The sequence below is a fragment of the Mobula hypostoma genome, chromosome 23, assembly GCF_963921235.1.
Source record: "Mobula hypostoma chromosome 23, sMobHyp1.1, whole genome shotgun sequence".
Lineage (NCBI taxonomy): Eukaryota > Metazoa > Chordata > Chondrichthyes > Myliobatiformes > Myliobatidae > Mobula > Mobula hypostoma.
In genome coordinates, this window is record NC_086119.1 from 56,612,749 (window position 1) to 56,869,556 (window position 256,808).

General features: G+C 47.2%; 2 protein-coding genes across 2 annotated transcripts in view; one reads left to right on the top strand and one right to left on the bottom strand.

The window, feature by feature from the left end:
- Nucleotides 1–24,046: 24,046 nt before the first annotated feature.
- Nucleotides 24,047–211,667, top strand: upb1 (ureidopropionase, beta). The gene is made up of 10 exons (XM_063031687.1): nt 24,047–24,263; nt 52,453–52,624; nt 67,547–67,634; nt 75,762–75,856; nt 116,708–116,869; nt 136,751–136,920; nt 147,725–147,806; nt 205,491–205,533; nt 206,065–206,219; nt 211,227–211,667. Exons 1-10 carry the CDS (start codon nt 24,157–24,159, stop codon nt 211,311–211,313), a joined length of 1,161 nt encoding a protein of 386 aa, XP_062887757.1. The 5' UTR covers nt 24,047–24,156; the 3' UTR covers nt 211,314–211,667.
- A 34,186-nt stretch (nt 211,668–245,853) lies between these two features.
- Nucleotides 245,854–256,808, bottom strand: part of gucd1 (guanylyl cyclase domain containing 1) — a 33,180-nt gene continuing 22,225 nt past the window's right edge. Inside the window, exons 4-6 of the mRNA XM_063031688.1 lie at nt 248,718–248,809; nt 247,837–248,078; nt 245,854–247,047 (exon numbers count right to left, since the gene is read on the bottom strand). Coding sequence (XP_062887758.1) covers nt 246,956–247,047; nt 247,837–248,078; nt 248,718–248,809 — 426 coding nt within the window. The 3' untranslated portion in view covers nt 245,854–246,955. The remainder of the gene's footprint in view (nt 247,048–247,836; nt 248,079–248,717; nt 248,810–256,808) is intronic.

Consider the following 256,808-nt stretch of genomic DNA (forward strand, 5'->3'; position numbering starts at 1 on the left):
CTCACAATCTGAGCTGCATCCATCACTAAGGACCCTCACAATCTGAGCTGCGTCCATCACTAAGGACCCTCACAATCTGAGCTGCATCCATCACTAAGGACCCTCACAATCTGAGCTGCATCCATCACTAAGGACCCTCACAATCTGAGCTGCGTCCATCACTAAGGACCCTCACAATCTGAGCTGCATCCATCACTAAGGACCCTCACAATCTGAGCTGCGTCCATCACTAAGGACCCTCACAATCTGAGCTGCGTCCATCACTAAGGACCCTCACAATCTGAGCTGCATCCATCACTAAGGACCCTCACAATCTGAGCTGCTCATCACTAAGGACCCTCACATCTGACTGCGTCCATCACTAAGGACCCTCACAATCTGAGCTGCGTCCATCACTAAGGACCCTCACAATCTGAGCTGCGTCCATCACTAAGGACCCTCAAATCTGACAATCTGAGCTGCTCCATCCTATCTCAATCTGCCCTCACAATCTGAGCTCCCATCACTAAGGACCCTCACAATCTGAGCTGCATCCATCACTAAGGACCCTCACAATCTGAGCTGCGTCCATCACTAAGGACCCTCACAATCTGAGCTGCGTCCATCACTAAGGACCCTCACAATCTGAGCTGCGTCCATCACTAAGGACCCTCACAATCTGAGCTGCGTCCATCACTAAGGACCCTCACAATCTGAGCTGCGTCCATCACTAACCCTCACAATCTGAGCTGCATCCATCACTAAGGACCCTCACAATCTGAGCTGCATCCATCACTAAGGACCCTCACAATCTGAGCTGCGTCCATCACTAAGGACCCTCACAATCTGAGCTGCGTCCATCACTAAGGACCCTCACAATCTGAGCTGCGTCCATCACTAAGGACCCTCACAATCTGAGCTGCGTCCATCACTAAGGACCCTCACAATCTGAGCTGCGTCCATCACTAAGGACCCTCACAATCTGAGCTGCGTCCATCACTAAGGACCCTCACAATCTGAGCTGCGTCCATCACTAAGGACCCTCACAATCTGAGCTGCGTCCATCACTAAGGACCCTCACAATCTGAGCTGCGTCCATCACTAAGGACCCTCACAATCTGAGCTGCATCCATCACTAAGGACCCTCACAATCTGAACTGCGTCCATCACTAAGGACCCTCACAATCTGAGCTGCGTCCATCACTAAGGACTCTGACAATCTGAGCTGCATCCATCACTAAGGACCCTCACAATCTGAGCTGCGTCCATCACTAAGGACCCTCACAATCTGAGCTGCATCCATCACTAAGGACCCTCACAATCTGAGCTGCATCCATCACTAAGGACCCTCACAATCTGAGCTGCATCCATCACTAAGGACCCTCACAATCTGAGCTGCGTCCATCACTAAGGACCCTCACAATCTGAGCTGCATCCATCACTAAGGACTCTCACAATCTGTGCTACATCCATCACTAAGGACCCTCAGAATCTGATCTGCATCCATCACTAAGGACCCTCAGAATCTGAGCTGCGTCCATCGCTAAGGACCCTCACAATCTGAGCTGCGTCCATCACTAAGGACCCTCACAATCTGAGCTGCGTCCATCACTAAGGACCCTCACAATCTGAGCTGCGTCCATCACTAAGGACCCTCACAATCTGAGCTGCGTCCATCACTAAGGACCCTCACAATCTGAGCTGCGTCCATCACTAAGGACCCTCACAATCTGAGCTGCGTCCATCACTAAGGACCCTCACAATCTGAGCTGCGTCCATCACTAAGGACCCTCACAATTGAGCTGCGTCCATCACTAAGGACCCTCACAATCTGAGCTGCGTCCATCACTAAGGACCCTCACAATCTGAGCTGCGTCCATCACTAAGGACCCTCACAATCTGAGCTGCGTCCATCACTAAGGACCCTCACAATCTGAGCTGCGTCCATCACTAAGGACTCACAATCTGAGCTGCGTCCATCACTAAGGACCCTCACAATCTGAGCTGCGTCCATCACTAAGACCCTCACAATCTTGAGCTGCGTCCATCACTAAGGACCCTCACAATCTGAGCTGCGTCCATCACTAAGGACCCTCACAATCTGAGCTGCATCCATCACTAAGGACCCTCACAATCTGAGCTACGTCCATCACTAAGGACTCTGACAATCTGAGCTGCGTCCATCACTAAGGACTCTGACAATCTGAGCTGCATCCATCACTAAGGACCCTCACAATCTGAGCTGCGTCCATCACTAAGGACCCTCACAATCTGAGCTGCGTCCATCACTAAGGACTCTGACAATCTGAGCTGCATCCATCACTAAGGACCCTCACAATCTGAGCTGCATCCATCACTAAGGACCCTCACAATCTGAGCTGCATCCATCACTAAGGACCCTCACAATCTGAGCTGCGTCCATCACTAAGGACCCTCACAATCTGAGCTGCATCCATCACTAAGGACTCTCACAATCTGTGCTACATCCATCACTAAGGACCCTCAGAATCTGATCTGCATCCATCACTAAGGACCCTCACAATCTGAGCTGCGTCCATCGCTAAGGACCCTCACAATCTGAGCTGCGTCCATCACTAAGGACCCTCACAATCTGAGCTGCGTCCATCACTAAGGACCCTCAGAATCTGAGCTGCATCCATCACTAAGGACCCTCACAATCTGAGCTGCATCCATCACTAAGGACCCTCACAATCTGAACTGCGTCCATCACTAAGGACCCTCACAATCTGAGCTGCGTCCATCACTAAGGACTCTGACAATCTGAGCTGCATCCATCACTAAGGACCCTCACAATCTGAACTGCGTCCATCACTAAGGACCCTCACAATCTGAGCTGCGTCCATCACTAAGGACTCTGACAATCTGAGCTGCATCCATCTCTAAGGACCCTCACAATCTGAGCTGCATCCATCACTAAGGACCCTCACAATCTGAGCTGCATCCATCACTAAGGATCCTCACAATCTGAGCTGCATCCATCACTAAGGACCCTCACAATCTGAGCTGCGTCCATCACTAAGGACCCTCACAATCTGAGCTGCGTCCATCACTAAGGACCCTCACAATCTGAGCTGCGTCCATCACTAAGGACCCTCACAATCTGAGCTGCGTCCATCACTAAGGACTCTGACAATCTGAGCTGCGTCAATCACTAAGGACCCTCACAATCTGAGCTGCGTCCATCACTAAGGACCCTCACAATCTGAGCTGCGTCCATCACTAAGGACCCTCACAATCTGAGCTGCGTCCATCACTAAGGACCCTCACAATCTGAGCTGCGTCCATCACTATGGACCCTCAGAATCTGAGCTGCGTCCATCACTAAGGACCCTCACAATCTGAGCTGCCTCCATCACTAAGGACCCTCACAATCTGAGCTGCATCCATCACTAAGGACCCTCACAATCTGAGCTACGTCCATCACTAAGGACTCTGACAATCTGAGCTGCGTCCATCACTAAGGACTCTGACAATCTGAGCTGCATCCATCACTAAGGACCCTCACAATCTGAGCTGCGTCCATCACTAAGGACCCTCACAATCTGAGCTGCGTCCATCACTAAGGACTCTGACAATCTGAGCTGCATCCATCACTAAGGACCCTCACAATCTGAGCTGCATCCATCACTAAGGACCCTCACAATCTGAGCTGCGTCCATCACTAAGGACCCTCACAATCTGAGCTGCATCCATCACTAAGGACCCTCACAATCTGAGCTGCATCCATCACTAAGGACCCTCACAATCTGAGCTGCATCCATCACTAAGGACCCTCACAATCTGAGCTGCGTCCATCACTAAGGACCCTCACAATCTGAGCTGCGTCCATCACTAAGGACCCTCACAATCTGAGCTGCGTCCATCACTAAGGACCCTCACAATCTGAGCTGCGTCCATCACTAAGGACCCTCACAATCTGAGCTGCCTCCATCACTAAGGACCCTCACAATCTGAGCTGCATCCATCACTAAGGACCCTCACAATCTGAGCTGCGTCCATCACTAAGGACCCTCACAATCTGAGCTGCATCCATCACTAAGGACTCTCACAATCTGTGCTACATCCATCACTAAGGACCCTCAGAATCTGATCTGCATCCATCACTAAGGACCCTCACAATCTGAGCTGCGTCCATCGCTAAGGACCCTCACAATCTGAGCTGCGTCCATCACTAAGGACCCTCACAATCTGAGCTGCGTCCATCACTAAGGACCCTCACAATCTGAGCTGCCTCCATCACTAAGGACCCTCACAATCTGAGCTGCATCCATCACTAAGGACCCTCACAATCTGAGCTACGTCCATCACTAAGGACTCTGACAATCTGAGCTGCGTCCATCACTAAGGACCCTCACAATCTGAGCTGCATCCATCACTAAGGACCCTCACAATCTGAGCTGCGTCCATCACTAAGGACCCTCACAATCTGAGCTGCGTCCATCACTAAGGACCCTCACAATCTGAGCTGCATCCATCACTAAGGACCCTCACAATCTGAGCTGCATCCATCACTAAGGACCCTCACAATCTGAGCTGCGTCCATCACTAAGGACCCTCACAATCTGAGCTGCATCCATCACTAAGGACCCTCACAATCTGAGCTGCGTCCATCACTAAGGACCCTCACAATCTGAGCTGCGTCCATCACTAAGGACCCTCACAATCTGAGCTGCGTCCATCACTAAGGACCCTCACAATCTGAGCTGCGTCCATCACTAAGGACCCTCACAATCTGAGCTGCGTCCATCACTAAGGACCCTCACAATCTGAGCTGCATCCATCACTAAGGACCCTCACAATCTGAGCTGCTTCCATCACTAAGGACCCTCACAATCTGAGCTGCATCCATCACTAAGGACCCTCACAATCTGAGCTGCGTCCATCACTAAGGACCCTCACAATCTGAGCTGCGTCCATCACTAAGGACTCTGACAATCTGAGCTGCATCCATCACTAAGGACCCTCACAATCTGAGCTGCGTCCATCACTAAGGACCCTCACAATCTGAGCTGCGTCCATCACTAAGGACCCTCACAATCTGAGCTGCATCCATCACTAAGGACCCTCACAATCTGAGCTGCGTCCATCACTAAGGACCCTCACAATCTGAGCTGCATCCATCACTAAGGACCCTCACAATCTGAGCTGCGTCCATCACTATGAACCCTCACAATCTGAGCTGCGTCCATCACTAAGGACCCTCACAATCTGAGCTGCGTCCATCACTAAGGACCCTCACAATCTGAGCTGCGTCCATCACTAAGGACCCTCACAATCTGAGCTGCGTCCATCACTAAGGACCCTCACAATCTGAGCTGCATCCATCACTAAGGACCCTCACAATCTGAGCTGCATCCATCACTAAGGACCCTCACAATCTGAGCTGCGTCCATCACTAAGGACCCTCACAATCTGAGCTGCGTCCATCACTAAGGACCCTCACAATCTGAGCTGCGTCCATCACTATGGACCCTCACAATCTGAGCTGCGTCCATCACTAAGGACCCTCACAATCTGAGCTGCGTCCATCACTAAGGACCCTCAGAATCTGATCTGCATCCATCACTAAGGACCCTCACAATCTGAGCTGCGTCCATCGCTAAGGACCCTCACAATCTGAGCTGCGTCCATCACTAAGGACCCTCACAATCTGAGCTGCATCCATCACTAAGGACCCTCACAATCTGAGCTGCATCCATCACTAAGGACCCTCACAATCTGAGCTGCATCCATCACTAAGGACCCTCACAATCTGAGCTGCGTCCATCACTAAGGACCCTCACAATCTGAGCTGCATCCATCACTAAGGACTCTCACAATCTGAGCTGCGTCCATCACTAACGACCCTCACAATCTGAGCTGCGTCCATCACTAACGACCCTCACAATCTGAGCTGCGTCCATCACTAAGGACCCTCACAATCTGAGCTGCGTCCATCACTAAGGACCCTCACAATCTGAGCTGCCTCCATCACTAAGGACCCTCACAATCTGAGCTGCATCCATCACTAAGGACCCTCACAATCTGAGCTGCGTCCATCACTAAGGACCCTCACAATCTGAGCTGCGTCCATCACTATGGACCCTCACAATCTGAGCTGCATCCATCACTAAGGACCCTCACAATCTGAGCTGCGTCCATCACTAAGGACCCTCACAATCTGAGCTGCGTCCATCACTAAGGACCCTCACAATCTGAGCTGCGTCCATCACTAAGGACCCTCACAATCTGAGCTGCGTCCATCACTAAGGACCCTCACAATCTGAGCTGCGTCCATCACTAAGGACCCTCACAATCTGAGATCCTAAGGACCCTCACAATCTGAGCTGCTCCATCACTAAGGACCCTCACAATCTGAGCTGCATCCATCACTAAGGACCCTCACAATCTGAGCTGCTCCATCACTAAGGACCCTCACAATCTGAGCTGCATCCATCACTAAGGACCCTCACAATCTGAGCTGCGTCCATCACTAAGGACCTCACAATCTGAGCTGCGTCCATCACTAAGGACCCTCACAATCTGAGCTGCGTCCATCACTAAGGACCTACAATCTGGCTGCATCCATCACTAAGGACCCTCACAATCTGAGCTGCGTCCATCACTATAGGACCCTCACAATCTGAGCTGCTCCATCACTAAGGACCCTCACAATCTGACTGCGTCCATCACTAAGGACCCTCACAATCTGAGCTGCGTCCATCACTAAGGACCCTCACAATCTGAGCTGCGTCCATCACTAAGGACCCTCACAATCTGAGCTGCGTCCATCACTAAGGACCCTCACAATCTGAGCTGCGTCCATCACTAAGGACCCTCACAATCTGAGCTGCATCCATCACTAAGGACCCTCACAATCTGAGCTGCATCCATCACTAAGGACCCTCACAATCTGAGCTGCATCCATCACTAAGGATCCTCACAATCTGAGCTGCATCCATCACTAAGGACCCTCACAATCTGAGCTGCGTCCATCACTAAGGACTCTCACAATCTGAGCTGCGTCCATCACTAAGGACCCTCACAATCTGAGCTGCGTCCATCACTAAGGACCCTCACAATCTGAGCTGCGTCCATCACTAAGGACCCTCACAATCTGAGCTGCATCCATCACTAAGGACTCTCACAATCTGTGCTACATCCATCACTAAGGACCCTCAGAATCTGATCTGCATCCATCACTAAGGAACCTCTCAATCTGAGCTGCGTCCATCGCTAAGGACCCTCACAATCTGAGCTGCGTCCATCACTAATGACCCTCACAATCTGAGCTGCGTCCATCACTAAGGACCCTCACAATCTGAGCTGCGTCCATCACTAAGGACCCTCACAATCTGAGCTGCATCCATCACTAAGGACCCTCACAATCTGATCTGCGTCCATCACTAAGGACCCTCACAATCTGAGCTGCGTCCATCACTAACGACCCTCACAATCTGAGCTGCGTCCATCACTAAGGACCCTCACAATCTGAGCTGCGTCCATCACTAAGGACCCTCACAATCTGAGCTGCGTCCATCACTAAGGACCCTCACAATCTGAGCTGCGTCCATCACTAAGGACCCTCACAATCTGAGCTGCGTCCATCACTAAGGACCCTCACAATCTGAGCTGCGTCCATCACTAACGACCCTCACAATCTGAACTGCGTCCATCACTAAGGACGCTCACAATCTGAGCTGCGTCCATCACTAAGGACCCTCACAATCTGAGCTGCATCCATCACTAAGGACCCTCACAATCTGAGCTGCGTCCATCACTAAGGACCCTCACAATCTGAGCTGCGTCCATCACTAAGGACCCTCACAATCTGAGCTGCGTCCATCACTAAGGACCCTCACAATCTGAGCTGCGTCCATCACTAAGGACCCTCACAATCTGAGCTGCGTCCATCACTAAGGACCCTCACAATCTGAGCTGCGTCCATCACTAAGGACCCTCACAATCTGAGCTGCGTCCATCACTAAGGACCCTCACAATCTGAGCTGCGTCCATCACTAAGGACCCTCACAATCTGAGCTGCGTCCATCACTAAGGACCCTCACTGCTCCATCTGAAGCTCACAATCTGCTGCTCCATCACTAAGGACCCTCACAATCTGAGCTGCGTCCATCACTAAGGACCCTCACAATCTGAGCTGCATCCATCACTAGACCTAAATCTCTGCTCATCATAGGACCCTCACAATCTGAGCTGCTCCATCACTAAGACTCTACAATCTGAGCTGCGTCCATCACTAAGGACCCTCACAATCTGAGCTGCGTCCATCACTAAGGACCCTCACAATCTGAGCTGCGTCCATCACTAAGGACCCTCACAATCTGAGCTGCGTCCATCACTAAGGACCCTCACAATCTGAGCTGAGCTGCCTACAATCTGAGCTGCCATCACTAATCTGACTTCTCACAATCTGAGCTGCGTCCATCACTAAGGACCCTCACAATCTGAGCTGCGTCCATCACTAAGGACCCTCACAATCTGAGCTGCGTCCATCACTAAGGACCCTCACAATCTGAGCTGCGTCCATCACTAAACCCTCACAATCTGAGCTGCGTCCATCACTAAGGACCCTCACAATCTGAGCTGCGTCCATCACTAAGGACCCTCACAATCTGAGCTGCGTCCATCACTAAGGACCCTCACAATCTGAGCTGCGTCCATCACTAAGGACCCTCACAATCTGAGCTGCATCCATCACTAAGGACCCTCACAATCTGAGCTGCGTCCATCACTAAGGACCCTCACAATCTGAGCTGCGTCCATCACTAAGGACCCTCACAATCTGAGCTGCGTCCATCACTAAGGACCCTCACAATCTGAGCTGCTCCATCGGACCCTCACAATCTGAGCTGCGTCCATCACTAAGGACCCTCACAATCTGAGCTGCCTCCATCACTAAGGACCCTCACAATCATGAACCCTCACAATCTGAGCTGCGTCCATCACTAAGGACCCTCACAATCTGAGCTGCGTCCATCACTAAGGACCCTCACAATCTGAGCTGCATCCATCACTAAGGACTCTGACAATCTGAGCTGCGTCCATCACTAAGGACCCTCACAATCTGAGCTGCGTCCATCACTAAGGACTCTGACAATCTGAGCTGCATCCATCACTAAGGACCCTCACAATCTGAGCTGCATCCATCACTAAGGACCCTCACAATCTGAGCTGCGTCCATCACTAAGGACCCTCACAATCTGAGCTGCATCCATCACTAAGGACCCTCACAATCTGAGCTGCATCCATCACTAAGGACCCTCACAATCTGAGCTGCATCCATCACTAAGGACTCTCACAATCTGAGCTGCATCCATCACTAAGGACCCTCACAATCTGAGCTGCGTCCATCACTAAGGACCCTCACAATCTGAGCTGCATCCATCACTAAGGACCCTCACAATCTGAGCTGCATCCATCACTAAGGACCCTCACAATCTGAGCTGCATCCATCACTAAGGACCCTCACAATCTGAGCTGCATCCATCACTAAGGACCCTCACAATCTGAGCTGCGTCCATCACTAAGGACCCTCACAATCTGAGCTGCATCCATCACTAAGGACCCTCACAATCTGGACCTGCCCTCTTCTTCTTAATACTATCAGAGTGGAGGTACATGAGTCTGAAGACCCACAATTCAGTGCTTCAGGAACAGCTGCTTCCTCTCCGTCATTAGATGTCTGAATGATCCACGGGCACTACCTTTATTCCTTTATTGTTGCACTATTTATTTATTTTGTAATACATAGTGGTCTGATGGCACAAAACAACAACATTCATCATCTGAGACAAAGATTCTGATGTTGAAGGAAGAGCAGCCCTGTGACTGCTAGCCATTCTTCTCCCAGGCCTGGGAGCTCCCACTTCTGCTGGCAATGCTGGGAAGGATACTGTGGACATCACTCGATGTACAGCACTTTCACAGGGCAGATGTACACTCCACTTGAATTTTTCAGCTGTAATAAGTCAGCCTGGACCTAGTGAAACAGTCTGAGCCCGTGATGCAGTTTCTAGGCGCTTGTTTCTCTTGGCCGTGCTGACCATAAGAGACTGGATAGGACTGAGGAGTCTCTCTCTGCACAAGAAATGAGAGTCTGGGTTAGGTGTGTCTGCCCTGGCCCTTTGATGGAGCTGTCCCATCCGTTCCATTCCCCAAAACCAGGTAAATTTGAGTGCACAACATTTCCAATCTCCTTTCAGAAGTTACTGCTGCATTTGCTCCTCTCCTTGAGGGAGTGAACTCCAGGTATGAACAACTCACTGGGATAGGAATATATCTTCATGTGACTGCTGATTATTCTGGCCAGCACACATCTCTGTGTCTGGTGACTGACCTTTTTGCAGCTTACCAACTCTCTCAACACCATTTATGATTTTAAGCTCCTCTGTTAAACTCTGCCCTGAGGAGAATAACTCTTACTTCTCTCATGTCTCCATAACGGAAGACCTGTAACTCCTTTTGCCCTCTATAAACCTTTCAGTGTCTTCTTCTGGAAGTTGGTGCCTTGCTGAAACGCTGACAGTACTGAATAGGGTGCTCTAGCTGAGGTCAAACTTACTTTATAAGCCTTCAACCACTTAGTCAATGATGGGAAATAGAGAAGGCAGCACAGCTTCACAGTGTTCTTGACCCGAAATGTCGACTATCCATTTCACTCCATAAATGCTGCCTGACCTGCTGAGTTCCTCCGTCACGTTGTGTGTGTTTTGCACCAAATTACACTGGAACCTTCCTCCTCTACCTTTCAAAATGTTCAATATTTGCTCAAACCATTGCCTGCTGCTTATTTTTGCCAAAATTACCTCCTGATTAACAAATTTAATGCATGCCTTTGGCCCCTGTCCATAAGAGATGCGTATGGTTTACCCCGTCCTCACATCCCTGTTTACAGACCTGCAGCCCTGTCAGTCTGCAGTCCTTAACCCTCCTCCCTCTGATCTCCACTGGCTCAAGGCTCCTTGGCCTCTCTCTCCATGGGCTTCCCACGTCAGCAGAGTTGACACACCCAGAAAGGAAATTCTAGAACAACAGGAATTCTGCAGATGCTGGAAATTCAAGCAACACACATCAAAGTTGCTGGTGAACGCAGCAGGCCAGGCAGCATCTCTAGGAAGAGGTGCAGTCGACGTTTCAGGCCGAGACCCTTCGTCAGGACTAACTGAAGGAAGAGTTAGTAAGAGATTTGAAAGTGGGAGGGGGAGGGGGAGATCCAAATGATAGGAGAAGACAGGAGGGGGAGGGATGGAGCCAAGAGCTGGACAGGTGATTGGCAAAGGGGATACGAGAGGATCATGGGACAGGAAGTCCGGGAAGAAAGACAAGGCGGGGGGGACCCAGAGGATGGGCAAGGGGTATATTCAGAGGGACAGAGGGAGAAAAAGGAGAGTGAGAGAAAGAATGTGTGTATATAAATAAATAACGGATGGGGTACGAGGGGGAGGTGGGGCATTAGCGGAAGTTAGAGAAGTCGATGTTCATGCCATCAGGTTGGAGGCTACCCAGACGGAATATAAGCTGTTGTTCCTCCAACCTGAGTGTGGCTTCATCTTTACAGTAGAGGAGGACGTGGATAGACATATCAGAATGGGAATGGGATGTGGAATTAAAATGTGTGGCCACTGGGAGATCCTGCTTCTCCCAGTGGAAATTCTAGACATTGTTGGAGGCTATTGGAGAGCAGGTTGGGTAAAGTGCAAAATCAAACTGACTCTGCCCGTTTCCCACTGGGCACCATGACTGCTTTAAGAGCACCAGGAAACCTTTCCCACGTGTTTTTGATCCTGACTCTTGGCTGAGCACAATAGCCCTTCTCACTGAGCAGCCCAATGAAAACAAGATATATATTTTTAAAGGTTACATTTATGAAATTAGGCCAAAATAGATAACACATGTGGATTAGATGAGCAAAACAGGAAAAAAGCTGTGTTTAAAAATATAAAGGCTCTTGGGAAGATGGCTGAGATACCAGTTGGTACATCTGTTTAATTATTCTGACAATTGCAGAAATAGAATTATTTGAATTTAATATAATTTTTACTGTCTCAGCGGGTCCTGACGAACTCTGCACCCTGCAGAGTTGTTGTCACATTGAGGAGAAAAGCTGCCCTGAAAATTAACTGCAGCGAACAACTAACCTCTCCTAAAATTCCACCTGGTGCTCTGAATACCTTCAAAATCATGAGGAAGCCAATGGGCTCTCAGAAAGCTGGGGGACCATGAACATTAGGGTTCCCCTTCTCTCAGAAAGCTGGGGGACCATGAACGTTAGGGTTCCCCTTCTCTCAGAAAGCTGGGGGACCATGAACATTAGGGTTCCCCTTCTCTCAGAAAGCTGGGGGACCATGAACGTTAGGGTTCCCCTTCTCTCAGAAAGCTGGGGGACCATGAACATTAGGGTTCCCCTTCTCTCAGAAAGCTGGAGGACCATGAACGTTAGGGTTCCCCTTCTCTCAGAAAGCTGGGGGACCATGAACGTTAGGGTTCACCTTCTCCCAGAAAGCTGGGGGACCATGAACATTGGGATTCACTTTCTTGGCAAAAGCCTTGCAAGTAGACAATGTTCTTACAGTGGGGTCCAAAGCGCACAACTATTCTTGGATCTAAGATACTGACACTGCATGTGAAATTACAAACTTTATTACATTATCATCTGTTTGATTATCTGTGAAATTGGCAACAGTAGCATCAAAACGGCATATGATGGCATCATCATTTCCAAGACACGAGGAGGATGGGAGTGGGGCATTAAATCATAAACAGGAGAAACTCTGCAGAGGCTGGAAATCCAAAGCAACAAACACAAAGTGCTGGAGGAACTCAGCAGGTCAGACAGCATCTATTCAAATGAATAAAAATTTCCACAGATGCGAGTGGGATTTCAGCAATGTCAAACCTCTCTCCTTTCTCTAACAATCTCTCAGGAAGCAGCTGTGTCTGTCCTGTACATCAAACAGACACCACTGTCGGGGGGGGGGGTCACATCAAATGTACGCCACTGTCAGGAGGGTCACATCAAACAGACACCACTGTCGGGGGGGGGTCACATCAAACACACACCGCTGTCAGCGGGGGGGCCACATCACACAGACACCACTGTCGGGGGGGGGGTCAAATCAGACAGACACCACTGTCAGGGGGTGTCACATCAAACACACACCACTGTCAGCGGGGGGCCACATCACACAGACACCACTGTCGGGGGAGGGTCACATCAAACGGATGCCACTGTCGGGGGGGGTCACATCATACAGACGCCACTGTCAGCGGGGGGGGGGGTCAAATCAGACAGACACCACTGTCAGGGGGTGTCACATCAAACCGACGCCACTGTCAGGGGGGGGTCACATCAGACAGACACCACTGTCCAGGGGGGTCACATCAGACAGACACCACTGTCAGGGGGGGGGTCACATCAGACGGATACCACTGTCAGCGGGGGGGGGCGGTCACATCAGACAGACGCCACTGTCAGGGGGGGTCACATCAGACAGACAGCACTGTCGGGGGGGTCACTTCAGACAGACACCACTGTCAGGGGAGGTCACATCAGATGGACGCCACTGTCAGGGGGGTCACATCAGACGGACACGACTGTCAGTGGGGGGGGGTCACATCAGACAAACACTTCTGTCAGGGGAGGGGGTTACATCAGACAGACACCACTGTCAGGGGGGGTCACATCAGACAGACACCACAGTCGGGGGGGTCACATCAAACAGACATTTATTCTATCTATACTCCTGATAATGTTGTATTCCTTTATCAAATCTCTTCTCGTTCTCCTGCACTCCAGGGAATAAAGTCCGAACCTGTTTAACCTTCCCTGTAACTCAGGTCTCAAGTCCTGACAACTTTGATTTTTGAAGGACACTGTGCCCAAAAGCCCTCTTTATGACCCATCTACTTGTGACATCACTTTCAAAGGATTATGGATCTGTGTTCTACATTTGCCCTCAATCTTTCTGACCCAGTTTACTACGTTATGATCCAGGTCCTTGAAAAACAACAACGGAGCCAGCACAGATCCCTGCGGCATACCATTGGTCATTGGCCTCCAGTCAGAGAGGGAATCATTTACTACCTGTTACCATGTTCGGATATGGCCCAAGTGTGGAATGAGGGACACTGAAGAGGTCCATAGTTCACAAACTTTAATGCAAACAGTGTTAAAGAGAAAAGAAAACAATAAACACTAGGCCAAACAGAGCCGTTAACTAAAACTCTCAAATGAAAAATGAAGCCTACACTGTGGCTGAAAATAACAGCTAAGAATAAAACGAATTCCGCTCGTCTTCAGAGTCAGTTGACTTGACAGTCCAATTTCTCAGGAAATGCGTAATGCACACAGGCAGCAAAGCATTGCTGTGTCCAAGTCTCAACATATACTATGAAGGAATGAATGGAGTTAAATACTATCAAAATGCATATTCATGAGCGCAGTTGCCGTATCTGCCACGCTGCCGAATCTGTGGTTGTGACAGGGCCCCCCTCTGTAGGTGCCACAGACATGAGTCCGCTGGAAGTCCCGAATGAGGGACTTGTCCAAGATGTCCTTCAGTGATGCTGGTAGACAAGTGCCATGGTGTGTACACTGCCAATATCGGAGCCAAAGACTTCCATGTAGAGACAGAAACAAGGGTTTTTACAGAGGTACCTCGACCAAGTGAAACCATGAGACGGATCACTCTCAAAGTGAGGACTCTCCAATTGGAGCTAATTGGGCATCTGCTTCAACAATAAAACTAACACAGAATCCCTGAGTCTGTCAAAATAAACTTAACCAACTTAAACAGAAAGCACCAGGAAAACGCATTAGAAAGAGTGAATCACTCGAGAACAGCACAAGGAACTCTTAAACCATTAATACCTTTTGTTAAGTACCAATTAAACAATTCAGGTGCTTTAAAAACTTCAGTGCCCAGTGCTCTCTGATGCCCTGCACAGGCTTGAGGAAGTCACTACAGGACCCATCTCCCTTTAGCTGGCCCCTGATGGCCCAGGAAGGCCTGAAAACTCAAGGTCCGGGGACAACTCGAGAGACCTGGGGAACTCGAGAAGCAGGGAGATTGGGGGATCCAGAGAGACTGAGAGTCCTGGGAACCCCAACAGACTGAGAGACCAGGGAAACTTGAGTGAGATCAAGGAACCTTGGGGGGGCTGAGAGGGAGGCTTGGGAGTCCTCGAGATGGGGAGGACATTGAAAAACCCTAAACCCTCTCTCACTGCTCCCCCTCTGTGATCTCTGCCTCTCTCCAACTCTTCGACCACATCCTGACTCAGACCCGCTACCACAGCCACGTCTCCTTCCTGGGAACGTGTCTCCGCCGCCATCTTGTACCGCAGGGATTCCAGCTCCAGTTCCAGGCCTCCCAGTTCAGGCCCAGCGAGGATCCCAGGTACCTCCGTTTTATTGACGGCTGCTCCCTCTGGATTCTCCGCGCCACGCTCGCTGCTATGCAGAGATACCTACGGGCCTGACCCTCTGTCTGCCACCACTCCGGGCCTCGCTCTCCACTGTCTGCCATAGACCTCGCCTACACTTCATTCTCCACCGGATTCACGCCTCCAACCGTCGTTTCTTCTCCTTCCTTGTGTCTAAGAAGGACCACAAGCTCTCCTGCCCTGAACCAATGATGACGACAGCCTCCAGCCCAGCCCCCGACCCCTCGGACCTCGACCTCTCAGGCCTTCTGCAGGCCGAAGACCCATTTGCCTCTGACTCTGACCCCGACTGGAACCCAGGCCTCCAGGACATGGACACCAGCCCCCGGCGGGCCATGGACTCACTCGCCTCCGACTCGGACCTCAGTTCTGGGGCCCTGCAGGCCACAGGCTCCGCCACCCCCAGCTCCAGGTCCAGCTCGGACCATGGTCCCGACCCTCTCCAGACTGGGACCGCTCTTACTGCTGCTGGGTCCTACCACCCGTCTTATTCTCCCACTACCCTCTTTCCTCCCTGCGACTCCCAACCCTCCCTCTACTCCTCATCACCCCTCCATTCCTCTGATCCCTCATCTTCCCCTAACCCTGCTTTCCCTGAACATCCCAGCCCCCCTCGCCCTCCTGAGACCTCCCTCGCTTCACCCTCCTCTGACCCCAGCCCCAACCCTTACCGTGTCTTCACCATCCCCTCTGAGGCAGAACGCTTTGTCCTCAGCAAGGGCCTCACTTTTGTCCCCCTCCGTCCACACCTCAGTGAGTTCCGTGGTCGCCATGACACTGAACTCTTCTTCCATTGCCCACGTCTCCGAGCCTACTTCTTTGGCAAGGATTCCCCTCCCCCTACTGAGGACCCCTTCTCCCATCTTCAACCCTCCTCCTCCTCCTGGACACCCCGTCCGGGCCTTCTACCCGCACTCCATCTTTTCATCTCCAACTGTCGCCAAGACATCAATCGTCTCAGCTTCACCACTCCTCTCTCCTGTTCCAACCTCACTCCCTCTGAACGCACTGCCCTCCACTCTCTCTGCACTAATCCCAACCTCACCATCAAACCTGCTGACAAAGGTGGTGCCGTAGTAGTCTGGCGGATGGACCTCTACCACACTGAGGCCAAACGACAGCTCTCTGACACCTCCTTTTACTTACCCCTGGAACAGGACCCCACCAAGAACAACATCAAACCATTGTCTCCCGTACCATCACCGCCCTTATCAACTCCGGAGACCTTCCATCCTCGGCCACTAAACTCATTATTCCCACACCCCGCACCGCTCGGTTTTACCTCCTCCCGAAGATCCACAAGCCTGACTGTCCCGGTCGACCCATAGTTTCTGCCTGCTCCTGTCCCACCGAACTTTTATCTGCCTACCTGGACTCCATTTTGTCACCCATAGTTCAGTCCCGCCCCACCTACATCGGGATACATCCCATGCCCTCCACCTCTTCAATAACTTCCAGTTCCCCTGTCCCGAGTGCTTCCAGTTTTACTATGGATGTCCAATCCTTATACACCTCCATTCCCCATCAAGAAGGCCTCAAAGCCCTCTGCTACTTTCTGGATAATAGACCTCACCAGTTCCCCACCACCACTACCCTCCTCTGGTTGGCGGAACTGGTACTCACACTTAATAACTTCTCTTTTGGCTCTTCCCACTTTCTTCAGACCAAGGGTATAGCTATGGGCACTCGTATGGGCCCCAGCTATGCCTGCCTCTTCGTTGGTTATGTGGAACAGTCTGTGCTCCAAACCTATTCTGGTACTGCCCCCCAACTTTTCCTTCGGTACATTGACGACTACATTGGTGCTGCTTCCTGCACCCACGCTGAGCTCGTCATTTTCATCAACTTTACTTCAAACTTCCACCCAGCCCTCAAATTCACTTGGTCCATCTCGGACACTTCTTTCCCCTTTCTCGATCTCTTGGTCTCCATCTCTGGAGACAGACTGTCCACTGACATCTTCTATAAGCCCACTGATTCTCATAACTACCTCGACTATACCTCTTCCCACCCTACCACATGCAAAAATGCCATTCCCTATTTCCAGTTCCTCCGTCTCCGCCGCATCTGCTCCCAGGATGAGGCTTTCTGTTCCAAGACATCTCAAGTGTCCTCTTTCTTTAAGGATCATGGTTTCCCTTCTGCCGTCATCAATGATGCCCTCACCCACATCTCCTCCCGCACTTGGGCCCTCACCCCATCCTCCTGCCACCACAGCAGGGACAGAGTTCCCCTTGCCCTCACCTACCACCCCATCAGCCTCCGGATCCAGCACATTATCCTCCGCAACTTCCGCCACCTTCAACAGGACCCCACCACTAAGCACATCTTTCCCTCTCCACCCCTCTCTGCTTTCCGCAGGGATCGTTCCCTCTGCGACTCCCTGATCCACACGTCCCTCCCCACGGATCTCCCACCCGGCACTTATCCCTGTAAGCGTAAGTGCTACACCTGTCCCTACACCTCCTCTCTGCTGCCATTCAGGGCCCCAAACAGTCCTTCCAGGTGAGGCAACATAGAACCATAGAAACTACAGCACAGAAACAGGCCCTTTGGCCCTTCTTGGTTGTGCCGAACCATTTTCTGCCTAGTCCCACTGACCTGCACACGGACCATATCCCTCCATACACCTCCCATCCATGTATCTGTCCAATTTATTCTTAAATGTTAAAAAAGAACCCGCATTTACCACCTCATCTGCCAGCTCATTCCACACTCCCACCACTCTCTGTGTGAAGAAGCCCCCACTAATGTTCCCTTTAAACTTTTTCCCCCCTCACCCTTAACCCATGTCCTCTGGTTTTTTTCTCCCCTTGCCTCAGTGGAAAAAGCCTGCTTGCATTCATTCTATCTATACCCATCATAATTTTAGATACCTCTATCAAATCTCCCCTCATTCTTCTACACTTCACTTGTGAGTCTGTTGGGGTCATCTATTGCTCCCGGTGCGGCCTCTACATCGGTGAAACCCAACGCAGATTGGGGAACAGGATCTCCCGGTTGCCACCCACTTCAACTCTGCTTCACATTCCCATTCGGATATGTCCGTACATGGCCTCCTCTACTGCCATGATGAGGCTAAACTCAGGTTGGAGGAGCAACACCTCATATACTGTCTGGGTAGTCTCCAGCCCCTTGGTATGAACGTAGAATTCTCCAACTTCCAGTAATTCCCTCCCCTTCTCTTCCCCCATCCCAGTTTCTCCCTGCCCCCTCCCCCAGCTGCCTATCACCTCCCTCATGGTTCCGCCTCCTTCTACTACCCATTGTGCTTTCCCCTATTCCTTCTTCACCTTTCCTGCCTATCACCTCCCTGCTTCCCCTCTCCCACCCCTTTATCTTTCCCCTTAGTGGTTTTTCACCTGGAACCTACCAGCCTTCTCCTTCCCACCCTCCCCCCACCTTCTTTATAGGGCCTCTTCCCCTTCCCTCTACAGTCCTGATGAAGGGTCCCGGCCCGAAACGTTGACTGATCATTTCCACGGATGCTGCCCGACCTGCTGAGTTCCTCCAGCGTGTTGTGAGTGTTGCTTTGACCCCAGCATCTGCAGAGTATTTTGTGTTTCCTAAACACATTGAATAAGCCTTGGAAACCATCAGAAAAATAAAAAACCTTAGGAACATAGAGAAAAGTCCTTGAGAAACCTTGAAAACATGAAACTTGAAACCTAGAGAAGGAACCTTTTCAAATCTTGCTCACAGTTTTATCTTCCACATTTTTTCCAGAGGCATTTAGGATATAGTCTCAATTTTACAGATAAAGACAGCATAAACAGGTTTCTTTCATCACTAAGCTAGCTGGTTTTCTGTAGATCTGTTTAATTTGCTACATGAAAGTTCAATTTTCCCAGCCTGCACTATGACTTTCATCAAGAGGTTAAAAATACTCTTGATAGGGTTACTTTACTTGTGTATTTGCACACTCCAGCCAGGGATCAGCTTTTGGAGTAGGGCTCTACCAGAATTTACACTATTGACTTGAATGATGATTTGTTGAATCAATTGATAAGCTTGCTTGAAGCGCTCATTTGTTGTGCAGACCTGAGTCACGGGATCACAAAGCTGGGAGCCTGGGTACTTGCGACTTGAAAAGCGTGGAATGGATACCGGAGAAACTCAATGTAGACTAGAGAATCTCAGTATGTAGACTGAGGATTCTCGGAATGTAGAGTCAGGACATGCACTGAGAATAGAAGGCACCCTCTCCTCAAGCCACCAATGTCAAAACATCACTGTTCAAACTTTGCTGGGTCCATTACTTGGCAAGATCCTTCTGTCACACTGGAGACAGAAACAAGAGTTCACACATAGGAATTTCAACGGAACATTGCTGCCTGGACGAATCACTCTGACCGATGAATCACGTGGCCAAGGTCAGCTGCTCTCTCTCTCTCTCCACTGGATCCATCTTTGTGTGGTCGAGACTTGCTGTCACTAGATTTGGATATGGCCCAAGTGTGGAGTGAGAGACACTGAAGCAGGTCGATAGTTCACAGACTTCCATGTGAACAGTATTAAAGGGAAAAGAGAACAATAAATGCGAGGCCAAACAGGGCCATTAACTAAAAATGGAAAACGAAGCCTACACTGTGGTTGAAAAGAACAACTAAGAATAAAATGAATACCACTAGTCTTCAGAGTCAGTCGACTCGACAGGCCAATTTCTCAGGCAAGGCAGAATTCAAGCAGGCAGCGAAGCGTTGGTGTGTCCAAGTCTCAACAAGTACTACGATGGAATGAATGGAGTTAAGTACTATCAAAATGAAATAATAATTAGCAGATACGTGCATATTCATGAGCGCATTTGCCGTATCTGCTGCGCTACTGAATCCATGGTTGTGACACTTCCACATTCTAGCTTCTCCCATGAAGTCAATGAGGAGGGAGGAGAAGATGGCGGCGTGACGCAGCGAGCGCGGCCATTCCGAATTGATATCGATATGTGTTAACTAGGGGGCTGTGCACAATCCAGATTTGATGGAGACAGTCGTGAGAAGCACGGAGGAACACCTGGAGTAACTTCTGAAATGCCTGCTTCGCTGCCGCTGCTACTGTGCCATCGAGTATCTCCGGAGATGAAGGCCCCAAATCCTCAGCTTTGTGTATCGCCTGTTGCTGGGGTTGGGGTTGAAACGCTCGGCAGAGATGGCGCTCAGTGCTCAGTGTCGAAGAGGTGGTCGGAGGCTCGGAGTTTTTGGATGGACTCGGAGTCGGACTGTGGTCGGATGCTTCCAGGATGTTGCACCAGCAAGTTGGCGGCGCTGGAGGTTCACCGTCTGCGTGAGATGATGGGGCTTTCGAGAGACTTTGAGACTTTTACCGTGCCATGGTCTGTTCTTATCAAATTATGGTATCGCTTTGCACTGTTGTAACTATATGTTATAATTATGTGGTTTTTGTTAGTTTTTAAGTCGGTTTGTCATGTGTTTTCGTGATATCATTCTGGAAAAACATTTTATTATTTCTTAATGCATGCATTACTAAATGACAATAAAAGGGGACTGCGTGTCCTCATAATCATAATCATAATCCAATTTACTGTCTTATCTTGAATGCCAAGCGACTGAACCTTCCTGACCAACCTCCCATGCAAGACTTTGTCAAAGGACTTGCTAAAGTCCATGTTGACAACATCCACTACCTTCATTAAATTTCCTGGTAATTTCCCTGGAAAACCCAACAAGATTGGTCCAATCTACCACAACCTAGCACAAGGCCATGTTGACTATCCCTAATCAGTTCCTGTCTATCCAAATACTTATATATCTGGTCCCTTAGAAAACCTTCCAATAACTTACACACTACTGATGTTAGGCTCACAGGCCTATAATTCCCTGGCTTATTCCTACGGCTTTTCTTAAACAGTGGACAACATCAGCTATGCTCAAATCCTTCGGCACCTCACCTGTGGCTAAGGACGTCTTATACATCTCTGCTAGGGCCTCTCTGCGCTAGCATCCCACAAGTTCGAGGGAACACTTGTCAGGTCCTGGGGATTTAAGCACCCTAATTTGCCTCAAGACAAGAAGCACCTCCTCATCTCTAAGCTGTAAATGGCCCATGACCTATCTGCTTTCTGGCCTCAGTTGTGTTGACGCTATGCTGTTTCCTAAGTCAATATACTTTTATGATCTCCCCCATTTCTTTCAACTCCTGGCATAGATGACCACTCTGATTTTCAAGTTGTCCCTTGCAATCATTTGCTTTTGGTGTATCTGTAGAAGCCCTTGGGATTCTCCTTCACCTCATCTGCTAGAGCAACCTCATTCCTTCTTTTAGCCTTGCTGATTTCTTTCTTAAGTATTCTCTCGCATTTGTTTTATTCATCAAGTACCTCACACAACTGATCGACAGACCACACACCATCCTTATACATCTGGAGAAGAGGGATGCTTCTGTGAGAATGCTGTTCTTGGACTACAGTTCAGCATTCAACATCATAGTTCCATCCAGGCTTGACAAGAAGCTCAGAGACCTCGGCCTTGACCCTGCCTTGTGTAGCTGGATCCTGGACTTCCTGTCAGATCGCCGGCAGGTGGTAAGAGTGGGCTCCCTCACCTCCACCCCTCTGACTCTCAACACAGGAGCCCCTCAGGGCTGTGTCCTAAGCCCCCTCCTTTACTCTCTGTATATCAGATCTTGTCAAAATATGGCTGCTATGGTGCCTTCTTTGTAATTGTATCAATATGTTGGGCCTAGGGTAGATCTACAGAGATGTTGACACTTGGGAATTTGAACTTTTGAAGGCTTCCCACTTACCAAGCACACCTTTGCTCCTCAATTACCTATGATTCTTTGCCCTCCCACTTAACTAAACCAACTCTAAATACATAGTGCAAAAGGTGAATAATGAGGTCCATGGACTGTTCAGAAATCTGATGACAATGGGGAAGAAGCTGTTCTTAAAACATTGATTGAGGGTCTTCAGGCTCCTGTAGCTCCTCTCTAAATGCAGTAATGAGAAAAGGGCATACTCCAAATGGTAACCGTCTTTAATGATGGATGCTGCATTTTTGAGGCACTGCCTTTTGAAGATGTCCTGCGGTGCGGAGGGCTCTGCCTGTGAGGGAACAGCCCTCTGCAGCCTCTTGCAGCTTTTGCTTTGGAGGCTCTACACCAGGCTGTGATGCAACCAGTCAGAACGCTCGTCACCACTTTGGTGACATACCAAATCTTGCCAAACTCTTAATAAAGTAGAACCATTTATGTGCCTTCTTCATGATTGCATCAATGTGTTGGACCCAGAGACTCGAAGTTGCTCACCCCTAGAGACATAGGAAAGTACAGCACAGAAACAGGTCTTTTGGACCATCTACTCCAGTTTAACCATTTAAATTTCCTACTCCCATCTTGCTGCACCAGGATCATAACCCTCTGTACTCCTACCATCCATGTACCTATCCAAACTTCTCTTAAATGTTGAAATTGAGGTTGCATGCACCACTTACACTTGCAGCTCTTTCCACACTCTCATGACCCTCGGAGTGAAGAAATTTCCACTCATGTTCCCCTTAAACTTTTCTCCTTCACTCTTAATCCATGACCTCCAGTTATAGTCCCACCCAACCTCAGTGGAAAATGCCCTGTTTGCATTTACCCTATTTATACCCCTCATAATTTTGTATACCTCTATCACTATTGTGGTCACTATTCCTACTTCTGCTCATATATCTTACGGTCTTATCCTGTCTCTTCTGGTGTTGAATTCTGAGGTTGTGATGTATCCAGATGGAATATGAGTTATTGTTCCTCATGAGCAATATAGGGTCTTATTGGACTAGCACACAAGGCCACAGAAAGAGCGTGGGATGGGGAATTAAAGTGGTGGGCGAACAGAATCCCATGGTCACTGCATATTGCAGATCTGTGAGCTAAGTCAGTCTGTGTTGTGCTAAGAGTCATAAAGAGAAACAACACAGAAACAGGCAACACACACACAAATGCTGGAGGAATTCAGCAGTCCAGGTAGCATCTATGGAAAAGAGTAAACAGTCAATGTTTCGGGACGGTGGGGTGTCTCAGTCTGAAATGTCAATGGTTCACTCTTTCCCATAGATTCTGCCTGGCCTGCTGAGTTCTTCCAACATTTGTGTATGTTGCTTGGATTTCCAGCATCTGCAGATTTTCTACAGCACAGAAAACGGCTACTGAGTCCTTCCTGACCATCAACCTTTCATGCACACTAATTCTGCACTAATCCCACTTTTTAATTCTCCACCCATCCTCAATTCCACCCAGATTTGGGGAAATTTACTGTGGCCAGTTAACCCAACACCTCACACGTTGGAGAAAACCAGAGAATTCAAAGACAACCTATGGAGTCACACGGACGAGGTGTCACATCCAGAGAGGTGGTAATGGAGGTCAGGGCTGAGCTCTGAGTTGTGCGGCAATGTTTTATCAATTTCATACTGTGGATGAAGAGATCACATGGTGAATACTGGATGCAGGAGCTATGATTGTGAGAATCCTGGAAAGACAGTGCAGGTCCCTGGATGATGGGAAGAATTGATCGGAAACGATGTTAAATCCAGCAGATCAAGGCCTCTGCCTACTGGGGACTCCGGTGGCCTCGCCCCCCTCTACCCACCTCCATTCCTGCACCAATCAGGAGCAGGAGGCAGGGCTGCCGGTGCCGGTTCCAGTGGAGCCCGGACCGGAGAGGAGTGGGCGCCGCCAGGGAGTGAGTGAGTGAGGGGCAGCTGTTGTGAAATGTCAGCGGAGAAGCCGAGTCAAGCGGCCGCCGGCCCAGATCTGGGCCCCGACTGCGGCCTCAGCGCCGAGCAGCTTTGCAGGCTCCTCTATGGCAAGGAGATCAGGTGAGCCGAGCGGCGCCGCCGGCTGCTGCTGGGAAATGTAGTACCTTTCGGAACGGAACGGAGGAAAGGCAAGGTCGAACGACGCCAGCGGACTGTGCCGTCTGGGGGTGGGCCGGCTAGCCTTGAGGCCATTCCCCGGTGTAGGGTGAAGGGGTTACCTGACGTCGCCCCCATCCACTCCCGGGGGTCACCTCACGGACCTATCCCCCTCAAACCCGCGTGGCTCTTACCTTCTTGCCGAGCTCCTGAGGGTCACCCCCTCCCCTCTTGATGGCCGCCCACCCTCCACGTGTTCCACCCACCCCTTCTCTGCGGAATTTAGTGACCGGGGTGATCTGTGGACAGCGAGTGTCACAGGGGGATGTGCCAGATTGGAGTGCCTGGACAGGCTTAATGTTGACTCCAAAGGACCATAACGTGACGAAAACAGGAGGAGTGGGGTGGCTTCCCGAGCAGATGCATGGTTTTATTGAAAGATTGTCGGATGCCAGAGAGGTTGAATGAAAGTTAAAGCAATGGCCAACTAGTAGGTCGGTCTGGATCACCACGACAGACTGAACTCCAGTGCTGCAAGCTGGCCATCCACTATATTTACATCAGAAGAGTACTGCCACAGTTTGGCTCACAATTATATGCTAAACTAATTAAGGTAACGATGACATACCCTTGCCACTCCTGTCTGCACGTGGTCCTATATTCCTCAACGCAAACACGAGGAAATCTGCAGATGCTGGAAATGCAAGCAACACACATAAAAGTTGCTGGTGAACGCAGCAGGCCAGGCAGCATCTCTAGGAAGAGGTACGGTTGACGTTTCGGGTTGACCGTACCTCTTCCTAGAGATGCTGCCTGGCCTGCTGCGTTCACCAGCAACTTTTATGTGTGTCCTATATCCCTTATGTTTCTGCATATTCATGTGCCTATTTAAGAGCTTCTTAAGCAGCTTTATCATACCTACCTCCATCACCACCCCAAGCAGTGCACTCCAGGCACCCATCTCTCTGTCTGGTGTGTGTATATGTGAAGTAAAAACAACAACCTTACTGTAATCATCTCCTTTGAACCTTATTCCCTCTCCTTAGATGTGTGTCCTGTAGTAATAGACATTTTGACCCGGAGAAATAGTATTGGATGTATCATTACTTCATGAAATTCTCTTGGAGAGGAAACATTTCTAGCTTGTCCAGTGTTTCCTTATAGCACATGACCTCTAGTCCAGGCAATCTGGTAAACTTCTCCAAGGTCTTGACATCCTTCCTTTAGTGGAGCAACTAGAATTGAATGCAGTACCCTAGTTGTGGCCTAACCAGAGTTTTATAAAGCTACAACATAATTTTCTGACTACTGAATTCAATGCCCTGAAAAGTGATAAGGGATTTCTTAGAGAAGCACACAGGAGATTCTTTGAACGTGAAAGATACACCAGGGTATATGCTGTCCTCGAGGTGCCAGTGTCGGAAACACCGAAGAGAAACTGTGGCAGTACTTTTCTGAAGCAAATATAGAGTGGATAGCTTGCTTGCAGAACACCCAAAACAGGGTCCAAAAATTCTAAAGAGGGAGAGTGAACAGCTGGAGTTAGTGGTATATATAGAGAAAATATAGAGAATTAGGTAGAAAAGCTGAAAAGCAGGGCCTCAAAGGCAGTAATCTCTGGATTGCCGTCCTTGCCACATGCCAGTGAGGGTAAGAATAGGATGATTTGGTACATGAATGCATGGCGAGGAATTGATGCAGGGGGCAGGGTTTCAAATTTCTAGATCAATGGGATCTCTTCTGGGCAAGATATGACATGTACAAAAAGGACAGGTTACACCTGAACTCAAGGGGGACCAATATCCTTGTGTGCAGATTTGCTGGAGCTCTTGGGGAGAGTTTTAACTAATTTGGCAGAGGATGGGAACTGGAGTAATGGGGCTGAGGAGGGGTCAGTTGTTATACAAGTAGATGCAGTGTGTAGTGAGTCTGTGAGGAAGGACAGGTAGACGATAGAGCAAAATTGCTGTCAGTGGGATGAGTTGAAGTGTAACAGGGCAAAATCAAAAAGGATGATGAAAACATGATTGAAGGTGTTTCATATGAATGTTCATCATGTACAGAGTAATTTAAATGATCTTATAGCACAATTAGAGATTGGCAGGTATGACATTGTGGGCATCACTGAGTCATGGCCAGAAAAGAAAGATCTTAGTTAGGATCTTCACATCCAACTGTACACATTGTATCAAAAGGGGAGTAGGGTGGTTCTGTTGGTAAAAAATAAATCATCCTTAGAAAGAGGTGATGTAAGATCAGAAGATGTAGAATCCTTGTGGGTGAAAAGACCCTGATGGGAGTTACATACGAGCCTGTGAACAGTAGCCCAGGATGTGGGGGAAAAGGCAAATAAAAAGAGCAATGTTATGATAATCCTGGGGGATTTCAATATGGCAAAAATCAGATTGGGAAAATCGGGTCGGTGCTGGATCCCAAGGAAGGAATTTGTAGAATGCTTACGAGATGGCTTTTTAGAGCAGCTGGTGGGTGAGCCCATGAGTGATAAGGAAGTTCTGGATTGGGTGTTGTGTAATGAACCAGATTTTATTAGGGAGTGTAAGGAACCCTTAGGAGGCAGTGATCATAATAAGGCAGAATTCGCCCTGCAATTTGAGAGGGAGAAGTTGACCGGAACTGTACCTAATACACCAAATTTAGCCTCCCCTAATTCAGCATAACATCTGAACTTCTGTACTCAGTACTCTGATTTATGAAGATCAATATGTCAAAAGCTCTCTTTTCGACTGTACCTGTGATGCCACTTTCAAGGAATTATGGGTCTGTATTCCCACTTCCCTTTGTCTAACTGCACCCCTCAGTGCCCTACCGTTCACTGTGTAAGACCTACCCTGCTTTGTCCTCCCAAAGTGCAATACTTGTCTATATTAAATACCATTTACCATTTTTTCAGGTGGTTCAGATCTTTGACAGCCTTTCTCGATGTCTGATACTCTGTCCCGTGTCTGCAAATTTACTGATCCAATTTACCATATCAGAATCAGAATCAGGTTTATTATCACTGGCATGTGACGTGAAATTTGTTAACTTAGCAGCAGCAGTTCAATGCAATACATAAGCTAGCAGAGAGAAAAAAATAATAAAATAAAAATAATAATAATAAATAAACAAGTCATCACTGTCGTGTCTATCCCTCGAGGTCGAGGATGATGGTCTTCGTTCTGTTGATCTACTTATGGGCTCTCAAGTGGTTTATGAGTCCAATCTTGGCTTTGAAAGTTTTTCCGCATTCAGGACAGGTAGTTCCAGATGGCAGATCGGGCTTTGGTTGTTGCTGCCTCTCTTTCCATTTTCTTCTCTTTTCTTCTAATTCTGCACATCTGTTGGCTTCGAAAGTTGCTGTTCCTTCTCGGATGATGGCTTGCCGGAGTTTCCTGTCCTTGGCATTGGTTTCCCAATTGTTGATGTCGATGTTACATTTCCTCATGTTGGCTTTTAGGTCGTCTTTGAATCTCTTCTGTTGTCCGCCTCTTTTACGTTTGCCTTCTTTAAGCTGGGAGTAGAAGATTTGTTTCAGCAGATGTTCATCTTTCATCCGAACAACATGACCGCTCCATCTTAGTTGGTTCTTGATGACGTAGGCTTCAATGCTTGTTGTTTTTGCTTCATTGAGCACACTGATGAAATAAACAAGTAAATCAATTATCTATATTGAATAGATTTTAAAAAGTGCAAAAACAGAAATACTGTATATTATCATCCAAGTCATTGATGTGTTGTACAAGAGTCTTAAGCCTAATTTATACTTCTGCGTCAAATCTATGCTGTAGGTACCGGGTCCCCACGCCGTAGGGTGACGTGCACCCCCCCAAAAAAGTAACTCGCGCGTCGCGGCGACGCAGACCACAACAACTGTGATTGGTCTGCTTGGTAGCATCGCATTTCCGGTTGCTTCTTCTCTGCCATGTCTGTAGGCATACTGTGCGTACACCGATGAGAAATTAATGGTTGGAGACGATGAACCAAATCGTCAAATCTACCTACCGACATCGGAAAATAATTGAAATGCATTTCCTCGTCCATGTCTCTCATGAAGAAACTCAACACAGTGGCATAGAAACCCCACCGCCAACTAACGTATTGGCGGTGAATTGCAGATCGACACAGACACACTCACACATGCTCGCTAGGGCGTAGGCTACGGCGTAGAGCCTACACAGAAGTATAAATCAGCCTTTAGGCACTCTAGATTTTTATTGTCTTCCGTATTACTGTGTCAGTAGAAAAGAGCAAATTTTAGATTTTCAAACATTAATTTTCCAAACAATTAAATGTTATAGAGACATTTTTGTTTGTCATTAAAGTAAATTAATTAATAGACCACTTTTCAAATAAAAGCATTTTTACTTTGTAGGTATATAGCCCAGTGCCTGATTAAGCAAAGATAACAGGTTGCTAATAATGATCATAAGAAATAGGAGCAGGAGTCGGCCATCTGGCCCATCAAGCCTGCTCCGCTGTTCAATAATATCATGGCTGACCTGGCCATGAACCCACTCCACCTACCTGCCTTTTCCCCATAACCCTTAATTCCCCTACTCTGCAAAAATCTATCCAACCTTTTCTTAAATATATTTACTGAGGTTGTTTCCACTGCTTCATTGGGCAGAGAGTTCCACAGATTCACCACCCTCTGGGAAAAGCAGTTCCTCCTCATCTCCATCCTAAATCTACTCCCCCGAATCTTGAGGCTATGTTCCCTAGTTCTAGTCTCACCTACCAGTGGAAACAACTCTCTTGCCTCGATCTTATTTATCCCTTTCATAATTTTATATGTTTCTATAAGATCTCCTCTCATTCTTCTGAATTCCAGGGAGTACAGTCCCAGGTAACTCAATCTCACCTCATAGTCTATCCTCCTCATCTCTGGAATCAACCTGGTGAACCACCTCTGCACTGCTTCCAAAGCCAGTATATCCTTCCTCAAGTAAGGATACCAGAACTGCATGCCGTACTCCAGGTGCGGTCTCACCAGTACCCTGTACAGTTGCAACATAACCTCCCTGGTCTTAAATTCAATCCCTCTAGCAATGAAGGCCAACATCCCATTTGCCTCCTTGATAGCCTGCTGCACCTGCAAACCAACCTTTTGTGATTCATGCACAAGTACTCCCAGTCCCTCTGCACAGCAGCCTGCTGCAATTATTTACCATTTAAGTAATGAATCTGCTTTTCTATTTTTCCTTCTAAAGTGGATGACCTCGCATTTACCAACATTTTATTCCATCTGCCAGACCCTTGCCCACTCACTTAACCTATTTATATCTCTCTGCAGACTCTCCAATCTTTTGCACAATTTGCTTTTCCACTCAATTTAGTGTCATCAACAAACTTAGATACACTACACTCGGTCCACTCTTCCGTATTGTTAATATATATTGTGAACATTTGCGGGCCCAGCACTAACCCCTGTGGCTCACTACTGATTGCCAACCAGAGTAACACCAATGTACCCCAACTCTCTGCTTTCTATTAGTTAACCAATCCTCTATCCATGCTAATACATCACCCTATGCATCATTAGCTTATGGATAAGTCTTTTATGTGGCACCTTATCGAACGCCTTCTGGAAATCCAACTAAATAACGTCCATCTGTTCCCCTCTATCCACTGTGCTCATTATATCCTCAAAGAACTCTAGTAAATTTGTCAAACAGGACCTGCCTTTGATGAATCCATGCTGCATCTGCCTGATGGATCCATTTCTTTCCAGATGCCTCGCAATTTCTTCTTTCATGATAGCTTCAAACATTTTCCCAAATACAGATGTTAAACTAATTGGCCTATAGTTACCTGCCTTTTGCCTACATCCTTTTTTGTACAGTGGCGTGACATTCACCATCTTCCAATCTGCCAGGACCTGCCCAGAGTCCAGAGAACTTTGGTAAATTATCATCAAAGCCACTACTGTAACTTCTGCCGTTTCTTTCAGTACCCTGGGATGCATTCCATCAAGACTAGGAGACTTATCTATCTTCAGTCCCACAGGTTTGCTCAGCACTACCTCTTCAGTGATAGCTATTGTATCGAGGTCCTCACCTCCCATCACATCCATAACATCTCTCTGGCACGTTAGATGTGTCCTCCACTGTGAAGACTGAAGCAAAATAGTCATTCAAAACTTCTGACATTTCCTCATTACCCAATATCAATTCCCCTTTACGTCCTCCAAGGGATCTACGTTCACTTTAGCCACGCTTTTCCACTTTATGTAATCTTAAAATCTTTTACTATCTGTTTTTATATTTTGTGCTGGTTTATTTTCATAATCTAGCTTCCCTTCCTTTATTGCTTTGTTGCTTTTGAAAGTTTTCCCAATTGTCCAGTTTCCCATTATTCTTGGTGACTTTGTATGCACGAGCTTTTAGTTTGATACATTCTTTTATTTCCTTAGTTATCCAAGGCTGGCTTTCCCCACCTTTACTGTCCTTGCTTTTAATTGGAATATGTTGGAGCACCGCGAAAAATCTCTTTGAAAGTCTTCCACTGTTCCTCAACCATCCCACCATATAGCCTGTGTTCCCAATCTACACTAGCCAAATCCTCCCTCATCCCATTGTAGTCTCCATTGTTTAGGCATAATACACTGGTTTTAGATTGAACTACTGCTCCCTCCATTTGTATCAGAAACTCAGTCATACTGTGATCACTCTTTCCAAGAGGATCCCTAACTACTAGATCACTAATTTTACGTGTCTCATTACACGGGACCAAATCTAAGGTAGCACATTCCCATGTAGGTTCAGTAACATGCTGTTCAAGAAAGCCATCATGGATGCATTCTATGAAGTCCTCCTGAAGACAGCCTCGACCAACTTGATTCTGCGAATCTATGTGCAAGTTAAAGTTCTCCGTGATAACTGCCTTTCCATTCTTACATGCCTCTGATATTTCTCTGTATATTGCCTGTACACTGTAGTGTTAATATTCGATGGCCGATAGACAACTCCCATCATTGATTTTTTTCCCTTTACTATTCCTAATCTCTACCCAGATGGATTCAACATTCTGCTCCTTAGATCTTATATCGTCTCTCACTATTGCCCTGATCGCAACTTTATTTAAGAGCGCTACCCCACCTCCCTTACCTTCCTGCCTGTCTTTCTGTATTACCTGATATCTGGATATTTAATTCCCAATCCTCTCCACCCTGCAACCATATTTTTTTCTAATGGCCACTAAATGATACCCCTTTTTGCTGATTTGTGCCACAAGTTTGAATACTATGGGCATTCAAATAAAGTGCCTTTACACTCATTGTGCTCTTAAAATCTTGTAATCTTTGTACACTTGACTTTTCTTCACTCCACTCTTACTTTTCTCTTCTTTTATCTTTTGCTTTTTCTTTATCTTTATCCACACTTTTTTTTTACTTTACTTCTCCAATCTGTTGAAGCCACCCCCCTACTATTTAGTTTGAAGCCCTATCCACAGCCCTAGTTATGCGATTCGCTGGGATCCAGGTTCCATCACGGTCCAGGTGAAGCCCGTCCCATTGGATCAGCTGCCCCCTTCCCCAATACTGGTGCCAATTTCCCATGAAATCAAACCCACTTCACCCACAGCAATCCTTGAGCCATGCGTTTAACTCTAATCTCCACCCTATGCCAATTTGCACGTGGCTCAAGTAGTAATCCAGAGATTACCTTTTTGGTTCTGCTTTTCAGTTTAGTCCCTAGCAGCTCAAATTCCCTCAGCAGAACCTCTTACCTGTTTTACCTATGTTGTTGGTACCCACATGGACCACAGCAACTGGATTTTTCCCCTCCCACTGCAAATTCCTTGGAGGGTCAGATAAGATGACCCGAGTCCAGACACCAGGCAGGCACCACAGCCTTTGGGATGTTCTATCCCCACGACAGAGTACTCTGTCTATTCCCCTGACTATACTATCCCTAATTACCACTACATTTCTCTTCTCTCCCCCCTCTCGAATGGCTCCCTGAACTACAGCGCCCGAGTCAGCTTTCTCATTCTTCCTGCAGCCCCCATAATGAGTTGAATATACTAATCTGATTGACTGAAACAGAAAGGGATGGAGAAAGAATCAGACTGGGTGAGGGACAACCCAACCAAAAGTGAGTGAAGCTGACCAGAGTAACATCAAACTGACATACCTTTTAAATCAGAAAAAGTCTCGCACTGCAGTCAACTCTGAACACGTAGAAACCACTGAAACCCAAGTATCCCTGTCTACAGTCTGGAGAAGTCTTGGCAGAAGTGGTCTTCATGGAAGAGTTGAGCCAAAAAGCCATTCCTCCTAAGTGGAAACAAACTACACACAAACACAAGGACTGGGGTGCTGAACTATGACAGTAAGTGCTCTGATGTCAACATTCGAAATTTTTGGCTCAAACAGGAGTCAGTTTGTCTATAAACGAGTATCAGAATCTCACTGGCATATGTCATGAAGTTTATTGTTTTTGGCAGCAGTACTTTGCAATTCATAATGAAAGCTGTAAATTACAATTAGAAGTATATATATAAAAAAAAATTATAAATTGAATAAGTAAAGCAAAAAGAGAGGACAAAAACATGCGTAGTGTTCATGGGTTCATTGACCATTCAGAAATATGATGGCGGAGGGGAAGAAGCTGTTCTGGGAACGTTGAGTGTGTGCCTTCAGGCTCCTGTACCACCACCTCGTTGGTAGTAACGAAAAGAGAACACATCCTGGGTGATGGGTGTCAAAAGTTTTCCTGAACACATTTGACAAACTCTATTCCATCCAGTCTTTTAACAGTATGGAGTCCCAGTCAATAAGTGCGAAGTTAACATCACCTACTATCACAACCTTATTTTTATTGCAACTATCTGTTTTCTCTCTGAATTTGCTCCTCTAAATCCCACTGTCTGTTGGGAGTTCTATAATATTAATATAGTCATTCCTTACTTAATCCTCAGTTCCAGCCATGTAGCCTCAATATATGAACCCTCTAATTTGTCCTGTCTGAGCACTACTATGACATTTTCCTTGGTGAGTAATGCCACCTTTTCCTCTTTAAGACCTGCATGTCTTAAACAGTGGAATCCCTGAATACTGAGCTGTCAGTCCCACCCCTCCTGTAACCCAGTCTCACTGATGGCTACAATATCATAATTGCATTGGCTGTTTCATGCTCTAAGCGCATGTACTTGACCTCCAATGCTCATTGTACTGAATATATACAACACAGAACATGTTCAACCTTTCAGTTTCTATCTTTATAGATAGATTTAACATTTACTTTTCCCACAATTCCTCCCCCAGCTGCACCCGGCACTGGCAGTTTAAAAACCCCAGAGCAGCATTAACAAACCTTCCTGTAAGGATATTGGTCCCCTCTAGTTCAGGTGCAAGCTGCCCCTTTTGTATAGGTCCCACCTTCCTTGGAAGCGAGCCCAACGATCCAAAAATCTGAAGTCGTCCCTCCTGCACATCTTCTAATTTTTGGCCTCACTAGCACGTGGCATGGGTAGCAATCCTGAGATCACAACACAGGAGGTCCTGTCTTTAAGTTAGCCCCTGACTCCCTGGATTCAGTTTGCAAAACCTCGTTACCGTTCCTAGCTAAATCATTGATACCAATGTGGACGACGGCTGCTCATCATTCCCCTTATCAAACAATTAAAATCCCTGTTGACAACATCCTCAGTTCTAGAAAGATAGATACGTTATTGATTTCAAAGGAAAATACAGTGTCACAGTAGAATTACAGATATACAAATATACAAATATTAGCAGAGAAGTAAGAAAGAATAAAACCCAAGTTAACTCAAACAGTCTAACAGGAAAGGAGGAACACACATCAAAGTTGCTGGTGAACACAGCAGGCCAGGCAGCATCTCTAGGAAGAGGTACAGTTTATGTTTCAGGCCGAGACCCTTCGTCAGGACTAACTGAAAGAAGAACTAGTAAGATTTAGTCCTGATGAAGGGTCTCGGCCTGAAACGTCGACTGTACCTCTTCCTAGAGATGCTGCCTGGCCTGCTGCGTTCACCAGCAACTTTGATGTGTGTTGCTTGAATTTCCAGCATCTGCAGAATTCCTGTTGTTAACAGGAGAGGAGTCATCATTTCCCTGGCTATAGGTTGACTCATTATAGAGCCTAATGGCTGAGGGTAATCTACCTTCCATCACCTCCTTAAGTAATATAAGCTGAATCGAGTTAGTAACGCATGATCTGCCCAAACACAAAACTTTGGTGACAAGTGTGAGGTGTTGACCTTTGGGAGGACAAATCAGGGTCGGACTTGCACAGTGAACTGTAGGCGACTGAGGAGTGTGGTAGAACAAAGGGACCTAGGAATACAGATCCATTCCTGAAATCAGGGTCGGACTTGCACAGTGAACTTTGGGCGACTGAGGAGTGTGGTAGAACAAAGGGACCTAGGAATACAGATCCATTCCTGAAATCAGGGTCGGACTTGCACAGTGAACTGTGGGTGACTGAGGAGTGTGGTAGAACAAAGGGGTCTGGGAATACAGATCCATTCCTGAAAGTGGCATCATAGGTGGATCAGGCTGTACTTAACTCAAAGCACTGAGCACTGGAGTTAGGATGTTATGTTGAAGTTGTATAAGATAATGGTGAAGCCAAATTTAGAATATCGTATGTAGTCCTACCTACAAATATCAGTAAGATTGATATCTGTGATCAATAAGATAGCAATACAATTGTAAGAGTATGAAGAAAATGTACAAGGATGTTGCTGGAACTTGAAAACCTGAATTGTAGGGAAAGGCTGAACAGGTTCGGACTTTATTCCCTGGAGTGTACGAGAATGAGAGGAGATCTGATAAAGATATACAACATTCTGAGGGCTATAAATAGGGTTAATGTAATCCTAATGCAGGACTTTTTCATTGTGGTTGGGTAAGACTAGAACTTGAGTTTATAGCTTATGGGTGAAAAGTGAACTATTTAAGGGCAATCTGTGGGAGATTTAGAGGGTGGTGAGGGTATGGAACAAGCCGCCAGCGTAAGTGATGGATATGAGTTCAATTTCAACATTTAAGAGAAGTTTGGATAAATACATGGATGGCAGGGGTATGGAGAGCTATGGAGCAGGTCAGATGGACTAGGGAAAGTAAATTATGAAGGGTCTGTTTCTGTGTTGTAGCACTCAATGACTCTTAAATCCTAATCCTAAGAATCTTGTTCATTCCACAGTGTAGAGAAACACAAAATGCTAGAGGATCTCCGCAGGTCAGGCCGCATTTATGGAGGGAAATAAGTACTCAACGTTTTGGCAGACTGGAAAGGAAGGGCGTATAAGTCAGAATTAAAACCTGGGGGAAGGGAAAGAAGTGCAAGCTGGCAGGTGAAACAAAGTGCGAGGGGGAAGGCAAGAAGCCAGGAGGTGATAGGTGGAAGAGATTTCGAGTATCTGTAGTATGTCTTGTTTCTCTACATTGAGATACAAGAGATTCATCTGCAGACTCGTGTCCCACTGTAGAGAAAACCACATTGTGAATACTGAATGCAGGTCAGCAGATTGGAAGAAATACAAGTGAATTGTTGACTCTCTCTGAATAATGAGAGGAGACTTATTTGAGTGTAACATCTCCTATAATTGCATGGGGAAGTGCCATGAGATGGGGAGTTGATAGTGGAGATGCAGAAGTGAACCAGCACAGACTTTGGCACACCATGTGGACACTGGTTATGAAGTACCTGTCTATACTAATCCAATTTACTAATGTTTGGTGTGTCATCGTCTATACCTTGGTGATTCAAATGTTTGATACTTGTGTGCTGTGAGCGTCTCTGCCTTCACCTGCCTGTGCATGGAATTATTCCTTTAAACCCCCTACCCCTTATTCAAACCACATGCCTCTTGTTTGAGACCCCTCTGGTACAGGGATAAGTTCCATACTCTAAATTTGGCTGTGAGGGTGCCTCTGGAAGGCAGAGGGTGGTTGTAAATTGAGTGTATTCTGCCTGGAGATCAGTGACCAGTGGTGTTCTCCAAGGATCTGTTTATTTATTGTGATTCAGTGTGGAAAGGCCCTTCTGGCCCTTTGAACTGTGCTGCCAAACAGCCTACTAATTTTAACCCTGGCATAATGGGCCATTTTACAATGACCAAACCTCTCACTGCTATGGGCAGAAGTTCCCACTTGCTTCAAAAAGGCAACAGTTATACTAGTGCCTAAGAAGAATAATGTGAGCTGCCTTAATGACTATCGCCCGGTAGCACTCACATCGACAGTGATAAAATGCTTTGAGAGGTTAGTCATGACTAGTCTGAACTCCTGCCTCAGCAAGGACCTGGACCCATTGCATTTTGCCTATCACCACAATAGGTCAATGGCAGACACAATCTCAATGGCTCTTCACATGGCCTTAGACCAAACACAAACACCTATGTCAGAATGCTGTTCACCGCCTAGAGCTCAGCATTTAATACCATCATTCCCACCATCTTGATTGAGAAGTTGCAGAACCTGGGCCTCTGTACCTCCCTCTGCAATTGGATCCTCAACTTCCTAACCGGAAGACCACAATCTGTGTGGATGGGTGATAATATATCCTCCTCGCTGACGATCAACACTGGCGCACCTCGGGTGTGTGCTTAGCCCACTGCTCTACTCTCTATATACACATGACTGTATGGCTAGGCATAGCTCAAATACCGTCTGTAAATTTGCTGACGATACAACCATTGTTGGTAGAATCTCAGGTGGTGACAAGAGGGCATACTGGAGCAAGATATGCCAACTAGTGGAGTGGTGTCGCAGCAACAACCTGACACTCAACGTCAGTAAGACAAAAGAGCTGATTGTGGACTTCAGGAAGGGTAAGATGAAGGAACACATACCAATCCTCATAGAGGGATCAGAATTGGACAGAGTGAGCAGCTTCAAGTTCCTGGGTGTCAAGATCTCTGAGGACCTAACCTGGTTCCAACATATTGATGTAGTTATAAAGAAGGCAAGACAGCGCTCTACTTTATTAGGAGTTTGACGAGATTTGGTATGTCAACAAATGCTCTCAAAAGCTTCTATAGTTGTACCATGGAGAGCATTCTGACAGGCTGCATCACTGTCTGGTATGGAGGGGCTGCTGCACAGGACCGAAAGAAGCTGCAGAAGGTTGTAAATCTAGTCAGCTCCATCTTGGGTACTAGCCTACAAAGTACCCAGGACATCTTTAGGGAGCGGTGTCTCAGAAAGGCAGCGTCCATTATTAAGGACTTCCATCACCCAGGGCATGCCCTTTTCTCACTGTTACCATCAGGTAGGAGGTACAGAAGCCTGAAGGCATACACTCAGCGATTCAGGAACAGCTTCTTCCCCTCTGCCATCCAATTCCTAAATGGACATTGAACCTGTGAACACTACCTCACTTTTTTAATATATATTCTGCATTTTGCATGATTTTTAATCTATTCAATATACATATCCTGTAACTGATTTACTACTTATTATTATTTTCTTCTTCTATATTATGGATTGCATTGAATTGCTGCTGCTAAGTTAACAAATTTCACGACACATGCCGGTGATAATGAACCTGATTCTGATTCCGATTCTGACCTACGAACTGTGGGAGTAAACTGGAGCTCCTGGAGAGAACCCATGCATTCCATGGGGAGGATGTATTGAATCCTTATAGATGAAATCGGAATTGAACTCTGAATCCCGACATTCCAAGTAGCATCGTGTTAACTGTTGTGCTACTGTGATGCCCCAATTGTAGGACTCCTGCTCTTTGTGATTTTTGTAAATGACTTGGTGAGGAAGTGGAAGGCTGAGTTAGTAAGTCTACAGATGAATCAAAAGTTGGTGGAGTTGTGGATAGTGTGGAGGGTTGTCATAGGTTGGAACAGGATATTAACAGATGAAAAGTTGGGCTGAGTAGTGGCAGTTGGAGTTCAGCCTGGAGAAGTGTGAAGTGATGCACTTTAGAAGGTGAAACAAAGGCAGAATACAGAGTTAATGGCAGGATTGGTAGAAGTGTGGAGGAACAGAGGGATCTTGGGGTTCATATCTAGAGTTGCAGTACAAGTTGTTAGGATTGTTAAGAAGCCATAAGGTGTGTTGGCCTTCATTAGTTAAGGGACCTAGGTCAAGAGATGTGAGGTAATGTTGGAGCTCTATAAAACCCCAGGTAGACCATACTTGGAATGTTCTGTTCAATTCTGGTCACAAGGAAAAATCATCCTGTGGGAGGCTGCAGAGGAGACTTGCCAGGATGCTGCCTGGATTCGAGAGTAAATCATATGAAGATAGGTTGAGCTTTTCTCTTTGGAGAGAAGGAAGATGAGAGGTGACTTGATAGAGGTGTACGAGATAGAAACATAGAAACCTAGAAAACCTACACCACAATAGAGGCCCTTTGGCCCACAAAGCTGTGCTGAACATGTCCTTGCCTTAGAAATTACCTAGGGTTACCCATAGCCCTCCATTTTTCTGAGCTCCATGTACCTGTCCAGGAGTCTCGTGAAAGACCCTATCGTATCCACCTCCACCACTATCGCTGGCAGCCCATTCCACACACTCACCACTCTCTGAGTAACAAACTTACCCCTGACATCTCCTCTGTACCTACTTCCAAACACCTTGAAACTGTGTTCTCTCGTGCTGGCCATTTCAGCCCTGGGAAAAAGTCTCTGACTATCCACACGATCAATGCCTCTCATCGTCTTGTACACCTCCATCAGGTGTATAAGATGATGAGGTATATACTGAGTGACCTGTACATCTTGTTGATGCAAATATTTAATCAGCCCATCATGTGGCAGCAGCTCAGTGCATTACAGACCTGGTCAAGGGGTTCAGTTGTTTCTCAGATCAGATGTCAGAATGGGGAAGAAATGTGATCTAAGTGACTTCGACTGTGGAATGATTGATGGTGCCAGATGGGGCGCTTTGAATATCTCAGGAACTGCTGATGTTCTGGGATTTTCAGACAGAACATTCTCTGGAGTTTACAAAGAATGGTGCGAGAAACAAAAATCATCCAATAAGCGGCAGCTCTGTGGGCAAGAACGCTTTGTTTCTGAGAGAGGACAGACGAGAATGACCAGACTGATTCAAGCTGACAGGAAGGCAACATTAATTCAAGTAATCATATGTTACAACAGTGGTGTGCAGAAAAGAATTTCTGAATGCACACCAGGTCAGACCTTAAAGTGGATGGGCAACAGCAGCAGAAGACTATGAACATACATCCAATTGCTTTTTATTAGGGAGCTCCTGTCGATGAAGTGGAGACTGAGAGACTTTTTCCCAGGGCGGAAGTGGGGGCATAATTTTCATGTGATTGGAGGAAAGTATAGGGGAATGCTAAAGGTGTTGTTTTACACAGAGTGGATTGGATGCAATGCCTGGGGTGGTGGTAGAGGCAGATACATAAGGGACATTTAAGAAACTCTTAGGTAGGTACATGGGTGATAGAAACATGAAGGGAAATGTTAGATTGACTTAGAGTTGCTCAGGCCTTTCAACCTTCAAAAGGTTTCATCCTTCTAAATTCCAGTGAGTACAGACCCAGAGCTATCAAACATATCTTGTATGATAACCCTCAACGACAAACTGCTCTAAAAAGCTGTCTCGTAGGCCTTTAAACAAACACTCTCTTGAGATCCATTTCCAACCTGATTTTCCCAATCAACGTTTATGTTGAAAACTTTCATGGCTATCATAACGTTGCCCTTTTGACACGCCTTTTCATTTCCTGTTGTAATCTGTGGTTCACATCCCAGCTACTGTTGGGTGGACTGTATATAACTGTCATCAGGGTCCATTTACCTTTGCAGTTTCTTAACTTAACCCACAAGGATTCAACATCTTCTGATCCTTTCTAATGATCTGATGTCATTCTTTACCAGCAGAGCCACCCCACCCCATCTGCCAACCTTCCTATCCCACTGAAACAAGTGTAACCTTGGACATTCAGCTCCCAACTACAACCATCCTTCAGCCATGATTCAGTGATGGCTGCAGCATCATACCTGACAATCTGTAAAAGTACAACAGGATCCTCCATGTATTGAGATATAACACTTTGAGTACTGTATTTGCTACCGTTTTTGATTCTGCGTCCCGACTGCACTAATACTTACCCTGCTGACTGCAATTATTTCCTATCTTCTGCCTGCCCTTCCTGACAATCTGACAGTCCTGAGTCCCTCACTCCAGTTCCCAATCTATCTGGTCCAGGTCATTTATCTACCTTCAGACCTTTCGGTTTCCCAAGAACATTCTCCCTAGCAATGGCAACTTCACTCACCTCTGCCCACTGACACTCTTGATCTTCCACCATACTGCTAGTGTCTTCCATTGTGAAGACTGATGCAAAGTACTTACTCAATTTATTCGCCATTTCCTTTTTCCCCCATTACTACTTATCCAGCTGCATTTTCCAGCGGTCTGATGTCTTTTACTCTTTATATATCTGAAGAAACGTTTGGTACCCTCTTTAATATTATTGGCTAGCTTAACTTCGTATGCCATCTTCTCTGTCTTTATTATTTTTTTTAGTTGCCTTCTGTCAGTTTTTAAAAGCTTCCCAATCCTCTAACTTCCCACTAATTTTTGCTCTATTATATGCCATCTCTTTGCCCTTTATGTTTGCTTTGACTTCCCTCGTCAGCCACATTGCATCATCCTGCCTTTAGAATACTTCATCGTCTTTGGGATTTATCTATCCTGCACCTTCCAAATTGCTCCCAGAAACTCCATCTATTGCTGCTGTGCCATCAACCCTGCTAGTGTTCCCTTCCAATCAACTTTGGCCTGCTACACTCTCATGCCTGTGTAATGCCCTTTCCTCTACAGTAAAACTGATACATCTGACTTTAGCTTCTCCCTCTCAAATTGCAGGGTAAATTTAATCATATGATCACAGGCCCCTACGGGTTCCTTTGCCGTAAGTACTCTTATCAATTCCAGTTCATTGTACAGCACCCAGTCCAAGATAGCTGTTCCCCTAGTGTGCTCAACCACAAGTTGCTCTAAAAAGCCATCTTGTAGGTGAAACCCCTTTTTCTGAGTGTCTCTGGAAATGTGGCTCATTAGCCTCTCACTAATGGCCACTGGACTCTGCGGCGAGAAACCCACCTTTCTTGGGCTTTGTACATCTAGGTGTTTATGACTTTTATCCTGCCAAATCCAAGAGGTTGGGATGTCTCGCCCACCCAAACTATGGTTTGTGTGAATGCAGTGTGATTTACTGCCCCCTGCAATCACCCATTGGAGAGAAGTAACAGATTGTACACTGCATACAATTATAAAGCAGTATATTTTAGAATGTTAACTTAAGCAAACAGTTAGATTAGATGAGATTATGAGGACATGCAGTCCTCTTTTATTAAAGGAAAGAAAGAAAAAAAGGAGAAGGAGTCGCCGTTAGGCACCGTAGTCGCTGTATCTCAGCTCAACAACAAACCCCCGTATCTCAGCTCAAACCCATACAGGCAGAAAGCAGAACAGATTTCTCTTACAGAACTGTTAAAATTCAATACCTACAACATAGCAGTAAAAATCTTAACCAGAGCATTATGTAGGCATTCTACAAATTACCCCTCTTTGGATCCAGCACCAACTTGATTTTCCCAATCTACCTGCGTATTGAAATCCCTCACGACCATCATAATTTTTCCCTTTTGACAAGTTTTCTATGTCACTTTGTAATTTGTAGCCCACATCCTGGCTACTGTCCGAGGCCTGTATATAACTCCCTTGCAGTTTCTTAGCCGAACTCACAAGGATTCTATACCTTCTGATCCTATGTCACTTCTTTCAAAGGATTCAATTTCATTTTTTACCGACAGAGCCACACCACTCCCTCTGTAACCTTGGTTGTTAAGCTCACAGCTATAATCTTCCCTTAGCCACGACTCAGTGATGCCTACAATGTCATACTAGCCAATCTCTAACCGTGCTACAAGTTCATCTACCTTATTCCATATATTGCGTGCATTCAAGTATAACATCTTCAGTCCTGTATTCATCACCCTTTTTGATTTTGTCTCCTTTTTACATTGCAATTCATCCCGCTGATTGCAATTTTGCCGTATCATCAGCCTGTTCCTGCTGGCAGTCTCAGTACACACTGCCAACCAACTGTCCCATCCTCAACCCTATCACTCCAGTTCCCATCCCCTTGCCAAGTTGTTTAAACCCTTCCGAACACTGCCAGCAAACCTGCCCGTGGGGATACTGATCCCCTTCGGCTTTGAGATTGAACTGCGGCAGTCATTGAATGGAGGATGAGAAGAAGAGGCGTCTTCACACGGGTCTGTGATTGAAGATTTTAAAAGGAGCACTTCACGGCAGTTTTCGGAGTTTGATTGGGATTCATCAGTAAGGGTGAATTAAAATAAGACAGGGGCAAGTGGAGCAGCCATTGTTGGAGTGGTGAGGTAAGTATCTGGTGAGTTTCTGCTTTTCCCTTCTGTTAGGGCATAGTTAGAGCAGTTAGAATGATTTCAGGTTTCAGTGTTACTTTCTTTGTGTAAGGTGTGGGAAGTCTGGGAGACCTGCAGCCTCACAGATAGATGGATGCTGCCTTTTTGAGATATCTCCTTTTGACAATGTCCTCGATGGTGGCAAAGCTGGTGCCCATGATGAAACGGGCTGAGTTTACAATGCTCTGCAGCTTTCTCTGAACGTGTGCAGTGACCCCTCCATACCAGGTGATGTTGCAACCAGTCTGAATACTCTCTACTGTAGATCTGTAGAAACATTTTTTAGAGTCTTTGGTGAGATACCAATTTTCCTCAAACTTCCAATGAAGTACAGCTGCCGGTTTGCCTTCTTTGTAACTGCATCAATATGTTGGGCTTCGGATAGATCTTCAGAGATGCTCATAGCAAGGAACATGAAACTGCTGTCTGTTTTCACTGTTGATCCCTTAATGAGGACCTTTGTGTGCTCCCTCAACTTCCTCTTCCTGAATGCTTTCAAACAAAGTACATGTGGCTTCAAGAAAGGAAACTTGTTTGAATATTTTTGAGAGTTTAAGACTGTAAGATATAGGAGCAGAATTAGGCCATTTGGCCCATCAAGTCTGCTCCGCTTTTTCATCATGGCTAATCCAGTTTTCCTCACAGTCCCAATTTGCCTTCTCCCCGTGTCCCTTCATGCCCTGACCAATCAAGAATCTATCAACCTCTGCCTTAAGTATACGTAAAGATTTGGCCTCCACAGCTGCCTGTGGGAAATAATTCTACAGATTCATCACTCTCTGGCTAAAGAAAATCCTCCTCATCTTTGTTATGGAGGATTGGGGAGTGGCTAATGTAACCCCTCTTTTTAAAAAAGGGAGGGAGAGAGAAACCAGGGAATTATAGACCGGTTAGCCTAACGTTGGTGGTGGGGAAACTGCTGGAGTCAGTTATCAAAGATATGATAACAGCACATTTGGAAAGCGGTGAAATCATCGGACAAAGTCAGCATGGATTTGTGAAAGGAAAATCATGTCTGACGAATCTCATAGAATTTTTTGAGGATGTAGCTACTAGAGTGGATGTGGTATATTTGGATTTTCAAAAGGCTTTTGACAAGGTCCCACACAGGAGATTAGTGTGCAAACTTAAAGCACACAGTATTGGGGGTAAGGTATTCATATGGATAGAGAATTGGTTAGCAGACAGGAAGCAAAGAGTGGGAATAAACGGGACCTTTTCAGAATGGCAGGCAGTGACTAGTGGGGTACCGCAAGGCTCAGTGCTGGGACCCCAGTTGTTTACAATATATATTAATGACTTGGATGAGGGAATTCAATGCAGCATCTCCAAGTTTGCGGATGACACGAAGCTGGGCGGCAGTGTTAGCTGTGAGGAGGATGCTAAGAGGATGCAGGGTGACTTGGATAGGTTGGGTGAATGGGCAAATTCATGGCAGATGCAATTTAATGTGGATAAATGTGAAGTTATCCACTTTGGTGGCAAAAATAGGAAAACAGATTATTATCTGAATGGTGGCCGATTAGGAGAAGGGGAGGTGCAATGAGACCTGGGTGTCATTATACACCAATCATTGAAAGTGGGCATGCAGGTACAGCAGGCGGTGAAAAAGGCAAATGGTATGCTGGCATTTATAGCGAGAGGATTCGAGTATAGGAGCAGGGAGGTACTACTGCAGTTGTACAAGGCCTTGGTGAGACCACACCTGGAGTATTGTGTGCAGTTTTGGTCCCCTAATCTGAGGAAAGACATCCTTGCCATAGAGGGAGTACAAAGAAGGTTCACCAGATTGATTCCTGGGATGGCAGGACTTTCATATGAAGAAAGACTGGATGAACTAGGCTTGTACTCGTTGGAATTTAGAAGATTGAGGGGGGATCTGATTGAAAAGTATAAAATCCTAAAGGGATTGGACAGGCTAGATGCAGGAAGATTGTTCCCGATGTTGGGGAAGTCCAGAACGAGGGGTCACAGTTTGAGGATGAGGGGAAAGCCTTTTAGGACTGAGATTAGGAAAAACTTCTTCACACAGAGAGTGGTGAATCTGTGGAATTCTCTGCCACAGGAAACAGTTGAGGCCAGTTCATTGGCTATATTTAAGAGGGAGTTAGATATGGCCCTTGTGGCTACGGGGATCAGTGGGTATGGAGGGAAGGCTGGTGCAGGGTTCTGAGTTGGATGATCAGCCATGATCATAATAAATGGCGGTGCAGGCTCGAAGGGCCGAATGGCCTACTCCTGCACCTATTTTCTATGTTTCTATGATGCCATCTGTTCTGAGGCTGTGAACTCTGGACTTGGACTATCCCACCTTAGGAAATATCCTCCCCACATCCAGTCTATCAAGGCCTTTCACCATTTGTTAGGTTTCAAAGAGGTCACCCCTTCTTCTTCTGAATTCAAATGCTGGCTGTTGTAAATCTAGTCAAGAAGAAAAGAAGAGCTTACGAAAGGTTCAATAAACTTGGTAATGACAGAGATCTAGAAGATTATAAGGCTAGCGGGAAGGAGTTTAAGAATGAAATTAGGAGAGCCGGAAGTGGCCATGAGAAGGCCTTGGTGGACAGGATTAAGGAAGACCCCAAGGCATTCTACAAGTATGTGAAGAGCAAGAGAATAAGACGTGAGAGAATAGGACCAATCAAGTGTGACTGTGGAAAAGTGTATATGGAACCTGAGGAGATAGCAGAGGTACTTAATGAATACTTTGCTTCAGTATTCACATTGGAAAAGGATCTTGGCAATTGTAAAGATGATTTGCAGCAGACTGGAAAGCTTGAGCATGTAGATATTAAGAAAGAGAATGTGCAGGAGATTTTGGAAAGCATCAAGTTGGATAAGTCACTGGGACCAAACGGGATGTACCCCAGGCTACTGTGGGAAGCGAGAGAGGAGATTACTGAGCCTCTGGTGATGATCTTTGCATCATCAATGAGGACGGGAGAGGTTCCGGAGGATTGGAGGGTTGTAGTTGTTGTTCCCTTAATCAAGAAAGGGAGTAGAGATAGCCCAGGAAATTATAGGCCAGTGAGTCTTAATTCACTGGTTGGTAAGTTGATGGAGAAGATCCTGAGAGGCAAGATTTGTGAACATTTGGAGAGGCATAATATGATTAGGAGTAGTCAGCAGGGCTTTGTCAAAGGCAGGTCATGCCTTACAAGCCTGAGTGAATTTTATGATGATGTGACTAAACACATTGATGAAGGTAGAGCTGTAGATGTGGTGATGTAGCATTGGATTTCAGCAAGGCATTTGATAAGGTACCCCATGCAAGGCTTATTGAGAAAGTAAGGAGGCATGGGATCCAAGGGGACATTGCTTTGTGGATCCAGGACTGGCATGACCACAGAAGGCAAAGGGATCTGTTCTGGGACCCCTACTCTTTGTGATTTTTATAAATGACCTGGATGAGGAGGTGGAGGGATGGGTTAGTACATTTGCTGATGATGCAAAGGTTGGGTGTGGTGGATAGTGTGGAGGGCTGTCAGAAGTTACAGTAGAACATTGATAGGATGCAAAACTGGGCTGAGAAGTGGCAGATGGAGTTCAACTCAGATAAGTGTGAGGTAGTTCATTTTGGTAGGTCAAATATGATGGAAGAATATAGCATTAATGATAAGACTCTTGGCAGTGTGAAGGATCAGAGGGATCTTGGGGTCCGAGTCCATAGGACACTCAAAGCTGCTGTGCAGGTTGACTCTATGGTTAAGAAGGCCTACGGTGCATTGGCCTTCATCAATTGTGGGATTGAGTTTAAGAGCTGAGAGGTATTGTTGCAGCTATATAGGACCCTGGTCAGACCCCACTTGGAGTACTATGCTCAATTCTGGTCACCTCACTACAGGAAGGACGTGGAAACCATAGAAAGGGTGCAGGGGAGATTTACAAGGATGTTACCTGGATTGGGGAGCATGCCTTATGGGAATAGGTAGAGTGAATTCACCCTTTTCTTCTTGGAGCGACGGAGGATGAGAGGTGACCTGATAGAGGTGTATAAGATGATGAGAGGCATTGATCGTGTGGATAGTCAGAGGCTTTTTCCCAGGGCTGAAGTGGCTAGCACGAGAGGGCATAGTTTTAAGGTACTTGGAAGTAGGTACAGTGGAGAAGTTTTTTACGCCGAGAGTGGTGAGTACGTGGAATGGGCTGCCGGTGACGGTGGTGGAGGCGGAAACAATAGGGTCTTTTAAGAGACTCCTGGATATGTACATGGAGCTTCGAAATATAGAGGGCTATGGGTAAGCCGAGGTAGTTCGAAGGTAAGGACATGTTCGGCACAGCTTTGTGTGCTGAAGGGCGTGTATTGTGCTGGAGTTTTTTTATGAAATGTTTCTATGAATACAGCCCAGAACCATCAAACGCTCTTCATATGACAAGCCACTCAATCCTGGAATCAGTTTTGTGAGTCTCCTTTGAACTATCTCTAGTTTCAGTGCATCCTTTCTAAGATAAGGAGCACAAAACTGCTCACAATACTCCAAGTGAGTCCTCACCAGTGCTTTATAAAGTCTCAACATTACATCCTTATTTTATATTCTTGTCCTCTTGAAACGAATGCTAACATTGCATTTGCCTTCCTCACCACAGATTCAACCTGCAAATCAATCTTCAGGGAACCCTGCACGAGGATTCCCAAATCCCTTTGCATCTCAGTTTTTTGTATTTTTTTCCTCCATTTAGAAAATAGTCAATCCTTTCATTTTTTCTACCAAAGTACATGACCATGTACTTCCCAACACTGTAGTCCATCTGCCACTTCTTTGTCTATTTTCCTGATCTGTCAAAGTCCTTCTGTAGCCTCTCTTTTTCCTCAGAAGTACATGCCCCTCTATCTATCGTCATATTGTCTGCAAACTTTGCAACAAAGACATCAATTGCCTCATCCAAATCATTGACATATAATGTAAAAAAAATCTGTCCTAACACAGACCTCCTGTGAACACCACTATTCACCGGCAGCCATCCAGAAAAGCCTCCCTGTATTCTTACTCTTTGCCTCCTGCCAATTACCCACTGCTTTATCCCTGCTTGAATCTTTCTTGTAATACCATGGGCTCGTAGCTTGTTAATCAGCCTCATGTGTGGCACCTTGACAAAGGCCTTCTGAAAATCCAATACACATCAGCTGATACTCCTGTTGTTATTTTTTCAAAGAATTCCAATAGATTTGCCAAGCAAGATTTTCCCTTGAGGAAACTAAGGCCTATTTTATCATGTGCCTCCAAGTACCATGAGACCTCATCCTTAATAATCAACTCCAACATCTTCCCAACTACTGAAGTCACATTAACTGGTCTATAGTTTCCTTTCTTCTGCCTCTTTGCCTTTTTGAAGAGAGGAATGACATTTGCAATTTTCCAGTCTTGCGGAACCAGTCAAGGCTCCAGTGATTCTTCAAGATCATTACTAATTTCCCCACAATGTCTTCAGCCATCTCTTTCAGAACTCTGGGGTGTACACCATCTGGTTCAGGTGACTTATCTATCTTAAGACTTTTCAGTTTCCCAAGAATCTTCTCTCTAGTTACAGTAACTTTGCACACCTAGAACTTCCACCATACTGCTAGTGTTTTCCACAGTGAAGATTGATGCAAAATACTTATTCAGTTCATCCACTATGTCCCCCATTACTATCTCTCCAGCATCATTTTCCAGCAGTCCAATATCCACACTCGCCTCTCTTTTACACTTTATGTATCTAAAGAAACTTTCGGTATCCTCTTTAATATTATTGGCTAGTTTACTTTCGTATTCCATCATTACCTTTTTAATAACTTTTATGGTTGCCTTCTGTTGGTTTTGAAAAGCTTCCCAAACCTCTAACTTCCCATATGCCCTCTCTTTGGTTTTATGTTGGCTTTGACTTCTCTTGTCAGCCACCTTTCCCTTAGAATACTTGTTCCTCTTTGGGATGTACATATCCTGTGCCTTTCAAATTGCTCCCAGAAACTCCAGCTATTGCTCTCTGTGTCATCCCTGCTAGTGTTCTTTTCCAATCAATTCTGACCAACTCCTCTCTTATGCCTCTGTAATTCCCTTTATTCCACTGTAATACTGATACATCTGACTTTAGCTTCTCCTTCTCAAATTTCAGGGTGAATTTGATCATATTATGATCACTCGCTCCGAAGGTTTCTTTTACCTTAAGCTCTCTAATCAATTTTGGTTCATTGCACAACACCCAATCCAGAATAACAGATCCTCTGGTGAGCTCAACTCTGAGCTTCTTCAAAAAGACATCTCAAAGGCACTCTAGAATTCTCTCTCCTGTAAGCCAGCACCAACCTGATTTTCCCAGTGTACCTGCGTATTAAAGTCCCCCATGACTATTGTAACATTGCCATTTTGATATCTATTTTCTATCTTCCATTGTAGTTTGCAGGTCATATCCTTACTACTGTTTGAGAGTGTGTATACAAATCCCATCAGGGTCTTTTTACCCTTGCAGTTCCTTAACATTCCCTAATTGGGGAATAAAGGGTGCCTTTTCTGGTTGCCTGCCAGCGACTAGTGGTCCTCCTCAGGGGTCAGTATGAGGACCGCTCCTTTTCACGTTGTTTGTCAATGATTTAGATAGTGGAATTGATGGCTTTGTGGCAAAGTTTGTAGATGATACAAAGGTAGGTGGAGGGATAGGTCGTGCTGAGGCAATGCAATTGCAGTTGGACTTAGAAGAATGGGCAAAAAAGTGGCAGAAGGAATCCAATGTTAGGAAATGTATGATGATGCATTTTGGTAAAAGGAACAATGGTGCAGATTATTATCTAAATGAGGTCAAAGTACAAACACCAGAAGAGCAGAGGAACTTAGGAGTCCTTGTGCAAGACTCCCGAAAGGTTAATTTACAGGTTGAGTCTGTGGTAAAGAAGGCAAGTACAATGTTGACATTTATTTCAAGGGGAATAGAATATAAAAGCAAGGAGATAAGATACTGGTCAGTTCGCTTTTGGAGTAGTGTCAACAGTTTTGGGCTCCATATCTCAGAAGGAAAGTGTTGCCATTGGAGAGAGTCCAGAGGAGGTTCGTGAGTATGATTCCAGGAATGAAGGGGTTAACATATGAGGAGCATTTGGCAGCTATGGGCCTGTACTCACTGGAATTTAGAAGAATGCAGTGGAGGGGGGATCTCATTGAAACCTATGGATGTCGAAAGGGCTAGATAGGGTGGATGAGGAGAGGATGTTTCCAATGGTGGGGGTATCCAGAACTAGAGGGCACAGCCTCAAAATTGATGCGAGAGGGATTTTTTTAGCCAAAGAGTAGTATATCTGTGGAATGCTGTGCCACAGACTGCGGTGGAGGCTGAGTTCGTGGGTGTATTTAAAGTGGATGTTGATGGTTTCCTGATCGGTCAGGGCATCAAAGGATATGGTGAGAAGGCAGGTGTGTGGGGTTGAGTGGGATCTGGGATCAGCCATGCTGGAATGGCACAGCAGACTCGATGGGCCTAATGGCCTAGTCCTGCTCCTACGTCTTATGGTCTTAGTTCTATCCACAGTGGTTGAACACCTTCCCACCCTATGTCACCTCTTTCTAATGATTTGACTACAGAGCAACGTTGTCCCCTCTGCCTTCCTTCCTATTCTTTCAATACAGTGTGTATCCTTGGACATTAAGCTTCCAGCTATAATCCATCAGCCATGATTCAGTGATGCCTACACCATCATATCTGCCAGTCTGCAACTGTGCTCCAAGTACATCTACCTTGTATACTGTGCGCATTCAGATACAACACCTTCTGTCCTGTATCTTTTCAATTTTGTCCCCCTTTTACATTGCAACTTATTGTATTGCCCTATCAGCAGAGTGCCTCTGCTTGTAAACCAGCTCTCTCATCTCCAGCACTATTAACCACCTTTCCTACAAATCTTCTTGCATTGAAATATAGGCAGCTCAGGTCACTCGTTGCACCATGCTCAATCTTTTCATCCCTGACTTTGAGGTCTTAGCAACATCTGCCTCCACAACCTCTCCACGAACTGTTCTGCCATTCTGGTTCCCATCCCCCTGAAAATCTAATTTAAACCCCACTGTGCAGCATTAACAAACCTCCCGCTAGGGTATTAGTCCGCCTCCAGTTCAGGTGCATTCCACCCCTTCTGTACAGGTCCCACCTTCCTTGGAAGAGAGCCCAGTGATCCAGAAATCTTATGCCCTCCCTCCTACACCAACCCCTTTGCCACATCTCCTGCCTCTCTATAATCTTCCTAGTTCTGGTGTCACTAGCATGTGGCAAGGGTAGCAATCCTGAGATCACAACCCTAGAGGTCCTGCCCTTTAAATTAGCACCTAACTCCCTGACTCCCTAAGTGGAACTTTGTCACTCGTCCTGCCCATGTCATTGGTACCCACGTGGATCACGACCTTTGGCTGTTCACCCTCCCACTGAAGAATTCTGAGGACTCGATCCAAGATATCCTGGACTCTGGCACCCGGGAGGCAACATACCATTCAGGAGTCCACAGATGCACTTGCCTGTTCTCCTAACTAATGAATCCCCCATCATCACAGTGTGCCTCCTCTCCCCCATCTTCCCTTCTGAGTCACAGAGCCAGGCTCAGTACCAGAGACACAATCACTGTGACTTTCTTCTGTTAGGTCATCCCCCTGACAGTATCCAAAGTGATATACCTCTTGTTGAAGGGGATGGCCACAGGGGTGCTCTGCCATGGCTCCTTCATTCCTTTCCCCTTCCGGGCTGTCATCCACTTTCCTGTGTATTGCACCTTGGGTGTAACTATCTCTCTATCAACCCCTCAGCCTCCTGAATGTTCCAGATTTTATCCTGTTTCAGCTGCAACTCCTTAATGCAGTTTGTTAGAAGCTGCAGCCGGATGCACTTCTCACAATTGTAGTCGTCAGGGACACCAGAAGATCTCCCTACCTTCCCAAATCTCGCAAGAGGAGCATTCAACTACCCTGCCTGGCATCTCTACTGTCCTAGTTGTGCAGATAAAAAGACCAGTTTTTCTTTCCTTCGCTTTCTCTGAGTGAAGCCTCTCTTTACTGAAGCCTTGAAGAGCTAAAGCCTTATGATCACCACTCTGACGATGGCCACTGTGCTTGTCCCACCTTCCTTTAGTTTGCTCTTACTAATGAATCCTAAACACTGATTGGTGGCAGGTCAAAGCTCTTTCTCACTGCCGCCACCCACTGCTGCCTTTTATCTTCAATCAGTGGACCTAACTGAAGTCCCCTGCTCTTCAAACTTCCAATGTCCAGATTGGCCTTTGGTCAAACTCTTAAGGAAGTAACAAGCATAGGTGATAGAGAGGACAAACTGTGAATGTAGTATGTTTAGATTTCCAAAAGGATGCCACAAAATATAAACTAAAACTTAAGGGGAGTGTGAGGTATCATGGATAGAAGATGGATTATCATATAGAGGACAGAAAGTTGGAATGAATGATTCTTTGTTTCAGGCTGTAAAGATGTAACTAGTACAGTGCCCAAAGGATTAGTTCTTGGCTCTGAATTATCTACAGTTGATATTAATGACTTGGAAGAGAGGGTTAGGTTGCTGATGTCACAGAGGTAGATGGGAAGGCATGCTGCCCTGACGATATTCATACAGGGAATGACAAGGTGCTGGGGGGAGAGGTATCTGAAATGTGATTAAACCATTTGATCAAGGTAATGCAGGAAATGAAGCTGAAGCAAAATATTCTTATACATCTTCATTAAATAAATCTCGAGCTTTTGGCATTTGATAAACGTTTGCTTTGGGTTTCTTTCAGGAAGCTGGATTTGCTGGAGCGAGCTGTGGCAGCATCCCGGGAGAGGGATTTTGAACTGCAGGGTTTTCGGTTTGAGGCGGCCGCAGAGCAACTCCGACAGCCACGCACTGTGAGAGTGGGACTTGTTCAGAACAAGATCGTCCTTCCCACTGACTCGCCAGTGTCTGAGCAGGTGTGCCTGTTAACATTTAAACTGAGCCAATTGGTGTCCCATTTGTGATAAAGGGTGTGGTATTTCCAACTCTGTTGATATCAAGTTAGGCAGCACATCAGTCTTCTCCCATCATAACACGTTTCACCTGATTAGCCCAACCTATGCTTCTTTAACAACACTCACAACACGCCGGAGGAACTCAGCAGGTCAGGCAGCATCCGTGGAAAAGATCGGTCGAAGTTTCGGGCCGGAACCCTTCGTCAGGACTGTAGAGGGAAGGGGCAGAGACCCTATAAAGAAGGTGGGGGGAGGGTGGGAAGGAGAAGGCTGGTAGGTTCCAGGGGAAAGATAAAGGGGTGGGGGAGGGAAAGCAGGGAGGTGATAGGCAGGAAAGGTGAAGAAGGAATAGGGGAAAACACAATGGGTAGTAGAAGGAGGCAGAACCATGAAGGAGGTGATAGGCAGCTGGGGGAGGGGGCAGAGTGACATAGGGATAGGGGAAGGGTGGGGGAGGGATTACCGGAAGTTGGAGAATTCAATGTTCATGCCAAGGGGCTGGAGACTACCTCGACGGTATATGAGGTGTTGCTCCTCCAACCTGAGTTTAGCCTCATCATGGCGGTAGAGGAGGCCATGTATGGACATATCTGAATGGAAATGTGAAGCAGAGTTGAAGTGGGTGGCAACCGGGAGATCCTGTCTGTTGTGGCGGATGGAGTAGAGGTGCTCGACGAAGCGATCCCCCAATCTGCGTCGGGTCTCACCAATGTAGAGGAGGCCACACCGAATGCAATAGATGACCCCAACAGACTCACAGGTGAAGTGTTGCCTCACCTGGAAGGTCTGTTTGGGGCCCTGAATGGTGGTGAGAGAGGAGGTGTAGGGACAGGTGTAGCACTTACGCTTGCAGGGATAAGTGCCGGGTGGGAGATCCGTGGGGAGGGACATGTGGACCAGGGAGTCGCGGAGGGAACGATCCCTGCGGAAAGCAGAGAGGGGTAAAGAGGGAAAGATGTGCTTAGTGGTGGGGTCCTGTTGAAGGTGGTGGAAGTTGCGGAGGATAATGTGCTGGATCCGGAGGCTGGTGAGGTGGCAGGTGAGGACAAGGGGAACTCTGTCCCTGTTGTGGTGATGGGAGCATTTCTTTCCTTGTGTCATAGTCGGTCTTGTTTAGGGGCCTTGAATGTCTTTGAGATCCATCTGTGGAGAGGAGCTTGATGATGGTTTTAACTTCTCCGTTCTGCAATCAGCCTTGTAAACCTCTTCCCTGGTGCCGCTTTCCCAGTGTGGAGACCAGACCTTGTGCAGTATTTCCAAAGTAGTCAAACTAAAGTTTATCACAAATTTGATGAAATATACGTCCTTTTCACTTCTGTTTCTCAATGAATACCACTACCCACTTTCTGTGTTTTATATGCCTGTTAGTCTGTGTCCTAATGATTTGTAAATCTATTATGTACACTGACAAAACACTGTGAGATAATCTTAGGTGATTTACTCCCTTTGTTCAACAAATGGGGAAGTTATAATTATTTTCATTTTATCTGATGGTTGAGTTTATGGAGCTGCAGGCACAGCTGTTGGTAATCAGCAGAGGAGCTCCGAGGAGAAGATAAATTGTTGGGTAGAAATGCAAGTGGTTGATTAGTACCAGAGAATATGTTATAGCATTATCAGTGGAAATGAGGAATAGGAAAGGTATGACCACCCAACAGTCTGCAAGATTTAGAGGAGCAAATCTATTGAGAGCTCAGACTATTACAAGAAACAAAGTTGTGATAACAGACGATTTTAACTTTCCACATATTGACTGGGACTCCCATACTGTAAAAGGGCTTGATGGGATAGAGTTTGTCAAATATGTTCAGGAAAGTTTCCTTAATCAGTACATAAAGTCCCGACGAGAGAGTGCAATATTTGGTCTCCTAGTAGGTCATAATGTCATTAGTTTCAAGGTAATTATGGGAAGTTATAGGTCTGGTCCACAGGTTAGGAACTAAATTGGAGAAAGGCCAATTTTGATGGTATCAGAAAGGATCTGGCAAGTATGGATAGGGACAGGCTGTTTTCTGGCAAAGGTATACTTGGTAAGTGGGAGGCCTTCTAAGGTGAAACTTGGAGAGTACAAAACATGTATGTTCCAGTCAGAATAAAAGGCAAGGATAACAGGTTTAGTTTTTGAGAGATATCGAGGTCCTGGTTAAGATGATGAAGAAGGTGCATAACAGCATTAGGCAGGTAGGAATAAATGAGGTGCTTGAGGAATATAAGAAATGCAAGGGAACACTTAAGAACGAAATCAGGAGGGATGTGGTGAGGAGCTATAAGTACCTGGGGTGCACTTGGGTGACAGACGAGTGGAGCACCAACACAGAGGCTGTGTTGTGTACAAGAAGGGATAGAGTTGTCTCTACTTCCTGAGGAGACCGAGGTCTTTTAGAGTATGCAGGCCTCCCCTTCACATGTCCTACCAGTCTGTTGTCGCCAGCACAATCGTCTATGCTGTGGTGTTCTGGGGCAATGGCATCAACTTGGGTGATGCCAACAGGCTCAATAAACTGATTAGAACGGCTGGCTCTGTTATAGGAGTCAAACTGGGCACATTGGAGGTTGTGGTAGAACAAAGGATCCTTCTAAAAATTCCTTACAGTGTTTCTCACACTCTGCATGCCTCCTTAGCTGAACTGACTAAGACAACTGCACTGCTCCAAAGAGCTCTACATGAGGTCATTCTTACCCTCGGCTATTAGACTCTATAATGAGTCAACTTATAGCTGGGGAAGTGATGACCCCCTCCTGTTAGACTGTTTTTAACTTATTTTTCATTCTTTCTTACTTATCTTCCTGTGTTTGTATATCTGTGTACTTGTAATGCTGCCATGACACTGTAATTTCCTTTGGGATCAGTAAAGCATCTATCTATCTATCTATCTATCTAAAAGCAGGTGTGAGGTTGCTCTAGTAGACAAGGTGAAGGAGAATCCCAAGGGCTTCTACAGATACAGTAAAAACAAAAGGGACAAAGTTGGACTTCTGGAAGATTGAGAACGGTCATCTGCGTGTGGAGCCGAAAGAGATGGGGGAGATCTTAATTGGCGTTTTTGCATCTGTATTTGCTCGGGAGATGGACGGAGTGTGTAGAAGTGAGGCAAAGCATCAGCAAGGTCATGGGCCCTATCCAGATTGCAGAGCAGGAGATGCTTGCTGTCTTGAGGCAAATTAGGGTGGACAAATCTCCAGGGACTGACAAGGTGTTCCCCCGGACCCTATGGGGGGCAATTGTACAAATTGCAGAGGCCCTAGCAGAGCTATTTAAATCATTCTTAGTGACAGGTGAGGTACCAGAGGACTGGAGGATAGCTAATGTTGTTCCGCTGTTTAAAATAAACCAGGATTTTTTGTTCTAAAAATAAACGAGGATTTTTTTGGCTAGTGAGCCTGACATCAGTAGTAGCAAATTTATTGGAAAGTATATGGATGTGTCGCAGGTTTACTTATTTAACGATATAGGACGGAGTCGGCCCTTCTGACTCTTCAAGATACACCACCCCATTAACCCCCAATTAACCTAATCTAATCATGGGATAAGAGTATTTGGTGAGACAGTGACTGATTAGGGATAGTCAGCATGGCTTTGATGTGGTAAGTCATGTCTAACCAATCTTAAAGAGTTTTTCAAGGAAGTTACCAGGAAAGTGGATGAAGGCAAGGCAGTGGATGTTGTCTACATGGACTTTAGCAAGGCATTTGACACGGTCCCACATGAGGGGTTGGTCAAGAAGTTTCAGTTGCTTAGAATTTAAATTGGAGTAGACATTGGCTTTATGGGAGAAGCCAGAGAGTGGTAGTAGATGGTTGCCTATCTGACTGGAGGCCTGTGACTAGTGGTGTGCCAAAGGGATCGTTGCTGGGTCCATTGTTGTTTGTCATCTATATCAATGATCTGGATGATAACATGGTTGGATGGATCAGCAAATTTGCAGATGACACCAAGATTGGGGGTGTAGTGGACAGTGAGGGAGGCTATCATGGCTTGCAGAGGGAACTGGATCAGCTGGACAAATAGGCTGAAAGATGGCTGTTGGAATTTGATGCAGACAAGTGTGAGGTGTTGCACTTTGAGGACAGGCCAGGGTAGGACTTGCATGTTGAGTGGTAGGGCACTCCATTGTGGTGGTAGTACAGTGGGACCAAGGTTGCTGGTTTATTTATTTTGCAGTACAAGATGGAGTACCTTTGAACCACACTGCCCCAGCAACCACGATTAATCCTAACCCAATCACAGGACAGTTTACAGTGACCAACTAAACCACCCAGTTCACTTTGGATTGTGGGAGAAAACCAGAGGACCCAGGGAAACCCACACGTTTCATGGGGAGGATGTACAGAGACTCCATGCAGAACAGCACTGGAATTGAACTCCAAGCTCCAGAATGCTCTGAGCTGTAGTAACGTTGCACTAACTGCTACACTACCATGGCTTAAGGTCGATGGGTTGTAAAGAGGGCTTTTACCATGTTGGCCTTCATAAATCAAAGTACAGAAGGTGGGATGTTGTGTTGAAGTTGTGAAAGATGTTAATGAGATCATAATATTGTTCTGTAATCCTTGAAGGATATTGCCGGGACTGGAGGACCTGAGATATAAGGAAAGATTGAATAAGTAAATAACATTGTTCCCTAGAACTTAGAAGATTGAGGGGAGATTTGATAGAGGTATACAAAATCATGAGAGGTATAGATAGAGTTAATGCAAGTAAGCTTTTTCCATTTAGGTTGGCTAAGACTACAACTAGAGATAATGGGTTAAGTGTGAAAGGTGAAATGTTTAAGGGGAAACAAGGGAGAATTCTTCACTCAGACAGTGGAACAAGTAGCCAACGCAAGTGGTAGATGCGATTTTGATTTCAATGTTTAAGAGCAGTTTGGATAGATACATGGATAGGTTGGGTATGGAAGGCGATGGTCCCAGTGCAGGTCAATGGAACAAGGAAATTAAATAGTTCAGCATGGGCTGGATGGGCCGAATGGCATGTTTCTGTGACTCTGATTGACTAAATCACTGAGCATTTGTTTAAAATGTAATAAAAAAGGTTATAAACACAAGATACTGGATATGATGGATAGAATTTTTATGCTTGGCTTCTGTGAGAGTCAATTTATTAGATTAATGAGTTTGATTCTGTGTGTGTGTGTGTGTGCGCGTGCGCGCGCGCTTGTGTGGGGGGGGGGGAGAGAGAGAAGTCAGTCTTGAAGCGATGAACTTGTTATGTTTTGTAACTCCAAAACATAAAACTAATTGGAAGAACCAGAAAGGAGATGAGAGATAACTTGCGTATGTTTGATAATTTTTTTAAGCCAGGCACGCATGTATCACCTGGTTGCGTGATGACATATGCCTTTTGCATGCTTTTACATATAACATGCAATGCATTATGTAAACAACAAAGAATGCCTAAACAAAATAGAAACATAGAAAACCTAGAGCACAGTACAGGCCCTTCAGTCCACAATACTGTGCGGAACATGTACTTACTTAGGAATTACCTAGGGTTACCCATAGCCCTCTATTTTTCTAAGCTCCATGTACCTATCCAGGAGTTTCTTAAAAGACCCTATCGTATCCGCCTCCACCACCATCACCGGCAGCCCATTCTACTCTCTGCATTTACAAAAAAAACTTATCCCTGACACCTCCTCTGTACCTGCTTCCACACACCTTAAATCTGCCCTTTCGTGTTAGCCATTTCAGCCCTGGGGAAAAAGCCTCTGACTATCCACATGATCAATGCCTCTCATTATCTTATACACCTCTATCAGGTCACCTATCATCTTTCGTTGCTCCAAGGAGAAAAGGCTGAGTTCACTCTACCTATTCTCATAGGGCATGCTCCCCAATCCAGGCAACATCCATATCCTTGTAAATCTCCTCTGCACCCTTTCTATGGTTACCACATCCTTCCTGTAGTGAGGTGACCAGAACTGGGCACTGTCCTCCAAGTGGGGTTTGACCGGGGTCCTATAAAGCTGTAACGTTACCTCTTGAACTCAATCCCACGGTTGATGAAGACCAATGCACCGTATGCTTTGTTAACCACAGAGTCAACCTGCACAGCTGCTTTGAGTGTCCTATGGACTCAGACCCCAAGATCCCTCTGATCCTCCACAATGCCAAGAATCTTACCATTAATACTATATTCTGCCATCTGTTTGACCTACCAAAATGAACCACCTCACACTTATCTGGGTTGAACTCCATCTGCCACTTCTCAGCCCAGTTTTGCATCCTATCGATGTCCCACTGTAACCTCTGACAGCCCTCCACACTATCCACAACACCCCCAACCTTTGTGTCATCAGCAAATTTAATAACCACTTCCTCATCCAGGTCATTTATAAAAATCACAAAGAGAAGGGGTCCCAGAACAGATCCCTGAGGCACACCACTGGTCACCGACCTCCATGCAGAATATGACCCATCTACAACCACTCTTTACCTTCCCTGGGCAAGCCAGTTCTGGATCCACAAAGCAATGTCCCCTTGGATCCCATGCCTCCTTACTTTCTCAATAAGCCTGGCATGGGGTACCTTATCAAATGCCTTGCTGAAATTCATATACACTACCTCTATGGCTCTACCTTCATCAATGTGTTTAGTCACATCCTCAAAAGGTTCAATCAGGCTCGTAAGGCATGACCTGCCCTTGACAAAGCCATGCTGACTATTCCTAATCATATTATTTACAAATATTTCCAAATATTTACAATATTACTGAAATATTAAATACACAACAGAACTGTTCTCGGAAGTTGCAGTCTAGAGAATGTCACTGGTGAGGCTGATTTATTGATTGATTGATTGAGATATAGTGCAGAATAGGCCCTATGGCCTTACAAGCCACGCTGCTGAGCAATCCCCTGATTTAATCCTAGCGTAATCACAGGATAATTTACAGTGACCAATTAACCTATCAACCAGAATGTCTTTGGATTGTGGGAGGAAAATGGAGCACCCGGAGGAAACCCACACGGTCATGGGGAACGTGCGGACTCCAGACGGCGGTGGGTGATGAAATGTAGGTGGCGTGATGGTCTGAAGAGTGAATGCTTGCTGACTGCACAATGTTCAGTTCCATTTACTGTCCCAGCAAATGAAGCAGCCAGAACCCAGACAACAGATGAGTAATCACTAATGAGTAGAAAGTCACATTTGTGTCACAGACGTTAATCAGAATTAGGTTTATTATTGCTGACATACAGCTATGGCATGAAATTTGTTTGGTGGCAGCAATACAGTGCAATACATAAAATATACTATAAATGATCATAAATATATATAAAATAAAATTAAGGAGGTAGTGCAAAAATAGTGAGGTAGTATTCATAGGTTCACCGTCTGTTCAGAAATCTGATGGTGGAGGGGAAGAGGCTGTTTCTAAAATGTTGAGTGTGTGTCTTTAGGCTCCTGTACCACCTCCCTGATGGTAGCAATGAGAAGAGGGCATGTCCTGGATGGTGGATATCATTAATGATTGATGGCACCTTTTTGAGACATTGCCTTTTGAAGATGTCCTCAGTGAAAGAGAGGTTAGTGCTCACGGAGTGCCAAGCAGCTACCATGTTCAAGAGAGTATAAACATGGTATTCAAGAGTCACCACAGTAGCGTAGTGATTAGTGCAACACTATTATGGCGAGGGGCATTGGAGTTCAGAGTTCAATTCCAGTGCCGTCTGTAAGGAGTCTGTACGTACTCCCTGTGATCAAGTGGTTTCTTTCTAGACGTACTGGTTAGTATGTTAATTGGTCATTGTAAATTGACCTGTGATGAGGCTCGGGTTAAAGCAGTGGCTTGCTGGGTGGTGTGGCTCGTTGGACTGGAAGAACCTGTTCCACTAAATAAATAAAAATAAACACCAGCCAGTCTCCATGTTCTGTATTATTATCTTCACCAAGTCCCCCATCATCATTGCTGACCAGGACCTAACTGGTGGCCACATAAATACTCTGGTTACGAGAGCAGGTTTGCTGTCCTGTGGTGAATGATTCATCTCCTGATATCTCCAGGGCCTTTCTGCCATCTACGTGGTACAAAATAGGACTGTGCTGGAGTAATCCTGGTTAAGTACAGCAGTAACAAATCTGAAGAATTCCAAACCACCCAGGGTAAAACAGAGCAGTGTCACAGTGAGCAGAGTTGTTGTCTTGTAGCACTAAAGGTCCCGATCATTCCTGACCTTGGCGGAATTTGCCCATTGTCTATGTGACCAAGTGAGCTTCCCCCCAGGTGCTCTTGTTTTAGTCATAGTTATAGTCATAGTCATACTTTATTGATCCCGGGGGAAATTGGTTTTCGTTACAGTTGCACCATAAATAATAAATAGTAGTAAAACCATAAATAGTAAAATAGTAATATGTAAATTATGCCAGGAAATAAGTCCAGGACCAGCCTATTGGCTCAGGGTGTCTGACCCTCCAAGGGTTGTAAAGTTTGATGGCCACAGGCAGGAATGACTTCCTATGACGCTCTGTGCTGCATCTCGGAGGAATGAGTCTCTGGCTGAATGTACTCCTGTGCCCACCCAGTACATTATGTAGTGGATGGGAGACATTGTCCAAGATGGCATGCAACTTGGACAGCATCCTCTTTTCAGACACCACCGTGAGAGAGTCCAGTTCCATCCCCACAACATCACTGGCCTTACGAATGAGTTTGTTGATTCTGTTGGTGTCTGCTACCCTCAGCCTGCTGCCCCAGCACACCACAGCAAACATGATAGCACTGGCCACCACAGACTCGTAGAACATCCTCAGCATCGTCCGGCAGATGTTAAAGGACCTCAGTCTCCTCAGGAAATAGAGACGGCTCTGACCCTTCTTGTAGACAGCCTCAGTGTTCTTTGACCAGTCCAGTTTATTGTCAATTTGTATCCCCAGGTATTTGTAATCCTCCACCATGTCCACACTGACCCCCTGGATGGAAACAGGGGTCACCGGGCTTTTCTCCCACATCACAAAGGTGTGCAGGTGGCTAAGTGAATTGGTGACTGTAAATTGCCTCAGGTTTGTGGGTAATTGGTAAAATCTTGGGGGGAGTTGATGAGAATGTTGGCTGAGGAATCTGCCTCCATGTTGTGTGACTGACTCAAAGCAGCTTGTTGGCAATCCAACCATTTTAACCATTCATTCCCCACACAACCAGCACACAGTGGCTGCAATATGTCACAGGCTTCTGCACCTCCTGCCTGACAGAAGAAGTGAGAAGAGGTTATGGCCTGGATGGTGGGGAGGGGTGAGTGGTGCTTCTTTGATAATGGATGGTGCTTGCTTGTGGCAGCTCCGCACTTAAATGTGCTCAGTGGTGCGGGGAGCTTTGCCTGTGATGGATCCACTACTCCCTGTAGCCCTTTCTGTTCTGGCCATTGGTTTTTCTGCACTCTTATTATTTTACCTTGCTGATATTTCTAGGAGTTAGTATAGCCCTCAGTGTGTACACGTCAAGGTGAGTGTGGGACAATCAGTCCAATGAGAAGATTCAAAATAGTTTGATGCTGTTTTCAGTACACAAGTGAAAAGGAGAATGAAATAATTGTTCCTGTGGACCTGATACGTACAGCACAAAAAACACAAAAGGTAAATAACCCAATAATAATAAAAAACATTGTAAATTTAAATACATATGATAGTTTATATACAAGGTTTGATTGTTTGTCCATTGAGTGACGCCAGACTTTACGTAAGGTGAGTGACAGGAAATAATAAAGTGGTGGTTGAGTTTGTGGGTGAAGGTGTATTCAGGCTTGCTGCTTGGGCACAATAGTTTTTGAATGTGGTGGTTCTGACATGGACGCTACATAGCTTCCTCCCTGATGGGAGTGTGACAAGCAGTCCCTGAGCCGGGTGGGTGGGATCCTTCATCCAGCAGCCTTCTGTGCATATCTCCTTGATAGTGGGTTGACTGATGCCTGTGATACTTTGGACAAGTTTGTCTGCCCATCATAGAGCCTTTCTGTCTGCTGCAGTGGAGTTTCTGTACCAAGCAGTGATGCAGCTTGTCAGGGTACTCTGTACTGTACAATGACCTGAGCAAAGCTTCTAATTGTTCAGCTTCTATGTAACACTCGCATGTTCATCCTTCAACTAATTTCTGCCTTCTCCTGTATTTCTAAAGGTCTGAGCTGCCTCTGACACCATGGAACCAACAGTGAGAAAGAACATAGAACATAGAATAGTACAGCACAGTACAGGCCCTTCGGCCCACGATGTTGTGCCGACCCTCAAACCCTGCCTCCCATATAACCCCCCACCTTAGATTCCTCCATATACCTGTCTAGTAGTCTCTTAAACTTCACTAGTGTATCTGCCTCCACCACTGACTCAGGCAGTGTATTCCACGCACCAACCACTCTCTGAGTAAAAAAACCTTCCTCTAATATCCCCCTTGAACTTCCGACCCCTTACCTTAAAGCCATGTCCTCTTGTATTGAGCAGTTGTGCCCTGGGGAAGAGGCATTGGCTATCCACTCTATCTATTCCTCTTATTATCTTGTACACCTCTATCATGTCTCCTCTCATCCTCCTTCTCTCCAAAGAGTAAAGCCCTAGCTCCCTTAATCTCTGATCATAATGCAACCTCTCTAAACCAGGCAGCATCCTGGTAAATCTCCTTTGTACCCTTTCCAATGCTTCCACATCCTTCCTGTAGTGAGGTGACCAGAACTGGACACAGTACTCCAAGTGTGGCCTAACCAGAGTTTTATAGAGCTGCATCATGACATCGCGACTCTTAAACTCTATCCCTCGACTTATGAAAGCTAACACCCCATAAGCTTTCTTAACTACCCTATCCACCTGTGAGGCAACTTTCAGGGATCTGTGGACATGTACCCTGAGATCCCTCTGCTCCTCCACACTACCAAGTATCCTGCCATTTACTTTGTACTCTGCCTTGGAGTTTGTCCTTCCAAAGTGTACCACCTCACACTTCTCTGGGTTGAACTCCATCTGCCACTTCTCAGCCCACTTCTGCATCCTATCAATGTCTCTCTGCAATCTTTGACAATCCTCTACACTATCTACAACACCACCAACCTTTGTGTCGTCTGCAAACTTGCCAACCCACCCTTCTACCCCCACATCCAGGTCGTTAATAAAAATCACGAGAAATAGAGGTCCCAGAACAGATCCTTGTGGGACACCACTTGTCACAATCCTCCAATCTGAATGTACTCCCACCACCACCATCCTCTGCCTTCTGCAGGCAAGCCAATTCTGAATCCACCTGGCCAAACTTCCCTGGATCCCATGCCTTCTGACTTTCTGAATAAGCCTACCGTGTGGAACCTTGTCAAATGCCTTACTAAAATCCATATAGATCACATCCACTGCACTACCATCTGGTCACCTCCTCAAAGAACTCTATCAGGCTTGTTAGACACGATCTGCCCTTCACAAAGCCATGCTGACTGTCCCTGATCAGACCATGATTCTCTACATGCCTATAGATCCTATCTCTAAGAATCTTTTCCAACAGCTTTCCCACCACAGACGTAAGACTCACTGGTCTATAATTACCCAGACTATCCCTACTACCTTTTTTGAACAAGGGGACAACATTCGCCTCCCTCCGATCCTCCGGTACCATTCCCGTGGACAACGAGGACATAAAGATCCTAGCCAGAGGCTCAGCAATCTCTTCTCTCGCCTCGTGGAGCAGCCTGGGGAATATTCCGTCAGGCCCCGGGGACTTATCTGTCCTAATGTATTTTAACAACTCCAAGACCTCTCTCCCTTAATATCAACATGCTCCAGAACATCAACCTCACTCATATTGTCCTCACCATCATCAAGTTCCCTCTCATTGGTGAATACTGAAGAGAAGTATTCATTGAGGACCTCGCTCACTTCCACAGCCTCCAGGCACATCTTCCCACCTTTATCTCTAATCGGTCCTACCTTCACTCCTGTCATCCTTTTTTTCTTTACATAATTGAAGAATGCCTTGGGGTTTTCCTTTACCCTACTTACCAAGGCCTTCTCATGCCCCCTTCTTGCTCTTCTCAGCCCCTTCTTAAGCTCCTTTCTTGCTTCCCTATATTCCTCAATAGACCCATCTGATCCTTGCTTCCTAAACCTCACGTATGCTGCCTTCTTCTACCTGACTAGATTTTCCACCTCACTTGTCACCCATGGTTCCTTCACCCTACCATTCTTTATCTTCCTCACCGGGACAAATTTATCCCTAACATCCCGCAAGAGATCTCTAAACATCGACCACATGTCCATAGTACATTTCCCTGCAAAAACATCATCCCAATTCACACCCGCAAGTTCTAGCCTTATAGCCTCATAATTTGCCTTTCCCCAATTAAAAATTTTCCTGTGCTCTCTGATTCTATCCTTTTCCATGATAATGCTAAAGGCCAGGGAGCGGTGGTCACTGTCCCCCAGATGCTCACCCACTGAGAGATCTGTGACCTGACCCAGTTCATTACCTAGTACTAGATCTAGAAGAAAGTGATTTTGAACAGCCACTAACAGTCCACCTATTCATTTATACTGCTGAGTACTGAGTGCCCAAGGAATTGGGGCTGAACGGACCAAACTGAAATACTGAGTCACTATGACACAGGGAAGGCTTTCAGTCTTGGAGATAATGAAGCAGAACATATTCATGTCATTGTGAATTTCTTTCTCTTATGCCTCAAAATCTGTCTCCAGTTAATGTTACTGAACCATAAAGAATCTGAAGGCACATTGCTGTGACTTGAGGAGCTGAGAAAGCTTGAACTTTGTTCCGTGGTGTAGCAGAGAGAGGAGAGGTTTGATAGAGGTGTACATAATAATGAGGAGTATAGATTGGGTAGTAGATGGTTGGCGCTCTGCCTGGAGGCATGTGGCTGGTGGTGTGCTGCTGGGGTGGTACTGGGTCCATTGTTGTTCATCATCATCTGGATCGTAATGTGGTAAACTGGATCAGCACGTTTGAAGATAACATCAAGATTGGGGGTGTAGTGGACAACGAGGAAGGCTATCATAACCTGCAGTGGGAGCTTGACCAGCTGGAAAAATTGGCAGAAAAGTGGTAGATGGAATTTAATACAGACAAGTTTTGCACTTTGTTGACAAGTGCTGAGGAGTTGCGCATTGTGAGGACAAACCAGGGTAGAACTTGCATGGTGAGCAGTCGGGCACCAAGGAGTGTGGTGGAGCAGACTCGATGGGCCAACTTCTGCTCCTTTGTCTTATGGTCTTATGGAACAGAGGGATCCGGGAATACAGGTCCATCATTCCTTGAATGTGGTGTCACAGGTAGATTGGGTTGTAAAGAAAGGGTTTGGCACATTGGTCTTAATAAATCAAAGTGTTGAGTTGGGATTTGGACTATTGTGTGTGCAGTTTTGGTCGCCTACCTGCAAGAAAGATGTCAATAAAGTTGAAGGAATCCAGAGAAAATTTACAAGGATGTTGCTGAGACTTGTGAACCTGAATTGTAGGGAATGTGTAAGGAGGTTAGGACTTTATCCCCTAAAGCACAGGACAATGAGGGGAGATTTGATAGGAGTGTACAAAGTTATGAGGGGTATAGAAAGGGTAAATACAAGCAGGCTTCTTCAGTGAGACCTCACCTGACTGAGACTAGAACTAAAGGTCATGGGTAAAGGGTGAAAGGTGAACTGCGTAAGGGGAACATGAGGGTGAATTTACTCACTCAGAGTAGTGAAAGTATGCAACAAGCTGCTGGTGCAGGTGGTGGATGTAGGGTCGATTTTAACATTTAAGAGAAATTTGGATCGTGTATGATGGGAGGGATATGGAGTTTGGGTGCAGGTCGATGGGAATAAGCAGAATAATATTTCAGCACGGACTAGATGGATCCAAAGTCTCCACTGTGGATTTCTATGGCTGTGACAAAAAGAGACGAGGTAAAGTTTTAAAGATGAGGCTGTTGAGGTTTAAGGATGGAATCCAGGCTTGTGGCTGAGGCATCTGAAGGCCTGCCCAGCAGTGGTGGGATGATTCACATTGGAGCTTTCCAAAAGCTGCATTTGGATACCTGACTACATGCTAGCTTTTGTTTATAACCAGCTCATTATCTCTGTCCTCCTCGCTGACTTCCATCTGCATCTTGTGCTGTCCTCGATTTTGATTGCAAGCAAGAGAAAATCTGTAGCTGCTGGAAATCCTCAGGTTGGAGGAACAACACCTTATATTGCGTCTGGGTAGCCTCCAACCTGATGGCATGAACATCGATTTCTCGAACTTCTGGTAATGCCCCCTCCCCCAACATTCCCCATCCCCTTTTTCCTCTCTGACCTTATCTCCTTGTTTGCCCATTGCCTTCCCTTGATGCTCCTCCCCCCTTTTCTTTCTTCCATGTTCTTCTGTCTTTTCCAGTTGGATTCCACCTTCTCCAGCCCTGTATCTCTTTCACCAATCAACTTCCCAGCTCTACTTCACCCCCCCCCCCCCCGGCTTCACCCATCACCTTGTGTTTCTCTCCCGACCCCCCCACCTTTTAACTCTACTCCTCATCTTATTTTCCCTAGTCCTGCCGAAGCGTTTCAGCCCAATACGTTGAATGTACCCTTTTCTATAGATGCTGCCTGGCCTGCTAAGTTCCTCCAGCATTTTGTGTGTTTTGCTCAACCTTTGATGTTGGAGCTTTAGTCTATTAAGAAAGGAACAGAGAGATTACCTTGTGTGGAGGAATTATGCTTCTATTTGTCGACAAACATTTGTCAATTGTGCATGTGCAGGTTTGAAGTGGTACCATAGCGAATGTAGACAGTAATGAGATGGAGACAGGCCCTCTGCTGTAAAAGTGAGAGACATAACAGTTCAGAAAAGTTACTGAGGCCACCACTCCAGATTTGCTCAAAGTGGAAATGTGTTTCATGCAAACCAGCTTCTGTGCTTACATTGTAACATTCTTTTCCCTAGGTTGCAGCTCTCCATAAGCGAATTGGAGACCTTGTGGAAGTGGCTGCCATGTGTGGAGTTAACATAATCTGCTTCCAGGAAGCTTGGAGTAAGTGACCACATCATTGGAAATGCCGTGTAACGTTACTGGCAAAGCCCGTACCTGGTTAGCCAGCACAACAACTCCTTCCCCACTTGCTTAACATTCAGCCTTATGCCCAAACGTGGACAGGAGGTGAATGTGGAAACCAGGAACCCTAGTAAAACCGATGTCCACGGGCATCAAAGGAAAAACTCTTCTCTGACTAGAATGAAACGTAGCAAAGTCATGACAATGTTATTATTGTCCACAGGACTTCACTACAGGAGTTCCACCAACTAGTGTCCTGAGCCCAAACCCTTAGAAACATAGAAAACCTACAGCACAATACAGGCCCTTTGGCCCACAATACTGTGCCGAACATGTACTTACTTAGAAATTGCTAGGGTTACCCATAGCCCTCAATATTTTTCTAAGCTCCATGTTCCTATCCAGGAGTCTATTAAAAGACCCTATCGTATCCACCTCCACCACCGTCGCCGGCAGCCTATTCCACACACTCACCACTCTCTGCATAAAAAAATTTACCTCTGACATCCCCTCTGTACCTACTTCCAAGCACCTTAAAACTGTGCCCTCTCGTGCTAGCCATTTCAGCCCTGGGAAAATGCCTCTGACTATCCACATGATCAATGCCTCTCATCATCTTGTACACCTCTATCAGGTCACCTCTCATCCTCCGCTGCTCCAAGGAGAAAAGGCTGAGTTCACTCCACCTATTCTCATCCAGGCAACATGCTTGTAAATCCCCTCTACACCCTTTCTCTAGTTTCCACATTCTTCCTGTAGTGAGGTGACAAGAACTGAGCACAGTATTGACCAAGGTCCTATATAGCTGTAACATTACCTCTTGGCTGTTAAACTCAATCTCACAGTTGATGAAAGCCAACTGTGTGATGACCACACAGTCAACCTGCGCTGCAGCTTTGAGTGTCCCAAGATCTCGCTGATCCTCCACACTGCCAAAAGTCTTACCATTAATACCATATTCTGCCATCATATTTGACCTACCAAAATGAACCACCTCACACTTATCTGGGTTTAACTCCATCTGCCACTTCTCAGCCCAGTTTTGCATCCTATCAATGTCCCACTGTAACCTCCGAGCAGCCCTCTACACTATCCACAACACCCTTAACCTTTGTGTCATCAGCAAATTTAATAACCCATCCCTCCACTTCCTCATCCAGGTCGTTTATAAAAATCACAAAGTGTAGGGGTTCCAGAACAGATCCCTGAGGCACATCACTGGTCACTGACCTTCATGCAGAATATGACCCATCTACAACCACTCTTTGTCTTCTGTGAGCAAGCCAACTGTGGATCCACAAAGCAAGGTCCCCTTGGATCCCATGCCTCCTTACTTTCTCAATAAACCTTGCATGGGGTACCTTATCAAATGCCTTGCTGAAATCCATATACTGCTGTATTGTCTACAGCCTTCCTCAGTTACTTCCATCATGAGCTTTCCCTCCATTCAGAAGGCCATTAGTGGAGATTTTTAATGTTCTCGTCCATTTGTGTTGTCTCATAACAAATCAGGCCAAGCAGTAGGATACAGACAATATTTAGGCTCAGGCAATTCACATTTGCACCAGAAAATTAACTTTTGTTTTTCTCTCTCCACAGATTCTTTCTGACCTGCTGAGTGTTTCCTACAGTTGTTTCAGATCTCCAGCATCTGCAGTGCTTTGGTTTTTAATTTTTGAAATTTTTGATTTCTAAATGACAATAAAAGAGGACTGAGTGTTCTCATAATCTAATCTAATCTAATCACTGTGGATACTCAGCAAATCAGGCAGTATCTGTAGAAGAAGAAACATTTGACATTTCACAGTCATGAATTTTGTTAGTCTTTCTACAAATGTTGCCCGACTTTATGAACGTTTCCATCATTTTCTGTTTTCATTTCTGCTGTTATATTTGTGCTATTTCACTGGGAGACGGTGTTGATTCAGTAATTGACTAAAGCTGTTGATATCACCCACCCAATATAGGACCAGTATGTCTTCTCTTGCACTTCCAGGTGATGGGGCGAGGGGATCTGCAGCTCCTTTTCTTGGGAAAGCATTTCATTCACCTTGTGGATTTTTGAGCCGCTCCTATCATCTCTAGCCTGGCATCAGTTCTGCAGCCTTTTTGCAATACTCAGAAACCGTCGGCTATTGTACATTTAACTGAGCTTGTTATTCTGTTTGTCTCCCACAAACCCAGCACTTGAAATGTTTGGTTGATTGTTCCAATTATCTTTGCAACCCATTCACAGTCCTGCCTTTTGCAATAGCAGGTGGTTTAAAGGCATGGGCAGCTGGATGATAAATATCTTCTTCTTGTCCATGTGTATCTTACTTATCACATCACTCTAAGATAAGTGTTTATTTTTTGATGCCTGTAACTTTGAAAGCTATTATTGCTTGTGGTGTTTCCAGAATTCGTACGTTCTCCCTTGTGACTGTATGGATTTTGTCTGAGTGCTCCGATTTCCTTTCACAGTCCAAGGATATACTGGCTAGTTGGTTACCTGGTCATTGTAAATTGTCCTATGATTCAGCTAGGGTTAAATAAGTGGGTTGCTGGGATTGCTTTGAGTTGGTGGACTGGGATGTGTTCAAGGACTCATCAGAGGATCTGAACGAATACACCACGGTTGTCATGGACTTTAGTAATCCTCACAAAGTCATTCAGTCTTTCCCGATCAGAAGCCCTGGATGAACCAGATCACTGGCATTCAAGTCTGGCAATGAAATAAGGTACAGGAGGTCCAGGTATGACCTCCGGAAAGCCATTCCATGTGCAATGTAGCAATTCTGTGCCGAACTTGAATCACTGAAGGGTACTGGATAGCTGTGCCAGGGCCTGCATACATACTGTCACCTCCTACAAAGTGAAATAAGTGACAACAAGGCTTTGCTCCCAGATGAGTTTTGACCATCAAAACATGGAGGAACCCTCATGAATTCCCACAGCCCCCAACGACCCTGTAATTTCAGTCTCTGAGGTTGACGTGAGAGCATCGTACGGAAGGGTGAACCCACAGAAACAATAGACAATAGGTGCAGGAGTAGGCCATTTGGCCCTTCGAGCCAGCACTACCATTCACTGTGATCATGGCTGATCATCCACAATCAGTACCCTTTTCCTGCCTTCTCGCCTTATCCCTTCACTCCACTATCTTTAAGAGCTTCTATCTAACTCTTTCTTGAAAGAATCCAGAGAATTGGCCTCCACTGCCTTCTGATGCAGAGCATTCCACAGAACCACAACCCTCTGTGTGAAAATGTTTTTCCTCAACTCCGTTCTAAATTGTCTACCCCTTATTCTTAAACTGTGGGCTCTGGTTCTGGACTTCCCCAACATCGGGAACATGTTTCCTGCCTCTAGTGTGTCCAATCCCTTAATAATCTTATATGTTTCAATCAGATCCACTTTCATCCTTCTAGATTCCAGTGTATACAAGCCCAGTCACTCCAATCTTTCAACATATGACAGTCCCGCCATCCCGGGAATTAACCTCGTGAACCTACGCTGCACTCCCTCAATAGCTAGAATGTCCTTCCTCAAATTTGGAGATGAAAACTGTACAGAATATTCCAGGTGTGGTCTCACCAGGGCCCTGTACAACTGCAGAAGGACCTCTTTGCTCCTATACTCAACTCCCCTTGTTATGAAGGCCAACATGCCATTAGCTTTCTTCACTGCCTGCTGTACCTGCATGCTTACTTTCAGTGACTGATGAACAAGGACACCTAGATCTCGTTGTACTTCCCCTTTTCCTAACTTGACACCATTCAGATAGTAATCTGCCTTCCTGTTCTTGCTATCAAAGTGGATAACCTCACATTTATCCACATTAAAGTGCATCTGCCCACTCACCCAACCTGTCCAAACCATCCGGCCCAGATGGGGTAAGTGGCTCAGTATTAAGACCTGTGCTGGAGTGTTCACCAATATCTTTAACCTGTCATTTCGGCAGTCTGAGGTACCCTCCTGCTTCAAGCAGGCTTCAATTATACCGGTGCCTAAGAAGATTATGGTAACCTGTCTCAATTACTATTGCCAGTAGCACTTGCGTCCACTGTGATGAAATATTTTGAGAGGTTGGTGATGAAATATTTCAAATCTTGCCTGGGAAACTACTTGGATCCACTGCAATTTGCCTACGGTCACAACAGGTCAACAGCAGGTGCCATTTAATTGGCTGCTCGCTCATCGCTGGAACATCTGGCCAATGAAGAGGTATATAGCACGTGTTTGGGCTGAAACATTGACTGTACTTTTTTCCATAGATGCTGCCTGGCCTGCTGAGTTTCTCCAGCATTTTGTGTGTGTTGCTCAGATGTCCAGCATCTGCAGATTTTCTCTTGTTTGTGTACTGAAAATGCATATGTCAGGATGCTCTTCATTGTCTCAAGCTTGGCATTCAGTCCAATACCCCTCAAAACTAATCAATGAGCTTCAAGACATTGGCCTCAGTACTTCCTTGTGTGATTGGATCCTCGATTTCCTCACTTGCAGACCCCAGTCAGTTCAGATTGGCAACAGCATCTTCTCCACAATCTCCATCAGCACAGGTGCACATCAAGGCTGTGTGCTTAGCCCAGTGTTTTACTTGCTTTATACTGATAACTGTGAGGCTAAGCACAACTCCAATGCTATATTGAAGTTTGCTGATAACTTCACTGTAAAGGAGGGAGATTGAAAATCTGGCTGAGTGGTGCCACAGCAACAACTTGTTACTTAATGTCAGTGAGACCAAGGAGCTGATTATTGACTTCAAGAGGAGGAAAACAGATACCATAAGCCAGTGGTCCCCAACCACCGGGCCACGAGCATGTGCCACCGGGCCAGAAGAAAATGATATGATTTGGCGATATGAACCACTATGAGTCAGCTGCACCTTTCCTCATTCCCTGTCACGCCCACTGCTGAACTTGAATGCACGTGAGGTCCACAAGAATATTGTCAATAATAAACGGGTCCGCGGTGCGCAGAAGGTTGGGGACCCCTACCACAAGCCAGTCATCATCAGGGATCAGTTACAGAGAGGACCAGCAACTTTAGATTCCTGGGTGTTATTTCAGAGGATCTACCCTGGGTCCAGCACGTAAGTGCGACTATGGAGAAATTCCGACAGCACCTTTACTTTCTTCGAAGCTTGCGAAGATTCAGCATGACATCTTAAACTTTGAAAAACTTCTGTAGGTGCGCGGTAGAGAGTATATTGACAGGTTACACCACAGTCTGGTATGGAAACAGTAAAGCCCTTGAATGGAAAAGCCTACAAAATGTCGTGAATACAGCCCAGCCCATCACAAGTAAAGCCCTTCCCGACATTGAGCACATCTAAGTGGAGCATTGTTGAAGGAAAGCAGCATCCATCATCAAGGGCCCCCACCACCCAGGTCATGTTCTCTTCTCAGTGCTATGATCAAGAAGGTGGTGAAGGAGCCTCAGCTCCAGATTCAGAAACAGTTATTACCCCTCAACCATCAGGCTCTTCAACGAGAGGGGATATCTTCACTCAACTTCACGCACCCCAGTACTGAACTGTTCCCACAGCCTATGGGCTCTCTTTCATCTCATGTTCTCGATATTTATTGTTCATTTGTTTTTTTTTGTATTTGCAGTTTGTTGGCATTGTTTGTTTGTGTGTCCTGCTGGGTATGGGCTATTATGTTTCTTGTAATTACTATGAATGCCGCAAAAAAAAAACAGATCTCCCCATTTGTATATGATGACACGTATGCACTTTGATACTAAGTTTACTTTGAACTTTGAGCTTACTTTATTGTCCATTCCCTATTGCCCCTGAACCCATCTGGAGTTGCAAAAGAAAGGCAGGAGAATGGGGTTGAGAGGGAAGAAGGAATCATCTGTGATCGAATGGCAGAACAAACTCAACAGGCTGAATGACCTCATCCCGATAACTTGTGCGCATTTCAGATGGGATGGTCAACGCATTCCATTCATCAGTCACTCGTGGCTTTGTTTAGCAGCTCTCTAGTTACGGATTGTAACTGAGACTGGCTTGTTTGTAAGATTCTGCTTTTAATCTAAAATCACCAGCTGTTGTTGGAGTGAAACTTGTGTCTCTGTATCGTTGTTCAGGAACTCTGATTATACTGGTTTGATGGCATTTTCAGTATCCCACTGTCCCACAGGTAGATTGGGGGCATTTTTTTGCTTGTGACAAACAGATTCAAAGATGAAATAACCAGATCAGGTGGCACAACACTTCAAAGAAGTTGTTTCTTTTAAATGTATTTATTTTTACATTCCATTTCCCACAAGGGTGCTGGCCTGTGCTAAGGCTGAGAACTGGAGCACATCAAATCGATTCTTAAATTTAAACTTCCTTTGGGTGCTGACAAAGTACTGTATGGTTGCATGTGCTGCCTTTTTTTAATGAATCATTAATCTGTCCTACAATTACTGAACAAGATATTGCAATGTTTCCTGCAGCAGGGCAAGTTGCCAGAAATGCCAAGGTGCAAGTTTTCCATTACCTTGCTGAGTGTACTCAGTGTACACTGCTTTGAAATGTGCTGGGTAAGTAGCTATTGGGTGGCTGTGTGCTCATGTGTACACTTGGGAGGTCATGGTTGGCTGAGCTCATTCTATTCCTTTCCCCTTCCATTTTGGTTGGTGCTAGTTAGTTGCTGCCACTTGGAGTGTGACTTGGAAACACACAATACTCTGCAGATGCTGGGGTCAAAGCAACCCTGCTCTACTGCCTTGGTGATGCTAAACTCAGGTTGGAGGAGCAACACCTCATATACTGTCTAGATAGTCTCCAGCCCCTTGGTATGAACATAGAATTCTCCAACTTCTGGTAATTCCCTCCCCCTCCCTTCCCCTATCCCTATGTCACTCTGTCCCCTCCTCCAGCTGCCTATCACCTCCCTCATGGTTCCGCCTCCTTCTCTACCCATTGTGTTTTCCCCTATTCCTTCTTCACCCTTCCTGCCTATCGCCTCCCTGCTTCCCCTCCCCCACCCCTTTATCTTTCCCCTGGAACCTACCAGCCTTCTCCTTCCCACCCTCCCCCCACCTTCTTTATAGGGCCTCTGCCCCCTCCCTCTTCAGTTCTGACGAAGGGTTCCGGCCCGAAACGTTAACTGATCGTTTCCACGGATGCTGCCTGACCTGCTGAGTTCCTGCAGCGAGTTCTGAGTGTGACTTGGGGCAGGTGTGACCAAAGATCCAAAGTGACACCTGGAGAAATGGGCAGAGGCCCTCTCGGTTTGTGTTGGGCTTCTCAATTGATGTCAGTGAGGTTGGCCACCCTGATACTCTCATTTGGTTGTACTTGAAGATCAGAATGCTCCTATTTTTGTACTGGCACTGAAGCCAACTCCTTCAAAGGCAAGGTTCACAAATGCTTGCTGAGGTGAGGAACTTATAACATAGAGTAGCATTTGGTCCCATCGAGTCTGCTCTGCCATTCCATCATGTCTGATTTACTGTATTACCCTTCTGAACCCCATTCTCCTGTCTTCCTCCTGTAATCTTTGACGCCCTTATTAATCAAAACCTATCAACCTCTGCTTTAAAGATACCCAATGACTTGGCCTCCACGGGCCAATTAACTCTTTAGATTCTCCACCCTCTGATGAAGAAATGTCTTCCTTATCTCTTGTAAAGGGGCATCCTTGTATTCTGAGTCCTTCCGGTCCTAGACTCTCCCAGTATTGGAAAGGTCTTCTCCATGTCTTCTCTATCCAGGCCTTTCAGTCTGATAACGGTAGGATAGAAGCCGTCCTTAAGTCTGGTGACACGTTTTCTCAAGCTTCTGTATCTTCTGCCTAGTGGGAGGGGAGAAAATAAAAACCCACCCTCGTGGGGGGTGTTGGCTGCTTTGCTGAGACAGTGAGAGGTGTAGAGAGTCGATGGAGGGGGGGCTGGTTTCTGTGATATGAGTGGAATTGTGAGCCAGCTTCCGGTACTGCTCCAGAGCGGCCCTTGCACTCTTCCCAGGAATGTGTGTGACGGAGGTCATCTTTGCATTCACTGGCTTTCCTTCTGAGTCTCGACTCACTGAAATCCCCAGGAACACACCACCTCTTCTTTCTGAGCATAGCTGGGAATGGTGTTCTGTTTCAGTGCTAGAGCTCAATGCAGTGTTTTCTTTTGTAGCTATGCCTTTTGCGTTTTGCACCAGAGAGAAGATGCCATGGACAGAGTTCGCTGAATCTGCAGAGGAAGGGCCAACAGCTAGGTTTTGTCAGGAGGTGAGTCATCATCTGAACCAGATTACCAGTGGGTCAGCGAGTGAATTTATCAGCTTTTTATGGTAAATACTGTGTCTACAAGCAGATTAAAGGTTATGTATCCTGTTACGAGTGACTTGGCTGCTAACCCCACTAAGCCTTTTCACCATCTATAATCGCTGGGAGTGTGAGGGAAGCCATTCCACTTACTTGGGTGAGTGTTGTTACAATATCACACAGCCTTGCACAATTCAGAGCCGAGCAGCTCTGGGATAAGCAACCCTTAAATTTCCCTGAATGTTCATTCTCTCCACCACTAGTGTAAGGTAGCTGCAGGGCGACCCACTTACACTGCAATTTCTCACTCCGTTTACACCGCTTCCACCATGGGTTATGAGGGCAGCAGATTCAGGGGCACATCATCACCTGGAGGTTCCCCTCTGTTGTAGCACAGTGCAAAGGCATAAAATTACTATCAATTAGTGCAGAAAAAGTGGATATTGAGGTTCATCATTCATAGTTCAGAAAACTGATGAAGTGGGAGAACCTGTTCTTGAATCATTGAGTGTGGGTCTTGCAGCTCCTGTAATTCCTCCCTAATGGTAGTAACGAGAAGATTGCATGTCATGGATGGGGAGAGTCCTTCATGATGGGCACTGCCTCCTGAAGATTCCTCGATGATTGGGCTGATTGAACTTACAAATCTCTGCAGCCTCTTGTCATCATGTGCATTAAAATCTCTGTAACGCAGCTAGTTGGAGTGCTGTCCACTGTGGGTGACATAGCTTGCACGTTCAGCTCTGGGCTCTGCAAGCAGTATCTCCACTCTGAGTGTCTTGCAAGGAAGTCCCAGGAACGACAGAGCAAAGGGTTCATGGTTCAATCTCCACATAGCCTTTGGTGGGTTGGGTAGGAGACTAACTCTCTTTCCGGTTAAGGCGTGAAATTTGTTGTTTTCCAGCAGCAGTACAGTTCAATACATAAAATACACTATAAATCGCGCAGTATAGTATGTCAGAATGCTCTCAATTGTGCCCCTACAGAAAGTTCTTAGGATTTGGGGACTCATTCTTCAACTATCTGCAATTGCCTTTTTCACCACACAGCCGGTATGTGAATGCTCTCCAAGGTACATCTTGCGGCAGAAATTTGTGAGAATCTTTGGTCACTTACCAGATCTCCTGAAAATATGTTGGGCCCAGGGTAGATCTACAGAGATGTTGACACTCAGGAACTTGAAACCACAGCCCCCCCCACCCCGGGTTTGTGTCCTAAGCCCCCACCTTTACCCTCTGAAACCCATGACTGTGTCACCACCCACAGCTCCAATCTGATAATTAAATTTGCAGATGAGACTACATTGATTGACCTTATCTCAAATGATAACAAGGCAGCCTACAGAGAAGAAGACATCTCTCTGACACAGTGGTGGCAGGAAAACAACCTTTCCCTCAATGTCACAAAAACAAAGGAGCTGGTTGTGGACTACAGGAGGAATGGAGACGGGCTAACCCCTATTGACATCAGTGGATCTGGGGTTGAGAGGGTGAACAGCTTTACAAGCCTCTGCAGCCTCAGCATACATATCACCGAGGATCTCGTGGTTTGTACACACCGGCTGTGTTGTGAAAAAGGCACAACAGCGCCTCTTTCATTGCAGGTAGTTGAAGAATGAGTCCCCAGATCCTAAGAACTTTCTGTAGGGGCACAATTGAGAGCATTCTGACTGCCTGTATAGCTGCCTGGTACGGGAACTCCTCTTCCCCTAATCACAGGGCTCTGCAGAGAGTGGTGCGGACAGCCCAGCGCATCTGTAGATGTGAACTTCCCACTATTCAGGACATTTACAGTGACAGGTGTGTAAAAAGGGCCCAGAGGATGATTGGGGACCTGAGTCACCCCAACCACAAACTGTTCCAGCTGCTACCATCCGGGAAACAGTACCACAGTATAAAAGCCAGGACCAACAGGCTCCGGGACAGCTTCTTCCACCAGGCCATCAGACTGATTAATTCATGCTGACACAATCAGTTCCGTGGTCTTATTGACATTGGGTCTGTGGCGTTTGCATGTTCTCCCAGTGACTCTGGTTTCCCTTGTTTGATCTGGTTTCCTTCCACGTCCCAAGGATATGTTGGTTGTCACATTGCATTTTATACTCATAAGTTCACTTGTGTAGGTGTGTGACAGGGAAATTATGACGAATTGTTATAGTTGAGAAAGTACAGTCATTAAGTCTTTCTTTCCTGTCGTATCACGTCCCTGGAGTTTCCTGTTTCTGCATGCTGATATTTAAAGCTGAATGTGGACCACCTTCTGTCGTACACTGCAACTGCTTCCTGGTGGCCAAGTTAATTCTTCAGTGAGCATCACACTTAACTCGCCTTTGCACCCAGAACATCTTGTGAGCTTTGCTCTGTGAATATCAGCCCAAAAAGATTCATGAGCTACAGCATGTTGAGAATGTCTTTTTTTTAATCCAATCAAATGTGAGTCCTTTTAAAAATATATCTAAACTGTAAGGAGCATGTAATGCCTTGTTAAGATTTTACTGCTAAGCATTTACTGATAATGCTGTGGAATATTTGATTCAATAGTTTTCTGTAGAAGCAGTGTGCTCCACTGGTTGTGTTTGGGTTTCAGTTAAAGATAAGGGGTTGTGACACTCAGCTTAGGAATGTTGGGTCAGCCAGTCAGGTTGGTGGAAATGGGAGAAGGTTCTAGAGAAAGCTCGGTGGAGAGGTTTTGTGATGGACATTGAAGGGGTTGAGGCCCTTTTCAGCGGGAGATGGAGAGAGAAGATCGAGAGAACCGGTAGTAGGATTTGGTCCAACTGGATTGTGCCAAGGTGGAGTCCAAGGTGGAAAGTTCCGTCGGTGATCGGGGAATAGAAGTTGGCGCTGTGAGTTCATGGACACCTCCAGCTTTCGGAAGATCTGAGCTCCACCTTTGTGTACATTTGACTGTTTCAATTATAATTGTCTCTTTTATTTTTTCCTTTTTCCTTTTCTGCTTTAATAACTTTGAATAAGTGACATTCATAAATATACCTCTTGTAATTGTATGCAGTGTATGATCTGTTATTTCTTGTCGAGGGGTAATTGCAAGTGGGCAGCATTTACACAGTGTCCTGCTTTCCCATCTGGTGGGACCCAAGTCATATCGACCCTAGACGTACGGAGTTCGAGAAAGGTGGTTTTCTCACCGCTGAGCCCATTGGCTTATTAGTGAGGGGCTAACTAGCCATGTTTCTAGAGACGCCTGGTAATACGTGATCTGATTTGCTAATTTGTGTATTTGCTGTAAAAAGTTATGAAGTGGGTTGTGAAGTGGTTGTGAGTTTAAGCCTGTGTTTAAACGTGCCCGGGAAAGGATTAGATACTTGATTATAGGCGCTGCAGAAATTGAATTTTGGGCGATTCAAAGGGATTACCCACAATAAACGCTTGTGTTTTGAGTGTGTTGGATATCCGCAGTCCAGTTGTTGATCAGGGCTTAAAGTACCGTTAAGGTATTAGGGTAAGTTACTGTGTTTTGATCAGTTGGCTGGTAAAGATGTTGTGTTAGTCCAGACTAGCAAGTACATGACAGAAGTAGATCTGCCTGGTACGACTGGGGCACCTGGAGAAGCGGGGCCATGGGCTGTCCATACTTCTCGAGTGTAGCCGAGGGTGAAGAATTTGAAGACAAATTTCCCACAGCTGAGGGTGGGCGGAGACTTTGAAGACAAGTTGTTCTCGTTTCTGCAGAAGGAGAGGAAGGATGATATGGAAGGTCTAGTGGGTCCTTCAGTGGGTGATGGAAATTCTGAGTTGGTATCGGCAATTACGTCCCTGGTGGATTATTGGCAAAGTGCCCCGGCAGAGAGTCCAAGTTATCAGAGGCTGAGAATGTTCTGGGGAGTGAAGCCCACCCCCGAGGGGGAGGGGGAATGTGAGACTTGGGCAGAGTGAACACCTCAGTTACTGGGTGAGTTGCTGTGCTCAGATAGTATGAAAAGACAGCGACGGGTAGAGAGTCTAAGGCTGCTGAGGTGGTGGGGTCCTTAAAGGCAGAGAACTCATTGCTTACATCCGTGGGCTACATGGAAGCACTGGAACGTGTTTTTGGCACGACAGGAAGCTCAGTGGAGCGTATGACGTGGTTCAGGCACCTGTTTCAGGTGGAAGGGGAAAAACTTTCTGCCTACATTTTTCCGCTGGAGACATGGCTGCTTTGCTTGCGCTGTAAAGGGGCCATTCAGCTGGCTGATGTGAATCAATTAAGGATGGATCAAGTGGCGAAGGGCGCACAGTCACATGACATGATTGCTTTAAGCCTCCGATTGTCTCGTAAGTCGCATCCTCCTCCCTCGTTCATCAAGCTGATCAGGGAAGCCAGAGAGGAGGAAAACACGATGGAGGAGCGAAAGGCCTCCGTCAGTAAGGCACAGTCCTCGGCAGTAGCCCCTGTTGCTGGAGCGGCCCCTGATGTCACACAGGCGGGGGTTTTGCAGGATGCAGTGAAAGATTTGAAAGCTGGGGTATCTCAGTTGAGATTGGCTGGTGCTGGCACCAAGCACGACAAAGCCAATAGGGAGCCGGACCCATTGATGGGACGCACTAAGCAGAGGGCTGCTACTGAGCGGGGTCCCTTGACCAGGGAGCGACTGGTATTTTCTGTTACAACTGTGGTAGGGATGGACATTTCAAGTAGAAATATGAAGGATGGGAAAACCTTTGGAAACCAACACTTACCTAAACAGAAGGGGAAGTCGGGGCCCCTCGGAGAGACCCAGTGAGGGAATGGCCTGGCGACTCGGGAGAAACACACTTCAATCAGTGTGACAAGGGGCACGCCCAAGTGCAAAACCCTATTCCTGAAGGCTTAGCAGGGCCAAGCTCTGGTGTATCCGTACAGATTGAGGTATTTATAAAGATGAATTGGACACGCTGATGAGGGAGAGGGAGAAGTGGAAAGTCCACTTCTGCCGACGCTGGCCCCCGAGGCCTGAGTCGACCTAGTAGTAGTAGTAGTAGCTTACTCGACACAGGTTCTCAGGTTACTCTGCAGTACAGATAGATAGATAGAGAGATTGATAGATATACTTTATTGATCCCGAGGGAAACTGGGTTTCGTTACAGCCGCACCAACCAAGAATAGAGCATAAATATAGCAATACAAAAACCACAAACAGTCAAACAACAAAATGCAAACTATGCCAGATGGAAATAAGTCCAGGACCAGCCTATTGGCTCAGGGTGTCTGACCCTCCACGGGAGGAGCTGCAAAGTTCGATGACCACAGGCAGGAACGACCTCCCGTGACGCCCGGTGTTGTATCTCGGTGGAATATGGCCGGGGTCCAACAGCAAAAAGTTCAATATCCGGTTTACAAACATGTTCCTCAATCATAATATGACCCGGATTGCACCATCCGTTGTTAACCAGAACAGTAAGCACCCAACTCCTTTACGCTTACTGCTCTCAGTGCACTTCCGGTCAGCCCGAACAGTCTGGAAGCCCTCCATGGAAAAGATTTGATCAAGTATGTCCTTGTGCAGCCCTGTTCCAGTAAAACACATAACACTGCACTCCCGAAATGTTCTTTGACGCCTGGCTAGCGCCGTGAACTCGTCCATTTTATTACCCACCGAACTCCTCTTCTCCATAAGTCTCTGTTGTCTTGACCCGGTCCTCTTTCCTCGACTTTGTGATCCCCCTCTGCATCCTCTGTGTGTTTCCCTCCAGATTTCAGCAGGGGTGTCCGCCGCTCTGCTCGTTGAACCGGCCGGCATAAGATCCTTCTACAACCGGTATTTGACACATTTACCATTAACTCCACTGTGTGCCTTAGTGCCCTGTCGTTGAAGCTGGAGTTTTCGGAGGCCGATGTTGGAGTAGCTGAGACCCTTGATATGTTTGTGTTGGTCTGGTTGGATGCGGTTGAGAAGAGTGAAGCCTCCATTCTTGTGGGAACAAATGCTCCTACTGTGGGAAGGCTAGTGAGAGCCTGTAAGGAGAGAATTGGAGAAAGCTTCCTGAAAACCTGGTCTATTCACCTTGTGTTCAGAGCCGTGTGAAACTGCAAGCCCACCCTAGGCCAAATGATCAAGTCAAGTCACTTTTTATTGTCATTTCGACCGTAACTGCTGGTACAGTACACAGTAAGAACAAGACAACGTTTTTCAGGACCATGGTGCTACATGAAACAATACAAAAACTACACTGATCTATGTAAAACAATTCAAAACTCCACTAGACTACAGACCTACCCAGGACTGCATAAAGTGCACAAAACAGTGCAGGCATTACAATAAATAATAAACAAGACAATAGGCACAGTAGAGGGCAGTAGGTTGGTGTCAGTCCAGGCTCTGGGTATTGAGGAGTCTGATGGCTTGGGGGAAGAAACTGTTACATAGTCTGGTCGTGAGAGCCCGAATACTTTGGTGCCTTTTGCCAGATGGCAGGAGGGAGAAGAGTTTGTATGAGGGGTGTGTGGGGTCCTTCATAATGCTGTTTGCTTTATGGATGCAGCGTGTAGTGTAAGCATCTGTAACGGCGGGAAGAGAGACCCCGATGATCTTCTCAGCTGACCTCACTATCCGCTGCAGGGTCTTGCGATCCGAGATGGTGCAAATGATGAGTGCAAATGAGGAACTATGTGGTACACCCAGTCCAAATCTGTCCTGTTACAGCCTGGGGAAGTAGCTAGTGTTTCAGCAAACCCCAAATTTCCGGGAATGCCTGATGCCTATGCCCTCCTGGTGGATGCACTGGAAAATGATTTTTCTCGGCGGTTGATCAGGACAGGACTGTGCAAGTGTGTGTGCATCAGTCCGTGAAGCAGCGGGAGTATTTAAAAGAGAGCAGTCTGACGAAGCGGGCGACGGAGTAGAGGGAGACAGAGTAGAAAGCCTTTGTCTCAAGAGGCTTCGGCGAGCAGAGGCTGAGGACGAGCTTCACTCCAAGGTAAGGCCGGGTAAGTTCCTTCAAAAGGAGAACGGTCGGCAGCGGTATTTTATTTGAAGCAAGAAAGGCGGCGAGGCTGTAGCGTATTGGGTAGGTCATGACAGCTGTGATCAGCCCCGTGGTTTGTTCCTCCTGCAGCATGTGGGAAATCAGGGATACTTCCAGTGTGTGTGCAGGAAATGTGTCCAGCTGCAGCTTCTGACAGAGCGCATTGAGCGGCTGGAGCTGCAATTGGATTCATACTGGAGTATCCGTGATGCTGGGAAAGTCGTGAATAGCACATTCAGTGAGTTGGCCACACCGCAGGTAAAGGCTACACAGGCAGAAAGGGAATGGGTGGCCACTAGACAGTGTAGCAGTAGGCAGGTAGTGCAGGAGTCCCCTGAGGTCATCTCCCTGCTAAACAGATATACCATTTTGAGTACTGTTGGGGGAGATGTCTCATCAGAGGAAGGCAGCAGCAGCCGAGTTCATGGCACCATGGGTGGCTCTGCGGCACAGGAGGGAAGGAAAAGGAGTGGGAGAGTTATAGTGATAGGGGATTCGATTGTAAGGGGAATAGATAGGCGTTTCTGCGGCCGCAAACGAGACTCCAGGAGGGTATGTTGCCTCCCTGGTGCAAGGGTCAAGGATGTCTCTGAGCGGCTGCAGAACATTCTGGAGTGGGAGGGTGAACAGCCAGTGGTCGTGGTGCACATAGGTACCAAAGATATAGGTGAAAAATGGGATGAGGTCCTACAAGGTGAATTTAGGGAGTTAGGAGATAAACTAAAAAGTAGGACCACAAAGGTAATAATCTCTGGATTACTACCAGTGCCACGTGCTAGTCAGAGTAGAAATAGGAAGATATATCAGATGAATACGTGGCTTGAAAAATGATGCAAGAGGGAGGGACTCAAATTTCTGGGGCATTGGAACCAGTTCTGGAGGAAGTGGGACCGGTACAAACAGGACGGTCTGCACCTGGGCTGGACTGGAACCAATGTCCTAGGGGGAGCGTTTGCTACTGTTGTTCAGGAGGATTTAAACTAATGTGGCCGGGGGATGGGAACAAGTGCGGAGAGACAGAGGGGTGTAAAATGAGGGCAGAAGCAAAAAGTAGTAAGGTGAAAAGTAAAAGTGGCAGGCCGGCAAATCCAGGGCAAAAATCAAAAAGGGCCACTTTTCAACATAATTGTATAAGGGCTAAGAGTGTTGTAAAAGCAAGCCTGAAGGCTTTGTGTGTCAATGCAAGGAGCATTCGTAACAAGGTGGATGAATTGAAAGTGCAGATAGTTATTAATGAATATGATATAGTTGGGATCACAGAGACATGGCTCCAGGGTGACCAAGGATGGGAGCTCAACATTCAGGGATATTCAATATTCAGGAGGGATAGACATGAAAGAAAAGGAGGTGGGGTAGCATTGCTGGTTAGAGAGAAGATTAACGCAATAGAAAGGAAGGACATTAGCCTGGAGGATGTGGAATCAATATGGGTAGAGCTGCATAACACTAACAGGGAGAAAACGCTGGTGGGAGTTGTGTACAGGCCACCTAACAGTAGTAGTGAGGTTGGGGATGGCATTAAACAGGAAATTAGAAATGCATGCAATAAAGGAACAGCAGTTATAATGGGTGACTTCAATCTACATATAAATTGGGAGAACCAAATTGGTAAGGGTGCTGAGGAGTATTTCTTGGAATGTATGCGGGATGGTTTTATGAACCAACATGTCGAGGAACCAACTAGAGAGCAGGCCATTCTAGACTGGATATTGAGCAATGAGGAAGGGTTAGTTAGCAATCTTGTCGTGAGAGGCCCCTTGGGTAAGAGTGACCATAATATGGTGGAATTCTTCATTAAGATGGAGAGTGACATAGTTAGTTCAGAAACAAAGGTTCTGAACTTAAAGAAGCGTAACTTTGAAGGTATGAGATGTGAATTAGCTACGATAGACTGGCAAATGATACTTAAAGGGTTGACGGTGGATATGCAATGGCAAGCATTTAAAGGTTGCATGGATGAACTACAACAATTGTTCATCCCAGTTTGGCAAAAGAATAAATCAAGGAAGGTAGTGCACCCGTGGCTGACAAGGGAAATTGGGGATAGTATCAATTCCAAAGAAGAAACATACAAATTAGCCAGAAAAAGCGCCACACCTGAGGTCTGGGAGAAATTCAGAGTCCAGCAGAGGAGGACAAAGGGCTAAACTAGGAAAGGGAAAAAAGATTATGAGAAAAAACTGGCAGGGAACATAAAAACTGACTGTAAAAGCTTTTATAGATATGTGAAAAGAAAAAGATTGGTTAAGACAAATGTAGGTCCCTTACAGTCAGAAACAGGTGAATTGATCATGGGGATCAAGACATGGCAGACCAATTGAATAATTACTTTGGTTCTGTATTTTTAGCATCTTTAAGGGGTACAGGGTTTTTTTTTATAGGATATGACGGATAAACAGGAATAGGGTACTAGGATGGTCAAAGATGGGAGGGTAAAGTGTAGGTTTGTGTGTGTGTGTGTGTGTGTATGTGTGTTTGTGTGATTGGGTGAAGGGATTTAGAATGTATGTCTAGTGCACATTCTGGAGCAGAGGGTGGCGGTAATGCACCATTAAACTGGATGCCAACCGCCGTAAAACAAGATACAGACAGACAGACAGGCATGAGGATACAAACAGAGACACAAACAGGCAGAGTGAGGTTACTGGGTCAAGTGACCATCCACGTAGAGGCCACTTTTTTGTCGAGTCACGTACTGTATCACGTTTGAAACAGATAGGGTAGGTCATGGACATAATTTGAAGGAGATTAGAGGAGAGTATGGGGGTCGTTAGGGGCAGGATTTTTCACACAGTGGTGGGAGCATGGAATGCTGTACGAGGGGTGGTGGTAGATGCACTTACATTAGGGGTATTTAAGATGTGTACATGGATGGAAGAAAATAGAGAGCTGTATAGGAGGGAAGTGGTGGATTGATTAGTTGAAAGGTCAGCACAATATGCTGAGCCCAAGGGCCTGTTCTATGTGAGGCTAGCAGTATTGTGCACAGAAGAGCTGTCAGTAGTTTGAATGAACAAATAAGACTGTGGCAAATGGGTTTCAGCCTGCAAATATGAGGTCATGACCTGAGCCAAACACGATAAAGCTGGAGATCTCAGCTTTCTGAATGGCAAAAAGCTGGAAACATTGATAGTTCTGAGATCTGAGAGTCTATGTTATGAAATCAGTAAAATGCCCTGGGCAAGTGCAGAAAACAAGAGAAGAATGTTAATGGAATAACAGTGCCAGAGAAACTCAGCATCAATGGAGGGAAATGGACAGGTGACATCTTAGGTCGAGGACCTTCATCTGGACTGAAAAGAAAGAGGGAGATTGCCAGTATAAAGAGGCGGATGAAGGAAGGAAGCAAGAGTTAGATTATGAGGACACTCAGTCCTCGTTTATTGTCATTTAGAAATGCATGCATTAAAAAGTAATACAGCGTTCCTCCAGAATGATATCACAAGAAAAACACAGGACAAACCAAGACTAAAACTGACAAAACCACATAATTATAACATATAGTTACAACAGTGCAAAGCAATACCATAATTCGATAAAGAGCAGACCATGGGCACAGTAAAAAAAAGTCTCAAAGTCCCGATAGACTCATCATCTCACGCAGGCGGTAGAAGGGAGAAGCTCTCCCGGCCATGAACCTCCAAGCGCTGCCAACTTGCTGATGCAGCACCATTGGAAGCACCCGACCACAGCGGACTCTGAGTCCGTCCAAAAACTTCGAGCCTCTGACCAGCCCTCCAACACCGAGCACCATCCTCTGCCGAGCGCTTCGACCCTGCCCCGGCCGCTGAGCAACAAGCAAAGCCGAGGACTCGGGGCCTTCTCCTCCGGAGATTCTGGATCACACAGTAGCAGCAGCAGCGAAGCAGACATTTCAGAAGTTTCACCAGATGTTCCTCCGTGCTCTCACATCTGTCTCCATCAAATCAGGATTGTGCACGGCCCCCTACTTGACAAATAACAGACATCACCACCGGAGTGGCCGCTGTGAGCTGCGTCACGCCACCATCTTCTCACCAGGAAGTTGGGGTATGGACAGCAATGGTCCAGGTGCAGGTTGATAGGACAAGGCAAAATAACATTTCAGCATGACCAGTTTGGCTGAAGAACCTGTTTCTGTGCTCTGTGTCTCAATAAGAGCTGGTAGTTGGATACTCAAATTCAAGTTTAATTGTCATCAATACAACATTCCTCTGAGGCCAAGGTACAAAACATAATACCAACAGGCACATATAGCACATGTAGTTATGATGGCAGAAAATAATTGTATTAACTTTATTTCTTACATCCTTCTCATACATGAGCAGTAAAATTCTTTACCTTACGTCTGTCTAAATGTGCAATATGAAATCATAGTAATTTAAAATAATTTATAATAAATTATAATAAATAGAACAGTCAATGTAATATACACTCAAATCAGCATGTTAAGCAATCTGATAGCCTGGTGGAAGAAGCTGTTCCAGAGCCTGTTGGTCCTGGCCTTTATGCTGTGGTACTGTTTCCCGGATGGTAGCAGCTGGAACAGTTTGTGGTTGGGGTGACTCAGGTCCCAATGATCCTTCGAGCCTTTTTTCACACCTGTCCTTGTAAATGTCCTGAATCATGGAAACAAGAAGGGTGGTTATGGAAAGTATGACAATTAAAGAAGAGGAAGTACTGGTGCTTTTAAGGAATGTGAAAGTGGATAAGTTTCCAAGTCTAGACAAGATATCCCCTAGGACCTTGAGGGAAGTTAGTGTGGAAATAGCAGGGGCACTGACAGGAATATTTCAAATGTCATTAGAAACGGGGATGGCGCTGGAGGATTGGCGTATTGCTCATGTGGTTCCATTGTTTAAAAAGGGTTCTAAGAGTAAACCTAGCAATTATCGGCCTGTGAGTTTGACGTCAGTGATGGTTAAATTGATGGAAGGTATTGTTAGAGATGGTATATATAATTATCTGGATAGACAGGGTCTGATTAGGAACAGTCAACATGAATTTGTGTGTGGAAGGTCATGTTTGACAAATCTTATTGACTTTTTTGATGACGTTACTAAGAAAGTTGACGAGGGTAAAGCGGTGGATGTTGTCTATATGGACTTCAGTCAGGCCTTTGACAAGGTTCCACACGGAAGGTTAGTTAGGAAGGTTCAATCGTTAGGCATTAATATGGAAGTAGTAAAATAGATTCAGCAGTGGCTGGATGGGAGACGCCAGAGAGTAGTGGTGGATAACTGTGTGTCAGATTGGAGGAGGGTGTGTAGCGGTGTGCCTCAGGGATCTGTACTGGGTCCAATGTTGTTTGTCATTTATATTAATGATCTGGATGATAGGGTGGTATATTGGATAAGTAAGTATGCAGATGATACTAAGATAGATGGTGTTGTGGATAATGAAGTAGGTTTTCAAAGCTTGCAGAGAGATTTAGGCCAGTTGGAAGAGTGGGCTGAAAGATGGCAGTTGGAGTTTAATGCTGAAAACTTTGAGGTGCTACATTTTGGTAGGACTAATCAAAATAGGACATACATGGTAAATGGTAGGGCATTGAAGAATGCTGTGGAACAGAGGGATCTAGGAATAATGGTGCATAGTTCCCTGAAGGTGGAATCTCATGTGGATAGGGTGGTGAAGAAACCTTTGGTATGCTGGCCTTTATAAATCAGAGCATTGAGTATAGGAGTTGGGATGTAATGTTGAAATTGTATAAGGCATTGGTAAGGCCAAATTTGGAATATTGTGTACAATTCTGGTCACCGAATTATAGGAAAGATGTCAATAAAATTCAGAGAGTACAGAGGAGGTTTACTAAAATGTTGCCTGGGTTTCATCTCCTAAGTTACAGAGAAAGGTTGAACAAGTTAGGTCTTTATTCTTTGGAGTGTAGAAGGTTGAGAGGGGGGACTTGATAGAGGTGTTTAAAATTATGAGGGGGATTGATAGAGTTGACATGGATAGGCTTTTTCCATTGAGAATGGGGAGATTCAAACAAGAGGACATGAGTTGAGAGTTAAAGGGCAAAAGTTTAGGGGTAACACGAGGGGGAACTTCTTTAGTCAGAGAGTGGTAGCTGTGTGGAACGAGCTTCCAGCAGAAGTGGTTGAGGCAGGTTCGATGTTGTCGTTTAAAGTTAAATTGGATAGATATATGGACAGGAAAGGAATGGAGGGTTATGGGCTGAGTGATCTGGGAGTTATGTTTCTGTGCAGGGTGTGGTGAGCCCTCGCCAAAATACATACATTGATTTCAGTTCTGAGATTGATCACTTTTTAAGCAGAACTATGATGGATTGAGAGGGCGGGCAGTTACAAGTGGTCTGGCTGCAATGAACTGAACAGCTGGGTATCGTTCCTGTTTGAGAAGTACCCCGGTCTCTCTGTGGAGAGGGGTAGGAACAATGAGGGAAGGTGGGTAAGGACAGTGTTGTAGGAATGGTGTGGGTGGGTAAGAATGTGGGACAGTGAGAAAGGAAGGTGCAGGGGGAGGGTGTGGGGTAGGGTCGGGTATGTGAGAGGAACTTTGAACCAAACTGAGTTATCAGACAGAAGTGGTTGTGGGTGATGGGATGTTTAAAGACTGATTTGATGTGAATGCTTACATGTGTTGGGATCAGGCCTTAGAGCTCAAGATTAGAAACCTCTTTCCTCTAACTCAGGCACCCCTCCAGTCTGTTGCAAAACAAAGAGATGGAGATAGTGACTGAAGTTCACTGCCAGCGGGAGGTGAGGGCTCGGTGTGTATATTATTGTAGTTCAAGACCTGTTACACAGGAGGTGTGGGCTCAGAATATATTATTGTAGTTCATGTCCTGTTACACGGGGGGGGTGAGGGGACGATATATAGACTGTAGTTCATGTCCTGTTACACGGGGGGGTGAGGGGTCGGTATATAGACTGTAGTTCATGTCCTGTTACACGGTGGGGTGAGGGGACGGTATAGACTGTAGTTCATGTCCTGTTACACGGTGGGGTGAGGGGTTGGTATATAGACTGTAGTTCATGTCCTGTTACACGGGGGGTGAGGGGACGGTATATAGACTGTAGTTCATGTCCTGTTACACGGGGGGTGAGGGGTCGGTATAGACTGTAGTTCATGTCCTGTTACATGAGGGGGGTGAGGGGACGGTATATAGACTGTAGTTCATGTCCTGTTACACGGGGGGTGAGGGGTCGGTATATAGACTGTAGTTCATGTCCTGTTACACGGTGGGGTGAGGGGACGGTATATAGACTGTAGTTCATGTCCTGTTACACGGTGGGGTGAGGGGACGGTATATAGACTGTAGTTCATGTCCTGTTACACGGTGGGGTGAGGGGTTGGTATATAGACTGTAGTTCATGTCCTGTTACATGAGGGGGGTGAGGGGACGGTATATAGACTGTAGTTCATGTCCTGTTACACGGTGGGGTGAGGGGACGGTATATAGACTGTAGTTCATGTCCTGTTACACGGTGGGGTGAGGGGACGGTATAGACTGTAGTTCATGTCCTGTTACACGGGGGGGGGGTGAGGGGATGGTATATAGACTGTAGTTCATGTCCTGTTACACGGGAGGTGAGGGGACAGTATAGACTGTAGTTCATGTCCTGTTACACGGGGGGTGAGGGGTCGGTATAGACTGTAGTTCATGTCCTGTTACATGAGGGGGGTGAGGGGACAGTATAGACTGTAGTTCATGTCCTGTTACACGGTGAGGTGAGGGGACGGTATATAGACTGTAGTTCATGTCCTGTTACACGGGGGGGGGGTGAGGGGACGGTATATAGACTGTAGTTCATGTCCTGTTACACGGTGGGGTGAGGGGACAGTATATAGACTGTAGTTCATGTCCTATTACACGGTGGGGTGAGGGGACGGTATATAGACTGTAGTTCATGTCCTGTTACACGGGGGGGGGGTGAGGGGATGGTATATAGACTGTAGTTCATGTCCTGTTACACGGGGGGGGTGAGGGGACGGTATAGACTGTAGTTCATGTCCTGTTACACGGTGGGGGGGTGAGGGGACGGTATATAGACTGTAGTTCATGTCCTGTTACACGGGGGGGGGGGTGAGGGGATGGTATATAGACTGTAGTTCATGTCCTGTTACACGGGAGGTGAGGGGACAGTATAGACTGTAGTTCATGTCCTGTTACACGGGAGGTGAGGGGTCGGTATATAGACTGTAGTTCATGTCCTGTTACACGGTGGGGTGAGGGGACGGTATAGACTGTAGTTCATGTCCTGTTACACGGGGGGTGAGGGCTCGGTATATAGACTGTAGTTCATGTCCTGTTACACGGGGGATGAGGGCTCGGTATATAGACTGTAGTTCATGTCCTGTTACACGGGGGGGTGAGGGGACGGTATATAGACTGTAGTTCATGTCCTGTTACACGGGGGATGAGGGCTCGGTATATAGACTGTAGTTCATGTCCTGTTACACGGGAGGTGAGGGGACGGTATATAGACTGTAGTTCATGTCCTGTTACACGGGGGGGGGGTGAGGGGACGGTATATAGACTGTAGTTCATGTCCTGTTACACGGTGGGGTGAGGGGTTGGTATATAGACTGTAGTTCATGTCCTGTTACACGGGGGGGTGAGGGGACGGTATATAGACTGTAGTTCATGTCCTGTTACACGGGGGGGTGAGGGGACGGTATATACTGTAGTTTGTGTCCTTTTACACAGGATTGATAGGTGATGCTATCCCTGAATTTCCTGATGGTGACTCCTATCCATTGCATGAGCTGTTGGTTTTGCTGGAATTTGTCAGAATCAGAATCAGAACAGGTTTATTATCACTTATATATGACATGAAATATGTTAACTTTTCAGCACTAGTTCGTGATATAGAAGGAAAAATAAATAAATAAATAAATAAATCAGTCTATTAAAACATATGTATATTGAATAGGTTTTTAATTGTACATAAAATAGAAATAATATGTTTTAAAAAGTGAGGTAGTGTCCAAGGGTTTCAATGTCCATTGTCCATGTCCATTTAGGGAATCAGATGGCAGAGGGGCAGAAGCTGTTCCTGAATCACTGAGTGTGTGCCTTCAGGCTTCTGTACCTCCTACCTAAGAAAAGGGCATGCCCTGGGTGCTCAGTGTCCTTAATAATGGTGCTGCCTTTCTGAGACACCGTTCCTTGAAGATGTCCTGGGTACTTTGTACCCAAGATAGAGCCGACTAAATTTACAACCCTCTGCAGCTTTTTCAGTCTTGTGCAGTAGCGCCCCCCCCCACCCCCCATACCAGACAGTGATGCAGCCTGTCAGAATGCTCTTCACGGTACAACTATAGAAGTTTTTGAGTGAATTTGTTGATGTGCCAAATCTCTTCAAACTCCAATGAAGTATAGCCGCTGTCTTGCTTTCTTTATAACATATCGATGCAATGTTGGGACCAGGTTAAATCCTCAGAGATCTTGACATCCAGGAACTTGAAACTGCTCACTCTCTCCGCTTCTGATCCCTCTATGAGGATTGGTATGTGTTCATTCATCTTACCCTTCCTGAAGTCCACAATCAGCTCTTTTGTCTTACTTATGTTGAGTGCCAGGTTGTTGCTGTGGCACCACTCCATTAGTTGGCATATTTCACTCCTGTACGCTCTCTCGTTACCACCTGAGATTCTACCAACAATGGTATATCAGCAAATTTGTAGATGGTATTTGAGCTATGCCTAGCCACACAGTCATGTGTATATAGAGAGTAGAGCAGTGGGCTAAGCACACACCCCTGAGGTGCGCCAGTGTTAATCGTCAGTGAGGAGGATATGTTATCACCAATCCACACAGATTCCGGTTGGAAGTTGAGGATCCAATTGCAGAGGGAGGTACAGAGGCCCAGGTTCTGCAACTTCTCAATCAGGATTGTGGAAATGATGGTATTAAATGCTGAGCTATAGTCGATGAACAGCATTCTGACATAGGTGTTTGTGTTTGGTCTAAAGCCGTGTGAAGAGCCATTGAGATTGCATCTGCCATTGACCTATTGTGACGATAGGCAAATTGCAGTGGGTCCAGGTCCTTGCTGAGGCAGGAGTTCAGTCTAGTCATGACCAACCTCTCAAAGCATTTCATCACTGTAGATGTGAGTGCTCCTTGCCGATAGTCATTAAGGCAGCTTACATTATTCTTCTTAGGTACTAGTATAATTGAAACAAGTGGGAACCTTACCGGGTACTTCATCAGGAGCTACCACCTTGCCGGGGTTCACTCTCGTTAAAGACAGCCAAACATCGGCCTCTGAGACACACAGATCACAGGGTCATCAGGTGCAGCAGAGTCCTTCACAGCTGTAGCTACATTCTCCCTTTCAAAGCAGGCAAAGGCGTTGAGTTCATCTGGTAGTGAAGCATTGCTGCCATTCATGCTATTGGGTTTCCCCTTGTAGGAAGCAATGTCTTGAAAACCCTGTCAGAATTGTCATACATTTGATGTCGCCTCCATCCTCATTCAAAGTAGTCTTTTCACCCTTGAAGTAGCCCTCTGCAAATCATACCTGACAGGCCTGGGTCATCAGACTTGAATGCCACAGATCTGGCCTTCAGCAGACGACGTACCTCCTGGTTCATCCACGGCTTTTGGTTTGGGAATGTACAGTAAGTCTTTATAGACACACACTCATCCACACAGGTTTTAATGAAGTCGATAACGACTGCAGCAGACTCATCCGGGTTCGAAGATGAATCCCTGAATACAGTCCAGTCCACCGATTCAGAGCAGTCCTGTAGGCTTCCCTTGTCCAAACCTTCTTGGTCCTCTCTGCTGGTGCTGCAGATTTCCCGAAATGAGGGTGTGGAATAGCACAGTAAGCATTCTTGATAGTGGTGTAGCAATGGTCCAGTGTGTTGTTTCCTCTGGTATTTCAAGTGATTTGTTAATGGTAATTGCTTAGTGAGTTTTTTCAGACTGACCTGGTTAAAATCTCCCAAAATGATGGTGAAAGTGTTTGGGTGTGCTGTTTTGTGCATATTGATCCCATTGCTCAGATCATCTAAAGCCGGATTGACTTTGGCCTGAGCTGGAATGTAAACTGCTATGAAAATGACCCCAGAGAACTCCCGTGGTAGGTAAAAAGGAGGGCACTTAACTGCTAGAGATTCCAGATCTGGTGAACAGAATTGGGACAACACTGATATATTTGTGCACAAAGTAGAGTTGATCATGAGGCATACTCCTCCACCTCTGTTTTTGAGAGACTCTATAGATCTATCCTGACGGTGTACAGTAAACTCGTCGATCTGAATTGCTGTATCCAGTACGGAAGGGGTTAACCAGGATTCCGTGAAACAAAGGACACATGCAGACCTAATGTCCCTCTGATTCAGCACCCTGGCTCTGAGATCATCGATTTTATTTGCCAGAGACTGCACGTTTGCCAGCAAGATAGTCAGTACTGGAAGTTTAAAACCCCGTTTCCTTAAACGCCCTTGTAACCCCTATCTACAGCCACGCTTCCTCCGTAGATGCTTCTGTCTGCAGTCAGCTTTGTTTCCATCGCTTTGAGCAGTGATTGTTTGCTTAAACACATTAAGACATCTTTGTTGACTGTACTGACCTTGGAAGCAGTTGTGCTTTTGAGCTGTATGAGGCTGAAATGAGAATATTTAATCGTGTCCATTGAGAGTTCTGTTGCTACCCGAGTCGCCCCTAGGCTAGGTGCCCCAGAACTTGTAACTCAGTCTGCACTGACTGACTACTGTGGCACCATTCTGCACTCTCGATCAGCTGATTTTCCTCTGCACGTTGATGTTCACATGGGTAGGAGCAGAGAGACTAAAGCTGACTATTTGTATACTTGTTTCTTGTGTCGAACTCAACTAGTGTTGGAAATCTGAAAAGTGAAATGGTAATTGTTGGGAATGCTCGTCAAATCAGGCAGTGCCTGTGGGAACCGGATAAACAAACCATTTCTCTGTCTCCACGGATGCTGCCTGGCCCAGCATTTTGCTGGGAATATGTGATGTGGGACTTGCAGTGAGTCTCTCACTGCCGTGCCCGTTTGATCTCCAGTAACACCAAGGTAGCTGCTCTGCTGTGACCAGGCGCGTGCCGCGCTGTGTCCCATCACTCCTGAAGATTCTTTGCATCTGTGTACGAGGTATCCCTGTACTAGAGTGGCCTTCCCACAATCTTGAGGAGAGAGAGTACTGTGGCTGGCTGGGGAGCTTCTGATGGATAAATGGGAAGGGCTGGGCGATAGGACAGAGCAACAGGGGGATTGAGGGGCTGAAACTGGGCATATGAGGGGCCTGGGGTCAGGGAGAGTGAAAGGCCAGTCCGGTGAGCCAGTGGTTGTAGAAGCTACAGTCTCGCTACGTGTGGCTGTTGGGTTTGAGGAAAGATTTCCTTTGTACACAAAGCCACTGGATCTGTGGATGCAGTTCAAAGCATCAATCCTCTTCACGGCTGCCTTTATCATCCTGTGCACAAGGGTGTGATTTATTGTGAGAGGGGAAGAGAATGAATCTGATTCAGCTGTGAGGATCAGTCATCGGACTGTGCTTCACACTGCAATCTGTGGATTGGTCGTCTACTGTCCTTGTGTCTTTGGCCACTCTGCACCTGTTTAGTTCTGGAATATTTTAAGTTTCTATTTGATATTATCAGCCTGATTTATTTTTTGGTCAAATTATTTAATTTCTTCCTTTTAAACTGGTAAAACCACCCCCATGATGAAGCCCTGTCTCTATGTTTCCGGCATGGGTTCGGAGAGAGGGCAGCCACAGTCCTGTGTAGAATACTTCCAGCCCCTCCCCAGTCTCGATGTCTCCCAGGTCCCTACCCCACCCCTCCCCTACCATTACCCCTCACCTCCCCTCCTCCACCATTACCCCTCATCTCCCCTCCCCTCCCCCACCATTACCCCTCACTTCCCCTCCCCTCCCCCACCATTACCCATCACCTCCCCTCCCCTCCCCTCCCCCACCATTACCCCTCCCCTCCCCCACCATTACCCATCACCTCCCCTCCCCCACCATTACCCCTCACCTCCCCTCCCCTCCCCCACCATTACCCATCACCTCCACTCCCCTCCCCTCCCCCACCATTACCCCTCCCCTCCCCCCCCACCATTACCCATCACCTCCCCTCCCCTCCCCCACCATTACCCCTCACCTCCCCTCCCCTCCCCCACCATTACCCATCACCTCCACTCCCCTCCCCTCCCCCACCATTACCCCTCACTTCCCCTCCCCTCCCCACCATTACCCATCACCTCCCCTCCCCTCCCCTCCCCCACCATTACCCCTCACCTCCCCTCCCCTCCCCCACCATTACCTCCCCATCATTCACCCTCCCCCACCATTCCCCTTCCCACCCCTCCCCTTCCCCTCCGCTCCCCTCTCTGCCCCTCTCCTCTGCTCCCTACCACTCCCTTCCCTCCCCATTACTCCCCCCACTCCACCTCCTTCCCTCTATACCCCTTTTTGTCCCATCCCCCTCCTCCCCTACCCCATCCCCCTCCTCCCATCTCCCCTCGTTTCCCCTCTACTCCTCTCCCCTTCCCTCTAATTCATATCATCTCCCCTCCTTTCCACTCCACTCCATCCCACCCCCTCCCCTCCCCATTTCTCCTGCACCCCTCTCCTCCTCTCCAGTCGCTCCCATCCCGTCGCCCTCCCCTCCCCTACATGGTCCTCTGCTCCCCTCCCCTCCCTTCCCTCCCCCACTCCCCCTCCTTCCCTCTACTCCCCTCCCACCTTCCCTCTACTCCCCTCCCACCTTCCCTCTACTCCAATGTCCTCCCCCAATTTCGTCTCCCTTCCCTTCTCCTCCCCTCCCCTTGTTACTCCTCCCTTCCCCACCCCCTCCCCTCCCCTTCCCTCTAATCCACATCATCTCCCCTCCACTCCACCCCTCTCCACTCTACCCCCACCCCTCAATTCCCCTCCCTTCCCCTCCCCTCCACTCCCCACTTCCCTCTACTCCCCTTCACTCACTTCCCCTCTGCCCTCCCCTTCCCTCCCTCCCCAGCCTCTCATTCCCTCCCCTTCCCACTCCTCTCCTTTCCTCCCCTCCTTACCACTCTTCCTTCCCTCCCCACCCTTCCCTCCTTTTCCCCACCCCTCCCCTCCCCTCATTTTCCCTCCCTAACCCTCCCCTCATTTTCCCTCCCTACCCTCCCTCATTTCCCCTCCCTTCCCTTCTGCTCTACTCCCCTCTCCTCTTCTCCCCTCTACTCCCCCCACTCCCCGCCCCCTTCCCTCTACTCCACTCTCCTCCCCTTCCCTTACCTCTCCCACTCCTCCCCTCCCCTCTACTCCCCCTTTTGAACTGCTGGAGTCCTCGCAGTTTCAGTGTCACCAGGGAGCGAATGAGCCCGAAAGATGGAGTGGTGATTATGATAACATGTCAAGACAACGCATGACAGGGACAGGAATCTACAGATGGTGCTGTCCTTGCCCTGTTTGGTGGTAGAGATCGTGGGCTTGTCAGTGAGTGACTTCAGTATATTTAGACAGTGCTTATGGTATTCACTGCACTGCTAAGAGGGAATTAATGTTTAGGATTGTGGATGTTGTGGTGGACCCTAATGTATTCAGTCTCATTCCTGACTAGTGTCTTGTGGATGGCGGAAAGGCCTTGGAGTTGTACAGAAAACCTACAGCATAATACAGGCCCTTCGGCCCACAAAGCTGTGCTGAACATGTACTTACTTTAGAAATTACCTAGGGTTTCCCATAGCCCTCTAGTTTTCTAAGCTCCATGTACCTATTCAGGAGTCTCTTTAAAGACCCTATCGTATCCTCCTCCAGCACTGTCGCTGGCAGCCCATCCCACACACTCCGCACTCTGCGTAATGACATGCTAGAGCATGGGGTTACAGGTAGTGGTGGTGAGCATTACTGCTGCTGCTGGTTCATTTAGCTGTGGGGTTGGCAGGTCTGTTCAAAGTCTACCATTGAGCACGCACCACAGTGAGTGGATTGTTTGGCCTGAAGATAAGAATTTTATCTTCACAAGCATGTATGCTGGTCACTTCTGCCAGAGCTGTGAAGGCAGATGCTTCTGCCAGTGGTGGATTGGTGAGATTGAGGTTGTCGGTTTACCCCTGGCGTTGAGTCACTCACTACCTGCTGCTCTGGTTCCCTCCACATTTCAAAGATGTACCGGTTGGTGGGTTAATTGGCGATTGGAAACTGTCCCATGATTAGGCCGGGGTTAAATTCGGGGGTTGCTGGGTGGAGTGACTCAAGGGGCTGGAAGGGCCTATTCGCACTTTATCTCATTGATCAATCGATCGATAGATAGATAGATAAATGGGGGACATTGGTATTCTAATAAAATTCACGTTTAGTGTATTAAAATGACCAAATTAATTGTCTTGCCAGTGTTCAACTATCGCTCTTCTTGTTTTATCGTGGCCAATTGAATAATTAGAGGATATGCAGTCATTTTGATGTCGTTGATGGAAATAATTGAGACGAATAATTTACTTTTCTGAAAGAAGTTTTAATTAGTCATGCATCAATTTGAAGGTATTAGACCATTTCCTCATACAAGGCCATCCGACTATTCAGCAAATTCACTTGAATGTTTCTAATGGAGGTTATAAAGTGGGGCCTTAAGCAACAGTCTCCTCGGAATATCTGGTTTATTGGCGCTGGCCATGATTATAGCAATTAATAACAACATGCCATCTTGTGCCAGAACTTTCCACACAACAAGTGGTTGGCTCCCGCTGTGTGAGATGATAGATAGACAATGAGTCAGCCACCTCAAGGTCAACTCATTATCACCTCTAACCTGTGACAGAGGGAACATATTGCAAAGCTGACACTTAATGTATCAGTTTTGAGATACTGTAGTCTAGGAAAGATGCACTGCAGTCCAAACAACACGCTGATACAGAGTGTGGTGTCACTATCAGCAGTTCATGCTGGTCTTCCTGCTTGACGTGAGAAGCTGGACACTGAGGGCTGTAACGAGGTGTAAGGCTGTTGGCCACTGGTTTCATTCCACAGCAGAAACCATGAGTGGAGTGTGAATACTCCCTGATACACTTGTAAATGTTCAGTTAGAACTTTCCATCTGCCTCTCAGCAGGAAGAGTGTTTCAGATTTCAAGTTAACCAGTCGCAATTCATACTCAAGCACATATGAAAATTGACAATCTCACAGCTCTCCCATGGGCCCTGTCTTACTGTTCCTTCATCGTTGTTGGTCTACATCCTGGAACACCCTATAAATGTTCTTGCTGTAACCTCGGGGGTTTCCTCTGGAAGGATCCGGCTTCCTCACACGTCATAATTGGGTTGGTAAGTTACGAATGTGAGTGCTAGAATCTGAGGGGAGTTGGATGGAGTAGGGGGAAAAATCTGCATTAATTACTCATAAAATGTGGTCCGACCTTCATCGGAGTCACAATAATAGACAAACACAATCTGCTTAAACTATAACAAACAAACAATTGTACTACTTCCTGTCAATACTGAGTGCGTCATTTAGACAATCACAGTCAGGTTCAAAAATGTATGTAAACCTCTGGGGTAATGCCTTCTACAAAAGCTATTTGGAGTCAATGAGATGAGATTGTAGGTGTGAGTTGTAGGGGTGCCCTGCCCTAAGAAGACACATAAAGTCAGGTTACTGACAGAGTCTGTTCTTCTCAAGAAATGTGTTTATGTGCGCCATGACTTGATCAAAACAACTTTCAGAGGACCTTAGAAGAAGAATTGTAGCGATGCATGAAGCTGGAAAAGACTATAGAAGCATTTCTAAAGGCCTGACTGTTTCACAATAAGACAAATTGTCTACAAGTACAGAAAACTCAGTACTGTTGCCACTCTGCCTAGGGGTGGGTATCCTGCAAAGCTCACACCAACAGCACATCATGCAGTGCTGAAGGAGGTGAAAAAGAACCCAAGGGTAACGGCAAAAGACCTGCAGAAATCTCTAGAACTTGCTAAAGCCTCTGTTCAAGTATCCACTATAAGAAGAACATTGTAAAAGAATGGTATTCATGGAAGGTCACTGCTCTTCAAAAACCACTGCTGCACATCTCAAGTTTGCAAAAGACCACCTGAATGTTCCACAACACTTCTGGGCTAATGTTCTGTGGACAGATTAGATTAGATTGTGAGGACACACAGTCCTCTTTTATTGTCATTTAGTAATGCATGCATTAAGAAATGATACAATATTCCTCTGGTGTGATATCACAGAAACACAGGACAGACCAAGATTGAAAAACTAACAAGAACCACATAATTATAACATATAGTTACACCAGTGCAACAATACCATAACTTGATGAAGAACAGGCCATGGCACAGTAAAAAAGTTCAAAGTCTCTCGAAAGTCCCACATCTCACGCAGACGGGAGAAGGAAGAAAACTCTCCCTGCCATGCCCGACCACAATCCAACTCTGAGTCGTCCGAAAACTTCGAGCTCTGATCAGCCCTCTGACACCGAGTACCGAGCACCATCTCTGCCGAATACTTTGACCCCAGCCTCAGTCGCCAGCAGCAGGCAAAGCCGGGGATTTTGGGCATTCCCTCCGGAGATTCTCGATTGCACAGTAACAGCGGCAGCTGACCGGGCATTTCAGAAATTTCTCCAGATGTTCCTCTGCGCTTCTCACGTCTGTCTCCATCAAATCAGAATTGTGCGCGGCATCCTACTTACAAATACGATATTTCACCGGAGAGCTGCACGCGCTGCGTCGCGCTGCCATCTTCTCCTCCCGCCTGTTAGATGAGACAGAAGTTGAGCTTTTTGACAGAAATGCACACCACTGTTTGGAGTGTGACGAAAAACCAAGTTATCAGAAGATTGATGCTAATGAGAGAGATAAGTGAGAGAATGGAGAAACATTCACAATGTTAATGAGAGAGGAGAGAGAGATAACGGAAAGAGACACCAGTCCAAGTATTGACAGTCCAATTGCTTTGAACCTGAACTGTTTGAAGTTTGGTGGACAGGCGATACCCCAGCAGGGGGATAAAAAGAACAGGTTCGCTAAGGCAAGAGACACCACGAGATCACGAGATAACGAGACCCTGGAAAAGCGGTGTGCCCCCACAAGTTGGCAGGAGTTTGGAGGTCTGGTTGTGGGAACCGACCATAGACGCACAGGGTGAAAAGGGTACGATCGGTGGGAATCTGGTGTGTGTGTGTCTGCCCTTGCCTGGATGCCGGGTTCACCGCGGAAGAATGGTCGTATCCGGAATGGAGGGGTCACAGTCGGTGACCACAGAAAACATTAAAAGGGTTCACCCGAAAGCTAACTGCGAAGAACAGAGGTCTGTCTGAATCAGATTTGCATATTATCTCTCTCTCTCTCTCTCTCTCTCTCCAACTGCACAACAGCGATTACTGTGAACTGTACTCAGCTGAACTGAACTCTGCGTCACTTGAGACTGATCATTTTACCCCTAGACTGCGATAGAGCTTGTTTGATTCCTATTACCCTAGTTCTGTGTACATGTGTGTTTTATCATTGCTAACCTGTTGCATTTATATCCTTATGATTAGAGTACTGTGTTACTTATTTCTTTAATAAAACTTTCTTAGTTCCAGTAATCCAGACTCCAACTAAGTGGTCCATTTCTGCTGGTTTGGCAACCCAGTTACGGGGTACGTAACAGGAGGAAAAAGGGCATGGCACACCAACACCAAAACCTTCCAACTGTGAAGAATGGTGGAGGGAACATCATGGTTTGGAGCTGCTTTGCTTCCTCAGGGTCTGTACAGCTTGCAAATGAATTTAAAATCGTATCAAGACATTTTACAGCAGAATGTCAGAGGATTGCTGTATCACCTAAAGCTTAATAGAAGTTGGATAATGCAACAAGACAGTAATTCAGAACATGAGTAAATCAACAACAGAATGGTTTAAAAAGAAGAAAATTCGTGCTTGGAATGGCCAAGTCAGAGTCCAGACCTTGACCCATTGAGATGCTGTGGCATGACTTGAAGAGGATGAGTGAAGTTAGACCATTGGACGTAGAGCAGAATTAGGCCATTTGACCTTTTGAGTCTGCTTCGCCATTTCATTATGGCTGATCCATTTCTACCTTCTTCCTGTAACTTTTCACATCCTGACTAACCAAGGACCTATCATCCTCCACTTTAAATGCACCCAATCTCCACAACTGTCTGTGGCAACAAATTCCACAGCTACACCATGCTGTAGCTGAAGAAAGACCTCCTCATCTCTGTTCTAAATGAATGTCCCTCTAATCTGAAGCTGTGCCCCCGGTTCTAGATTACCCCACCACAGTAAGCACCTTCTCCATATCAACTCTACCTAAGGCTATCAACTTTCAAAGGTGTCTATGAGAAAGCCTCCCCCCATCATTCTTCTACATTCCAGTGAATAAAGGCCCAGAGCTATCAAGTGCTCCTCATACGATAAACCTTTCATTCTTGTGAACTTCCTCTGAATCCTCTCCAATGTCAGCATGTCCTTCTGTAAATAAGGGGCCAGAACTGCTCACAATACACCAATGCTTTATAAAGCCTAAGCATTACATCCTTGCCTTTATATTTCAGTCCTCTCAAAATTAATGCTAATATTGTATTTGCCTTCATCACCACAAACTCAACCTGCAAATGTACCTTTAGGAAATCTTGCACAAGGGTTCCTAGGTCCCTTTGCACCGGGATTTTAAAATTTTCTTCCAGTTTAGAAAATAGTCTATACTTTTATTCCTTCTACCAAAGTGTATGAGCATACACTTCCCATCACTGTATTCCATTTGCGATACTGCCAATCTGTCCAAATCCTTCTGTAGCCCCCCGCTTCCTCAACACTACATGCCCCTTCATCCATCTTCATATCGTCTGCAAACGTGGCCAGAAATCTATCAATTCCATCGTCCAAAGTATTGACATACAACATAAAAAGAAGCAAAACACCACTAGTCACCAGCAGCCAATCAGAAAAGGTTCGCTTTATTCCCACTATTTGCCTTCTGCCAGTCAGTCAGTGCTCCATCCATGCTAGTATCTTTCCTGTACTACCATGGGCTCTTGTCTTGTTAATCAGCCTCATGTGCAGCACTTTGTCAAAGGCCTCCTGAAAATCCAAGTAAACAACATCCATCGATCCTCCTTTGTCTATCCTGCTTGTTATTTCCTCAAAGAATTCCAACAGATTTGTCAGGCGAGATTTTCCCTAGAGGAAACTATGCTGACTATGACCTATTTTATCAAACTCCAATCAACAATCAACTCCAGCATCTTCTCAGGCGAACTGGCCTATAACTTTGTTTCTTCTGCCTCTCTTCCTTTTGAAGTGTGGAGTGACATTTTCAATTTTCTAATGCTCCGGAACCATGCCAGGATGTATTGATTCTTGGTCATTACTAATGTCTTCACAATCTCTTCAGCTGCCTCTTGCAAGCCCTAGTATGTAGTCCATCTGGTCCAGGTGATTTATCTACCTTCAGACCTTTCACCTTCTCCCTTGTAATAGCAATTGAACTGACTATTGTCCTCTGACACGAATTTCTGGCATATTGCTAATGTCTTCCACGGTGAAGACTGATGCAAAATACTTGGTCAGTTCTTTTGCCATTTCCTTGTCCCCCATTACTACCTCTCCAGCATTATTTTCCAGTGGTCTGATGTCTACTCTCAACTCTCTTTTACACTTTAGGTATGTGGAAAAACTTCTGGTATCCCTTAATATTATTGGCTAGCTTACCTTCACATTTCAACTTTTACTCCATTATGGTTTATTCAGTCGCCTTCTGTTGGTTTTTAAAAGTTCAACAATCCTCTAACTTCCCACTGATTTTGCTCTGTGAGAGACCATAACACCATAAGACATAGGAGCAGAATTAGGCCATTCAGCCCATCAAGTCCACACTGCCATTCCATCATAATATGATTGAATTCGTACTGCAATTTGAGATAGAGAAGCATAACTCATATGTGTCAGTATCACAGTGGAATAAGGGGAATTACAGAGGCTTGAGAGAGGAGCTTGCCCAGGTGGATTGGAGGATGTTACTGGGGGGGGGGGGGGCGGGATGATGGCAGAGCAGAGATGGCTGAAGTTTCTGGGAATAGTTCACAAGGCGCAGGATAGTTATGTCCCACAGGGGAAGAAGTTCTCAAATGGCAGGGGTAGGCAACCGTGGCTGGCAAAGGACTGCATAAAAGCCAAGGAAAGGGCATATTAGGTAGCAAAAGTGAGTGGGAAGTTGGATGATTGGGAAGCTTTAAAAATCCAACAAAAGGCTACTAAAAATGCTATAAGAAGGGAAAGGTAAAATATGAAGGCAAACTAGCAAATAATATAAAGCAGGATTCTAAGTTTTTTTAGTTATATAAAGAGTAAAAGAGTTGATAATCGGACGATTGAAAAATAATGCTGATGAAGTAATGGGGGACAAAGAAATGGCAGATGAACTTACTGAGTACTTTGCATCAGTCTTCACTGTGGAAGACACTAGCCATTGCTATTACAAAAGAAAAAGTGCTAGGCAAACTCAAAAGGTCTTAAGGTGGATAAGTCACCTGGACCAGTTGGACTGCATCCCATAGACCTGACAGAGTTTGCTGAAGAGATAATGAATGCATTGGTCATGATCTTTCAAAATTCACTTGATTCTGGCCTGATCCCGCAGGACTGGAAGATTGCAAATGTCACTCCACTCTTTAAGAAAGGAGGAAGGCAAAAGAAAGGAAATTATAGGCCAGTTAGCCTAACCTCAGTGGTTGGAAAAGTGTTAGAGTCCATTATTAAGGACAAAGTTTTGGGGTACTTGGAGACTAATGATAAAATAAATCAAAATCAGCATGGTTTCTGTAAAGGGAAATCTTGCCTGACAAATCTGTTAGAGTTCTTCGAGGAAGTAACAAGCAAGGTGGACAAAGGAGAGGCAGTGGATGTCAGTTACTTGGAATTCCAGAAGGTGTTTGATAAGGTGCCACACATGAGGCTGCTTAACAAGATAAAATCCTGTGGCGTTACAGGAAAGATACTGGCATGGATCGAGGAATGGCTGACAGGCAGGAGGCAGTGAGTGAAATAAAGAGGCCTTTTCTGTTTGGCTGGCGGTGACTAGTGATGTTCCTCAGAGGTCAGTATTGGGACCGCTGCTGTACACGTTGTTCGTCAATGATTTGGATAATGGAATTGATGACTTTGTGGCAAAGTTTACGGATGATAAAGATAGGTGGAGGGGTAGGTATTGCTAAGGAAGCTATGTGATTGCAGCAGATCTTAGACAAATTGGAAGGATGGGCAAAAAAGTGGCAGATGGAATACAGTGTTGGGAAATGTATGATAATGCATTTTGGTCAGAGAAACAAAAGTGCGGACTATTATCTAAATGGGGAGAAGGTTCAAACATCAGAGGTGCAGAGGGACTGAGGAGTCCTCGTACAAGACTCCCAGAAGGTTAATTTACAGGCTGAGTCTGTGGTAAAGAAGGCAAATGTAATGTTGACACTTATTTCAAGGGGGAATAGAACATAAAAGCAAGGAGATAATGCTGAGTCTTTATAAGACTCTAGTCAGGCTGCACTTAAAGTATTGTCAACAGTTTTGGGCCCTATATCTCAGAAAGGATGTGTTGCCATTGGAGAGAGTCCAGAGGAGGTTCATGAGTATGATTCTGGGAATGAAGGGGTTAGTAGATGAGGAGCATTTGGGCAGCTTCGGGCCTGTCCTCACTGGAATTTAGAAGAATGCGGTGGGGAGGGGGGGATCTCATTGAAACCTACTGAATGTTGAAAGGACTATATAGGGTGGATGTGGAGAAGATGTTTCCTACAGTGGGGGTATCCAGAACTAGAAGGCACAGCCTCAAAATTGAGGGGTGATCCTTTAGAACGGAAGTAAGGAGGAATTTTTTTAGCCAGAGAGTAGTTAATCTCTGGAATGCTCTGCCACAGACTGTGGTGGAGGCCAAGTCAGGGTGTATATTTTAGGCGGAAGTTGACAGTTTCCTGATCAGTCAGGGCATCAAAGGATATGGTGAGAAGGGAAGTGTATGGGGTTGAGAGTGGGATCCGGGATCAGCCATAATGGAATAGCACAGCAGACTCTGGGCTGAATGGCCTCATTCTGCTCCAATGTCTTATGGTCTTATCGTCTTACAAGTGAGCAAGTGCAGGATCCAGTTGCTCAAGGGAGTATTGAAGCCCAGGTCTTGGAGTTTACTGAATAGTTTTGAGGGGATGATGGTGTTAAATGCCAAGCTGTAATCGATAAAGAGCATCTTTGCAGTCGAGATGTTCCAGGGTTGTGTGAAGATGTTCCAGGGTTGTGTGAAGATGTTCCAGGGTTGAGTGAAGGGCCAACTTGGCTCCTCCTCCTTGTTTCAAACAAAAGTTGCAGCCATGGGTCCCAGCTTTGCCTGCCTTTTTGTTGGCTATGTTCTATGTTGGGCATCTGTCCGCCACTGTCCTACAGAACATCGATGACTGCATTGGTGCTACTTCCTACACCCACGACGAACTCGTTGACTTCATCAACTTTGCCTCCAACTTCCACTTTGCTCTCAATTTTATCTGATCCATTTCCGACACCTCCCTTCCCTTCCCAATCTCCCTGTCTCAATCTGTGGAGACAGCTTATCTACTGATGTCTATTATAAACCCATGGACTCCCACAGATACCTGGACGATACCTCTTCCCACCCTGTTACTTGTAAAAGCGCCATCCTCTTCTCTCAATTTCTACATCTCCATGTATCTGCTCTCATGATGAGGCTTTTCATTCTAGAACGAAGGAGATGTCCTCCTTTTTCAAAGAAAGGGGCTTCCCTTCTTCTACCATCAACACTGCTCTCAACCACATTTCTTCCAGTTCATGCACATCTGCTCTTACCCCATCCTCCTGCCACCCTACCAGGGACAGGGTTCCTCTTATCCTCACCTACCACCCCACTAGCCTCCTCCTCCAGCACATAATTCTCAGGAAGTTCAGCCATTTCCAATGGGATCCTGCCACTTCTGATGGGATCGCACCACCAAGCATGTTTTTCTCTTCTCCTCCCCCCACAACTTTCTGCTTTCCGCAAGGATCACTCCCTACACAACTCCCTTGTCCATTCGTCCCTCCTGCCGTTTATCCTTGCAAGTGGAACAAGTACTTCACCTGCCCCTACACCTCCTCCCTCACGACCATTCAGGGTCCCAAACAGTCCTTCCAAGGGAGGCGACACTTCACCTGTGAGTCTGTTGGGGATATCTACTGTATCTGGTAGTCCTGTTGTGGCCTCCTGCATATTGGTGAGACCCAATGTAGATCCGCTGAGTGAGATCTCCCAGTGGCCACCCATGTTACTTCCACTTCCCATTCCTATTCCGATATGTGGTCATGAGGCCACACTCAGGTTGGAAGGGCAGCACCTTATATTCCGTCTGGGTAGCCTGCCACCTGATGGCATGAACATTGATTTCTCGAACTTCTGGTAATGTCCCCCCCACCTTCACCATTCCCTCTCTTACCTAATCTCCTTGCTTGCCCATCGCCTCCCTCTGGTGCTCCTCCCCCCATTTCTTTCTTCCATGGCCTTCTGTTCTCTGCTATTGGACTCCCCCTTCTCCAGCCCTGTATCTGCTTCATCAGTCAATTTCCCAGCTCTTTACTTCATCCCTCCCCCTCCTGGTTTCACCTGTCACCTTATGTTTCTCTCTCCCCTCCTCAGCTTTTTTTCCTCCAGTCCTGCCGAACGGTCTCAGCCTGAAACATCAGCTGTAGTTTTTTCCCATAGATGCTGAGTCCCTCCAGAGCTCAGTGTGTGCTGATAGCATCTGCCGTAGACCTTCTGCTTCGGTAGGTGAATTAGACCGGATCCAAGTCACCACTCAGACAGGAGCTGATACGCTTCAACACCAGCCTCTCAGAACAATTCATCAGTGTGGATGTAAGTGCCATTTCGACAGGTTACCATGCTCTTCTTGGGTACCAGTACGATTGAAGTCTGCGTGGAGCAGGTGGGTACAACACACTGCCGGATGGAAGGTTGAAGATATCTGCGAATATACCAGCAAGTTGGTCAGCATAGGTCAGGTGCTCTGTCCGGACTGGTTGCTTTTCTTGGATTCACTCTCTTGAACACAGCCTGCAGGTCATTTTCAGATGTTGTGACCAAAGGAACTGGGAGACGTGGAGGTGCACAATGGTTCCTCCCTGTTCTGGTGGTCAAAGTGAGCATTGAAGGCACTGTGGTCGTCTGAAAGCAAAGCTCTGCTGGCCTCTATGTCGCAAGATTTAACTCTGTAGGAGGTTATGGCATTCAAACCCTGCCACAGCTGTCGAACATCCCTCATTGATTCCAGTCAAGTCCAGAATCTCCACTTCGCCCGATAGATGGCCTTCCAGAGATCATACCTGTACCTCTTGTTGCATTCTTGATCTCCAGACTTGAATGCCTCTGACCTGGCTCTCAGAAGATTCTGGATTTCATTGTCCATTCAGGGTTTCTGATTGGGGAAAACCATGAATGATTTTGTGGGACACACTCGTCCACAGCTGTTTTAATAAAGTCTGTAGCAACCCTGGTGTAGTCATGCAGGTCCTCAGATGAGTTCTTGAACACAACTCAGTTCACTGACTCAAGGCAATCCTGTGTAATGACCTGGTTCATATTTTTACTGCCATGCTGTGTGTATTTCATTTAACAGTCCTGTAAGAGCAGTCTGTTCATTTTCAGCTTGTTTGGATTATTGTTGAAGATAAGGGATGAGGAGAAATGTGGGCCATCCAATTAGGATGGTAGAACTGAGGAGATGTTTATTTGGTGAGGGACACTAAGGTTGGGCTTGGGGCTTTTGTTCGGCAGGTGATGAAGGGAGAAGGCACTGGGGAGAACTGGTCGTAGGATATGGCCTGGTGGGAGATCTGTTTGTTCGAGATGGACTGCGAGCGACGTTCGGAAGGTGGTGTGCGCTTTCACGCAGACCGAGGGCCCAGCGTGCGAGTGATAGAGACGTTCAAGATGATCTCCAACTTGTGCACATTTGGCTGTTTAATTAGAATAGGCCCTTTTCTTTGTGCTATTCTTTACTGACCCTTTAGTTAAGATTCATAAATATAATTCCTTTAGTCATATGCAGTGTACTATCTGTTATTTCTTGGCACTGAATTGTAACAGGGTAGCAAATTACACTAGAAGCAACACACATAAAAGTTGCTGCAGCATCTCTAGGAAGAGGTACAGTCGACGTTTCAGGCCGAGACCCTTGGTCAGGACCCTTCATGTAGTCCTGATGAGGGTCTCGGCCTGAAACGTCGACTGTACCTCTTCCTAGAGATGCTGCCTGGCCTGCTGCGTTCACCAGCAACTTTTATGTGTGTTGCTTGAAGTTCCAGCATCTGCAGATTTCCTCGTGTTTGCGTAGCAAATTACACTACCGGGGTTTGAGGTGGGAGAGCCATCTCAGTCTCACGAGTTTGGCGGGACCGGGGAGTGTTTTCCCTAGACTTACTCAACCAGGCAAGCCAGAGTGTTTCACCTGTAACCAATCCTCAGTCTCCAGTGACCACCTCTTGTTGTCTTGATCTCTGGAGCCTTTCTCTTTAGGCTTTGTCTATATGCAGGTAATAGGAGTACAGCCAAAAGATCCAACTTGCCAAAGTACAGAACTGGGAAGAAATGATAGGCATTCCTTATCAAAGTGTAGCAGAGGTCTAGTGTGTTGGGACCTCTGGTGCAACAGGTTAAGTGCTGGTGATAATTGGGCAGAGTTTTCTCCAAACAGGCCTGGTTAAAGTCACCAACTACAATTTGAAATTTGAAATGCATTGGGATGGGCCGTTTCTTGTTTACAGACAGCATCGTGCAGTTTTGCAAGTGCTTGCTTATAATCAGCTGGTGAGAAATGCTGAGGCAGATGGAATGGTCTACATTTAATGATTACTTGTTCTAAGTCAGGGAAACAAGAAGTTGACGTAACCCTAATGCCCATGCATCAACGAGAATTGACTAAAAAGTATATGCCACCACCTTTTCCTTACCACAAATTGAGATTCGATCCATTCTTGGTTTCTCCATGTTTTGATGGCCAGAATAAACGTGGAAGACATTAAGCACATGTGGAACAAAGCCTTGTTGTCACCTCTGTCACTTGGTTTCACTTTGTAAGAGATAATGGCATTCAAACCCTGCCGCAGGTGTTCACTCTTTGCTGATTCATGTTCAGGTTCATTTTGCCACTTCGCTCGTGAGATGGCTTTCCAGAGATCGTACCTGGACCTCGTGTGTCTTACTTGGTTACCAGACTTAAATGCCTCTGATCTGACCCTCAGCAGATTGCTGATCTCATAGTTCTTCCAGAGCTTCTGGTTGGGGAAGACTCTGAATGATTTTGTGGGGACTGTCATAATGTAAGTGAGTGGTTAATTGTGCTAACTCAGTGAGCCAAAGGGCCTGTTTCTGTGTTGTATCTTGGTAAGATCAAGTCTGAGACTGAGTGTCTTGCAGCTAGTAAACCCCCCTTTCTACCAAAAAGGCACAAATAGGGTACCTGGTGGAATACCCTCCACTTGCCAGGGTGAGAGCTGCTGGAACAAGATTCAAAGCTCGAAGCCAGCCTGCCCTTCACTCCATCTTCCATACACAGTGTCCATCTATACTTGCACTGCACTAACTTAGCCAGGCTACTCTGACAAGCTCAATCTCTACCACTGAGGACAAGAGCAGAAGGTGCAGGAGAACGTCATAATCTGCAGGTACCTCTCCAAGGCACAGAAAACAGTTACTTGAAAATAACTTGCTAAATCCTGGAACTACCTTCTCAACAGCACTGTGGGGGCACCTTTACCAAAAGGACTTGTTGGATTGAGGAGTAGAATTGTTATTTTTCTTGTAGTTTAACTTTCCTAAGCTTGTTTGTAATTTTATAATCACCAGTACACCTGTTGTGCATATGGGTGATCATAGTCCGTGATGAGAATGGTTAGTTTTACCCTGCTGATTATATGTTGTTGCAACAGTGATTTTTCCATTAAACATTTTAAAGTTGTATCTGTATTTTTCTAGAAACATAGGTGTCATGCCACTTGAGAATAGCCATTTATAAGTTAATGATTATCACTGTAATGTTTGGTTATCTTTAGCCTGAGTATGAAATGACCACATTACTCTTTCCTTTGTCTTTTCTTTGTTCTCTGGGCTCCTCTTTGTGTGTTCAAGAAGCACTTAATAAAATCTCCCATCCACTGTCACCAAACTCATAGTTCCCTTACCTCGCACCTCCCGGTTCTACCTCCAACCCAAGATCTACAAACCCAACTGTCCAGGTAGACCCATTGTTTCTGCCTGCTCCTGCCCCACAGAAATTGTGTCAGCATATCTCAACTCTGTTTTATCCTCTCTGGTTCAGTCCCTTCCTACCTACATCCGCGACACTTCACACGCACTTGATCTTTTCAATGACTTCAAGTTCCCTGATCATCTCATTTTCAATATGGGTGTCTAGTCCCTATACACTTCCATCCCCCATCAAGAGAGTTTTAAAGCTCTGCTTCTTTCTGGACAACAGACCCAACCAGTTCCCCTCCACCACCACTCTCCTCCATCTGGCGGAACTGGTTCTCACTCTCAATAATTTCTCCTTCGGCTCCTCTCACTTCTTTCAAGCCCAAGGTGTAGCACTTGGATGGGTCCCAGCTATGCCTGCCTTTTCGTTGGCTGCATAGAACAGCACATGTTCCAAGCCTACACCAGCATTGATCCCCGGCTCTTTCTATCCGACATTGACAACTGCATTGGTGCTGTTTCCTGCTCACTTGCTTCAACTTTGCCTCCAACTTCCACCCTGTCCTCAAATTTACTTCGACTGTTTCTGACACCTCTCTCCCTTTCGCGATCTCTCCGTCTCCATCTCTGGAGACAGATTATCAGCTGATATCTTCAATAAGCCCACGGACTCTCACAGCTATCTGGTCTATTCCCGTTCCCTGTTACTTGTAAAAATGCCATTCTCTTTTCTCAGTTCCTCCGTCTCTGCTGCATCTGCTCTTAGGATGAGGCTTTTCATTCCAGAACAACTGAGATGTCCTCCTTCAAAGAAAGGGGCTTCCCTTCCTCCACCATCAACGCTGCCCTCATCTGCATCTCTTCCATTTCGCGCATGTCTGCCCTCACCCCATCCTCCTGGACCCCTCCCCACCAATCTGGGATAGGGTTCCTCTTGTCCTCACCTACCACCCCACAAGCTTCCAGATCCAGCACATAATTCTCTGTAACTTCTGCCATCTCCAATGGGGTCCCAGCATCAAGCACTTTTTGCTTTCCACAGGGATTGCTCCTTTCATGACTCCGTTGCCCAATCATCCCTCCCCACTGATCTTCCTCCTGGCACTTATCCTTGTAAGCAGTACAACTGCTACACCTGCCCCTACACCTCCTCCCTCACTACAGTCCCAAACAGTCCGTCCAGGTGAGGTGACACTTCACCTGAGAGTCTGTATCCGGTACCCCCAGTGTGGCCTCCTGTATATCTCTGAGACCCAACATAGATTGGGAGATGGTTTCGTTGAGCACCTTCACGCTGACCACCATAAAAAGTGGACTTTCCCGGTGGCCACCCATTTCAGTTCTAAATCCCATTCCAATTCCGACATGTCTCCTCTACTGCCAGGATGAGGCCACACTCAGGTTGGAGGAGCAACACCTTATATTCCATCTGCGTAGCCTCCAACCTGATGGCATGAACATCGGTTTCTTGAACTTGCAGTAACTGTCTCCCCTCCTTTCCTTCACCATTCCCTATTCCTGTTTCCCTCTCTCTTCTTTTTCCTCACCTGCCCATCACCTCCCTCCGGTGCTCCTCCCCGGCCCTTCCTTTTGTGGTCTTTTGTCCTCTCCTATCAGATTCCCACTTCTCCAGCTCAGTATCTCTTTCATCTTCCAACTTCCAAGCTCTTTACTTCACCCCTCCCCCTCCCTCTCCCAGTTTCACCAATTACCTACCACCTTGCACTTCTTCCTCCCATCCCTCCAATTTCTTCCTCCCATCCCTCCAACCTCTTCCTCCCATCCCTCCAACCTCTTCCTCCCATCCCTCCAACCTCTTCCTCCCATCCGTCCAATTTCTTCCTCCCATCCCTCCAACCTCTTCCTCCCATCCCTCCAATTTCTTCCTCCCATCCCTCCAACCTCTTCCTCCCAACCCTCCAACTTCTTCCTCCCATCCCTCCAACCTCTTCCTCCCATCCCTCCAACTTCTTCCTCCTATCCCTCCAACCTCTTCATCCCATCCCTCCAATTTCTTCCTCCCATCCCTCCAACCTCTTCCTCCCATCCCTCCAACTTCTTCCTCCCATCCCTCCAACCTCTTCCTCCCATCCCTCCAACTTCTTCCTCCCATCCCTCCAACCTCTTCCTCCCATCCGTCCAACCTCTTATTCTGACTTCTCCCCTTCCGTTCCAGTCCCAGTGAAGGGTCTCAGCCTGAAACATCAACTGTTTACTCTTTTCCATAGATGCTACCTGGCCTGCTGAGTTCCTCCAGCATTTTGTGTGTGTTGCTTTGGATTTCCAGCATCTGCAGATATTCTCATGTTTGTGACTTAATAAAATTGTGGGTAATAAGTTTTATACCTCATTCTCGACTTCTGAAGATGTTTTGGGTGACAAAAGCATCAGGATATAACAGACTGAAGATGTTTTGGGTGACAAAAGCATCAGGATATAACAGACTGAGGTGGGCTGAACCCCCCACCTTCTGAAGTATTGATGAATGGGCAAAGAATGTTTGTTTCCCACCTCCGCTCAGAGGCAAACGCACACATACGCAGGTTGCTTTTTCAGTAAATGAGAACTTTGTGTGATTACAGCTTGATCTCTTGGCTATAAAGGAGATTAGAAACTAACTCAAGTTAAATCTAAACTAGCTGCTGCAGTTTTGTAGATGCAGGTGGAACTGGGTTTGTTTTTATTGCTGTACTAATTGCACATTTTGTCCACAATGCACTCTGGTATTGATTTTCCAGCTCCTGTAACAGCTCAGTTACAGTACAAATCCTTTTACCTGTAGCAGTTCAAAGACGTAAATTCATGGTCAAACACAAACAGAAAGTGTTGAAATAGGCAATTAACTGCTGAGTTTCCGGATATGGAAAAGGCAGGTGACTGTTTTGAAAAGATTGTGCATGTTTTATCTTTCTGTTTCATATTTTGGGATCTGGGATCATAATTTATATTTTTGTCAGTTTTTCTCTCAGCATTCAGCTTACGACAGAAAACAATCCAAATTTGCCCAACCTCTCTTTATAGCAACTATCCACCCTTCCAGGCAATGTCCTGCTGAACCAGTTCCTGCCTATTCCCTAAAGTCTCCACATCCTACTTTTAACTGGGTGACCAGAACTGCACATAACACTCCAAATGTGGCCTGATCAAATTTTTGTTGACTTTATTTTTATCTAGTTTGATATAACACGGTAACAGGGCTTTCTGACCCAGCCAGCCTGCACTGCCCAGCTACAAACAGGACCAATGAAACTACTAGCCTCTAGGAAACTGGAGCAGCCAGAGGAAACCCACGCAGTCACAGAGAAAACATACCTGTAATCGCTATGCTACCATGTTTTCTACAGCAGCAACATCTTCCCAACTATTATGCTCAGTGGCCTGACTAAAGAAGGCAAGTATGTTATATGCCTTCTTTGTCACCTTCTCCACTTGTGTTGTCTCTTCTGTGGAGCTGTGTGCTTACACCCCAAGATCTCTCAGTATATGAATGCTTTAAAGGGTCCTGCCATTTACCATGTATGCTCCTGTCATATTTGATCTCCAAAGTGCCCACACCTAACATTAGTCTGGATGAATCTCCATCTGCAATTTAACCGACGACTTTTCCGACTGGATGGGAGGGTTTGGAGGGCTATAGTCCATTACAGGTTGTTCTGACTAGGCAGAATAACAGTTTAATATGGACTAGATAGGCCGACGGGCCTTTCTGTGCTGTAGTTCTGTATGACTCTATGTGAGAGGCAGACTAAACTCTCATTTCAGGGGTGAGAGGTGATCACCTTCACGAGAGTGGCGAGGATCTGGACTGGAGAAAGTGGTGGAAGCAGAGTCACTGACAGCGTTTAACAAGCGCCTGGATCACTCAGGCGTGGCAGGTTATGGGCCAAGTGCTAGAAGACGGATGGGTTGGTGGAAGGTGATGGGCTGAGTGGCCTGATTTCACATTTTGTGATGCTATGCTTGTCTGTTTGGTTGTAGAAGGACAACCAGAGGTAGGCATTAAATGCAAACCATTCTGGCAATGTCCATAACCCTAGAATCATGTTTTTTCTGAAAACAGCAAGGGTACTTCTCCAGTGTGACGTATCCTGCAGTTCAGTCTGACAGAATTAGTGGAGTGGCGGTGGGGGGGGGGGCGTTGTCACTAGCATCTGGAAGAGTACGTTACACCTGCTGGGAACTTCAGGATAAGGAGACAGGAAGTGGAAGACAGTGAGAGCAGTGCAAGGTTCATTGTCTTTTCAATGACTTCCCGTTTCCAAACATTGAAATGTTTTGCCCCAGTGGGGGCTGTTAAGTTGGTTGTTAGGAAGTTGGTTTACAATAGTCGTGGTCCATTTTGCACCTGCCCTCCATTCCTGTCTCTGCATGATGCTTGAACAGTTACTTTGAGTTTTCTTTGCCAGCTGGATTCAGTTTCTGCCTCTTCAACAGGAAACTCTGGGTCACGGTGGATTTGTAGTACGCTTCACACAAGTGCTAATGGAATCATGAGAAAAGAGCACTGACTTTTAATTGGCTAGAAAATTAAGTTTACATGAACAGTTTGATCTTCCAAACTAAACTGTGAAACGTGCATTCGATAAACATGCTCCTCAGATTCAGGGTACCAGCCAAGTCCGGAGCCTGCAGCCACGTTGGGTTCCAGCACAGGCTCGTATTTACTGAGCCCTAAGGGAGCTGACACCTTGGAACTTTGGATGTGTATTCTGTGAATGGCTTTAACTTGGAAAGCTATTAGGATGACCTGGGGCATGTGCAGTCTGTTTTCTGTAGGCTGTTTCAGCATACCTGACACACCTGTGGGACCGAGTTATTTGCTGCCACCTCATCGGTGCTCAGCTCAGACTGAGAGCTCCCTGTGGTGGGTGGTCATAGTCTACATGTAGCCCCCACTGGGGCAGAGTGTCCTGTGATTCCCTGGTCCACAACATCATCTTGTTACCTTGCAGAATGTCCTCTGCTGTCTCTGCCTATTACACAGCACCACCCCACCCCCATTATCTGTGGCAGAGCTGACGGTGTCCTGCCTTGTCCACAACATTCCCACGTCAAATATGGGTGTCAAAGGTCAAGTTCAAAGTATTTGTTGTCAAAGTATGTATACTGTATACAACCTTGAGATTCATCTTCTTACAGGCAGCCACAAAGATGCACAATAGAGCCCATTAAAAACACACACACATACCAAAGACTGTCCAATATTTGAAATAAAGAACAAATTGTGCAAATAATAAGAAAGTAAACAAATATCACACAGAACGTGAAACACAAGAAGTCCACAGCCACAGAGCCGGTTCATTGCTGAGACGCGAGAAGCCACTGAGGCAAGTGCCAATGGCCGCAGGTCATAGCTGCAGAAGTGAGTAAACGTCACGGAGTAGTGAGCTGAACACTGCTTTGTCCTTCTCCCTCAGCCTTGATCAAATCACAGACATAGTCATCAGTAAAGGCTGAATAGGCCAATGTTTCTGCTCAGTTTACTGGTTTACCTCTGAATATTTGTCAGTACTTGGGAGATTCAAACCTTGAATAATACCTAGCATGTTAAAAATCAGAAATATCAACATCTATAGCAAAAGAAACAGAATTAACTTTGCACTGGCCTTTCGTCAGCAACAACCCTGGTTCTCATCACATTCTTGATTTTCCTTCTACCTTTCTTTCCTGCCTTCTTCTCGTCCCACCAACCCCCCGCCCCCCACCCCGGCTTTTTTTCCTGCAGCTTGCAAGAAAATACAACCTGGTCGTGGTGTCCCCAATCTTGGAGCGCGATGAGCTTCATGGGGACACTTTGTGGAACACTGCAGTGGTGATTTCAAACTCCGGCAAGATTCTCGGCAAGACCAGAAAAAACCACATTCCCAGGGTTGGAGATTTTAACGAGGTAAGAACAGTGAAATGTTAAGCCCTTCACTGTGTGAGCATGATGATGGCAGGAGTACACAGCTGTGTGAATGAATGTACTCCAGTCTCTTTGGCTACTCAATGGCAGCTGTGATTCTGTGGGGTATGATGTACTGAACTGACTAAGTTAGGTCAGGGAGCTCCTGCTTAGTGTTGAGCAGACTGCCTGTGTTCTGGAGAGTTGCAGACATAATCACTGTCCCTGATTCCTGCAGCAGTTTGAAGGTTGAAGGGAACCTCTGGGAATTATGCAGCACTCTTCACATCCCCTAGAAATTTACTCAAATATCTCAAAAGTATTCAGCTCCTTGGCCTTTATTGTCATCTGGGGTAGAACTCCCAGAGATTCAACACCCTTATTGGAATAAGGAGCAGTAATAAACCAAGACAACTGGTCTTACTCTGTTGTCTCGAAGACGTTTCACCACTTCTTCGAGAGGCTTCAGTTCTGATCCACAGTGGGTAGTTTTCCGGCTGATAAACTCTGTGAGTTGTTTAAAGGTAGAGCAATTACATGAGCGTCGTTAGGAGTTGCAGAGGTAATGAGAGGGTCATTAATCTGATGTTTGCATGAATGGAGGGGTGAACGGTTGTGGAGACGCAGGGGTAGAGATGTTGGGACTGCTTTGTAAGTAGCTGATAGATGGTGTCGTACCCCACCCCCTCTGTTCAGGGATGGGTTTTCCAGTTTGACAAAGATGGCTTCTTTAAACCCTCTTTCAAACCACCTGTCCTCCCTGTCCAAGATGTGCACATTGTTGTCTTCAAAGGAGTGTCCTTTGTCCTTTAGGTGTAGACATACAGCCGAGTCGTGACCTGAGGTGTTAGCCCTCCTATGCTGGGCCATCTGTCTGTGAAGTGGTTGTTTGATCTTGCTGGTGTACAGATCTGTGCCGTTCTCATTGTTTTGGATAACATATACAATATTGCTCTGTTTATGATTGGGTGTAGGATCCTTGGAGTGGATGAATTTCTGTCTGAGGGTGTTTGTAGGCTTGATCTACAGTGCCAATTGTTTAGGTGCTGGAGCTGTACGAGGGGTGATTGATAAGTTCGTAGCCCAGGGTTATACAGCTCTCGTTACATGCACGTGCAGTTCAACTCTTTGAGTGATTATGCAGAAAGTTTGAAGTTAATAACTTTTGTGGTATTTCTGTTTCAGATAATTGAAAATTGCTAGGTTTTCTTAAATTGACTCTTTCCACCTTAGGCCATGAACTTATCAATCACCCCTCGTATGTCACACCCAATTTGTGTACCTGCTCATTTCATGTACTGGGCAACTTCCTTGCCCCATTCATGTAATGAGCAGGTACACAAATTGGGTGTGACATATATATATATGAATAGGGCTTCTTATAATGTCAAGCACTAAACCAAGATGAAAGAAATATATGAATTCCAGAGCTCCACACAAATAGAGTGATAGTTAAGACATTAACAAGATTATAGCCCATCACTACATTTCAGTGTATAACTGGTACAATGAAACATATAATACTTAATTTAATAATATGACAGAGTATTGCATGGTTGTACTCACTAATTATCAAGCAAGTAAAGAAAAATACAGTAACCATGTATTTTACCAATTTAAAATTAACTACCTACTTACCAAATGCCACCAATGAGAAGTTTCACAATAATTTCCACAAAGGGTCAGGCATAATATGTGTTCAGGGGTCTGAAGCATCTCTTGATCTGGTGTCATCTGCTGATCTGTGGTACCACAGCCATGATGTGACATACAACTCAGGATTCCACTGAACTGGAGGAGGTCCATGGAGTTTAACAAACATAAGTGCTGATACGTGATCTATGAGAATCCTTGTGTGCGTTGTTGTTATTGTCAAGTTCATTTAACTGAATCCTCTCTCACACTCAGCAGTACTAATAGGAATAACTTGTAAACAGCTCAGTAATGGGCGTAAATCTTGGGGGATGCGACGTCCACGATACTCCACATAATCTCTGAAGGCATTTGTTATGGAGGAAGAAAAAAGCTTAAACCACTTGCAGAGAGATGATATTGCAGCTTCTCCATATATTTCAGCAGGGATTTATACATACTTTAAGGTTTAGAAGTTTGAGAACCTTTCAAGTATGTTGCCGTGAACATACAGTGCTGCAAATTGTTTGTAAGACCAGTAAGAAACTGTAGATAATTAATGGAGACAATTTCATTGTTGCTTGTTAAGGTAATTTCTCCAAATTTCCCCTTTTCAACTGCCTCTTGAGCTTCTAGAGTTTTTGTACCAAGTTGCTCTCTCAGTCCATGCAGTGATCTTATGCTCCGTTGGATCAGTTTGTCTGCATAAACAATCGTAGTAGTACGTTTCTGTAAACACTCTGAAAGTAAACCAAGTTCATGCAACGTGTCATACATTAGAGCTAAGTCCAGTAGAAACTGTTCTGAAGAGAGTCCTAATGTTAATAGTGGTATTTTCCCCACCAGCCACCACCCCCTCTCCCCAACCTCCGCTTCCGTAAAATTCCCTCTATTTAATATGCGGCGGCTGTTAAATTCCCTGCTTGTTTACTTTGACTTTTTTTTACAGAGGTGCCGGAGCAGTGCTCTGGTGAGCTGTGGCAGCCCTGTACCCCTGACAGTGACCTGGATGACTGAGAACCTTCATAGACATACTCATCTCAATTATTAATCTCTTGCCTGGACATTCCATCCAGACGGAACATTTTCCACAGTCAGCGTGTCTGGTCCTGTCAGAATTCCTCTTTAAATTCTAGTGACTTCCTAGTCAACTCAATCTCTCTTCCAGTCTCCTTGAGTCAGTCTGCACTCCCTCTTGGGCAATTGTACCCTTTCTCAGGCGGGAGACCGGAATTGCACACAGTACTCTATGGTCTTACTAAAGTGATGTATAATTGTAGCAGGACATTCCTCCCAGCATTTTTCTTTTCCCAAGTTACACTGCATCCATAATATTCTTGTGCACTCATTCAATCTGCCAATTGCCTTGAAGCCTCTTTCAATGCTCCTCCAAAACTTTCGATCCCAGTTTTCTGTTGTAAGTTTCCTTAAGAGCCAGGGAAGGCGAAGTGGGGGTGGGGGGGTAGTGGGGATAAACTCCAACTACCTATTAAGTGCTCCAAATAGCCTTTGACAACCAAGTTCAACACCTGGCCTTCATGTCTGGCTTAGCTACTAAGCCTATGGAACTATTTCTGCTGACAGGAGAAAGATCAAAGGTGGGTTACTGGCTCCTTAAAACCAGTCACTCCATGCGGAAGGGACTCATCAGTCATGGTTTTCAGCTCATGTAGGAGAAGGAAAACTCAAATCAAACCTCCACTGCCTTGTGGCTGTATCCACTCAATGGAATAACTGCTGGCTGGCAATTACTGGGGCTCCACAGGGGACTGTCTTGTCTCCCTTTCTCTTCACCATTTACACCTCAGACTTCAACTACTGCACAGAATCCTGTCATCTTCAGAAGTTTTCTGATGACTCTGCCATAGTTGGATGCATCAGCAAGGGAGATGAGGCTGAGTACAGGGCTACGGTGGGAACTTTGTCACATGGTGTGAGCAGAATTATCTGCAGCTTAATGTGAAAAAGTCTAAGGAGCTGGTGGTAGGCCTGAGGAGAGCTAAGGCACCAGTGGCCCCTGTTTCCATCCAGGGGGTCAGTGTGGACATGGTGGAGGATTACAAATACCTGGGGATACGAATTGACAATAAACTGGACTGGTCAAAGAACACTGAGGCTGTCTACAAGAAGGGTCAGAGTCATCTCTATTTCCTGAGGAGACTGAGATCCTTTAACATATGTCGGACGATGCTGAGGATGTTCTACGAGTCTGCGGTGGCCAGTGCTATCATGTTTGCTGTTTGCTGGGGTAGCAGGCTGAGGGTAGCAGACACCAACAGAATCAACAAACTGATTCGTAAGGCCAGTAATGTTGTGGGGATGGAACTGGACTCTCTGATAGTGGTGTCTGAAAAGAGGATGCTGTCTAAGTTGCATGCCATCTTGGACAACGTCTCCCATCCACTACATAATGTACTGGGTGGGCACAGGAGTACATTCAGCCAGAGACTCATTCCACCGAGATGCAACACAGAGCGTCATAGGAAGTCATTCCTGCCTGTGGCCGTCAAACTTTACAACTCCTCCCTTGGAGGGTCAGACACCCTGAGCCAATAGGCTGGTCCTGACTTATTTCCATCTGGTATAATTTACATATTATTATTTAATTATTTATAGTTTTATATTGTTATATTTATACTCTATTCTTGGTTGGTGCAACTGTAACGAAACCCAATTTCCCTCGGGATCAATAAAGTATGTCTATCTATCTATCTATCTACTACGACACTACTGATGCCAAACCGTGCCGTTCCTTTGGATTCATCAATTGTATGTAAGACCATAAGACATAGGAGCAGAATGAGGCCATTCAGCCCATCGAGTCTGCTCCACCATTCCATCATGGCTGATCCCAGATCCCACTCAATACCATACACCTGCCTTCTCACCATGTCCTTTGATGCCCTGACCGATTAGGAAACTATCAACTTCCACTTTAAATAGGCTCAGCATTATCCCCTTACTTTTATATGCTACTCCCCTTGAAATAAATGCCAACATTGCAATTGTCTTCTTTACCACAGACTCAACCTGTAAATTAACCTTCTGGGAGTCTTGCACGAGGACTCCAAAGTCCCTCTGCACCTCTGATGTTTGAACCTTCTCTCCATTTAGATAATAGTTCACACTATTGTTCCTTTTACCAAAATGCATTTCACAACACTGTATTCCATTTAGCACTTTTTTTGTCCATTCTTCCAATTTGTGCCTGCTGCAATCACATCCCCCTATCTTTACACCATCTGCAAACTTCACCACAAAGCCATCAATTCCATTATCCAAATCACTGACAAACAATTTGAAAGGTAATACTGGTCCCAGAGGAACACCACTAGACATTGACAGCCAACCAGAAAAGGCCTCTTTTATTCCCGTTTGCTGCCTCCCGCCTGTCAGTCATTCCGCTATCCCTGCCAGTATCTTTCCTGCAACACCATAGGGTTTGTGACACCTTATCAAACACCACCTGAAAATTCAAGTAAATGACATCCACTGCCTCTCCTTTGTCCACCCTACTTGTTACTTCCTCGAAGAACTCTAACAGATTTGTCAGGCAAGATTTCCCTTTACAGGAACCATGCTGAGTTTGACTTATCATTAGTCTCCAAGCACCCCGAAACCTCATCCTTAATAACAGGTTCCAACACCTCCCCAACCACTGAGGTTAGGCTAACTGGCCTATAATTTCCTTTCTTTTGCTTTCTTTGCTTCTTAAAGTGTGGAGTGATATTTGCAATCTTCCAGTCCTCCAGGACCATGCCAGAATCAAGTGATTCTTGAAAGATCATGACCAATGCATCCACTATCTCTTCAGCAACCTCTCTCAGGACTCTGGGATGTAGTCCGTCTGGTCCAGGTGACTTATCCACCGTAAGACCTTTCAGTTTGCCTGGCACTTTTCCTTTGTAATAGCAATGGCACTGACTCCTGCTCCCTGACACTCATGGACCTCTGGCACACTGCTAGTGTCTTCCACAGTGAGGATTGATATTAAGTTCATCTGCCATTTCTTTGTCCCCCAGACCTCACCTGGAGTGCTGTGAGCAGTTTTGGTCTCCTTATTTAAGAAAGGATGTGCTGACGTTGGAGAGGGTACAGAGAAGATTCACTAGAATGATTCCAGGAATGAGAGGGTTAACATATGAGGAACGTTTGTCCACTCTTGGACTGTACTCCTTGGAGTTTAGAAGAATGAGGGGAGACCTCATAGAAACATTTCGAATGTTAAAAGGCATGGACAGAGTGGATGTGGCAAAGTTGTTTCCCATGATGGGGGAGTCTAGTATGAGAGAGCATGACTTAAGGATTGAAGGACGCCCATTCAGAACAGAAATGCGAAGACATTTTTTTAGCCAGAGGGTGGTGAATCTATGGAACTTGTTGCCACGGGCGGCAGTGGAGGCCAAGTTATTGGGCGTATTTAAGGTAGAGATTGATAGGTATCTGAGTAGCCAGGGCATCAAAGGTTATGGTGAGAAGGCGGGGGAGTGGGACTAAATGGGAGGATGGATCAGCTCATGATAAAATGGCGGAGCAGACTCGATGGGCCGAATGGCTGACTTCTGCTCCTTTGTCTTATGGTCTTATGGTCTTATTACTACATCACCAGCATCATTTTCCAGTGGTCCAATTTCAACTCTCACCTCCCTTTTACTCTTTATATAACTGAAAAAAACTTTTAGTATCCTGCTTTATATTATTGGCTAGTCTGCCCTCATATTTCATCTTTTCCCTTCTTATAGCTTTTCTAGTTGCCTTTTGTTGAATTTTAAACACTTCCCAATCATCCAACTTCCCACTCACTTTTGCTACCTTATATGCTCTTTCTTTGGCTTTTACGCAGTCCTTAACTTCCTTTGTCAGCCACAGTTGCCTACTCCTGCCATTTGAGAACTTCTTATTCTGTGGGACATATCTAACCTGTGCCTTGTGAACAATTCCCAGAAACTTCAGCCATCTCTGCTCTGCTGTCATCCCCCCCAGTATCCCCCTCCAATCCACCCGGGCAAGCTCCTCTCTCATGCCTCTGTAATTCTCTTTATTCCATTGCGATACTGATACACGTGAGTTATGCTTCTCCCTTTCAAACTGCAGTGTGAATTCACTCATACTCATGTAGAGGGGAGCCTGCTGCATAGGCAAAAGCTTGCCCTCTGTATCATACTGCCCTGTCTTGTGTATGGCTCTGCATACTTTCACGCTAATTGATACCTTTCCTGTAGCAGGTGAACAGAACTGCACACAGTACCCCAACTGCTTACACTACTTCAGCATAAATTCCCAACTCTTTTACTCAGTTCTTTGATTTTATGAAGGCCAATGTGTCAAAGGTTCTCTTTATGACCCTATTACATGCCACGGTAGTGTCACGGTTAACATGACGCTATTACATCATAGTGTGTCGGAGTTCTGAGTTCAATTCAGGCACAGTCTGTGAGGAATCTGTATGTTCAACCCGTAATTGCGTAGGTTTCCTCCGAGTATTACGGTTTCCTCCCACAGACCAAAGATGTACTGACTAGTAGGTTAATTAGTCATTGTAGATTGTCCTTTGATTAGGCCAGGGTTAAATGGGTGGGTTGAGGGGCACAGCTCGAAGGACCGGAAGGATCTATTCCGCACTGTATCTCTGAATAAAATTAAATAATTGTGACGCCCCTTTCAAGGAATTCTGGAACTGTATTCCCAGATCGCTCAGCACCCAACTGTTCCCACTCTGGTTTGTCGTCCTGAAGTGCAACACCTCACACTTTTCAGCATTAAATTCCAAGCACCGTTAGCCTACTCGTATCGGCCCATGAGTTTGATTAATAAACAAACTTCTGGAGGAATTTGGGAACTCACATTGTGTTGACATCTGTGACTTTGCACTATCAGCAGACAAATTACAGTAAAATGGAAACTGCACATTGATTCCCATAGAAAGCACTTATCACGGATGGTATCTAGAACTGCCATTAAAGGCAGTGAGGCCATAATATACAACAGGAACTGGCAATAGTTTTAAGATCCCTGTTGTTACATTTTATTAACACTGAGGATTGGGTGGCTGTCGAATTTGTTTTATTTATGTGACGCACATCTTTCCTATGAGCCATTAAGGATCAACCCAGATATGTGCAGTAGACGTTAAGTGAGGCAGAAAAGGGTAATATGATAACAGTGTTTGATTCCAAAGATGAGGGAGAAATAGTCTGTACATAATATAATTTACAGTAAATATAATTTATTTTTCATTATGCCGAACTATTTCAGACTCCCCACATCAAATGTGCTCTAATAATTTAATGTTCTTTCATAGTTTTCCCCTTGTCTGATATCATAATTCGACGTAAGCTGTGCTCCCATTCACAATGTATTCATCTCCATCAGCAATTACTTCTCATGTTTCCTGCCGAATCACAATTTGTTCATAAACCTTGAGCAGTACTCTGATTCTTGCCGTGAAAATGATAACTGGCCTCCACCTTCACTCCATCTGGTCCAGGCTGAACAACGACAGCATTTCTGTGCACCACAGTATAACATGTACCCTCTCAGCTGGTCGTAGAAGGGTTTAACCGAACACTTCTCTTTGATCAAAGCCCCCCATTGCTCTGGGACCATCAGGGAGAGCAGAACATCTCAGCTCTTTTTCTGTGTGACCAACTATATCCCGTGGCCTTGCCCTTCCACTCTCGTCTCTCGGGCTGGTTGAAGCTTTGTTACTAATACAGGTGTGTCACCAGCCCACTGGCCAGCAGGCCCTGGCTGGTTGGTCTCTGGCTTTCTGTCGGGAGGGGTAGAGGAGTGAAGTGTGCCAAGATTCTTCCTGATATTCCAATAGGGGTTATGGACAGATAGAATGTTAAAAATGCCTGCTCTCTGCGTTCAAATAATCCAGGCAGCATCTGTCTTGTGCATGTAATACCCGGCTGGGTCGAGGAACCAGCAGTGCTGGGGATGTGCTAGTCCAGTTCTCTCTACATAGAACATGGAACAGTACAGGTATTGTGGTCCATGATGTTGTGCTGTCCTTATAACCTACTCCAGGGTCAATCTAATCTTTTCTTCTTATATAGACCTTCATTTGTCTTTCATTCATGTGCCTGTCTGAGAGTCTTTAAAAAAAAAGTCCCTAATAAAAATGACACTTGCAGTATGGTGGAATTCCAGGTGTCAGGGGGCAGGAAGTGTGTGAAGTTATCATTACTAGGGAGAAGGTTCTTGGGAAGCTGAAAGGTCTGAAGGTAGGTAAGTCACCTGGACCAGATGGTGTAGACCCCGGGGTTCCAAAAGAAGAGATGAAGGCATTAGTAATGATTTTTTAAGAATCACTGCATTCTGGAATGGTTCTGGAGGACTGGAAAATTGCAAATGTCACTCCAAGAAGGGAGAGGGGCAGCGGAAAGGAAACTGTTGGCCAGTTAGTCTGAGGAAATTTTCCCCTTAATCATCCTTAATAATCAGCTCCAACATCTTCCCAACCTGTTTACATAAGACACGCCCTCTAGTTCTGGCAGCATCCTGATAAATCTCCTCGTCACCCTCGCTAAAGCTTCCACATCCTTCTCACAATGAGGTGAACAGAACTGAATGCAATATTCCAAGTGTCTTCCTGTAGCTGCAGGAATGAAATGGACTGAAGATCCTCAGGGAATATGCTTTACACGCCACCACCTTCTTGTGTAGCAGTGGATGAGGGGAGGACTGCCGGCTCCCAATGCTGTTTGAGCTCGTAAACTTGTAGTTATTGCAGTGTTGTTTATTCTGATGGTTAAGTGCACGCCATTGAACGGTAGAATCAGTTGCTAATGACGTCACAGAGTGGTAGAGTGTGGAAACAGGCTTTTCAGCCCTCTGAACGTACACCAACCATCAGCCACACATCTCCACTGTCCTAAAGGCAGTCCCCCCACATTCTCGTCACCTGCTGCTCACCCCAGCCAGGTTCTGGGGCTGAGCACCAGACCAGGGGCACAGTGGCAAATCCACATGTCATTGGGATGTAGGAAGAATATGGAGTACCCAGGGAATACTCTCACAACCACACAGAACGTGCAAACTCCACTCAGACAGCAGCAGAGGTCAGGGGTCACTGGAGCTGTGAGACTGTGGTTGTGCCCACAACTCCGCCAAAAGTTCGCAGCTGCTCTGGGAAAATCTCAGGACATTTGGCCAGTTCTCCCTTGATCCTGTCTTCTCCCTCCTGTAGGGCAGTGACCGATTGCTGCGCAATACTTTATTACAATTCACACAGAGCTCTCACCACACCCTGGCTCACTCACCATTATTTTCTGGAAAGTATGTGGCATGCTATCATTCTGCAGACCACAGCTGCAGACCAGTACTGTGTAAAGCAATCTGCCAATGATAACCAAAATTATAAGCTTTGTTTTCAAAAGGGTTCACATGTATATTTTATGAAACTAGATTGCTGAGTAAATATTACAAGATCAGTCTTAATTTAAGGATGAAGATTTTTGCTTCCAGTTTCTCTCCAAAGAAAGCTAATAACTTCATGGATTCGATTTGTTTTCAAACAGCAGATGCAAGCTGTCCTATGGTTGCGGCTAGAACTCTCGTGCAATCGCTATATCCTGAAAAATCACCCTGATTTTATGTTTGTTTTTGAAATTTGAAGACATTAAACCAGTTAATTTATATTTTCTGGGCTATCATTTAAAATGACTGGGAGTGCTTTGATTTACGATGAGAAGTTTGTAACTCCATTAAACTGTGTAATCGTTGCAGTATGAGCTCTCTGGGTGAGTCTGAAGGGCATTGCTACTTCTGCACGGAGTAACCACTCCAGTATTGTAGACTTGTTTTCACCAAGCTGCCTGAAGAAAATGATTTTGACATTTTTTTTCTCTTTAGTATACCTTTTGATCTGTCTGAAAAACTATCACAACTGGTAAATATCACTCCACCAGCAAAGAACATTGTTGGTTGGGGCGGGAGAGGAACAAGCATGTTGTGAGCTCATTGTTTGCTAAACATCCTGTATGGTTTTCCCAAGTGTGCCATTTCATTTGTACAACCAAAGCAAAGTTACATTACCCTGTCACATGTTAACTGCTGAGAAAGTTTTACCCAGCCTGAATCCATCTTCCAGAGCACCCCCTTACTGACAAACCCTGTGTTACAGAAGTGTTCTTGGAATCCACATTGTTATTACAAAATTTCATTCTGTATTAATACACAAGAACCACATACAATTGAACCAATTGACAATAAACTGGACTGGTCAAAGAACACTGAGGCTGTCTACAAGAAGGGTCAGAGCCGTCTGTATTTCCTGAGGAGACTGAGATCCTTTAACATCTGCCGGACAATGCTGAGGATGTTCTACGAGTCTGTGGTGGCCAGTGCTATCATGTTTGCTGTTGTGTGCTGGGGCAGCAGGCTGAGGGTTGCAGACACCAACAAAATCAACAAACTCATTCGTAAGGCCAATGATGTTGTGGGGATGGAACTGGACTCCCTGACGGTGGTGTCTGAAAAGAGGATACTGTCCAAGTTGCACACCATCTTGGACAATGTCTCCCATCCACTACATAATGTACTGGGTGGGCACAGAAGTACATTCAGCCAGAGACTCATTCCTCCGAGATGCAGCACAGAGTGTCATAGGAAGTCATTCCTGCCTGTGGCCATCAAACTTTACAACTCCTCCCTTGGAGGGTCAGACACCCTGAGCCAATAGGCTGGTCCTGGACTTATTTCCTGGCATAAATTACATATTACTATTTAACTATTTATGGATTTATTACTATTTAATCATTTATGGTGCAACTGTAACGAAAACCAATTTCCCCCAGGATCAGTAAAGTATGACTATGACTATGAAGTACACAACTGTCAACACAGTTAAATCAGCACACAAATATTTATTCAGGAGACAAAATAATTTATGATTAGAAGCTCCAGAGCAAGCTTCACTATGAAGATTTCTCATAATATGAAACATTACTGTATGTGTTATCAAGGATTCTACCCCAACCATCTTTGTCAGAAAGTAACTTCTGGATCTCTATAACTTGTTTTTCTCGTCTTCTCAAATTCTTTACTGATTAAGTCTTTGACCGCCGAGTCAAGGGATATTGTTGTTCTAGCCACATCATGATTTAAAATCCCTCAATCTATTCCAAAGGAAACAATCCCGGCCTATCTAACCTTTGTTATAGCTAGCATTCACCCTCTCTCCAGCAATCACGTCATCTCTGAGCAGAGCTACGCAGTGTTCAAGCTCTGATCTGAGTAATGTTTTGTACAATTCAAGCATTGCCTCCTTGCCGTTGCCTTCCTTCCCTTGACTAATAAAGGAGCGTACCTGTATTTGTTTTTAATCAACCTTTTTACTTCGCCTTGCACTGCTGACTGTAATAATCTGTGGACATGCATGCTAAAGCCTGTGTGTATTTACACCCCACAGCGTCCTGCCATATACACCCTTCACTATGCTGTATCACCCCAAAAGTATAATTTTACACTTTGTGGATTCAATTCACAACATGCCACTTTGCACAATCCAACTGACCAGACTGTCTGTAACTTGCCCGTACCTCCTCCCTTGTTAAACCAGCCACATGGCCAGACTTTGTGTATCTGCAAATTTCTTTCTCATGCCCCAACATTAAGATTGAAATCATTGGCAAATCTTGTACACAGCACCTGCTGTGTGTTTCCAGTATTCTGATGTACTGCATTCATAGTTTTCTGCTTTTGATCCTTGTTGGCTATCTCCAGTGAGTATAAATGAAAGCTGCTATTGTCTCCAGTAACTTACTTTACTGTCTGTGATGAATGTTCCTATAACCACTGTAAAACTAGCCCGCTGGTTATTAAAAAGCAGAATACCGTAGGTGCCAGAAATCTGGAAAGAAAGCAGGGAAGCACTGGAGATGGCCAGCAGGTCAGACAGGGTGGTGCATTGACCTTTACTTGGGTTTGGCTTCAGGAGGAAGGGAATACGGTGAGATCTTGTGCAAAGTCTGTGTCACAAACAAGAGAAACCCTTCAGTCCTGCTGAAGGGTCTCGGGCCGAAACGTGGACTGTACTCTCTGCTGCCTGGCCTGCTGAGTTTGTGTGTGTTGCAGAGGCTATGTGCAGTTTTGGTCCCTGTATTTGTGAAGGATGTTGTGTAGGTTCACTGGATCAGAGCAGATGTTCGTTACCAACTCTCAGACCTGCCCACGTATCAAAAATATTATCAGTAATATGTATTATTAAAGTCCATATACAACCCTGCGGTCCATTTCCTTGCGGGCACACTCAATAAATCCATAATAGAATAATAACCATCACAGAATGGAAGACCACATTCACTTAGGTGTCCAACCAGTGTGAAAAAGACAATGAACTCTGCAAATACAAAAACAAAAATAAATAAATAAGCAGTAAATATCAAGAACATGAGATGAAGATTCCTTGAAAGCGAGTCCATAGGTTGTGGAAACATTTCAATGATGGACGAGTGAAGTTATCCCCTTTGGTTCAAGAACCTGATGGTGGAGGGGTAGTAACTGTTCCCGAACCTGATGTCAGGCCAAATCTTCACAAACTCATGAGGAAGCAGGGGCGTTGCCGTGCTGTCTTTGTAATTGCTGGGCTCAGAACATAAACTGATTCCTAAGCTCCGGAACCTGGGCCTTAGCACTCAGATCTGCAGCTGGATCTTCAACTTCCTCACAGACAGGACCCAGGCTGTAAAAAAAGGGGACAAGTTCTCCTCTACAATCACTCTGAGCACCGGTGCCCCACAAGGCTGTGTACTCAGCCCCCTGCTGTACTCACTGTACATCCATGATTGTGTAGCCAAGTTTCCGTTAAAGTCAATATATAAGTTTGCTGATGACACCACAATTGTAGGCCGTATCTCGGGTAATGGTGAGTTTGAGTACAGAGAGGAAATTAAGAATGTGGTGGCATGGTGCGAAGACAACAACCTATCCCCCAACGTTAGCAAGACGAAGGAATTGGTTGTTGACTTCAGAAGGAGTAGCGGACCGCACGACCCAATTTACATCGGTGGTGCGCAAGTGGAACAGGTCAAAAGCTTTAAGTTCCTCGGGGTCAATATCACAAATGACCTGACTTGGTCCATCCAAGCAGAGTCCACTGCCAAGAAGGCCCACCAGCGCCTTTACTTCCTGAGAAAACTAAAGAAATTTGGCCTGTCCCCTAAAACCCTCACTAATTTGTATAGATACACCGTAGAAAGCATTCTTCTAGGGTACATCACAACCTGGTATGGAAGTTGTCCTGTCCAAGACCGGAAGAAGCTGCAGAAGATCATGAACACAGCCCAGCACATCACACAAACCAATCTTCTGTCCTTGGACTCACTTTACACCGCACGCTGTCGGAGCAGTGCTGCCAGGATAATCAAGGACACGACCCACCCAGCCAACACACTTTTCGTCCCTCTTCCCTCCGGGGGAAGGCTCAGGAGCTTGAAGACTCGTACGGCCAGATTTGGGAACAGTTTCTTTCCAACTGTGATAAGACTGCTGAATGGATCCTGACCCGGATCTGGGCCATACCCTCCAAATAATCCGGACCTGCCTCTCGGTTTTTTGCACTATCTTATTTTCCCTTTTCATTTTTCTGTTTATGATTTATAATTTAAATTTTTACTATTTACTATCGATTTGTACTCCAGGGAGTGGGAAGCGCAGAATCAAATATCACTGTGATGATTGTACGTTCTACTGTCAGTTTTTTGGCGTTAATAAAGTAAGGTAAAGGACAGGACAGGTCCTCCAAAAATAATAACACCAAGTAATTTAAAGTTGCTGACCCTATCCACCTTTGATCCTCTGATGAGGACTGGCTTATGGACTTTTGGTTTCTTCCTCCTGAAGTTAATAATCAGCTCCTTGGCCTTGCTGACATTGAGTGAGAGGTTGTTGTTATGGCACCTCTCAGCAGATTTTCAATCTCCCTCCTATAGGCCGATTCATCACCACATTTGATTTGGTCTATGACAGTGGTGTCATCAGAAAACTGGAATATGAGATTGGCCCGGTACTTAGCCACACAGTCGTAAGTGTAAAGAGGGTAGAGAAGGAGGCTATGCTCACAGCCTTGTGGTGCAGCTGTGCTGATGGAGATTGTGGAGGAGATCTGTTGCCAATTCAAACAGACTGGGGTCTGCAGGTGAGGAAATCGAGGATCAAATTGCACAAGGAGTTATTGAGGTGAAGATTCTGAAGTTTATTGATTAGTTTTGAAGGATGATAGCATTGAATTCTGAGCTTAGTCGATAAAGAGCATCCTGATGTCAGCATCTTTGCTGTCCAGTTATTCCAGGGTTGAGTGAAGAGGCAATGAGATGGCATCTGCTGAGGACCTGTTGTGTCAGTAGGCAAATTGGAGCAGATCCAATTCATATGTTCATCACCATCCTCTCCAAGCCTTCCATCGTTGTGCTACTGGACATCCCCACAGTTGTGGCAGTTTCCAGTGCTGACATCAGTGACCCTGTGTTGACTGGTGCTTCCCCGCAGAGTCCTGGAAACTGCCCCTCGCCGCTCATCGACCCACGCCAAGTCTGTGCTGGGCTAAACCCAGTTCACCGTGGACCCTTCCCTGCGCAGTGAGGAGAGAGATCAACCCCTAGAGGGGCCAGGTTATTTTAATGCTTTAAATTAATTTTCAATGTGTTGGTAGCCGTTTTAAAGATGTTAGAACATGTTTTCCATTTTGTAACTACCTCTTAATTTTTTTGGCATATCTTGAGGCTCCAGCCTCAGCCCAGTGAAATGTTGCACACAGAAGCATAGAAAATAGGTGCAGAAGTAGGCCATTTGGCCCTTCGAGCCTGCACCACCACTCAGTATGATCATGTCTGATCATCTAACTCAGAACCCTGTACCAGCCTTCTCTCCATACCCCCTGATCCCTTTAGCCATAAGGGCCATATCTAACTCCCTCTTAAGTATAGCCAATGAACTGGCCTCAACTGTTTCCTGTGGCAGAGAATTCCACAGATTCACTACTCTCTGTGTGAAGAAGTTTTTCCTAATCTCGGTCCTAAAAGGCTTCCTCTTTATCCTCAAACTGTGACCCCTTGTTCTGGACTTCCCCAACATCAGGAACAATCTTCCTGCATCTAGCCTGTCCAATCCCTTTAGAATTTTGTACGTTTCAATAAGATCCCCCCTCCATCTTCTAAATTCCAATGAGTATAAGCCTAGTCGATCCAGTCTTAAATCATATGAAAGTCATGCCATCCCAGGAATCAATCTGGTGAACCTTCTTTGTACTCCCTCTATGGCAAGGATGTCTTTCCTCAGATTAGGGGACCAAAACTGCACACAATACTCCAGGTGTGGTCTCACCAAGGCCTTGTACAACTGCAGTAGTATCTCCCTGCTCCTGTACTCAAATCCTCTTGCTATAAATGCCAGCATACCATTCGCCTTTTTCACTGCCTACTGTACCTGCATGCCCACTTTCAATGACTGGTGTATAATGACACCCAGGTCTCGTTGCACCTCCCCTTTGGAAGAGTTCCTGTCCTTGCAATCCCCATCGCCCTTCCCTGGGGTGAAGAATGACTCGATGTGCTGAGAAGGAGCTGCCATTACTGTGAGATGTGGGAGTGTAGCCGTGCTCCAGTAGTCTATGGTGTACCCTAACCTTGACCTGTCAGGGCTGGGTGTAATGGCCATTCCTGCAACATAAGTCTGGACTCTACCTTGCAGTGCTCCCTCAGGTATCAGGCAGGTGTCTCCCCATTGTACAGCACGTCAGCTTCCACTGCATTGCCCTGGGGTTTCCTTGCTGCCCTGCTGTGTATCCGTTTCGATAACAGCAAGCGATGTGTGCTGTTATGGGCACATCTGGTTTCAGTGCACCAGACCTCATGCCATATAAGGCAAGATCAGTTCTGCCAGTACACAGGATTTATTTGGTAGCAAATGTCTGCTGTGCAGTAACAGAAAATTACTACACTGTAGACAGAGCAGGAGAGACGAGTGTACTCCTAGAACACTGTACAAATCCCTCGAGCAGGAGAGACAAGTGTACTAGAAAATCACTATACTGTAGACAGGGAGCAGGAGAGACGAGTGTACTAGAACACTGGAAAGCCCTCAAGAGCAGGAGAGACGAGTGTACTAGAACACTGTGGAAAGCCCTCAAGAGCAGGAGAGACGAGTGTACTAGAACACTGTGGAAAGCCCTCAAGAGCAGGAGAGACGAGTGTACTAGAACACTGTGGAAAGCCCTCAAGAGCAGGAGAGACGAGTGTACTAGAACACTTTGGAAAGCCCTCAAGAGCAGGAGAGACGAGTGTACTAGAACACTGTGGAAAGCCCTCAAGAGCAGGAGAGACGAGTGTACTAGAACACTGTGGAAAGCCCTCAAGAGCAGGAGAGACGAGTGTACTAGAACACTTTGGAAAGCCCTCAAGAGCAGGAGAGACGAGTGTACTAGAACACTTTGGAAAGCCCTCAAGAGCAGGAGAGACGAGTGTACTAGAACACTGTGGAAAGCCCTCAAGAGCAGGAGAGACGAGTGTACTAGAACACTGTGGAAAGCCCTCAAGAGCAGGAGAGACGAGTGTACTAGAACACTGTGGAAAGCCCTCAAGAGCAGGAGAGACGAGTGTACTAGAACACTGTGAAAGCCCTCAAGAGCAGGAGAGACGAGTGTACTAGAACACTGTGGAAAGCCCTCAAGAGCAGGAGAGACGAGTGTACTAGAACACTTTGGAAAGCCCTCAAGAGCAGGAGAGACGAGTGTACTAGAACACTGTGGAAAGCCCTCAAGAGCAGGAGAGACGAGTGTACTAGAACACTGTGGAAAGCCCTCAAGAGCAGGAGAGACGAGTGTACTAGAACACTGTGGAAAGCCCTCAAGAGCAGGAGAGACGAGTGTACTAGAACACTGTGGAAAGCCCTCAAGAGCAGGAGAGACGAATGTACTAGAACACTGTGGAAAGCCCTCAAGAGCAGGAGAGACGAGTGTACTAGAACACTGTGGAAAGCCCTCAAGAGCAGGAGAGACGAGTGTACTAGAACACTTTGGAAAGCCCTCAAGAGCAGGAGAGACGAGTGTACTAGTACACTTTGGAAAGCCCTCAAGAGCAGGAGAGACGAGTGTACTAGAACACTGTGGAAAGCCCTCAAGAGCAGGAGAGACGAGTGTACTAGAACACTGTGGATAGCCCTCAAGAGCAGGAGAGACGAGTGTACTAGAACACTGGGAAGCCCTCAAGAGCAGGAGAGATGAGTGTACTAGAACACTGGAAAGCCCTCAAGAGCAGGAGAGACGAGTGTACCAGGACACTGTGGAAAGCCCTCAAGAGCAGGAGAGACGAGTGTACTAAGCCCTCAAGAGCAGGAGAGACGAGTGAGATTTAAATTTGTCGATGGCAGTGACCATGCATTTATTGTCCATTGCTAATTACCCCTGAACGACAGGAGTGGTGCAAGTTGGCCACCTTGGTGGCTCGGAAGTCTGAGTAAGAATGACAGGTTCCCACCCCTGTAGGACATGAGTGTTCCAGATGGGGTGTTACAACAATCAAGTGGTTATGTGCGTGGCTGTGGCTGTCATTGGATGGCCTCTCTGATTGTCAATGTGTTGTTGTTTGCCAAATGCCAGTGTCTGGAAGGGACCTCAGACACCCGTGCACCCAAGCTGAGCCTGTAACCTCCATCCTGCCCTGAATTCACTCAGGCCATTTCTGACACCTCCATTGGCTTTCTAGATCTCTCAGTCTCCATCCCTGGAGACAAACTGTCAACCAACATCTTTTATAAACCTATTGATTCCAGCATTATCTTCACTATACTCCTCCCACCCTGTCTCCTGTAAAAATGGTAATTTCCCTTTTCTCAGTTTCTTCACCCCTGCCACATCTGCGGTTTTCCTTTCCAGGACATCAGTGATGTCCTCCTGCTTTAAAGTACAAGGTTTCCCACCCTCCACTATTAATGCTGCCCTCACCTGTATCTTGTCCATTTCCCATACATCTACGCTAACCCCATCTTCCCGCCATTATAATAGTGATAAGAGTCCCCCATTAGCCTCCACGTCCATCACATTATTCTCTGCAATTTTCACCATCTCCAAAGGGACCCTGCTACTAAATATATCTTTACCATAAGACATCGGAGCAGAATTAGGTCATTTGCCCATCACGGCTGATCCATACTCATCTCCCCACCCCCCTCCGCTTTCCGCAGGGATTTCTCCTTCTGCGATTACCTTCTCCATTTGTCTTTCCCTGCTGATCTCTCACCTGTGCAAGTGGCTAAAGTACTACACCTGTCCATTCACCTCCTTCCCCTCCATTCAGGGCCCCAAACAGTCCTTCCAGGTGAGGCAACACTTCGCCTGCAAACTTGCTGGTGTTGTCTATTGTGTCTGATGCTCCCAATGCAGCCTGCTCTACATTGGTGAGACCGCTTCGTCAAACACCTCCGCGCCATCTGCCACAAGCAGGGCTTCCCAGTGGCCAAACATTTTACCCACCACTCTCGGAGGAAAAGCCCTACCTCTAACATCCTCCCTATACTTCCCTCCAATCATCCTAAGATTATGCCCCTCATGGTAGCCCTGGGAAAAAGTCTCTGGCTCTCCACTCAATTTATTAGTCTTATCATCTTGTACACCTCTATCAAATTACCTCTCTTCCTTCTTTGGTCCAAAGAGCTTACTCAACCTTTCTTCCTTAGACATGCCCTCTAGTCCAGGCGGTATCCTGGTAAATCTCCTCACCAGAGCTGAACACAACATTCTAAGTGTGGTCTAACTGGGGTTTTATAGAGCTGTAACACTACCTGGTGGTTCTTGAACTCAATTGCCCAACTAATGAAGGCCAACACACCATATGCCTTGTTAACAACCCTATCAACTTGCATGGCAAATTTGAGGATCTATAATCGTGGACCCCAAGATACCTCTGTTCCTCCACTCTGCTAACAATTCTGACCTTCAAAATGAATCACTTCACACTTTTCTGGGTTGAACTCCCATCTGCCAATTCTCAGCCCAGCTCTGCGTCCTGATAATACCCAGTTGTAACAAGAACCTGTTGGGCCAGGTTTCCACTCAGTCCTGCTGACCCAAAATGGATTGGTTAACAAGATTGATAGGATTGCCATCTCAGGCCCTCTTTGGTAACGTGGTGTTGGGTCTTGTGCTGAGCATGTTGAAGGATTTCTCCCAGTGACGGTGTAGAAGTGGCCAGGAACTAGTTCATTTGTAATTTGTATGCATGACCTGTGACAGTTTTATTTCTCCGTTTACAGTCTACATATTACATGGAAGGAAACACTGGGCACACAGTGTTTCAGACTCAATTTGGACGGATTGCTGTAAATATCTGCTACGGTCGACACCACCCTTTGAATTGGTTAATGTACAGCATTAATGGAGCTGAAATTATCTTCAATCCTTGTGCTACCGTGGGGGAGCTGAGGTAAGGTTTCAATAGATACATTTAACATCAGAGAAATGTATACAATATACATCCTGAAATTCTTTTTCTTCGCAAACATCCATGAAAACAGAGGAGTGCCCCCAAAGAATGAATGACAGTTAAACGTTAGAACCCCAAAGCCCCCCTCCCCCAGCTCCCCCAGTTCTAAGGGAACATAATAATTTAATTTAATGATAACCTTTGACAGCTATTCAGAATTTAGCCAGTGCCCTAAACTCTGTCAGCCAAGTAGTATAAAGGGTAGTTTGTTGTGTTATTAACATCTATGAGCTGGCACTGGGCAAAATATACGGAACATCTTTTAATTGTGGTGAAACTACACCAGACAAGTAATTTGATGGTGAAAGTTTTGTTTTCGAAGAGCTCTTGCCCCAGGCTTCCGGTTGAGAACAAGAAAAGGGAAGGGTGAGGTGGTTACAGGAAGGAAAACTCTTCACGTTAATGCAAAGCTTTGAATTACATTGGATATGTAGACTAACAAATCTCCAATGCAAACCCAATTAAGCAGTATCTGGAAAGCTATACAAGGGACTGACAAAAGTTGTCTTCACCAGATGGAACCTTTCTAATTCAATCTGAGCATGCTGTCATATGTAAATACAGCATTCATGCGTACATTTACCTCTCAGCTTCCGTTCCGGAGCTGGGAGAGCAGTCTCATCACTGGCAGCAAATCGATTGGAACTCTGAGTTCTCACCAGGGCAGGTTCTGATTGGGAGGGTGAGCTATGCTTTGTGACAGCAAATTTCTTTCATTGGGATAATAGTTGGAACTGTTCCTGTGAAAGGGAACATTGCTGGGGAAGAACAGTGGCTTGTCGTTGCTATTCCCAAAGGGAGGAGTTCAAGCACAGAGCTTGGGACTTGTACCTGTCGACTGGCAGTTGCACTGAGCTGAGCCGGAAGGCACACCTTAACCAGATGCACTGCTATTTGGTACGCCATCTGCTCTGCTTGAGTCTACAAGATGCTGCAGAGAGGTGTGGACACAGCTCATTGTCGCCTCTGTCTACACTTCTCACCACCTTGGCAAAGCAGCCAACATAATCAGTGATGCACCCACCCCAGACATTCTCTCTTCTCCCCCCACCCACTGGGCAGAAAATACAGAAGCCTGAAAGCATTTCCTAATATGATAAAATGGATTCTTGACCTCATAATGACCTTTTGCCTTGATGTCTGCCTGTACTGCACTTCCTCTGTAACTGTAATATCTTATTAAAGTCATCGAAAAGTACAGCACAGAAACAGGCCCCTCGACTCATCTAGTCCATGCCAAAGCATTTAAACTGCCTACTCCATTGACCTGCCCTGGGACCATAGTCCTCCATACCCTTACCATACAGATACCTATCTAAACTTCACAAACATTGAAATTCAAATCACATGCACCACTTGTGATGTGCTTGTTCCATATTCTCATGACCCTCTAAGTGAAGAAGTTTCCCCTCATTCCCCTTAAAGTTTTCACCTTTCACCCTTAACCCATGACCTCTAGTTGTGGTCCCACACAATCCCAGTGGAAAAGCCTGTTTGCATCTACCCTATCTATACCCTCATTATTTTGTATACCTCTATATCCTCTCCATATTCTATGTTCTCAAGAATAAAGTCCTAATCTATTCAATCTTCCTTGTAACTCAAGTCCACCAGACCTGGCAACATCCTTGTAAATTTTCACTGTACTCTTTCAATCTTATTTCTATTTTTCTGTGGGAGGTGACCAAAACTGCACACAATACTCCAGATTAGTCCTCACCAGCTTCAGCATAATATCCCATCTCCTGTATTCAGTACTTTGATTTATGAAGGCCCATGTGGCAAAAGCTTTCTTTATGACCCTATCTACCTGTGACGCCACTTTCAATGGATTATGGACCTGTATTTACAGATCCCTTTGCTCTAGCTCACTCCTCAGTGTAAGACCTACCCTGAGACTCTCCTGTAGTCACCTACCCAAAGTGTAACACCTCACACTTGACTGCATTAAATTCCATCTGCCATTTTTCCAGCTGATCCAGATCCCCCTGCAAGCCATGATAGCTTTCCTCACTGTCCACCACACCCTCAGACTTGGTGTCATCTGCAGATTTGCTGATCCAGTTGACCACATTATCATCCAGATCATTGATGTAGATGACAAACAACACCAGATGCAGCACCGATCCCTGAGACTCTCTAGTCACAGGCCTCCAGTCAGGGAAGTAACGTTGTATTACTACTTTGTAGCTTCTCCTACAAAGCCAATATCTAATCCAATTTACTACCTCATCTTGAATGCTGAGTGACTGAACCTTCTTGACCAGCCTCCCCTGTGGGACCTTGTCAAATGCCTTGCTGAAGACCTTGCCTTCATCAGCTTTCCAGGTTACTTCCACGAAAAGCTCTATAAGATAGGTTAGACATGACCTACCACACACATGCAGAGTATTCTTAAGCAATCCGTATCTATCCAAATACTCATATATCTGGTCCCTTAGAACAGGGGTCCCCAACCTTTTTTGCACCACGGACCAGTTTAATATTGACGATATTCTTGCGGACCGACCGATGGGGGCGGGGGGGGCGGTGTTCAAGTTCAACAGTGCGTGACAGGGAATGAGGAAAGGTGCAGCTGACTCATATCGTTTCATATCGCCAAATCATATCGTTTTTCTCGTGGCCTGGTAGCACATACTTTGCGGCCCGGTACCGGTCCGCGGCCTGGTGGTTGGGGACCACTGCCTTAGAATACCTTTCAATAATTTTCCCACTACCGATGTCAGGCTCACCAGGTTTAGAGCCTTTCTTAAAGAGCAGAACAACTGTGGCTATCCTCCAATCCTCTGGTACCTCTCCTGTCACGAAGGATGATTTAAATATCTTTGCTAGGGCCCCAGCAATTTCTGCACACCTCCCACAGGGTCCAAGGGAACACCTTCTCAAGCCCAGGGGATTTATCCACCCAAATTTGCCTTAAGACAGCAAATATCTTCTTCCGTAATCTGTATAGGACCCATGAAGTTATGCTGCTTTGCTGCAGTTCTCTCAGACTCTGTGTTCATCTCCTAAATAAATACAGATACAAAAAAAATTTAAGATCTCCCCCCATCTCTTTTGACTCCATCTATGGATCACCATTCTTATCTTCCAGAGGACCAATTTTGTCCCTTGCAATCCTTTTACTCTTAACGTATCTGTCTGCTAGAACAACTTCCTGCCGTCTTTTAGCCCTTCTGATTTCTTTCTTAATGTTCTCTTGCATTTCTTATACTCCATAAGCACCTCATTTGTTCTTACCTGCTATGCACCTCTTTTTTCTTAACTAGAGCCTCACTATCTCTTGAAAACCAAGGTTTTCTTGAGCTGGTGTCTTCATTTTTTATTCTGACAGGCACATACGAGCTTTGTACTCCCAAAATTTCACTTTTGAAGGCCTCTTGCTTTCCAAGTACACCTTTGCCAGAAAACAGCTGGTCCCAGTCAGTCCAACTTGCTACATCCTTTCTAATACCGTCTCCAATTTGGAATCCCAACCCTTACACCAGACCTATCTTTTGTATACTTACTTTGAAACTGATGGTACTGTGATCAATAGACGCAAAGTGTTCCCCTACACAAACTTCTGATTTCTTTCCCTGTCTCGTTCCCTAATCGTAGTTCCAGTATCGCACACTCTCTCATTGAGACTTCTACGTACTGATGAAGGAAACTTTCCTGAACATATTTGACAAACTCCATCCCATCTAGTCCTTTCACAGTACGGGAGTCCCAGTCAATGCGTGGAAAGTTGAGATCACCTACTGTAACAACCTGATGTTTATTGCAACAGTCTGCAATCTCGCGACAAACTTGTTTCTCTAAATCCCTTGGACTGTTGGGTGGTCTGTAATATGGCCCCATTAACGTGAACATACCTTTCTTATTACTCATTTCCACCCAAGTTCTCCAGTCTGTTGTGACTGAGCACTGCTGTGATATTTTCGCAGACTAGTATTTCCTTTACTCCCTCCCGCTCTGCCCCATCTAAAACAAATGAACCCCGGAATGCTGAGCTGTCAGTCCTGCCCCTCTTGCAACCAATTCTCACTCGTAGCTACAATACCATAATTCGAGGTGTTGATCCAATTCCTAAGTTCATTTGCCTTTCCTATGAGACTTCTTACATTGAAATATAGTCATGCCATGCTCAACCTTTTGATTCCTGACTTTGTCTGAAGTCTCAACAACATCTGTCTCCACAATCTCACCACTATCTGTTATGGTACTCTGGTTCCCATCCCCAGTCTCAACAACATCTGTCTCCACAATCTCACCACTATCTGTTATGGTACTCTGGTTCCCATCCCCAGTCTCCATCTGTCTCCACAATCTCACCACTATCTGTTATGGTACGCTGGTTCCCATCCCCTCTCAACAACATCTGTCTCCACAATCTCACCACTATCTGTTATGGTACTCTGGTTCCCATCCCCAGTCTCCATCTGTCTCCACAATCTCACCACTATCTGTTATGGTACTCTGGTTCCCATCCCCAGTCTCAACAACATCTGTCTCCACAATCTCACCACTATCTGTTATGGTACTCTGGTTCCCATCCCCAGTCTCCATCTGTCTCCACAATCTCACCACTATCTGTTATGGTACTCTGGTTCCCATCCCCTGCAACTCTGGTTTAACACCCCCCCCCCCACCCCGTGTAGCATTAGCAAACCTTCCTGCTAGGATATTAGTCCCTTTCCAATGCAGGCATAAATCATCCCTTCTGTACAGGTCCTACCTTCCCTAGAAGAGAGCCCAATGATCCAAAAATCTTATACCCTCCCTCCTACACCATCTCCTTAGCCATCTATTAAACTGTATGATCTTCCTAGTTCTAGCCTCACTCGCATGTGCCACAGGAAGCAAACCTGAGATCACAACCCTGGATGTCCTGCCCTTTAACTTAGCACCTAACTCCCTGAACATACTTTGCAGAACCTCATCACTCTTCCTACCTATGTCAAGGTAATCTTTAAAATGCTGGACTGTTTTCTGAGGACCCTGTGGAGATCTCCAAGGCTGTTTTATCTCCCTTGTATATATTTTACCAAGCTGTACCTTCGCGGTTAGCTGGGGTCTGTTGTGTGTTAGTTGGCAGATTATCAGGGTAGGTCCCGGTACTTCTGGATGTATCAGGATCAAATACAAAACATATACCATAGCTTTCAGACTGTTCTGACTTTGTTCAGCTAAGTTGATGCCTTAGTATCAACATCATCTCGCCAAGATGCCAGAACTAACCTGTAATAACTGTTGTGTTTTGTCTAAGATTTGGACAACACTGCCCTCTACAGCACCAATCCTGTATCAGACTGGGAGTGTGATTTTACAGTAACAGTAAGGGCACCATTCCAAACAAGTCCATCACTTAAACTGTGGGATTGTATTTACTTTCTAAAAGCACCAGATGGCTTTGATAAAGATGCAGCTGCTGCAGGAAGCTCCCGCTGGGAAAAAATACTTAATAGTATGAAGGAGCAGAATTTTATGATTCATGTTGCATTCAGGAACAAAATGTTTGGTGGGTTCACCTTTTAGAACGTGGAACATAGCACAGTACAGGGCTCTTCAGCCTACGATGTTGTGCCAACCTTTTATCCTACTCCAAGATCACTCTAACTCTGTCTGACTCTACCACCACCCCTGCTAGCATGGTCCACATCTGTGTGTGCAAAAATTTAACCTCTGACACCTACCCACCATACTTTCCTTCAATTATGCCCTCTCATATCAGTCATTTCTGCCCTGGGAAAAAATCTTTGGCTGTCCTCTCAGTCTATGCCTCTCAACATCTTCTATACCGCTAACAAATCACCTCTCAGCCTCCTCCTCTTCAAAGAGAAAAATGTCAGCACACTGAATCTATTCTCATGAGATAAACTCACTAATCCGGGCAGCATCCTGGTAAATCTCCTCTGCACCCTCTCTAACGCTCCCATATCCTCCCTATAATGAGGTAACTAGAACTGAACACAATACTCCCAGTGTGGTCTAGCCAGAGTTTTATGGAGCTGCAACATTTCTTTATGGCTCTTGAGTTAATGAAGGTCAACAAACCACCCTATCAACCTTCTAAAGTGAGTCACTTCACCTTCCCCAGATTGAACTCCACATGCCACTTCTCAGCCCAGCTCTGCATCCTAACCCTGTTCCGCTGTCACCTACAACAACCCTTCTGCACTATCCACAACTCCACCAAGCTTTGTGCCATCTGCAAACTTACTAACCCACCCTTCCCATTAGACCATAAGACATAGGAGCAGAAATAGGACACTCAACCCCGTACATCTGCCTTATCGCCATAACCTTTGATGCCCTGACCAATCAGGAAATGATCAACTTCCGCTTTAAATATACACGCGGTCTTGGCCTCCACTACAGTCTGTGGCAGAGCATTCCACAGATTCACTACTCTCTAGCTAAAAGAATTCCTCCTTACCACTTTTCTAAAGGGTCGCCCCTCAATTTTGAGACTGTGCCCTGTAGTTCTGGATGCCTCCACCATAGGAAACATCCTCTCCACATTAACACTATCTAGTCCTTTCAATATTTGGTAGGCTTCAGTGAGATCCCCACCCCCGCATTCTTCTAAATTCCAGTGAGTACAGGCCCAAAGCTGCCAAACGCTCCTCATATGTTAACCCCTTCATTCCTGGAATCGTCCTCATGAACCGCTTCTGGACTTGCGATGCATCCTTTCTAAGATACAGGGCCCAAAACTATTGACAATACTCGAAGTGCGGACTGGCTAGTGTCTTATAAAGCCTCAGCATTATCTCATTGTTTTTATATTCTATTCCTGTAGAAATGAATACCGACATTGCATTTGCTTTCTTTACTATAGACTCAACCTGTAAATTAACCTTCTGGGAGTCTTGTACAAGGACTCCCAAGTCCCTCTGCACCTCTGATATTTGAATGTTCTCCCCAATAGTCTATACTATTGTACCTTTTGGCAAAATGCATTATCATACATTTCCCAACACTGTATTCCATCTGCCACTTTTTTGCCCATTCTAAGTCCTTCTGCAATCACATTGCTTCCTCAGCACAACCTACCCCTCCACCTATCTTTGTATCATCCGCAAACTTTACCACAAAGCCTTCGGTTCCATTATCAGAATCATTGACAAACAATGTGAAAAGTAGTGGTCCCAATACTGATCCCTGATGAAATATGAGGGGAAACTGACCAATAACATGAAGCAGGACACCAAAACTTTTTTTGCATTGTATCTCATTTACCATAGCTTTACCTGTTCACTTAGCCTACCCAAATTTCCTCGAGTCTGTTAACTTGCAATGCCACCCATGTTATATCCATCATCTACTTGTAAACCTGCTGGCTCATACTGGTTCCCATCCCCCTGCCATATTAATTTAAACCACTCCCAAAAGTTCTAGTCAACCTGCCCGCAAGCGATATCGGCCCCCTCAGATTCAAATGCAATCCATCCCATTTGTACAGGTCACACCTGCCCCAGAAGAGGTCCCAATTATCCAGAAATTTGAATCTCTGCCCCCTGCTCCAATTCTTCAGCCGCACATTTATCTGCCAGCTCATTCTATTCCTGTCCTCACTGTCGCGTGGCAAGGCAGCAATCCGAGATTACTACCCTTGAGGTCTAGCTTCTCAACTTCTTCCCAGCTCTCTGCATTCTGTTTTCAGGAGAGTCCGTTCTCTCCCTATGTCATCGGTACCAATATGTACGATGACCCTCCCTTTTCAGGATATTGTGGACGCGTCCAGAAACATCGCGGACCATTTCACCTGGGAAGCAAACTACCATCGCGTCCACAGAATCGCTGATCTGTCCCCGTAACTATAGAGTCCCCTATTACCACTGCCCCGTCTTCAGTTCCCTACCTTTCTGAGCCACAGGGCCAGAGTCACTGCCAGAGGCACGGTTACTGTTGCTTCGTCCAGGTAGGTCATCCCCACAACAGTACTCAAAATGGGGTACTTATTGTTGAAGGGGACAGCCACTGTCTGACGTTTTCCCTTCTCTCTCTTAACAATCACCATTTATCTGTCTCCTGTGGCCTTGGGGTGACTACCTCCCTGTAGCTCCTGTCTGTCACCTCCTCACTTTCCCTAACAAGCCGAAGGCCATCGAGCTGCAGCTCCAGTTCCTTAACATGGTCTCTGAGGAGCTGCATCTCAATACACCTGGTGCAGGTGGCTACCGGGAGGGTGGAAATCTCCTGGAAATTCCACATCTGACACTCAGAACAAAACCCTCGCCCTGCAGACATACCCCCTATTCGTTCGAAGGTTGGGTAAGAAAAAGAAATAAGAAATAAACTTACCTACTTACCTCACCTCCACCTGTTCTCGCCAAAGACTGTTGAGCTTATCACTCTGACAATGACCACTCCACTACATGATACCTCTCTTTTATGGAGACTAGGTTTCTCAAGCTCTGCTCTGGACCTGCGCAGGTACGCAAATGCTTCTTCTGCATCTGCGTAGCTGTCCAATCAAAGAATCTCCTTCCTCATCCAAGTCATTTATAAAAATCTCCAAGATTGAGGGTCCCAGAGCACCGCAGGTCACTGACCTCCGGGCAGAATACGCTTCATCTACTACTGCACTGTGCTTTCTGTAGCAAAGCCAATTCTGAATTCATGCAGCCAAGTTTCCAATGAGCCTGTGGGGCATCTCATCAAATGCCTTACTGAACTCCATATACAGTGGGAGAGCATTTTGGAGATAGTGATAACAATTCTATCTCCTTTACCATACATTGGAGAGAGATAGGAACAGACAAGTTAGGAAAGCATTTAATTAGAATAAGGGGAAATATGAGGCTATCAGGCAGGAACTTGGAAGCATAAATTGGAAACAGATGTTCTCAGGGAAATGTACGGAAGAAATGTGGCAAATGTTCAGGGGATATTTGCATGGAGTTCTGCATAGGTACGTTCTAATAAGACAGGGAAAGGATGGATGGAACCGTGGTGCACAAAGGCTGTTGTAAACCTAGTCAATAAGAAAAGAAGAGCTTATGAAAGGTTCAAAAAACTAGGTAATGATAGAGATCTAGAAAATTATAAGGCTAGCAGAAGGGAGCTTAAGAATGAAATTAGGAGAGCCAGAAGGGGCCATGAGAAGGCCTTGGTGGACAGGATTAAGGAAAACCCCAAGGCATTCTACAAGTATGTGAAAAGCAAGAGGATAAGATGTGAGAGAATAGGATTAATCAAGTGTGACAATGGAAAAGTGTGTATGGAACCAGAGGAGACAGCAGAGGTACTTAATGAATACTTTTATTCACTACGGAAAAGGATCTTGGCAATTGTAGGGGTGACTTACAGTGGACATGATCTGCCCCTCACAAAGCCATGTTGACTATGTAATCAGACTATGCTTCTCCAAATGCTGCTGTCTCTAAGAATCCTCTCCATAGATTTAACCTCCACTGAAGTAAGACTCACTGGTCTGTAACTCCTAGGGTTATTGCTGCTCCCTTTCTTGAACAAAGGAATAACATTTGCCACCCTCCAATAATCCTGTGGCCAGTGAGGATGCAAAGATTATCACCAAAGATGTAGCAATCTCTTCCCTCACTTCCCATAGTAACCTAGGGTATATCTCATCTGTCCCCAGGGATCTATCTATAATATTGCTTTTCAAAAGTCCAGCACATCCTCTTTCTTAACATCCATGTACTCCGCCATATCAGCCTGTTCTACGCTGACTTCACATAGCTCAAGGTTTCTCTCACTGGTGAATAGTGAAGCAAAGTAGTCATTAAAGTCCCCACCTCCTCTGATTCCAAGCACATCTTCCCTCTTCTATTCCTAATCCATTTTACCCTCACTCTAGTCATCTCTTGTTCTTCACACATGCCCTTGGGTTTTCCTTAACCCTACCCACCAAGGTCTTTTTGCTGCTAGCTCTCCATTGTTCATCTCCTTCCTGGCTCTAAATTTGTCTCTGTTACTGACCATCTGTGTGTCTGCTTAAGCCCGGGACATAAGTGCCTGATCTGCTGCTCTGTTCCCTTCAGGGACCTGTGGACATTTGCTCTGAGATCTGTCTGTCTTCCTTGCTTCAGACTGACCAGCCAGTTATGGAGGAAAAGGGGCCTGAATACTCCTATGGGAGTGAAGCTGCTCTTTCAGTTGCCTGTACTGGCTCTGTTATAGCATGTTATTAGATACAAGTTAAGATAACTTGCACCAAACGGCTTTACATATCCACTTTTACTTTGTTGACACTAGACCCAGCCCCCAGCTTATGCCAGTTCAGTTCCCGAGCACCATCTGCAAGTGGGAAATGAACAGAGTGTGGGAGAAGGTCACAGAAACAGTGGTGACAGGAGAGTGAGCAGGCACAGGAAGGACGGCTACCAGTGAGCAAGTCCCACCTCTGCCCGGCTCCACCTAACCCCCGATTGGTGCAGCTCGGGTGTGGAAATGCCCTGTTCCCGTCTGTCAGAAGATGCCCAAAACCTTGAAACAGCCAACAAATCCCTCCCCATCCCTTTCCATCCCACCATCCTTCCGAATGCTTTTGGCATGTGGGAGCTGGCTGTAGGTCAGGAGCTGGTAGCTCCACCCAGGGAAGGTGTTGTGAGACTCAACTGTTCTCTCTGTGCCACTGATGCAATCCCAGAGGGATTCCTGGGTTGCTGTTTACACCACTTCTGCGGTTCCTGCCAAGGAAATGGAATGTCAGCATATATCACTGATGGGAGGTTTTATTGAATGCAATTGTCCCAGTGCTTTGTTAAGTTAACTTCTGTAAATGTTGCAGTGAACCGCTGTGGCCCATTGAAGCTAGGAACGCAGCAATTGCCAACAGTTGCTTCACCTGCGCCATCAACCGAGTGGGAACAGTGAGTACTCTGTGGGCTAACCGAGTGGGAACAGTGAGTACTCTGTGGGCTAACCGAGTGGGAACAGTGAGTACTCTGTGGTCTAACTGAGTGGGAACAGTTAGTACTCTGTGGTGTAACCGAGTGGAAACAGTGAGTACTCTGTGGTCTAACCGAGTGGGAACAGTGAGTACTCTGTGGTCTAACCGAGTGGGAACAGTGAGTACTCTGTGGTGTAACCGAGTGGGAACAGTTAGTACTCTGTGGTCTAACCGAGTGGGAACAGTGAGTACTCTGTGGTGTAACCGAGTGGGAACAGTGAGTACTCTGTGGGCTAACCGAGTGGGAACAGTGAGTACTCTGTGGTCTAACCGAGTGGGAACAGTGAGTACTCTGTGGTGTAACCGAGTGGGAACAGTGAGTACTCTGTGGTGTAACCGAGTGGGAACAGTTAGTACTCTGTGGTCTAACCGAGTGGGAACAGTGAGTACTCTGTGGTGTAACCGAGTGGGAACAGTTAGTACTCTGTGGTCTAACCGAGTGGGAACAGTGAGTACTCTGTGGTGTAACCGAGTGGGAACAGTGAGTACTCTGTGGGCTAACCGAGTGGGAACAGTGAGTACTCTGTGGGCTAACCGAGTGGGAACAGTGAGTACTCTGTGGTCTAACCGAGTGGGAACAGTGAGTACTCTGTGGTGTAACCGAGTGGGAACAGTTAGTACTCTGTGGTCTAACTGAGTGGGAACAGTGAGTACTCTGTGGTGTAACCGAGTGGGAACAGTTAGTACTCTGTGGTCTAACCGAGTGGGAACAGTGAGTACTCTGTGGTGTAACCGAGTGGGAACAGTGAGTACTCTGTGGTGTAACCAAGTGGGAACAGTGAGTACTCTGTGGGCTAACCAAGTGGGAACAGTGAGTACTCTGTGGGCTAACTGAGTGGGAACAGTGAGTACTCTGTGGTGTAACCAAGTGGGAACAGTGAGTACTCTGTGGGCTAACTGAGTGGGAACAGTTAGTACTCTGTGGGCTAACCGAGTGGGAACAGTGAGTACTCTGTGGTGCTAACCGAGTGGGAACAGTGAGTACTCTGTGGTGTAACCGAGTGGGAACAGTGAGTACTCTGTGGTGTAACCGAGTGGGAACAGTGAGTACTCTGTGGGCTAACTGAGTGGGAACAGTTAGTACTCTGTGGGCTAACCGAGTGGGAACAGTGAGTACTCTGTGGTGTAACCGAGTGGGAACAGTGAGTACTCTGTGGGCTAACCGAGTGGGAACAGTGAGTACTCTGTGGTGTAACCGAGTGGGAACAGTGAGTACTCTGTGGGCTAACTGAGTGGGAACAGTGAGTACTCTGTGGTGTAACCGAGTGGGAACAGTGAGTACTCTGTGGTGTAACCGAGTGGGAACAGTGAGTACTCTGTGGGCTAACTGAGTGGGAACAGTGAGTACTCTGTGGTGTAACCGAGTGGGAACAGTGAGTACTCCGTGGTGTAACTGTGCTGGCTGAGTCTGCATTCCTGAAACTGTTGGAGGAACTGGGACCGAGAGGATGTGTGCATCACCTGCATGGTGACATCCTCTCCCATGTCACTGAGTCACTGTGGGGAGAGTCAGCATCTAGTAAAAGACTGGGACCTTGGGAGCATTGATAATACAGAAGGGCTGGGTGCAGAGGGTGATACCGGTAGGCTGGGTAATATTTAGAGGGAGGGATTGAGTATACGAGTTGAGACATCATGTTGCAGCTGTTGGACTGCACTTGGAGTATTGTGTCCAGTCTTGTCACCACACTGCTAGGGTGTAGAAAAGATTCACAGGAAGTTGCCGACTGGAGGCCTGAGGTTCTAACGAGGTTTTGGAATGACTGGATTTATTATCACTGCTCCAAAGGAGGCTGAGGGGAGACTTATGGAAGTTTATAAAATGATGAGGGGCATTGTTGGGAGTCTGCTTTTCATTTCCCAAGGTAGGGGAGTCCAGAAGTAGAGGCCATAAGGTGAGGTGGGTTGGTGGGGAGAAGTGCTCTAACAGAGAGTGGTTCTCATCTGGAGCTGTGAGAGGAGGTGTTACAGGCAGATACAGTGACAACACGTGAAAGTTGTTTGGACAGGCACTTGGGTAGGAAGGGATCAGAGGGATACAGCACGACTGCAGACAAATGGGGTTAATGGTACGGATGAGTATCAGGTTAGATGGCTTGTCTCTGTACTGAATCCTCTCAAACTCATGGGTAATGGTTAAATGCCAACGTGCTAGCAGACCCTATTGCCAGGGTGAGTCTAGTTAAATGCCCCCTGGACCCAGGTGAGAATGACAGCAACCAGGTCGGCAGGCAGCCGGGTAGACAGTGACTGCTGCTTCTCAAGCCAGCCCTTGCCTCGGATACAGCTGCCCACTAGGCTGCTCCCCCTGGGTGTGGGGTGGCCAGGGCACCCTGAGTCTGGACTGAAGCAGCTGCTGGCTAGACACGCCCAGGCACAGTGAGAGTGGAGCAGATAGCACCAGGGAGGACGGCTGCTTCGTTCTCCGTGGAGCCATTGCCGTATTTCAGAGGATTTACGGTGATCTTTGGAATGCCTGATCGTAGTCCCTGCGTCCTGGATCGCTGTCGTCTGCTGCTGGGGAATGTTAGATGGACTCAGTGAGTGCCAGCACCCTTTCTACCAGCATCCAGACTTCGTCAGTGTACTGCTGGTGTTTGGTGTGTGTGTGAGCTGCGCAAACCTGTCATTCTGTGTTTCTGCTGCAACCAGGAGAGGACGTATGCTGTCACTGTGTGAGTGTTGGGGTGCTGCTGATTAACTACATAGGATGGAACTGGGAGGTGAGATGTCAGAGGCCAGTGTTCACTGATCCTGTGAACCCCATTCCAGCAAAGTATCAAGATGGTAGTACTTAGTTCCTGAGATGGATCTCCTTGGCCACACCTTCCTACCATCTCCTTTTAAGGCATGGAGGAGTTCCCTCCTCCTCATCTTTCTCATGACATAGAAGCGGGCCATAGAAACGTTGAGCCTATGCCCGCTCTCAGAGCAATCTCCTCGGTCCTATTAGTTCCCACTCACCTACTCTCTTCTCAGATGCTCAGAACCTTCCCCCCTCCACAATTCTCCTACCAGCCTGTACTCAGGGGTGATTTACATCACCTAGTGAAACTCCCAGCCAGTACTTCAGGTACCCACAGAGAGACCAAAGAATTTGGACCAACTCACAAAACACTGGTCTGGCAGCATCTATGGAAGGGAATGGACAACACTTGTCTTGGGTTGAGCTGGAGGCTCTCAACCTGAAATGTTGACTGTCCATTTCCCTCCAGAGATGCTCCCACACTGAGTTCCTCCAATCCTCTGTGTGTTACAGCAAGTTTCCGCAGCTCATCGGTCTAAGCTTTGACTTGGCTTTCTGAAGTTGGTAAGCAGGGGTGGAGGAGAGGAGTTTTTCTCTCTCGCAGACAGCTGCGCTTTTAGCTGGCCGCTGTTCAGACTCTGTAAGTCTTGGGGACTTGTTTCCTGTGACTGCACACTAGTGCCAGAAGCTTAGTAATTGTTGTTGACCACACAGTGTAGTCCTCGTAATGATTGTATGCATCTGAGTTGCGTCAGATCAAACTGGTATCACTCTGTCAGCGTTTTGCGATTTCTGTGCAGTTGAATTTCATGGCTGGTGTCTGGTTACATTGCTGCTGTGCACAATGGCTTGTTTCCCTACGGACATCAGTGACTGAACTTAAAGATTCATCACTGGCTGTAAAGTGCTTTGGGAATTCCTGAGATTGTAAAAGGCATTTTTTCATTTCTACAGAACATCATAAGCATTCTTTGGAACAAGATCAATGAGTTATTTCCAAGAGAAACAACAGAAGAACTCCCCAGGGCTGAGGATTCTATTTATTTCCTCAGCATTTCATAAGTGTGGGAAGTTTAAAACTACTTTTTGACCCCAAGAATTTATATTCTGATGATATCTTTGGTTAGTTTCCCATTCTAACGACCTTCTGAGATCTTTCCACAAGTGAAAAATATCCTTCCTGTGGGACACAGGCTGCTTGTGGTAAGCATGGGAACAAGATATAGTAAGTCTGTCACTAAAGAGATTTGCAACAGAAGTGCATTATTAAAGCAGCTGCTATACTTTTGTAAGGTGATAACACTCAGGTTATGGAAGTTGTTTTATAACTACTTTGATTTTTTTCCAAGTTACAACCTCGTTCATAATAAAACTTAAATAGAAAACCAATCCTCATCGTGTACAACTACACAGAAAAGTAATCTCTGTCATCTTGCCCCAGTGGATATTCCCACGTAGAAGCCTGGAGGGTGAAAGTACTCGGGATTCTGTGAAAGGGGACCATCCTGCGTCTTGAGCCTCTCCTGTCATTCTGTTCATCCATAACTGAATCTGAAATCTTCATCTGCCCTTGCTCCAGATCCACTGATACCCTCACCCAGTACAGGTCCACCATCCACATCTCAGAAGCTTCAGCCAACTCATGTGAATCCTCAGCTTTTTAAGGCAGAGTTCTGGATTTTTGCCATCCTCCATGTAACAAATGGTTTCTAGGTTCCAGACATGCAAAGGCACATCACCCCTTGGATCCTGAGATCTAGAGCCACTGAATGATCCGCATTGTCCATGACAAAGACCAGAACGAATGCAGGAAGGGTGGATTTATTCTGGCAGATTGGACTTGTGCGAGAGCCCTGTAAAGATCAGTTCTTTTGGGTAAGGCAGCTCTCGGGATGATGATAAATTATTGGACTGCCTTTAGGAAACCTTGTCCTTTTTCTGGCTTCACCAGTCATTTGTAATTCGTGATACTGCTGGGTCTACAAACATTTACAGCTTCAGGGTACCAAGCACAGGACTGATCAGGTGCACCGTATATTGCAGATTCCTGTCATGTTGTAAGAGTCACAGCACTTTGGCCCATCTACTCCATGCTGAACCACTTATCCTGCCTAGTCCCATCGACCATACCCATCCTATCCAAACTTGTCTTAAACATTGAAATCAAAATCACATTCACCATTTGCACTGGCAGCTTGTTCCATGCTGTCAGCAGTGAGAGTGAAGAAATTTCCCCTTAAACATCTTATCTGTCACCTTAACCCATGACCCCTGGTTGTAGTCTCACCCAAGCTCAGTGGTAAAAGCCTGCTTGCATTTACTCTATCTATTTTGTATGCCTCTGTCAAATTTCCTCTCAATCTTCTACATTCTGCGGAATAAAGTCCTAATCTATTCAATATTCCTTATAGTTCAGGTCCACCGGACCCGGCAACATCCTTGTAAATTTTCTCTGTACTCTTTCGATCTTATTTACATCTTTCCTGTAGGTAGGTGACCAAAACTGCACACAATACTCCAAATTAGGCCTCACTAAATTCAACATAATATCGCAAATCCCGTAGTCAAACTTTTGATTTATGAAGGTCAGTGTACCAAAAGCTTTCTTTACAACCCCATCTGCCTGTGATGTCACTTTCAATGAATTATGTACCTGTATTCCCAGATCCCTCTGTCCTATCACACTCTTAAGTGCCCTACTGTTTAGTGTGTAAGACCTACGCTGGTTGGCGCTCCCAAAGTGCCACACCTCACACTTATCTACATTGAATACTATCTCCAATTTTTCTAGCTGCTGCAGATCGTTCTGCAAGCTTTGATAATCTTCCTCACTGTCCACTACACCCCCAGTCTTGGTGTAATCTGCAAATTTGCTGATCAAATTAACCACATTATCATGCAGATCATTGATCAAGATGACAGACAGCAATGGACCCAGCTCCATTCCACTAGTCACTGCCATGTCAGAGAGGTAACCATTTACTTCCGGTCTCTGGCTTCTCCCGCAAAGCCAATGTCTAATCCAATTACTACCTCATCTTGAATGCCATTCGACTGAACCTTCTTGACCAAACTCCTATGCAGAACCTTGTCAAATGCCTTGCCTTCATCAACTTTCTTTGAAAAGCTGTATAAGATTGGTTAGGCACGACCTACCACGCACAAAGCCATGCTGTCTATCCCTAATCAGTCCCTGTCTATCCAAATACTCATTTATCTGGTCCCTTATAATACTTTCCAATAACTTGCCCACTATTGATGTCAGGCTCACCAGCCTATAATATCCTAGCTTATTCTTAGAGCCTTTTTTTAATTCAGGAGAACAATCTTAGCCAATCCTCTGGTACCTCACTGGTTGCTAAGGATGATTTAAATATGTCTGCCAGGGCCCCTGTAGTTTCTGCATTTGCCTCCCACAGGGTCCAAGGAAACACCTCATCAGTCCCGGGAGATTTGTCCACCCTAATTTGCTTCAAGACAGGAAGCATCTCCTCCTCTGCAATCTGGATAGGGCCCATGACCTTGCTGCTGTTTTGCCTCACTTCTACACTCTCCGTCCGTCTCCCGACTAAATACAGATGCAAAACATCCATTTAAGATCTCCCCCATCTCTTTTGGCTCCACACATAGATTACCATTCTGATCTTCCAGAGGAACGACTTTGTCCCTTGCAGTCCTTTTGCCCTCAACATATCTGTAGAATCCCTTGTGATTCTCCTTCATCTTGTTTCTAGAGCAGCTTCATACCTTCCTTTAGCCCTCCTGATTTCTTTCCTTTTTTCATTTTTTGTACTCCTCAAGTACCTCATTTGTTCCTTCTTTCATATACCTGCTGTGTGCCTCCTTTTTTGTTCTTCACCTCCACTACTACTGCGACGTCGACTCAGGCCTTGGGGGCCGGCATCGGGCACGATGACGGACTCTCCACTTCTCCCTCTCCCTCATCAGTGTGTTCAGTTCATCTACATTAGCCACACCGCTGTCTTCTAGGAGCGTGTTGACCATAGTCTTGGGAGGTTCATCCTCCCGTGCTTGGGCTCCCATGTGATGACTGGGCTGGCAGGTCGCTCAGGGTGGCGTAGATAGTGCCCGCTAGTTGCAGTCTTCTCGCCTGTTCTTCACCAGGCCCTGAATATCTTGGAAAGCAAGGTTTCTGCTATCCTTGCTTTTTATTCTGACAGGCACATACAGGCTTTATACTCTCAAATTTTCACTTTTGAAGGCCTCCCATTTACCAAGCACACCTTTGCCAGAAGACAGCCTGTTCCGAGTCAGTCCAACTTACTAGATGATTTCTGATATCATCAAAATTGGCCTTTCTGGAACTTCTGGGTTGAGCATGGAGTGACTAGGTGCATGTGAGTGTGGCTCCCAATTTTTATTGAAAATCTACCTGTTTATCTTTGCTGTACGCTCGAGATAACTGAATATTTAACATTGTGAACAACCCGGGATGTTGCTGAACACTGAAATGGCAAATAAAATGTACCTTCGAAGTAAAACTGGGGAAGACAGCGAAGCCTCGAGCAAGAAAGCTGATGTTATGGTTATGGCGCCGTTGCACGGTGCTGGGCCTGCGCTACCTGATGACCTGGAGAGGCTTTGTTTAGTACTTCTTACTGACATGACGCAAGCAGTGCATTCTGCCCTAAAAAGAGAACTTGAAGATGCATTGTCACCAGTGAATGCTACCGTGGAACAAACTTTGTCTTATTATGAGTCGCGTCGCACGATGAACGCATTCGTGAGGTTGAAGACGGCCTGAATGATTACAGTGACCAACTGGTGAGCGCCGAAGCCGCCATTGCAGCGTTGCAGAGCGAAAACGCATTTCTGAAGGGGAAGCTAGATGACCTCGAAAATCGGTCGCGGAGATCCAATTTGAGAGTGGTCGGCATTCCTGAAAATTTGGAAGGTTCTTACCGTACCCTGTTAAATTTCTGACCGAGTTTTTTGATGGAGTGCTGGGGACAAATTTCTTCCTAAGGTCTCTCGTGCTTTCGCGTGCTCACCAAGTTGGGCCTAAAGCATCCGGTGTCTCTGGAGCCAAGCAAACGAGACCAAGAACGTTCCTGGTTCTCTTTCACTACTTTCAAGATAAGCAATGCGTCATCAATAGACGGAGCAGGAGCTGTATTTCCGCGGACATCGGGTGTTTTTTAATGAGGATTTTAATGCGGAGCTGGGGAGAAAACGAGCAGCTTTCAAGGAGGTGAAACCCCTGCTTTACGGGAAAGGGGTCAGGTTCGGCCTCTTGTATCCTGCCCGGCTCCAAGTCACCCATGAAGGTAAAAAGCATTATTTCGATACACTAGAGGCAGCCAAAGAATTTGACCATTCGCTCTGGGGAGAAGAAGAATGAGAAGAGCAATGACTTTTTTTTTAGGTTAACTATGAAGGGGCCTCCCGCCAAGGTAAACTGTTAATTTTCGCAATCCACTTCTTTGTTCATTTTTTTCCAGTTTAATTTGTGGAACGTGATCGGGTTGAACTGTTATGCTGCGGAATCTGATTAACAAGAACTTTCAACCAGCAAAATGTAAATATTTGGGATTTGCATCTCTGGCGCTTAGTTTCCTAGTTTCTTGTTTTTAATGTTTTGCTTGGCCTGTGCTATCTTTAGCCTATATATATTAAAGGTAGAATAAGTGAGTGTATAAATTTTAAGGAGGATTAGATTAGATTGAAATTTGGTTGTATGGGGAACGCTTTGGAAGTTTTTTGTTGGGTACTGCCTGCGATCATCCTCAGTTGGGGAGGTAGATCTAGGTTTCGGGGGTTAATTGTCTTGTTTGTGTAAAAGGGTGGGGGGAGTGTTTTGGGGGATCACCATGGCAGCTTATTCTTTTGTGTGTTACGGATTGGCCAGATTTTCTTTTCATTGTGCGTTATTGTGTGCAACTTATGCCCTCGCACTGTTTTGGATTGTAGGCCCTGTGTGTCTTTTGATATGGTTAACGTGAGCGCTGCTGGTGGAGGCCACCCTGTGAGGTTTATTTCTTGGAATGTAAAGGGGCTCAATGGTCCGGTTAAAAGAGCTAAAGCTTTCTCTCATCTGAAACAATTAAAAGCAGATATACTATTTCTACAAGAGACACATTTAAGAGTGGAGGACCATAATAGACTTCGTAAAGCATGGATTAGTCAGGTTTTTCATTCCAGATTTAATAGTAGGTCCAGGGGGGTGGCAATATTAATCACCAAAAGAATGCAGTTCACACCATCTGATGTAATCAGTGACCCTAATGGTTGCTTTATTATAGTCTCTGGATCTTTTTTTCAGATAGCAGACAGGAAGCAAAGAGTGGGAATAAACGGGACCTTTTCAGAATGGCAGGCGGTGACTAGTGGGGTACCGCAAGGCTCAGTGCTGGGACCCCAGTTGTTTACAATATATATTAATGACTTGGATGAGGGAATTAAATGCAGCATCTCCAAGTTTGCGGATGACACGAAGCTGGGTGGCAGTGTTAGCAGTGAGGAGGATGCTAAGAGGATGCAGGGTGACTTGGATAGGTTGGGTGAGTGGGCAAACTCGTGGCAGATGCAATTTAATGTGGATAAATGTGAAGTTATCCACTTTGGTGGCAAAAATAGGAAAACAGATTATTATCTGAATGATGGCCGATTAGGAAAAGGGGAGGTGCAACGAGACCTGGGTGTCATTATACACCAGTCATTGAAAGTGGGCATGCAGGTACAGCAGGCGGTGAAAAAGGCGAACGGTATGCTGGCATTTATAGCGAGAGGATTCGAGTACAGGAGCAGGGAGGTACTACTGCAGTTGTACAAGGCCTTGGTGAGACCACACCTGGAGTATTGTGTGCAGTTTTGGTCCCCTAATCTGAGGAAAGACATCTTTGCCATAGAGGGAGTACAAAGAAGGTTCACCAGATTGATTCCTGGGATGGCAGGTCTTTCATATGAAGAAAGACTGGATGAACTGGGCTTGTACTCGTTGGAATTTAGAAGATTGAGGGGGGATCTGATTGAAACGTATAAGATCCTAAAGGGATTGGACAGGCTAGATGCGGGAAGATTGTTCCCGATGTTGGAGAGGTCCAGAACGAGGGGTCACAGTTTGAGGATAGAGGGGAAGCCTTTTAGGACCGAGATTAGGAAAAACTTCTTCACACAGAGAGTGGTGAATCTGTGGAATTCTCTGCCACAGCAAACTGTTGAGGCCAGTTCATTAGGTATGTTTAAAAGGAAGTTAGATATGGCCCTTGTGGCTACAGGGGTCAGGGGGTATGGAGGGAAGGCTGGGTTCTGAGTTGGATGATCAGCCATGATCATAATAAATGGCGGTGCAGGCTCGAAGGGCCGAATGGCCTACTCCTGCACCTATTTTCTATGTTTCTATGTTTCTATTAATACCTAATCTGAACACACACCAGCTAATCTTTTCAGGAGATTTGAACTGCGCTATGGTATGGCAAAGGCCTTCCCGATGTTTATGCAACAAAATGGTTATATGGATCCTTGGAGATTTTTGAATCCATCAGTTAGGCAATTCTCTTTCTTTTCTCATGTTCACCACTCCTATTCCAGGCTAGACTATTTCTTTATAGATAGCTCCTAGATACCAGTGATTAGACAAATTGAGTACACTGCTATAGTTATATCTGATTACTCGCCCGTGAAACTGGACCTATGTTTTCCTTTAAACATTAGAGAGCGGCCTCTGTGGAGACTTAACCCCTTTTGCTTTCCAGTGAGAAATTTTGTAGTTATATATCGGCTAACATTGACACATTCTTCGAGACTAACAAAACTGAGTCGGTATCGTATTCTTTACTTTGGGAAACTTTAAAAGCTTACTTGAGGAGTCAAATACTATCTTATACTTCACATGCCTATAAAGAGCGTAGGAAAGAAATGCAAGTATTATCGCAATCTAGTTTGGACCTGGATAGGCAATATTCTGAGGCACCCACGGGCTGATTTGCAAGCAAAGTTTAATTTTCTATCTACAAACCTATCAGAACAATTAATTCTTAAGACACGTGGCCTCTATTATGAATATGGTGACAAGGCGAGCCGGCTTATGGCTCGTCAGTTGAAACGTCAAGCTGCATCACGACTTATTCCCCAGATAAGAGACACACACTAAAACTTGACAAGCAATCCAAAAGAGATTAATAACATCTTTGCAGCTTTTTATTCCTTTCTGTATGCCTCAGAGTTTCCCTCAGATAAAACAAATATGGAAAGTTTTTTAAATAATTTGGAAATACCAACTCTTGAACCAGAGGAGGTGGAGAATTTAGGTCGGGCTCTTGGGCAGGAAGAGATTAATAGTACCATTATGGCTATGCAGAGTGGTAAGTCCCCAGGCCCGATATCCGATAAAATTTTATAAGAAATTTAAGGATAAGCTCATACCGGTCCTTCTAGAAGTGTTTCAGGAATCTTTGGAGAACAGTTCCTTACCCCCTACTCTTTCACAGGTATCTATTTCAGTACTTCTTAAAAAGGACAAGGATCCGACTCAATGTGGATCATATTGCCCCATCTCACTTTTGAATGTAGATGTGAAAATTTTGGCTAAGGTGCTTGCGTGCTGTTTAGAATGCCTCCTTCCCAAGATGATCTCAGATGATCAAACAGGTTTTATTAAAAATCGTCATCCTTTTTTTAATATCCGTTGACTGGCTGATATGGTTTATTCACCCAGTGATTCTCTGAGTCCGGAGGTTGTTATCTCCTTGGACACAGAGAAGGCGTTCGATAGAGTGGAGTGCGTATACTTGTTTAGTGTTTTGGAGAAATTTGGATTTGACAGAATATTTGTAGCCTGCGTTAAGCTATTATATCACTCGCCTTTAGCGTGTATACAGACAAATTATTTTCGATCTGACTATTTCCCATTAACACGTGGCACTCGCCAAGGCTGCCCACTGTCCCCTCTTCTTTTTGCAATTGCAATTGAGCCTCTTTCTATTGCACTTAAGTCAACTACATTATTTCAAGGTGTTAGAAGAGGGGACATGGAACACCGTGTTTCCCTATATGCTGATGACCTCTTACTTTATGTTAGCGACCCTGTAGGTAGTAGTCCTGCTATTGTGTCATTATTAGGTCAATTTGGAGCCTTCTCTGGCTATAAGCTGAACCTTCAAAAAAGCAAATGCTTTCCCATTAATAATTTGGCCCTACAGATCTGACAGGAATCTTTGCCTTTTTCTTTATCTCAAGATGGATCTGTATACCTAGGAATACACATTACTCGCTCTTTTACATCTCTGTTTGAAGTTAACTACAGGCCTCAGGTTAGCCAAATGAAGGCTGATTTTGAGAGATGGCGCAGTTTCAATCAGTGGAAATGACTATACTTCCTAGATTTCTTTATTTGTTCCAGTGCTTGCCAGTTTTCTTATCTAAGTCATTTTTCAAGTCAGTCGACCAAGTTATAACCTCCTTTATTTGGGAAAATAAGGTCCCAAGGGTTAATAAGCGCATTCTCCATAGAGGTTGTGACATAGGTGGAATGGGCCTTCCTAGCTTTATTCATTATTATTGCGCATCCAACATTCAAAAGGTATTATTTTGGCTCCACCGGCCAGATATAAACTGGTGCCTGCTTGAGACACGGTCTTGCCACTCCTCGTCTCTCCCAGCTTTAGTGTATTCCTCCTTGTCATTGAAGTTCTCTCAATTCACATCTAACCTGGTCGTGCTCTCCACCCTTAAAATTTTTAATCAATTTCGCTGCAACTGTAAGTTCACATCAGCTTCAGTTTTGGGATCCATTCATAGAAACCATCTATTTCCCCCCTCTACACTTGATTCAGTTTTTAGACAATGGGGTTTGAATGGTCTTATGTGCATAAAGGATTTGTACACTGATAACATATTTGATAGTTTTGATAACCTGCGTGGTAAGTATGGCCTTCTGCATAATCATTTTTTTAAATACCTGCAGATTCGCCACTTTGTCAAGGAAAACTTTCCCTCTTTTCCTGATCTACCACCTGCTATGTTATGGGAAAAACTCACTCTTAGCTTTAATGATAAAGGGCTGATCTCTGTACTATAGTCTCAGCTGACATCTTTGGGAGTTCAAGATCTAAACAAAACTAAGAGTAGGTGGGAGGATGACCTTGGTATGGATCTGGCGGAGGAATATTGGGCAAAAGTATTGAATAGGGTTCATTTCTCGTCATCATGTGCTAGACTGGGGCTCATACAATTTGAAGTTTTACACAGGGTACATTTAAGTAAAGCCAGACTTGCTGACATATATCCTGGGACAGACGCTGGCTGTGACAGGTGTTCCTTCTCTCCGGCTGGTTTAGTACATGCATTTTGGTCTTGCTCTCGGCTTGATGGCTATTGGGCACTGGTTGTTAAAATTATCAGTGAGGTTTTGGGGTTGACACTGAGACCTTGCCTGCTTACAGCTGTATTTGGTGTGGCAGATGATGCTTTGGGTTTAAATGCAAGCCAGTCGGATATCATTGCATTTACATCGCTTTTGGCCCGTAGGAGAATCTTGCTGGTCTGGAAATCTGCCACTCCCCCATCTGCTGCTGCTTGGTTAGAGGACGTAATGTTTTTTCTGAAACTAGAAAAGATTAAATTCACTTTGAGGGGGTCTGAGAAAAAGTTTGATTTGAAATGGGGACCTTTCTCATCATATTTTGAGAGTCTTAAGGAATTACCTACCAGTTGAGGGCATTTGATTGTACTTGGGGATTTGCCCCCTTTTAAGGCGCATATGGTTTAGCTCATATGGTGCATTATAATATGAGTGTATTCTGGATCATCTGACGTGTTGTGGATGTGTGTGGGCCTTTGTCTTGAAGGAATGTGGGGGTATGGCTGTGAAATGTCTGTACTTGTAGTTGTGAAGTGTTGTATTGTAAATATATTAGCTGCCATGGTATGTTCGGGGAGGGCGGGTGAGGGGGAGTTTTGTTCAGGGGTAAGAAATAAAAGCAAAATGGAGGAAAGTGTAATGCATTATGTATTCTGTATTGTGTCATTCCTTTAATAAATTTTTTTTTAAATGAAAATTGGCCTTTCTCCAATTTAGACTCTCAGCACAAGGACCAAGCCTATCCTTTTCCATAATTACACTGAAATTAATGGCATTATAATCACTAGAAGCAAAAGTGTTCCCCTACACAAACTTCTGTCACCTGCCCTGTGTCACTCCCCAACAGGAGATCAAGACCTGACTCAGTGGGACTTCTATGTACTAATTAAGGAAACTTTTCTGAACACATTTGACAAACTATCCCATCTGGTCCTTTTACAGTATGGAAGTCCCAGTCAATATGTGGAAAGTTAAAATCACCTACTATTGCAACCTTATGTTTCTTGCAACAGTTTACGATCTCTCTAAAAAAATTATTCCTCTAAATCCCGTGGACTGTTGGGTGGTTTATAATATAGACCCATTGACGTGGACTTCCTTTTCTTATTCCTTGTGAAACCAAATCTCATTAATGGTTACAATATGTGTTTATCCATGCCCTGGGGAAGCTATGTGATTGCAGCAGGACTTAGACAAATTGGAATAATGGGCAAAAGAGTGGCAGATGGAATATAGTGTTGGGAAATGTATGGTAATGCATTTTGGTAAAAGGAACAATATTGCAAACTATTATCTACATGGGGAGAAGCTTCAAACATCAGAGGTGCAGAGGGACTTTGAGTCCTTGTTGCCAGTAGGCGGCACGGCACAACAGCAGCGGCCTTTCGGATCTGGTGTTACTTTAATTTAATTTTAAGACACAATTTTTGATTAGGGCACATGGATACCATCACCAGATACTGCTACAATATAGAGATTGCCCAAAAACAAACCTTTATCAAGATCTGCTGTTTAAATTACGTGACCTCGGCTTGCTGAGGGGATCAGGCCTACAGACCTCGCAGTCGTCTGATGCTGGTGGCCGGAGGTGGGGATGTTGTAAGCGGTGTGCGAGGAAGCGGAAGCGAGGCAAGCGGGCAGGAGACCGTGCCAGGCAAAAAGCAAACCCTAACCGGCCGGCTTTCCTGTCCATTCTGCTCTCCAATGTCTGCTCCCTGGACAATAAGTTGGACTACATCCTACTCCAACGAAATACTCAGCGGGAGTACAGAGTCTGCTGTGCGTATGTTTTCACGGAAACGTGCCTCACCGACAGAATCCCGGACGCCACCATTCAGCTGGACGCGCTGGTCTTGTTTCAAGTAGACAGATATGCAGCTCTTTCCGGTAAGACTCGCGGTGGCAGCTTGTGTGTTTACGTCAACACGGAATGGTGCAAGAACTCTGTGCTGTTTCCCAGCTACTGCTCATCACTAGTGGAGTTTGTGACTGTTAGATGCAGACCATTTTATTTACCATGGGAATTCACCACTGTCCTTACTGTCGGTGTCTACATTCCCTCCAGCGCTAATGCTAAGGAGGCCTCTGTGAACTGTATGGGGTTATTAGCAAACTGCAGAACGCACACCCTGGTGGACTGTTTATTGTCGCCGGAGATTTTAACCACATGAACCTTAAGTCAGTGCTCCCCAAATTCCATCAGTATGTGGACTTTGCAACCAGAGGGGCGAACGCATTGGACCTTGTTTACACAAACATCTCCGAGGCGTACCAGGCAAAGCCCCGCCCCCACCTCGGCTACTCAGACCATATCTCTGTTATGCTAATCCCAGCATACAGACCGCTCGTCGGACGCTCCAGACCAGTTCAGAAGCAGGTAAAAACCTGGCCAGCAGGAGCCATCTCTGCTCTTCAAGACTGCTTTGAGCACACTGACTGGCACGTGTTCAGAGAGGCTGCAACCAGTGGTGACTCTACCAGCTTAGAGGAGTACACGGCATCAGTGACTAGCTACATCAGCAACTGCATTGATGATGTCACTGTGTCCAAGACCGTCACTACACGCGCTAACCGGAAGCCATGGATGACCGTGGAGGTGCGTACGCTGCTGAGGACCCGTGACTCTGCCTTCAGAGCAGGTGACAAGGCAGCCCGAACAACAGCGAGGACCAAACTATCCCGGGCCATCAGAGAGGCAATGCGTGCGCACGCCCAGCGAATCCACAGCCACTTCCAGGACAGCGGCGACACGGGGCGCATGTGGAAGGGCATTCAGGACATCACCAACTACAAGACAACGTCACCTGTCTGTGCTGGTGATGCCTCCCTCCCAGGTGCGTTAAACAACTTCTGCGCTGGTTTTGAGGTGGAAAATAATGTGGCGGCGAGGAAGACCACTCCTCCTCCCAATGAACCAGGTGCTGTGTCTTACCGTGGCCGATGTGAGGAGAACCCTGTACAGGGTCAACCCACAGAAGGCTGCTGGACCAGACAATATTCCCGGCAGAGTGTGCTCAGAGGATGTGCAGACCAGCTAGCTGAGATTCTCACTGACATCGTCAACATCTCCCTGAGCAGCGCCGTCGTTCCTACGTGCTTCAAGGCCGCCACCATCGTCCCCATGCCGAAGAAGTCTTCAGTGCCTCAACGACTACTGTCTCGTTTGTGATAGGGTCCTAAATTACCCCTATAAACTGTGCTCGATGACCCCTATGAACTGTGCTTTTGAAAAGAGAGAGAGAAAGAAAGAGAGAGATGAAGAATAACTTTTGGATTTCTGCTGAGTTCGGAGACAGAGAGCACCAAGCAGCTCGTAGGTCGCTATGGTGACCGAGGGTGGCATTATTTGATGGACAATCAATGTTATAGTTTCTCCGGAGCATGTTCATACTTTCTCCAAGGACATTTGCCTGCTAGTACACTCTTACACAGACAAAGAAAGGAGGAGTTATTTGAATGATAGTTGGTACTCAGTACGGTGAGGTCAGATGATAGACCTCAGGCACATGTTTTTGGACACTGAATGAGCTTTGTTGTGCCCACAGGAAAAGTGGGTTTTTGGAGGATTGATCAGGCGGATCAATCAGTGGCTCTTGCAGTGAGAAAAGGGAGTGACCGGTGGGGAATTGTCCATGTGTTCAACCCTTGGCAGCACCAAAGAGAAACGGTCCCCTTTGTTGAAGTCACAGTCGGTGACTTTTAAAGGATTTCGGAGGACAACGGGAAGATTGACGGTGTCAGCTCACCTGAAGACTCAAGCTTCTCCCTCTCTCTCTCTCTCCATCACTACTCAACTCAATACCACGAACAGAACTGAACTTTGCTCATCATCATATGACTATCTATTTACCCTGAGACTTGAAGAAGCTTGGTTTTCCTATATATTCCACACTTACTTATATATAATCATTGCTAACCTGTTTTATATATCTGATTTTATATTACTATATTGCGTAGTTACTAATAAATATTATTAGTTAATAGCAATACTGGACTCCAAAGTGTTTTCCTTCTCTGCTGGTTCTTTAACCTGTCACGGGGTACGTGACATGTTGCACTCACATCCATCATCTTGAGGTGTTTCCAGAGGCTCGTCATGAGGCACATCAAGACTCTGCTGCCCCCCTCACTCGAGCCCCTGCAGTTTGTATACCGTCCCAACCGTTCAACAGATGACGCCATTGCCATCGCCCTCCACCTGGCCCTAACCCACATGGACAAAAAAGACACGTACGTTCAAATGCTGTTCATAGGCTTCAGTTCAGCATTCAACACAAACATTCCTCAGAAACTGATTGGAAAGCTGAGCCTACTGGGCCTGAACACCTCCCTCTGCAACTGGATCCTAGACTTCCTGACTGGGAGACCTCGGTCAGTCCGGATTGGAAGCAGCATCTCCAACACCATCATACTGAGCACGAGGGCCCCCCAGGGCTGTGTGCTCAGTCCACTGCTGTTCACTCTGCCGACCCATGAACTGTGCAGCAATACGCAGTTCAGGTCTCATCAGCAAGAACGATGAGTCAGCATACAGAGAGGAGGTGCAGCAGCTAACGGACTGGTGCAGAGCCAACAACCTGTCTCTGAATGTGAACAAAACAAAAGAGATGGTTGTTGACTTCAGGAGGACACGGAGCGACCACTCTCCATTAAATATCGATGACTCCTCCGTAGAGATCGTTAAGAGCACCAAATTTCTTGGTGTTCACCTGGCGGAGAATCTCACCTGGTCCCTCAACACCAGCTCCATAGCAAAGAAAGCCCAGCAGCGTCTCTACTTTCTGCGAAGGCTGAGAAAAGTCCATCTCCCACCCCCCATCCTCACCACATTCTACAGAGGTTGTATTGAGAGCATCTTGAGCAGCTGCATCACGGCCTGGTTTGGAAATTGTACCATCTCGGATCGCAAGACCCTGCAGCGGATAGTGAGGTCAGCTGAGAAGATCATCGAGGTCTCTCTTCCCGCCATTACAGACATTTACACCACACGCTGCATCCGTAAAGCAAACAGCATTATGAAGGATCCCACACACCTCTCATACAAACTCTTCTCCCTCCTGCCATCTGGCACAAGGTACCGAAGTATTCGGGCTCTCACGACCAGACTGTGTAACAGTTTCTTCCCCCAAGTCATCAGACTCCTCAATACCCAGAGCCTGGACTGACACCAACCTACTGCCCTCTATTGTGCCTATTGTCTTGTTTATTATTTATTGTAAAGCCTGCACTGTTTTGTGTACTTTATGCAGTCCTGGGTAGGTCTGTAGTCTAGTGTAGTTTTGTGTTGTTGTATGTAGTTCAGTGTAGTTTTTGTATTGTTCATGTAACACCATGGCCCTGAAAAGTGTTGTCTCGTTTTTACTGTGTACTGTACCAGCAGTTATGGTCGAAATGACAATAAAAAGTGGCTTGACTTGAAAACTCCCAGGTTAATATACAGGTTGAGTCTGTGGTAAAGAAGATAAATGCAATGTTGGCATTTATTTCAAGGGGAATAGAATATAAAACCAAGGAGATAATGCTGAGGCTTTATAAGACACTAGTCAGGCCGCACTTGGAGTATTGTCAACAGCTTTGGGCCCCATATCTCTGAAGGGATGTGTTGTCCAGAGGAGGTTTACGAGGATGATTCTGGGAATGAAGGGGTTAACATATGAGGAGCGTTTGGCAGCTTTGGGCCTGTACTCACTGGAATTTAGAAGAATGTGGGGGGGATCTCATTGAAACCTACCAAAAGTTGAAAGGACTAGATAAGGTGGCTGTGGAGAGGATGTTTCCTCTGGTGGGGGTATCCAGAACTAGAGAGCATAGCCTCAAAATTGAGGGGTGACCTTTTAGCCAGACAGTAGTGAATCTGTGGAATGCTCTGCCACAGACTGCGGTGGAGGCCAAATCTGTGGGTATATGTAAAGTGGAAGATGGTAATTTCCTGATTGGTCAGGGCATCAAAGGATATGGTGAGAAGGCAGGTGTATGGGATTGAGTGGGATCTGGGATCAGTCATGATGGAATGGTGGAACAGACTTGATGGGCTGAATGGCCTGATTCTACTCCTATGTCTTATGGTTTTACGGCCATATGCCTTTCCTGCAATACTTCTTGCATGGAAATATACGCAATTCAGAACATCAGTCCCACTATGAGAGGCCTCCACAACCTCTCCACTATCTGGTTCCCATCCCCTTGCAACCCCTCTCCATGCAGCACTGGCAAACCTTCCTGCTAGGATATTAGTTCCCTTCCAGTTCGGGTACAAACCGTCCTGTCTGTACAGGTCCCACCTTCCCTGGAAGAGAGCCCAATGATCCAAAAATCTGATGCCCTCCCTCCTGCACCAACGCCTTAGCCACATGTTAAACTGTATGATCTTCCTAGTTCTGGTCTCTCTAGCATGTGGCAAGGGTAGCAATCCTGAGATCACAACCCTGGAGGTCCACACCTTTAAGTTAGCACTTAACTCTTTGAACTCCCTTTGCAGAACCTCATCATTCTTCCTACCTAGGTCATTGGTACCTACATGGACCACGACCTCTGGCTGTTTACCCTTCCACTAAAGAATGCTGAGGATTCGATCTGAGATGTCCCAGACCCTGGCACCCATGAGGCAATGTACCATCTGACAATCTCGTTCTCATCCACAGAGTCACCACAGCTCACCTTTCTGCCCAGAGCCAGATTTAGTGCTGAAGACCTGACTGCTGTGATTTTTCTCTGCTGGGTCATTTTCATTCCCCCCCCCCCCCGCCACAGGGAGTTGGCCACAGGAATACGCTGCACCTTGGGTGTAACTACTTTCTATATGTCCTATCTATCAGCTCCTCAGCCTCCCGAATGATCTGGAGATTATCCAGTTGCTCCAACTCCTTACCACAGACTGTTAGAAGCTTCAGCTGGATCAGGAACACTGGATATCTGTCTGCCTCCCACAAGAAGTGCATTTAACTATATTGCCTGGCAGCCCTACTGCTTTAACTGTGCAATTATGAAGGGAACAATAAGTAAACAGAAAAAAAGAATCTACCTGCAGCGTTTCACCTTCTCTCACTCAAACTGGTGTCTCAAATCCCTACTCTAACACTGTCCACTCCAACAATGGCTTGCCCCTGCCTTATGTTTATTGGCCCTTGCTAATGAATCCCAATCTCTGATTGGCTGTTGTTCAAATACTGAAACTCCCACAAAGCATTGCTTTTAAATGCACACTGGCTGACCCGAGTGAGTCACTTCCTCCCTCACTCCCGATCTGTGATTGGCCAATGTTAAAACAATGGTTAAAATCTTAAACAATGGTCTTGGAATTCACTTTAACGTCACTGAAACACCACTATCAGTCACACTAAAGCTTGTTGTCAAACTGCCATAATGCTCTGGAGCTTCATTGACATTCACAGAACAATATCACCAGGTTTCTCTGCTGCGGGAGTCTCAGACAGTGTAACATTTTTTAGATTATGAGAACACTCAGTCCCCTTTTATTGTCATTTAGAAATGCATACGTGCATTAAGAAATGATAACAATGTTTCTCCGGAGTGATATCGCAGAAAACAGGACAGACCAAAGACTAACACTGACAGAACCACATAATTATAACATATAGTTACAGCAGTGCAAAACAATACCATAATTTGATGAAGAACAAACAATGGGCATGGTAAATAAAGTCTCAAAGTCCTCGAGTCGATCGACTCCCGAGTCCCCGATAGCAGGCGGTAAAAGGGAGAAACTCCCTGCCATAAACCTCCAGGCACCGTCAACTTGCCGATGCCTTGGAAGCAGCCGACACTGAGTCCATCCATCTGAAAACTTTGAGCTTCTGACCAGCCGCTCCGATACAGCCCCGGCCGCTGAAACACGCAAAGCCGAGGATTTCGGGGCCTTCTGCTCCGGAGATTCCTGTTACCACACAGTAGCAGCAGCAGCGAAGCAGGCATTTCAGAAGTTTTCCAGATGTTCCTCCATACTCTCACATCCGTCTCCATCAAATCAGAATTGTGCACAGTCCCCTATTTGACAGATGACAGGTATTCATCACTGGAGAGGCCGCGCGAGCTGCCATCTTCTCCTCCTCCAATTTTCTGTTGATTCTGTTTTTTGGAGTAGCCAGAACCTGGAACTTGGAACTGTATTAATACAGTAACAAGCTCTTCAGCCCACAATGTCTGTGATGCCAAATTCAGCTCATCCTGTCTGTCTGCACATGGTTTATATAGCTCCCTTCCCTGCCACCAGATATATTTCCACCATCCATTCCCTAGTGATAGGCTGAAATCACAAAGGTGTCCAGTACAGGGGAACATTGCTGAGTCAGCTGGTATCTGCAGAAGGCATGTGTTCTTTCTGCAGGGTGCCAAGGATAGGTCCTCACCCGGACTGTAGCAAGCTGCCCTAACATGAAATTGCCAGAGAGATTTCTAAGAACATGAGTGCTGGTACTTTAGTAAAGTCCAAAGTCGAGGCAAGTGTTTGCAGGCAGTCAGTCTGCTGTGTGGAGATGAAGTCTCCCTGAGAATAGAACATAGAACAGTACAGCACATTACAGGCCCTTCGGCCCACAATGTTGTGCCAACCCTCAAACCCTGCCTCCCATATAACCCCCCACCTTAAATTCCTCTATATACCTGTCTAGTTGTCTCTTAAACTTCACTAGTGTATCTACCTCCACCACTGACTCAGGCAGTGCATTCCATGCACCAACCACTCTCTGAGTAAAAAACCTTCCTCTAATATCCCCCTTGAACTTCCCACCCCTTACCTTAAAGCCATGTCCTCTTGTATTGAGCAGTGGTGCCCTGGGGAAGAGGCACTGGCTATCCACACTATCTATTCCTCTTATTATCTTGTACACCTCTATCATGTCTCTTCTCATCCTCCTTCTCTCCAAAGAGTAAAGCCCTAGCTTCCTTAATCTCTGATCATAATGCATACTTTCTAAACCAGGCAGCATCCTGGTAAATCTCCTCTGTGCCCTTTCCAATGCTTCCACATCCTTCCTATAGTGAGGCGACCAGAATTGGACACAGTACTCCAAGTGTGACCTAACCAGAGTTTTATAGAGCTGCATCATTACATCGCAACTCTTAAACTCTATCCCTCGACTTATGAAAGCTAACACTCCATAAGCTTTCTTAACTACCCTATCCACCTGTGAGGCAACTTTCAGGGATCTGTGGATATGTACCCCCAGATCCCCCTGCTCCTCCACACTACCAAGTATCCTGCCATTTACTTTGTACTCTGCCTTGGAGTTTGTCCTTCCAAAGTGTACCACCTCACACTTCTCCGGGTTGAACTCCATCTGCCACTTCTCAGCCCACTTCTGCATCCTATCAATGTCTCTCTACAATCTTTGACAATCCTCTATCTACAACACCACCAACCTTTGTGTCGTCTGAAAACTTGCCAACCCACCCTTGTACTCCCACATCCAGGTCGTTAATAAAAATCACGAAAAGTAGAGGTCCCAGAACTGATCCTTGTGGGACACCACTAGTCACAACCCTTCAATCCAAATGTACTCCCTCCACCATGACCCTCTGCCTTCTGAAGTCAAGCCAATTCTGATCCACCTGGCCAAACCTCCCTGGATCCCATGCCTTCTGACTTTCTGAATAAGCCTACCGTGTGGAACCTTATCAAATGCCTTACTAAAACCCATATAGATCACATCCACTGCACTACCCTCATCTATATGCCTGATCACCTTCTCAAAGAACTCTATCAGGCTTGTTAGACAGGATCTGCCCTTCACAAAGCCATGCTGACTGTCCCTGATCAGACCATTAGGGTGATTTCTAATGTAGTTGAACGGGAGGTGCAGCAGAAAACAGCCTGACCGATTTGTGACTCAAACACAGCTGAGGCTATGTTGGAGGTTACAGGAACTCTTGGCGAGGATGAGGCAGTCGTTTAAATGTTGGTGCCGTCAAAAGATGTGGTCTTGAGGAATGTGATTGGCTGTTGTATGAGTAAGAGCTGACCCCTTCAGATCATTTCAGAGGTGAGCTTTGGGCACTGGACTACTACCGGAGTTTTCTGAGATAGTTTTATGCTGGAGAGAGATGTCCAGGCAAACAGGTATTCCCCAGAAAGGCCAAGGCTTGAGCTTTCTGCCTCGCACTGTATCTCTGTGCTGCAGGTTAAGTTGGCTTTCAGCTGAACAGAAAGGGAGAAAGACTATAGGGATAATCCTGGGAATAAGAGAACAGTGGGATGCCAGTTTTAGGCAAATTATTAGAAAAGATTGTTAGAGATAATACTTATGAACATTTGGAGAGGTATAATCTGATTAGGGATAGTCAGCATGGCTTTGCGAGGGTCACCTCACACCTCCTCAGCCTGACTGAATTATTTGACGATGTGACAAGGCACATTGATGAAGGTAGAGCAGTGGATGGGATGTACATGGATTTTAGTAAGGTGTTTGATATGGTCAGCTCATTCAGAAAGTCAGGAAGCGTGGGGTCCTGAGGAACTTGGCTGTATGGATGAAGAGCCAACAGAATTGGCTTCCCCATAGAAGCCAAAAGGTGGGAATATTCTATCTGGAGGTCAGTGCAGTGGTATTCTGCAGGCATCTGTTCTGGGACCCCTATTCATTGCGATTTTTATAAATGACCTGGATGAGGAAATAGAAGGGTTGGTTTTGCAGATGGTTGCAGGGTGTTGTAAGTTACGATGATAGGAGCAGCTGAGGTAATGATAAATGGAGTTTAACCAGGAAAGGTGTGAGGTAATTCACTTTCGAAGATTGAATTTGAAGGCAGAATACCAAGGATAGGTTCAGCGAGTTAGGGTTTTTTCCCCTTTTGAACAAACACGAGAGGTGACTTGACAGGACAAGATGTTAGGGGTCATAGGTCAAGTAGATCGCCGGAGATCTTATTCCAGGGCTGAAATGGTTAATACCCACACCAATACCAGAGGACATAATTTTAAAGTAGTTGGAGTATAGGAGAGATGTCAGAGGTAAGTTTTTCCGCAGGGAGTGGTGGATGTGTGCAATACCCTGCCAGGGCTGATGGCAGAGGTGGTAGATTAGGCAAATTTAAGAAACTCTTAGATAGGCACATGAATGTTAGAAAAATGGAGGGCACTTCTCACAGGCCACGAAGTGTTCTCCACTTTCTACTCTAAGCTGTATTTCTCAGTTAACTAATTGCCAACTGGTGAACAGCTTCCGTGGGATAAGAGACTTGGAGATCAGCTTCAAGGTTTTCTCCCCCCGCCCTGCCCCCCGCCCACTCCGAACTTTATTTTGTTTACCATCATTCTGATGGCCAGCTTCCCACTGCCCTCATGACCTGCCCATCACCTCCTCTGGTTCCAGTTCAAGTTTAATTGTTCAACCACGCATGAATATAGCCAAATGAAGCAACGTTCCTCAGAAGCCAAAGTGTGAAACAGCAAAACAACAGTCTCAGCACGCCGACGGTCTCAGCAAACAGTCTCAGCAAACCGACTATCTCAGCAACCCAACGGTCTCAGCAAACCAACAGTCTCAGCACGCCGACAGTCTCAGCACACCGACGGTCTCAGCACGCCAACGGTCTCAGCAAACCGACAGTCTCAGCACACCAACGGTCTCAGCACGCCGACGGTCTCAGAACGCCGACAGTCTCAGCAACCAACGGTCTCAGCAAACCAACGGTCTCAACACGCCGACTGTCTCAGCAAACCAACAGTCTCAGTACACCGACAGTCTCAGCAAATCGACAGTCTCAGCACGTCGACAGTCTCAGCAAACCAACAGTCTCAGCAAACCAACGGTCTCAGCACGCCGACGGTCTCAGCAAACCAAGAGTCTCAGCACGCCGACGGTCTCAGCGAACCAACAGTCTCAGCATGTCGACAGTCTCAGCAAACCAACAGTCTCAGCACGCCAACAGTCTCAGCAAACCGACAGTCTCAGCGAACCAACAGTCTCAGCACGCCGACGGTCTCAGCAAACCAAGAGTCTCAGCACGCCGACGGTCTCAGCAAACCAACAGTCTCCACACGCTGACGGTCTCAGCACACCGACAGTCTCAGCAAACCAACGGTCTCAGCATATCGATAGTCTCAGCAAACCAACAGTCTTAGCATGCCGACAGTCTCAGCGGACCAACAGTCTCAGCACGCCGGCGGTCTCAGCAAACCAACAGTCTCAGCACACCGACGGTCTCAGCACGTCGACGGTCTCAGCAAACCAACAGTCTCAGCACATCGACGGTCTCAGCAAACCAACAGTCTCGGCAAACCAACAGTCTCCACACGCTGACGGTCTCAGCACACCGACAGTCTCAGCAAACCAACGGTCTCAGCACACCGACGGTCTCAGCAATCCGACAGTCTCAGCAATCCGACAGTCTCAGCAAACCGACAGTCTCAGCACACCGGCGGTCTCAGTAAACCAACAGTCTCAGCAAACCAACAGTCTCCGCACGCTGACAGTCTCCGCACGCCGACGGTCTCAGCACACCGACAGTCTCAGCAAACCTACAGTCTCAGCAAACCAACGATCTCAGCACACCGACGGTCTCAGCAAACGAACAGTCTCAGCAAACCAACAGTCTCCGCACGCTGATGGTCTCCGCACGCCGACGGTCTCAGCACACCGACAGTCTCAGCAAACCTACAGTCTCAGCAAACCAACGATCTCAGCACACCGACGGTCTCAGCACACCGACAGTCTCAGCAAACGAACAGTCTCAGCAAACGAACAGTCTCAGCATGCCGACGGTCTCAGCAAACCGACAGTCTCAGCACACCGACGGTCTCAGCACGCCGACAGTCTCAGCAAACCAACGGTCTCAGCACGCCAACGGTCTCATCAAAACAACAGTCTCAACACGTCGACAATCTCAGCAAAGCAGCAGACTTAGCAAACCAACGGTCTTAGCACACCGACGGTCTCAGGAAACCAAAAGTCTCAGCACGCCGACAGTCTCAGCAAACCAACGGTCTTAGCATGCCGACGGTCTCAGGAAACCAACAGTCTCCACACGCTGACGGTCTCAGCACACCGACAGTCTCAGCAAACCAACCCGGTCTCAGCACACCGACGGTCTCAGCAATCCGACAGTCTCAGCAATCGACAGTCTCAGCAAACCGACAGCCTCAGCACGCCGACGGTCTCAGCGAACCAACAGTCTCAGCATGTCGACAGTCTCAGCAAACCAACAGTCTCAGCACGCCAACAGTCTCAGCAAACCGACAGTCTCAGCACGCCGACGGTCTCAGCGAACCAACAGTCTCAGCATATCGATAGTCTCAGCAAACCAACAGTCTCAGCACGCCGACAGTCTCAGCGGACCAACAGTCTCAGCACGCCGGCGGTCTCAGCAAACCAACAGTCTCAGCACACCGACGGTCTCAGCACGTCGACGGTCTCAGCAAACCAACAGTCTCAGCACATCGACGGTCTCAGCAAACCAACAGTCTCGGCAAACCAACAGTCTCCACACGCTGATGGTCTCAGCACACCGACAGTCTCAGCAAACCAACGGTCTCAGCAAACCAACGGTCTCAGCAATCCGACAGTCTCAGCAAACCGACAGTCTCAGCACACCGGCGGTCTCAGTAAACCAACAGTCTCAGCAAACCAACAGTCTCCGCACGCTGACGGTCTCCGCACGCCGACGGTCTCAGCACACCGACAGTCTCAGCAAACCTACAGTCTCAGCAAACCAACGATCTCAGCACACCGACGGTCTCAGCACACCGACGGTCTCAGCAAACCTACAGTCTCAGCAAACCAACGATCTCAGCACACCGACGGTCTCAGCACACCGACGGTCTCAGCAAACGAACAGTCTCAGCAAACCAACGGTCTCAGCACGCCAACGGTCTCATCAAAACAACAGTCTCAACACGTCGACAATCTCAGCAAAGCAGCAGACTTAGCAAACCAACGGTCTTAGCACACCGACGGTCTCAGGAAACCAAAAGTCTCAGCACGCCGACAGTCTCAGCAAACCAACGGTCTTAGCATGCCGACGGTCTCAGGAAACCAACAGTCTCAGCACGTCGACAGTCTCAGCACGCTGACAGTCTCAGCTAACCAACGGTCTCAGCACGCCAACGGTCTCAGCAAACAAACAGTCTCAGCAAACCAACGGTCTCAGAACGCTGACACACTCAGCAAACCGACAGTCTCAGCACGTCGACAGTCTCAGCACGCCAACAGTCTCAGCAAACCAACAGTCTTAGCACGTCGACAGTCTCAGAACGCCGACGGTCTCAGCAAACCAACAGTCTCAGCACACCGAAGGTCTCAGCGAACCAACAGTCTCAGCATGTCGACAGTCTCAGCGGACCAACAGTCTCAGCACGCCGACGGTCTCAGCACACCGACAGTCTCAGCAAACCAACAGTCTCCGCATGCCAAAGGTCTCAGCACACCGACAGTCTCAGCAAATCAACAGTCTCAGCAAACCAAGGGTCTCAGCAAACCAAGGGTCTCAGCACACCGACGGTCTCAGCACACCGACGGTCTCAGCAAAACAACAGTCTCAGCAAACGAACAGTCTCAGCACGCCGACAGTCTCAGCACACCGACAGTCTCAGCACGCCGACAGTCTCAGCACACCGACAGTCTCAGCACACCGACAGTCTCAGCAAACCGACGGTCTCAGCACGCCGACAGTCTCAGCAAACCAACGGTCTCAGCACGCCAACGGTCTCATCAAAACAACAGTCTCAACACGTCGACAATCTCAGCAAAGCAGCAGACTTAGCAAACCAACGGTCTTAGCACACCGACGGTCTCAGGAAACCAACAGTCTCAGCACGCCGACAGTCTCAGCAAACCAACAGTCTCAGCTAACCAATGGTCTCAGCACGCCAACGGTCTCAGCAAACCAACAGTCTCAGCAAACCAACGGTCTCAGAACGCTGACGGTCTCAGCAAACCGACAGTCTCAGCACGTCGACAGTCTCAGCAAACCAACAGTCTTAGCACGTCGACAGTCTCAGAACGCCGACGGTCTCAGCAAACCAACAGTCTCAGCACACCGACAGTCTCAGCACGCCGACGGTCTCAGCAAACCAACAGTCTCTGCACGCCAAAGGTCTCAGCACACCGACAGTCTCAGCAAATCAACAGTCTCAGCAAATCAACAGTCTCAGCAAACCAAGGGTCTCAGCACACCGACGGTCTCAGCAAACCGACGGTCTCAGCAAACCGACAGTCTCAGCACACCGACGGTCTCAGCACACCGACGGTCTCAGCAAACCAACGGTCTCAGCACGCCGACGGTCTCAGAACGCCGACGGTCTCAGAACGCCGACGGTCTCAGAACGCCGACAGTCTCAGCAAACCAACAGTCTCAGCAAACCAACCGTCTCAGCAAACTGACGGTCTCAGCACGCCGACAGTCTCAGCAAACCGAGAGTCTCAGCACGCCGACGGTCTCAGCAAACCGACAGTCTCAGCATGCCGACGGTCTCAGGAGATCGACAGTCTCAGCACGTCGACAGTCTCAGCAAACCAACAGTCTCAGCAAACCAACCGTCTCAGCAAACTGACGGTCTCAGCACGCCGACAGTCTCAGCAAACTGAGAGTCTCAGCACGCCGACGGTCTCAGCAAACCGACAGTCTCAGCATGCCGACGGTCTCAGCGAACCAACAGTCTCAGCATGTCGACAGTCTCAGCAAACCAACAGTCTCAGCACGCCAACAGTCTCAGCAACCCGACAGTCTCAGCACGCCAACAGTCTCAGCAAACCGACAGTCTCAGCACGCCGATGGTCTCAGCGAACCAACGGTCTCAGCACGCCGACAGTCTCAGCGGACCAACAGTTTCAGCACACCGACGGTCTCAGCACGTCGACGGTCTCAGCAAACCAACAGTCTCAGCACACCAACTGTCCCAGCAAACCAACAGTCTCGGCAAACCTACAGTCTCCACACGCTGACGGTCTCAGCACACCGACAGTCTCAGCAAACCGACAGTCTCAGCACACCAGCAGTCTCAACAAACCAACAGTCTCAGCAAACCAACAGTCTCCGCACGCCGATAGTCTCAGCACACCGACAGTCTCAGCACACCGACAGTCTCAGCAAACCAACGGTCTCAGCACACCGACGGTCTCAGCAAACCAACAGTCTCAGCAAACGAACAGTCTCAGCAAACCGACGGTCTCAGCACGCCGACAGTCTCAGCAAACCAACAGTCTCAGCACGCCAACAGTCTCAGCAAACCGACAGTCTCAGCACACCGACAGTCTCAGCAAACCAACAGTCTCAGCACGTCGACAGTCTCAGCAAACCAACAGTCTCAGCACACCCACGTCTTAGAAAACCAAAAGTCTCAGCACACCGACAGTCTCAGCACACTGACGGTCTCAGCAAACCGACGGTCTCAGCACGCCGACGGTCTCAGCAAACCGACAGTATCAGCAAACCGACGGTCTCAGCAAACCAACAGTCTCAGCGCGTCAACAGTCTCAGCACGCCGATAGTCTCAGCACGCCGACAGTCTCAGCAAACCAACAGTCTCAGCACGTCGACAGTCTCAGCAAACCGACACACCGGTCTCAGCAATCCGACAGTCTCAGCAATCCGACAGTCTCAGCAAACCGACAGTCTCAGCACACCGGTGGTCTCAGTAAACCAACAGTCTCAGCAAACCAACAGTCTCCGCACGCCGACAGTCTCAGCACGTCGACAGTCTCAGCAAACCAACGATCTCAGCACACCGACGGTCTCAGCACACCGACAGTCTCAGCAAACGAACAGTCTCAGCATGCTGACGGTCTCAGCAAACCGACAGTCTCAGCACACCGACGGTCTCAGCACGCCGACAGTCTCAGCAAACCAACGGTCTCAGCACGCCAACGGTCTCATCAAAACAACAGTCTCAACACGTCGACAATCTCAGCAAAGCAGCAGACTTAGCAAACCAACGGTCTTAGCACACCGACGGTCTCAGGAAACCAAAAGTCTCAGCACGCCGACAGTCTCAGCAAACCAACGGTCTTAGCAGGCCGAAGGTCTCAGGAAACCAACAGTCTCGGCAAACCAACAGTCTCCACACGCTGACGGTCTCAGCACACCGACAGTCTCAGCAAACCAACGGTCTCAGCACACCGACGGTCTCAGCAATCCGACAGTCTCAGCAATCCGACAGTCTCAGCAAACCGACAGCCTCAGCACGCCGACGGTCTCAGCGAACCAACAGTCTCAGCATGTCGACAGTCTCAGCAAACCAACAGTCTCAGCACGCCAACAGTCTCAGCAAACCGACAGTCTCAGCACGCCGACGGTCTCAGCGAACCAACAGTCTCAGCATATCGATAGTCTCAGCAAACCAACAGTCTTAGCATGCCGACAGTCTCAGCGGACCAACAGTCTCAGCACGCCGGCGGTCTCAGCAAACCAACAGTCTCAGCACACCGACGGTCTCAGCAAACCAACAGTCTCAGCACATCGACGGTCTCAGCAAACCAACAGTCTCGGCAAACCAACAGTCTCCACACGCTGATGGTCTCAGCACACCGACAGTCTCAGCAAACCGACAGTCTCAGCAAACCAACGGTCTCAGCACACCGACGGTCTCAGCAATCCGACAGTCTCAGCAATCCGACAGTCTCAGCAAACCGACAGTCTCAGCACACCGGCGGTCTCAGTAAACCAACAGTCTCAGCAAACCAACAGTCTCCGCACGCTGACGGTCTCCGCACGCCGACGGTCTCAGCACACCGACAGTCTCAGCAAACCTACAGTCTCAGCAAACCAACGATCTCAGCACACCGACGGTCTCAGCACACCGACGGTCTCAGCAAACGAACAGTCTCAGCAAACCAACGGTCTCAGCACGCCAACGGTCTCAGCACACCGACGGTCTCAGCAATCCGACAGTCTCAGCAAACCGACAGTCTCAGCACACCGGCGGTCTCAGTAAACCAACAGTCTCAGCAAACCAACAGTCTCCGCACGCTGACGGTCTCCGCACGCTGACGGTCTCCGCACGCCGACGGTCTCAGCACACCGACAGTCTCAGCAAACCTACAGTCTCAGCAAACCAACGATCTCAGCACACCGACGGTCTCAGCACACCGACAGTCTCAGCAAACGAACAGTCTCAGCATGCCGACGGTCTCAGCAAACCGACAGTCTCAGCACACCGACGGTCTCAGCACGCCGACAGTCTCAGCAAACCAACGGTCTCAGCACGCCAACGGTCTCATCAAAACAACAGTCTCAACACGTCGACAATCTCAGCAAAGCAGCAGACTTAGCAAACCAACGGTCTTAGCACACCGACGGTCTCAGGAAACCAAAAGTCTCAGCACGCCGACAGTCTCAGCAAACCAACGGTCTTAGCATGCCGACGGTCTCAGGAAACCAACAGTCTCAGCAAACCAACAGTCTCCGCACGCTGACGGTCTCAGCACACCGACAGTCTCAGCAAACCAACGGTCTCAGCACACCGACGGTCTCAGCAATCCGACAGTCTCAGCAATCCGACAGTCTCAGCAAACCGACAGTCTCAGCACGCCGACGGTCTCAGCGAACCAACAGTCTCAGCATGTCGACAGTCTCAGCAAACCAACAGTCTCAGCACGCCAACAGTCTCAGCAAACCGACAGTCTCAGCACGCCGACGGTCTCAGCGAACCAACAGTCTCAGCATATCGATAGTCTCAGCAAACCAACAGTCTTAGCATGCCGACAGTCTCAGCGGACCAACAGTCTCAGCACGCCGGCGGTCTCAGCAAACCAACAGTCTCAGCACACCGACGGTCTCAGCAAACCAACAGTCTCAGCACATCGACGGTCTCAGCAAACCAACAGTCTCCACACGCTGATGGTCTCAGCACACCGACAGTCTCAGCAAACCGACAGTCTCAGCAAACCAACGGTCTCAGCACACCGACGGTCTCAGCAATCCGACAGTCTCAGCAATCCGACAGTCTCAGCAAACCGACAGTCTCAGCACACCGGCGGTCTCAGTAAACCAACAGTCTCAGCAAACCAACAGTCTCTGCATGCCAAAGGTCTCAGCACACCGACAGTCTCAGCAAATCAACAGTCTCAGCAAATCAACAGTCTCAGCAAACCAAGGGTCTCAGCACACCGACGGTCTCAACACACCGACGGTCTCAGCAAAACAACAGTCTCAGCAAACGAACAGTCTCAGCACGCCGACAGTTTCAGCACGCCGACAGTCTCAGCACACCGACAGTCTCAGCAAACCGACGGTCTCAGCACGCCGACAGTCTCAGCACACCGACGGTCTCAGCACGCCGACAGTCTCAGCAAACCAACGGTCTCAGCACGCCAACGGTCTCATCAAAACAACAGTCTCAACACGTCGACAATCTCAGCAAAGCAGCAGACTTAGCAAACCAACGGTCTTAGCACACCGACGGTCTCAGGAAACCAAAAGTCTCAGCACGCCGACAGTCTCAGCAAACCAACGGTCTTAGCACGCCGACAGTCTCAGCAAACCAACAGTCTCAGCAAACCAACAGTCTCAGCACGCTGACAGTCTCAGCTAACCAACGGTCTCAGCACGCCAACGGTCTCAGCAAACAAACAGTCTCAGCAAACCAACGGTCTCAGAACGCTGACACACTCAGCAAACCGACAGTCTCAGCACGTCGACAGTCTCAGCACGCCAACAGTCTCAGCAAACCAACAGTCTTAGCACGTCGACAGTCTCAGCAAACCAACAGTCTCCGCATGCCAAAGGTCTCAGCACACCGACAGTCTCAGCAAATCAACAGTCTCAGCATGCCAAAGGTCTCAGCACACCGACAGTCTCAGCAAATCAACAGTCTCAGCAAATCAACAGTCTCAGCAAACCAAGGGTCTCAGCACACCGACGGTCTCAGCACACCGACGGTCTCAGCAAAACAACAGTCTCAGCAAACGAACAGTCTCAGCACGCCGACAGTCTCAGCACACCGACAGTCTCAGCAAACCGACGGTCTCAGCACGCCGACAGTCTCAGCAAACCAACGGTCTCAGCACGCCAACGGTCTCAGCAAAACAACAGTCTCAACACGTCGACAATCTCAGCAAAGCAACAGTCTCGCAAACCAACAGTCTTAGCACACCTGACGGTCTCAGGAAACCAAAAGTCTCAGCACGCCGACAGTCTCAGCAAACCAACGGTCTCAGCATGCTGACGGTCTCAGCAAACCAACAGTCTCAGCACGCCGACAGTCTCAGCAAACCAACAGTCTCAGCTAACCAATGGTCTCAGCGCACGCCAACGGTCTCAGCAAACCAACAGTCTCAGCAAACCAACAGTCTCAGCAAACCAACAGTCTCAGCACACCGACGGTCTCAGCACACCGACGGTCTCAGCAAACCAACAGTCTCAGCAAACGAACAGTCTCAGCATGCCGACGGTCTCAGCAAACCGACAGTCTCAGCACACCGACGGTCTCAGCACGCCGACAGTCTCAGCAAACCAACGGTCTCAGCACACCGACGGTCTCAGCGAACCAACAGTCTCAGCATGTCGACAGTCTCAGCGGACCAACAGTCTCAGCAAACCAACAGTCTCAGCAAACCAACAGTCTCAGCACGCCGACGGTCTCAGCACACCGACGGTCTCAGCAAACCAACAGTCTCTGCACGCCAAAGGTCTCAGCACACCGACAGTCTCAGCAAATCAACAGTCTCAGCAAATCAACAGTCTCAGCAAACCAAGGGTCTCAGCACACCGACGGTCTCAGCAAACCGACAGTCTCAGCAAACCAACGGTCTCAGCACGCCGATGGTCTCAGAACGCCGACAGTCTCAGCAACCAACGGTCTCAGCACGCCGACGGTCTCAGAACGCCGACAGTCTCAGCAACCAACGGTCTCAGCAAACCAACGGTCTCAACATGCCGACTGTCTCAGCAAACCAACAGTCTCAGCACACCGACAATCTCAGGAGATCGACAGTCTCAGCACGTCGACAGTCTCAGCAAACCAACCGTCTCAGCAAACTGACGGTCTCAGCACGCCGACAGTCTCAGCAAACCGAGAGTCTCAGCACGCCGACGGTCTCAGCAAACCGACAGTCTCAGCATGCCGACGGTCTCAGCGAACCAACAGTCTCAGCATGTCGACAGTCTCAGCAAACCACCAACAGTCTCAGCACGCCAACAGTCTCTGCAAACCGACAGTCTCAGCACGCCAACAGTCTCAGCAAACCGACAGTCTCAGCACGCCGATGGTCTCAGCGAACCAACGGTCTCAGCACGCCGACAGTCTCAGCGGACCAACAGTTTCAGCACACCGACGGTCTCAGCACGTCGACGGTCTCAGCAAACCAACAGTCTCAGCACACCGACGGTCCCAGCAAACCAACAGTCTCGGCAAACGAACAGTCTCAGCATGCCGACGGTCTCAGCAAACCGACAGTCTCAGCACACCGATAGTCTCAGCACACCAGCGGTCTCAACAAACCAACAGTCTCAGCAAACCAACAGTCCCCGCACGCCGACGGTCTCAGCACACCGACAGTCTCAGCACACCGACAGTCTCAGCAAACCAACGGTCTCAGCACACCGACGGTCTCAGCAAACCAACAGTCTCAGCAAATGAACAGTCTCAGCATGCCGACGGTCTCAGCAAACCGACAGTCTCAGCACACCGATAGTCTCAGCAAACCGACGGTCTCAGCACGCCGACAGTCTCAGCAAACCAACAGTCTCAGCACGCCAACAGTCTCAGCAAACCGACAGTCTCAGCACACTGACAGTCTCAGCAAACCAACAGTCTCAGCACGTCGACAGTCTCAGCACGCCGACAGTCTCAGCAAACCAACAGTCTCAGCACACCCACGTCTTAGAAAACCAAAAGTCTCAGCACACCGACGGTCTCAGCAAACCAACAGTATCAGCAAACCGACGGTCTCAGCAAACCAACAGTCTCAGCGCGTCAACAGTCTCAGCACGCCGATAGTCTCAGCAAACCAACAGTCTCAGCATGTCGACAGTCTCAGCAAACCAACAGTCTCAGCACGCCAACAGTCTCAGCAAACCGACAGTCTCAGCACGCCGACAGTCTCAGCAAACCAACAGTCTCAGCACGTCGACAGTCTCAGCACGCCGACAGTCTCAGCAAACCAACAGTCTCAGCACACCCACGTCTCAGAAAACCAAAAGTCTCAGCACACCGACGGGCTCAGCGAACCAACAGTCTCAGCAAACCAACCGTCTCAGCAAACCAATAGTCTCAGCAAACCAACAGTCTCAGCACATCGACAGTCTCAGCAAACCAACCATCTCAGCAAACCAACCGTCTCAGCAAACCAATAGTCTCAGCAAACCAACAGTCTCAGCAAACCAACGGTCTCAGCACACCGGCGGTCTCAGCAAACCGACAGTCTCAGCAAACCAACAGTCTCCGCATACCGACGGTCTCAGCACGCCGACGGTCTCAGCAAACCAACAGTATCAGCAAACCGACGGTCTCAGCAAACCAACAGTCTCAGCGCGTCAACAGTCTCAGCACGCCGATAGTCTCAGCAAACCAACAGTCTCAGCATGTCGACAGTCTCAGCAAACCAACAGTCTCAGCACGCCAACAGTCTCAGCAAACCGACAGTCTCAGCACGCCGACAGTCTCAGCAAACCAACAGTCTCAGCACAGTCTCAGCACGCCGACAGTCTCAGCAAACCAACAGTCTCAGCACACCGACAGTCTCAGCAAACCAACCATCTCAGCAAACCAACCGTCTCAGCAAACCAATAGTCTCAGCAAACCAACAGTCTCAGCAAACCAACGGTCTCAGCACACCGGCGGTCTCAGCAAACCGACAGTCTCAGCAAACCAACAGTCTCCGCATACCGACGGTCTCAGCAAACCTACAGTCTCAGCAAACCAACGGTCTCAGCAAACGAACAGTCTCAGCATGCCGACGGTCTCAGTAAACCGACAGTCTTAGTAAACGGACGGTCTCAGCAAACCGACAGTCTCAGTAAACCAACAGTTTCAGCATGCCAACGGTTTCATCAAAACAACAGTCTCAACACGTCGACAATCTCAGCAAACCAACAGTCTCAGCACGTCGACAGTCTCAGCACGCCGACAGTCTCAGCAAACCAACAATCTCAGCACACCAACGGTCTCAGCAAACCAACAGTCTCAGCACGCCGACAGTCTCAGCAAACCAACAGTCTCAGCACGTCGACAGTCTCAGCACGCCGACAGTCTCAGCAAACCAACAGTCTCAGCACGCCGACAGTCTCAGCACACCCACGTCTTAGAAAACCAAAAGTCTCAGCACACCGACGATCTCAGCAAACCAACAGTCTCAGCACACCGACGGTCTCAGCGAACCAACAGTCTCAGCACGCCGGTGGTCTCAGCAAACCAACAGTCTCAGGAAACCGACAGTCTCAGCAAACCAACAGTCTTAGCACACCGACAGTCTCAGCAAACCAACCGTCTCAGCAAACCAACCGTCTCAGCAAACCAATAGTCTCAGCAAACCAACAGTCTCAGCAAACCAACGGTCTCAGCACACCGGCGGTCTCAGCAAACCAACAGTCTCCGCATACCGACGGTCTCAGCAAACCTACAGTCTCAGCAAACCAACGGTCTCAGCAAACGAACAGTCTCAGCATGCCGACGGTCTCAGTAAACCGACAGTCTTAGTAAACGGACGGTCTCAGCAAACCGACAGTCTCAGTAAACCAACAGTTTCAGCATGCCAACGGTTTCATCAAAACAACAGTCTCAACACGTCGACAATCTCAGCAAACCAACAGTCTCAGCACGTAGACAGTCTCAGCACGCCGACAGTCTCAGCAAACCAACAATCTCAGCACACCAACGGTCTCAGCAAACCAACAGTCTCAGCACACCGACGGTCGCAGCAAACCAACAGTCTCAGCACGCCGACAGTCTCAGCAAACCAACAGTCTCAGCAAACCGACAGTCTCAGCACACCGACAGTCTCAGCAAACCAACAGTCTTAGCACACCGACAGTCTCAGCAAACCAACCATCTCAGCAAACCAATAGTCTCAGCAAACCAACAGTCTCAGCAAACCGACAGTCTCAGCACACCGGCGGTCTCAGCAAACCAACAGTCTCAGCAAACCAACAGTCTCCGCACGCCGACGGTCTCAGTAAACCGACGGTCTCAGCACACCAACAGTCTCAGCAAACCGACAGTCTTAGCAAACGGACGGTCTCAGCAAACCAACAGTCTCAGCAAACCGACAGTCTCAGCAAACCAACGGTTTCAGCATGCCAATGGTTTCATCAAAACAACAGTCTCAACACGTCGACAATCTCAGCAAACCAACAGTCTCAGCACGTCGACAGTCTCAGCACGCCGACAGTCTCAGCAAACCAACAGTCTCAGCATGCCAACGGTCTCAGCAAACCAACAGTCTCAGCACGCCGACAGTCTCAGCATGTCGACGGTCTCAGCAAACCAATGGTCTCAGCAAACCTACTGTCTCAGCACGCCCATGGTCTCAGCAAACCAACAGACTCAGCAAACCAACGGTCTCAGCATGCCGATAGTCTCAGCAAACCAACAGTCTCAGCAAACCAATGGTCTCAGCAAACCAACAGTCTCAGCACGCCAACAGTCTCAGCACACAGATGGTCTCAGCACGCCGACGGTCTCAGAACGCCGACAGTCTCAGCAACCAACGGTCTCAGCAAACCAACGATCTCAACATGCCGACTGTCTCAGCAAACCAACAGTCTCAGCACACCGACAGTCTCAGCAAACCAACAGTCTCAGCAAACCAACAGTCTCAGCAAACCAACGGTCTCAGCACGCCAACAGTCTCAGCACGCCGACAGTCTCAGCAAACCAACGGTCTCAACATGCCGACTGTCTCAGCAAACCAACAGTCTCAGCAAACCAACAGTCTCAGCAAACCAACGGTCTCAGCAAACCAACGGTCTCAACATGCCGACTGTCTCAGCAAACCAACAGTCTCAGCACACCGACAATCTCAGGAGATCGACAGTCTCAGCACGTCGACAGTCTCAGCAAACCAACCGTCTCAGCAAACTGACGGTCTCAGCACGCCGACAGTCTCAGCAAACCGAGAGTCTCAGCACGCCGACGGTCTCAGCAAACCGACAGTCTCAGCATATCGACAGTCTCAGCAAACCAACAGTCTTAGCACGCCGACAGTTTCAGCGGACCAACAGTCTCAGCATGCCGGCGGTCTCAGCAAACCAACAGTCTTAGCATGCCGACAGTCTCAGCGGACCAACAGTCTCAGCATGCCGGCGGTCTCAGCAAACCAACAGTCTCAGCACACCGACGGTCTCAGCACGTCGACGGTCTCAGCAAACCAACAGTCTCAGCACATCGACGGTCTCAGCAAACCAACAGTCTCGGCAAACCAACAGTCTCCACACGCTGACGGTCTCAGCACACCGACAGTCTCAGCAAACCAACGGTCTCAGCACACCGGCGGTCTCAGCAAACCAACAGTCTCAGCAAACCAACAGTCTCCGCACACTGACGGTCTCCGCACGCCGACGGTCTCAGCACACCGACAGTCTCAGCAAACCTACAGTCTCAGCAAACCAACGATCTCAGCACACCGACGGTCTCAGCACACCGACGGTCTCAGCAAACCAACAGTCTCAGCAAACGAACAGTCTCAGCATGCCGATGGTCTCAGCAAACCGACAGTCTCAGCACACTGACGGTCTCAGCACGCCGACAGTCTCAGCAAACCAACGGTCTCAGCACGCCAACGGTCTCATCAAAACAACAGTCTCAACACGTCGACAATCTCAGCAAAGCAGCAGACTTAGCAAACCAACGGTCTTAGCACACCGACGGTCTCAGGAAACCAAAAGTCTCAGCACGCCGACAGTCTCAGCAAACCAACGGTCTTAGCATGCCGACGGTCTCAGGAAACCAACAGTCTCAGCACGTCGACAGTCTCAGCACGCCGACAGTCTCAGCACGCCGACAGTCTCAGCTAACCAACGGTCTCAGCACGCCAACGGTCTCAGCAAACAAACAGTCTCAGCAAACCAACGGTCTCAGAACGCTGACACACTCAGCAAACCGACAGTCTCAGCACGTCGACAGTCTCAGCAAACCAACAGTCTTAGCACGTCGACAGTCTTAGCACGTCGACGGTCTCAGCAAACCAACAGTCTCAGCAAACCAACAGTCTTAGCACGTCGACAGTCTTAGCACGTCGACAGTCTCAGAACGCCGACGGTCTCAGCAAACCAACAGTCTCAGCACACCGAAGGTCTCAGCGAACCAACCGTCTCAGCATGTCGACAGTCTCAGCGGACCAACAGTCTCAGCACGCCGACGGTCTCAGCACACCGACAGTCTCAGCAAACCAACAGTCTTAGCACGTCGACAGTCTCAGAACGCCGACGGTCTCAGCAAACCAACAGTCTCAGCACACCGAAGGTCTCAGCGAACCAACAGTCTCAGCATGTCGACAGTCTCAGCGGACCAACAGTCTCAGCACGCCGACGGTCTCAGCACACCGACAGTCTCAGCAAACCAACAGTCTCCGCATGCCAAAGGTCTCAGCACACCGACAGTCTCAGCAAACCAACAGTCTCCGCATGCCAAAGGTCTCAGCACACCGACAGTCTCAGCAAATCAACAGTCTCAGCAAATCAACAGTCTCAGCAAACCAAGGGTCTCAGCACACCGACGGTCTCAGCACACCGACGGTCTCAGCAAAACAACAGTCTCAGCAAACGAACAGTCTCAGCACGCCGACAGTCTCAGCACGCCGACAGTCTCAGCACACCGACAGTCTCAGCACACCGACAGTCTCAGCACGCCGACAGTCTCAGCACGCCGACAGTCTCAGCACGCCGACGGTCTCAGCACGCCGACAGTCTCAGCAAACCAACGGTCTCAGCACGCCAACGGTCTCATCAAAACAACAGTCTCAACACGTCGACAATCTCAGCAAAGCAGCAGACTTAGCAAACCAATGGTCTTAGCACACTGACGGTCTCAGGAAAACAAAAGTCTCAGCACGCCGACAGTCTCAGCAAACCAACGGTCTTAGCATGCCGACGGTCTCAGGAAACCAACAGTCTCAGCACGCCGACAGTCTCAGCAAACCAACAGTCTCAGCTAACCAACGGTCTCAGCACGCCAACGGTCTCAGCAAACCAACAGTCTCAGCAAACCAACGGTCTCAGAACGCTGACGGTCTCAGCAAACCGACAGTCTCAGCACGTCGACAGTCTCAGCAAACCAACAGTCTTAGCACGTCGACAGTCTCAGAACGCCGACGGTCTCAGCAAACCAACAGTCTCAGCACACCGACGGTCTCAGCACGCTGACGGTCTCAGCGAACCAACAGTCTCAGCATGTCGACAGTCTCAGCGGACCAACAGTCTCAGCACACCAACAGTCTCAGCACGCCGACGGTCTCAGCACACCGACGGTCTCAGCAAACCAACAGTCTCTGCACGCCAAAGGTCTCAGCACACCGACAGTCTCAGCAAATCAACAGTCTCAGCAAATCAACAGTCTCAGCAAACCAACAGTCTCAGCAAACCAACAGTCTCAGCAAACCAAGGGTCTCAGCACACCGACGGTCTCAGCAAACCGACAGTCTCAGCACACCGACGGTCTCAGCAAACCGACGGTCTCAGCAAACCAACGGTCTCAGCACGCCGACGGTCTCAGAACGCCGACAGTCTCAGCAACCAACGGTCTCAACATGCCGACTGTCTCAGCAAACCAACAGTCTCAGCACACCGACAATCTCAGGAGATCGACAGTCTCAGCACGTCGACAGTCTCAGCAAACCAACCGTCTCAGCAAACTGACGGTCTCAGCACGCCGACAGTCTCAGCAAACCGAGAGTCTCAGCACGCCGACGGTCTCAGCAAACCGACAGTCTCAGCATGCCGACGGTCTCAGCGAACCAACAGTCTCAGCATATCGACAGTCTCAGCAAACCAACAGTCTTATGCCGACAGTCTCAGCGGACCAACAGTCTCAGCATGCCGGCGGTCTCAGCAAACCAACAGTCTCAGCACACCGACGGTCTCAGCACGTCGACGGTCTCAGCAAACCAACAGTCTCAGCACATCGACGGTCTCAGCAAACCAACAGTCTCGGCAAACCAACAGTCTCCACACGCTGACGGTCTCAGCAATCCGACAGTCTCAGCAATCTGACAGTCTCAGCAAACCGACGGTCTCAGCACACCGGCGGTCTCAGCAAACCAACAGTCTCAGCAAACCAACAGTCTCCGCACGCTGACGGTCTCCGCACGCCGACGGTCTCAGCACACCGACAGTCTCAGCAAACCTACAGTCTCAGCAAACCAACGATCTCAGCACACCGACGGTCTCAGCACACCGATGGTCTCAGCAAACCAACAGTCTCAGCAAACGAACAGTCTCAGCATGCCGACGGTCTCAGCAAACCGACAGTCTCAGCACACCGACGGTCTCAGCATGCCGACAGTCTCAGCGGACCAACAGTCTCAGCATGCCGGCGGTCTCAGCAAACCAACAGTCTCAGCACACCGACGGTCTCAGCATGTCGACGGTCTCAGCAAACCAACAGTCTCAGCACATCGACGGTCTCAGCAAACCAACAGTCTCGGCAAACCAACAGTCTCCACACACCGACGGTCTCAGCACGCCGACAGTCTCAGCGGACCAACAGTCTCAGCATGCCGGCGGTCTCAGCAAACCAACAGTCTCAGCACACCGACGGTCTCAGCATGTCGACGGTCTCAGCAAACCAACAGTCTCAGCACATCGACGGTCTCAGCAAACCAACAGTCTCGGCAAACCAACAGTCTCCACACGCTGACGGTCTCAGCAATCCGACAGTCTCAGCAATCTGACAGTCTCAGCAAACCGACGGTCTCAGCACACCGGCGGTCTCAGCAAACCAACAGTCTCAGCAAACCAACAGTCTCCGCACGCTGACGGTCTCCGCACGCCGACGGTCTCAGCACACCGACAGTCTCAGCAAACCTACAGTCTCAGCAAACCAACAGTCTCAGCACACCGACGGTCTCAGCACACCGACGGTCTCAGCAAACCAACAGTCTCAGCAAACGAACAGTCTCAGCATGCCGACGGTCTCAGCAAACCGACAGTCTCAGCACACCGACGGTCTCAGCACGCCGACAGTCTCAGCGGACCAACAGTCTCAGCATGCCGGCGGTCTCAGCAAACCAACAGTCTCAGCACACCGACGGTCTCAGCATGTCGACGGTCTCAGCAAACCAACAGTCTCAGCACATCGACGGTCTCAGCAAACCAACAGTCTCGGCAAACCAACAGTCTCCACACGCTGACGGTCTCAGCAATCCGACAGTCTCAGCAATCTGACAGTCTCAGCACACCGACAGTCTCAGCAAACCAACGGTCTCAGCACACCGACGGTCTCAGCAATCCGACAGTCTCAGCAAACCAACAGTCTCCGCACGCTGACGGTCTCCGCACGCCGACGGTCTCAGCACACCGACAGTCTCAGCAAACCTACAGTCTCAGCAAACCAACAGTCTCAGCACACCGACGGTCTCAGCACACCGACGGTCTCAGCAAACCAACAGTCTCAGCAAACGGACAGTCTCAGCATGCCGACGGTCTCAGCAAACCGACAGTCTCAGCACACCGACGGTCTCAGCACGCCGACAGTCTCAGCAAACCAACGGTCTCAGCACGCCAACGGTCTCATCAAAACAACAGTCTCAACACGTCGACAATCTCAGCAAAGCAGCAGACTTAGCAAACCAACGGTCTTAGCACACCGACGGTCTCAGGAAACCAAAAGTCTCAGCACGCCGACAGTCTCAGCAAACCAACGGTCTTAGCATGCCGACGGTCTCAGGAAACCAACAGTCTCAGCACGTCGACAGTCTCAGCACGCCGACAGTCTCAGCACGCCGACAGTCTCAGCTAACCAACGGTCTCAGCACGCCAACGGTCTCAGCAAACAAACAGTCTCAGCAAACCAACGGTCTCAGAACGCTGACACACTCAGCAAACCGACAGTCTCAGCACGTCGACAGTCTCAGCACGCCAACAGTCTCAGCAAACCAACAGTCTTAGCACGTCGACAGTCTCAGAACGCCGACGGTCTCAGCAAACCAACAGTCTCAGCACACCGAAGGTCTCAGCGAACCAACAGTCTCAGCATGTCGACAGTCTCAGCGGACCAACAGTCTCAGCACGCCGACGGTCTCAGCACACCGACAGTCTCAGCAAACCAACAGTCTCTGCATGCCAAAGGTCTCAGCACACCGACAGTCTCAGCAAATCAACAGTCTCAGCAAATCAACAGTCTCAGCAAACCAATGGTCTCAGCACACCGACGGTCTCAGCACACCGACGGTCTCAGCAAAACAACAGTCTCAGCAAACGAACAGTCTCAGCACGCCGACAGTTTCAGCACGCCGACAGTCTCAGCACGTCGACAGTTTCAGCACACCGACAGTCTCAGCACACCGACAGTCTCAGCAAACCGACGGTCTCAGCACGCCGACAGTCTCAGCAAACCAACGGTCTCAGCACGCCAACGGTCTCATCAAAACAACAGTCTCAACACGTCGACAATCTCAGCAAAGCAGCAAACTTAGCAAACCAACGGTCTTAGCACACCGACGGTCTCAGGAAACCAAAAGTCTCAGCACGCCGACAGTCTCAGCAAACCAACGGTCTTAGCATGCCGACGGTCTCAGGAAACCAACAGTCTCAGCACGTCGACAGTCTCAGCACGCCGACAGTCTCAGCAAACCAACAGTCTCAGCAAACCAACAGTCTCCGCACGTGACGGTCTCCGCACGCCGACGGTCTCAGCACACCGACAGTCTCAGCAAACCTACAGTCTCAGCAAACCAACGATCTCAGCACACCGACGGTCTCAGCACACCGACGGTCTCAGCACACCGACGGTCTCAGCAAACCAACAGTCTCAGCAAACGAACAGTCTCAGCAAACGAACAGTCTCAGCATGCCGACGGTCTCAGCAAACCGACAGTCTCAGCACACCGACGGTCTCAGCACGCCGACAGTCTCAGCAAACCAACGGTCTCAGCACGCCAACGGTCTCATCAAAACAACAGTCTCAACACGTTGACAATCTCAGCAAAGCAGCAGACTTAGCAAACCAACGGTCTTAGCACACCGACGGTCTCAGGAAACCAAAAGTCTCAGCACGCCGACAGTCTCAGCAAACCAACGGTCTTAGCATGCCGACGGTCTCAGGAAACCAACAGTCTCAGCACGTCGACAGTCTCAGCACGCCGACAGTCTCAGCACGCCGACAGTCTCAGCTAACCAACGGTCTCAGCACGCCAACGGTCTCAGCAAACAAACAGTCTCAGCTAACCAACGGTCTCAGAACGCTGACACACTCAGCAAACCGACAGTCTCAGCACGTCGACAGTCTCAGCACGCCAACAGTCTCAGCAAACCAACAGTCTTAGCACGTCGACAGTCTCAGAACGCCGACGGTCTCAGCAAACCAACAGTCTCAGCACACCGAAGGTCTCAGCGAACCAACAGTCTCAGCATGTCGACAGTCTCAGCGGACCAACAGTCTCAGCACGCCGACGGTCTCAGCACACCGACAGTCTCAGCAAACCAACAGTCTCTGCATGCCAAAGGTCTCAGCACACCGACAGTCTCAGCAAATCAACAGTCTCAGCAAATCAACAGTCTCAGCAAACCAAGGGTCTCAGCACACCGACGGTCTCAGCACACCGACGGTCTCAGCAAAACAACAGTCTCAGCAAACGAACAGTCTCAGCACGCCGACAGTTTCAGCACGCCGACAGTCTCAGCACATCGACAGTTTCAGCACACCGACAGTCTCAGCAAACCAACGGTCTCAGCACGCCAACGGTCTCATCAAAACAACAGTCTCAACACGTCGACAATCTCAGCAAAGCAGCAGACTTAGCAAACCAACGGTCTTAGCACACCGACGGTCTCAGGAAACCAAAAGTCTCAGCACGCCGACAGTCTCAGCAAACCAACGGTCTTAGCATGCCGACGGTCTCAGGAAACCAACAGTCTCAGCACGTCGACAGTCTCAGCACGCCGACAGTCTCAGCACGCCGACAGTCTCAGCTAACCAACGGTCTCAGCACGCCAACGGTCTCAGCAAACAAACAGTCTCAGCAAACCAACGGTCTCAGAACGCTGACACACTCAGCAAACCGACAGTCTCAGCACGTCGACAGTCTCCGCACGCCGACGGTCTCCGCACGCCGACGGTCTCAGCACACCGACAGTCTCAGCAAACCTACAGTCTCAGCAAACCAACGATCTCAGCACACCGACGGTCTCAGCACACCGACGGTCTCAGCAAACCAACAGTCTCAGCAAACTAGCAGTCTCAGCAAACGAACAGTCTCAGCATGCCGACGGTCTCAGCAAACCGACAGTCTCAGCACACCGACGGTCTCAGCACGTCGACAGTCTCAGCAAACCAACAGTCTTAGCACGTCGACAGTCTCAGAACGCCAACGGTCTCATCAAAACAACAGTCTCAACACGTCGACAATCTCAGCAAAGCAGCAGACTTAGCAAACCAACGGTCTTAGCACACCGACGGTCTCAGGAAACCAAAAGTCTCAGCACGCCGACAGTCTCAGCAAACCAACGGTCTTAGCACACCGACGGTCTCAGGAAACCAAAAGTCTCAGCACGCCGACAGTCTCAGCAAACCAACGGTCTTAGCATGCCGACGGTCTCAGGAAACCAACAGTCTCAGCACGTCGACAGTCTCAGCACGCCGACAGTCTCAGCACGCCGACAGTCTCAGCACGCCTACAGTCTCAGCTAACCAACGGTCTCAGCACGCCAACGGTCTCAGCAAACAAACAGTCTCAGCAAACCAACGGTCTCAGAACGCTGACACACTCAGCAAACCGACAGTCTCAGCACGCCGACAGTCTCAGCAAACCAACAGTCTCAGCTAACCAACGGTCTCAGCATGCCAACGGTCTCAGCAAACCAACAGTCTCAGCAAATCAACGGTCTCAGAACGCTGACGGTCTCAGCAAACCGACAGTCTCAGCACGTCGACAGTCTCAGCAAACCAACAGTCTTAGCACGTCGACAGTCTCAGAACGCCGACGGTCTCAGCAAACCAACAGTCTCAGCACACCGACGGTCTCAGCACGCTGACGGTCTCAGCGAACCAACAGTCTCAGCATGTCGACAGTCTCAGCGGACCAACAGTCTCAGCAAACCAACAGTCTCAGCACGCCGACGGTCTCAGCACACCGACGGTCTCAGCAAACCAACAGTCTCTGCACGCCAAAGGTCTCAGCACACCGACAGTCTCAGCAAATCAACAGTCTCAGCAAATCAACAGTCTCAGCAAACCAACAGTCTCAGCAAACCAAGGGTCTCAGCACACCGACGGTCTCAGCAAACCGACAGTCTCAGCACACCGACAGTCTCAGCACGTCGACGGTCTCAGCAAACCGACGGTCTCAGCAAACCAACGGTCTCAGCACGCCGACGGTCTCAGAACGCCGACAGTCTCAGCAACCAACGGTCTCAACATGCCGACTGTCTCAGCAAACCAACAGTCTCAGCACACCGACAATCTCAGGAGATCGACAGTCTCAGCACGTCGACAGTCTCAGCAAACCAACCGTCTCAGCAAACTGACGGTCTCAGCACGCCGACAGTCTCAGCAAACCGAGAGTCTCAGCACGCCGACGGTCTCAGCAAACCGACAGTCTCAGCATGCCGACGGTCTCAGCGAACCAACAGTCTCAGCATATCGACAGTCTCAGCAAACCAACAGTCTTAGCATGCCGACAGTCTCAGCGGACCAACAGTCTCAGCATGCCGGCGGTCTCAGCAAACCAACAGTCTCAGCACACCGACGGTCTCAGCACGTCGACGGTCTCAGCAAACCAACAGTCTCAGCACATCGACGGTCTCAGCAAACCAACAGTCTCGGCAAACCAACAGTCTCCACACGCTGACGGTCTCAGCAATCCGACAGTCTCAGCAATCTGACAGTCTCAGCAAACCGACGGTCTCAGCACACCGGCGGTCTCAGCAAACCAACAGTCTCAGCAAACCAACAGTCTCCGCACGCTGACGGTCTCCGCACGCCGACGGTCTCAGCACACCGACAGTCTCAGCAAACCTACAGTCTCAGCAAACCAACGATCTCAGCACACCGACGGTCTCAGCACACCGATGGTCTCAGCAAACCAACAGTCTCAGCAAACGAACAGTCTCAGCATGCCGACGGTCTCAGCAAACCGACAGTCTCAGCACACCGACGGTCTCAGCACGCCGACAGTCTCAGCGGACCAACAGTCTCAGCATGCCGGCGGTCTCAGCAAACCAACAGTCTCAGCACACCGACGGTCTCAGCATGTCGACGGTCTCAGCAAACCAACAGTCTCAGCACATCGACGGTCTCAGCAAACCCACAGTCTCAGCAAACCAACAGTCTCAGCACACCGACGGTCTCAGCAATCCGACAGTCTCAGCAATCCGACAGTCTCAGCAAACCGACAGTCTCAGCAAACCAACGGTCTCAGCACACCGACGGTCTCAGCAAACCGACAGTCTCAGCAAACCAACAGTCTCAGCAATCCGACGGTCTCAGCAAACCGACGGTCTCAGCACACCGACGGTCTCAGCAAACCGACAGTCTCAGCAAACCAACAGTCTCAGCACACCGACGGTCTCAGCACACCGACGGTCTCAGCAAACCAACAGTCTCAGCAAACGAACAGTCTCAGCATGCCGACGGTCTCAGCAAACCGACAGTCTCAGCACACCGACGGTCTCAGCACGCCGACAGTCTCAGCAAACCAACGGTCTCAGCACGCCAACGGTCTCATCAAAACAACAGTCTCAACACGTCGACAATCTCAGCAAAGCAGCAGACTTAGCAAACCAACGGTCTTAGCACACCGACGGTCTCAGGAAACCAAAAGTCTCAGCACGCCGACAGTCTCAGCAAACCAACGGTCTTAGCATGCCGACGGTCTCAGGAAACCAACAGTCTCAGCACGTCGACAGTCTCAGCACGCCGACAGTCTCAGCACGCCGACAGTCTCAGCTAACCAACGGTCTCAGCACGCCAACGGTCTCAGCAAACAAACAGTCTCAGCAAACCAACGGTCTCAGAACGCTGACACACTCAGCAAACCGACAGTCTCAGCACGTCGACAGTCTCAGCACGCCAACAGTCTCAGCAAACCAACAGTCTTAGCACGTCGACAGTCTCAGAACGCCGACGGTCTCAGCAAACCAACAGTCTCAGCACACCGAAGGTCTCAGCGAACCAACAGTCTCAGCGGACCAACAGTCTCAGCACGCCGACGGTCTCAGCACACCGACAGTCTCAGCAAACCAACAGTCTCTGCATGCCAAAGGTCTCAGCACACCGACAGTCTCAGCAAATCAACAGTCTCAGCAAATCAACAGTCTCAGCAAACCAAGGGTCTCAGCACACCGACGGTCTCAGCACACCGACGGTCTCAGCAAAACAACAGTCTCAGCAAACGAACAGTCTCAGCACGCCGACAGTTTCAGCACGCCGACAGTCTCAGCACGTCGACAGTTTCAGCACACCGACAGTCTCAGCACACCGACAGTCTCAGCAAACCGACGGTCTCAGCACGCCGACAGTCTCAGCAAACCAACGGTCTCAGCACGCCAACGGTCTCATCAAAACAACAGTCTCAACACGTCGACAATCTCAGCAAAGCAGCAAACTTAGCAAACCAACGGTCTTAGCACACCGACGGTCTCAGGAAACCAACAGTCTCAGCACGCCGACAGTCTCAGCAAACCAACGGTCTTAGCATGCCGACGGTCTCAGGAAACCAACAGTCTCAGCACGTCGACAGTCTCAGCACGCCGACAGTCTCAGCAAACCAACAGTCTCAGCAAACCAACAGTCTCCGCACGTGACGGTCTCCGCACGCCGACGGTCTCAGCACACCGACAGTCTCAGCAAACCTACAGTCTCAGCAAACCAACGATCTCAGCACACCGACGGTCTCAGCACACCGACGGTCTCAGCAAACCAACAGTCTCAGCAAACGAACAGTCTCAGCAAACGAACAGTCTCAGCATGCCGACGGTCTCAGCAAACCGACAGTCTCAGCACACCGACGGTCTCAGCACGCCAACGGTCTCATCAAAACAACAGTCTCAACACTTCGACAATCTCAGCAAAGCAGCAGACTTAGCAAACCAACGGTCTTAGCACACCGACGGTCTCAGGAAACCAAAACTCTCAGCACGCCGACAGTCTCAGCAAACCAACGGTCTTAGCATGCCGACGGTCTCAGGAAACCAACAGTCTCAGCACGTCGACAGTCTCAGCACGCCGACAGTCTCAGCAAACCAACAGTCTCAGCTAACCAACGGTCTCAGCACGCCAACGGTCTCAGCAAACCAACAGTCTCAGCAAACCAACGGTCTCAGAACGCTGACGGTCTCAGCAAACCGACAGTCTCAGCACGTCGACAGTCTCAGCAAACCAACAGTCTTAGCACGTCGACAGTCTCAGAACGCCGACGGTCTCAGCAAACCAACAGTCTCAGCACACCGACGGTCTCAGCGAACCAACAGTCTCAGCATGTCGACAGTCTCAGCGGACCAACAGTCTCAGCAAACCAACAGTCTCAGCAAACCAACAGTCTCAGCACGCCGACGGTCTCAGCACACCGACGGTCTCAGCAAACCAACAGTCTCTGCACGCCAAAGGTCTCAGCACACCGACAGTCTCAGCAAATCAACAGTCTCAGCAAATCAACAGTCTCAGCAAACCAAGGGTCTCAGCACACCGACGGTCTCAGCAAACCGACGGTCTCAGCAAACCAACGGTCTCAGCACGCCGATGGTCTCAGAACGCCGACAGTCTCAGCAACCAACGGTCTCAGCACGCCGACGGTCTCAGAACGCCGACAGTCTCAGCAACCAACGGTCTCAGCAATCCAACGGTCTCAACATGCCGACTGTCTCAGCAAACCAACAGTCTCAGCACACCGACAATCTCAGGAGATCGACAGTCTCAGCACGTCGACAGTCTCAGCAAACCAACCGTCTCAGCAAACTGACGGTCTCAGCACGCCGACAGTCTCAGCAAACCGAGAGTCTCAGCACGCCGACGGTCTCAGCAAACCGACAGTCTCAGCATGCCGACGGTCTCAGCGAACCAACAGTCTCAGCATGTCGAACGTCTCAGCAAACCAACAGTCTCAGCACGCCAACAGTCTCTGCAAACCGACAGTCTCAGCACGCCAACAGTCTCAGCAAACCGACAGTCTCAGCACGCCGATGGTCTCAGCGAACCAACGGTCTCAGCACGCCGACAGTCTCAGCGGACCAACAGTTTCAGCACACCGACGGTCTCAGCACGTCGACGGTCTCAGCAAACCAACAGTCTCAGCACACCGACGGTCCCAGCAAACCAACAGTCTCGGCAAACGAACAGTCTCAGCATGCCGACGGTCTCAGCAAACCGACAGTCTCAGCACACCGATAGTCTCAGCACACCAGCGGTCTCAACAAACCAACAGTCTCAGCAAACCAACAGTCCCCGCACGCCGACGGTCTCAGCACACCGACAGTCTCAGCACACCGACAGTCTCAGCAAACCAACGGTCTCAGCACACCGATGGTCTCAGCAAACCAACAGTCTCAGCAAATGAACAGTCTCAGCATGCCGACGGTCTCAGCAAACCGACAGTCTCAGCACACCGATAGTCTCAGCAAACCGACGGTCTCAGCACGCCGACAGTCTCAGCAAACCAACAGTCTCAGCACGCCAACAGTCTCAGCAAACCGACAGTCTCAGCACACTGACAGTCTCAGCAAACCAACAGTCTCAGCACGTCGACAGTCTCAGCACGCCGACAGTCTCAGCAAACCAACAGTCTCAGCACACCCACGTCTTAGAAAACCAAAAGTCTCAGCACACCGACGGTCTCAGCAAACCAACAGTCTCAGCACACCGACGGTCTCAGCAAACCGACGGTCTCAGCAAACCGACGGTCTCAGCACGCCGACGGTCTCAGCAAACCGACAGTATCAGCAAACCGACGGTCTCAGCAAACCAACAGTCTCAGCGCGTCAACAGTCTCAGCACGCCGATAGTCTCAGCAAACCAACAGTCTCAGCATGTCGACAGTCTCAGCAAACCAACAGTCTCAGCACGCCAACAGTCTCAGCAAACCAACAGTCTCAGCACACCGAAGGTCTCAGCGAACCAACAGTCTCAGCATGTCGACAGTCTCAGCGGACCAACAGTCTCAGCACGCCGACGGTCTCAGCACACCGACAGTCTCAGCAAACCAACAGTCTCCGCATGCCAAAGGTCTCAGCACACCGACAGTCTCAGCATACCAACAGTCTCCGCATGCCAAAGGTCTCAGCACACCGACAGTCTCAGCAAATCAACAGTCTCAGCAAATCAACAGTCTCAGCAAACCAAGGGTCTCAGCACACCGACGGTCTCAGCACACCGACGGTCTCAGCAAAACAACAGTCTCAGCAAACGAACAGTCTCAGCACGCCGACAGTCTCAGCACGCCGACAGTCTCAGCACACCGACAGTCTCAGCACGCCGACAGTCTCAGCACGCCGACAGTCTCAGCAAACCGACAGTCTCAGCACGCCGACGGTCTCAGCACGCCGACAGTCTCAGCAAACCAACAGTCTCAGCACGCCGACGGTCTCAGCAAACTAACAGTCTCAGCTCGTCGACGGTCTCAGCACACCGACAGTCTCAGCAAACCGACGGTCTCAGCACACCAACGGTCTCAGCAAACCAACAGTCTCAGCACACCGACGGTCTCAGCAAACCAACAGTCTCATCACACCGACAGTCTCAGCACGCCGACGGTGTCAGCACACCGACAGTCTCAGCAAATCAACAGTCTCAGCAAACCAACGGTCTCAGCACACTGACAGTCTCAGCAAACCGACAGTCTCAGCAAACCGACAGTCTCAACAAACCAACGGTCTCAGCAAACCAACAGACTCAGCATGCCGACGGTTTCAGCACGCCGACAGTCTCAGCAAACCAACGGTCTCAGCAAACTGACAGTCTCAGCAAACCGACAGTCTCAGCAAACCAACGGTCTCAGCAAACCAACGGTCTCAGCAAACCAACAGACTCAGCACGCCGACAGTTTCAGCAGAAGAAAAGAAAAGCTTACGAAAGGTTCAGGAAACTAGGTACTGTTAGAGCTCTAGAAAATTACAAGGGTGCCAGGAAAGAGCTTAAGAATGGAATTAGGAGAGCCAGAAGGGGCCATGAGAAGGCATTGGCGAGCAGGATTAAGGAAAACCCTAAGGCATTCTACAAGTATGTGAAGACCGAGAGGATAAGACACGAGAGAATAGGATCAATCAGGAGCAAGAGTGGAAACAGGTGCATGGAGTTGGAAGAGGTAGTGGAGGTATTGAATAAATACTTTGCTTCAGTATTCACCAGGGAAAAGGACCTTGGCAATTGTGGGGAAGACTGAAAAGCTTGAGCATATAGACAGTAAGAAAGAGGATGTACAGGAGCTTTTGAAAAGCATCAAGTTAGATAAGTCATCGGGACCGGATGAGATATACCCCAGGCTACTGTGGGAAGTGAGGATGGAGATTGCTGAGCCTCTGGCGATAACCTTAGCATCATCAATAGGGATGGGAGAGGTTCTAGAGGACTGGAGGGTTTGCATACGTTGTTCCCTTGTTCAAGAAAGGGAGTAGAGGTAACCCAGGAAATGATAGACCAGTGAGTCTTACTTCAGTGGTGGGCAGGTTGTTGGAGAAGATCCTGAGAGGCAGGATTCATGGAGCATTTGGAGAGACATAATCTGATTAGGGATAGTCAGCACGGCTTTGTCAAGGGCAGGTCGTACCTTACAAGTCTGACTGAGTTCTTTGATAAAGTTCCCCATGCAAGGCTCCTTCAGAAAGTAAGAAGGCATGGGATCCAAGGGAACATTGCTTTGTGGATTCAGAATTGGCTTGCCCACAGAAGGCAAAGGGTGGTTGTAAATGGTTCGTATTCTACACGGAGGTCAGTGACCAGTGGGGTTCCATGGGGATCTGTTCTGGGACCCCTCCTCTTTGTGACTTTTCTAAATCACCTGGATGAAGAAGGAAACACGAGGAATTCTGCAGATGCTGGAAATTCAAACAGCACACATCAAAGTTGCTGGTGAACGCAGCAGGCCAGGCAGCATCTCTAGGTAGAGGTACAGTCGACATTTCGGGCCGAGACCCTTCGTCAGGACTAACTGAAGGAAGAGTTAGTAAGAGATTTGAAAGTTGGAGGGGGAGGGGGAGATCCGAAATGTTAGGAGAAGACAGGAGGGGGAGGGATGGAGCCAAGAGCTGGACAGGTGATAGGCAAAAGGGATATGAGAGGATCATGGGACAGGAGGCCCAGGGAGAAAGAAAAGGCGGAGGGGGGGAAACCCAGAGGAGGATGGACAAGGGGTATAGTGAGAGGGACAGAGGGAGAAAAAGGAGAGAGAGAGAAAGAATGTGTGTATACAAATAAATAACGGATGGGGTACGAGGGGGAGGTGGGGCATTAGCGGAAGTTAGAGAAGTCAATGTTCATGCCATCAGGTTGGAGGCTACCCAGACAGAATATAAGGTGTTGTTCCTCCAACCTGAGTGTGGCTTCATCTTTACAGTAGAGGAGGCCGTGGATAGACATATCAGAATGGGAATGGGTCGTGGAATTAAAATGTGTGGCCGCTGGGAGATCCTGCTTTCTCTGGCGGACAGAGCGTAGGTGTTCAGCAAAACGATCTCCCAGTCTGCGTTGGGTCTCGCCAATATATAAAAGGCCACATCAGGAGCACCGGACACAGTATATCACCCCAGCCGACTCACAGGTGAAGTGTCACCTCACCTGGAAGGACTGTCTGGGGCCCTGAATGGTGGTAAGGGAGGAAGTGTAAGGGCATGTGTAGCACTTGTTCTACTAACAAGGATAAGTGCCAGGAGGGAGATCGATGGGGAGGGATGGGGGGGACGAATGGACAAGGAAGTCGCATAGGGAGCGATCCCTGCAGAAAGCAGAGAGAGTGGGGAGGGAAAGATGTGCTTAGTGGTCGGATCCTGTTGGAGGGGGTGGAAGTTATGGAGAATGAAGAAGGATACGTTTTTTATGCAGAGGGTGGTGAGTGCTTGGAATGGGCTGCCAGCGGTGGTGGTGGAAGTGGATGCAATAGGATCTTTTGAGAGCCTCTTAGTTAGGTACATGGAGCTTAGAAAAATAGAGGGCTATGCGGTAGGGAAATTCTAGGCAGTCTCTAGAGTAGGTGACATGGTCGGCACAACATTGTGGGCCGAAGGGCCTGTAATGTGCTGTAGATTTCTCTGTTCTATGATCACATTACCTTTAGGAGTCAGTGATCACAATATGATTGAGTTCAATTTGAAATTTGATAGGGAGACAATGAAGTCTGATGTAGCAGTATTTCAGTGGAGTAAAGGAAATTACGGTGGTATGAGAGAGGCGTTGGCCAAAGTAAATTGGAATGACCTCATATAGCGCTCTTTGGAGCAGTGTAGTTGTTACTAAAAGTGCTTCTCTGTTCAGCCGAGGTGGCATACAGAGGCTGAGAAACATTGTCCAGAATTGCCAGGAATTTTCCGTAAGGTCCTTTGTTCTACCACATCCTCCAATGTGTCCAGTTTGACTCCTATAACAGAGCCAGCCTTTCTAATCAGTTTATTGAGCCTGTTGGCATCACCCAAGTTGATGCCATTGCCCCAGAACACCACAGCATAGAAGATTGTACTAGCGACAACAGACTGGTAGGACATGTGAAGGGGAGGCCTGCATACTCTAAAGGACCTCGATCTCCTCAGGAAGTAGAGATGACTCTGGCCCTTCTTGTACACAGCCTCTGTGTTGGTGCTCCACTCGTCTGTCACCCAAGTGCACCCCAGGTACTTATAGCTCCTCACCACATCTCTCCTGATTTCTTTCTTAAGTGTTCCCTTGCATTTCTTATATTCCTCAAGCACCTCATTTATTCCTACCTGCCTAATGCTGTTATGCACCACTTTCTTTATCTTAACCAGGACCTCGATATCTCTCAAAAACTAAACCTGTTATCCTTGCCTTTTATACATGTCATACGTCAACATGAAGCACCAACAGAACGCCACTGGCAGCTTTATGACCAGAGCCTGAGCTTGTCCTGGGCCTCTCCTGGCATTCTGCTTGTCCGTGTTCCCTGGCAGAGCACAAGTACAGCAGGAGCCTTGTGCTCTTGTGAAAGACCAGTCCCACACACTAGTGACCTAGCAGGAGTCCAGAGATCTTCGCAGAAATGCTCACCCATTCTTCAGGTCCACGGGGAGATGAGATTATGCAAAGCTAATCCTGATATCCTGATTCTGAAGAGGCATGGGGAATGGTGTGTGTGTTCGTGTGTTCGTGTGTTCTTCATCTAGTGGGAGAGGCACCCTGCTGCACAACCTTCACCCCACAAGTCAGGAGCCATAAACTTGAATTAGGTACTCTGTGGCAGTAATCAAAGTCAGATTCAGGCCACAAAATGCAGCTGCAATCCAAAGTGTTTCTGATTTACCACATCTCCTGACCAAGCAAGATGGGCACAATTGGCAGCCGAAACCCCCAGGAGTGATGGGTCTGCACCAGATGGACCAACCTGTAATGTGGAAAGCGGCTGAGGTTGAATTGTGTGAGTCACCACAGTGTTCAGACACGGAGACGTGCCTGTTGTCATTACATAGAGTGGTGTGCTGTATCAGTGAGCACACAGTTTCTGGGTGGCCCCCATCATAGTCCTGATCTTGTGATGTTCTCCCTGTGATTGTGTGGGCTTCTCTGATCCGAAAGTCTCCTTCCACATCTCAAAGGTTAACTAGCTGCTGTAAAATACTCCCAGAGTAGGTGGAAGGCAAAAGATCAAAGGGGAATTGGTGGGTGCATGTGAAAGCAGGGAAAGAAAGAGGGAAACAACTGTTGAACTTGAGATGGTTAATAGGGATGTTTGAGTAGAGTCTTCGGTAAAGCAAAGGGGTGCTGTCGTAAAGTGTAAAAATGTAGATAAATCTCCAAGGCCTGATCGGGTGTATCCAAGACCACCATGGGAATCTGGAGAAGAGACTGCAGGAGCTCTGACTGAGATACATTATCAGTGACAGATGAGCTTCCAGGAGACTGGAGGGTGGATAATGTTGTACCTTTATTTAGGAAGGGCTGCAAAAAAAGTCCTGGGAACTGTAAGATCAGAAAGCCTAACAGCTGTAGTAGATAGGATCAGGGGGATTTTGAGGGAGAAGATGTATATCCATTTGGAAAGACAGGGTTGAGTAGAGATATTCAGCACAGATTTGTGTGTGGGAGATCATGTCTCATGAATTTGGTTGAGTTTTGTTGAGAGACCAAGAAGGTCAGTGAGGGCAGCATAGTGGATGTGGTCCTTATGACCTTCAGTAAGATAGGGTTCCCCAAGGCAGGCGACCATGGAAAGTTAGATCACAGAGGACTGACTAATTGGATACACAATTGGTTAGCTGGTGGGTAGGAGAGAGTGTGGGTGGAAGATTGTTTTCCTGACCGGAGTCTCATGATTATCAGCATTCCCCAGGGGTCAATGCTAGGATTTGTTATCTTGATCAATGATTTGGATGAAAATGTACAAGGTATGGTTAGTTTGCAGATGACACTAAAATAGCTGGTTTTGTAAACCGTGAAGATGTTTATCAGGATTTACTGACCATTTATTTAGGAAGGGCTGCAAAGAAAAACCTGGACAAGTGAACTGAGGAATGGAAATAGAATTTAATTTGGATAAATGTGAGATGTTGCATTTTCGAAAGACAAATGAGGTTAGGACTTTCGCAGGGCCCTGGTTCAGAGTATAACTACACGGCTTCCTGCAAGTGATATTGTGGCTAGAGAGGTTGGTGAGGACACACTGGCCCTCATCAGTCAGGACTCTGGGTATAGCAGTGGGGAGGTTCCATTGCAGTTCTACAAGATGTTACTGATGTTGCATTTGGAATGTCGTGTTCAGTTCTGGTCACTCCGTTATAGGAAAGATGCCATTATGCTGGAAAGAGTGCTGAAAAGTTTTATGAGGATGTTGTCAAGGACTGAGTTATAGGGAGAGGTTGACTTCATCTTCTGGAACATAGCAGACTAGGGGAACATCTTACAGAAGTGTATCAGACCATGAGGGGCACAGAAAAGAATGCAGTCTTTTCTCCAGCATTGGGAAATCAGGAACTAGAGAGATTTAATAGGACCCTGAAGGGTAGCTTCTTCACCCAGTGGTCAGTTATGGAACGAGCAACCAGGTGAAGTAGGTGAGGCAAGTGCTTGACAACACTTAAAAGGTACTTGGATAGGAAATATTTAGAGGAATTGTAGGTTAAACACAGGAAAACAAAACTGCCTTGGTCAACATGGTCAGCAAGCTTAGAACCTTGCTCAGCATGAACTAGTCGGGCTGAGAGGCCTGTTTGCATGTGGATCAGGTGGATTGGGTGCAGAAACCAGGGAAACAGCGGACCCTGAGCCAGGGAGGGAGCTTTGTGTGAGGGACACCAGGCTCCTGGCTGTTCATCCACTCAGTTTATCCGTTGCCTTTGCCTCCTAGGAGTACTTCAAGAATGAGTTCACCTCCGGCGATGGAAAGAAGGGTAAGCAGGAACTCTCCAGCCTGGTCCTTACATTTGTAATGTAACGTCTTTGTTATTCCACCTCTTGTCCTGGTAAGACTTCTTTTCTAGTCTGCACGTGTAAATTTAGCATTATTATGAAGGGGCTGAATGCAGGTTCTTTCACTACTTGTCCAAGCAGAGGGTCTTGCACCTTCTTGTCCTGGCTGTTTGTCCTCCATTACTGATTGTTGGGCATTGCTGCAGTCAGCTACCCCAAGCCACAGACTCAGCCTGGTCTTTGGGATCCCTCAGCCAGGAACTAACCCTGACTGAAGGAGGGTCACACCAAAAAGGGACAAGGGTGCACGACTCTCCCTCAGTGCATTGGTCAGGAGTTTACCGTGGCATGAGGACAATATCTATTAACATTTCAACCTCAGATAGAAAGTCAGTGATGGAACTGGCTCTTGATATCTGAGGCTGGGCTCCTGTTGCAGGACTGTCGCTACCAGTGTCCAGACAGATGTTCCATATTTGTACTAAACTGATTTCCTCTGTTTCTTCCTGAAGCTCACAACAGTTTTGGCCATTTCTATGGCTCCAGCTACGTTGCTGCTCCTGATGGCAGTCGGACTCCTGGTCTGTCTCGTACCAGGGATGGGTTGCTGATTGCTGAGATGGATCTTAATCTGTGCCGACAGATGAGTGACAAATGGGGCTTCAAGGTAACTCAGAGCACAGCTGATTCTCCCGGCTCCATTTCTGATCCTCCCTCCATTCCTTGGATGCCTCTGCTTCCATTACCACCCTCGGTAAATGTTTCATGCACCCTCCACTCTACATGTAAAAAACTCTTGCCCCGCACATCTCCTTTAAACTTTCCTATGACCCCAGACACTTCAAACTGCTAATTGCGTGTCCTGTAGCTCCAGCTCCAGCCTGGTCTTTGACTTCCAGCACCTCCAGGCCAAGACTTTATACACGACCACTGAACCTCCAGTCTCCCCTTCACCCGCCCCCTGCACCACTCCCCACCTTCCCTGAACACCCCAACCCTCTGATCCCAGCTTTCATTGGTGCTGGGTCTTCACAATTCCCTCCAACCTTCCTCTCTCTGAGGAAGAACAATCTGTCCTCGGTAAGGGCCTCACCTTTGTTCCCTTTCGCCTGCACCTCAGCAAGTTCCGCGCCCCCCCCCTTTATTTTGAGCTCTTCTTCCGTCACCTCTGTGTCTGTGCTTGCTTCCTTGATAAGGATCCCACAACCTGTGCTAATGACCCCTTCTTCCGTCTCCAGCACTCCCCCTCTTCTTGTTACAGTTCTGCCCGCTCTGGATCTTTTCATCTCGAATTGCTGATGAGACATCTCGATGTCAACACTCCTCTCTCATCTAACCTGACCTCTTCCAAAAGCACTGCCCTGCACTCTCTCCATACCAATCCCAACCTTACCACTGACCTCTACCTTGCAACAACCCTCAGACACCTCCTCATACCTACTCCTCGAGGAGGACCCCACTCCACACCATCAGAAACCCATCTCCGGCACCATCAGTGACCTCACCTACTCTGGAGAACTCCATCCACTGCCACCAAACTCATAGTTCCCTTACCTCACACTGCTCGCTTCTACTCCTACTGGACCGTCTGGGTAGGCCTGTTGTCTCTGCCTGCTCCTGCCCCACTGAACCCGTGTCCTGATATCTTGATACCATTCTGTCCCCTTGGTTCGGTCCCTTCCCACACTTTTCATGCCCTTGATCTTCAATTCCCTGGCCCTGACTGCCTCATCTTCACCGTGGATGTCTATTCCCCTCAAATCTCTCCGCTTCTTTCTTGACAAAAGAACCAACCAGTCCCCTCCACCACCACCCTCCCCCATCTGGCAGAACTGGTCCTCACCCTCAACAATATTTCCTTCGGCTCCTCTGACTTTCTCCAAACCCGAGGGGTAGCCACAGGCCTGAGATCTGTCTGCTTCTTCATCGGCTGTATAAAACAGTCTATTTTCGAAGCCTCCCAACTTTCCCTCCGCTACGTTGACACAGAGCTTGTCAATTTCATCAATTTTGCCTCCCAGTCCCATCCTGCCCTTAAGTTCACTTGGGTCATCTCTGACACCTCCCTCCACTCTCTGGATCTCTGGATCTCTGGATCTCCATCTCTGGAGACAAACTGTCAATCAATACCTTTTATAAACCTACTGATTCACAAAGTTGCCTCTGCCACCCCGTCCCCTGTAAAAACGCTGTTCCCTTTTCTCAGTTTCTTTGCCTCCACCGCATCTGTTTTCAGGATGCAGCTTAACGTTCCAGGACATTAGAGGCATCCTTCTCCTTTAAAGAATAAGAGTTTCCCTTTCTGCCCTCACCTGCATCTAGTCCATTTTCCATACGTCTGCACTAACTCCATCTTCCTGTCATTGTAATAGTGGTAGAGTCCCCCATCAGCCTCCGCATCCAACACATTATCCTCTGCCCCCTCCAAAGGGACCTCTCCACTGAACGTAACTAAACAAACCTCCCACCCGGCTGGGTAGGGGTCGCGATTCATTTGTTCATTCGTCCCTGCCGGCAAGCAGCCAAGATGCTACACCTGCCCAGTCAGCTCCTTCCTATTAGAACCCCAAACAAGTGAGGCCACACTTCAGCTGTGAATCTGCTGGGGACGTCTGTTGTGTCCGGTGCTCCCGATTCGGCCTCTATGTTCGTGAGACGCTTCGTGACTGCTTCGTTCAGCACCACTGTACCATCCACCACAAGTGGACTTTCCAGTGGCCAAACATTTTAATTCCAATTCCCAATCCATTCCGCCGTGCTTATCCATGGCCAAGATGAGGCCACCCTCAGGGTGGAGGAGCAACACCTTGTATTCTGTCCGGGTAGCCTCCAACCTGATGGCATGAATATTGATTTCTCCTTCTGAAAAACCAAAAATCCCCACCCCTTCCTCTATTCCTGTCTCGAACCTTTCACTTCTTCTCACCTTCCTATTACTTGCCCCGGACCCCTCCTTCCCTGTCAGATTCTTTCCTCTCTGGACCTAGGCCTTTGCCACCCACCTATCACCTTCCAGCCAGCCTCCTTCCCCTCCCCTCACCTTTGTATTCAGGCATCTTCCCCCTTCCCTCTCAGTCCTGCTGAAGGTCTCGGCCCGAAAAGTCAACTGCTTATTCTTTTCCATAGATGCTGCCTGACCTACTGAGTTCCTCCAGCATTTTGTGTGTGTTGCTTTAAAATTTTCCCCTCTTACTTTGAGCTATGACCATATTAGACCATATTGGTCCCCTAATCTGAGGAAAGACATTCTTGCCATAGAGGGAGTACAAAGAAGGTTCACCAGATTGATTCCTGGGATGGCAGGACTTTCATATGATGAAAGACTGGATCGACTAGGCTTATACTCATTGGAATTTAGAAGACTGAGAGGGGATCTTATTGAAATGTATAAAATCCTAAAGGGATTGGACAGGCTAGATGCAGGAAGATTGTTCCCAATGTTGGGGAAGTCCAGAACAAGGGGTCACAGTTTGAGGATAAAGGGGAAGCCTTTTAGGACCAAGATTAGGAGAAACTTCTTCACGCAGAGAGTGGTGAATCTGTGGAATTCTCTGCCACAGGAAACAGTTGAGGCCAGTTCATTGGCTATATTTAAGAGGGAGTTAGATATGACCCTTGTGGCTAAAGGGATCAGGGAGTATGGAGAGAAAGCAGGTACAGGGTTCTGAGTTGGATGATCAGCCATGATCATACTGAATGACGGTGCAGGCTTGAAGGGCCGAATGGCCTACTCCTGCACCTATTTTCTATGTTTCTAGACATTCATACCATGGGAAAAAGATTCTGACTCTGTCTATGCCTCTCATAATCTTATTAACTTACATCAGATGTTCCCTCAGCCTTTGCCAGCCCCGAGAAGGCAATCCAAGTTTGTCCAGCCTTTGCTTAGAGGACACGCCCTCTAATGCAGGCAGCGTTATGGTGAACCCCTTCAGCTGAAACTCTAAACCTCAGCCCACTGAGTGGTCACTCCTGCCCTTCTGTCAACCGTGATTGCAAGAGAATCTCAAGTGCTGATGTCTGACCTGTGGGGCTGTGTATGCTGAAGAAAATATAGTTAATCTTGCCAACCCTCTCGCATGACCTTACCAATCTCTGACCAATCTGCCCACCGGGTCCATCTGCTCTGTTTACAACAAACATCTCACCTTCTCCTGCTTGCACTGTCTTCAGCTCGCCCTTCCACTCTCAGCTCTCAGCCTGTGGCTTCTTCAGCAGCTAAAACGGACCCAACACAAGGCTGAGGAAGAGCTCTCAGTTTCTGCCAGGTAAATTTTGCCAACATCCATCTGTGACACTGCCTCAGGTTTTCCCCCTCCGTTGTCATCCCCTGCTTTGTTACCCTCTGACTGCCCCATCAACAACCCTTCTCCAAACCCATTTCGGTCTTGCCCTGCCAGAGATATTCACTCCGCCCTATCCATCCTACCGTCTTTTTCATCTGGCAGCTCTCTGCAAATTAAAACTGTTTTCTCTCTCCCAGTTCCTCTCCACAGACACTGCCCGACCTACCCCTTGAGCTCCCTGTACTCTCTGTTATTTCAGATTTTCAGATCTCATTTCCTGCTCCGTCCTCCACATTAAAAAACCGCACCCGTGTTCTCTGGCAGGAGCTACCCGGACCAGCTGAGGGAAGGTTCACAGTGCCCTTTCCACAGCATGTTGGTGTAGAGCCAAAGAACACTTCAGCCTGTTGAGACCTGACTGTCTGCGCATTCAGATCTGGTTATTGTCACTGTCTGATACGATGCGAAATTTGTTTAGTGGCAGCATTACAGTTGTGAAAATGTAAAACTCACCTTAGATCACAAAATAATAGTGTCGAAGAGTAATGAATCACCAGTTCATTCCGCCCTCCCCCACCCACTTTTGTTTTCACCGGGTCTCACCTGTCATCCGCAGGTTGCTTTCCAGCCCCCGCCTTCTCATTCCGGCTTCTGCCCCCGCTATTCCAGTCCTAATGGAGGGTCTCGGCCCAAAACATCGACTATTTATTCCCCTCCATAGATGCTGCCTGACCTGCTGAGTTCCCCAGCATTTTGAGTGTGTTTATAATGCAGACCCTTCAGAATGTGATGGCAGAGAGGACACAGTTTCTAAGATGTTGAGTGAGTGCCTTCAGGGTGCTGTGCCTCCTCCCTGATGGTAGGAATGAGCAGAGGGCATGGCGAGCATCCTGCCTTCTTGAGGTTCTCAGTACTGGGGAGGGCTGTGCCCGTGGTGAAAGTCACTGAGTCTACAGCCCTCGGTGGTCTCCATACCAGGCAGCGACGCAGTCAGTCAGAACACAGGTCGAACCTGCATGCAGCATTGTAAACAGAATCTTCTCCAAACGAAGGTGCTCTGAGCAGGTTCGCCAAAGCACTCGGCCCAGTGGAGTAGGGAGCAGCTGCTGAAGTTGTGAGGTACAGCCTGCTGCTCAGACCACTCCGGTGGAACAGGCCTCATCCCAGGACTACCAGCAGCCCCTGAACCCACTACTGCCCCAGGCAGCCCAGGGCGCAAAGGCTGACACTCCAATACTGCAAGGTGTAGAGGGTGAGGGTGTCTCTCGTTGGCAGTGTGAAGTGCATTGGTAATTTGGGATTGCCTTTGCCTTTAGGTGAGCTTGCCAATGGGGCCCATGTCTCCACTGGGGGGTAACTAATGGTTTCTGTTGAATTTTCTTCTGCAGATGACAGCCAGGCTGGAGATGTACGAGGAGGAACTGTATCGGGCCATGCAGTACGACTTCCTGCCCAACGTTATCACCGAGCAGTGACGTGAGCTGCAGGCCTGTTTTACAGTGAAGGGGGCAGTCCACTGCCCTCCCTCTCCATGGGTTCACACAGGGCATTCGTTCCCATTCTACAGCTGCAATATTACCCAGCTGTTCACTCTGTCACCCAGGCTGCAGTATAACAGCACCAGTTGTCCTGTACACTTCACTTCCCAGCCCATCAGGCCATCACCTCATCACTGGTCTGGCCTGATGGGCAACCCAACAGAGATATCACACTGACATACAGTCCGCCTGTACCTGCTCTTGTCTCAAATGGCTGGGTTTACGGAGATCATTGTATCCCTTGTCATTATGATGTGATAACATTAGATTTTAATTAAATAATCAGCATTATGGTTGTGTTCATACTCTCTTCAATCAAAGTCTCACAATTTGCTCTTTAATATAGTGTGTTGTCACGTGACCGGCAACAATGAATATAGAATTGAGTCTGGTTTTATAAAAACAAACAAACATTTATTAAACTTTGCTCAATATTAGTAAAAGATAAACAAATGAAAACTTTAACCGGAAGTTAACTGCTATACGGCAACTCTGGAACAGTTCTTAAAAGGGTAAAGGCGAAACAGTTCTTAAAGTGGTAAATTTGAACACAGTTCTTAGTATGGTAAATTCAAAAGTCCAATAGATTTATACAGTCAATTAGGAGAGACTTTCCTGAAGTAAAGAATTCCTCGAAGATGTGTCATTACTGCTGATCCCAGCCGGAACCTGCCTTGTACGCAGGATTCACGACGCCGGAAATACACGGCTTAAAAGGAACTGACCTTTTTCCCGGCGAGCAAACCTTGCACAAACTTCCTTGCACTTTTGGCAGGAGTTGTCTCAGATGCAGGTCACTATCTCTTAATAAGGTTGATCCTTTACGAAACTGCCGAACGACACCAACTTTACTGGACTCAGCGAATTCCCAAATTTTGGTAAAATCTTCACTCTCCAATACTACTTATAATAGAAAGTAGAACTGCACTTTAAAACAAAAACTGCATCATCAGCCGAATACGCAGCAGCGGAGTATCTAACACAAAACTAAGCTGAAACTAACTGCATCACCAGGGGTCTACCCTTGTATACCTGGTGAGAACAGGTCGTCACGTGACCTCACATCGGTCGGAAAATTACATCATGTGACCTCCGCAAGACTATTACATCATCCTCACAAGACAGTTACAAGATATCCATGAGGTATGTAACAGTGTGCACGTGGCCAAGTGGTTAAGGCATTGGACTAGTGATCTGAAGGTCGTGAGTTTGAGCCCCAGCCGAGGCAGCGTGTTGTGTCCTTGAGCAAGGCACTTAACCACACATTGCTCTGCAACGACACTGGTACCAAGCTGTATCGGCCCTTGCCCTTCCCTTGGACAACATCGGTGTCGTGGAGAGGGGAGACTTGCAGCATGGGCAACTGCTGGTCTTCCATACAACCTTGCCCAGGCCTGTGCCCTGGAGAGTGAAGACTTTCCAGGTGCAGGTCCATGATCTCGCAAGACTAATGGATGCCTTTTTATATAGTGTGTTCCATAAGGTATAGGATACAGGCCATTTGGCCCATCGAGTCTCCTCCGCCATTTCATCATGGCTGATTCAATTTTCCTCTCAGCCCCAATCTCCTGTCTTCTCCCCGTATCCCTTCATGCCCTGACCAATCAAGAATCTATCAACCTCTGCCTTAAATATACATAAAGACTTGGCCTCCACAGCTGTCTGTGGCAAAGAATTCCTCAGATTCATCACTCTCTGGCTAAAGAAATTCCTCCTCACCCGTTCTAAAAGGACGCCCCTCTATTCTGAGGTTGTGCCATCTGGACCACATCCACTCTACCATGGGAAACATCCTCACCACATCCATGTGATACGTTTCAATGAGGTCACACCGCATTCTTCTGAATTCCAGTGAATAACCATATAACAATTACAGCACGGAAACAGGCCATCTCGGCCTTTCTAGTCCATGCCAAACTCTTACTCTCACCTAGTCCCACCGAACTGCACTCAGCCCATAACCCTCCATTCCTTTCCTGTCCATATATCTATCCAATTTAACTTTAAACGACAACATCGAACCTGCCTAAACCACTTCTGCTGGAAGCTCATTCCACACAGCTACCACTCTCTGAGTAAAGAAGTTCCCCCTCATGTTACCCCTAAACTTTTACCCTTTAACTCTCAACTCATGTCCTCTTGTTTGAATCTCCCCCACTCTCAATGGAAAAAGCTTATCCCCTTCAACTCTATCTATCCCCCTCATAATTTTAAATACCTCTATCAAGTCCCCCCTCAACCTTCTACGTTCCAACGAATAAAAATCCAACTTGTTCAACCTTTCTCTGTAACTTAGGTGCTGAAACCCAGGCAACATTCTAGTAAATCTCTCTACTCTCTCAATTTTGTTGACATTTTTCCTATAATTCGGTGACCAGAACTGCACACAATACTCCAAATTTGATCTCACCAGTGCCTTGTACAATTTCAACATTACATCCCAACTCCTATACTCAATGCTCTGATTAATAAAGGCCAGCATACCAAAAGCTTTCTTCACCACCCTATCCACATGAGATTCCACCTTCAGGGAACTATGCACCATTATTCCTAGATCCTTCTGTTCTACTGCATTCTTCATTGCCCTACCATTTACCATGTATGTCCTATTTTGATTAGTCCTACCAAAATGTAGCACCTCACATTTTTCAGCATTGAACTCCATCTGCCATCTTTCAGCCCACTCTTCTAACTGGCCTGAATCTCTCTGCAAGCTTTGAAGACCTACTTCATTGTCCACAACGCCACCTATCTTAGTATCATCTGCATACTTAACTCATCCAATTTACCACCATATCATCCAGATCATTAATGTATATGACAAACAATATTGGACCCAGTACAGATCTCTGAGGCACACCACTAGACACTGGCCTCCAATCTGACAAACAGTTATCCACCACTACTCTCTGGCGTCTCCCATCCAGCCACTGCTGAATCAATTTTACTACTTCAATATTAATACCTAATGATTGAACCTTCCTAACTAACCTTCCGTGTGGAACCTTGTCAAAGGCCTTACTGAAGTCCATATAGACAACATCCACCGCTTTACCCTCGTCAACTTTCCTAGTAACCCCTTCAAAAAATGCAATAAGATTTGTCAAACATGACCTTCCACGCACAAATCCATGTTGACTGTTCCTAATCAGACCCTGTCTATCCAGATAATTATATATACCATCTCTAAGAATACTTTCCTTCAGTTTACCCACCACTGACGTCAAACTCACAGGCTGATAATTGCTAGGTTTACTCTTAGAACCCTTTTTAAACAATGGAACAACATGAGCAATACGCCAATCCTCCGGCACCATCCCCGTTTCTAATGACATTTGAAATATTTCTGTCAGAGCCCCTGCTATTTCCACACTAACTTACCTCAAGGTCCTAGGGAATATCCTGTCAGGACCCGGAGACTTATCTACTTTTATATTCCTTAAAAGTGCCAGTACTTCCTCTTCTATAATCGTCATATTTTCCATAACAACCCTTCTTGTTTCCTTTACTTTACACAATTCAATATCCTCCTTAGTGAATACCGAAGAAAAGAAATTGTTCAAAATCTCCTCCATTTCTTTTGGCTCCGCACATAGCTGTCCACTCTGATTCTCTAAGGGACCAATTTTATCCCTCACTGTCTTTTTGCTATTAATGTAACTGTAGAAACCCTTTGGATTTATTTTCACCTTACTTGCCAAAGCAACCTCATATCTTCTTTTAGCTTTTCTAATTTCTTTCTTAAGATTCTTCTTACATTCTTTATGTTCCTCAAGCACCTCATTTACTCCAAGCTGCCTATATTTATTGTAGATCTCTCTCTTTTTCCAAACCAAGTTTCCAATATCCCTTGAAAACCATGGCTCTCTCAAACTTTTAACCTTTCCTTTCAACCTAACAGGAACATAAAGATACTGTACCCTCAAAATTTCACCTTTGAATGACCTCCATTTCTCTATTACATCCTTCCCATAAAACAAATTGGCCCAATCCACTCCTTCTAAATCCTTCCGTATCTCCTCAAAGTTAGCCTTTCTCCAATCAAAAATCTCAACCCTGGGTCCAGTCCTGTCCTTCTCCATACTTGAAACTAATGGCATTGTGATCATTGGACTTGAAGTGCTCCCCAACACATACCTCCCTCACCTGCCCTATCTTATTCCCTAACAGGAGATCCAACACTGCCCCTTCTCTAGTTGGTACCTCTATGTATTGCTGCAAAAAACTATCCTGCACACATTTTACAAACTCCAAACCATCCAGCCCTTTTACAGAATGGGCTTCCCAGTCAATGTGTGGAAAATTAAAATCTCCCTCAATCACAACCTTGTGCTTACTAATATCTGCTATCTCCTTACAAATTTGCTCCTCCAATTTTCGCTCCCCATTAGGTGGTCTACAATACACCCCTATACGCGTTACTACACCTTTCCCATTCCTCAATTCCACCCAAATAGCCTCCCTAGACGAGTCCACTAATCTATCCTGCCAAAGCACGGCTGTTATATTTTCTCTGACAAGCAATGCAACACCTCCCCCTCTTGCCCCTCCGATTCTATCACACCTGAAGCAACGAAATCCAGGAATATTTAGTTGCCAATCACACCCCTCCTGCAACCATGTTTCACTAATGGCTACAACATCATATTTCCAGGTATCAATCCATGCTCTAAGCTCATCCACCTTTCTTATAATTCTCCTAGCATTAGAATAGATGCATTTAAGAAACTCTCCACCTCTTACTCTCTGTTTATCCCTAATGGTGCAAACAACTTTGTTATCTTTTTCTTCCTTCTCTCCTACATCTTCGGTCTGAGTGCTCCTGATCTCTGTCCCCTGCCTATCCTCCCTCACACACTGTCTACTAGCTTTCACTATTTGTGAACTAACCTCCTCTCTCCTAGTCTCTTCAATTTGATTCCCACCCCCCAACTATTCTAGTTTAAAGTCTCCCCAGTAGCCTTTGCAAATCTCCCCGCCAGGATATTGGTCCCCCTAGGATTCAAGTGTAACCCGTCCTTTTTGTACAGGTTACATCTGCGCCAAAGTAGGTTCCAATGATCCAGAAACTTGAATCCCTGCCCCCTCAAACAGGCCAAGAGTCTCAAACACTCTGCTTATGACCAGCCACTCAATCCTGGAATCATTTTCACCAAACTTCTTTGAACCCTCTCCATTTTCAGTACATCCTTTCTAAGACAAGGGGCCCAAAACTGCTCACAATGCCCTCCGTCCTACACCAATTCCTTAGCCACATATTAAACTCTGTAATTGTCCAAGTGCTGGCCTCATTAAGCATGTGGCATCGGTAGCTATCCTGGGATCCCTCCTCTCAGTCCTTCCAAAGTCTGGAGCGGCCACTGGTCAAAGCCCTGGTCGGTTCGAGCAGCACAAAACACAGCAGTACCCAGAGACATCCACACGAGCATGTTGGTATCTTGCTTTATTATTGTTACATGTATCGAGGTACAGTGAAAATGTTGTTTTACACACAGATCATTTCATTTCAAGAGTGCATTGAGGTACTTGAAGGAAAAACAATAACCCTCATGCAGAATAAAGTGTGACAGTTACAGGAAACCCCCCGGCTTTCTTGGCTGCGTAAAAGGGTGAACCAGGGCATTACATACATATAAAGTGCAGGTACAAACGTTGTAGATTGTGAAGTTAGTGGTCCATCTTTTCGTAATACGGGTCCCTTCAATAGTGTGATAACGGGATAGAATCTGCCCTGGTGCACGTGCTTGTTGTATCTTTCAGACATTTCTTTCATCTGTCCGATGGAAGGGGCAGATGAGGGAATGTCAAGGGTTCACTGATTCTGGTGACTGCTTTAGCGGATCAGTGAGAAGGCTGGTTTCCGTGTCACCAACACCTCGCTGTAACACCCAGAAGAGTCGCCATACCAAGCTGAGACGGATGCGGATAGAATATTCATAGTCATAGTCATAGTCATACTTTATTGATCCTGAGGGAAATTGGTTTTCATTACAGTTGCACCATAAATAATTAAATAGTAATAAAACCATAAATAATTAAATAGTAATATGTAAATTATGCCAGTAAATTATGAAATAAGTCCAGGACCAGCCTATTGGCTCAGGGTGTCTGACCCTCCAAGGGAGGAGTTGTAAAGTTTGATGGCCACAGGCAGGAATAACTTCCTATGACACTCTGTGTTGCATCTCGGTGGAATGAGTCTCTGGCTGAATGTACTCCTGTGCCCACCCAGTACATTATGTAGTGGATGGGAGACATTGTCCAAGATGGCATCTTTGATACAGATCATCCTGAGTGTCAAGAAAGACTTCACAAATTCCTTTAGTCACCTGAGGAAGACAAGAAACTGGTAAACTTTCTATTCAAGGTGGCATCTATGCAGTACCTACATATTCACACTATCGGGTAGAGTTTTAATTCTGTGGTTACAAAGGATTGGCATAAATCTCTGGCCAGCACTCATTTATCCCTCTGCTTACATATGGTGCCTGCTCCCCCTTGTGCCGACACAGAGCAGTTCCCACAGACTGCATTCTGGGGATCTCGAATCTCTCCCGAGTCAGAATGTAACATGTAGATTGCATATCTATTCACTTCGTGCCACTCACTAACTGATTTATAGGGACAGAGAACACTGCAGTCTGTCACTAATTCACACAGACATAGAACACTGCAGCCCATCACTAATTTACACAGACATAGAACAATGCAGCCTGTCACCAATTTAAAGAGACTTGGAACATTGCAGCATGTCACTAATTTACACACATAGAACACTGCTGCCTGTCACTAACTTACACAGATACTGAAAATTACAAACTGTCACTAATTTACACAGACATTAAACCCAGCAGTACGTCACTAATTTACACAGACGTTGAACACAGGAGCCTGTCAGTAATTTACACAATTGAAGATTCAGCTAATTATGACATTGTGAAACAGGCTGTGCTTAAAGCCTATGAATTGGTTCCAGAAGCCTATAGGCAAAAGTTTAGAAATGTGAGGAAATCTATGAATCGGGATTTATGTGGAATTTGCTTATGAGAAGTTTGTGTGTTTTGACTGGTGGTGCACATCTAAAATTGTGAATGATAATTTTAACAGCTTGTAAGAGTTGGTTTTAATTGAAGAATTTAAAAGGTGCGTCCCTAGTGACATAAAGGTATATTTAGATGAAAAGGATGCTGCCACTTTTCAGGAGTCTGCTAGATTAGCAGACGAATTTGCTTTAACCCACAAGGTTAAATTCACCCTGAGTAAGAGCTTCCAAAAATGTAGAATGGATAGTCAGGGTAAACAAGAAATTAAATCTGGTAGTAGTGACAAAAGTAAGGATGAAGGGAAGCAAGTGAAGGAGAAATATTCTGGTTTTACTTGTCACTATTGTAGGAAAACTGGTCAGATTATGGCTAATTGCTCCATTCTGCAGAAGAAGAAGGAAAAGGAGGTGGTCCCAAATGCTTGTACTCAGTGCTGTGAAACACCTATAAACCCACAGGGTTCTGCACATTCTGACAAGGCTTCGCTAAGGACTGAGAGGTCTGACCGAGTTAAGAAGGGATTTGATCATTTTACGTCAGATGGGTTTGTGTCTGTGAATGAAGGGTCAACCCCGGGAGGTAAATCTTATTAAAGGCATTGAGAGTGGTGTTGTTCCTGTACCGTCAGGGCTGGTTTCAGGACCTGTTAAGATAGGACTGTGCTCCAGTTTACCAGTGGAAGATGTTACTCTGCTCTTAGGGAATGACCTGGCAGATGGTAAAGTTGTTCCTGCAGTGCAGCTGACAACTAAGCCAACCTCTGACGACCCACAGATGGATTCTGACATTTATCCCTCCTGCACAGTAATGGTTAAGAAGTCAGCCAATGCAGATACTTCTGTGCAGCGTGACTCTGCTACCCATGATAGCCAAAATCGGGATTCAGGTTGTGATGACTTATCAGGGACTTCTCTGCTTTCATTATTTCACCAGGATTCAAGTATTAAATCTGACCAGAAAAATTTATCTCTGTCTAGGAAAGAGTTTATAGCAGAACAGAACAGAGACCCAGAGATTGAAGCTTTAAAAAGAAAAGGGATTCTCAGATGATGAGATTAAGAAAGTGCCAGTTGGGTATTATATTAAAGATGGAGTGTTAATGAGGAAGTGGAGAAAACCTTCTATACCTGCAAGTGAGGAACGGGCAACTGTTCACCAAGTTGTAGTTTCTAAAGTCTCTAAGAACGACATTTTAACTTTGGCCCACAATATGCCCTTAAGTGGCCATCTTGGTGTGAATAAAACTGTAAACAAGGTTATGAAAGAATTTTACTGGCCTAATTGGAGAAGAGATTCGAAGAAGGAGTCTGAGAGTCTGAGTGGGAGTGCCGAGAAAGAGATTTTTGAAATTTTCGTTATTTTTTTTCTCCAACGGCTTTCTGAGAGGCGGGACTGCGCAGGCGTGTGACGTCGGGCAGTGCAGCGCGGCAGATTTATAAGGAACAAAGCCTCATAGAGCGGGCAGCGTAGTTTGCGGGCAGCGGAGTGAGCCGGGAGCAGAGTGAAGACTTAAGGGCTTCGGCTCACCGGGCTTAGGCGGAAGCGGGCGAGGCGAGGAAGGTTTGACATTCATTTTCTGTTGCTATTTGAGGAGAGGGGCATTATGACTGTGAGGGCAGTTTGCAGTTCTCGGTGTTGGATGTGGGAGGCCCTGGAGTCTCCAAGCCTCCCGGACGTCTACATCTGCGCCAAGTGCATCGAGATGCAGCTCCTAAGGGACCGCGTTACGGAACTGGAGCTGCAGCTCGATGACCTTCGTCTGGTCAGGGAGAGCGAGGAGGTGATAGAGAGGAGTGGAAGGCAGGTGGTCACGCCGGGGCCACGGGAGGCAGACAAGTGGGTCACGGTTAGGAGGGGGAAGGGGAAAAGGCAGGTGATGGGGAGTACCCCGGTGGCTGTGCCCCTTAACGACAGGTGCTCCTGTTTGAGTACTGTTGGGGGGGACAGCTTAACTGGGGGAAGCGACAGTGGCCGTGCCTCCGGCACAGAGTCTGGCCCTGTAGCTCAGAAGGGTAGGGCAAGGAAGAGGAGGGCAGTTGTGATAGGGGACTCGATAGTAAGGGGGTCAGATAGGCGATTCTGTGGACGCAGTCCAGAGACCCGGATGGTAGTTCTCCTCCCTGGTGCCAGGGTCCGGGATATTTCTGATCGTGTCCAAGATATCCTGAAGTGGGAGGGTGAGGAGCCAGAGGTCGTGGTACATATAGGTACCAATGACATAGGTAGGAAAAGGGATGAGGTCCTGAAAGGAGAATATAGGGAGCTAGGAAGGGAGTTGAGAAAAAGGACCGCAAAGGTAGTAATCTCGGGATTACTGCCTGTGCCACGCGACAGTGAGAGTAGGAATGCGATGAGGTGGAGGATAAATGCGTGGCTGAGGAATTGGAGCAGGGGGCAGGGATTCAAGTTTTTGGATCATTGGGACCTCTTTTGGCGCAGGCGTGACCTGTACAAAAAGGACGGGTTACACTTGAATCCTAGGGGGACCAATATCCTGGCAGGGAGATTAGCGGGGGCTACTGAGGTGACTTTAAACTAGAATGGTTGGGGGGTGGGAATCAAATTAAAGAGGCTAGGCGTGAGGAGGTTAGTTCACAACAGAGGGAAGGGAACCAGTGCAGAGAGACAGAGGGGTGTAAAGTGAGCATAGAAGCAAAAAGTACAAAGGGGAAAAGTAAAAGTGGCAGGCCGACAAATCCAGGGCAAGCATTAAAAAGGGCCACTTTTCAACATAATTGTACAAGGGCTAAGAGAGTTGTAAAAGAGCGCCTGAAGGCTTTATGTGTCAATGCAAGGAGCATTCGTAATAAGGTGGATGAATTGAAAGTGCAGATTGTTATTAATGATTATGATATAGTTGGGATCACAGAGACATGGCTCCAGGGTGACCAGGGATGGGAGCTCAACGTTCAGGGATATTCAATATTCAGGAGGGATAGACATGAAGGAAGGGGAGGTGGGGTGGCGTTGCTGGTTAAAAAAGAGATTAACGCAATAGAAAGGAAGGACATAAGCCGGGAAGATGTGGAATCAATATGGGTAGAGCTGCGTAACACTAAGGGGCAGAAGACGCTGGTGGGAGTTGTGTACAGGCCACCTAACAGTAGTAGTGAGGTCGGAGATGGTATTAAACAGGAAATTAGAAATGTGTGCAATAAAGGAACAGCAGTTATAATGGGTGACTTCAATCTACATGTAGACTGGGTGAACCAAATTGGTAAAGGTGCTGAGGAAGAGGATTTCTTGGAATGTATGCGGGATGGTTTTTTGAACCAACATGTCGAGGAACCAACTAGAGAGCAGGCTATTCTGGACTGGGTTTTGAGCAATGAGGAAGGGTTAATTAGCGATCTTGTCGTGAGAGGCCCCTTGGGTAACAGTGACCATAATATGGTGGAATTCTTCATTAACATGGAGAGTGACATAGTTAATTCAGAAACAAAGGTTCTGAACTTAAAGAGGGGTAACTTTGAAGGTATGAGATGTGAATTAGCTAAGATAGACTGGCAAATGACACTTAAAGGATTGACGGTGGATATGCAATGGCAAGCATTTAAAGGTTGCATGGATGAACTACAAAAATTGTTCATCCCAGTTTGGCAAAAGAATAAATCAAGGAAGATAGTGCACCCGTGGCTGACAAGAGAAATTAGGGATAGTATCAATTCCAAAGAAGTAGCATACAAATTAGCCAGAGAAAGTGGCTCACCTGAGGACTGGGAGAAATTCAGAGTTCAGCAGAGGAGGACAAAGGGCTTAATTAGGAAGGGGAAAAAAGATTATGAGAGAAAACTGGCAGAGAACATAAAAACGGACTGTAAAAGCTTTTATAGATATGTAAAAAGGAAAAGACTGGTAAAGACAAATGTAGGTCCCCTGCAGACAGAAACAGGTGAATTGATTATGGGGAGCAAGGACATGGCAGACCAATTGAATAATTACTTTGGTTCTGTCTTCACTAAGGAGGACATAAATAATCTTCCAGAAATAGTAAGGGACAGAGGGTCCAGTGAGATGGAGGAACTGAGTGAAATACATGTTAGTAGGGAAGTGGTGTTAGGTAAATTGAAGGGATTGAAGGCAGATAAATCCCCAGGGCCAGATGGTCTGCATCCTAGAGTGCTTAAGGAAGTAGCCCAAGAAATAGTGGATGCATTAGTGATAATTTTTCAAAACTCGTTAGATTCTGGACTACTTCCTGAGGATTGGAGGGTGGCTAATGTAACCCCACTTTTTAAAAAAGGAGGGAGAGAGAAACCGGGGAATTATAGGCCAGTTAGCCTAACGTCGGTGGTGGGGAAACTGCTGGAGTCAGTTATCAAGGATGTGATAACAGCACATTTGGAAAGCGGTGAAATGATCGGACAAAGTCAGCATGGATTTGTGAAAGGAAAATCATGTCTGACGAATCTCATAGAATTTTTTGAGGATGTAACTAGTAGAGTGGATAGGGGAGAACCAGTGGATGTGGTATATTTGGATTTTCAAAAGGCTTTTGACAAGGTCCCACACAGGAGATTAGTGTGCAAACTTAAAGCACACGGTATTGGGGGTAAGGTATTGGTGTGGGTGGAGAATTGGTTAGCAGACAGGAAGCAAAGAGTGGGAATAAACGGGACCTTTTCAGAATGGCAGGCGGTAACTAGTGGGGTACCGCAAGGCTCAGTGCTGGGACCCCAGTTGTTTACAATATATATTAATGACTTGGATGAGGGAATTAAATGCAGCATCTCCAAGTTTGCGGATGACACGAAGCTGGGTGGCAGTGTTAGCAATGAGGAGGATGCTAAGAGGATGCAGGGTGACTTGGATAGGTTGGGTGAGTGGGCAAACTCATGGCAGATGCAATTTAATGTGGATAAATGTGAAGTTATCCACTTTGGTGGCAAAAATAGGAAAACAGATTATTATCTGAATGGTGGCCGATTAGGAAAAGGGGAGGTGCAACGAGACCTGGGTGTAATTATACACCAGTCATTGAAAGTGGGCATGCAGGTACAGCAGGCGGTGAAAAAGGCGAACGGTATGCTGGCATTTATAGCGAGAGGATTCGAGTACAGGAGCAGGGAGGTACTACTGCAGTTGAACAAGGCCTTGGTGAGACCACACCTCGAGTATTGTGTGCAGTTTTGGTCCCCTAATCTGAGGAAAGACATCTTTGCCATAGAGGGAGTACAAAGAAGGTTCACCAGATTGATTCCTGGGATGGCAGGTTTTTCATATGAAGAAAGACTGGATGAACTGGGCTTGTACTCGTTGGAATTTAGAAGATTGAGGGGGGATCTGATTGAAACGTATAAGATCCTAAAGGGATTGGACAGGCTAGATGCGGGAAGATTGTTCCCGATGTTGGGAAGGTCCAGAACGAGGGGTCACAGTTTGAGGATAGAGGGGAAGCCTTTTAGGACCGAGATTAGGAAAAACTTCTTCACACAGAGAGTGGTGAATCTGTGGAATTCTCTGCCACAGCAAACTGTTGAGGCCAGTTCATTGGCTATGTCTAAGAGGGAGTTAGATATGGCCCTTGTGGCTACAGGGGTCAGGGGGTATGGAGGGAAGGCTGGGGCGGGGTTCTGAGTTGGATGATCAGCCATGATCATAATAAATGGCGGTGCAGGCTCAAAGGGCCGAATGGCCTACTCCTGCACCTATTTTCTATGTTTCTATGTTTCTATGAGATGTTGTGACCTCTTGCAGGACTTGACCTCTTCCAGTGGCCCCACTGCAGCCTATATCTGCACTCGGTGAACCATATAACAATTACAGCACGGAAACAGGCCATCTTGACCCTTCTAGTCCGTGCCAAACTCTTACTCTCACCTAGTCTCACTGACCTGCACTCAGCCCATAACCCTCCATTCCTTTCCTGTCCATATATCTATCCAATTTAACTTTAAATGACAACATCGAACCTGCCTCAGCCACTTCTGCTGGAAGCTTGTTCCACACAGCTACCACTCTCTGAGTAAAGAAGTTCCCCCTCATGTTACCCCTAAACATTTGCCCTTTAACTCTCAACTCATGTCCTCTTGTTTGAATCTCCCCCACTCTCAATGGAAAAAGCCTATCCACGTCAACTCTATCTATCCCCCTCATAATTTTAAATACCTCTATCAATTCCCCCCTCAACCTTCTATGCTCCAAAGAATAAAGACCCAACTTGTTCAACCTTTCTCTGTAACTTAGGAGATGAAACCCTGGCAACATTTTAGTAAACCTCATCTGTATTCTCTCAATTTTATTGACATCTTTCCTATAATTCAATGACCAGAACTGTACACAATACTCCAAATTTGGCCTTACCAATGCCTTATACAATTTCAACATTACATCCCAACTCCTATACTCAATGCTCTGATTTACAAAGGGCAGCATACCAAAAGCTTTCTTCAACACTCTATCCACATGAGATTCCACCTTCAGGGAACTATGCACCATTATTCCTAGATCCCTCTGTTCTACTGCATTCTTCAAAGCCCTGCCATTTACCATGTATGTCCTATTTTGATTAGTCCTACCAAAATGTAGCACCTCACATTTATCAGCATTAAACTCCATTTGCCATCTTTCAGCCTATTCTTCTAACTGGCCTAAATCTCTCTGCAAGCTTTGAAAACCTACTTCATTATCCACAACTCCACCTATCTTAGTATCATCTGCATACTTACTAATCCAATTACCACCTCATCATCCAGATCATTAATATATATGACCAACAACATTGGACCCAATACAGATCCCTAAGGCACACCACTAGACACCAGCCTCCAATCTGACACACAGTTATCCACCACTACTCTCTGGCATCTCCCATCCAGCCACTGCTGAATCCATTTTACTACTTCGATATTAATACCTAACGATGGAATCTTCCTAACTAACCTTCCGTGTGGAATCTTGTCAAAGGCCTTACTGAAGTCCAAAAGACAACATCCACCGCTTTACCCTCGTCAACTTTCCTAGTAACCTCATTAAAAAATTCGATAAGATTTGTCAAACATGAACTTCCATGCACAAATCCATGTTGACTGTTCCTAATCAGACCCTGTCTGTCCAGATAATTATATATACCATCTCTAAGAATACTTTCCATCAATTTACCCACCACTGACGTCACTGACCCTTTTCCAAAGTTATTGTGGATTGTGTTGGCCCATTGCCAAATACTAAAGCTGGTTATCAGTATTTGCTAATTATCATGTGTATGACATTCAGATTCCCCGAGGCAATACCTCTCAGAAATATCAAGACTAAAACTGTGGCCAAGGCTCTCATAAAGTTTTTTAGTTTATTAGTTTGCCTAAAGAAATCCAATCTGATCAAGGAAGTAATTTTACATCTGGATTATTCCAGCAGGTAGTTTATGAATTGGGAGCCAAAAAAAATTACATCATCTGTGTACCATCCAGAATCACAAGGGGCTTTAGAGAGATTCCATTCTACCCTCAAAACAATGATTAAGACATACTGTGTTGAAAATGAGAAAGATTGGGATGAGGGAGTTCCTTTGCTTTTATTTGCAGTAAGAGAATCAGTACAGGAATCACTGGGGTTTAGGCTGTCTGAACTTGTATTTGGTCATAGAGTTCGGGGACCTTTGACCTTGTTAAAGGAACAGTGGATTGGATTAATGAGGACATGCATGTTAATTTGCTGGACTATGCTTTGTAATTTAAGAACAGGCTGTACAAAGTTTGCAAGTTAGCCAGACAAAACTTAAAAACAACTCAGAACAGGATGAAAGCATATTTTGACAAACAGGCTCATGAAAGAAAGTTTCAAGTGGGAGATAAGGTGCTTGTTTTATTTCTAATATTGACAAACTCACTTCAGGTGAAGTTCCACGAGCCGTATGAAATAATATCTCAAGTTAATGATATAAATTTTGCAGTCAAAGCACCTGATCGACGAAAATCAACACAGGTGGTACATGTAAATATGATGAAGCCATATTTTGATGAGCAGGCACCATCTGTGAGTGTTGTTGTCGAAACAAATGAATCTGGCAACCCTGGGAATGATTTAATTGACTCGTCTGAGGTTTATTCTAAAGCAAACATTGTCTCCGTCAGACTAATAAATTCTGCTATTCTAGAAAACATTGATAACAAGTTAGCCCATTTGCAGCCCCAGCAACAACAGCAAATGATTGAATTAATATTGAAGTTTAAAAATTTATTTCCTGATGTTCCAAACTGAACCACAGTTGCATCACGTGACGTTGATGTTGGGAACACCCAGCCAATTAAACAACACCCCTATCGTAAGAACATAGAAAAATTTAAATTAGCTGAACAAGAGATTATGTGTTAACCCTTGCCTGGGTATGTTGTGTGGTCATCACTTGAAGACAATATCCTTGTGACAAGTCACTTCCAGTGATAACTCGTATGTGGATTTGGAACAAAACGAAGGACAAGAGCTTCGACGACGATACTTACGCTTACCTGTGGAATTCGACGTAACCACCTTTTCTCTACATTTCAGCCTGGATTACAAATATCTCTCTCCTGTCATTCATTCTGTGGATGACTGAACTTTTCCTACTTTACCATCTCAAGACTTTAAGCCTTGTTTCCCCAAGCTCAGTATAGTTTGGGAGCTATATTTACACATATATACATATAACACTGTTAACATTTGTTTATCTTGGTTAAGTTACGATATTATATGTAGATACTAATAAAGATAGTGGTTTTAACATTAAAACCCAACTCAGTGTGAAATCTCTTGCTGCTGGTTTATTTCTAAAACATTACAGTTTGTAACACAAAGAACAATGCAGCCTGTCACTAATTTACAGACATAGAAGACTGCAGCCCATCACTAATTTACACAGACACAGAACACTGCAGCCTGTCACTAATTTACACAAACAAAGAACAATGCAGCCCATCACTAATTTACACAGACACAGAACACTGCAGCCTGTCACTAATTTACACAAACAAAGAACAATGCAGCCCATCACTAATTTACACAGACACAGAACACTGCAGCCTGTCACTAATTTACAGGAAGGTAGTATACTGCAGTTTGTCACTAATTTCAATGAATCTATCACATTTCCACCTGTCACTATTTTCCAGAAACGTAGAACACTGCAACCAGTCACTATTTTACACAAACAAAAAACACCACAGCCCATCACTAATTTAACCAAGCATAGAACACTGCAGCCCATCACAAATTTACACTGACATAGAACGTTGCAGCCTATCACTAATTTACACAAAGAATACTACAGCCTATCACTGAGCCTATCACCTGCTGCGTTCACCAGCAACTTTGATGTGTGTTACAGCCTATCACTGATGTTCCACAGTGTTCTGTTTGTGTAAATTAACCTTTAGGTAATCCTGCACAAGGACTCCCAAATCCCTTTGCGCCTCAGATTTTTGTATTTTCTCTCCATTTAGAAAGTAGTCAACCCTTTCATTTCTTCTGCCAAACTGCATGATCACACACTTCTTAACACTAGTCCATCAGCCACTTCTTTGCCCATTCTCCTAATCAAGGTCTTTCTGTGACCTTTCTACTTCCTCAAAACTATCTGCCCCTTCACCTATCTTCATATTGTCTGCAAACAACAGGAATTCTGCAGATGCTGGAAATTCAAGCAACACACATCAAAGTTGCTTGTGAACACAGCAGGCCAGGCAGCATCTCTAGGAAGAGGTACAGTCGACGTTTCAGGCCGAGACTCTTCGTCAGGACTAACTGAAGGAAGAGCTAGTAAGAGGTTTCTAACTCTTCCTTCAGTTACTCCTGACGAAGGGTCTCAGCCTGAAACGTCAACTGTACCTCTTCCTAGAGATGCTGCCTGGCCTGCTGCGCTCACCAGCATCTTTGATGTGTGTTGTTCATATTGTCTGCAAACTTTGCAACAAAGCCATCAACTCAATCATCCAAATCACTGACGTACAGCATAAAATGAATTGTCGGAACGCAAACCCCTGTGGAACACCACTAGTCACTGGCAGCCAGCCAGAAAAGGCTCTCTTTATTCATGCTCTTTGCCTCCTGCCAATAAACCACTACTTTATCCATGCCAGAATCTCTCCTGTAATGCCATGGGCTCTTAGTTTGTTAAGCAGCCTCATGTGGCCTTCTGAAAATCCAGGTAAACAACATCAACGATTCTCCTTTGTCTATCCTGCTTGTTATTTTGTCAAAGAATTCCAACAGATTTGTCAGGAAAGATTTCCCCTTGAGGAAATCATGCTTTCTATGGTCTACTTTATCATGTGCCTCCAAGTACCTGAGAACTCATCCATAATAATTGAGTCCAACATCTTCCCAACCACTGATGTCAGACTAACTGGCCTATAGTTTCCTTTCTCCTGCTTCTCTCCCTTCTTGAAGTGTAGAGTGTCATTTGCAATTTTCCAGTCTTCTAGAACCATTCCAGAATCTCGTGATTCTTGAACGATCATTACTAATACCACAATCGCCTCAGCCACCTCTTTCAGAACCCTGGGGGGGTACATCATCTGCTCCAGGTGAATTATCTACCTTCAGACCTTTCAGTTTCCCAAGAACCTTCTCTCTAGAAATGGTAACTTCACGCACTTCATAATCCCTGACACCAGGAACCTCGAGCATACTGCTAGTGTTTTCCGTAGTGAAGACTGATGCAAAGCATTTATTCAGCGCACTATTCCATTGCCCCTCATTACAACTTCTTTTAGTTGCATTCTTTCTGTCGATTTTTGAAAGCGTCCCAATCCTCTAACTTCCCACTAATTTTTGGTCTCTTTTGGCTTTTATGTTAACTTTGACTTCTCTTGTTAGCCATGGCTATGTCATCTTGCCTTTAGAATATTTCTTCCTTTTTGGGATGTACGTATGTATCCTGTGCCATCCGAATTGCTTCCAGAAATTCCAGCCATTGCTGCTCTGCCGTCATCCCTGACAGTGATCTTTTCCAATCAATTCTGGCCAACTTTCCTCTCATGCCTCTGTAATTCTGAGACATCTGACTTTAGCTTCTCCTTCTTAAATTTCTGTCACAATGGCGGGGCATTGGGAGCAAGGGTGGACCCAAATGCAAGACACATCTTGTGAGGTTACTTAGATTGAGTTTATTGTTCGATACCAGGAGAGCAAGGCAGGAGCAGGAGTAGCGACTGGACAAGGACTCACGACTACGACTAGGCTGGGACTAGGGGTCTGGGCTTGGACTCGGAATCAGATCCCAAAACTAGAGGCAACATGAAGAGGCTAGGGTATGGACTCCGAGCCCGAGACTGGGCAAGGACCCAATACCTGGGTCTTGCCTCTGGCTCAGACCCCAGAACCAGGCAAGGACATGACATGGGCCAGGGAGGGGAGGAACATGGAAAACAGAGCCTCGATCTCGGGAGAGCAGGTACACTGGACCATGGAGACCCCTCCTTAGGTACAGGACATAGGGCCGGGACTCGCACACAGAACAGAGAGCCGGGACCCCTCCTTGGGTACAGGACATAGGGCCGGGACTCATGACCCTCCGCGGGGCAACGGCAAGACGGCCTGACTTACCCCACGGAGGTGAGGACAAGACAAGACAAGACCAACATGAATGAACACCAGACAGTACCTATCTAGCTCCAGCGATGGAACTAGACCGAAGTGCAGGTGGGGGCTGCAGACAAGGGCTAGAGGCGAGAGGGGCAGAGAAGGGATTCAGACAAGGGGTAGGACTCGACTCAGAACTGGGAAGCTGCCAGGGCCAGGACTTGGTGCTTGAATGCCACCGGAGCCAGGACTTGACTTGGTACTTGAATGCTGCCAGGGCCAGGACTTGACTTGGTGCTTGAATGCCGCCAGGGAAAGGACTTGACTTGGTGCTTGAATGCTGCCAGGGCCAGGACTTGACTTGGTACTTGAATACTGCCAGGACCAGGACTTGACTTAGTGCTTGAAAGCTGCCAGGAACAGGACTTGACTTCGTGCTTGAATGCCGCCGGAGCCAGGACTTGACTTGGAGCCTCCGGGTAGTGGCGAGCTCTCGACTCGGGCCAGGAACAGTAGACAGCGGTTCTTGATTCCCTCTGGCGGGTTAACTGACGGACCCACCTTGGTGAGGAAATTTAGCAGGCTTGCTTTGGCAAGGTAACTGGACAAGGTTGCTCCGGTGAGGAGAGGCAAATTACCGGCACTCGCTTCGGCAGAGACTAGGCTTGCTCCGGCCAGATGACATCGGCACACCGTACCCTAGATGACTTTGCAGACGCTCCCGCACCGAACGGCTGAAAGCCAGAGACTATAAACTACCGGTTCAGCCGAGTGTTAATTGCATCTAATCACCAAAGTCAAGGGACACAGGAAACAGGGATCGTAACATAAACAAGGTAAATTTAAAGGGACCCCGATCTGGACCATGACAATTTCAGGGTGAATTCAATCATATTATTATCACTTTCCCCTTAGGGTTCTTTTACCTTAAGTTCTCTGATCAATTCTGGTTCATTGCACAACACCCAGTCCAGAAGTTGATCCCCTAGGGGGCTCAACCACGAGCTGCTCTAAAAAGCCATCTCACAGGCTTTCTAGAAATTTCCCATTTTGGAATCCAGCACCAACCTGATTTTCCCAATCTACCTGCATATTTAAAATCCCCCATGACTATTGTAACATTGCCCTTTTGGTAAGCATTTTCTATCTCCCATTGTAGTTTGTCGGCCACAACCTTACTACTGTTTGGGTGTCTGACTATAATCAGGGTCTTTTTACCCTTGCAGTTCCTTAGCTCTATCCATAATGACTCAACATCTTCTGACCGATTGTCACCTCTTTCTAAAAATGTTATTTTATTTTTTTACCAACAGAGCAATGCCACCCCCTCTGCATTCCTGCCTATCCATTTGATACAATGGGTATCCTTGGACATTACCTCCCCAGCTATAATCTTCTTTCAGTCATGTGTTTGCAACATCATACTGCCAATCTGTAACTGTGCTGCAAGTTCACCTACCCTATTCTGTACACTGTGTGCATTCAGATACAACTCCTTCAGTCCTGTATTCACCCTTCATGATTTTCTCTGCCCTTTATGTTGTAACTCATCCTGTTGACTGCAAGTTTACCCTATCAACAATCTCTCCTCACTACACATTGCCTCTGTTTGCAAACCTCATCTCCAGCACTATTATCCACCCTTCCTATATACTTCTTCCACTGAAATATAGGCAGCTCAGGTCACTCGTTGCACCATGCTCCATCTTTTCATTCCTGACTTTGAGGTCTTAGCAACATCTGCCTCCACAACCTCTCCACGAACTGTTCTGCCACTCTGGTTCCCATCCCCCTGCAACTCTAGATTAAACCCCACTGTGCAGCATTAACAAACTTCCTGCTAGGGTATTAGTCCGCCTCCAGTTCAGGTGCAAACTCTCCCTTCTGGACAGGTCCGACCTTCCCTGGAAGAGAGCCCAATGATCCAAAACTCTTATGCCCTCCCTCCTACACCAAATCCTTAGCCACATATTACACTGTATAACATCCTCCTACATCAATTCTTTAGCCAAATATTAAACTTTTTTCTATCTTCCTAGTTCTGACCTCACTAGAATGCAGCACAGGTAGCAATCCTGAGATCACAACCCTGGAGGTCCTGCCCTTTAACTTAGCACTGAACTCCCAGAATTCACTTTGCAGAACCTCGTCACTCGTTCTACCCGTGTCATTGGTACCTACATGGACCACAATCTCCGGCTGTTCACACTCCCACTGAAGAATGCTGAGGACTCGATCCGAGATGCCCTGGGTCCTTGCTCACGTGAGGCAACAATCCATGTGGGAATATTATTCATATCCATAAAATCTCCTGTCCACTCCCCTCACTAACAAATCCCCCGTCACCACAACACGCCTCTCCACTCCCACTTTCCCTTCTGAGTCACAGAACCAGACTTAGTGCCAGAGACGTGACCACTGAGACATTCTACTGTCAGGTCAACCACCCCAGCAGTATCCAGTGATGTACCTATTGTCGTGGGGGATGGCCACAGGGACACTCTGCACTAGCTCCTTAACCCCTTTCCCCTTCCTGACTGTCACCCAGTCTCCTGTGTCCTGCACCTTGGGTGTAACTACCTCTCTGTCTGTTTCAACCATCACTCTTTCAGCCTCCTGAATGATCTGGAGTTTACCCAGTTCTGCTTCCAACTCCTTAAAGTGGATTGTTGGATGCTGCAGTTGGTTCCACTTAGACCATAACAGAAAGGAGCAGAATTAGGCCATTCAGCCCATCAACTCTGCTTACCATTCCACCATGGCCGATCCCAGATCCCACTCAACCCCATACACCTGCCTTCTCACCTTTTGGTTGATGCCCTGACCGATCAGGAAATGATCAACCTCCACTTTAAATATACCCATGGACTTGGCCTCCACCACAGTCTGTGGCAGAGCATTCCACAGATTCACTACTCTCTGGCAAAAAAATTCCTCATTACCTCTCATCTAAAAGGATGCCCCTCAATTATGAGGGTATGCCCTCTAGTTCTGGATACCCCACAATAAAAAAGTCCTTTCCACATCCACCCTATCTAGTCCTTTCAACATTTGGTAGGTTTCAATGAAATTCCCCCGCTTTCTTCTAAATTCCAGTGAGCACCAAAGCTGTCAAATGCTCCTCATATGTTAACCCCTTCATTCTTGGACTATTTCCTGTGAATTTCCTCTGCACTCTCTTCTGAGATATGGGGCCCCAAACTGTTGACAATACTCCAGGTGTGGCCTGACTAGTGTCTTATAAAGTCTCAGCATTATCTCCTTGCTTTTATATTCTATTCCCCTTGAAATAAATGCCAACATTGCATTTGCCTTCTTTACCACAGACTCAACCTGTAAATTAACCTTCTGGGAGTCTTGCACGAGAACTCTGCACCTCTGATGTTTGAACCTTCTCCCCATTTAGATAATAGTCTGCACTATTGTTCCTTTTACCAAAATGCATTATCATACATTTCCCAACACTGTATTCCATCTGCCACTTTTTTGCCCATTCTTCCAATTTGTCTAAGTCCTGCTGCAATTGCATTGCTTCCTCAGCACCAACTACTTCCCTTTGTATCAAATATAAACTTCACCACAAAGCCATCAATTCCATTATCCAAATCAATGACAAACAATGCGAAAAGTAGCAGTCACAATACTGACCCCTGAGGAGCAACCCTAGTCACTGGCAGCCAACCAGAAAAGGCCCCGTTCATTCCCACTCGCTGCCTCCTGCCTGTCAGCCATTCCTCGATCCATGCCAGTATCTTTCCTGTAACACCATAGGATTCTATCTTGTTAAGCAGCCTCGTGTGTCGCACCTTATCAAAAGCCTTCTGAAAATCCAAATAAATGACATCCACTGCCTCTCCTTTGTCCACCCTGCTTGTTACTTCCTCAAAGAACTCTAACAGATTTGTCAGGCAAGATTTCCATTTGCTGACTTTGACTTATTTCATCATTATTCTCCAAGTACCCCGATACCTCATCCTTAATAATGGACTCCAACACTTTCTCAGCCACTGAGGTTAGGCTAACTGGTCTATAATTTCCTTTTTTTTGCCTTCCTCCTTTCTTAAAGAGTGGAGTGACATTTGCAATCTTCCAGTCCTCCAGGACCATGCCAGAGTCAAGTGATTGTTGAAAGATCATGACCAATGCATCCGTTGTCTATTCAGTAAACTTTCTCAGGACTCCTGCTTTATATTATTGGCTAGTTTGCGCTCATAGTTCATCTTTTCCCTTCTTATAGCTTTTTTGTTGGCTTTCGTTGGATTTTAAAAGCTTTCCAATCACTTTTGCTACCTTATATGCCCTTCCCTTGTTTTATGCAGTCCTTAACTTCCTTTGTCACCCATGGCCACCTACCCCTGACATTTGAGAACTTCTTCCACAGTGGGACATATCTATCCGGCGCCTTGTGAACTATTAGGGACTTTGAGGAGCAGATAGGAAAACAGATTCTGGAAAGGTGTAATAATAAGAGGGTTCTGTGGTGGGAGATTTTACTTTCCCAAATACTGATTGGCATCTGCATAGAGTGAGGGGTTTAGATGGGGTGGAGTTTGTTAGGTGTGTTCAGGAAGGTTTCTTGGCAGAAACCTACAAGGGGAGAGCTGTACTTAGATTAGATTCGATTATTAGATTATGAGGACACTCAGTCCTCGTTTATTGTCACTTAGTAATGCATGCATTAAGAAATGATACAATGTTCCTCCAGAATGATATCACAAAAACACAAGACAAACCGACTGAAAAACTGACAAAAATCACGTAATTATATAGTTACAACAGTGCAAAGCAATATCATAATTTGATAAGAACAGACCATGGGCATGGTAAAAGTCTCAAAGTCTCTCGAAAGTCCCATCATCTCACGCAGACGGTGAACCTCCAGCACCGCAAACTTGCCAATGCAGCATCCTGGAAGCATCCGACCGCAGTCCAACTCCCAGTCCGTCCGAAAACTCCGAGCCTTCGACCAGCTCTCTGACACCAAGCACCGAGCACCATCTCTGCCGAGCGCTTCAACCCCGGCCCCGGCAACAGGCAATAGTCAAAGCCGAGGATTTGGGGCCTTCCCCTCCGGAGATTCTCGATCGCAGAGAAGCAGGCATTTCAGAAGTTACTCCAGATGTTCCTCCGTGCTTCTCACGGCTGTCTCCATCAAATCAGGATTGTGCACGGCCCCCTAGTTAACATATATCAATATTATTCGGAACGGCCGCGTGTGCTGCGTTGCGCCACAATCTTCTCCTCCCTCCTAATTTCCCAAATACCAATTGGCATCTGCTTGAACTGGTGTTGGGAAATGAACCTGGTCAGGTGTCAGATCTCTCAGTGGGAAAGCATTTTGGAGATAGTGATAACAATTCTATTTCCTTTACCATAGCATTGGAGAGGGATAGGAACAGACAAGTTAGGAAAGCATTTAATTGGAGTAAGGGGAAATATGAGGCTATCAGGCAGGAACTTGGAAGCATAAATTGGAAACAGATATTCTCAGGGAGGCGTATGGAAGAAATGTGGCAAATGTTCAGGGGATATTTGCGTGGAGTTCTGCAAAGGTATGTTCCAATGAGACAGGGAAAGGATGGTAGAGTACAGGAACCTTGGTGTAGAAAGGCTGTTGTAAATCTAGTCAAGAAGAAAAGCTTACGAGACGAGAGATTAAAAAAAACTAGGTGATGATAGAGATCTAGAAGATGATAAGGCTAGCAGGAAGGAGCTTAAGAATGAAATTAGGAGAGCCAGAAGGAGCCATGAGAAGGCCTTGACAGACAAGATTAAGGAAAACCCCAAATCATTCTACAAGTATGTGAAGAGCAAGAGGAAAAGACGTGAGAGGAGGACCAATCAAGTGTGACAGTGGAAAACTGCGTATGGAACCGGAGCAGATAGTAGAGGTACTTAATGAGTACTTTGCTTCAGTATTCACTACGGAAAAGGATCTTGGTGATTGTAGGGATGACTTACAGCAGACTGAAAACCTTGAGCATGTAGATATTAAGAAAGAGGATGTGCTGGAGCTTTTGGAAAGCATCAAGTTGGACAAGTCTCCGGAACTGGGTGAGATGTACACCAGGCTACTGCGGGAGGTGAGGGAGCAGATTGCTGAGCCTCTGGCAATGATCTTTGCATCATCAATGGGGATTGGAGAGGTTCCAGAGGATTGGAGGGTTGCAGATCTTGTTCCCTTATTCAAAAAAGAAAGTAGAGATAGCACAGGAAATTATAGACCAATGAGTCTTACTTCAATGGTTGGTAAGTTGATGGAGAAGATCCTGAGAGGCAGGATTTATGAACATCTGGAGAGGCATAATATGATTAGGAATAGTCAGCATGGCTTTGTCAAGGGCAGGTCTTTTTTGAGTATATGAGTGAACACATTGATGAAAGTAGAGCAGTGGATGTAGTGTACATAGAATTCAGCAAGGCAGTTGATAAGGTACTCCATGCAAGGCTTATTGAGAAAGTAAGGAGGCATGAGATCCAAGGGGATATTGCTTTGTGGATCTAGAACTGGCTTGCCCACAGGAGGCAAAGAGTGGTTGTAGACGGGTCATATTCTGCATGGAGGCCGGTGACCAGTGGTATGCCTCAGGGATCTGTTCTGGGACCCCCTTCTCTTCGTGATTTTTATAAATGACCTGGATGAGGAAGTGAAGGGATGGGTTAGCAAATTTGCTGATGACACAAAGGTTGGGGGTGTTGTGGATAGTGTGGAGGACTGTCAGAGGCTACAGCAGGACATTGATAGGATGCAAAACTGGGCTGAGAAGTGGCAGATGGAGTTCAACCCAGATAAGTGTGAGGTGGTTCATTTTGGTAGGTCAAATATGATGGTAGAATGTAGTATTAATGGTAAGCCTCTTGGCAGTGTGGAGGATCAGACGGATCTTGGGGTCTGGGTCCATAGGACACACAAAGCTGCTACGCAGGTTGACTCTGTGGTTAAGAAGGCATACGGTGTATTAGCCTTCATCAATCATGGGATTGAGTTTAAGAGCCAAGAGGTAATGTTGCAGCTATCTCGGAGCCTGGTCAGACCCCACTTGGAGTACTGTGCTCAGTTCTGGTCACTTCACTACAGGAAGGACGTGGAAGCCATAGAAAGGGTGCAGAGGAGATTTACAAGGATGATGCCTGGATTGAGGAGCATGCCTTATGAGAATAGGTTGAGTGAACTCGGCCTTTTCTCCTTGGAGCGACAGAGGATGAGAGGTGACCTGATAGATGTGTATAAGATGATGACAGGAATTGATTGTGCAGATAGTCAGAGGCTTTTTCCCAGGGCTGAGATGGCTAGCATGAGAGGGCACAGTTTTCAGGTGCTTGGAAGTAGGTACAGAGGAGATGTCAGGGGTAAGTTTTTTTTTTACGCGGAGAGTGGTGAGTGTGTGGAATGGGCTGCCGGCGACAGTGGTGGAGGCGGATACAATATGGTCTTATAAGGGACTCCTGGATAGGTACATGGAGCTTAGAAAAATAGAGGGCTATGGATAACCCTAGGTAATTTTTAAGGTAAGGACATGCTTGGCACAGCTTTGTGGGCTGAAGGGCCTGTATTGTGCTATAGGTTTTCTATGTTTCTATTCCCAGAAAATTCAGTCATCTCTGCTCTGTCAGTTTCCTCCTCCAATCCACCTGGGTAAGCTCCTCTCTCATGCCTCTGTAATTCTCTTTATTCCATTGTGATACTGATACTGATACTTGTGAGTTGTTCTTCTCCATCTCAAATTGCAGTACAAATCCAATCATGTTATGAATTCAATCCTCCTAAGGGTTCCTTTACCTTAAGCTTCCTCATAAGATCTGGGTTATTACACAACACCCAATCTAGGGTGGCCTTTCCCTGAGTAGGCTCAAGCACAAGCTGCTCCAAACAGCCATCTCATAGACATTCAACAAATTCCCTCTCTTGCGATCTGACGCCAACCTGATTTTCCCAAACCCCTTGCCTATTGAAGTTCCCCATTACAATTGTGACAGCACCTTTATTACATGCCTTTCCCAGCTCCCTTTGCAATCTCAACCCCACACCTTGGCTAATATTTGGAGGCCTATACAGTGACATGCAAAAGTTTGGGCACCCCAGTCAAAACTTCTGTTACTGTGAATAGCTAAGCGAGTAAAAGATGAACTGATTTCCAAAAGGCATGAAATTAAAGATGACACATTTCTTTAATATTTTAAGCAAGATTACTTTTTTACTTCTATCTTTTACAGTTTCAAAATAACAAAAAACGGAAAAGGGCCCGAAGCAAAGATTTGGGCAGCCTGCATGGTCAGTACTTAGTAACACCCCCTTTGGCAAGTATCACAGCTTGTAAATGCTTTCTGTAGCCAGCAAAGAGTCTTTCAGTTCCTGTTTGGGGGATTTTTGCCCATTCTTCCTTGCAAAAGGCTTCTAATTCTGTGAAATTCTTGGAGCATCTTGCATGCACTGCTCTTTTGAGGTCTATCCACAGATTTTCGATGATGTTTAGGTCAGGGGACTGTGAAGGCCATGGCAAAACCTTCAGCTTGTGCCTCTTGACGTAGGCCATTGTGGATTTTGAGGTGTGTTTAGGATCATTATCCTGTTGTAGAAGCCATCCTCTTTGCATCTTCAGCTTTTTTACAGACGGTGTGATGTTTGCTTCCAGAATTTGCTGGTATTTAATTGAATTCATTCTTCCCTTTACCAGTGAAATGTTCCCCGTGCCACTGGCTGCAACACAAGCCCAAAGCATGATCGGTCCACCCCCGTACTTAACAGTTGGAGAGGTGTTCTTTTCATGAAATTCTGGACCCTTTTTTCTCCAAACATACCTTTGCTCATTGCGGCCAAACAGTTCTATTTTAACTTCATCAGTCCACAGGACTTGTTTCCAAAATGCATCAGGCTTGTTTAGATAACACACAAAAAAAATGCTGGTGAACGCAGCAGGCCGGGCAGCATCCATAGAAAGAGGTACAGTAAACGTTTCGGGCCAAGACCCGAAATGTCGACTGTACCTCTTCCGATAGATGCTGCCTGGCCTGCTGCGTTCACCAGCATTTTCTGTGTATGTTGCTTGAATTTCCAGTATCTGCAGATTTCTTCGTGTTAGGCTTGTTTAGATATTCCTTTGCAAACTTCTGATGACTCTTCCATGAAGGTCATATTTGTGCATTTGTTGCTGCACAGTTGAACAGTGCACCACCACTCCAGAGTCTGCTAAATCTTCCTGAAGGTCTCTTGCAGTCAAACAGGGGTTTTGATTTGCCTTTCTAGCAATCCTACAAGCAGTTCTCTCAGAAAGTTTTCTTGGTCTTCCAGATCTCAACTTGACCTCCACCGTTCCTGTTAACTGCCATTTCTTAATTACATTACAAACTGAGGAAACAGCTACCTGAAAACGCTTTGCTATCTTCTTATAGCCTTCTCCTGCTTTGTGGGCATCATTTATTTTAATTTTCAGAGTGCTAGGCAGCTGCTTAGAGGAGCCCATGGCTGCTGATTGTTGGGACAAGGTTTGAGGAGTTAGGGTATTTATGAAGCTTTGAAATTTGCATCACTTGGCCTTTCCTAATGATGATTGTAAACAAGCCATAGCCCTAACAAGCTAATTAAGGTCTGAGACCTTGGTAAAAGTCATCTGAGAGCTCAAATTTCTTGGGGTGCCCAAACTCTTGCATGGTGCTCCTTTCCTTTTTTTCCTCACTCTAAAATTGTACAAAACAAAAAATAATACACTAATCTTGCTTAAAATGTTGAAAAGAATGTTTCATAACTTTGTGACTTTTGGAGATCAGCTCATCTTCTACTCACTTAACTATTCAGTAACTGAAATTTTGACCGGGGTGCCCAAACTTTTACATGCCACTGTATATGATTCCCGTAATGTTTTTTTTTAACCCCTTACAGTTTCTTATCTCCACCCACAAAGATTCAACATTCTCTGACCCATGTCATGCCTTTCTAAAGACATAATTCCATCTCTTACCAACAGAGCCATGGCATTACCTATGCCCTGCTGCTTGTCCTTTTGATATCAGGTATATCCTTTGATGCTAAGCTCCCAACTATGGCCTTCTTTCAGTCACAACTCAGTAATGCCCACATCGTCATATCGACCAATCTCTAATTGTGCCACGAGTTCGTTCACCTTATTCTGAATGCCACGCACATTTAGGTACAGCATCTTCAGTACTGCATTCTTCACCTTTTTGAATTTTGCCTCTGTGGTACAATTTAACTCTTTGCTCTGTCTGTAGTTGTACCCAATCATTGGCTTGTCCTTCCTTACATTCATGTCACACCCATCATCTACTTGTAAACCTGCTGGCTCACCCTCAGCTCTATCACACTGGTTCCCATCCACTGCCATTTTACAAAAGAACATAAGAAACAGGAGCAGGAGTCGGCCATCTGGCCCGTTGAGCCTGCCCCGTCATTCAATAAGATCATGACTGATCTGGCCATGAACTCATCTCCACTTCTCTGCAAAGATCTATCCAACCTTGTCTTACATATATTTACCAAGGTGAAACGGGGACACCTTTTTTTTCCTTATTAGGGGGAGAACGAGCCTGTGGTGCGTCAAATTACCGGGTGAATGAGTAATGTCTTTGGGGTACAGGGAGTCTGTGTCTTTATTGATGCTTTGCTGCACCCTCGAGTGCTTGGTGGGGGGTGCTGACGCTTTTTGCTGGGGGAGGGGTCATTGAATTGCTGCTGCTTGTGTGTGGGAGGGGGAGCTGGGGGGGCTTTGGGGTTCTAACATTTAACTCATTCATTCTTTGGGACACTCCTATTTTTGTAGATGGTTGCAAAGAAAAAGAATTTATATTGTATACATTTCTCTGACATGAAATGTATCTATTAAACCTATTGCTTTGTTGGGTAGAGAATTCCATAGATTCACCACTCTCTGGGAAAAGCAGTTCCTCCTCATCTCCGTCCTAAATCTACTCCCCCCAAATCTTGAGGCTATGTCCCCTAGTTCTAGTCTCACCTACCAGTGGAAACAACTTTCCTGCCTCCATCTTATCTATCCCTTTCATAATTTTATGTTTCTATAAGAGCTCCCCTCATTCTGAATTCCAGGGAGTACAGTCCCAAGTGACTCAATCTCTCCTCATACTCTAACCCCCTCACCTCTGGAATCAATCTGGTGAACCACCTCTGCACCACCTCCAAAGCCAGTATATCCTTCCTCAAGTATGGAGACCAGAACTGCACACAGTACTCCAGGTGCGGCCTCACCAGTACTCTGTATAGTTGCAGCATGACCTCCTTGCTCTTAAATTCAATCCCTCTAGCAATGAAGGCCAACATTTCATTTGCTTTCTTGATGGCCTGCTGCACCTGTAAACCAATCTTTTGTGATTCATGCACAAGCACTCCCAGTCCCTCTGCACAGCAGAATGCTGCAATTTTTTTACCATTTAAATAATAACCTGCTTTTCCATTTTTCCTTCCAAAGTGGAGGACCTCACATTGTACTCCATCTGCCAGACCCTTGCCCACTCACTTAACCTATCTATATCTCTCTGCAGACTCTCCACTAGTTAGTTAGTTTAAACCACTCCCAACAGCTCTAGTAAACCTGCCCACAAGAGTAGTGGACCCCTCGGATTCAAGTGTAACCCCTCCCTTTCGTACAGGTGACACCTGCCCCAGAAGAGTTCCCAGTGATTCTGAAATCTGGATCCCTGCTCCAATTCTTCAGCCACGTATTTATCTGTTACCTCATTCTATTCCTATCCTCACTGTTGCATGGCACAGGCAGCAATCCGGAGATTACTACCTTTGAGGCCCTGCTGCAGACAGAAACAGGTGAATTGATTATGGGGAGCAAGGACATGGCAGACCAATTGAATAATTACTTTGGTTCTGTCTTCACTAAGGAGGACATAAATAATCTTCCAGAAATAGTAAGGGACAGAGGGTCCAGTGAGATGGAGGAACTGAGTGAAATACATGTTAGTAGGGAAGTGGTGTTAGGTAAATTGAAGGGATTGAAGGCAGATAAATCCCCAGGGCCAGATGGTCTGCATCCTAGAGTGCTTAAGGAAGTAGCCCAAGAAATAGTGGATGCATTAGTGATAATTTTTCAAAACTCGTTAGATTCTGGACTACTTCCTGAGGATTGGAGGGTGGCTAATGTAACCCCAATTTTTAAAAAAGGAGGGAGAGAGAAACCGGGGAATTATAGACCGGTTAGCCTAACGTCGGTGGTGGGGAAACTGCTGGAGTCAGTTATCAAGGATGTGATAACAGCACATTTGGAAAGCGGAGAAATGATCGGACAAAGTCAGCATGGATTTGTGAAAGGAAAATCATGTCCGACGAATCTCATAGAATTTTTTGAGAATGTAACTAGTAGAGTGGATAGGGGAGAACCAGTGGATGTGGTATATTTGGATTTTCAAAAGGCTTTTGACAAGGTCCCACACAGGAGATTAGTGTGCAAACTTAAAGCACACGGTATTGGGGGTAAGGTATTGGTGTGGGTGGAGAATTGGTTAGCAGACAGGAAGCAAAGAGTGGGAATAAACGGGACCTTTTCAGAATGGCAGGCGGTGACTAGTGGGGTACCGCAAGGCTCAGTGCTGGGACCCCAGTTGTTTACAATATATATTAATGACTTGGATGAGGGAATTAAATGCAGCATCTCCAAGTTTGCGGATGACACGAAGCTGGGCGGCAGTGTTAGCAGTGAGGAGGATGCTAAGAGGATGCAGGGTGACTTGGATAGGTTGGGTGAGTGGGCAAACTCATGGCAGATGCAACTTAATGTGGATAAATGTGAAGTTATCCACTTTGGTGGCAAAAATAGGAAAACAGATTATTATCTGAATGGTGGCCGATTAGGAAAAGGGGAGGTGCAACGAGACCTGGGTGTCATTATACACCAGTCATTGAAAGTGGGCATGCAGGTACAGCAGGCGGTGAAAAAGGCGAATGGTATGCTGGCATTTATAGCGAGAGGATTCGAGTACAGGAGCAGGGAGGTACTACTGCAGTTGTACAAGGCCTTGGTGAGACCACACCTGGAGTATTGTGTGCAGTTTTGGTCCCCTAATCTGAGGAAAGACATCTTTGCCATAGAGGGAGTACAAAGAAGGTTCACCAGATTGATTCCTGGGATGGCAGGACTTTCATATGAAGAAAGACTGGATGAACTGGGCTTGTACTCGTTGGAATTTAGAAGATTGAGGGGGGATCTGATTGAAACGTATAAGATCCTAAAGGGATTGGACAGGCTAGATGCAGGAAGATTGTTCCCGATGTTGGGGAAGTCCAGAACGAGGGGTCACAGTTTGAGGATAGAGGGGAAGCCTTTTCGGACCGAGATTAGGAAAAACTTCTTCACACAGAGAGTGGTGAATCTGTGGAATTCTCTGCCACAGCAAACTGTTGAGGTCAGTTCATTGGCTATGTTTAAGAGGGAGTTAGATATGGCCCTTGTGGCTACAGGGGTCAGAGGGTATGGAGGGAAGGCTGGGGCGGGGTTCTGAGTTGGATGATCAGCCATGATCATAATAAATGGCGGTGCAGGCTCGAAGGGCCGAATGGCCTACTCCTGCACCTATTTTCTATGTTTCTATGTTTTCAGGACCCGCTTCTTTTTTTATATCCCACGACTTCTAGCTGCTCACCCTCTCTTTTCAGGATATTGTGGAAGCGTTCAGAAACACTGCAGACCCTGGTACCTGAGAGACAAACTACCATTTGTGTTTCTTTCTCATGTCCACAGAATTACCTATCTATCCCCCCATCTAGAGACCCCTATTTCTGCTGCCATCCTCTTCGGTTCCCTACCCGTCTGAGCCAGAGACATGGCTACTGTTGCTTTCCCCAGGTAGGTTCCACCCTCCCCCACCACAATACTCAGAAATCACCGCCTCACTCTCCCTAACAAGCCAAAGGTCATCGAGCCACAGCTCCAGTGCCCTAACACGGTCTCCAAGGAGCCGCATCTCGATGCAGCTGGTGCAGATGTGGTCATCAGGGAGGCTGGTAATCTCCTGGAAATCTGACATCCAGAACAGAACACTGGCTCTGTAGACATACCCCCTATTCTCTCAAGAGTCAAAGAAGAAGAAATAAGAAATTAGGAATGAACCTCTAGTTACCCTACCTCTGCCTGTTCTCAATGAAGCCATGTTGTGTCAATGCCTTACCACTCTGACTCAGACCACTCCCACGATCATCGCTCTGCTAGATGGTACCCCTCTCTTATGGAGACCGGGTTTTTAAAGCTCTTCACTGGACTTGCATGGAGACACTGCGACTGCATCCGTGCAGAACTCCAATCAAAGCCTGCAGCGGTCTGCCGGAGGACACCAGAGGTCTCCTTGCCTTCCCACATCCTGCAAGAGGAGTACTCCACTATCCTACCTGGCATCTCTACTGTCCTAATGGAGCAGATATAAAGAAGGGCCGGGGAAAAAACTGAACCTGGAGCTTCTGTTTTGTTTTCTCTAACTGAAGCCTCGACGAGCTAAAGCCTCACTCTCTGTCCACTCAGATAACTGCCGCTGCGACGACAGAACTGCAGCCCGTTGCTGATTTACATGAACACAGAACACTGCATAAACAGGAGAAATTCTGCACATGCTGGAAATCCAAAGCAACACACACAAAATGCAGGAGAAAGTCACCATATCAGGAATTGAATAAACAGTCGACTTTTTGGGCTGAAGACCCTTCTTCAGGACTGGAAAGGAAGGGGGAAGATGCCAGAAGATGGGGAGGGGAAGGAAGGTAGGTGGGTAGGAAAGGTCACGGGCTGGAGAGGAAGGAACCTGATAGGAGAGGGGAGTGGAGCACAGGGGAAAGGGAAGGAGGTGATAGGCAGGAGAGAAGAAGCTAAGAGGCCAGACTGGAGAATAGAAGAGGGGAGGGGGAGGGAATTTTTTTTTAACCAGAAGGAGAAATCAGTATTAATGCCATCAGGTTGGAGGCTACCCAGACGGAATATAAGGTGTTGCTTCTCCATCCTGAGGGTGGCCTCTTTGTGGCACAAGAGGAGGCCACGGACAGACATTTTGAAATGCGAATGTGAATAGGAGTTAAATTGTCTGACCACTGGGTAATTCCACTTTGGAGGATGTAGCAGAAGGTGCTCGGCAACGTGGCCCTCCAGTTTACGAGAGGTCTCAGCAATGCAGAGGGGCTGCATCGGGAGCACTGGACACAATAGACGACCCCAGCAGATCAGCGGGTGAAGTGTTGCCTCACCTGAAAGGACTGTTTACGGGGCTGAATGGAGGTCAAGGGGCAGGAGTAGCCCTCTGGCCACTTGCAGGGCTACGTTCCGGGAGCAAAATTGGTGGGGAGGGACTAACGGACAAGGCTGGACAACGTTAGAAAGGGGGAGCAGGTGTATCTGAGGGGATGTGCTGATGGAACTACCAGGGTTGTGAGTGGTCCAGCTCAGTCCAAGTCTGGGGTTAAGGGGAGGAAGCTGGCGGATGGAAATGAGAACTGTGCTGTTGTAAGTACCTGGGTGGCGGCTGGGACGGTTCAGTATGGGGTTGAATGGGGATGAATCAAATGGCCAGAGAGAACTGTGCTGGGTGCTTGACTTTTGCAATTCTCTGTAAGTGGTGAAAATCCACACAGGAGGATGTGCAGTTGGCTACCACCTGTCCACAGTCCAGCTGAGTGGGACTGCCTACACCCAGTATATAGCTGGAGCCAAGCACCCCGGAGTCCTGATAACAGCAATGTGCAAACAGCTTCACCACATGGCAGTTCACCGTTTCAGGGCAAGAATGAACGGCCATCAACAAAAGAAAAGGCGAGGCAGGTACTGCACAAGTCACAGGGGTAGGGAAGGAATGCAATAAATAATAGAACTTGTTTCGTCAGAGGACATCCGTGGGGTTGAAGGCAATCCTGGCTGGGCAGGGGGAGAGCTCTGTACAAACGAGCAACATTCTTCCCCCACCTGCTGAGAAAAAGACTGAGGAGATATCCAACCAATCATTAGCAAATCACCTTTTAATTCAACCCATAACAGTGAAACTAATGTACCATAAACTGAAAAGCTTTGCAAACAGAGAGAACTGTTTCCAGACAAATGGCATCGAGAGCCACAGAACCAAATCTGAAAGAAATTCACAGGCGTATCCATCATCATCCTAATCGCAATGTGTTCAATATCTCTTTCGGCATCACTCAAGTCCAGTTAGTGGTTAGAAAGGGCCCGCCAAACTGAAACAAGGTGAGAATCAAGGCAGAGTCAACAATGGCGGTGAGACAGGTCTAGGGTACATGTCCTCTGTAAAAGGACAGACACATTGTCTAAACAGATCTGACACATCAGGAAAGGTGAAAGACCCATGGCATTGTGTGCCGGGACAACGTGAGAATGTTTCCCCTTCCCTCACTCGTGGCTTGGGGTGGACAATGCTCCATAGTGTGCCCGGAGCCGTGGAGGGGCGGCCGGTGTCATTAGGGACCTGTCACTCCAGCTCTCCACCATGCAGGCACAAGGCTTCCCTGGTGCCTGGGCCTGTGAGTCAGGCAGACCTCAGCCATGCCACTAACTAGACACCAGCCCAACCAAAGATCCCACAGGAAGTACAACAGCAGCAGACAGAGTCAGCAACAGATTCTGAGTTGGACCACATCAATTCCGTATCGACAATCCCTCTTTTCCCTACAACTCCACCAAAATTCCAACAGCAGCATTCTGAGCATGCAAAGTGTTCACTGGATCTCAACTGATTTCCTCCTCAGAACAGTAGATTGTGGAACCAGCTTGACTCTTTTTAAACCAGTTTAGCTCAGTGTTGTGTAGCAGCAGGGCAGAGGATCACTGCAGAGGAGATGAGCAGCAGGAGCTGATGCATTACTGTTTCTCTCGGGCCCATTTCCTACAGGTTCTTTGGCACATTTCAAACAGAAGGGAAGGAACTCCCATAGGCAGTGGCGCAAAGATCCTTTCCAATTCATGGGAAAGAGGGGTGAGTTCGCGGGTACCATGCAGCTCTGGGGATTGGGCACTCGCACAGCCGTCACTAGAATGTCCTCGGAGCGGAGAGAGGGTCCTGTGGGCAGTGCTGCTGTCAGCTGTCCTTGTAAACAAACAGAATGTCTTCGTCTGTTCCATAGCTCATACGCGCCTCGTTGAAGTTACTCGTGGATGTGCAGCAGACCCCTATGAAACACAAGTTTGAAGTTAGATATTGCCCATGTTTAGCTCGTTCTAATCATCGTGGGGGGGTGGGGGCGGTCACAGTGACAGCAGAAACCTCGGATCTTTGCCAGGTCAGAAACTGTTGAGCTTAACTCAGGAGCAGGAGGCAATGACCCACACACGGGTCTCAACCATCAACGCTCACCAGAAGCAATCCACTAAAAATTAAAAGCAGCCTTGTTATCCACTTGTTATATTTAATGTCCAACACCTCAGGGTGTGTAGAAAGCACCAGGCTCAAGTACAGCGTTTATAAGACTACTGAATGGTCCCCGGGATGATAAGATGGACCTCTTGACCTCACAATCTACCTTGTCAAGACCTTGTACTTTACTGTCTCCCTGCACACACAGCCATGCGTCTTGTACCTTTCTGGAATGTGTAAAGTGCAAAGCGAATGCAACACATCTGTTCAGAGTAACTCTGTAACTGTTACACTTCATTCTGCATCATTATTGCTTTTACCTGTACTACCTCAATGTAGAGTGGAATGATTTGAATGTGTGAACGGAATGCAAGACTGTGTGACAATAACAATAGATGCTGACTGTTCTGGTTGTTCTACGTGCCGCCACAATAAACAACTCCAAGATGCTTCTTCCCATTCAACACTTCCACAGCACAGGAAGTAAAACTCCAACCATCGCTACATCTTATTCACTGCAATCTGCGTGTGTGACCTGCTTATAAATGGTTCCCACACATCACGTACCACTAAGCTCCCTCAGTGAGAGTCTGGGCTCCACTTACTGTCAGAGTAGGCTGGGTTGTTGTAGAAGATGCAGCCCGAGTTCCTGTTGTAACCACACACCACAATGAAATGTCCTTGATAGTCCGGTTTCCGGCAGAAGCACTTCTGCCCAATGGGAAGGAGGCAGCAAAACTTGAGTGGGGCTGAGCAGAGGTCACAGACGAGCAGCACAGCGTTGACCAGGACCACCACCACGTGACCCTGGGCCAGGTGCTCCTCGATCTCCTGAATGGTGACAGACCTATCGTGGAGCAGAGAGAAATCAGGTCAGTCAGCACTGAGGTACCACAATACCCAGAATCCCAAGTCCAGGCCAGACTGTGAGCAGCACAGACAGAATGCCCTGCAGTTCGGTGCTCTGCGTCCCACCGAAGGGTGCTGATCACCTCTCCCCAGAGTCTGGCCGGCCGACAGCAGCTCCAGCACCTTGGCCGGAACAGCAAAGGTCTCTGCTTCAGACAGAGACTCCCCGCGCTCTGGCATCTTCTGTGATCTGCAGGCAGTCCATCCTGAGGACCACACCCCTTCAAAGTAAAACAAATATGTGTCCAGTTGAACTCTGGAGTGAACAGGCTGTCCCCAGAGCATCGTGGATGCCAAAATAAGTCGAATCAGAGAGAGGCAGATTCTGGTGAGTTCCCATTTTACCTGGAACCTCCTTTGATGCTACACCATGAACTTCCCCAAGGCCTCAGCAGTGGAGTTAATTTAAGACGGGTAAGCAGACTGGAGAAGTCAGGAGAGCCATACAGGTGACAGGGGCCATTAGTGTATGTGTGCTCAGACAAGCCGTGAAATTCTGAGGTGGGGAATGAGCAGAAACATCTCCGAGCTCCACCACGGGACTTGTAAAACAAACCGGCCTGGATTCACCACATACCTTTTCTCTACTTTAACACAGTTTGCTGCAGCGCCAGCAAACAGCTGATTTACCCGGTCCTCCTCGGTATCGAAATGCTTCCGATAGAAAGACTTGGAAAAGAAAAGGCCAGGGTCAGCACAATAAAGACAAGGGCAAGGCATTTAATCAAAAATAAAAACTAAAAATGCGGTAAACACACAACAGGTCAGAGGAACAAAGATCACATTTCATGTGGAAGAGATTTCACAGCATTCTGTGTTCTATGTTGTTAATGCTTGCTCACTGGCCAGGCATCCTGCAGAGAGAAACAATCACTGATCAGACAAGTCACACCAAACAGCAACAAATCCCCTGCCCAACCCCAGAAATGGAGAGGGCATGCAGTGGGAAAATGTTCCTCAATTAGACACAAATGTAAATAGCTAGGTGCTGGGAGATCAGAGTGCAGACCCCTGGAAGACGTACAAAGTACAAAGGCAAACTGCAGTCTGGGTGAACAGGAGCAGAGATTGACAGGAGCTGTGCTCCTGTGTTCACAGGCATCATTCAGAAACCAGCAACCATTCACGGTATGAAATAGAGTTAAAACTGAACCTCCCAAATAGTCGGCTCTTTCAGAAGACGGAGACGCATGGGTTCCACCGTGTCTTGGTCATTTGGATTCTGAATGAGTTTGCCCACAGCAGACAGATAGTGGTGGGTGAGATTTATTCTGTCTGGAGGTCTGTAACGAGTAGCGTTACTGAGGATTCACAACAGGACTTCTGCTGTTTGTGATACAATATACGTGTAAATGGCTCGGTTGAAAACATGAGTGGATTCATAAATTTGCAGATAATCCAAAGACTGGTGCCGGTGTGGGTAGTGTAGAAGACTGCCAAAGGATATAAATCAGTTGCAGATATGGGCAGAGAAATGGCAGATGAAGTTTATTCTGGCCAAGCATTTTGGGAGGTCAAGTGTACACAGTTAATGACAGTGCTGATGTACAAGGCCCTTGTTCCCTGAAGATAGCTACACCAGTTGTTCGGGTGGTAAAGAAGGTGCAGGGCATGCCTGCCTTTATTAATCAGGGCATCCGTTCAAGAATTGGGAAATAAGTTAACTGGTTGGACTGCATCTGCAGTATGGTCTTCAATCCTGCTCACATACTACAGGAAGGACTGGGGGCTCAGGAGAGGGTGCAGAAGAGCTTCATTGGGGCGATGCCTGGAAGTGCAATCAGCAGAAGTTACAGACTTGGGTTGTTTGCTTCATGAGCAGTAGAGGCTGTATGAAATCTATAAGTTTATGACAGGCAAATATCCAGTTGACAGCTGTAATGTTTTTCCACGACAAAAATGTCTAATACTAGAGGGCATTTTAAGGTGAGAGGGGATAAGTTCAAAGGTGATATGTGGGCACGAAGTTTTTACACAGAGAGGTGCGTGCCTGCCAGGGATGCGGAAGTCAAATATAAAAGAGGTGTTCGAGGCTCCAGGATAGGCACGTGGGTATGGAGACTGGAGCAACATGTATTTTGTGATTAGTTAGGCATTTAATTACTGCTTCAGTTAGCTTGCCACAACTTTGTAGACCAAAGGACCTGTCCCTATGCTGGATTGTTCCATGTTCCTTGTCCCACATGGGAGGCTGATCCACAAGTGGGATCACACAGGATCCATGTGAGCTGGGCTGGTCACGAGATACGACTTTGGTATGGTGCAGCAGTCAGACCAGGGATCAGTCCTGTCTCCACTGTGGTGTGTCATCTCTAATAACAGTACTGATGAGGACGTAGGTGGCAAGACAAGTAAGTTTGCCGATGACACTGAAAATGGTGGTGTGGTGGACAGGGTTATCTGAATCCACTGTGAAAGTGGGTGAAGGGACTTCACTTGGACAAATGTGAATTGTTGCATTTTGGCTAGTGAAAAGAGGGAAGAACTTGCTTAGTCCTGGAGAGGGTTGCACCTGAATATATAGAGCCATCCACACCAAGAACTGGAGGAGCTCAGCAGGTCAGGCAGCATCTATGGATGGCAATAAACCAGCCACAAAGATACAGGAGCATACAGCTGTTCCTTGAATGGGACAGCACAGGTAGACAGAGCAGTGAAGGAGGAATTTAGCACACAGGCCTTCATCAATCAGAGCACCGAGTACAGGAGTTAGATGTCATGTTCCACCGAGTACAGGGGTTGGGACGGGGCGTTACACCGAGCACAGGGGTCGCGACGGGGCGTTACACCGAGCACAGGGGTCGCGACGGAGCGTTACACCGAGTACAGGGGTCGAGACGTGATGTTACACTGAGTACAGGGGTCGAGACGTGATGTTACACTGAGTACAGGGGTCGAGACGTGATGTTACACCGAGTACAGGGGTCGAGACGTGATGTTACACCGAATACAGGGGTCGAGATGTTACACCGAATACAGGGGTCGAGACGTGATGTGACACCGAGTACAGGGGTCGAGACGTGATGTTACACTGAGTACAGGGGTCGAGACGTGATGTTACACTGAGTACAGGGGTCGAGACGTGATGTTACACCGAGTACAGGGGTCGAGACGTGATGTGACACCGAGTACAGGGGTCGAGACGTGATGTTACACCGAGTACAGGGGTCGAGACGTGATGTGACACCGAGTACAGGGGTCGAGACGTGATGTTACACCGAGTACAGGGGTCGAGACGTGATGTGACACCGAGTACAGGGGTCGAGACGTGATGTTACACCGAGTACAGGGGTCGAGACGTGATGTGACACCGAGTACAGGGGTCGAGACGTGATGTTACACCGAGTACAGGGGTCGAGACGTGATGTTACACTGAGTACAGGGGTCGAGACGTGATGTTACACCGAGTACAGGGGTCGAGACGTGATGTTACACCGAGTACAGGGGTCGAGACGTGGTGTGACACTGAGTACAGGGGTCGAGACGTGATGTTACACTGAGTACAGGGGTCGAGACGTGATGTGACACCGAGTACAGGGGTCGAGACGTGATGTTACACCGAGACGTGACACGAGAGTCGAGACGTGATGTGACACCGAGTACAGGGGTCGAGACGTGATGTTACACTGAGTACAGGGGTCGAGACGTGATGTTACACCGAGTACAGGGGTCGAGACGTGATGTTACACCGAGTACAGGGGTCGAGACGTGATGTGACACCGAGTACAGGGGTCGAGACGTGATGTGACACCGAGTACAGGGGTCGAGACGTGATGTGACACTGAGTACAGGGGTCGAGACGTGATGTTACACCGAGTACAGGGGTCGAGACGTGATGTTACACCGAGTACAGGGGTCGAGACGTGATGTTACACTGAGTACAGGGGTCGAGACGTGGTGTTACACTGAGTACAGGGGTCGAGACGTGATGTTACACTGAGTACAGGGGTCGAGACGTGATGTTACACCGAGTACAGGGGTCGAGACGTGATGTTACACCGAGTACAGGGGTCGAGACGTGATGTGACACCGAGTACAGGAGTCGAGACGTGATGTTACACCGAGTACAGGGGTCGAGATGTGATGTGACACCGAGTACAGGAGTCGAGACGTGATGTGACACCGAGTACAGGGGTCGAGACGTGAGACGTGTGTGACACCGAGTACAGGGGTCGAGACGTGATGTGACACCGAGTACAGGGGTCGAGACGTGATGTGTACACCGAGTACAGGGGTCGAGACGTGATGTTACACCACGAGTACAGGGGTCGAGACGTGATGTTACACCGAGTACAGGGTCGAGACGTGATGTTACACCGAGTACAGGGGTCGAGACGTGATGTTACACCGAGTACAGGGGTCGAGACGTGGTGTTACACCGAGTACAGGGGTCGAGACGTGGTGTGACACTGAGTACAGGGGTCGAGACGTGATGTGACACCGAGTACAGGGGTCGAGACGTGATGTTACACCGAGTACAGGGGTCGAGACGTGATGTTACACCGAGTACAGGGGTCGAGACGTGATGTTACACCGAGTACAGGGGTCGAGACGTGATGTTACACCGAGTACAGGGGTCGGAGACGTGATGTTACACCGAGTACAGGGGTCGAGACGTGATGTTACACCGAGTACAGGGGTCGAGACGTGATGTTACACCGAGTACAGGGGTCGAGACGTGATGTTACACCGAGTACAGGGGTCGAGACGTGATGTTACACCGAGTACAGGGGTCGAGACGTGATGTTACACCGAGTACAGGAGTCGAGACGTGGTGTTACACTGAGTACAGGGGTCGAGACGTGATGTTACACCGAGTACAGGGGTCGAGACGTGATGTTACACTGAGTACAGGAGTCGAGACGTGGTGTTACACTGAGTACAGGGGTCGAGACGTGATGTTACACCGAGTACAGGGGTCGAGACGTGATGTTACACCGAGTACAGGAGTCGAGACGTGATGTTACACCGAGTACAGGGGTCGAGACGTGATGTTACACCGAGTACAGGGGTCGAGACGTGATGTTACACCGAGTACAGGGGTCGAGACGTGATGTTACACTGAGTACAGGGGTCGAGACGTGATGTTACACCGAGTACAGGGGTCGAGACGTGATGTGACACTGAGTACAGGGGTCGAGACGTGATGTTACACCGAGTACAGGGGTCGAGACGTGATGTTACACCGAGTACAGGGGTCGAGACGTGATGTTACACCGAGTACAGGGGTCGAGACGTGATGTTACACTGAGTACAGGGGTCGAGACGTGATGTTACACCGAGTACAGGGGTCGAGACGTGATGTTACACCGAGTACAGGGGTCGAGACGTGATGTTACACCGAGTACAGGGGTCGAGACGTGGGGTTACACCGAGTACAGGGGTCGAGACGTGATGTTACACCGAGTACAGGGGTCGAGACGTGATGTTACACCGAGTACAGGGGTCGAGACGTGATGTTACACCGAGTACAGGGGTCGAGACGTGATGTTACACCGAGTACAGGGGTCGAGACGTGATGTTACACTGAGTACAGGGGTCGAGACGTGATGTTACACCGAGTACAGGGGTCGAGACGTGGTGTTACACTGAGTACAGGAGTCGAGACGTGATGTTACACCGAGTACAGGGGTCGAGACGTGATGTTACACCGAGTACAGGGGTCGAGACGTGGTGTTACACCGAGTACAGGGGTCGAGACGTGATGTTACACCGAGTACAGGGGTCGAGACGTGGTGTTACACTGAGTACAGGGGTCGAGACGTGATGTGACACTGAGTACAGGGGTCGAGACGTGATGTGACACTGAGTACAGGGGTCGAGACGTGATGTGACACTGAGTACAGGGGTCGAGACGTGATGTGACACCGAGTACAGGGGTCGAGACGTGATGTTACACCGAGTACAGGGGTCGAGACGTGATGTTACACCGAGTACAGGGGTCGAGACGTGATGTTACACTGAGTACAGGGGTCGAGACGTGATGTTACACCGAGTACAGGGGTCGAGACGTGATGCTACACCGAGTACAGGGGTCGAGACGTGATGTTACACCGAGTACAGGGGTCGAGACGTGATGTTACACCGAGTACAGGGGTCGAGACGTGATGTTACACCGAGTACAGGGGTCGAGACGTGATGTGACACCGAGTACAGGGGTCGAGACGTGATGTGACACTGAGTACAGGGGTCGAGACGTGATGTGACACTGAGTACAGGGGTCGAGACGTGATGTTACACCGAGTACAGGGGTCGAGACGTGATGTGACACCGAGTACAGGGGTCGAGACGTGATGTTACACTGAGTACAGGGGTCGAGACGTGATGTTACACCGAGTACAGGGGTCGAGACGTGATGTTACACCGAGTACAGGGGTCGAGACGTGATGTTACACTGAGTACAGGGGTCGAGACGTGATGTGACACCGAGTACAGGGGTCGAGACGTGATGTTACACCGAGTACAGGGGTCGAGACGTGATGTTACACCGAGTACAGGGGTCGAGACGTGATGTTACACCGAGTACAGGAGTCGAGACGTGATGTTACACCGAGTACAGGGGTCGAGACGTGATGTTACACTGAGTACAGGGGTCGAGACGTGATGTTACACCGAGTACAGGGGTCGAGACGTGTGTACACCGAGTACAGGGGTCGAGACGTGATGTGACACCGAGTACAGGGGTCGAGACGTGATGTGACACCGAGTACAGGGGTCGAGACGTGATGTGACACCAGAGACGTGATGTTACAGAGTACAGGTCGAGACGTGATGTTACACCGAGTACAGGGGTCGAGACGTGATGTTACACCGAGTACAGGGGTCGAGACGTGATGTTACACCGAGTACAGGGGTCGAGACGTGATGTGACACTGAGTACAGGGGTCGAGACGTGATGTGACACTGAGTACAGGGGTCGAGACGTGATGTTACACCGAGTACAGGGGTCGAGACGTGATGTTACACCGAGTACAGGGGTCGAGACGTGATGTTACACCGAGTACAGGGGTCGAGACGTGATGTTACACCGAGTACAGGGGTCGAGACGTGATGTTACACCGAGTACAGGGAGTCGAGACGTGATGTTACACCGAGTACAGGGGTCGAGACGTGATGTTACACCGAGTACAGGGGTCGAGACGTGATGTTACACCGAGTACAGGGGTCGAGACGTGATGTGACACCGAGTACAGGGGTCGAGACGTGATGTGACACCGAGTACAGGGGTCGAGACGTGATGTTACACCGAGTACAGGGGTCGAGACGTGATGTTACACCGAGTACAGGGGTCGAGACGTGATGTGACACCGAGTACAGGGGTCGAGACGTGATGTGACACCGAGTACAGGGGTCGAGACGTGATGTTACACTGAGTACAGGGGTCGAGACGTGATGTTACACCGAGTACAGGGGTCGAGACGTGATGTTACACCGAGTACAGGGGTCGAGACGTGATGTTACACCGAGTACAGGGGTCGAGACGTGATGTTACACCGAGTACAGGGGTCGAGACGTGATGTTACACCGAGTACAGGGGTCGAGACGTGATGTGACACCGAGTACAGGGGTCGAGACGTGATGTTACACCGAGTACAGGGGTCGAGACGTGATGTTACACCGAGTACAGGGGTCGAGACGTGATGTGACACCGAGTACAGGGGTCGAGACGTGATGTTACACCGAGTACAGGGGTCGAGACGTGATGTGACACCGAGTACAGGGGTCGAGACGTGATGTTACACCGAGTACAGGGGTCGAGACGTGATGTGACACTGAGTACAGGGGTCGAGACGTGATGTGACACTGAGTACAGGGGTCGAGACGTGATGTTACACCGAGTACAGGGGTCGAGACGTGATGTTACACCGAGTACAGGGGTCGAGACGTGATGTTACACCGAGTACAGGGGTCGAGACGTGATGTTACACCGAGTACAGGGGTCGAGACGTGATGTTACACCGAGTACAGGGGTCGAGACGTGATGTTACACCGAGTACAGGGGTCGAGACGTGATGTTACACCGAGTACAGGGGTCGAGACGTGATGTTACACCGAGTACAGGGGTCGAGACGTGATGTGTACACCGAGTACAGGGGTCGAGACGTGATGTTACACCGAGTACAGGGGTCGAGACGTGATGTTACACCGAGTACAGGGGTCGAGACGTGATGTGACACCGAGTACAGGGGTCGAGACGTGATGTTACACCGAGTACAGGGGTCGAGACGTGATGTGACACCGAGTACAGGGGTCGAGACGTGATGTTACACCGAGTACAGGGGTCGAGACGTGATGTTACACCGAGTACAGGGGTCGAGACGTGATGTGACACCGAGTACAGGGGTCGAGACGTGATGTTACACCGAGTACAGGGGTCGAGACGTGATGTTACACCGAGTACAGGGGTCGAGACGTGATGTTACACCGAGTACAGGGGTCGAGACGTGATGTTACACCGAGTACAGGGGTCGAGACGTGATGTTACACCGAGTACAGGGGTCGAGACGTGATGTGACACCGAGTACAGGGGTCGAGACGTGATGTTACACCGAGTACAGGGGTCGAGACGTGATGTTACACCGAGTACAGGGGTCGAGACGTGATGTTACACCGAGTACAGGGGTCGAGACGTGATGTTACACCGAGTACAGGGGTCGAGACGTGATGT

What these genes read in the sequence shown, in the direction of transcription:
- upb1 (XM_063031687.1), top strand. Translation starts at nt 24,157, where the DNA reads ATGTCAGCGGAGAAGCCGAGTCAAGCGGCCGCCGGCCCAGATCTGGGC. An exon ending in CTGCTTCCAGGAAGCTTGGA is followed by an intron (nt 67,635 to 75,761) that starts GTAAGTGACCAC and finishes TTTCTTTTGTAG; the next exon opens with CTATGCCTTTTGCGTTTTGC. An exon ending in CCATCAACCGAGTGGGAACA is followed by an intron (nt 147,807 to 205,490) that starts GTGAGTACTCTG and finishes TTTGCCTCCTAG; the next exon opens with GAGTACTTCAAGAATGAGTT.